Source organism: Dryobates pubescens, chromosome 11, assembly GCF_014839835.1.
Source record: "Dryobates pubescens isolate bDryPub1 chromosome 11, bDryPub1.pri, whole genome shotgun sequence".
NCBI lineage: Eukaryota > Metazoa > Chordata > Aves > Piciformes > Picidae > Dryobates > Dryobates pubescens.
The window spans coordinates 15,049,909-15,338,266 of record NC_071622.1 but is presented as its reverse complement, the minus strand read 5'-3'; the positions used below and the strand labels follow the sequence as shown (position 1 = coordinate 15,338,266).

Here is a 288,358-nt window from a genome sequence, read left to right as displayed (position 1 = left end):
AGACAACCCAAAAGGAGGAAAAAACCCAAGCAAGCAAACAAACAAAAAATCCCAAGCAAACAAAAAACCCCACCCCAAAACAAACAAACAAACAAATAAAAATCCTTTTCTTCAGGCATTGAATAGGTTGCTCAGGGAGGTGGTGCAGTCAACATCCCTAGAGGTGTTAAAGAAACATGTAGATATGGCACTTCAGGAAATGGTTTAACGGCTATGGTGGTCTTAAGTTGCACTCAATGATCTTATAGGTCTCTTCCAACCAAAAAAATTCTATGACTCTATAAAACAAGCAAAGAAACAAACAAATACATGGAGAGAATGCAAATGATCTTAGGTCAAAATATTAAAAACTGATATGACAGCAGACTGACACAGTTAGCTGCCCTGGCTGCACAGGAAATGTATCACTTAATACTCCAAACCTTTGTCTCCCCAGAGACCAGCTAAGGCAATTTTCCCCCCTTTCTTTTAAATTTTTAGTTTACTATTATTTGATTTTGATTTGTTTTTCTTCTAAGCATATTGTGATTCAAGACACCAGGCAGAGTTATTGCTTTGCTAGATATCAGTGTGAAAATTAGAGACAAATTTGCAGTGTTTGGTACACCACAGCAAAGGAGTCTGATTATCTGATGTAGTGGTAAAAAAGCTTTTATAAATACTATCTTTTTTTTTTCCCCCTTCCTCATGTCTCAAAAAATAATTCTGGTGGGAAATTGTCTATTTTTCTAAAAGATTAATTTACCTGAATTTCCTGATCTTACTCTATTTAATCTTCAATCATCAATAGTAGAGGCAGGACAAGGCAAAAAGAGAATGGAGATGATGCTTCCTTTACACAGGTAAATGATGGGTAACTGTTAAGAAAATCCACCCTTGAAAACATTTTTACTCAAACTGACTTCAGTAAACACTTCAGGATGGAACAGTGGCTCTGTTCTGTTTAGAAAAATATCATTTCCCCTACATGCAAGAAAATAATCACATTGTTATTAAATTATTTATAATTCTCTAATAGTTGTTAAATATTTTCATGTGAGTTTGGGAAATGGTAACAAACTATACATGCATAAAATAAATATAGTTAAATACCATGTGCAGATATGAGAATTATTCATAACCCTGCCAGAAAGCTGCCTTAAGACTCAGAGGACAAAGGACAAGTACATTTTTACTTCATTCTGCATTCTCCTACAGTTCACAAGGGCAAATGAGGATTTATGAGCAGAAGTACACCGGGAAATAGCTTAAACAGGAGCCTGATTCAAGAAATATTTATATGAATGCATAGAGATTGCTAACATTGTGTTGATAGGAAAGATTAATTTCTAGCAAAGAGGAAGAAATTATTTTCTCAGCATGTAACATTGTCAGGGGATCATACAATTGTTATATGAAACCCAGTTCATTACTTGGTTGTTTTCTGGGGTTCTGTTTGTTTTTTTGGTGGTGGGGTTTTTTTGTTTGGTTGGTTGTTTTTTTGTTTGTTTGTTTGTTTGTTTGGTTGGTTGGTTGGTTGGTTGGTTGGTTGGTTGGTTGGTTGGTTGGGTTTTTTGAGACAAGGTTACAGAGATGAGAATCAGAATCCTAGGGAGGCCACATACAGAGTACTGGGTCCCATTCTGGGCTCACCAGTTTGAAGAGAGACAGAGAACTGCCCAAAAGAGTCCAGTGAAAGACTACAAAGATGCTGAGGGGCCTGGAGCACCTCTGTGAGGAGGAAAGGCTGAGAAACCTGGAGCCTGAAGAGCAGCCTGAGAGAGGAACTGATCAGTGCTCAGCAAGAGCTAAAGGGTGGGGGTCACAGAGTCTTGTCAGTGGTGCCCAGTGATAGGATAAGAGGCAATGGGCACAAGCTGAAACACAGGATGTTCTACCTAACCATGAGGAAAAACTTTGCTGTGAGAGTGCTGAAGGCCCAGAGCAGGCTGCCAGGAGAAGTTGTGGAGTCTCCTTCTCTGGAGAGATTCCAAACCCACCTGGACATTGTGATCCTGGGCAAGCTGCTGTGGGTGACCCTGATTTACCAGAGAGGCTGGACTAGATGATCTCCACAGGTCCCTTCCAACCATTTGGTGTGATTCTGTCATTCTGTGTAAAAAAACAAACAAACAAACCAACCCACCCTGATACATAATCATAGAATTGTTGTGGTTGGAAAATACCTACAAGATTATAGAGCCCAACCATCAAGCTAAGACCACCAGGACCATCCAACCATTTCTGAGAGGTGCAAACATCTTTATCTTATGTATTTAATATATTTATTGCTATTTCATCTTGAACTTGGAAATTTCTTACTATCTTGAGAATTACTCTTACTGTCCAATTTTTTTTTCATACAAGGATTTATATTTTCTTTTAAAATGTATTATTCTTTTAAAAAGAAAAATTACATCAGAATTTATGCATCATTCTGTTTCCATTTGATTCTATTTTAGAGAACATCTAAATGGGAATAAAGCAAGCTAGATTCCTCCCACAAAGAAATAATTACATAGCCAAGCTTGCCTTAGAATGTTAATTCTTTTTGGTGCAAGGAATTTTATGAACAAAGTTTTTTTGTTTGGCCTGTTTAAAGATAAATACTCTGACAAATAGCTTGAAATGGCCATTCTTAACTCATTAATATTTATGTAGCAAAGAGAGAAAGCAATATTCACCCTGATATTTATGATTTTGTTATTGTCAATGTTTCATCAATTTTGTAACACTTCCAAGATAAGGAAACAATCTGTGTTTGATTCTGAGCTGTCTTGGCATTGTATCAAGTTGACAGATGAATCAATAGAATTGATAATCTGCTTTCTGGTGTAACTAAGTATCAAGTGGACCTTAAGATGTCTGAGGAAAACTGATAGCTTTTCTATACTGTGAATTGCTTGAAGTGTGGCAGTACTACACGGCAGAATGATGTTCTTAGCAAAGCCATGAGTCGTAAAGATTATCATATTCACTCCACTTATGACATGGCTATAACAATGAGAGCACTATCAGAGTATCACAACAAGACAAAAAAGAATTAGGTCCTCCTCTTCAATATTTTTCCTTTTTTTTTTGTCTTTTCCAGAAAGGAAAATTTAAACATTATATACAGTCCCCAGGAACAGTTTGGAGGTGAGGATAAAACCCATATGTATTTAACTTAGCTAAGCTGTGTTCCAATTTCACATTTATTTCCACCAAAACAAAATCGTAGAATGTCTCAGATTGGAAGGCACCTCAGAGATCATCTACTCCTACCCCGCTGCCAAGGGCAGGGATGTCTCTCAACTGGACTTGGTTGCCCAAGGTCTCATCCAATCTGGCTTTAAACACCTCAAGGGAGGGGGCATCTGCAGACTCCCTGGGCAACCTATTCCAGGGTCCCACCACCCTTGTACTGAAGAACTTCTTCCTAAGATCAAGTCTAAACTCATTCTCCCTCAACTTGAAACCATTCCAAACCCTCTGAACATGCTTGGCCCTTGCTCTTCTTTCAAAAGCAGGTTACCTCTGGGTTTTTCAAATACACTAAATGCTACAAGCAAGGCCTGCAGAAACTTGGTTGCTTTAGGCTTGCTGAGCTAGAAGCACTTGATATCCTTGTTTTGGGGTACAATCATCTTTAAAGACAAAGGCAAGTACTTCTGCAAGGTCAGTGGGTGGAAAATAGAGCTACTTTATAGACACCTAGGGTGCAACAGAGTAGAATATGGGGTTTTATTTGAGACTGTGGATTTCTCTTTTCCTGAGGGCTTTCTGGGTTTTTTTCCCCCTGGATTTCTAGGATTTTTCTTTGTGTGCTTTTGGGGGAAGCTATCCTAATAAAACTGAGCTACTCTCAATCACAAAAGCAGATCATGTATCTTGAGAGACAGCATTTCACATAATGCCCAGGGAAGTTTTAGAGTTGCATTTAAGACAGTTCATGTAATTTCCATGTAAGATATATGTTTTGGATTCAGGGGGTACGTTCTGCTCAAAACACTTCTTAGGTGCTTAAGGATTTTGTAGATATCTTGAATACCTTACGATATTTTCAAGTGGCAGCCTACTACATCATTATGCCCATAAATATCTGTAATATTGAAGGTTTGAGAAGGCTGAGTCATGCCTAATAATAAAACATTTTTAGTGCCCTGTCTTCTGGTATATTCTTAATTAAGCTAAATTCTGGCTACAGGCTATTCTTATAAAAGCTTTTATAAAGTTTATTCAGGAATTTGCTTTTCTAAGTCTTTTCAAAATTCCATTTACCACTCACTAATCAAATTCTCTGCACATCTCATAATATCTGTTCATTTTAAGGACTTTAACGGTCTGCCAAATTATCCCACTGCCATGTTTTTTCCAGTCAAGTTACAAATGATACATCCTGTCCTCTATGCAAGAAATGCTGCGATTTGTGGGTTTCCTTCAAACTGATCAGATGGATCAAAGTGATCTCTGCTGGTCTTGCTCCATTTGCATTGGATTTCACAGGGAGATTAAATATTTTCCTGAACTTTTTCCAATCTGAGCCAATTTTTACCTTGTGTTTTCCAAGTAGCAGAAGGTACACATTTACTTTAATGGGGGACATCACCAGCTTTCAGAGAACAGAAACACTTCCCACAAACAGGTCTGTGAAGACAAACTCCCTTTCAATTTGACAAACAGCACATTGAATATATGCAAGTGTTGTTTGTTTGGTTTAAGGACAGCAAAGCTATCATTCAAAATCAAATCAAATACTTTGCAGAACAATAGAATCACAAAACTTTTTCATTTGGAAAAGGCTTCGAGATCAACCAATTCGATGACATTATGCAGAGAAAAGGCAAAGAAAGACTCAAAGAGATGTAGAGATGAAAAATATCTTCTATTTTCCATTCTTTTATGACAAGCCCTGGGCAAAATGGGTAAAAATAACCAGCTGAGAATGTTGAGGGGTTGAGCTTGCTAAATAATCACAGAATTGTGGGGATTGGGAGGGACCTCTGGAGATCATCTAGTGCAGAGTGTTTGGATTGTATAATTTTTTGTGAAAACTAGGATGTCCGTCCAGGCATGAAAAGAGTTTGGACAAAGCCTCAGTTCAAAATATTTCAACTCTGAGAAAATGGTGTTCAGTCCTAGGAAGGCTGAATAATTAAAGGAAATCACTCTTGGTGTGTCAATACCTACCCAGGCAGTGTGGACTATGCAACACAGCAGATTGTGGCAAGCACTTCTGACTACATGCATTTAATGATGATGGCTGCTTTTGCTTAATCAAGATTTCAGTTTTACACAGTTTAAATACCTAATTTGCAAAACCAAATCCTGGGCGCATCAGTGACTTTTTAGAAGGTTTGGTGCCAGCGTTATTTCACCTTTCAGTGTACTTAAATTAATAGCATACTGTATGTTTTTCTTCTGCACAATGTATTCTTCATCTTAACCAGCAAACCCATCAAGGTAGTTATAAATCCATGACTCTGACACAATCGTCTCTAAACAGTCCTTGATTCTCTGGCACAGTGTCTGTCACAGAGGAAAGACATACCGTCCAACCTCTTAATGAGGATTCTTGCTGTGCAAATCAAAAGTCTCTGAAAACTGGAAGTGAATCTTCTCCGGTAATGCTTTGCTTCCTTCAACTCCAAATAATGCTTTAATCCTGGATTTTTGGCTTCTTGAAGCTTTTTCTTAGCATTAAAAAAGCCACATGTGACTATCTAGAATGCATGTTGATAATCAGCCTGAACAAAATCGTCTTGACTGGGTTTTGTCATGAAAACAAACAAGTTCTTATTTCTACAGCCCTTGTAACATCTCCAGAATCCTAAAGGGGGGAGCCTGTCAGGCAGACTAATTAGACTCAGATATCTGAGTGGAGCATGCAGAAATCAGACAAGTCACATCTAAAACATCATGAGCACAACAGTATCAGACCACTGGCAAAGTCAAATATTGGCAATCCATTTAGGCAATAAAGTCAATTTATTGTAGACAGCGTCACAGAGATGATAGCTTTCTATTCTGCAAACTTAGTCATGCCAGAGTGATGTCTTTTTTTTTTTTTTTTTTTAAAGTATTATAATTATTAAGAACTTGAACAGAACTGGTCTAGCATTATCAGTTTCACTTCATTTGTCTAAGTTTATCTTATTTGCCATTTTTTGGGGGATACAAATATAAACCCTGTTGATCATTCTAGAAGTTTGGTTTCACTTGCTGCATTTAGCATCCTGATAGCATCTCGCTTCAGCTGATGGCTGTGCTTTCATGTTGCAGCCAATCCAGGACCACTGTAGGACAGTAAGTGGCTGGCTTTAAAGAGAACTGAAAAGGAAAAACTCAGTTTGTGTGTTCTTCTGAGATATTTTTCTTACCAATTTAAATAAATCTCACATAAGCACAGTAAAATAATTCTTGTCAAACCCTTGGGAAAAAAAGCATCGCCTACTGCTTACATTTAAGTTCTGCTCCAAAGATTCAAGATTTTTGATTTGAGTGCTCACAGCATCAAAAAAATACTACCTGTGACATGGGCTACGATACTGCAGACAGTAATATTATCACATCAACATATTTTCTCCTAAATGCTTGGGAAATTTAAATTTCCTTAAAATGTGGAGCACTTTTACTGTTTATGGAGCTCTCTAATGTTCCTCTTCTGCATCTATTTGAAACCGTCTATTGTTGTCCAGACTTTTGAGTGGTAGAAAATCAGATTAAGGTGCAATGGCTTCACTGGAAGCAGCTCAATTTAGATGAGACATTAGAAAGAAATCCTTCCCCATGAGGGTGGTGAGGAACTGGGACTGTTTGCCCAGAGAAGCTGTGGAGGCTCCAATCCTGGAAATGTTCAAAGCAAGCTTGGATGGGCCTTTGAGCAAACTGGTCTAGTAGTAGATGTGCCTGCCCATGGCAGAAAGGTTGGAATTCAATGATCTTTAGTGTCTTTTCGAACCCAAACCAGTCTATGATTCTATGATTGAAAAGTAATCCTACAGATCTAGACCCAGAAGTCAAGAGTTCTTAATCCTAACTTCAGTAATCACTAAACCATAGTCTGGGTCCCATCTCCTTCCTGTCCTACTCACAGTCCAGGTGGCACAGTGGTCTACTTTTCCCTCCATGCAGACCACTTGATAGTTTGGTGACCATGTTATTTTTTTAGAAAGGTAAGCTGTGAGTCTCAAAGAGTTCAGCTACTGAAGTCTTCCAGAGAGAAGCTCTTTCAGAAAAGTGTAAATCATCATGAGCTTATTTTTCAGTGAAAGGGATGGTGACTTTATATTGAACATGCCTTGAACATTGCCATTCCAACTAAATATAAGGAAAGACTTCCTTACTCTCTGAGTGCTGAAGCCCTATGGTCGGCTACCCTGACAGATTGTGGCATCTCCTTCTCTGGATATATTCCAAACCCACCTGGACATTGTGATACTGGGCATGCTGCTGTGGATGACCCTGCCTTAGTAGAGGGGTTGAACTAGATGATCTCCAGAAGTCCTGTCCAACCCCCACCATGCTGGCATTCTGCAATTTCTTTTGGGAAGGAATTTAGATCAGGGCTAACATGCACAGAACCCTGAACTTGAGTGCAGAGCAAAGTCTGTGATACAAAAAGTGTCAAATGTCTGTAGGCATGCAGTAGATTTTGTTTCAGTTGGAGGGGGAAGACTCTGAAACGCAGTTTTAAAAACAGGTGCAAATGTTCTGTCTAACCCAAATTTAAACCTGCAGCAATTTCACCCCATGACCTTATTCCTGCTTCTGCTTTATGTTGAACATCCTGTATACACAGCGCCCAAACTGGCATGCTAAACAAAGGAGGAAGTGATATTTGGCTTTATCTTTAATTACTCAAGTTGTTTGCCAAGGGAATAGTAGAGCAAAGTCAGCAGAATACTATTCAATGGGTATTAAAGATGTTTATTTTAATTTATCCAAACTTTTTCTGAGGTTATCATTTGCCTTGTAGCCATCTGGAATCAGAAACTTCTATTAAATTACTTAATCACTGGGGTTTATTTGATTTCAGATTTGCTTCCTCCGTTTCCACAAGGGAGTGTTGTTTCTGCCTCAGTTTCAGAGAGTGCATTAAGTTAAGTATTTTTTGGCAATTGGCATGTTCTAGATGATAAACCATTAGGGAACTCTTTTTCTCTTTTGAAGATATAATATTTGGGTTAAAAAAATAATTAAAAAAAAAAAAAAAAAAAAGAGTAATCTTTTATCTCTTCTGTTGCTGCTTCCTGAAATGAGATCTTGAGGAATGGTGTTTCTGAAAATGAAGGACATCTTAGTATAACAACTTGCTTCTACTATTATTTTCTTTAAGAAATCTTCCTCTTTAATATTTCCAATTATTATCCTCTCAAAGATTCTGTAATCGTGTAACTAGATGAAGCTTTGATGTCACACTAAATTCAACTGTTTGCTGTTTGAAATATTTTGCTGAAATAATTTGCTTTTGATGAAGAGTGGCTGGGGAAAGCTGTCCATTGGAAAAGGAGCAGGGGGTGGTGGTTCACAGCCAGGTGAAGATAAGACAGCACGTGCCCAGGTACTCAAGATGGTCATCAACATCCTGGTGCTGAGCCAAATCAGGAATAGTGTGGCCAGTAGGACCAGATAAGTGAGTGTCCCCTCCATAGTGAGGCCACACCTCAAGTACTGGGTTCAGGTTTGGGCCCCTCACTCCGAGAAAGGTTCTGGAGTGTGTCCAGAGAAGGGTAATAAAGCTGATGAAGGGTCTGTAGAACAGGTCTGCTGAGGAGCAGCTCAGGCAGCTGAAGTTGTTTAGCCTAGAGAAAAGGAGGCTGAGGGGAGACCTCACTGCTGTCTACAGCTCCCTGAAAGGAGATTGAAGCCAGGTAGGGGTTGGTCTCTTCTCCCAAGTAGCAAATGACAGGATGAGAAGAAATCATCAGGGCAGGTTTAGATTGGACATGAGGAACAATTTCTTCCCCTAGAGAGTTGTCAAGCCCTGAAATCAGCTGTACAGGGCAGTGGTGGAGTCCCAGCCCATGGAAGAATTTAAAAGCTATGTAGATGTGATGCTGAGGAACATGGTTTAGTGATGACCTGACACTGCTGGGTTGAAGGTTGGACTTAGTGATCTTGAAGGTCTTTTCCAATTTTAATGATTCTATTCAACATTTCTCTTCTGGGAAATACATGAATGCTTGCAATGTAAGTGTTCTGCTCAGACAGAGTTGCTGCTGGATCTAATGACATATCAGGTGGTAAACAAATTCCTTCCTGTCTTAGCATAGTAAGTGTCCAAGGGTCATATTCTGCTCCTGCCTACACAAATCTTGCTCACAAATGTATCCATTGGTTTAGCATTCATTAGGGCTACAAAAATCATTTGTCACCAGCTGAATTGCTGTCAGAGACAGATAATTCACTCTTCAGTTTCTGATACATTAAATAGGCTCAGAGTTCACTATTTTGAAAGTAAATATTTATTTACAATATGTCTGTAGTTCAATGTCCATAGTTATGAATTTGAACACAAGGTGGTTTGGTTTGGTTTTATTTTGGTTTTGTTTTGTTTTCAAATGGGATCCTTATTCTAAATCCTATCCCAAAGACAGCCCTTTTCATAAGGTGAATTGATGAATCTTTGTCCTTGTCCAATTTTTATTTATTTATTTGCAGAGCAATAGCTTCCAGGCTAGTATAGTTATGAAAACACAAAAGTTTTCATTGTATCCTTCTGGTTTGTGTTATTTATAGCATATGACCATACTTTTTATAGCTACCTACCTACAGAAAAATGTCTTTCCCCTAAGATAAGTGCCAGCTCCTCAGCAATGAATGTTTTCAAGTCCTCAGCCAAGAAAAGGTATCATGTTAGAACTGGAAGAATGAACTGGCTGGTTTGTATTAGTCAAGGAGGAGATACAGAAATTTAATTAGTTTCCATGCACTGATGTTATTTTTAAGGGTCATCTAAAACACTGAATAGTCTCCTACATTCTTCTAGGCATTAATCAGCCCAAGAACACCTTTGAATTCAAGTTCAGTATTCAATTTTATCAAGTAGCTTTTATACATGACCTGAATTAACATCTAATGTTTGCTTCATTATAAAGTTAGCCATATATCAAGGTTTTGATCTAGTTTGTTACAAGCTCAGCCAGGCATCTGCTTTACCTGGTGACGCAGTGATGTCTATTGGCACTTTTGCAATAGAAAATGTTTCTCAGAGCAGAAACCATTGTGAAGTCAATCACCTTCCACTACTTTGCTAATAACATCCACTGTATAAATTGCCACACTGTTTATTTAACTCTATTTCAGTGGCTGGTTCTGCAAAATTATGTAGAATCATAGAATGGGTTGGGAGGGACCTCCAAAGGTCATCCAGTCCAACCCCTCCTGCAGTCAGCAGGGACATCCTCCGCTAGATCAGGTTACTTAGAGACTTGTTGAGCCTGGCCTTGAATATCTCCACAGACTGGGGTTCAACTACCTCCCTGGGCAACCTGTTGCAAGGTTCCACTTTCTTCATGGTAAATAACTTGTTCCTAACATCCAATCTAAATCTCCTCTAACTTGAGCAATATTATTCTGAAAGTAATTTCAAAAGCATGGAGCTCAAAATCAGTAGAACTCAGAACAAAGCCTAAAGAGTTTTCCACAGTTTTGCTTGGTCTTGGAATGAGGATTCAGAAGTTCAGAATGGTTTTGGCTGGAAAAGCCCTTTTAAGATCATGAAGGCCAACCATCATCTATGCATACCAACACTGATGCTAAACCATGTCGTTCAGCACCTCATTTCTGAGGATGGATGCTTGGTGTGATTTTTTTAACATACTTCTCCAAAGTTGCAGTGATATTTGAGCTGTAAATGGGAGGAATCCTATTTTCCTTTTAGTCTGTCTATGATTAAGGAAGGAAGTACACTCTTGAAATTCATTTGATCATGTTCTGCCTTCAGATCTATAAATAAAATGTGCATTAGGAACATGAAAGGAAGACAGAGAACTGTTAGAGTGGGTCTAGTCAAGGCCACAAAAATCATCAGGGGGTTGGAATAGTTTTCCTGTGCATAAAGGCTGAAGAACTGAAGTTCCTTAGCTTGGAGAAGGAAAAAGACTCCAGGAAGAACTTGCTGCAGAGTTCCAGTGTATAAAGGGAGTTTTAAGAGAGATGGAGAAAGACTTTTTTTACCAAGAAGTGTAGTGATAGAACAAGTGCTGGCAGTTTTAAACCAAAATAAGGTAGATGCAGAAAGCATACAAGGAAGAGATGCTTTACAGTGAGAATGGTGAGACAGCCTCCCAATATTGGCTCCCAACAGAGGCTCCCAACATTGAGGATGTTCAAGGTTAGGTTGGACAGGGCTTTAAGTAAGATGTCCCTGATAAGGCACCAAGGTTGGGCTAGATGGTCTTCAAGGGTCACTTCTAAGCCAAACCATCTGTGAATTATGTTTTACACAGCAGCATTAATTGATTCTGCCTGAAATTGGTTATTCTATGAACTCTAAAGATAAAAGGGGCCCCAAATGATTTGTAATCTAATCAAATATGAAAAAAAAATACATTAAAAGGGAAGTTTTCTAACTTTCTATTTTACAAGTGATGAACTGAGACAACCAAGAATTTCCTCCCTATTGAGCTCTAACTCTGCATTAACTGCCCCGAAGGAGAATATGGTTTGTAACAATTTCAGTGCACATAGTCCACAAACCTCATTTCTTTTATGTAATGCAGGCAATAAATCTGCCATTTGAGTGCTGCTGCATATGTATTATACATGTGTAATTTAGATTCTTAAATGGTCATATTCAGTAAAGATGAATTAATAATTTAGATGCAGTAACAGCAGCAACCCAAACTACAGAAGTTAATGTCCAGCAAAATGCATTTTGAATAATGCAAGGAGAATCACTTGTTAGTGTCACCTTTCATTTCTCCTGTTGAATGGGCTTTGTCAATAAAGAGACACCTAAGTATAAAAAAAAGAAATTGCATTCTTCTCTATTCTCTTTAAAGGTTTTATAATAAAATACTTCTTTGTAGAAACCTTGAATCTTAATATCTGCCACTCTTCAAATTGTTATAGCACATAGAAAGCTCCAAACTATTACTAATGTATTAATTAGTAGTCATTAGCCTAATCCTGCTGCAATAAGAGTCAAGAATTACTAAAAACATATTATACATTTTGGGGGTGGTAATTAAAATGGAGATTGCAGTGAGGTGGATGCTTGTCTCTTTTCCCAAGTAACTAGCAATAGGATGAGATGAAATGGATTTGAGCTGTGCCAGGGGAGGTTTAGGATGGACATTAAGAAAAAATGGTTTCAGTGATAGAGTGGTAGAGTCACCATCCCTGGGGGTATTCAAGAAGCTGTACATGTGGTGCATCAGGATCTGGTTTAGTGGTCATGGTAGTTAAGTTATGGTTGGACTCAATGAATTAAAGGTCTTTTCCAACCTTTATGATTCTATGAAATCATTTCCCAACTTTTTCACCAAAATAAGCATATCCAAGTCTAACTCACTGTCTAAGTCTATCCGGTATCTAGTGCTAATCTGCAGTTGCTCTATCACCCAGAGAGCCCTCCCTAGCAGAAATGGAAATGGGGAAATGGTGGAAAGACCCAAAGGTTCAAAATATAATGGCTTTTATAAAACAAGCAACTGACACCAACATCAATACAAGACACATTAAGTTGTACTGAGCCCAGCAACAGTGCAGCAGGCACAGTAAACAGGAAAGCAGTCTTCAAGAGTGGGAGAGGAGTGGAAGGGAGATGAGCAGAAGAGTTAGGAGGAGCCCAAGCAGGAAACACCAATCATGAAGCGGACCTCTCCTCAGCAAACCTCCCTCTTTATCCTGAGTGTGATGCTCATGGTCTGGGACACACCAGTAGCCAACTCCAATAAGCTGTCCTGGCTGACTTCAGAACTGGTAACAGCCTACAACCCATGGCTGGCCTGGATCTCTGTCCCAGCAAAACAAGGGTGCTCACACATGAACTTGATTTTCCAGGGATCCTGTCATCTTTCAATTTCTCCAGCATATCAGATACAGAAGAATGCAACTAAGACATTTTCCTCATGGTTTCTTGATAAGAAGCATTAGCTTCTATAGACAGCAAAGTCTTTTGCTGATGAATTAAATATTATCCTGATTATTAGGGAATGAAAAGTGAGGCACAGAAAGCAACTCGTGGAACATTTTGTAGACTACTATCAGAGACAGAAGTAAAATGAAGCCTTTCTTATTTTACCTCCATTTCCTATTCCTGCGAGGAATCTCTTTCCTCCTAGGAATAAAACTTGAACAATTTACATATGATTTGTGTATAAACATGTGGGAAAAGATTATAATCTTCACACAATGAAATCAAGCATACAATATATGGAAATAACTGAAAAGGAACAATCAAAGTGAAAACGTAGCCACTCAGACTGAATTAATCAAATATTATCAGGATTACTCTGTTATTATCTACAATGACAATGGCATGCTAAATGTCTGGGGAAAAAATACTTTAGAAATTCTGTAGAATAGAATAGAATAGAATAGAATAGAATAGAATAGAATAGAATAGAATAGAATAGAATAGAATAGAATAGAATAGAATAGAATAGAATTAACCAGGTTGGAAAAGACTTTTGAGATCATTCAGTCCAACTTATCACCCAACACTATCTAATCAAATAAACCATAGCACCAAGCACCCCATCCAGTCTCTTCCTAAACACCTCCAGTGATGGTGACTCCACCACCTCCCTGGGCAGCACATTTCAATGGCCAATCACTCTTTCTGTGAAGAACTTCTTCCTAACATCCAGCCTAAACCTCCCCTGGTGCAGCTTGAGACTGTGTCCTCTTGTTCTGGTGCTGGTGTTGTCTTGTTTTACAGTGTTGGTATAGGAAAAAAGAAGTACACTTAGGCTCTTCTGGTCTGAATTAGATCAGAACTGATTCCAGTTCTGCCTTAGAATTGCTTCTCTGCACAGCAAGAGTATTGCCACAGCTTGTGCCACACCTGGGGGGACAGCAAGGCAGAGTTGCCACTTGTGGGGAGGAGTGGCCATGCCAGGTGACCCTCAACTGACCGACAAGGGATTGCATCCCACGGATGTCATCTTTGGGAGAAAGCTGAGGGATCACCAGGGTCAAGCCTCTTTTTCACTGGCTGGTGTCCCAGGAGGTCTCTGTCCCTTCTACATTGATCCTGATCTGTGTGCTCCTGAATCCAATTCCAGAATGCAGCTCCTGAATCCAGTTCCCATCTGCTACTGAGTCCATTCTGGGACTTCCCCAGTAGCTGCTGCCAGCATTAGTGGTGCCAATGGTGATGTCATTGCTCTCAGGGTTTGGGTTCCATATTGGTTTGTGTCTCTTTGTCTCTATTCCATTGGATTGTTCTTCTTTCCATCCTAGCTGGTTTAGTTTCTTTCTCACCCCATCAGTCTTTCTCCTTTCTTCATTTTCTCTTGCCTTTGGGAAGGCCCAGGGGGTCATGGACAGCCTCTGGTACTGGTCTGTTGTCCAGACCGGCTCTGCCCCTGAGGTGTATTTACAGAACTGATTTTAAGTATGGATTTTCAAGGGTTTTTAAGAAACTACCAGGAGTTTTGGTTCTCAAATAGCTATGAAAAGGCAACCTAAGGCACCTCCCCTCTTTCTTTAGTCTTAATCCCAATTTGAAGGTGCAAGACCACATAACCTCTCAGAACTTTTGTAGTAGATATCCTCAGCCAGGAGAGATGGAAATACTTCTCTGAGGAGGGCTCTTACAATGCAGCACCTAGGACCACTGCACAAACATGAGGTGAGTACAAGCAGCTCTTGTAACTGATTCACTTAATCAGAGCAGATGGCTATTGCCATTAGCTCATTACAGCTAATTAAGGAACGTATAAAGCTTATCTTGCCCTAAATAGAAAGTAATGAGCATGAGCAGGATGGTGGGTGTGGTATTTGCTCTAAGGTTAGGAAGAGCCACAACTGCAGTAATAATATTTAGAACCAATATTTCAGAGCAACTCTGAGGCTTTTAAATTATTTTATTGTTTTCTTCTTAAAAAGAAGAAACAGATTTTTTTCTTGTTTGTTTACAGAGTTAAGGGATTTAACATGCTCAACATGCAGCCCAACATGGAAGCTCACTATGAGCCAGCAGTGCTCTCCTGCAGCCCAGAAGGCAAATTATATGCTGGGCTGCATCAAGATGAGTGTGGCCAGCAGGGCAAGAGAGGGGATTTTGCCCCTTTACTCTGCTCTTGTGAGACCCCCCATCTCAAATACTGCATCCAGATCTGGTGTCCCCATCATAAGGACACAGAGCTGTTGGAGTGAGTCCAGAGGAGGGCCACAAAGATGATCCAAGGGCTGGAGCACCTCTCCTATGAGAATAGGCTGAGAGAGCTGGGGTTGTTCAGCAGGGAGAGGGCAAGACTCCAGAGGGACCTTTGAGATGCCTTCCAATACCCAAAGAGATCCTATAGGAAGGCTGGAGAGGGACTTTTCATTAAGGGTGTCTAGTGACAGGACAAGGGGGAATGGTTTGAAGCTGATGGAGGGTAGGATTAGGCTGGATCTCAGGATCCTCAGTATGAGGGTGGTGAGACTCTGGAACAGGTTACCCAGAGAGTCTGTGGATGCCTCATCCCTAGGGGTGTCCAAAGTCAGGTTAGATGAAGCCCTGAGCAGCCAAGTCAGGTTGAGAGGAGAGGGGGTGGAATAGGTGATCTCTCAAGTCCCTTCCAACCTAAAGCATTCTAGGATTCTGTGACTTAAACCAGATCTCTTCTGCTTTTGGATTTTCTCTCTCCTCTTCCTTATTTATAAGACAAAACTGCATGTGCTTTGCTTCTCTGTTCTTATTGATGTCCTACGTTAACGTAGTAGGTCTTTGAGCTTTCCTAATGTTTTTTCCATTCATTCTACTTGTTCAGCCAATTGATTATTTAGCAGCTTTTATCTTCTCAATCCAAAATGCTAGCTGGTCTATAAAAGCCAGGAATTGGAAAGTGGTTGGTTTTTCATGACTGCAATAAATTAGCTGTAAGCAACTAATTTAGATCAGAAAATGTAAATGCATCAACAACACTCTTAACTGCTGAAGCATTGTCTGCTGAAACCAGGGGAAAGACTGTTATTGACTGGAACAGGCTTTGGAGCAAATCTTTAGCAGGAAAGAAAAAGGGCACAAATTAACTAGCGAGGAAAAAGTAACAAGCTAATAGATTTATTTTAAATGCACTTTCTGTGTTAGACTGAGTGTTAAGTTCAGGTTTTCTTTTTCTCTTCATATTTTAAATCAACTTCATATGAAAAGCCTAATGAGGATTGGACACATTAGAAGCTTAAAAGAGTGAGAAATGGGTTGCAGAAGCGATACAAAACAGCCAAAAGAATTTGATCTTAAAGAAACCTACCAAAAAGAAGCAAACAAACAAACAAAACCATGTAACACCAAATCTAATAAAAAATACCCTAAATCACCACCCTGCTGAATCCCAGCATGGAGAGGGTTGGAAGGGTCCTCTGGAGATCATCCAGTCCAACCCCCTGCTAAAGCAGGGGCAACCACAGCATGTTGCCCAGGATCACAATGTCCAATGAGATTTGGAATCTCTCCAGATAAGGAAACTCCACAACCTCTCTGCACAGCCTGCTTCAGGGCTCTGGCACCCTCACACCAAAGAAGTTTCTCTTCCTGTTCAGACAGAACCTCTTGGATTCTAGTTTCCTCCTGTTTCTCCTTGTTCTGTTGCTGGGCACCACTGGTGAGTCTGGCCCCATCCTCTTGCCCCCTACCCTTTAGCTCTTGCTGAGCACTGATCAGATCCCCTCTCAGACTGCTCTTCTCCAGACTAAACAGCCCGAGGGCTCTCAGCCTTTCCTCCTTACAGAGATGCTGCTCTCTTTAGCTTCTGCTGGACTCTCTCCAGTAGTTCCCTGTCCCTCCTGAACTGGGGAGACCAAAATTCAGCTGAATCCTCCAGATGTGGTTTCACTGGGGCCAAGTAGAAAGGGGGGAGAACCTCTCTAAACCTGGTGGCCACGCTCTTCTTAATGTACCTTGTGTCACCACGGGGCCATAACAAACTTGTAGTGAACTTGTCCTCTAGCACTCCCAGGTTTTTAGAGAAAGAATCCATCCCTCACCTGTACTGGTGCAGGGGGCTCTTCCTGGCCAGGTGCAGGACCCTATAAGAGTCCCCTTCACCCAACTCTAGAATTAGTCCAACTTTAATGTCTCTTCCAACTCAAACCATTCTATGATTCTGTAAGACAGCCTTCTGGAGGATCCTTCTCAAAGCTGGTTTTGTGTCTCTGGTCAGGTATAATGGTATTTCTGCAGTAGCAACAGGATTTTTTAAACTTCATTGAACTGCCATACCTAGGGATTGCTGCAAACAACTGGAAAAAAGCCCAATTCTGCTAAAATTGTCAGACTTTATTACATAAATTCTAACCTACAGAGGCTGTCCTAGTTTGAGAAAATCATATTACTAAGACCTAGGTAGAAAGCTGCTTTGGTATGAACAAAGTAGTATTTTTTTTCCCACTTTATCTATTTCATTGCAAATCTAGTAATTTCCAAAATAGTTCTACTCTTCTAATGACACCAGGTATGATTTTCTTTACATCTGTTAATTGAAAATTCTTGATTCATCCAGATTGACCAGAAGGATGAAAAAACTGGTGAAGGGTCTGGAGAACAAATCACATGAGAAGCTGCTAAGGAAACTGGGATTGTTTAGTCTGGAGAAAAGGAGGCTGAGGGGGGACCTCATTGTTCCCTACAGCTCCCTGAAAGGAGGTTGGAGTGAGGTGGGTTTGGTCTCTTCCTACTATCAGGTGATAGAACAAGAGGAAATGGCATGAAATTGTGCCAGGGGAGGTTTAAGTTGGAGATTAGGAAAAACTTTCCTGCAAGAGTGGTCAGGCATTGGAACAGGCTGCCCAGGGAGGTGGTGCAGTCACCATCCCTGGAGGTGTTCAAAAAATGTGTGGACATGACACTCTAGGACATGGTTTAATGGCCATGATGTGTTGGGTTGATGGTTGGACTTGATGATCTTAGAGGCCTTTTCCAACCACAACAATTCTATGATTGTACAAAAGACACTTCAACTTGGTTTTGTCTTAAAGCTTCAGGTTCCTTATCAGTGACAGCATAGAACCATTCACCTCTATAAACTTGGACACTCTTACAACACAATATTCCATGTCCCCTTACCTGGTAAACTTTGACTTTCTAGCTAAATGATCATATTAATCACTTAATAGGCTGATCATTGTGGGCATAAAAGTAGCTGAGAGTCATTTAATAGACTTCCTTCATAAAAAGAAGTGAGTGTAATAGAAGTTGTAAACTAGTCTGGCACATATGTATTAGAGATACTTGATTATCTAATTATCAGCATTTCTGTGGCAGAGGAAGGACATCCAGCAAGTGTACAGCACCAGAAACTGATTTAAAGTAGCCCATAGAGGAATTTTCCTAGAGACTCCAGGACTGGTGGCAATCTATGGAATTTATAAATGTTTATATATATATATATATATATATATATATACAAAAGTTCTATTCTTTTCATGGCAGTAAGTAAGACTCTCTTCAAATCCATTGATTGAAAATTAAAATCAGTAATGGTAAATTTACCAAATTCTCTTGTTAGTTCTGAAGGAACATTGTGTTGCTGAAGTGTGTCCAGAGAAAGTCAACAAAGCTGGTGAAAGGCTGGGAGAACAGACTGGGTGAGGAGCAGCTGAGGGAACTGGGGTTGTTTAGTCCAGAGAAGAGAAGGGTGAGGGGAGACCTCATTGCTCTCTACAACATCCTGAAAGGAGTTTGGAATGAAGTGAGGTTTGGTCTCTTCTCTATAGTATGGGGTGACAGAATGAGAGAAAAAGCCTTCAAGTTGCACCAGGGCAGGTTAGGTTGGAGATAAGGAAAAGTGTCTTTTCTGCAAGAGTGGTCAGGGATTGGAACAAGCCACCCAGGGAAGTGGTGAATTCATCATGCCTGCAGGTGTTCAAGAAATGTGAGGATATGACACCTGGGGACATGGTTTGATGGCTATGGTGCTGTCAGGTTGATGGTTGGATTTGATGACCTTGGAGGCCTTTTCCAACTAAAATAGGTCTATGATCCTATGAAATTATGGAATGACTATGTCTGATGTTCTGGATCTGTCCAGATGTTCTGGATCAAGAAGCATTTGGCCTAAGAGAACAAATGTTGTCATATAAAACAACAAGCTGCGCCAGAGGAAGTTTAGGCTTGAGGTGAGGAGAAAGTTCTTCACTGAGAGAGTTGCTAGCCATTGGAATGGGCTGCCCAGGGAGGTGGTGGGGTCGCTGTCCCTGGAGGTGTCCAAGAGGGGATTGGACGTGGCACTTGGTTTAGTCATGAAGTCTGTGGTGACAGGTTGGAATTGATGATCTTTGAGGTCGCTTCCAACCTTTGTGATTCTGTGAATGTTATGAAGAAAACATCAGGATGGCTTACAAGTAATAGTAGGGCACAAAGCCATTTGGGAAAGGGTAGTATAAGAAGAATGCATTTTGAAAAGAAGTTTTTTTACCTCGGTTATTCCTTTTTTTTCTTTGGCTAATTTGATGAGCATTGAGTTACAGGAGCCACCTCCTTTCATGTTCAAACATTGTGATTATGGGAAGAAATCACAGGATCGCTCATGGATCATAGCCACTGTCTGCAGAATTCATTAACTGCTTGTAGAATCCATTCATTCTGGAGAGCTCATAAATATTCAGCACACTGCAAAGAGTGACTCTCCCTTATGACTACAGTATATTGATTTTTATATTTCTGTGATAGATCCTTCTCAGCTTAAAGAGAATTCCCCCCTCCCCCCATTAGATTGTAAATAATTTATATGCCTATTGATTTTGCTCAATGTTTTAGAAGTTTTTCTGAATTTGTATACTTTATTATTAACTTAATACAACAGTGGGAACAACACATTGTGACTGTCATATAAGGTTACTCAAGGGAAAATACTCTTCTCCCCAGACTGAGTAGAATAGAATAGAATAGAATAGAATAGAATAGAATAGAATTAACCAGGTTGGAAGAGACCTTTGAGATCATCAAGTCCAACCTATCATCCAACACTATCTAATCAACTAAACCATGGCACTAAGCATCCCATCAAGTCTCTTCCTAAACACCTCCAATGATGGTGACTCCACCACCTCCCTGGGCAGTACATTCCAATGGCCAGTCACTCTTTCTGTGAAGAACTTCCTAACAGCCAGCCTAAACCTCCCCTGGTGCAGCTTGAGACTGTGTCCTCTTGGTCTGGTGCTGGTTGCCTTGGAGAACCCCCACCTCCCTTCAGGTATTTGTAGAGAGCAATAAGGTCTCCTCTGAGCCTCCTCTTCTCCAGGCTAAACAACCCCAGGTCCCTCATCCTCTCCTCATAGGGCTTGTGCTCCAAACCCCTCCCCAGCTTTGTTGCCCTTCTCTGGACATGTTCCAGCAACTCAACACCTTTCCTAAACTGAGGGGCCCAGAACTGGACACAGGACTCAAGGTGTGGCCTAACCAGTGCTGAGTACAGGGGCTCACAAAGGCAAGTGTGGCTCCCTTTTAGGTCATTCCTCTTACAAAGGAAAATGTTGCTTAAATCTCCTCCTTGCCTTCCAACAAAGCTTGCACTTACAGAATTGTAGGATGGTTTGGATTGGGAGGGACCTTAAAAATTGGAAAGCAGAAGTGATCGTAGGTGAAAGGTGCCATTGTTAGCAAAGTATGGTTAGGCAAGGGACAGTTCAATTGTAAAAGAAAAGAAGGAAAGAAAAGGAAAGAAACAAACAAAAGAACCTAACACACAAAAAAGAGAGAGAGAGAAAAAAATGTTTTAAAAAGAGTAGAGCAAATAATAAGACAAAGTTCTAGAATTGTAGCTCACAGGTGTTGTCTGGGAGAAATAAAAAAGGTGACCTTGTTACATAGATTAAATATCAGTTTATGTAATTGCACATGGAAATACGCACCACAAAACACTCCTGTTGCAAATGAGCTTATATTTATAGAAAACAAGTATAAATGTGTTTACAACAAGTTCTACTTTTTTACTTACGACATTATTCTCATGCTAAGTCTAAATTTGAACAAAACCAGTTCTGTAGCTCTCTAATATCTGTTATCATGCTTCTCTCCTACAGTTCAGACAAAACAGCCCATCCAAGTGACTCATGATGTTTTTTAGAACATGGTCACAGTGTACTCTAAAATAATGAGAACTGGTTGACAGCCAAGGAAAAGGGAAGCAGAGAATCATTTTAAACACAATTCAGAAACACTATCCTGATTGCAGGATGGGTGGGTGGGGGGGGTGGGTGAAAAATACCCTCTTTGAATCGTGTCAGCATCAATTTAAATTGACACCACCAAGCTAAGAAGCTATCTGGGAAGATGGAAAGAATAAGTGCCATTCTTTTGAAGTGGACAGAAACATGAGGTGCATTTCCGAGGGATGGCTGATCATGACATTTCTATTGTCAGGCTGCTTGTGAGAGGGTGAAAAATCCCACTTCCATGATTAACTTTCCGATATCTTGTCTGGATGGAGGGACAGTTATTCTACCACATCCTTGTACCAAGTTGAGAAAATGAAGTGTATTTCCCCCAACAACGACCAGATCTGCCCATATATGTTTTACACTGAAAAGCATTAAAGAAGAACAATCCCTGCCACAAGAATATTTGGTGTGTAAGTAAGCCCTGTTAATAATCAGCAGGTCACTGATGAATAGAGGTATTTCATTCTGCTTACAACTTATAATTACATTTTATCATTTTCTATCATCTTCTAATGCTCCAAGGTGCTATCATGGATGTTTAAATGATGAAGTTAGTTTGTCATAGTCCCTGCAGCCATGAACCATTTTAATTGTTGAACCATGTGGAGTGATGATTGATGTGAAAAGGAAATCATCGTGGTAAACTATTGCACCTTAAACAGCTCCCTTCCATATATCACTCTGTACACAAAAGCCCTCCAGATTAGCCTTGTTTAAATATTATTTGCATTTAAATTGCAGGCTAGGTGATAAACTGTGTATTTTATGAAGGAGGCTAAATGCTAGACCCAGCAGTTTCATACTCTTTTAAACAGTGAAACTCACTGGTGCACTTTGAAGGTACAGTTATAAGCAGACTGCAGAGTCAAGGACATAAAAGGAAAATCTCTTTTGATATTTCTAAGGTTAGGGGCTAAGAGACAGTGCAGGGATGCACTCACTCTGCGTTCTGAACTGTGAATAAAGGGAAGTCTTCCCACATTCTGAATAGTGCCTTTGTAAACACATCTTCATTCAAGTATTGTGCAGCCTTAATGGATTCTCTACACACTGAATTGTTTTGTTATTTTGCAGTTAAACTTCAAAATGTTCTGCAGAGTGCTAGTATGGTAATAATAGTGCTACAATGTCACTTCTATCCACAACTAAAATAATGGAGACTCTGACTGTATATTGATGCTAAATACCATTGTTAGGAAGACCAATTTTATTTCCCCCCCTCCTCCATGCTTAGTTTGAATAAGTGCAGCAAGTCAGCCATTCTGAATAACAAATCAGCTTCAGAGCTTTTCCCACAAATTATCCATTTCTCACAAAATCCCTTTGTTGATTTTTCATTTTCCAACAGGTACTTGCAAGTTTCATAAGGGGACTCTTTTCTTCTTCAGGGCCTTTCAAAATTCAGGATCTATTTATTTAATAGGGTGCCAAGAACCTGAGATATGCACTTCCCTTAAAAAAAAAAAACAAAAAAAACCCAAAAAAGCCCACCCAAACCCAAACACCAATCTCATCAAAAAGTTATGAAATGGAAAAATATAATTTAAAGCTCTTTATATGGGCTGAAGTCTGTGGGGTTTCATTTTGTGGTACAACAAGCCAGCAAAGGACATCTCATAAAATGCCTATTGAAGTTTCAAGGATTCATAGAATGGTTTGTGTTGGAAGGGACCTTAGAGATCACCTAGTTTGAACTTCCCTGCCATGGGCAGGGACAACTTCCACTGGACCAGGTTGCTCAAGGCCTCATCCAACCTGGCCTTGAACACCTCCAGGAAGGGGGCATTCGTGACCTCTCTGGGCAACCTGTTCCAGTGTCTCACCACCCTCACTCTCAAGAACTTCTTCCTTATCCCCAGTCTAAATCCATTTGTTAGAGAAGGGAATGGCAGTGTTCTTAGGAGTTTATTAGTATTAGAAACCTCAATTGGTTTCAAAGTCTGCCAATTCAGGGTATTATAGATGAGATCCTGGAAAACACTGGCTGACAAAGAATCTGGTCCTAATCCAGAAAATAATGAAAGACTGGAGTATCTATGGGGGAAAAAAATATCTAGTGGCAAAGGTGATTATTGAAAGACTTCATCAAAAGAATGAAGCTGTGTTGTCAGTTTGCTTTGTGTGACTTCTAGGGCACTGGTAATCAGCCACAGAGATAGGTAAAATGTTCATAACGCATGAAGACCTCAATTGAAATATATGAAATCTTCTTTTTTCCCCATGAAGTTAGAACACCACTTATTTGAAATGTTCTACTACAAGATCATAACTCAGCACTCTACACTGGATTAGGAACTGGCTGGAGGGCCGAGCCCAGAGAGTGGTGGTGAATGGTGCCACATCCAGCTGGTGGCCAGTCACCAGTGGCGTCCCCCAGGTATCAGTGCTGGGCCCCATCCTGTTCAATATCTTTACTGATGATCTGGATAAGAGGATTGAGTCAGTCATCAGTAAGATGGGGGGGGGGGGAGGGGGGGAGGGAATTTCAACCCACCACACCGCCAAAACTTTCTCTTTCATGCAGAAATATTTTTGACTGGACAAAGGGCTTAGATAATCATCACAGAATAAATTTAAAGGAAAGTCCAGAAGTTGTCTTCTGTATTTCCACAGCATCCACTACAACCTATTCCCACTCCAAGTGTGAGCCTTTGGGGCTTCACTATGCTTGAACTATTTAATGACAATGGTGACAATAATAAGGCTAGTAGCAACTGATGTGGGCAATATATTACTAGATCAATAGGAAACATCAAACAGGAAAATAGTGCTCTGATTAGTATTATAATGAAAAAGAAGAAGATAATTCCATGAAGCACTGAGATGTGGTTGCAATCAGGGAGAACGCACAGAAATTTCGATCTTAAGAGTGAGTGCTTGAGAATGACAGTGACCTTGAAGATGAAAAAGGCCATTAGGCTGACAATGAAGGGCAAAACCTGTCAGGGAAGGATGTTTTGTCTTGATGACTGCCTTATTCAGACTTTTTATTATCTTCCCTCCTATTAATGGAAGAAAGGGACTGCTGCATTTAAAGGCCATTTTCAGGGATGTGAGAGTGCTAATAGACCTCAATACAGTCCCAATCAGTCACACCTATACCCATCCAAAGCCTCCCCTGGGTCTAAGACCCCCAGGTCAGCCCCTCTGGTCTCTCTAGCAAAGTCATTAGTTGCCAGCAACACCGTCACCCTGCCCTACCTGTCCATGGGTCCTGCTAAGCCAAGTTCTAGCTGCAGACTGATGGGTGTAATTTCCAAGCCAGTGGTCGCCCCTTGGCTAAAAAGTATTCCTAACACAGTAGCTACAGTTGAGGTACTGGAAAAGCACTTGTGGGCTATCTCATTAGGTTAATGGGACTGTCTGACTTCAGTGCTTGTTTTTGTAAGGCTTCTCTTAGGAAAAATGAAAACAATCTGGTTGGAGTCTGTGGCTGTTATTAAAATAACAAGGTATGATACCTAAAGACAGTGGCAAGTTTGCTTAACTAACATCCTTGTAATACTCTTAAAATGTGGAATTCATTTCTGATTTTAGACTCCTTAATCTAAATTAAAATATTCTATTAAATACAGTCTGTTATAGAATCACAGAATCAGAGAATGTATTGGGTTGGAACGGACCCTCAAAGGTCAACTTACGCAGTGAGCTGGGACATCTCCAACTGGATCAGGCTGCTCAGTGTCCTATCAAGTCTGACCCTGAATGTTTCCAGGGATGGGGTTCCCACCACATCTCTGAAAAATCTGTTCCAGTATTTCACCACTCTTATTGTGAAGAACTTCCTTCTTGTGTCTGACCTGAATCCACCCTGCTCTAGTTTAAGATGATACCTTACTTCCTCCTTTGTGAACTCATTGTTCTGCCTGTAGAAAGGATGGTAACATTGCATGCTAGACAATGTAAAAATCACTGTGGAAAAGCCAACTTAGCTGATTGTCTGGACACACTTTTAGCCAGAGAGGCTACCTTGGCCCTGGTCAGCTGTCCCAGGGCTGTGTCTGACCCTGGTGCTTCTCACTGGGTCAGATCCTGGTCTTTACCCACTGGTAAAAAGCATCCCAGATCATCCCCATTCATAAACGTGGATGGAATCTGGACATAAAGCCTGATTTATTTTGGAAGTTGAGAGGCACATTCCATATTTGGAAATAGTAACCAAATGCTTAATTTGCAACTATTCCCACGGCCTAGCTGGACAACAGCCTGTGTGTCCATCTGTGCTCTCCTCTGAGCAGCTGTGAGTGTGCCATACACAAACCCTTGGAAGGTTACAGAGTTTACTCTCAGCATCTAATTAAAGTGTGTTCAGCAGGTTTGGTATCAAAGGCCATCACTATTTCATGTAGGCAGCTCTTCCTCTGTATTGCTCTGATTGCTGTCTTCCCAAATGTTGTACTTGTTTGTTGCATATGTTGTAGAGAGAGCTGCAACCTTGTGAGAACTCGGGTGAGTTCTCTCACTAACAACATGACTACATCATGCTTGCCTTGGTCCCTGCACCCCAGTCTCAATGCTGGTTAGACCACCCCTGGAGTACTGTGTCCAGTTCTGGGCTCCTCAGCTTAAGAAGGGTATTGAGATACTTGAATATGTCCAGAGAAGGGCAACAAGGCTGGTGAGAGGTCTTGAGCACAAGCCCTATGAGGAGAGGCTGAGGGAGTTGGGGGTGTTAAGCCTGGAGAAGAGGAGGCTCAGGGGAGACCTTACTGCTCTCTACCACTACCTGAAAGGAGGTTGTAGCCTGGTGGGGGTTGGTCTCTTCTCCTGGGCTGTGCCACAGGAAGTTTAGGCTTGAGGGAGAGGTTTATTAGAAATGAGACAGCATAAGATGTCAAATTAAGCAGGATGTAGTTAGCAAAGAGTAGAGAACAAACTGAACCCATAAACAAGCAATACAACTAACAGAAATTTCACTAGGTATTCATTCCTCACAATGCTGTGAGTCCTGAGCCACCACTTCTGAGCTAGCTGCTAGCTGGCTGTATTTCTGTACGGTTGGCTAGGTGATTGACACCTTGTTTTCCCAGTTTATTCCTGTCTTTTGCCTCAATATCTTTCTTTTTTTTTTTTTTTTTTTTTTTTTGCTCAGTCATCTAACTATTGTGTCCCTGTCACCCCTTTTATACTGTTTTTAATCTGCTGAGTTCAACTCAGTGACAGCTCTTTAACCCTCATGAGCAGTAGAGATGCCTCTCAAAGTGAAAGACGGGCGTTGACATCTTTAAAGCGTCCTCATCTTAAATGGTCAAGATTGCTGTACTTTGCTTTTAATATGGCCCTGAAGCCATTAGCTCCACCCTAGATAAGGAATTCTTTGTGAACAACCATCACAGAAACCAGTACCATGAAATGCAGATTTTTAAATGTGTTTCTTTGATTTGTTAAAATTATTGTTCAGTGAAGTGTTGCTTTTAATCTAAAAACACACACTCATGAAGAGAAGGTCATGACCAGCTTTGTTTAAAATCAAAAGAAGTCATTATAGAAGAAGACCTTCTGAAGATAATCAATGACTTTATGAGTCAGGGACAAATTAGAAGCATGAATTGGAGCAGTGAAATGACAAAAGAACTGGTCTGAGCAGCTTTGACAGGTTTGGAAAATAACTGTAGTACTGCAAGTATTTCAGTTACCACTGTAGGATAAGTCATGAGGTGCAAGGAGTCCCATCCTCATCTCCCAGCAGAAATACCATACTCTTCCAGCAATCTCACTGGCCAGTTTCCTCAGTAGACACTCCTCTTCCACTCATGCTGTCTGTGGTGACTGGCTGCAGGATCCACCACCACTACCAGTTTGCCCAAAGTTCATTAGGTCCTTCTGCTATATATGCAGGGGACATAATTTTCTTTTGGCCAACATTTTATGAGAGAGAGATGCTGTTGAACATCATACTGCTCTGTCTTTGGCTGTCAGACATTTCCTGACATTCACAGATTCACAGATTGCATTGGGTTGGAAAGGACCCTCAAAGGTCATCTTGTCCAACTCACCTGAAGTGACGAATAGAATAGAATAGAATAGAATAGAATAGAATAGAATAGAATAGAATAGAATAGAATAGAATAGACCAGGCTGGAAGAGACCCTCAAGATCATCATGTCCAACCTATCATCCAACACCACCTAATCAAATAAACCATGCAACCAAGCACCCTATCAAGTCTCCTCCTGAACACCTCCAGTGAGGGTGACTCCACCACCTCCTTGGGCAGCCCATTCCAATGGGCAATCACTCTCTCTGTGTAGAACTTCCTCCAATCTCCAGCCTAAACCTCCCCTGGTGCAGCCTGAGACTGTGTCCTCTTGTTCTGGTGCTGGTTGCCTGGGAGAAGAGACCAACTTCTGCCTGTCTACAACCTCCTTTAAGGTAGTTGTAGAGAGCAATAAGGTCACCCCTGAGTCTTCTCTTCTCCAGGCTAAGCAACCAAGAACATTTCATCTAGTGATGAAGCTGCCCAGGGCCACATCAAGTCTGATCTTGAATGTCTCTGGGAATGGGGCCTCAGCCAGTGTTATGTAAGACATCACACCCACATGTTTTCAGAGAGCCCAATTTCTTTCCACTGGGAAGGGCTAAGATGTAAAAAAAAGGGGATTGGACATGGCACTTGATGCCATGGTCTAGTAGTCATGAGGTCTTGGGTGACAGGTTGGACTTGATGATCTTTGAGGTCTTTTCCAACCTTGTTGATTCTATGATTCTTTGTATATGTTTATGTACAATATGTACATAAATAGATTTGTATATGTAGATAGATTTATTTATACACATAGAGACTAGGAAAATATTCTTTACAGTGAGGGTGGTGAGACACTGGAACAGGTTGCCCAGGGTCTGTGGATGACCCCTCTGTGGAGTTTTTCAAGTCCAGGTTGGATGAGGCCTTGAGAAACCTGCTTTAGTGAAAGGTGTACCTGCCCATGGCAGGGCACTGGAACTAGATGATCTTCAAGGTTCATTCCAACCCAAACCATTCTATGACTCTACGTGTTCTTTTGCTGCTGCTGACTTAGACATAGTTTAGCGAAATATGTAACTTCTGGACCAAAGATGAGCTGAGTCTGCACCCTGAAGTAATCCTGGGAAATTATAATGCTAAAACACACCCATAAGGTGAGAATATTCATGCCAATTAGGGAGCCTCAATGAACTTCCCTAACATGTTTTAATCATTAGACAGCATGCATATGCATGAGGTAGGATGAAAAGGGAAATGGGACTAATCAATAAAGTGTCTCACACTGATATAATATTGTGTGCCTTGCAAGGATGGGGAAGATGTCTGTGCTGGATGCCTAGCACCCATTCAGCAGAACAGAAACAAGTGCAAATACCTTGACTCAGTGGGTGGATTGACTTTTTGCACACTGGGTGAAGAACCCCTATTAGGTACAACAAGTATGTGTGGTTTTATATATATTTTATAGGGTTAAATAAATTAAATATGTTTAACCATAGGAGCATAAGTATAAAATGGATAAAACATTCTTTAATCAGAGTTAATGGAATAATTAAAGTTTCAATGTGATGAGAAAGTAATTAAACAATAGTAGAAGCGTCAGGATCATCGACTTCAGCAGTCTGCAGGACAAAACAGAATGACTGCCTGCTGGGTTAAAAGGAGAGCTGAAAATGAAAAGCTAGGGGAGAAATCAGATGAGTGTGATAATGAAAGCAAATATGTTCAAGAAGAAATATAAGGGGTTGTATACTTCCATACTTGCAGGTCCTAAAAGGCTTAGTCAAGGTGATAGATACAGGACAAAACCTGAGGCAAACGAAAAGTTAATTGGTGAATCAGAAAAGATGAAGACCTACAACTGGTCATAGGCACAGTCTCCTTCTCCATTTGATTATGCTAATGGTGACATACTTTGCAGACTTGCTGTTGAAGAAAAGCACATACTGTCAGTTTAGAACATCTTGTAAATTCTTCCCAGCCTCTCCATCTCTCAAGTGTGATATTGGAGGAGTCAGAGGGAATGAGGGAGCTCCCAGTACCATTAGAAATGAAGAGAAGCAGGAGGGGTGGGTGGGGGGTGGGGGTAATGAAAAAGACCAAAATCCCTACCTCTTCCTTCTTCCCTACAGCAGATACGTAATTGAGATAGAAGAAAATCCATTATTCCTGATTCATAGAATCATAGAACTGTTGAAGCTGGAGGAGAACTTTTAGACCAAGTCCAAATGCTGCCCTAGAGCTCACAATACCATCACAACTGCTACGCAACTACCACTAAACCACAGCCCTCAGCACCACATCCATGTGTCTTTTGAATATCTCCAGCACCTCCCTGGGCAGCCTGTTACTGAGCCTAAGAACCCTTTCTGGCAAGAGATTTTTTCCTAATATCCAACCTGAACCTCCCCTAGCACAACCTGAGGTCATTTCTTCTTGACATAGCACTTGTTGAAAGTGAGAAGAGACCAATCCCTGCCTCTATCCAACCTCCTTTCAGGTGGTTGTAGAGAGCAATAAGGTCTCCCCTCAGCCTCCTCTCCTCCAGACTAAACAACCCCTGTTCCCTCAGTCATTCTTCACAGGACTTGTACTCTGGACCCTTCCTCAGAGTTGCTTTTCTCTGGACACACTCCAGCACCTCAGTGTCCTTCTTGTAGTTAAGGGGCCCAAACCTGAATCTAGTATTTAACATGTGGCCCCACCAGTGTCAAGTACAGGGGAAACTAAATCATGAAGGGATACTTCTAGGTTTCTTAGGGATTTTTTTTTTTCCCTTTACTTGTCAAAGCAAAATTTCACTCTATTTTCATACATATTCCCTTCCTTCTGTTCATTTTATCTTTATAGTGCAAAGGTCTCAAGGATACAGGCGATTTAAAACTTCCATGATACTTTGCACAATGTGGCTCTGGTCTAGCAGCATCTTCTAGAAGCACATTGCTAGATGACATAGAATAAATCATAAATAACTAAAACACAATAAAGGTGCAATAGAGAGCCTAAATAAAGTAATAAATTGCTGCCCAACTAGCTTCTGTAAAGCTGCAAACCTTCCCACTGGGAAAAATCTTCAGGATCTAAAAAGAAGTGTTATTGCTTACAGCGTTGTGGAATCCTTCTGCTGGTGATGTGTGTTCAGCATTCAGTTAAGAAGTAAGCCAAACTACACCATAAATTTTTCAAGGAGACAATGGCAACATGGAATTTATGATCATTGACTCTTGCTGAAGGTTGATCCTGAAGATCTGTATTTGTCATTTCAATTGCACAGAGTCATTTTTCACTTTTTCATGGCTGGCTGAAGTGTTAGAGTGCCAATGGAAACATCACACTGAAATAACATATGTCAGAAATGCTGCACGAGCAGCTAGGCTTTAACAGACCTTGCGAAATAATTCTTTCTTAGACCAGACGTAGGGGTGAGAGGATTTCTTATTTGCTGTTCGAGTCAAATGGCATGTTGTTTGAACTGGAACCACAGGCTAAGGCTGTGAGGGAATTTCAGTTTGTGTCAGTGCATGTGAAGATTTTCTTTAAAGGCAGTGAGCTGCTTACGCTGGCTTCTACTAAACAATAAATAAATTGGCTGCTCGTAGGTCCTTGAATAGTGTAAAACCACTAAATTGCTCCTTTAGCTGTTCTACTGAAAAATATTTGCCTCTTGTCCTCCTCTGAATCTATCTGAAGAAGGGTTCTTAATTTCCTTTTCAGTTATGGTTTGCTCGGAGACTATTCTCCAGTGCTTTTCTGGCTTCCGCTATGCTTGAAGGTTTTGCCAGCATAAGTATGTCAAACAAGAGTGTGAAAAATCATTTCCCTGTCAAGCGCATCTTTGCTAGAAAATGAGAGTGTGAGTGAAGAGTGTGGCTGAAAAAGAGAGTGAGTTTCTGGTAGTGAATTGATTTTATAAAGGGAGTTGGTATGAACTACGCTAAGAACTGCATCTCTGATGGTCAAGCTCTTGGTATGGCATTTAGCAATACTCTAATAGAAGTAAGATATTGTTTCAACATATCTTAGAATCATAGAAACATATAAATGTTGAGGTTGAAAGAGACCATTGAGGTCACCAAGCCCAGCCACTCACCTAGAGCTCACAATTCCACCACTACTGCTAAGCCCCTGACAGCAAACCATGTCCCTCAGCACCACATCCAGGTGTCCTTTAAACACCTCCAGGGACGGTGACTTCGCCACCTCCCTTGGCAGCCTGTTCCAGTGCCTGAGAACCCTTTCTGGGAAGAAATGGTTTCTAATAGCCAAACTTAACCTTACTTGGCACAACCAGGGTGTCTTTACCCAGTTGCTTGTATTACATTTTGGAGTTAGTTTTGTCTTTGTTTGTCATAATTAATTAATCTTAGTGCTTGTTTTTAAATGAGAAGTGAGGATTGTGTGGAGAAAGCAAGCATTTGTGAAGGTTCCTGGCCAGCTCCCTATACCTTTTCCAGTATTAGCTGAGGTTTGGGTCTGTTACAGTTCAGCTGCCTGGAAAAATGAGGTATGGATTCCCAGGAGTGTGCCCTGGGCCTGAAGCTCCTTGCCAAACACCTGTCCAATCAGTTGCGATGCAGATGGTGCTCAGACAGAAGTAAGAAGTATGACTTGGGAGGCTATATGCAAGTTCAAATACCTGCACTGGAGCTAATGGGAAATGTGTGCATCCTCCATGAGACTACAATGACTTAAGGAGTGAGATAACTGAATAAGCAAAGAATTGCCAAAGAATTATTACTTCTTTAAAGTGATACAAAGCCTAAGTACAAGTTTGTTGAGATGTGATAGAGGTTTGATTTTATGATTCTAGGGGTGGAGATAGATAATGGCTGGACCCAATGATCTTAAAGAACTTTTCTGACCAAGATGATTCGCTGATTCTATGTGGTAAGATGTTGAGATACTGTAGTAGAGTCCACACATATTTTCAAACTCCTGAATGGAGGAGAGAATAAATGAAGGCAGCAAGGTGAAACATCAGTGACGCTGATCTTAGCAATTAAAGCACATATATGCAGCATCCAAAAGAAGAAAAGTTCTCTATTGATGAAATTCAAACAGGCTTCCACTGTAGCCATCATGGATTATTTGAGATCTTTTCTTAAGAGGATTCTAATACAGTCAGAGGCTTTCTACAGCATTAGGACCTTAGTTTATATGTGTTCTGTTCGATGGAAATTTCATTGAATTTTGTTTATGGTGAAAGATCAATGTTTGCCTGGGACTGCATTAGAAAATGCACTTGTCCATACATATTAAGCAAAGTGCTGTCACTGCTGAGCAATGCTTCAGGCAAGCAAATATTCCATTTTTATTTCTTGTAAGAGAAATTTGATTTAGAGTATGTTCGGCATGGATTTGATAAAGACTTTTTTTTTTTAAAACCAGACTTTTACTACCATGAGAGAAACTGATAAACTGAATCCAAAGTACTAGAAAACCAGGTAACTCCAAGTTCTCTTTAGCAGAAGAAGTATGGAAGCAAAACACTCCAATTCGAGAGAGACATGGATCTACTGGAGACAGTCCAACAGAGGCTACAAAGATGATAAAGGGACTGGAACATCTCTGCTATGAAAAAAAAGACTGAGGGGCCTGAGGCTGTTTAGTCTGGAGAAGAGAAGGCTGAGAGGGGATCATATCAATGTCTATAAATATCTGAAGGGTGGGTGTCAATATGAAGGTGCCAGGCTCTTTTTGGTGGTACCCAGTGATAGGACAAGGAACAACAGGTACAAGACAGAGCACAGGAGGTTTCACCTCAACATGAGAACACAATTCTTTTCTTTGAGGGTGCTGGAGCCCTAGAATAAGCTGCCAAGAGAGGTTGTGAAGTCTGCTTTGCTGGAGACTTTCAAGACCTCCTGGATGTGTTCCTGTATGACTTGCCCTAGAACATCTTAACTGCAGCTGACCAAAGAGATACTCCATACCATATGATGAGGACACTGAGGTGCTGGAGCATGTCCAGAGAAAGGCAACAAAGCTGGTGAAGTGTCTAGAGCACAAGTCTTGTGAGGAATGGCTAAGGGAACTGTGGCTGTTTAATCTTCAGAAGAGGAGGCTGAGGGGACACCTCATCACCCTCTACAGCCACTTCAAAGGAGGTTGGTGCCAGGTGACAGTCAGTCTTTAGTTAGAGGCAACAAAGGACAGGACAAGAGGAAATAAATTCAAGTTGTGCCAAGTGAGGTTCAGGTTGGATATTAAGAAAAATTTTGTCTCAGAGCAGGCTGCCCAGGATGGTGGTGGAGTCACCATCCCTGGAGGTATTTAAAGGGTGTGTGGATATAATGCTGAGGGATGTTGTTTAGTGGTAATGGATTAGCAACAGTGGCGGGGCTGTGAGTTCTAGGTGAGTGGCTGGACTTGATGATCTCAAAGGTCTCTTCCAACCTGAAGACTTCTATGATTACACTCTAAGGAAAAAAAAAATGCTTTTCACTGTTTATTTATGTTGTTTTGTTCTCATTTCTCTGCATTTATAGGTATTGACATACCAGACTAAGATATCATTAAATGGGTGTGTTATATTATGAAAAAAACACTGAAGTACTCCCGAATTTCACCTGCATTCACAGTAAGTGCATTTCACCCTTCAAATTGATGCTTAAAGGAAAAACCTCAAGTATATGAGATGCATCTGATTCTTTGCATCTTTAAATGCTGAGCCTTCACAGAGAGCTCTGGTGATTACATGCACATTTCTTCTTACTTTGAAAAATCACTACCTCAAGTGAGTAATTTATATCAGTGAATGGAATTCTAATTTCTTTATGTTGTTTTTTTTTTCTGAAGAGACTGGTTTTGTTTCCTTAGAAGGAGAAGAATGAGACAAAATATTTGAAGCATTAATTAACTGGGACAGAAAACTTAAATGGGAGGAGGAAGATTATCTCAGGATAAAGTATTTTGAATTATTTTTTCATTTGCTTCTGAGGAGAAGTTTGTCAGATACAAGCTACAAGTTCTTTACTGTTAATTTCACCATTTCTAATTGTAATGAGAATGGGCCTGGCACTTAAGGATATGGTTTAGTGTTGACCCTTCAGTGCTGGGTGGAAAGTTGGACTGGATGATCTTTGAGGTCTCTTCCAGCCAGATATTTTCTGTGATTCTGTGAGAGTCTGTGTATATGTTGGTGGGCAATTTTCATTGTAAGCCTTGAGGCAAATTGAAGGCACGTTATTTTTTAAGATACTTGTTTATATACACACATATATATTTTAAAAAAGAAAAAAAGAAAAGAAAAAAAGAGCAATACACTGAACAGTACTGCCACTACAAGTGTTTCCACAGGGAGATTGCAAGTACTCATCAGGAGCCTGTACTTGCACCATATCAGTCCTGTGAGTGTGGCGCCGCTCAGCTGGGCCACAAGAGGGCAGAGCAGAGGGAGAGGAGAAAGTCCTTCACTGAAGGAGTTGTTAGCCGTTGGAATGTGCTGCCCAGGGAGGTGGTGGAGTCAGCATCCCCGGAGGTGTTCAAGAGGGGATTGGACATGGCACTTGGTGCCATGGTCTAGTCATGAGGTCTGTGGTGACAGGTTGGACCTGATGATCTTTGAGTTCTCTTCCAACCTTGGTGATTCTGTGATTCTGTGTGATTCTGTGATTTATATGATATGGTGAAATCCAAAGAGACTTTCTGTTCCCTCAAAGGGCAGACACCTTGGAATCTTTTTGATTCTTGGAGGATTGTAGTAACAAAAATTTTTAAGTACCACACTGTATTGCATTTGTGCTTCTTAATGTTCCCTTGATTTTCCTCTAGCTCTGTTGAAACTCTTCATGCCCTTGGGGTTTAGGGGTTTACACCAGAGGTTTAGGGCTTTTTTCTTTTTTTTTTAAATTTTGGCTGTTGTTGAAATGGATTAGCTTTCCCTCATCAAACAGTGATAGCATTGTTATTTGTGGATGTTAGGATTTGCAAGCTGTTCTGCAGGAGACATTTATTGCCTTGTAGGCTGCACACTACAGCAGAGCTATATCATACCTGAGCTTTCTAGCAGTGCTTACGGCCAGATTCTGGTCTCAACAGCAACACCATAAATATGAAGAAATGCTACTGGCTTTATGATAATTTTGAATGTGAAGCTGTTTTGAGGTATGGCTGAATTCCAGCCTAGGTGATACAAACAGTTGTCACTGGAGTGAGGAACGCACAGACCGTTTTCTTCTTCATCATTGGATGTTGAAACTTAACAACATGAGTTTCAGGTGTCACTTGATTCATTTCATTTCCATTTTTTTTCCAGGTGCTGCAGGTGTTTTCAATGAGTTATACATCAGATACTTCTATCAACTGTAGGTACAAAAAAGATAGAAAATCTGTGTCCTGTGAAAACGCAGAGACATAGTTGCTGAGTAAATATTTAAGATACTGATAAGTTGTAAACATATTTTTAACACTCTGGAACAAAGCTGATATCTACCTTCCATTGTATTATTTTTACTGGTAATCATTTGTAGACTTGGAATTGTGTCCCACCCTGAGGAAAAGGAAATTATCTTCTGGATGTGGAAATGCCACCACTCCCCAAATATTTGTCCTTATTTATGCATAATTTGCCATATTTTATTGAAATAAATTAAGAAAAATATCTCCATTTTACACACAATGATCAATCTGGGCCACTGGAGGGATGGTGTGTGGTTTTCTATATCTTAAATATTATTCTTTATCCATAAACAAATATCTGAGACTGTTTCTAACTCTGCCAGATTCCTGTTAGAGTGATTCTGAGCTAAATGAGTGCTTGTAAATGCCAATGTCAGTAATTGCACAGAGCCTTAGACGAACATCCACTGAAGCTCCATGGATCTTTAAAAACAACAGCAACCAGCAATAAAAACAACACAACACCCACCTCCACCCCCCCAGCTTTCATGAAGTGCTATTTCTACAACAAGCATGTCAACACTTCAGATATGCTTACTTCTGACAGTGACCCCGAGACTGTCAGGCAGAAAATATGATGGCCTGGAGCTGATCTTCTAAAAGTAGAAATATAGAACCACCTTGGTTGGAAAAGACCTTCAAGATCATTGAGTCCCACCACTGTCTAACACTACCAAGTCTGGTGCCTCACCACGTTCCACAGTACCACATCTGTGTGTCTTTCCAGTTACTCTGCCCCAAGCCTGGAGCATTTATGGGGTTGTTGTGACCCAAGTGCAGGACCCATCACTTAGCTTTGTTGAATCTTGTAAAACTGGCCTTGGCCCACCAATGCATCCTGGCCAAGTCCCTCTGCAGAGCCTTTCTATCCTCAAGCAGATCACCACTCCTTCCCAGTTCAACATCATCTGCAAACTCACAGAGGGTGCATTCAATCCTCTCATCCAGATCGTGGTCCTGAAAGGAAAACTTAATATAGATTTGGTCCCTAATAAAGGTTTGAGTATCCATAGAAACACTTCATGCACAATGATCTTCCTCACCAACATCTATGTGTGTTCTACAAGCTCCTCCTATCAGTCACTAACATGCCAGACTTTGGCATCTTTTCTATAATGCTTTAAAGGGAAATTCATTTTGGGTAAGGATTTTGTGTCTAGGTAAGCATCTTAACAGCTTCAAATGGTAGGACTCTGATAGCTTCTGCATGCATTTTTCATATGACAGCAAAAAAATTCCCTGTATGTTTTCCTCTTTTTAATGTATAGCTGAGGAGGGAATCATTTTGCCCTGTACTGTTTTTAGGCCCCAAGCAATCAGATGCTGACAGGCTCAAAGCGATGCCTGTACCACTGAAATTCTTTGTGACTGCTGCAGAAGTACATGGCACCTGGAAGAATGAAGCTCTGAATATGTCAAGAAATGCACATTTTTCTAATGTAATTGGGTAGTTTTCATGATGGATCAGTAAGAAATTGCAGGGAAATTCTTAAGTTTCATATCTGTTTGCCTCTCCTTTGTGACAACCTTACAATGGGTTGTATTGGATTGTTGAACTCAGTAGGACTAAATGACACAGTGGTAAGCTCAGTGTGCTGCTTACAGGCAGCATATTTGTATATTTTGCTGTGACAAGTACAAAAGGTGCTGTGCTGGAACAACATGGTAGTGCTTCTGCCACTCAGCCATTCATCCGAGCTCCTATGGCTGCTTTCTTACTAAACAATGCACAAAGTGCTGAGGAGCCCTCCTGCTAGCTGGCCTAGCAGGAGAGTAGAGAGAGACTCAAATATGTTGAACAGCACAGAAAAAAAGAGTTAATTAGAGGCTTTCTTGGTTGTTGGTGGGTGAGAGTTCCATATTGACAAAATCACAATCAAGCATCAAGCAAACAACCATTGCACTCCTGTCTTAACAATGGCAGAAACTACCAAGTAATAACAGCCTTAGCAGTAGTGCTGTTAGAAAGCTCCACCACCACTGTGTGCAGCCAGGTTACAATAGTCTGTCACAAAGGAGTCTATAGGAGAGAAAGGCAGCAGGTGCCTGTGTCCTGCTTTTGGAGAAGGGAGCACAAGTTGCTCATTCTCCCTGAGGTGATTATAGAGCTCATGGGGACCAGACTCTTACAGTCATCATCATGAACATGGTGTCCAGCAGTTTTGAGCAACATTTGCTCTCTTCAATTGATTTTTATGCTAGATGGCAACTCCAAAAATTCCAGACCTCAGAAGGAGCTCAGCTGGAGAGATCTCTGCAATATCACAAACCTACCAGTAGCCAGGGGCAGTAATTGTTTTGAGGCTGAATTGGCAGCAAATTCATGTGCTTCTGGTGTAGTGCAGGCACAATATGCCTCTTTGTTTTTCTACCTGGATGCAAAAGAGAATAAAAAGGCACTGCACTTTTCTCTGGTTTTTCCCAGAATCAAATTGGTAGTGTTCCTCCTGCCTATCTCCTCCTCCAGGTCTGTAATTCAGATTGGAGATGCAGCATTTTTCTTGCTGTATTCTCATAGTGCAAAACAGGTCCATTACATATCCCTCTGGCTTTCCTGGAAATGAAGCAGATATTAATTCAGCAAGATTAATTGAAACATTACCTCTGGCACCATGACAGGTACTTCAGCTCTTTATTGATCCGAGTTTGGCACTGACACCTAGCTTTCCTTGCAGGTGGTGATGTAGAGCCCGGTGAGAGAATAAGAAAGATCTTGTTGGTACAAGAACGAGGAGTTACCGAGGTGAATGTCCATATGACACATACAGTGTCTTAAATCTTCCTACACAAGAGAGATCTGCCAGAGCTGTTATCATTCAACAAGGCTGGTCACAAAGCTTTTCAGTAGAAAATTCCATTTCATTGAAAGCTAAATATCTCATGGAGTTGTGTCTGTTTTGACATCCTTTTTCACTAAAAGTTTTATGAAGTCCTGGTAAATCCATTGGTTGAGGAGAAGATTAAATGAAACCCAAACTTCTCTGAGCACAACCTAGATATTTTCAAACTTAGGGTTTTTTGAAAGCCTTTTAAGGTTTAACATTTCCACCAAAGTAGAATGAACTATCTCTGTTATTCACATAGCTGTAGAATAGGATCTTCCTGCAGTCCTTTGTTAACTGCTAGTTTTCAGATGTGAAAGTGACGATTAGTACAGATGATTTTATATTAAACATTCAAGGAAGAGAAAAATGTCAGGAAGAGGGGAGGAGAAGAAATAGGACATTTATCTAATGGGAGAGAAGTAGAACAGCTGCACACAAGTGAGGTAGATAGTGCACCTCAGTTAATGCAGTCTAATTCAAGTTTTAACAATGAAGCCAGGGAGATGGAAAAGCTCTAGAGGTGTTTGGAAGTTAATGATGCAGCATTGTAGTAAAGCCCAAATTAAATTCTCAGTTCTCATTGCACAAACACATTAAAACTAAAGTACTGCAGGATAAGGTTGCTTCATGCTGCTTGGTGCATTACTTCTGAGTGGCTTTTCTACATTTTTGTTTTTTTTTTTCTTCCAAGAAATGACAAGATGTTGTTGGTAGGTTTGTTTGGGGTTTTTTTGTGGGCATTTTTTGTAGGTTGGTTGGTTAGTTATTTAGCTAGTTATTTAGCCAGTTAGTTAGTTAGTTTGCTAGTTTGTTAGTTTGTTAGTTTGTTTGTTTGTGTTGGGTTTGCTTTGGTTTTCTTTTCCCTGCTCATGTTGCTATCTGGAATTTTTCTTAGGACAAAGACAAAGGAATGACTTCTGAGTGACTGAAAGTAAGTGTAGGAAATTTGAGGCAGTGAAGTAACTTGTACATAGAAGAATGTGTCAAATTACTTGCTGTGACTCCCTGAAATCATGGACAGAGCCAAACCAACCAACCAACCAACCAAAAAAAACACCTCAAAACAAAGCCCCCAAACAAACACAAAACCAAACCAACAACACAAAAAACCCTCCTGAAACTAAACAACTTCCCCCTCCAAAACCCAAACAAAATGACCAACCAACAACAAAACCAAACCCAAAACATAAACCCCAAAGAAACCACAGAACCAAAACACCAAACAACCCACAGTTTATCAGTCTCCTGGGTTTGCAGCATTCTCTTTAATTTTCAGGAGTATGATTTTAAGTCAATTCCTTCCTCCCTTCCCTTTTTCCTTCCTGCCTTCCTCCCTTCCTGTCTGTCTGCATGCCTCCCTAACTTAAAGTTCTACTTTAGGTAATATTTTGTTTACATTATTTATAGTTCTTGTTCTGTTAATGCTGATGGGTGTTTGGATGTTGAGATTTGAATATTGGGGGAGTGAAGATTTGTTTGTTTGTTTTTAATGAAAAATACACAGAAAAGGATGGTAAAAAAACATTTTGGCTTATAGCTTTTCAGGCACTCTTTTTTATGACTTATTTTACTTAAGAAATATTAATCAATTACTGCATCACATCTCCACCAGAAAGGACTGTCAGATTGAGTAGGTTGGTGGAGTTCCAAACATACCTTTACAACAAGAAATATTTCTGTAGAGAGGGAAACCACAGCCAGAGAAAATTAAGAACATTTTGACAATGGGATCACAATACCTATCAAGAGCTTACAGAGGATTTAGGCAGTAATATGTGATGTAAGCCATGGCTTAACACTGTCATGAAAATCAAGCTCAATGTCTCCTGCAGGACATGAGTTGGTGAGAAGTTTCAAAAACACTAGACTGCTATAAGCTCTCCTATTATGGTGATTGGTAGTAACCTGTTATAAATCTGATGGTATTAAGTGAGTAACTTGTGTTTCTAATGTTAAGCAGAAATGGAGGCTATTCCCTGAGCTTCTGTTTAGATTTCTGTTTGCCTGCTAAAATTAAATTAATACTGATTTCCCATGTGGAGGTGCTGGTTTACTGTGACATATACAATTTGTTTTTACCAAAGCCTACATTAGATCTGATGAAAATACAGTGGCTAATTGCACTGTTGTTTCCTCTTCAAATGCCTGGACAGCCTATAGAAGAAGGCAGCAGATGTAGGCATGAACCCAACAGGGTACTGAGAAAAAGGGGACTGATCTTGGGAAGACGTAATGAAAGCGACTAAAAGCAATGGAGACACGCCCCTTGCACTGAGCAAGAAGTGCAGGTATTTTATAGAGACAGTAAAAATGCTTCTGCCCTAGCAAGGAGAGAAAATATCTAACAGAAAATAAAACTCACTCTTGATCTGTGTCCGGGTTTGAGCTAGAGCAGACAGAACTAATTCTGTTCAGTGATGCGACTTCTCAGCTCAACCTCTGCTCAGTGAGGCACTTTTTGAAGTTCAGGGCAGGTTTGCACAGCCAGGGCTGCTTCTAGCAGGGAGAAGCTGATGGACAGAGTTCCTGTCAAGGGCTGGGCTGCAGAAAGTTTCTGCCTCAGACTTCCTCCTCTGCAGACTAGGGGCACTGCCACAGTTTGTGCCCCACCTTGGGGTGCAGGAAGGCAGAGGTGGCACCAGTGGGGAGGGACAGATGGGAGAGGTGACCCTCAACTGCCCATCAAGGGATTGCATCCCATGGATGGCACCTTCAGGAGGAAGCTGAGGGATCACCTGGGTCAAGACTTTTCCATGTTAAGGAGCTTTAATTTCAGCAGAACTGCCCTTGTCTTTTTATCAGCCAAGAAATACTATATGACTCCTCTTTCTTGGCCAGGTTAAACTGACCTCAATCTGTAAGGACAGAATTTCATTAGCAAAGAAAAAAGGATGATGAATTCAGACTGGAAAGAAGAAAGGCAGTAGATTTTATTCTCATCAGCTGATAACAGGGAAAGGCTGTTTTCTTGGGAATGTGAAAAAAAAAATCTCTGTTTCAGAGCAGAGCTGAAAAGGTGGTCACAAAATAAATAGTTCTACTAATAGGAGCTGTCACTGGATTTTAGGTTGATGAGAAGTAATTAGTACAGATTCTTTCAAGCAAGACTTTCAGGCTCCAACGGTGTTTAGTGATTCATAGAGGAAGAGGAAAGAGAGAGAAACTCTCGCTTTGAATTTACTCCCTGTGAAGGTCAGAAAGTGACAGACTACGGGTCTCACAACTTTCAGCAGGAATTAAGAAGTGTCTCTCTGTGTTTGCTCAGGTTGCAGGAAGTTTTAAGCACATCAGCAGTCATAATTAGAGGTAAATCTAATGGTTCTTTCTCTCTTACACACCTTCAGATCTCAGGGTAATTTAGAACCTGATGGAAACTTGCAGTTCTCTGGCTCATTCCTCATTGTGCAGAGTAGTCATATATGGTGGTTTAGGCTGCAGGGTTTTATGAGTTAAAAATGTGTTCACCTAAGAATGAAAGACTGCAAAGAACTTGACAAGGATGAAAATGATTGAAAAGTGCTAATTAATACCTTCCATTTAGTTTAGGTGCCAACTACCTACAGAAATATGTCTTACTAAGATGTAAGATGTAAAGTAGTGGATATGATAGACATAGATATTTCATGTATGAAAACCAGGCATCTTCTATCTTATGTAATTTACAACTAATGCAATGCCCACATTTTAAATAGAGGTGCATTGTGCAGGGCTGGGACTCATTGAGTTCAATCTGTCATGCTGTAGAAATGGTCATGAGACCACAAACATCTGCATCCTTGGTTGTAATGTTGATCCTTTCAACACAAGGAAACTGTAATGTACAACAACCTAGAAACCAAAAGAAAAAGGTGGTTTACATTAGAGATAGGCCCTAGAGTCTTGATATGTACAAATGTATGTATCACAGAAGTGGTTAAGACATGGTCCCAGAGATGTCAAGGGAGGCAACAGCCGAGTTCTGCCCAGGTTCTTATTTAGCTCACCAAGCTACAGCTACTATAAATGAAACTTCTTACCCATCTTTACAGCAGCTAAAATCAATGCAAATACACTGCTTCACCACACAACCCAGCTAGATGGAGAGTCCTCAGGCATGTCCTGCCTCTTAGATTCTTTGAACTTTTATTGATCTGGAAGATAAAAGCACGTCTCATGAGGAAGCTCTGAATGGGCTACAGAGTTCTTTTAGATGATTCACTCCTCACTTTGCTCAGACACATATCTCCCATTGAAAAAGCTTTCACATTGAGCTGTAATACATTACAGTAAATAGTAGCTCTGTCTGTGCTATCTGTAGGCTGTGAGTGGTCTGACAGTAGGATTTATGGAATGGGTATTTTCCAGCCTAAGTGATTCTATGAATCTATGAATCTAAGGCTAAGATTATGGCAAAGTGACCTACTGGTGAATTATGCCTTGATTTAGTAAACACAGGTAAGCCCAGATCTTGGTTCTCCATACCGAAGTCATTTCCTGATTTTACTCTGCTCTTGTCAGATCTTACACGAAATACTGCGTCCAGTTCTGGTGTCCCCATCATAAGCACGACACAGAGCTGTTGGAGTGAGTCCAGAGGAGGGTCACAAAGATAATCCAAGGACTGAAGCTCTTCTGCTATGAGGGTAGGCTGAGGAGCCTGGGGCTGTTCAGTTTGAAGAAGAGAAGACTCCAGCTCCAGCTCCAGCCATTCTGTGACTACAATTTTAAAACTCTTTGGGACCAACTGATTATTTGTTGCTAATTAAAACCAGAGATGGATAGTATAAAATACTTCCTGGTTTGGGTGGGATAGAGTTAATCCTTTTCCCAGTAGCTGGTGTGTGCCTGTGTTTTGGATTTGTGCTGCAAACAGTGGTGCTCACGGAGTGACATTGTGGTTACTACTGAGTCAAGATTATTTCTGCTCCATACCCCACTCAACTAGAGAGCAGGATGGGGGTGCACAAGGAGTTGGGAGGGAACACAGCTGGGACAGCTGACTCCAAGTAACTGAAAGGATGTTTCCGACCATGTCACATCATGCTCAGTATATAAATCTGGGGGAAGAAGAAGGAATGAGAGAACAGATGGAGTGATGCCATTTGTCACCCCAAGTCATTGTTACAGGTCATGGAACTCTGCGTTCTTGATGATGGCTGCACATCTTCATTGTTTTGCTTTGCTCGTGTGTGAGGGTTTTGCCTTATCTATTAAACTGTCTTTATGTCAATCTTGAACACAAGAGTTTATGTCACTTCTACTGTCCTACTTGCTTTGCTCATCCCACTGGGGAAAATATGGCTGCCTGGGGTTAAACCACAACAAAACAGAAGCCATATTAAACCAACAACTTCCACCATCCTCTATTCCTCTCCTGCCCTGCTACAGCCTGAGTGCTCTCCACTGGCTGCAGTTCTTCAGTGTGAGGGTGACAGAACTCTGGAACAGGCTGCCCAGGTTGTGGAGTCTCCTTCTCTGGAGACTTTCATGACCCATCTGGATGTGTTTCTGTGTTACCTGCCCTAGGTAATCCTGTTCTGTCAGCAGGATTGGACTCAATGATCCCTGGATGTCCCATCCAACACCTAACATTCTGTGATTTGGTGGTTCTGTGGTTAAGTCTGTCCTGGTGTGGGGTCCTTTGCACAGGCTGCAGGCTGGATGCATATCTACCCCATTATGGTCCTTCCATTGGCTGCAGAGGAATGTCTGATGTTCCTCCTTCTCTCACCTGGGTGTTGCAGGGCTGTTTCTTTCTTCCTCACTCTCAGAGTTTCATTAGTGCAGATTCGATGCTCCATTGATATAATAATTAATTCTATTTAAGGTTCAATCCTGATAACACAAGGTATGTGTGGACTAAGACAAAAATATTGAATATGTTGAATGAAGAATTTATTCTTCTCTAAAACCAGTATCATCTTCTCAAGGAGACAATAATATTGCAGCGTACAAAAAATTTTGAATATAAAACTTAAAGTTCAGCCAAGGAGAGAAAAAGGGGTTTGATTAGTTGTGAGCTTCCAAGTAAAAACCCCCAACACATTAATCAGAGAGATATATTAACATAAATTACATATATTTAGCATAACAACAGAAAAACCAAGACTTTGAACCTCAGAACCAGGCTTGAAAAGCACAAGATTGCTTTGTAAATTTGAGAACTTGAATTAGTCTAATTATTGGGTTTGATTCTTCATCAGGGAGTTTCAGCCACTGGTATCAGTTGTACTCAAAGCAAGGCCACTGAGAAGATTTTATTTGCTAGAGAAATGAGAGATGTTATAGATCAGAACCTTCAGTGGCTTTTGCAGCTTGTAAAATTTTGTATTTTTCTTTTAGTTTGAGTCTGGTATGGAACTTGCCATTAGCATAGGATAGGATAGGATAGGATAGGATAGGATAGGATAGGATAGGATAGGATAGGATAGAATAGAATAGAATAGAATAGAATAGAATAGAATAGAATAGAATAGAATAGAATAGAATTAACCAGGTTGGAAAAAACCCTTCTAGATCATTGAGCCCAACCCATCATCCAGCACCATCTAATCAACTAAACCATGGCACCAAGCACCCCATCAAGTCTCTTCCTAAACACTTCCAGTGATAGAAAGTCCACCACCTCCCTGGGCAACCCATTCCAATGGCTAATCACTCTTTCTATGAAGAATTTCTTCCTAACATCCAGCCTAAACCTCCCCTGGTGCAGCTTGAGACTGTGTCCTCTTGTTCTAGTGCTGGCTGTCCGGGAGAAGAGACCAACCCCCACCTGGCTACAACCTCCCTTCAGGTAGTTATAGACAGCAATAAGGTCACCTCTGAGCCTCCTCTTCTCCAGGCTAAACAATCCCATGTCCCTCAGCCTCTCCTCATAGGGCTTGTGCTCCAAAACCCTCCCCAGCTTTGTTGCACTTCTCTGGACAAGTTCCAGCAACTCAACATCTTTCCTAAACTGAGGGGCCAAGAACTGGACACTATAATGGTAGATATCCTCTTCCCACAGGACACAATACTCAAGGTATGGCCTAACCAGTGCTGAGTACAGGGGCAGAATGACTTCCCTGCTCCTGCTGACCACACCTGAAAGGCTACTCCCCTCTGCCTTTCCATTATATTCCCCACTATTTTCTAGTCAAGCCTGAGAACCAGAAACTTTTTTGTGCACAGTGAAGATTCACTCAATGACAGTTTTACCTGGACTTTAAAACATTAATCAGGTATCATCAGACTTACAGTAAATGCCTGAGTTGGCAAAACATCAATACTTCCTAAATGATTTCAGTTCTCTGCCTGCTGTCAGGGAGGATATATAATTGCTAGAGGGAAATTAAAACACAAAGAAAAAAAAAGAAAAAAAGCTAAAATAGCTAATCAAAATGTGATTGATTTTATTTGTATGATCTGTGTGGTGAAATGTTCATTCATTCTCTTAAATAAACAGCAGGTAAAAATGACCCTCCTTCAAGCCACAAATTAGCCAAAGCACTCATAGATCACTCATGATGACTCCGGATAATGGGCTTTTCCCACAGAGTCCAGTGTGCAAAGTGCAGCTCTTTACACTTAGCTTAATGTGTTTAATAAAACTTAATGAAACGTTTGTAAACTTAATGAAGCACTCTGGAAATGAAAAGAAAGGCAAGCCAACGGCCTTCTAAATGGAAACTCTGCCATCACCCCAGTTCCACAGGGATATCTCAAATTGTCGGCTTGCTAGGGTGGACCAGAGCATTGCTGAAAATCCTCTTCCAGTAAATAATTATTTCTTGTTATTAGCATTTCTGAAATCCTCAGTCAGATATGGGGATTGACACAGCACTCTGTATTAGAGATTTTATGGACAAGTAGGAAGTGTAAGTGCCAGGAGTAAAACTCCTGCAGGAGGAAAGCTGAGAAAGTTAACTTGCTGGAACATGTCCAGAGAAGGGCAACAAAGCTGGTGAGGGATTCGGAGCACAAGCCCTATGAGGAGAAGCTGAGGGAGCTGGGCTTGCTTAGCCTGGAGAAGAGGAGGCTTAGAGGAGACCTTATTGCTCTCTACAACTACCTGAAGGGAGGTTGTAGCCAGGTGGGGGTTGGTCTCTTCTCCCGGACAGCCAGCACCAGAACAAGAGGACACAGTCTCAAGCTGCGCTAGGGGAGGTTTAGACTGGATGTTAGGAAGAAGTTCTTCATAGAGAGAGTGATTGCCCATTGGAATGGGCTACCTGGGGAGGTGGTGGAGTCACCATCACTGGAGGTGTTTAGGAAGAGACTTGATGGGGTGCTTGGTGCCATGGTTTAGTTGATTAGATGGTGCTAGATGATGGGTTGGACACAATGATCATGAAGGTCTCTTACAACCTGGTCTATTCTATTCTATTCTATTCTATTCTAAATGTTTGTTTCCTTTTTATTCCTGGCCTCCCTCCACTTTGCTGTGCTTGATAACCAAATCCTCCTGTGTATGAAATTACTTCAAGTTGGTTGAGTTGCCTGGGTATTGATACAAAGTACCTGATGTGAAAACAAGCTGGTTATAAAAGGTTTGGGTTTTTCATGTTCGTTGCTGGTGTAAATAACAATTAAAAAACTACAGTGGTGAGGTTAAGCTGAATTTATTTTACTGTTAATTAAAACTTCTTGGGGCTAATACAGATGTTTCAGAGAAATAATCTTTAAGGTAGCAGTAGGCATCTATTAACTTTAAACTTGCCTGTAGTACCTGAAGGGAACATTTTACAAGGGCTTGTTTTGATAGGGCAATGGGCAATGGCTTTGATCAGGAAGATGGGAGATTTACAGTGGAGAATAGGAAGAAATTATTTACAGTGAGGGTGGTGAGACACTAGAACAGGTTGCCCAAGGACACTGTGGAATGCTCCTGCCCTGGAGGTGCTCAAGCCCAAGTTGGATGGTGCTTGAGCACATGTAAGGTATCCCTGGCCATGGGCAGGGGGTTGCATCTAGGTCATTTGTAACCCAAACCAATCTATGATCCTGTAAGGCTGCAATAAGCTATTGGCAATGGCAGTAACAGCTCACAAACTTTTTAATGGGTTTGCAAAACCTTAGCACTGAGCCTCATGAGGCTTCCTGCTTGAACTTCTCTTGTCTTGCTATCAGTACCTTTAATATTACTCAGGTTAGCCAAAATACTTTGGGTTTTTTCCTAGAAGCTGGGTGGTTAAGCCTAGGGGAAAGCAGGTGCAAGGTGGAGCAAGGGGCATTCCACATGAACACAAGGAAAAACTTTTTTGTGTGAGGGTGACAGAGCCCTGGAACAGGCTGCCCAGAGAGGTTGTGGAGTCTCCTTCTCTGGAGACATTCAAAACCCAGCTGGATACGTTCCTGAATGACCTGCCCTTGATGACCATGCTCTGGCAGAGGAGTTAGACTGCATGATCTTTCAAGGTCCCTTCCAGCCTTTAAACTTTCTGTGATTCTGTGAAAAGTTATCCTCACTTGCAATTGTCTAGGCAAGGTATAAAAGGTGTCTATTCAGAGTTTTATCCAGTATAACAAGCTCATTTTTGTGTCATCAAATTCATCCTCATGCTGCCTGACTTGGACATGCATCACTTGAAAGATGCCTCATTCAGGCTAGTGATTTACGAGGCAGGCTGAACTCTCTGAGTTTAATTTGATTTAGGGAAATTTCCCAGAACCTACGAGGGGGAAACTCAGTTATCAATTCAAGCATCATATTTCATAAGAAGATTTTGCATGGTCTCCTAATATTTTACAAATATCTCCTTAAGGCCTGTGATTCTGAAGTAGTCTTCACATCAAGCTACATCACACCCTGCTGAATTGCAGTCCACTAACAAAGCTTCCTCCATGGTTATGCCATGTATCTCTTAATCACTTCTCACTGGTTTTTCTGTTTTGGTTGGTTGGTTTTGGTTATGGGTTTTTTTTCCTGTCCTCTAGGAAATTCTGTTGCAGAATTTCCTGGGGAATGGTTCAAAGCTCAGCAGTATTCATAACAGCCTTAGGATTTCTGCCCATTTTTGTTTGTGGCTTGATACTCATGCTAACCAACATCTAACCTAGAATAAGAGCCTGGGATCTTTGGACAGTTGATGGACAGACGTAGGCTATTGATTGAAATGTCTGAATTTCACTTCAGAGTTTTACTCTGCTCTGATAAGACCTCACTTAAGTGCTATGTCCAGCTCTGGAGTCTTCAATACAGGAAGGGCATGGACCTCATGGAATGGGTCCAGAGGAGGGCCACCAAAACAATCACGAAATTTTAACACCTCTACTATGAAAAGAGCCTGGGGGAGCTGGGGCTGTTCAACCTGGAAAAGAGAAGGCTCCAGAGAGACCTAATAGCAGCCTTCAAGTACCTGAAAGGGGCCTACAGGAAGGATGGAGAGAGACTGTGTGCAAAGGCCTTCAGTGACAAGATGAGGGGAAATGGTTTCAAACTAGAGAACCGTAGATTTAGATTGGAGGTTAGGAGCAAATTCTTTACCATGAAGGTAGTGGAACACTGCAATAGGTTTTCCAGGGAGGTAGTTGAGGCCCCATCCCTGTGATATTGAAGGTGAGGCTCAACAAGGGCAGCCTGATCTAGTGGAGGATGCTCCTGTTTACTGCGGGAGGGTTGGATTAGATGACCTGTGTAAGTTCCTTCCAGCCCAGCTCATTCTATGATTCTATACTTGTACTTTAGATGCCTTAAGTTTTACCAGATGAATTGCTCCATGTAGGTGTGGATGGCTTCATCCATCTGCAATGGGTTACCTTATATCAGTGTAACAAAGAGCTTGCTTACAGCTCCTCAGGAATGGCTTGTTCCTTGAGTGCTTCTGTGGAAATGACATCTATTAACCTTCAAGTCAAATATCTGGACTTGCAGGGGAATTACTGCTCTGTGTATCTGAGATCTTTGTATAACAGCTTTTCTTGACTTTATCATAGATACTAAAAGTTGCCTCTTAAAGAAAAAAAAAGTAGCTACACAAGTAGAATGAAGAAGTATGTGTGTGTGTGTGTGTGTGTGTGTGTGTGTGTGTGTTTACATTCCAGCTACTTTAACATACAACCACATAAAACTTTTCAGACATGCCTGGGATGAACTGAAGTGATAAAATTACTCCAATATATTTGGGTAGGAGAATATGACAGGGACTGCATTGCTTTTATTTGATGAAGGAAAAAAAATGTCATCAATATATTCCATTTAACTGAAGACTCATTAGAAGTAACAGTGATATTTCCATTCTGTCAGTTGCATTTATTCATTTTGCTCTCTTAAATTGCTTGGAGCTGCGAAATTAGGCAGGAAAATAAACACTTGGTGGTTTTCCATATTTATAGTTAAATTATGGCTGGCTAGAAAATGTAATGTGTTCAGTTGTCCAGCTAAAACCTGCAACTAAGAATTTATGCTTTCTGTTTTGTGTTGACAATTCAGCATTTTAAAATGCTTAGTGGCTCAGTCCTCTTCTTAACTTTATAGATCCAAATATAAAAAATGCAGTTGTGATGCTGCTAAATAAGTACTTTTATATCTACTTCTGTCATAGAATTGTTTTATTTGGAAAAGCCCTCTAGGATCATCAAGTCCCATCGTCAAACTAACACCACCATGGCCATTAAACCATGTCCTAAAGTGTGATGTCCATACCTTTCTTCAACACCTTCAGGGATGGATGGTGATTCTACCACCTCAATGGGCAGTCTGCTTCAATGCAGGAAAGAAATTTTATCCTAATCTCCAAACAGAACCTTCCCTGGCACATTTTCAGCCCATTTCCTCTCATTCTATCACCTGACACTGAGGAGAAGGGAGCAGCACCCACCTCTCACTCCAACCCCCTTTCAGGGCATTGCAGAGAGCAATGAGGGCTCTTCTCAGCCTCCTCTCCTCCAGAATAAGCAACTCCAGTTCCCTCAGCCGGTCCAAACGAGTCCCCTCAAGAAACACTGATTGTGGTAGTAAAATCTTAAGCATTGGACAGCTATAGAGGAATTAAATTCATAGAACATCAGTAGAAGAAAATCAGCTTTTTTTTGTTGTTGTTTTAAGCAATTTTCACACCACTGACACCCTGCAGAATTACATGTCTTTGAAAACCCTGCTTGTATGAGCCAAAGCAGTCTGTGTGCTTACTAAAGGACGCGATCAATTTGTTATGCTGCTAGAAGAGGTGATGAGCTGCTTTCAGCTTCTGCAAGCACAACTGGTTGAATTAATCTTATTCATTTGGCAAGTTGTATATATTCCTGTGCCAGGAACCATTCCAGGTCAGGTTGTCTCAGAATTGAGTAACCTGCTCTAGTTGTAGTTGTTGCTTCTGACTGCAGGGGAATTGGACTAGATGAGCTTTAAAGGTCCTTTCCAACCCAAACTAGTCTGTGTGTCTATGATTCTATGATCTATGGCTGTAGATATGGACTAGATGACCTTTGGAGGCCCTTTACAATCCAGACCATTCCATTATTTGGAAATCTAACTCCCATGACAATAATTTTCTCTCATGTTATGATGCCTTCATTTCGTAGGCAAAGGAGTAATGTCCTGATAAACTGGTGTTGGGGGGGCTCAACAAAAGGAGCACATGAAAGAAGATTATAGCATTAATGAGCTTTTGTAGTTCTTTTATGCACATTTAAACCATACATTTTCTTCCCTGCTGAGAGCAAGCAAAGTATGTCAGGCATAATGTTGTGTGTTCAATGCTAATTATGGTCTATTTTCTTGTGTCACATTCAGACTAAGCAATTGTGCCTAATCTTCCTATTTCTGGTCTTCTGCTGCATTTATCCCTGCTGTAGCTAAATGCTCTTCGAATGAGTTACATACCTGCAATGAGGTGAGATCCCAAAGGGACTTCAAAGATTCTTTGTTCCTCCTTCCCCACAGAAGAATCATAGCTTGATATGCACACACCTAGATTGGTTTTAATCCTCTTCTTCTCTTTCCCCTTTCATGTCAGCTGAGAAATGACAAAAAGCCATTTTTTAACATGAGAAAGCTCTTGTAATGTGTTTGAACTGTGACCACACTGTATTAGGCCCTCGAAGGGGAGTATTTTTTCAGAGCAAAACCATCGCTGCCTCCCAGGAGGTTTTTTCCTTTTTTTCTGTTTGCTGTATGCTGAACAGGAGATCATAGGTAGACATACGCTAATTAGTGCAGTGGTGTCCAGAGAGCAGACAACCCCACATCAGCTGTTGCAACTAGCACTGACATTTATTTAGCTCTATTTCTCTTTCATATAGTCACATACCAGACTAAAATGTGTCAAAAAATAGAGGGGAATATCTAAATGCGTCGACACTGATAGCTTCAGATGCACATCGCTGTCTGTCCTGGTGTGAACTAGACCAGAGACAATTCTGTTCAGTGCTGTGACTGCTCAGCTCAGTCTCTGTTCAGTGAGGCACTTTCTGAAGTTCAGGGCAGGTTTGCACAGCCAGAGGCTGCTTCTAACAGGGAGAAACTGATAGGGAGAGAGTTTCTGCCAAGGACTGGGCTGCAGAAAGGTTCTGCCTCAGACTTCCTCCTCTGCAGACCAAGGGTACTGCCATAGTTTGTGCCCCACCTTGGGGTACAGGAAGGCAGAGGTGGCACAAGTGGGGAGGGACAGATGGGAGAGGTGACCCTCAACTGCCCACCAAGGGACTGCATCCCATGGATGGCACCTTCAAGAGAAAGTTGAGGGATCACGTGGGTCAAGCCTCTTCTTCACTGTCTGGTGTCCCAGGAGGACTCTGTCCCTTCTGCTTTCAATCCTGATCCATGTGCGCCTGAATCTAGTTCCAGAATCTATTTATTTCCTGAACCTAGTTCCCAGTCTGAGACTTCCCCAGTGCCTGCCCCCAGCATCAGTGGTGACTACAGAGACATCATTGCAATTAAGAGTTAGATTCAAGACTGGCTTATATCTATTTGTTTGGTTTTGTTTTTTTTTTTCCTCATTAAATCTCTCTTAGCTTTCCCACCCTACCAGTCTCTCTCCCTTCTTCCCTTTCTCTTCCCCTTGGGAAGTCAGAGTGGTTCACAGAGAGCCTCTGCCATTCATCTAGTTACTGGTCTAGCACTGACCCTACACATGCAAGCTTTCATTACTCTGCAGCACACCATCCTAACCTCATGCCCATCCTAAAAGCACTCAATGTTATCACTCTGGGAGGCTCTATGTCATGTTAAGCACCTCGAGAAGTACGTGCCTTAGGAAAGTCTTGGTTGTAGCAACTAAATCATAGAATGGCTTAGGTTGGAAGGGACCTTAAAGATTGTCTCCCCCAACCTTCTGCCTTTTTCAGAAAGGAGAGTGGCCCGCTTTAGCTGCTGTTCTCCATCTCCACTGCTTTCCTTTGCGATGTTTTCTGTCCAAGCAGGCAAAAACTGATTAGCATCACTCCACTTGTCCCTTCAGCTCAGCACGAACATTTAGATCCACATCCTAAGACTTAAAATATCCTATGGCTTTGGCTTCTCTACAAGCTCTGCTCAAAACTGTTTTCCCTTTACCTGCACCTCCTGTGTTCAACACACACAAAAGTGTACCAAGGCTACTACTTTTGTGTAAGAAAGAAGAATCCCACAGCATTTCTTTTTAATAACTGTTCAGCTACAAAATTTTATTGGTATCCTTCTATGTTCCCTCTAGAGGATGTAATGCACAAAAGCATTGCCACGGAACATATAAAATTACAAATGAAATTTATTGTAAAAAGTAGAATGTCTTCTAGACTGGTGTCAGTATTTATTTCATTCATAAACCAAAACTGCAGGTATAATATATTCATTGTCAGCAAGTTCATGTGTGTAAATTGCCATCCAACAGTATTGACTGATATAAGACAGATATTGAAAAGACAATTTAAATTTACTCTTCCAAACATAAACTGTTCCACAAAAGCACTGTAAAAACTCCTTCAAGGTTTTGTGTTGTGCTTCACATTTATGGTTAACTACATAATTTGGTTGTGTCATAATCCACTGTGTTTGGCAATTTGGCATTAAAGGCCTGCAAAGCAGATTGGATCCTCACCACTTCACTGGTAGACAGTTTGAGTCTATGACGGAGCAAGCAAGAGAAGAGGTCTAGGCGACGCTGACCAGGTGGAGAGAGTTTATTTACACGATCCCGTATCTCCAACAGCTGCAAAAGCGCTGAGTCCTGCGATCCCTGAGTGTAGGGGTAGTCCAGCTGCAAAATCAAGTCCCGAATTGCTTCTGGGTCGAAATGCATGCTGTAGCCAAACACTTGGATGTTATTGATTTTCATGTAGCCCAGATTTCTTGAGGGATCAATAAATTCCAGGGGTTCATAGTAGATGCTCTCGTTGCCATTTGGACCGTTCGACTTTATTCGACTCCTCAAATAGATGTGCACGGTCTCAAAAAACGTCTTCCACTTGTTGCCCAGAGTCAGCGTCCAGTTGTAACACTGCAGGGGTAAGTCCAGCTTAGTCCGCTCCCAGTCTGGGAAATTGTTTTCATTCACAGGCATAAACCAGCTCTCAGAGTGGCTGCCCCCAAAAGGGTTGACGTAAACAGCAAGGACGGGCTCTAAGGTGCTGTTTTTAGTTAGACAAATTTGTAGGGAGAGGCCCAGTATCATATGGACCAGGCTAGACTTGTACTTGTTACTCTTAAGAGTAAGAAGCATCCGCTTGCGCCAAGAAGGATCAAACCAGCTGTTGAGGCGCATGTCGTTGCTGATGAAAATGGCATGGACCTCAATCCTCCTGTCTGTCTTCTGCAACAAGTACTTCATCTCCAGGTCCTGAAGGTCAGTCTCAAACCCAATGTAGTGCTCTGTCGATTCTGCCACTTCAGGCTTGCAAAGGCCTTGGCTCAGCATGTAGCCGGCGTTGCAGCTCCCGCAGCGGGTGCGATTGTCAGGAGCACAGCTCAGGCACGCTGAGCCATCTCCAACTGTGCAGGGAAGGAATCCGTGGCAGGCAACCTGGTCATTAGGGCAGGTGCATGTGTGAGTCTCTTCAGAAAAGCTTCCCAGAAGGCCATTTTCATTGCAGTAGAGGAAGGACTGGATGCGGTTGAGCCAATAGTTGGAAGATCTGCAAAGTTAAAATAAGTTATTTTAACACAAAGAGAGAGACCTACAAGCAGTAAATACAGCATTTTATTTATTTGTTTATTGGAAAGAGGAAAATCAAGCTGTTTATAGGAGCAGATGAAGGCTCTAAGGTCAGATGACAGCACCTGCTGTCAGACTAATGCAATATATAAATTGCCTTTTAACAATGCGAAATCACAGCAGAGCTGACAGAGCTATTTTCCTATGCTCATCTTCAGATTAACATCTTGAAGTAGTGTGCAGCTGAGATTATTTTTCCTCGTGCTATTTGATCAGGGATGTATCTAAGTGTGTGCAACTCTGTACCATTTCTCTACTTCATTATGAAGATTTTTGCAAGCTGGGAAGCTTTCTTGTTGCTGGCTGGGGCCACTTTGATTTACATACAGTCAGCCAAAATGCTCCCCTGGAATAACAAATAGGACCCTGCACCCCACTGAAATCGAATCAGTCTTGTTTCTTCCAATGAATTCCAGCACAATATCCCTGCAGGAAGAATGCTCTGTTTGCATTTCATCTCTGGAGGTGGCGTTTTAAGATCCCTTCAATGTTCTTCTTGTCATCTCCTTTTGCTTTCACTAGAATCAATGGTGAATATCCTACATCAGTGTGGGAAAGGAGATGTTGAAACCAACAGTTTAGGCTGATGGGGCACAGACATTAGAAGAAAGACAATGGGAAAAGCAAGGTGACATGGACATTGCCAGTAGTCTGCGGGTTTCAGTTCTGACTAATCCTAGTGATGCGCACCATTTCAAGAACTTCTTTTGGTTGATGCTGTCTGCTGCTGCCCCATGAGTGACAATGGTTGCAGTTTCTTCTTTTGCATTGCGTTGTTTCAAAATGCAAGAGCCTCATTTACTGCTGACTTAATTTTTAAGTCACACCTGAATTTGTCTCAAGCACGGAATAGCTCAGAATTGCATTTTTTTTTCCTGGCTATAAAATAAATGCTAAAACTAAAAACTGATGGTATCTCCAAGTCTGCTTCTTCAGAAACATGAAAATAAAGATCAGTAAGACTACATCATTGAATGCTCTGGGGACTATTTTTGATTCCTTTCTCTTTTTCTGGTTGGGGGTTGAAATCTTGTTTGCTTAGCTTAGTTTACATATATATATATATCCATCTATCTATGTATCTATCTACATATCTCCTCTTAGTGTTTTCTAGAAGTAAATATACTATTATGTATGATGTGAATGCCTTAACACCATTCTTCTTTGTGCTTATTTGAAAATCAGCATTAAGGAAAATTATGTTAGTAGGTTTATTCCTTTATTTCCTTGTAAAAAAATTATAACATCCACTCTACAAGCAAGGTCAATGGCACAATATAAAAGTTATTCTAAAACTGAATGGAACTCACTTCCAGAACAGGAAGTTTCTGTGTACTCTGTGCGGGTTGTGTGAGTAATCTGTACCTGCTGAGCTTGCCCTGGCAGCTCCCAGGAGCTGTAGTTCAGGTGTGTTATGACCCTGTTTCACATTGCAGGATGAACTTTGTAGTCAGGCTGTCTCACGTGGTCTCTCTTATTGCTATTAGTCCTGTGATGCATCACAGCAATCAAAACAGAATGATCCTTGTCCAAAGGAATTAAACTAATCTTTGAGAGGTCTGTCATTAGAGCTTTTTCCTAACGCTTTTATGGCCTCTCCTTGCTTCTTTAAGGACTGATTCTGAGTTCTAAAAGGTGATGAATGTAATACAGAAAAGTCTGGGGTTTGTTATGTTCCTTTAGATTGTTGGGTGCTTCCATTTGCTTCACCAGAACCTTCATAAAGTTGCCACCTTATTTTGACTTGTTCCCTTGGACACATAAGAAGGCAGATTTCAAGAATATGTCATTTTCTTTTTAATCACCACATTTTCTGCTTGTACTGTTACTACCAGTTGGTGCTACAGGACTACTGCTCATTCAACTGTTGATACTGATCAGATTTGTAAATGTGAATTTTATTATTCTCTTCCACTCCTCTTGTCAAAAGAAATCCATGCCTCTGAAAAATCTTCCTGTATATTAGAAGTACATGTCCAGAAAACCTCACTTAGCATAGATCAACTCTGAGCTATACAGCTGTGCTTTGGAATTCATCTCAGTAGAGGAAAAGCATTTGAAGACTTACTGCAAGGATTTTCTCTGTATCACAAAGTGTTATCCATAGAGATTAAATCTTCTTGGCTCACTGACACAAAACATCAAACACTCCACATAATTCCTACCATCTAGGGACATGTTTGCATGACAGATTCTAGTAAGAAGAAAGCTAAAGGTGCCTGTTCTCCAAAGCCAGGGCCACATGACTAAGTTCATTTTTCAGCAGCGATTAATAGCTCAGCATTGTGTTAGAATGGACAGTAAATTTCTGTATGGCCTGAAGGTTGAGCACTTGTCCTGGATTGGAGCTCAGGCATAATTAGCTTTAAACTACACATCGGCTATGAATTTTTGAAGCCTAATTTTAGATACTTTCCAAAATATTTGGATGGGTGGATAACTGAATGTTGCTTTATTGAGCTGCATTCAGTGTCACTGAATGTCAGTGGGGAGGCACAGTAATTACAGAATAAATAAAATAATAAAGGTGGGGGTCATAAGGGACCTCTGGACATCATCCAGTCCAACCTCCCTGCTAAAGCAGGGTCACCCACAGCAGCTTGACCAGGAGAACAATGTCCATGCAGGCTTGGAATCTCTCCAGAGAAGGAGACTCCACAACCTCTCTGGGCAGCCTGCTCCAGGGATCCAGCACCCTCATGCCAAAGAATTTTCTCCTCATCTTCAGATGGAACCTCCTGGATTCCAGTTCATGACCATTATGCCTTGTCTGGTCACTGGGCACTACTGAAAAGAGTTTGGTCCCATCCTCGTTCCCTCCATCCTTTAGCTGTTGATCTGCATCAGGAAGATCCCCTCTCAGGCTGCTCTTCTCTCAGCCTTTTCTCCTTGCAGAGATGCTCCAGGCCCCTTGGCATCTTTGTAGCCTCCACTGGACTATCTCCAGTAGTTCCTTTTTTCTGCTGAACTGGGGAGCACAGGACCAGAACCGGTACTCCTTCTGTGACTGCCCTAGGGCAGAGTAGAGGGTGAGGCGAACCTCCCTCTACCTTCTGGTCACTATTTTTCTTAGTGCATCCCAGGAGACAATTGACCATCTTGATTCACATTAGTACATCTCCCTGAGAGGAAACCTGAGGCTGCTCTAATGCAGGTTCAGCTGCTTCCAGACCATTTATAGCTAGTTTCTGACAGCTCTTCTTAACCAACAATGTTATTTCTTTCTTCCCTTCTCTGAAAGGAGATGGGCGAGAGAGCAGCTGTCTGGATAGGTTTCTGGCAGCCAGCCTAGGTTAACCCAGCACAGAAGGCATGAGAGATCATGTGCAGTTTTAAACTGATTACTGTTATATGTTATCTACTTGTTCTCTCAGATCTAGCATATAGGATTAGAGATTATTCCTTTATATGATATTGCTACTTACTATTCTGCATTATTGTTGTTGCTATTAGGCATTGAAATAAGTTAAAGAATGCTCTGCACAGTAGTGTTGCAATATAGAAGAGGTTTGGGGAAAAGAAGGGGATTACTCCTGCTTTGGAAACATCTGAGCATAGTTAGATGAGAAGTATCTGGAATGCAAAATGAGCCAGCCTAAGAAAGAAATGGAGACTGGTGTTACTCATATTGATTAAGAGAAGGGAGACAGGGAAGCAGGGAAGGAATTCTCTTGGTCCACAAAAGTGATGGAAAGAGGGAGACCTGCTGAGGGACTGCTGGAAGAAGAAACTGTTGAAATAAGCCTACTTAAACAAGCAAAATTAATTTATTGGCAAGATTTGTTGTGGTTTGGCTTAGTCATTTCTTGAGCCACACTCTCTTTATGGCTTATTTTTTCCACCTTACTAATGATCTAAGCCACTGTTTCCAGTATTATGAGAAGCAAAAACTTTCATGTCATTATTTTTGTTCTTACTTTTAATGAGCTTTCCTTTTTTTGTTGTTGTTTGTTTGTTAAGGGATAGAAGCAGCAGTCTAAAAGCCTGCATGAAGCTACACAGCTGCATAATTCGGGAAGTTTTCTTTCTAAAACTTAGTTATCTGTTCATAACTTAGTATTTAGCTTATTAAAACAACTACAGCTGTGATGCTTAATGGTTGAAAGAACACCAAGAACTTTAGAGAGAGGGAATTTTCTCCTTACTCCAAATAAAGTTCAGAACTACCACCTTCTGATTTTTTTTTTCTACTTTAGCTTGATTTTTTTAAACTGATTTTAAGCAAAAAGAGTTCAAGACCTTCTTCTTGTTTGTCTTTGAGCAATTTATAAGCATAAATTCTCTTATAAAAATAGCAACAGCTGCCTTACTTTACTCTTCTTGAAGCTGCCATTAAGCAATCCAATTGTTCTTTGAAAATGTATTGCTTTCATAGAATCATTTTGGTTGGAAGAGACCTCTAAGATCATTGAGTTCAACTGTCAACCTAAGCACACCGTGGCCATTAAACCTTGTCCCAAAGTGCCATGTCCACACGTTTCTTGAACACCTCCTGGGATGGGGACTCCACCACCTCCCTGGGCAGCCTGTTCTGGAGCCTGACCACTCCTGAAGCAAAGAAATTTTTCCTAATACTTAACCTAAACCTCCTCTGGCACAATCTCAGACCATACTTTCACTTAATCAAGTAAATTAAGTGAAACTACATAAAACAGGAGCAATACCTACTTTATTTGAGACACTCATCCTTAATGAGATAAATTCACACTGGAATGTCATTCCGAAAGCTTTCTTTTTCTCCTAGAAATAAAAGATCATTTCAAAATCCAGCCCCTGCAGTCAAGGGGAAAGCTTGGTTAGAAGCAGATACCTCCTGCAGGTCAACACCTGGCTGATCAGCTGGTGAAGTCAGGCTGGGCTTCACCTTTTTCATTCACTGGATACTCTTTCAGGAGAGAGAGGATATAAAGGAAAAGAACAAGTGACATCTTAGGCAGCAGACTTGCTGCCCCTGTGAGAAGGGCTTCAAGCAATATTAGCTTGGAGCTGGAGTCAAAATGAGGACTAAGTTAAAAAAAAGCATCTAGGGAAAATCTCTCCTACAAGAGTGGCACAGCTAGAGACACATCTTGAGTGCCTGGATGCAAACTGGGCAAAACAAACAGAAGGCATGGATACAGTTGCAAAGCTGTGGCTTCACTGAGATCCCAGAGAGGTGGTGGGATTAAATACTGACGCTTCTGATGGGTGAATGGAGACTCTTAAGGGAGGACAGATGTGCAGGGAGGATAGCTGCACTCCACACAAATGACTACTTGAACTAAAACTTTGTGACTGACTGAGTTGTCCTGCCTCAGTGCTATTGCCAGTAGAAGTAAGAGCAAACAGACTCAAGTTGTGCCAAGGGACGTTTAGGTTGGACACAAGGAACAGTTTTTTCCCTGAAAGTGTTGTCAAGGTCTGGAACAGGCTGCCCAGGACACTGGTGGAGTCTCCATCCCTGGAGGTATTTATAAGACACGTAGACATGGTGCTGAGAGACATGGTGTAGTGATGGACTTGGCAGTTCTGGGTCAGTGATCTTAAAGCTCTTTTCCAACCTAATTGATTCCATGATTCTATGAGTAGGTTTTCTTTCTACTATATTAATTCTAATTAATCTTTCATTTTCTCTGTTGTTTGTCTGAACCAGTGCTTTACTGTCTGAGTACTCTATGCAAAATTGAGTATGCAACTCCTAATTCCATTCTTTAATTATTCACCATGTGACATATTCAAGATACACTCCTTAGTCTGATGCCAGAAAGAAAAATATTTACTAACTCCCCATAGGACTTCATTGTATTTCATTGTTATTTCATTTTGTTTCAAAGTTGGATGATGTGTGAGGAAAAACTCCTGTTTACTGTGACAGGAGCAGAACATGAATCTCTGACTTCAAGCTTCTCAAGCCCACAATGAAGTTAGCAAGAGCCTTTGCTCAAAATTTAGTATACTTTTATTATTCTCTTCAAATGTAATAAATTCTTAGTGCTTCATTCCCCATGACATTGTTCTGTCCACACTCCCAGTGTTCGTTTACCTTTAATCAGTTTTACCTTATCATTTATAGTCTCATTGTGTTAATGGGGGACTCGTGATGAAGGCTGCATATCTTGAGCAGTTGCTTCTTGCTTATAGAAGTTAATAAATAAAGACAATTAGTTTCTGAGGGAGGGCTAAAAGAGCTTCCCAATTATTCTTTTAATGACACTGCAAACATCATTATTTGATTTGGAAAATTATATTTACTGGGCTGCTATGTTGCTTTTTCAAACACCGAGATGCAGAACTTCCGACTTCCAAACCTAGTGAAACCAGCAAGATGATTAGATGCTGAAGGGACTGGAATATTGCTCTTAGGAAGAAAGGCTGTGAGAATTGGGGCTTTCTAATCTTGAAAAGAGAAGACTGAGGCAGGATCTCATCAATGTTGATTGTCAGGAAGATAGGACTAATCTTTTTTTCAGTGATGCCCTGTGACAGGTCAAGGGGTAATGGGCACAAACTTCTATCTAAACTTGAAGAGGAACTTCTTTGCTTTAAGGGTGATGGAACACTGAAACAGGCTGCCCAGAGAGGTGGTGGAGTCTCCATCTCTGGAGATATTCCAAACCCATATGGATGCATTTCTGTGTGACGTTCTCAAGATGAACCTCTCTTACTGAGGGGGGGTTGGACTTGATGGTCTTCAGAGGTCTCTTACAACCTCTACCATTCTATGATTCAGCAACATTCATGGTTACTTCAACGTGCTTCAAATCAAAATGTGATCCCTAGACAATCTGTGCTTTACTATCATGTAACATTATGTGATATGATAGAATCAAAACCTATTTTGGGGGAATCATACACTTGAAATAAAAAATAAAATTAATCAGTATTTGATTTAATTAAACACTTGATAAGCATATGATACTTCTTATCAAAATATTTAATCAATTACAGCTCCTTAGAAGTTCTTTAGTTTTGGGGTTTTTTTGTTGGTTTTTTTTTTTTGTGGGTTGTTGTTTGTTTTGGGGGGTTTTATTGTTTGTTTGTTTAACTTCCTTTGTTTATTGATATTGAACCATCGAAATTAAACTCTCAGCAAATCATCTAATTCCAACTTCCCTGCCATGGGCAGGGACACTTTCCACCAGACTTGGTTGCCCAAGGCTTCATCCAATCTGGACTTGAACACCCCCAGGGAGAAGAGGCATCTACAACATCACTGTGAAACCTATTCCAGAGCCTCCCCACCCTTGTACTGAAGCACTTCTTCCTAAGATCCAGTCTAAACCTGCTCTCCCTCAGCTTCAAACCATTTTGCCTTGTCCTGCCTCTAGACATGCTTACGAAAAGTCCCTCTCCAGCCTTCCTGTATGTTCCCTTAAGGTATTAGAAGGTAGCTATAATATTCCCCCAAGTCTTCTCTAGGCTGAACAACCTCAGCTCCCTCAGCCTATCCTCATAGCAGAAGTTCTCTAGCCTTTGGATCATCTTTGTGGCTCTCCCCTGGACTCCCTCGAACAGCTCTGTGTCCTTCTTTGGATGGGGACACCATTGTAAGTGGAACAGCCCTGTGTCCTTCTTATGATGGAGACACTACCGTTGTGGATGACCTTTCTGTTCTATAGGATGCACCAAGCAGATGGCTACCATACCTTGAGCTAGAATACTTACAGGGTAAAGAAAGCCTGCTCTGCTCTCACATTTACAAAATCATGATAAAAAATATGATAATCCTGTGGAAGTTAATGTATCTGTTAACATTGGCCAAGTTTCTGATGAGAATTGTCTGAGAAAGATAAATCTTATTGGATTTGGGAGCTGAAATAATTCTATCTGACGCTGCACTGCACTACCTCTTTATGAAATGCTCTTCAATCTTTAATTCTAAAGTGTATTTAAATGATTTCTTCAATCTTTCTGTTTTGCTACAAAATAACTCTACGTCCAAAATGTCTGAGATTCATTTGAACAATAGTAGTGGCAAGTTTCAACTACATTCTTACTCCTGTTCAGTACAGTGTAACACTAAATATAAGAACAAAGCAGTATGGTCACCCTGTGTAATGGCTGTAGCAAGTATTTAATCATAATATGACACTTTTACCTCCTTCTCTGCCTCACTAAGTGCTTAACATCTGTTGTACATCAGATGGCTCAGTAGCAGATGATGAGTACTCAGTGAGGCAGATGCTAAGTAAAAAAATGAAGACAATTTAACAAGAAGTGTATAGGCAGTAAAATACCCATTACCTATTTCCCCCCTCCTTTGGAGGCTGAGTCCAGTATAAATCTGTAAGACATCAACACCAAATACACTTAAAGGCATCTTGAAAATGTCCTAGTCTTGATCTTGTGGGATCACCTCTTGGGAAGGACAAATAGGACCCCAAGTACTTTGTTTCTGTGCTGTGATTCACAACAAGGGCATGAATTACTGCTAAATTTGATGATGGTCTTTACATGAACAAATTTTTCTTCTGGGAATCAGGGTAAAACCACCAACTGTACAGTCACCAGAAGGCCAGTGAGTGATTAGAAGAAGAAAGGGTCTCTTCAGCCTCACAAAATTGAAGCAGTAGTTTACTTCTCAGACACAGCTGAATTTATTTTACTGTGCCTCATATTGCAGGTGTGTCAGTGAGACTCCGAATGACAGCTGCAAATCCTCTCAAATGGATGACAAACAGGAGCAGTGCAGCCGCTCTGAGTCCCAAACAACCTGACCTGGAACGGGTCCAGGGATAGAACATCTAGCACCTCTCTGGGTAACCTGGGCCAGGGTCTCACCACTCTCAATGTAAAAACTTACTTTCTTCTCTCCAGTGTAAAACTCTCTTTTACTTCAAACCATCACCCCTTGTCCTGTCACAACAAACCCTGCTCAAAAGTCTGTCCCTGGATCCCGATTGGTCCTTTGAAGCACTGAAAGTCCACCAGAAGGTCTTACAGCAGAGGGCTTCCAGCCCTTACATCATTGCTATGGCCTCCTCTGGCCTCTCTTCAACAGGTCCCTGTCTCTACTGTGCTGAGGACTCCACTCCTGAGCTGGAGGTGGGGCAAAATCTCCTTTTTTTTGGTCACAGCTATAATCATAATGACCGCTGTGCCATAGGTAATATCAACGATCTATTTAAAGAGTTCCAAATCAGAGATAAGCTTTGAGAGCTTTTACTACACAACAATCCATAATACAGAAGGGATTAAGGAAATACCAGTCAAATTACTTAATAGTGTCAAAAGCAGAAAGGAAGGAATCAGAAGTGTTAGGAAAAATATCAGGAAGTCAGAATCACAGAATTGTTAAGGTTGGAAGAGACCTTTGAGATCAAGTCCAACCACTCACAGCTCACAATCCCACCACTGCTGCTAAACCATTGCCACTAAACCACATCCCCCAGCAACACATCCAGATGTCTTTTAAATACCTACAGGGACGTTGGCTGCACCAGCTACCTGGGCAGTCTGCTCTGATGCCTGAGAACCCTTTCTGGGAAGAAATTTCCTAATATCCAACCTAAATGTCCCCTGGCACAACTTGAGCCCATTTCCTCCTGTCCTGCCACTTGTTGCATGTGAGAAGAGACCTACTCCTATTTCATTCCAACCTCCTTTGAGGTGGTTGTAGAGGTTTAGAGACAGTATCTCTATTCCTATTTTTGGCATCCTTATTCCCAGGAAAAAAGATAACAGAAATGGAAATGAAAACTGTTTCTGCTCCTGCAAAATTTGTCACAGTTATAATTATGGAGGTAGTGGTGAAAAAAAGTAAAAATCTGGATTCTATTCCTGTCTCCTTCACATTCTGTCTGTATGAGCATGACTATGGACACGTCACTTGCTCTCTTCCTTTGATAATAGTCTGATTTCCCTCCCTCACCTACAGTTAGCCTATTTGGATTATAAATTTAATTGCCTGTGGTATAAAACCCAACAGGATGGTTTTTTTTCTTTCACTGTGCAGAATCAGAAGAATTACACCAAGGCCAGAACCTCCCTTTAAGAGTAATGGCTTTAATTAAAGAATGCAAAACTCAGTTCTGTATTCATGCCTCACTTATTCTGATATTGAACAAAATAAACTAAACTAGGATTCTGAGATCAGTGTATGTTGGGTTTTTTTTTTCCCCCCTCATTTTAAAATAACTGAAAATAACTTTAATTCTAAGCAAACCCTTGAAGTTTTCCTGTAGCCACAAAACATGTTGCAGAAGAGAGGTTTGATTTTTCTGTCATGACAGAGTTGAATAAATTGTAAGGACACAGGTTCCTGAAGGCTGTCTAGAAAAGTTGTACCATGCTGGGTTTAAAAGCAGCATGTATTTCACTTAATAATGTATAATTCTTGTAATGTCACTGTGTAATGGTCATAAATAGGGGAATTATTAATACAAGTGACAAGAAGTTGCATGTCTATAATATAGGTGAGGTGACTGCATAGTAATGATGCTTTTAAGCAAGTATCAAGTAATTGAATCTCTTCTGACATTTTTATCTCCTTTAAACAAACAATCCTACAGCCTGAAATGAAATGTGCAAGTTGATACAAAGGTTGACACTGGTGAACATAAACACATCTTTCTGCACACTGATCTGCAACAAAAGGAAAATTAGTCTAGATGTCTAAGAGTGAAGAACCAAAGCCACACTTCAGGAAGCTGTGCAAGTTTCTTTTGGAATCTATACAATTACAGAAAGTGATTAACCTTGTACAACTACTCTCACCCCACTACTAACTGTTGAATAGCAGAAGTAATCCAGGCTAATACTTCTACTTGCAGACTGCTGAAACCTTTGTGTTTTCCATTTATCCATGTATCTCACTTTGTTTAGAACTAGCAACAGGAACCACAAGAAACTGTGATGCTGGTGGTGGAAGCCAAGACAAGTAACACCTCTTGGCAACCTCCTTGAATTTCTTATGGCAGAATCATGTGAAAATACAGACTTGTCATATATAGCACCACTGGGGTTGATTTGGAGTTCATTACCTCCTGCACAAGACTTTGTAACTCTATCAAAACCTCCAAAGTTAGTAGAATATCTCACAGCGATAAAATTGAATTTCTTGTGGGTTTGCTTTGCTTTGTTTTGTTTTCCCCTGGATATTTTATATCCATTGCAGAATATGGTTGGGGCAATCTGTTTGGCCCATAGTTTTATTTTCTGAATCAGCATGTGGGTTGTTAAAGTCAATCACAGATGCTGGAGCATAGCAGTGGGACTGTGTGCAAATCCCCTCCCCCTGAGAAGAGTGTATGAAGGGTAATCAACCATAAACCATAACCTGAAGAGGTGACAACTCTTCTTGCAAACAAAGAATATATTACTGCTGATAGATTACTTATCTAGATGTTCAATCTCATTCTGTTGAGTCAATCTCCTCCTTGATGCTACATGGTTTTATATGCCACAATTCTATAGAGTAGGAGGAAAATCAAAGAATCACAGAATGGTGGGGGTTGGAAGGGATCTCTGGAGATCATCTAGTCCAATCTCCTTGCTAAAGCAGAGTTGCCCACAGCAGCTTGCCCAGGATCACAGTATCCAGGTGGATTTGGAATCTCTCCAGCAAAGGACACTCCACAACCTCTCTGGCTGGCTTGCTCCAGGGCTCAAGTACCTTCATAGCAGTTCCACCACCCGTTCAGGTGAAACCATTCCACTTTGTGCCCATTGCCCCTTTTCTTGTCACTGGGCACCAATGGAAAGAGTCTGGCCCTATCTTCTTGACACCCACCCTTCAGATAGTTATAAACATTAATAAGATCCCTTCTCAGGCTGCTCTTCTCCAGGCTAAAAAGCCCCAAGTCTCTCAACCTTTCTTCCTCACAGAGTTGCTGCAGGCCCCTTTGCCTCTCTTTAGCCTCTGCTGGACTCTCTCCAGTAGTTTCCTGTCTCTCTTGAACTGGGGAGCCCAGAACTGGACCCAGTACTCCATAAGTGGCTTCCCTAGGGAAGAGTAGAAAGGAAGGCGAACCTCCCTCCACTGCTAGTCATACTCGTTGTATGCACCCCAGGAGACCATTGGCCTTCTTCAAATCACTCTATATAGAGCAGCTTCCTTAACAGTTTGCAATTTTTATTTAAAGGATTATGTTATCAAAACCCAACCACACAAAAAAACAGACCCAACCAAACAAGAAAACCAACCAAAACACACATAAAAAGCCCACCACAAACACTTCAGTCCATTTTAAATTCCCCCTTATTGAAACTAACATGATGCTACTGGAAGGAATTAATTTAAGGATGTTGTATTTCATAAAGAACTTGTAAAATTTAACATTAATAACCAGAAGCAGATTGGAGCAGACAAGATTTTCTTGTAGGAGAAGAAATAAAATCATCCGTTAAAGAATGTATTTTTCTGCAAAGTGACAAATACCATTTCGTAGCCTACAGCAGCATCTGTTTTAAGACCTATTTAGAATTCTCAACACAGTAATTTTAAATATCTTTGGTTATAAGCACTGTAGTCTCTAGCATGCTTTCTATACATATCCATGCGTGTATATATATAAGCACACATCCTCCCTGGTATCCTAGGCACTCACTGAAAGATCTCTCTGTCCTTTCCAAAATGACAGAGATGCTTACCTGGAAAAAAATACAAATAAAGGGGAAAAAACAAGTCCCCTGAAAAAAAGTGCTCCCAAATCCAGTCCCAATAGCTTCAGTTGAGCCAAAGAAGTAAGGATCATAGAATGGTTTGTTTTGGAAAAGACCTTCAAAAATTACATAGTCCAACCCCTGACCACCCCAGTCAGCAGGGACATCTTCAACTAGATCGTATTGTTCTGAGCTACAACCTGACCTGGAATGACTTAAGAGATGGGGCACCTAGCCCCTCTCTGGGAAACCTGGACAAAGCTCTCACATTCTAAAAAGTCTCTTCCTTCTCTCTAGTTTAAATCTCCCTCTTTTACTTCAAACCTTGTCCTGTCACAACAGGCCCTCCTCAAAAGTATGTCCCCAGGTTTCTGATTGGTCCCTTTAAGCCCTTTCTCAAAAGTCACCAGAAAGTCTCCCTGGAGCCTTCTCTTCTCCAGGCTGAACAATCTCAACTGTTTTCGCTTGTCTTTACAGGAGATGTACTCTGGCCCTCCAACCATCATCATGACCTTCTTTGGACCTAATGCATCAGGTCCATGTCCTTGTTGTGCTGAGAGCTCCAAAGCCAGATGCAATACTCCAGGTGAGGTCTCACCAGAGCAGAACAATAGAATTGTCTCCCTCAGCCCTTGACCTGCTAGCCTCCCTCACAGACCTGCTGCTTGCTGAGATACATTTGAATTTCTTACTGGGGACAAAGAAATGCCAATAGGTTTCCCGCATGCAAGCAGCAATGCACCACTAACTAAAAAGGTGATGCTGAATCATTGTGGTGTAACTTGCTGGTCACAACACAGCACTTCACAGAAACCCTGCGTACTGAATGCTTATGCCAAGCTGTTAAGAAGCTCTTAACGGAGGCTTCTGATACAAAATTTGTGTTGAAATGCAAGTAGCTTCCTCATTTCTGGAGAGTCACCTAAAGGGAGATGGATGCACAAGCTGCAGAAATGCACAGTGCTGGCCTAAGCTATTACAGAACCAAACATTGTGCAGCAGCTTGCTGCCTTTGCTTGATGTACTTGGATGCCACAGGCATTTATCTTGGAACCTATATACAGAGGAAACAGCTTTTTTTTTTTTAACCTCATACAAAGCTCTGTAGGTCCTAGAGTTCAGTATAGATTTATACTGGAGATTAGGAAGAAATCCTTTACATTAAGGGCAGAGTGACAGTTGAATAGGTTGCCCAGGGAGGGTGTGAATGCCCCTTCCGCTGAAGTATTCATAGCCAGGTTGGAGGAGATCTTGAGCAACCTGCTCTAGGGGGAGGTGATCCTGCCTATGGCAGTGGGGTTTGAACTAGGTGATCTTTAAGTTCCCATCTGACCCACCTCATTCTATGATCTTTGTGCTTTAACCATCCTTTCTGAGCCTAACTTGTTAGAACTTCAAGATTGCAAACTGGGTCATGAGCCAGGAAGAATTTCATAGCAATAGTTTTAAAATAGTTAATTACAAGGGTAACAGCACTACCAAGAAGTGCCCAAAGAGGATTCCATCCATTCTTTTTCAACCCTCTACAAGTGCTATTGTATTTTCTATTGTAAAAAGCCCAGAGACATCATCTACATGGAAAAAGACCAATCTCAAAAGTCTTTGCCTTGAAGAGCTTCCAATCTAACTGCAGGACAGACAATAGCAATAGAAAAAGGACGTAGGATGTGCTCACCAAGGTTTTAGAGTTGTAGTGAGAGGATGGTGAAGACTGGAAGTGGGTAACTATAGAGCCATAAGCTAAAGAGCAAATCTGGATCTTCAATATTCCCTGTCCTGCAGACAATTTCCTACTGTGCACAGGGCAGGAGACTGAATTACAAGGAACAGACACAAAAATAGCCCTGATGTCCTCAGACAAATAGAGCATGCATTATTTCTCCTGTTTATCCAATACACAATCCATCTGCATGGGTTTTGGTGGATAAGGTGACTTAGCATTTCTATTAAAGGAGCTTTTTCAGGGAACTGAGAGATTTTGGTGGGAGTAAGGCCTGTTTATTATGGCACTTTCATTCAATGCATTAATGCCTTTTCCCCTGTCTGTAGCTGCTATCATTTTGTGGCGCTAGTGACTGACAGCAAAGGTAAGCAGGCCTGTCACTGGAAAAGTAAGCAGGGCTCCAACACAAACTCTCACCTTGATGAGTAATTACATTGCCTCTGCAACACAATCAGTCTCTCCTGGCAAACAGACTGAGAAGCCCAAATCCACACATAATCCAGAGTTATTCACGAGGCTGCTTACAGTGAGAATTGCTGTTACCAGAAAGTTAAAGAAAAATTGACCCTGCTCAAATGCTGCTTGTTTGGTTGGTTTAGAAGTTAACTCTTGACAGTGAGGCACTCACTTGCAGAAAGCCAGTGTGATGGATTGGAATTCCACCACCTCTCTCCACACCCCACATCTACACCCCCCCCCCCCCCCCCCCGCCATTAAATTTGCCAGACCAGCTCAGTTGGAAGCAAATTAAAGCTGTATTTACAAGCAAAACTGCAAATCTACAATGGAATGCAATGAACATGTACAAATATACAATATTTACAATAAGCAAACAGCACAAGAACCCTCCTACTAGCTTCTCCTTCTTTGCCTCCCCTTCACCCTCCTGCACAAAAAAAGGGACAAGAGAAAGGAGCAGAGACATTAGACTGAACCAAAACAATGCAGTCAAGGTCAAGGAGAAGCACAAAGTTAGTACCTCCCAGCCCAAGGAAGGGAGAAGAGAGAAAAATTGGTTTTGGGAACCAAATCTTACGGTAGATCTCTCCAATGTGGTTGTTTAGAATTATTGTTAATTTCTTTTTTTTACACCCAATAGTGATTTATTTACACTTTCTGTTCAAGATCTGTGAAAAATGTTTAAAGGAATAACCAGGTGCATACAGACATATCTATCTAACTCTGAAACTGAAGTTAATAGTTCACAGTCAGTGTTAGGGGTTGGACAGTACTCCAAAGATCATCAAGCCAGACTCTTCTGTTGGAGCAGGATCACAGAGCAGGTTACACAGGAATGTATCCAGGAGAGTTTTGAATGTCTCCAAAAGAGACTCCAGAATGTTCTGTCCACCAGACCTCCAGGTGTCTTTCCATTGCACTGCTCTCCAACAGGTCAGTCCCCAGCCTGTGCTAGTACATGTGGTTGCTCTAACTCAAGGATTTTATGATTCTATGATGCAAAGAGCACAAATTAACATTAGCTTTCTGTCTGGCAGGAGTTCTACAATCAGTGCCTGCTTACTGCCATATAGTTCTGTCAAACATTAAAAATTTAGTATTTATTTTCATAGATTAGTAGATTCATAGAATGGTTTAGGTTGGAAAGGACCCTAAAGAGCATTTAGTTCCAAACTCCCTGACATGGGCAGGGACACCTTCCATTTAGACCAGGTTGCCCAAGACCTCATCCAATTTGGCCTTGAACACCTCCAGGGAGGGGGCATCCACAACCTCTCCGGGCAACCTGTTCTAGTGTCTCACCACCCTCACTGTCCAGAATTTCTTCCTAATCTCCAGTCTAATTCTGCCCTCCTTAAGCTTCAATCCATTGCCCCTCAACCTATCACTACAGGCCCTGATAAAAAGTCCTTTCCCAGCTTCCTTGTAAACCCTCTTCAGGTACTTTATATTCATAAAATATTCAGGTATTTATATTTTATATTCAAGAGTACATGTTACTCTCTTCAGCTTTTTAATTTATCTCCTTATGGATTTGCTCTGAAGAGTGATGGCATCAGTATAAAGAACCCCTTTAACTTCAAAACATGCATGATCAACCATTCCACACTCCCAATATTTTTAATATTAAGCCTGATGAGAAGCTGCAGCTCAAGGGTGCAATTTAAAAGATATTTAAGAACATCACCTGTCCTTGTAAGCAGGAGCGTGTTGTAAATGATCCTTATTTTCTCAACTGTAGCTTGACTGAAGACCTTTAATAGTATCTAGCAGTTTCCAATGGCTGTTTTTGGTTTCCATGGAAACCATTGAAGTTATTATTTTCCACATAGGACTGAACTGCTGCAAAAACTACCTGTCCACACAGGGATGCTGATACTCTTGAATGAGGGATCTACTGCTTTAGCTTCAGAAGTAAAGGATTTGCTTGGTGCTCTAAGACCATTAAATATCCCAGAATCCAATAATTGAGATGAGTAAGAAAACTCAGAGTGCCATGATATAAACTGTAACACATTCTACACTGTCCTGCAGATTGATCACAGGATGTTAGGGGTTGAAAAGGACCTCTGGAGATCTTCCAGTCCAGCCTCCCTTGCAGAGCAGGGCCATAGTATCCAGCAAAGGTCACACAGGAATGGATCCAGACAGGGATGGAAAGTCTAAAGAGGAGTGCCTCTCTGAGCAACCTGTTCCATTGCTCTGTAACCTCTACAGTAAAGAATTTCTTCCTCATGTTGAGGTGGAACAAACGGCCACCTGAGGAATCAGAGATGGGCCACAGCTGCCATAAATGGGCAAAACTTTCAGCCTTCCAAATGGTACTTTTCTGCATATAGGTTGTGTAAGAGGTCTGCACAATGCAGAAACACATGGAGCACAACACAGCTGCTGCTAGGGTAGAAGGCAGTTACCTGAAAGACACACAGGAGGCAAAGCAAGGCTGAGCTTGTGAAAAATTGTTATTTTTAAATATATTAAATATATAAAATTAAATAGTGAAAAAACAGAAGTCTCCAAATAAAATTGTTGAGAAAGGGATTTTTAATACCCAAATAGCTGAGGGAAAAGTAAGCACTGCTTGCAGAATGTAACATATGAAATTACAGTCTTGATCCAAAGCCGTTTGAAATAGGCTTCTGCTCTGAGATGATTTTCAGGTTCATATGATCATGATTTTATAACAAAAAACCTTAAGGAAACATTCCTAAATTCTGTGCCAGTCTTTACTTACTTTCTCTCCAAGAAAGAGAGAATGGCTTCAGCTGGAAGGGACCTTAGGGATCATCTCCTCCAACCTTCCTGACATGCCCAGGGATGCCTCTCTACTAGAGTCAACCTGGCCTTGAGCACCTCCAGGGAAGAGGCATCCACAACCTCACTGGGCAACCTGTCCCAGAGTCTCACCACCTCCGTACTGAAGAACTTCTTCCTAAGATCCAGTCTAACCCTACTTTCCCTCAGCTTCAAATAATTCCCCCTCGTCCTGTCTCTTGACATCCTCATGAGAAGTCCCTCTGCAGTCTTCCTGGAGAATCTCTTCAACTATTGGAAGGCAGCTCTAAGGTCCCCCCAGAGCCTTCTCTTCTCCAGACTGAACAACCCCACCTCCCTCAGCCTGTCCTCACAACAGAGGTGCTGCAGCCCTTGAATAATTTTTGTGGCCTTTCCCAGGACTTTCTCCAACAGCTGTGTTCTTCTTATGAGTGGAACACCAAGGCAGTATCTTGATACGCTCTCTCACCCTGCTGCCCCCACTCTCTGGATACAACCCAGCACATGATTTGCCTCCTGAGCTGCACCAAGGCACTGCTGGCTCCTGAGAAGCTTCTCAACCAACACCCCCATGTCTCCCTCTTGAGAGCTTCTCTCAGCCCACTCTGCACCCAACCTGGATTTGTGCCACCACCCTTCTCCTCCCTCACCATCCTCCACCCTGCCTAAACAGCTTCTGCTCCACCACCACCATTTTTACACCTATCCCAGAGCCTAGGGCAAGACCCTCAACCAGCCAAGATAGAACACAGAGGAGCTCAGCCCCAGTAAGGAGGCCCAGCCAGCACACACCGATGATGTTGGAGTAACCATCAACCGTCTTCCTAACTGACCGGGGGGCCACCAGGCCCCCCGGCCTTTGTCCCCCCCCCAGCCCAGTATGCACCATGGGTACTCACCAGTGATGCCAGGAGGAGGATCCCTCAGCCCAGATGGGCTCAGCTTGGGGCTTCTGCCTTTCCTGGGGTGTATTAAAAAGGGGAGTGGGCAGGAATGGCAGAGTGGCCACACCTGGGGTGGGAGGAGACTCCACCAGAGCTCAGGTGGTCTGGGATTTTTAGACTCAACATTAGGAAGATATGTTCACAGAAAGAATGGTCAGGCATTGGAATGTGCCAACCAACCAGGGAGGTGGTTGAGTCACCGACCCTGGATGTGTTTGAAGGTCATTTGGATGTGGTGCTTGGGAATACGGTTTAAGGGTGAACCTTGTAGAGTAGGGTTATCAGTTGTACTTGGTGATCCTGAGGATCTTTTTCAACCCAAAGGTTTCTGTGATTCTATGATTTTTGAGGTGAAAAGGGGGAAAATGGGGTGGGTGTGGTGGGAAAGGGGAGGTGGTGGTGAAAGGAGGAGGTTTTTAAATAACTATATTTTCCATAAATCTTGAGAGTGTGAACTTCTATTTGAAGAAGATCCCAGGGCAAAAATAACCATTGTAAAGAGAGGAGGAAAGGGTTTCTGAGGAGGAAAGCCTTGTTAGCTTGCTCACAGGGTTATTGCTTTAGGTACACACTGGTCTGCTCTTTGATTGATTCTTTCTACTGTCATTACTCAAATGTCCTACCAAAGCTGAGTGTGGCTGTCACAGAGGTAATTTCATAGACCTTTTACATTTTGAATTGTTAGATATCATTGGTATTTTGGACGTTCATAATCTGTACCACATTTAAATGACTGCCTTTTAGCCAGCTTGTATTCAGTTACTGCTCTTAAGCATGTAAAACATAAACCCACTAGAACAAATTGAAAAGCAACATCCGTAATGCCAAGACATAATCTCCCACCCCCTAATCAAGGTATTTCTTCTTCAGACAATGCAAAAGTCAGGTATAGTTCTCAAGCATATGAAGAGAAGGCAGTAAAAGAGACTGAATCTGACAGAATGCCTTGCGTAGATAATTCCCATGCCCTTTGCTAAAGCACAAATCATGACTTGGGAGTCAGGGAAATTCAGTTTAGGAACAGAGCCACTGGACTCCAGACAAAATGGAATCAAGGTGAAGAGCAAATGAACAAAAAAGTAGATCTCTGAAGAAAACAGAGATACTAGTGTTGTATCAAAAAGGAAAACAATCTTTTCTCAGCTTTTATGTAGCTCTGCAGAAAATGGTCATCGTTGCACTGCTGGAAAGCATTATTTTTTGCCTTTTTGACTACATTTTCATTTGCGTTTGTTTTCCATTTATGTGTGATTCCTTTGCAGCACAAAGCTTTAATAACTTACATAAAGGCAGTGCTGATTATGAACACCTTACTCATAACAGTGATCAAGTTTTCCTCTAAATATAATATTTATTACTCATAAACAAAAGATGATCTACAAATTCTTTTGCAAGGAAATTTGGTGTGGTGGTGGGGCCAAATGGGTCTAGCACAAACCCAGACAGGTCCTGATGTGTCTAGACATGGTCCCCCTCTCTCTCTCCCTCTGCTTCCTGCAGAAGTGGGGGTAATGCAGGAAAAGGAACAAAGGGACAAGACCTAACGTGTGTGGTAAATGAGTCTTCTCTGGGGTAAGAGCACCGGTACTGGCCACTGCTTCTCCCTGCCCAGGCCTATGTTTCTGCCTTTTATGGCCACAGCCTGGACAAACCCCTTTTCATTGGGTAACTGTTTGCTGGCTTCAGTTGCCTTATTGGCCCAGCTCAATCTTGAGAAAGATATATATACAGGCTGATTTGTAGTTGCCTTCACCTTGCCTTTGCCTTGCATGCTTGGACCTGACTTGCCTCGCCTCGAGTTGCCTTGCCTCGAGTTGCCTTGCCTCAAGTTTCCTTGCCTCAAGTTTCCCGGTCCAGAGCCTGGGATAAAAGCCATGAGCCTATGCACTGCAAGCTACAGGAGCCACGAGCCTTAGGAGCCAGAGCCAAGCCTTGCTTCCCCCTTTTTTTTTACCCAGGAAGATGCAAGAGCGTTTTGCCTTGAATGCGTCATACAGCTCACCATCCTGCTGCAGCCAGACCAGCCCCGAGACCACGTGGCCTTCCTGCCAGCAACCAGCCATGCCTGGTGCACAAGAGCACCCCCAAAAGCCTCAATGGCTGACACACAGCAGTAGCACCCCCCATTTTGGGGTAGAACGCTTTGTGAGTAATTAATTCACTTGCCTTCTGTATTATGGTTCTTGTGGAGTCTCCCCACCCTGGTCGAGTGCCATATTGCTCCTGGGGTCTCTCTCTTTCTGTTATTCCTCCCAGTTTGCTTAAATTGTTAAAATTGTTATATTTGCCTAAATATTGTACATCCCCACTGTAAACATATATTCCAACTGTACATTAAGCCTATTTGATACATTTTTGGCCATTTTTCATATTAATAAAATATTGTTAATGTTTTTATTATCCATATTTTCCACATCTTAATTATAAATTCACAAATTCCATGTGCTTGGCAAATATTGAGAAAAATATATATCACTTCTATTGTGCTGACAATTGCTTTCTTCTGGCTTTAAACCCAGAGCTGCCTTATGTGCAAGCAGCTTGTTGTCCTTGCATCATGGAGAAAGGGGTTGAATAAAAGATGGCATTTTCTTCTTTTGCCAATGATTAGTTCATACTTTGAACACAACTGCAATATTATTTTTCCTCCTTGAGCAGAGATCTTTCTCAGAAATGATTGATGAATAAGGCTCTCTACCCTCAAAGTATACTCTACCAAGGACAAAGAGACCCAAAGCTACTTCTAAGAGTCATATGAGGTTATATCACAGTGAACTCGGAACTATCATTGCATTACATCTTTCATCCTGTTTCCTTTCTTCATTAAATACCAAACTTAAAACAACAACACAATCCTAGCAAGAAAATATATCAACTGGACTTTGGAAGTGCAAACATTTGGGGTGATTCCTAAACCTGGGATTTCCCTGTATTGTGTGCATCCACTGGGAGTCACAGAAACATAGAATCATAGAATTGTTTGGGTTGGAAAAGACCTCCAAGATCATCAAGTCCAACCACTGAACTGGCCACACAAAGAAATCTGTCTATTGAATCAAGTGACCACTGGAAAGCTCTGGAAGAAATTACCTCTATCTTACAGGACTCCATCCATGCATAGGCAACAGAAGAATGTTGGCAAACTAACCAGTATTTGGCTACAATACCAATTTAACCAATCCTCATTGCTGAGCTGGATTTTGGGGTCTTTTGCCTACGAAAAGGTGATTATCTTAGTCAATTCTTCATCATAATTGTGCAAAAACAAATCTTCACAGAAACTGAATTTCCTTCTGCCTCTAATTTTGATATCAGAGGATTTATCTAAGCTGAAAGTGCAATATGAACTACAGTGGAGACAGTAAACCTAACTTCATTCTTTGGGGCTTCAAGGGTGTATGAATCATCTCTAGGATGATTAAGAAGCTCTATATCTCTTTCAAATTAAGTCCAACCATTATCTAACTGTACCAAGTTTGCTGCCACACAGTGTCTCTCAGCCCCACATCTCTGCCTCTTTTAAACACCTCCATCTTTCATTTGTCTTTTCATGCAACTAGTTCATTCATTTGCACTGGAAATGGGCCCTGAATCTCTCATCTCTATAATATTTTTTGATACTTTTGTACCTTAGATACAAGCGCAGTGATTGAGTTCAGCTGTAGATATATGCAGCTTCTCTACTCAGGATCCAGTGAAACGTAAATGATTTCTGAAGATGCTGTTTCAGACACTTCTCATGACTCTCTTGTTTTGCTTCTGGAGTCATGTTGGCTCTGAGCAGTGAATCTACTTTAGTGCATGAGCAGCACTTGCTGTGTTCAGCATGACAATAACGTGCAAGTACTTTATTGAGAAGAACAGGCCTGCTATGTTTACAGGCTCAAGAAGCCTGCTCCAATTAAAACCAGATTGTTCTGAATAGAATCTATAAATGTGAACTAGAGTATCCACTTCATTTTATTTTCCAGTTTTTAATTTTTTTTCTTTGTAACAAATTTACCCAAAATGTTTTCTGCTTTATTGTCCTGGTAAGACAGTAAATTCCATTTCCTGCCATCTGTTGCTAAATCTACAATTTTCCACAAGATTGCTATGCATAGAAAGCATTTTTTTTTTCTATTTGTTGCTTTAAAGAACTTAGTGATTGTTGTGTTTGACTTGCAAACCCCACTCTGATGATTTGATTAAAAAAACCCAACAAACCCAACCCAAAATGATCATGATTCTGCTCCTGTGTTCGCTTTGTGAAAGAATTTGTTGATTTTCCAATATTATTCTGCATCTTCAAATTTACACTTTACTTCTTTTGACACATTATAATTTCTAAAGCTTGCTTTCTACTCAACTTAAACGTAGTCTATTGCAGACCCTATTAACTGCTTTTGTTTCTGGTTTTGATGGATCATTCCTTTAGATATCCAAGAGTCCATACAGCCAGCAGTAATTTGCTGCAGCATTGTTTTAGTTAGGATGTACCCAAGTGGAGGACTGTTTGCCATTTCTGTTTTCTTTCATTCCTAAATCTCCACATAAACACTTGTCAGACTCAAACCTCCTTGATGATCTTTAGTTACTGAGAAAGATCATATGAAAATCTGTCCATAAGGATGGTACTGATGATTAACAGAAATCTCAAAGGAATAGGATAGGATAGGATAGGATAGGATAGGATAGGATAGGATAGAATAGAATAGAATAGAATAGAATAGAATAGAATAGAATAGAATAGAATAGAATAGAATAGAATAGAATAGAATAGAATAGAATTAACCAGGTTGGAAGAGACCTTTGAGATCATCGAGTCCAATGTATCATCCAACACTATCTAATCAACTAGACCATGGCACCAAGCACCCCATCCAGTCTCTTCCTAAACACTTCCAGTGAGGATGGTACTGATGATTAACAGAAATCTCAAAGGAAAAGGAAGGAGTAATGAAGAGATGTTCTGCTTCATAGTTAATTTAACATTAATGGAATTCTATGGAAAAAAACCCAACCAACCAAAAAAACAACTAATGTGGTTACATATGAACACAGAGATGTTCTCAAATGCATGCACAGATCTAACCAGGAGTCGAGATAGTCATTAAGGATAAATCCTCATGATTTTGTTTCTGATGCTGGGACTTCCAGTAACGCCTTTGGCATTTGAGTTTGCTTATTTGACACTCTAGAGAGCTGCTCTTGTTTGGTTCATTTTCATGTTTCATGGTCTCTTACTTGGATTCTGAAGATGATAAAGCTTGTTTAGCAGTATTGTCTATCAGTGCTCTCTACCATTCCTTCATTTTTTGCCAGCAAATTTTGAAAGTGTTCAGCCAATGTCTACAGAACTTGACAGAGGGTCAGAAATACCAAAACCATCGAGTTCCTCTATGTTTCATGACAGCAAGATGATAGTCCATAGGATGAGGATCCTATGAAAAGGCAACATGAGCCAAAATGGTCTGTAAATTCACATGGGAATTCAACAGTGAGAGGCTAATTTACAAATATTCCTGAAAAAAAATAAATAAAGGAAAAGAAAGGAAAATGAGAAAAAGAAGAAAAATAAAAAGAAGAAAATTAAAAAGAAAAAGATAAAAAGAAAGAGGAAAAGAAGAGGAGGAAAAGAAAAAGAGAAAAAAGAAAGAAAAAAAAAAAGAGGAAAAAATTAAAAAGAAGAAGAAAAAGAAAGAGAAACTTCCTAGTAAATGTCTGATATATTTTAAAGTATGTTTTCATAGAAGTCACATTTCTAACAGGTCTTCCACAATCACTGAAGTCAGTCAGAAGCCAAAGCCAGTCTTTCTGAAGTCAATATAAGAAATCTCACCTTTCTCCAGGGTTAATGTGTCAATGACAAATGAAAAATGACCACAGGAAAACACTACTTCTGGCTCATGTCAGCAGCTTGTTTCTTCAGTGCAACTTAACCAACATCTGGAGTATTCAGAAACCCATCAGTACAATGCTCATAATTTTATCACATGGTGCTAAAGTACACCTACAAAGTCATCCTTGCTTCCACCATTAAAGACGGTTCTTCAGAGCAATGTGCCCCACATTGTGGTGCAGGAAGTCAGAGGTGGCACCTCTAGGGAGGAGTGGACAGGACAGGTGACCCTCAACTGACCAATAAAAGATTGCAGCCCTTGGATGGCATCTTCAGGAGAAAGCTGAGGGATTACCAGGGTCAAGCCTCCTCTTCACTGGCTGGTGTCCCAGAAGGACACTGTCTCTTCTGCCTTTGATCCTGACCTGAGTGTTCCTGAACACAGTTCCAGAATCCAGCTCCTGAATCTGGTTCCCATCTGCCACTGAATCCAGCCTGGGACTTTTCCCAGTGCCTGACCCCAGCATCAGTGGTGCCAATAGTGCTGTCATTGCCATCAGGGGTTGGGTTCTATATTGATTTGCATCTCATTCTATCTTTTTCACTTTGTTGTTATCATTTTCTTTGAAGATAATGAAAGCTTTAGCTAAAGCTAATTTGCTGAAGTATTTCTTATTAGACTGAAGTTTCTCCTCACAGGATCTATCCTTAGCAGAACTGGAAGGAAACAAGTGACACTACAATAGTATGTCAAAAATCCCCAGAGTCTTACAGGGCTTAGCTTTAATTTAAGCACACAGCCAATGCCTCCCAAAGCTATTCTATACCATATGTCTGCAAATAATTTCCTATAGAAAATTATTGAGTTTAAAATACATTTAACATTTTCTCTTATTCATTCACTGGAAGTTTAACATGTCCATGAAAAATTAAAAATTATTACAGGAAAGTAGTATCTGAGCCCATGCCAACAGTTTGGTCCTTAAAATACATACTAAAGAACACAGAGTTCAGAAATGAGGATTTAATTAGCATTATTCTCCTATTAAAAAGGAAAAATCTTAACTCCTACTCAGGAAATTTTATTTGTGTAAAGGAACTTCAGAATATTTAAATTTCTTTATTGTTATTTTTCTTTGTACCTGTATCTGTTTTATCCCTGCAAGACTCAGAGCAAGCTGTTCTGTTCATAGAATCATAGAATCAACAAGGTTGGAAAAGACCTCAAAGATCATTGAGTCCAACCCGTCACCCAACACCTCATGCCTACTAGATCATGGCACAAAGTGCCACGTCCAATCCCTTCCTGAACACCTCCAGGGATGGTGACTCCACCACCTCCCTGGGCAGCACATTCCAATGGCTAACAACTCTCTCTGTGAAGAACTTTCTCCTCACCTCGAGCCTAAACTTCCCCTGGTGCAGCTTGAGACTGTGTCCCCTGCTGCTGGTTGCCTGGGAGATGAGACTAACCCCCTCCTGGCTATAACCATCCTTCAGATAGTTGTAGACAGCAATAAGGTCTTTCCTGAGCCTCCTCTTCTCCAGGCTAAACAAACCCAGCTCCCTCAGCCTCTCCTCACAGGGCTTGTGCTCGAAGCCTCTCACCAGCCTCATTGCCCTTCTCTGGACACATTCAAGTATCTCAATGTCCTTCTTAAGTTGAGGGGCTCAGAACTGGACACAGTACTCAAGGTGTGGCCTAACCAGTGCTGAGTACAAGGGCACAATGACTTCCCTGCTCCTGCTGGCCACACTATTCTTGATGCAGGCCAGGATGCCAGGCCAGGATGCTTGATACAATCACTGCTGCAGTAATCAAACTGAATCCTCTTCAGTATGGATACAGTTAAAATTAGTAAAATTAAAATGTCAATATTTCATTAGTTATCAGAGAATCACTAAGGTTGGAAAAAGACTTTAAAGATCATCAAGTCCAAACAAAACCCAGCTACCATGCTCACTAAACTATATCCTGAAGCACCACATCTAGACATTTCTTGGACACCTCCAGGGCTGGTGACTTCACCACCTCCCTGGGCAGCCTGTTCCAATGTCTGATCACTCTTTCAGTAAAGATTGCACTACATTGGAGGGGACATCTTTCCCAAAGGTCATCTTGCCCAACCCCCCTGCAGTCAGCAGGGACTAGATAGGGCTACCCAGGGCCACATCAAGATTGATCTTGAATATCTCCAGGAATGGGGCCTCAACCACATCCCTGGGGAACCTGTTCCAGCATTTCACCACACTCACTGTGAAGAACTTCCTCCTAATTTCCAACCTAAATCTACCCTGTTCCAGCTTCCAACCATTGCCCCTTGTCCTATCACCACAGGCCCTTCTAAACAGTCCCTCCCAAGCCTTCCTGTAGGTCCCTTTCAGTTACTGTAAAGTAGTTTTAAGGTCTTGCTGGAGCCTTCTCTTCTCCAGGCTGAACAGCCCCAGCTCTTTCAGTTTGCCTTCACAGGAGAGGTGCTCCAGCCCTGCGATTATATTGGTGGCCCTCCTCTGGACCCTCTCCAGCAGGTTCATGTCTCTCCTGCGTTGGAGGCCCCATGGCTGGACACCAAAGCTAAGCACATATTCTCTTTATGTACTCTCATACTCAGCCAAGTATTTACACCTCTTCCAGTATTCATATAATGACCTCAATGTCCCCTAAACAGCCTTCCAGTATTTTATATTACTCATCCTCCTTGAAGGGTGAATTCCACAGAGGAAGACTGAAGCTATGCAGCAGATTTCCTTTTGTAAGAACAGGGGAGCTGTTAAGACTCCAATCATCATGTAACTATTCACAAGTGCTATGCTACAATAATCTACTTTTATGGGAGTTTGGAAGATGAATATAAAATAACATAATCCCCAGCTGTGCTGTTATGTGTAAAGCCAGCCCATTAATCATACTCAGTTTTACTTTACAGCTTAAAAGTATGTAAAGTGTTACTGCCATTCAGGTGCCTTAACACTGGCAGTTGCACATCTTAACTGCATTTTAAAAGCTATCTTCTCCAGAAATTAAGCACTCAATCTTGTCCTTTCCTCCAGTGGAAATGTTAATTCAGCAGCTTCTGGTGTCAACAACATGCAGAACAGCCCAGGAATCTAGGTAAGTGAATGGTGCCTCAGAAGTACACCATCTTCCACACCTGAATGTAAAGTGTTAACCACATTTAAGAAACAACAAAGTTCAATGATTCTGTTTCTTCTCAGATTTACCATCTGTATTTCCCCACAAGGATACTGGGCACAAAAAATAGTTGAAGTAAAACTACACAGAACAGAATCCTAGAATCCTTTTGACTGTAAAACACCTTCAAGATCATGGAGTCCAATCATTCTCTAACTCTATCAAGGCTAGAGCTAAAACACGTCCCTCAGCATAGCATCTCTCTGTCTTTGAAAGGATGAAAAGGATATAGTGAATGCTCTTGCAAACTTCAAAGACAAAATGGGTTATAAGAGTTTTTTTGTAGAATATCTTTGCAAGCTGGGGTGTGTGTGTGTGATCCCACAGACTGTGAGACCTGCAATGTCACCAGCTTCACAACTGCATGGTGCCATTCATCTGAGCTTGTCTATAGAGCTCTATAGCCAGATGACTGTCTGCTATTCAGCAAAGAGAAGAAACAGGCTCTGGAATCATTATTTGCCAAGATTCACAGGTGCCTCCTGTAGAAACCTTCTTTATAAAGCTTCTCTCCTCTGTGGCAGGACACTAATCTCTATTCTATACAGAGACATTTTGCCTTTCATAGACAGAGGGACTATTTTTATCTTTGAAGTTTCTCCAACCCCAAGTTGCAGCAACACTTAGAAGCACAGATGCAGATATTCTGTATAGATCTACTTTTATATATTCATGGATGGAAACCTGTTTCTCTACTTCTGTCATTCAAATCTGAGGATTCTGGGGTTTTTGCTCATCTCTTCGTCCACCAGCAAAATGTTAGATCCAAATGTGGATACAGACAGATAAGTAGGGCTACACATACAGCAGATGGTCAGCAGAAGAAATAAAAAAATCACTTAATGCTGAACAACCTCATACCAGTGGCAAGAATCATTAAATTGTGGACTGGACTCAGCAAGATAGAAAATGCTACTCAAGTGCTTTGCAATATGCTGAGGGCTAAATTGATGAAACAGAAAGCCTGCATGCTGTCCTGGGATTCGCTCCATCATCTCTGCTCAGAGCTTGTTTAACTGAAGTTTTGTAGAGAAACATTAGGGACAACACAGTCAGCAGCCCAGCTATCCATTTCACAGTGCCTTGCTTGCTGCTTGGACATCCTTGCCAACTACCTCATTTATATATATACTGTATCTTAGCCATCACTCCAGGAATTATCTACCCCAGTAGTGCTTTCTGCAGATAATACACTGATGAATCAATCCACACAGATGGTAAGCTTTCAGCTTACATTAAAAAAATCATCAGTTATTGTTCCCATCTTTTCCCCAAATTAAGGCAGCTTTGTCCAAAAAAATGTGTGCAATAAGATGTACATATTTTCAAGGGCATGGTGCTTTTGGGGTCACAGAATTAGCCAGGTTGGAAAAGACCTTCAAGATCAAGTCAAACCTATCACCCAACATCATCTTATCAACTAAACCATGACACTAGGTGACTCATCCGATCTTATTTTAAACAATTTCAGGGACAGTGACTCCACCACCCCCATGGGCAGCCAATTCCAACGGTCAATCACTCTGTCTCTGAAGAATTTCTTCCTAACATCCAGCATGAACTGCAAAATTGTTTTAGAATCATAGAATTGTTGGAGGGGACCTCAAGGATCATCCAGTTCAACCCCCCCTGCCATGGGCAGGGATGCCACATCCAGCCTCACCTTAAAAACTCCCAGGGATGGAGCTTCTACCACCTCCCTGGGCAACCTGTTCCAGTGTCTCAGCACCCTCATGGGGAAGAACTTCTTCCTAACATCCCATCTACATCTACCCATTTCTGGTTTTGTTCCATTCCCCCTAGTCCTATCATTATCTGACACCCTAAAATGTCCCTGACCCACCCCATTTTCCCCCTTTTTCCCTTCAAATCCCAGAGCACCTGGGCTCTGGTGGAGTCTCCTCCCACCCCAGGTGTTGCCACTTGGCTCTCCCCACCCACTCCCCCTTTTAATCCCCTCCAGGAAAGGCAGAAGCCCCAAGCTGAGCCCATCTGGGCTGAGGGATCCTCCTCTCATCACTGGTGAGTCCTCACGGTGCACACTGGGTGATGGTGGCGGTGACAACAAAGGCCGGGGGGCCTGGTGGCCCCCCGGTCAGTTAGGTAGGATGAGAACTGATGGCAACTCCAATATTTTTCACAGGTGCTGGCTGAGCCTCCTCACTGGGGCTGAGCTCCTCTGTGTGGTATCTTGGCTGGTTGAGGGTCTTGCCTCTGGATCTGGGATGGATGAAAAAATGGTGGTGGTGGAGCCACTTCTAACTCTGGTGATTCTGTGATTCCATGATGTAGTTCCAACCACCTTGCCCTGGACTGGGACACTTTCTACTAGACCAAGTCAGCATCTTTAATGGCATATTTCATTTATTTTATTGCACGCAAAAATCAAAGCATAATGTGGTAGCTATGATGAGCTGATAGATTTTGGATTTGAAGCTACCTTATTTTGAAAATAAGGTCTTCTGTATATTGACATAAGAAATGAAATGATGATATGAAATACAAGAATGAATAGAAATTATTGGCATGAGAACCATTTAAAATCCTGCTGAATTTGTGGAAAGGGTTTGGCTATTTCAACACTGTTGCTCCACAAAAGTTAGTCTTTGCCTGAAGTGTAGGTAGTGGAAACACTGAAGTATAGAGTCCTAACTCAAAGACAAGTTGTCCTACCCATATGTTAAATTACATCATCTTAGAAAGAAAATTCCATAATCCATGTCTAATTTTGCAGCTTGACTCAATAAATGTCTGCTTCTCTGTGATTCCATATATAGGTTTCAAGAAGACTGATAATACTCTGTGGACTATTTCCACAACAAATTAATTGGAATTGATGTCTTCTGAAACTCTGCTATGACATCTGCTATTTAAGGGATTTTTCTTAATGATTTCTGGTCATCGTTTTTAAGCTATACCATTTGCCCTGTCTCTTTAATATGCCTTAGATGCCCCCTCCCCCCCCAAAATTGCACTAGATGGGAAAACGGATGATATGTTTTGCATTGGCACTTAACCTCTAGCCATGAAGGACAGATCATGTGGGATTCAAAAATATATTTTATATTTTTTTTCCTTTCCAGAACCATAAAAAACATAAAAGGTAAGTTTATACATGAAGAACATGGTGAGAAACTTTGCAGTGGTGACAGGCTGAAAGAGATGAGGCTGTTCAGCATGGAGAAAAGAATGCTCCATGGGGATCACCCAGTACCTGAAGGGGTCTACAAGAAAGCTGTGAAGGGACTTTTTACCAGGACTGGCAGTGATAGGGCAAGGGGCAATGGATTGAAGCTTGAGGAGGGCAGATTTAGAATGCAGACTAGGAAAAAATTCTTTACAGTGAGGGTGGTGAGACATTGGAACAGACTACCCAGCAACATCATGGATGCTCCCTCTCTGGAGGTGTTCAAAGCCAGGCTGGATGCAACCTTGAGCAACCTGGTCTAATGGACAGTGTCCCTGCCTGTGGCAGGGATTTGGAACTAGATGGGCCCCTTCCAACCTAAGCCATTCTATGAATCTTTGAGTTATGCATAGTCTATAAACATCCATAGCAGTAAATTGTTGCACTGTAGATTAACATTTTTAATGAGCACCTTCTATCACACATTTTTTACTCTTCAGATGATTAAAACCAAGGAGGTGGTTGAGGCCTCATCCCTGCAGACAGTCAAGATGAGATTCAATGTGGCCCTGGGCAGCCTGATCTAGTTAGAGGTGTCCCTGCTGACTGCAGGGGAGGTGGACAAGATGAGGTTTGAGAATCCCTTCCAACCCAATGCAATCTGTGAATCTGTAAACCTGCAAAGTGTATGAAAAGTGTATTTCAGACTATATGATCTATAGCCTGAAAGCAAATGAACCTATTTTAGGTACAAGCAACTTGGTCAACCTCAATAAGGGTAGCAGAACCCACTCTTGAAATTTTTCTAGCTCTAATATTGCCCAGAGTAAGAGATGATAATCTGCTGCTGATTAAATACTAGGAATATCTTTAGAGACATAAAATATACTGAAGTTGTATATAGTCCTATCAGAAACAAGGTTATGTCTCACTAGATATTGCTGCACACAAGCTGAGCTGAGAACTTTGGAGTTAGTCTGTGCTAGCTGGGGTCTCTGAGTGCAGCCCTTCAGCTACATTAAGTTTATAAGAAACCTGTCAGGAATGTAAATGTTCTGACAGCACAAAATATGAGGTGCATACCTCAACAATAAAGCTTTTCCCTGGGTGACATCTGTCCACACAGCAAACATCACCACCACTGCAGCTGATGCCCTTGCCAATGCTCTCAGCTGAGTAGCCAAGGAGTAAAGCACTACAGAGTTTGTTATTTACCACAGAACTGCTTTCATGCCCTCCAGCTGTCATCCCTCCTGGGCAAAGTTGAGACCTGTTGGCAAGACAGTGCAAGCCTGGACCTGCCACCTATTCTTTCTCTGAGGGAACATATCAGAGGGCTGAATGCTTCCTAGCTGTTTGCCTAGCACCGTTCTGGAGTGCTGTATTCATACAGAAGCTGGAGAAGGCAGGAGGGGAAAAAGACAAGGGGAAGGGGCAAGGACAGTTTCTAGCTTGTATGATACCACTATCACCAGTAGAGACACTGATTTTGCTGCTTGGTATTTTTTGGACTAAATGCACTGTATGTTTTCTTTACAACCCCCTGTACCAGTGTAGGTGAGGGGCTGACCTGATGGAAATCATCTCCTAGGCTGATCTCCTGCAGCCTGGGGTAGCAGGTGGAGGGAAGAGATTCTATTTGCTCTGCTCTGCCAAGCCCCTACCTGCAGTGCTAGGGCCATTTCTGGAGTCCTCAGCACAGGAGAGACAGGGACCTGTTAGAAAAGAGCCAGAGGACACCACAATGATGATCTGAGGGCTGAGGACAGGCTGGGAGAGTTGGGATTGTTCAGCCTGGAGACGAGAAGGCTCCAGGGAGAGCTTCTGATGGCCTTTCATTGTGTAAAGGGAATGACCAAAAAGAGGGGGACATACTTTTTAGCAGAGCTTGTTGTGACAGGACAAGGGGCAATGGTTTGAACTAGAAGAGGGAGATTCAAACTAGAAAGAAGGAAGAAAGATTTTACTAGCATGATGGTGGCAGCTTGTTTCAGGTTGCCTAGATTGGTGGTAGATGCCCCATCTATGGAACCATTCTAAGTCATGTTGTTTGGGGTTCTGAGCAACATGGTCTAGTTGTGGATGTCCCTGCTCATTGTAGGGTGGGGTAGGGGGGTGTTTGGATTAGACAGTCTTTAGATCCCTCTTCCAATTCAAACTATTCTATGATTCTCTGAACTTTGAATGACCTGAAAGCCAAAATATTAGAGTTCTTTCTTTGTGTTGCAAATGGCAGAATGACATAGCATGAAACAGCCATAACAAACTTTGAATGAATCTTTTCATTATCATATCTATAAATATTGGCTCCGTAGGAAACTTGTTCCCAGAATGGAAGCACTTAAGACACAATGGGACTGGTTCTTTCTGCATGTTGGAAGCAAAGGATTGTTTTTATTCAAAAGGAACAGAAGAGTAGCTGTGAGACAATATGACCAATTCAGATGCAGGCTCACCACACTTTTTAAGGCTTATTTTAAAATCAAAAGCTTGAAAACCCAATATCTTCAGGACTGAAACTATCCCATCTTCAAATTTATCTGAAGACAAGACTATTGCATGTCTTTAGCTAAGGTGACCTATGGTGCAGGTTTCAGGGTTAAAGCCTGGCATTTGATGTCCCCTTGGAGAGCTACTACCACACCTTCTGAGTGAGCTAACAGAGTAAATTACATAGGACTTAGGTGAGAAATATAAGACACTTACTTGTCTGTGTCCATCTCTATGTCAATGCATAGCTCATGCTTCTTTGGCTTGTTTAATTGAAAAGTTTTTCTGATTCACAGCCTGAAATGCTTGTTTTCAGAGTGCTGACAGACATGACCTAAGAAGCAGAGGCCTCTTTGTCACAGTGAAGCATCAGAGCAATGAAAGGTTTTGCCTGAAATATGGATATGCATGGCAATATCTCCCCACCCCCCACAACTCCCACCTTTATCTTCCCTTTTACTCTGCACTCATGTCAAAACCTTCTTGTGCTTTGCATTAATAGTACCTTCCCACAGAGGAGACAGGGTTTTACTTTAAATAGCAGAGACCAGAAAAGCATTTCTGTTCCAGCAATTCAGCCCAGGCTGAGCGGAGACAGGGGCCCCACTGTGTTGTGCTGTACAAACATGTAGCAGAGATGGGCTGCGTAGCACTCTGAAGAAATAAAGCAGACAAAGGATAGCAAGGGAGATGTGATATTGTCAGCCCATTGTCAACCCTGCTGACCTATGGTGAGCACAGAGGGACTCCACAGAGGCAGCCTCATTCTGAAGTCTGACTATCAAAGATCATTCATTCTTATTTTTGTCCTCTCTTGCTTAATAACTCACAGATGATAACAGCTGTGCCCTTCTGGTACATTTTATACTCTTCTGTACCATATAAAGCAATGTTCAAATATAGTCTTATTACACAGGTGAAACCTGGAGGATACCACAGCTTCCTAGACCTGGGGATAGCCTGAAACCCAGGGTCCTCTGAGATCAAGTATCTAATTCTGCTGTCCTCCAAGTGTGTTTTTGATGTACATTGTCATGATGCTTAAAGGTTGGGAGGGGATGCTATCTAGAGAAGACTGTGGCCATCATGTCACATCTCATGACTACAAAGACCTCAGACTAGGAGCAAACAAAAGCTGCCAAGGCCAGAAATGTGTGCCAGGATCTATTGGTATCTCAAGTAATTATTTTAAAGTGTAGGCTTGCAAGCCTTGTGAGTCATCATAGTGTTGGCTCTGATGTTGCTTCTGGAAGTGATTCATGTGGATAGGAGATTAAGATATCTTTAAATTTGGCTTAAGAGAAGGTCTTTTACAGAGGTTTGGTCACAGTAAAAACCAAAAGGCCCAAAGCAAGCCCCTCACTATTGTAGATCTTCAATGAGCATTAAAATGTGCTGAATACTCTTTTATTTGTAGACAAAATTCTGATGCAACTTGTTCTTAATCTGCACTTTTCTGGTTTTAATACCACATATCTATGAAATAAAATACTATTTTAAGCTGCCTGTGTTGTGTTGTCTTCATCTTTTCAGGCTCCAGTGCTGACAGTGACAATTGCATTATAATATTTGCCTGGGGGGGTGGAAAGTGGAAGTTTGGACTTCAGGGCTAGAAACAGCAAGAGGGGTCGGCAGGTGGATGGGAAATTTGTGGTGCAAGGAGTGATGGCATTTAAAAAAAAATTACTAAATATATACTCTAGATGAGAAGGGGAAATGATGCCAAACTTCCCTTTCTTAGAACTGGACTGTATAGAGGAAACTAGTCATCCAAAGGAATAGGAGACTTCCATTCCTATGACTCTACTACTCTTGGAAGAGAGCCCACAGGAAAGAGATGGATACTACAGCAGTCATTCTGCTTGGGTGAATTAATTTCCTTGTGTCACCTTCTGAATACTGCATCCTTTGAGGTGTTGTCTGAATATTCAGCAGTGTTATATACCAGATAGGAAATATATGGGCTGAAGTCACCCCTCATGCCCCTGTTTTGTCTTTTTAAAGTATAGACAGTGCAGCAGTACTCTAATAGTGGTTAGTGAGTCACTAATTATAGTTTAGAATTGCAAGCACTGCAGTAATTACAGTCAGCACTGCAGAACAAGTTGTAATACAGTGTCCTGCAGTATTAAATTAATCTCATATCATATCCTGTATCAGTATAACTCCTTTCATGTCAGATGATTCCTGCTAAGATGATTTTCTGCTTCTCACAGTTTGCCTCATGCAACCAAATGTGAAACAGCTAAGGTGTTATTACTAGAGTATGGTTGCAGTGATAAGTAGTTTTAAAAGGACAAAACAGTGTCATAAGAGAAGTAAGCTTCATTCCATATATGGCACTCATGGTCTTTAAGGAGCATGGAAGAGACATAGTCCTGCCCTCTGACACTAGTATAACCTTTCTATCTGTTTCACAGAACTTCATTATGTGGTGAAATTCCTTCTAATCATAGAGTGCTTTGGGTTGGAAGGGACCTTATCTATCTGCAATCCTCCCACTCCTCCCACTAGACCAAGATGTTCAAGGTCCTGTCCAGACTGGCCTTGAGCACCTCCACAACATCCCTGGACAACCTGTTTCAGTATCTGACCACCCTCACTCTAAAGAACTTTTTCTTAATCTCCAGTCTAAATTTCCCCTCCTCAAGCCTCAATCCATTCTCTCTTATCCTGTCACTCCAAGCCTTGCTAAATAGCCCCTCCCCAGCCTTCCTGTAGTTCCTTCAGGTACTGGCAGGCTGCTATAAGGAGTCCCTGAAGCCTTCTCTTCTCCAGGCTCAACAGCCCTAGTTCTCTCAGCCTGCCCCATAGAGAAGCTCTCCAGCCTACTGATTATCTTTGTGGCCTTCTCTGGACCCACTCCAACAGTTTGATATTCTTGTAGGCACCACAATTGTACACATCATTCTCCCACCTTGTTCTGCTGCTCACGCTGCTTTTGATACAGCCCAGCACACAGCTACCTTCTGGGCTCCAAATGTCCATTGCCAGCTCATTTTGAGTTTGTCATCAGCTGTCACCCCTTGAAACTTCTTCCTGAGACTGTTCTTAAGTCATTCTCTGCCCAGGCTATGTTTGTGCTTGGGATTGTCCTGACCCAGGTGCAGGACCTTGCACTTGGTCTTGTTGAACTTTGTGAGATTGGCTTTGGCCCATCTCTTAATCCTGTCTGTGTCCCTCTGGATGGCATCCCTTCACTCTAGCCTTTCAAAGGGACCACACAGCTTGGTGCCATCCAAAAACCTGCTCAGGGTGCCTCAATACCACTGTCTGTGTTGCTGAAAAAGATGTTAAACAACACTGGTCCTGGTACCAACCCCTGAGGGGTTGAGGCCACTCATCACTGGTCTCCATTTGGACACTGAGCTGTTGTCGCAACTCTCTGAGTGTGGCCATCCAGCCAATTCCATAGCCAGCCAGTGGCCCATCTGTCAAGTCCATACTTTTGCATTCTAGTGGCCAGGCTTTCCTGTAGGACTGCATCAAATGCTTCACACACATACAGGTAGATATTACTCATAAAAAACATCAAAAGTGTATTTGTGGGGAGTGTGGAACAATGTTGATGTACAAAGCTCCGTGAGCACACAACAAAGTGCTGCAACATCAGCAAAACACATCTCCTTGAGAGAAAACTTATCGCAAGGACAGATGCTAAGAGCAGCCTGCCCCTATGAATGTACAGCTGTTAAAATATGTGTGAAAACACATGCCCACAAGAGTTTATCTTAGCTTGTCACTGTTATCAGACCTATTATTTGCAGGGCTGTGTATCATATTTTTATGTCTGTCACGTTAGTTTTAAATAACTCTAATCCCCGATCCAATTAAAGGTATCACCTCAAAGCGGATCGTTCTGTTTCCTTTGAGGAAAGATGCAGACTTATTATTCGCTTTAGTAAAGCAACCACTGCCAAACTGACCTTCGTTTTATCTCACACACTTTCATCTTATCATCTTCCTTTTCCATGGCATGCAGCTTTCAGATGTGCACCTGGTGTGTTGGATCAAATCAAAGTTTCCACCGGAGGGGTGTTGCTTTACGTTTGAAACTTGCGAATCTATTTTTAACTCCCACATGTGCTCTCTTGATTGAAGCAGATGAAGAAAAGTTTCTGGTATTTTTTGTCATACAAAACCATGTGCAATCCAATACATTTTTCTTTGTGCTTTCTTGGAATGATTTTTCTTTAGAAAGATCTCTATGATACTGGTGGATGAGAAGCTGGACATCCTGGGCTACATCAAAAGAAACTTGGCCAGCAGACTGAGAGAGGTGATTCTGCCACTTTGCTCTGATTAAGACCTCACCTGAAGGAGTATGTCCAGCTCTGGAGCCCTCAAAACAGGAAGGACATGGGCCTGATGGAACAGGTCCAGAGGAGTGCCACAAAAATGACTGGGGGACTGGAGCACATCTTCTACAAGGACAGGCTGAGGGAGTTGGGGTTGTTCAGCATGGAAAAGAGAAGGCTCCAGGGACACCTAATAGCAGCCTTCCAGTACCTGAAGGGGGCCTAAAAGACAGCTGGAGAGGGACTGGTTACAAAGGCTTATAGTGATAGGATGAAGGCCAATGGTTTAATTTAGAGTAGATTTAAACTGGATGTTAGGAACAAGGTCTGCACCACGAAGGTGGTGAAACACTGGAACAGGCTGCCCAGGAAAGTAGTTGAGGCCCCATCCCTGGAGAAATTCAAGGCTCAACAAGGCTCTTGGAGGATGTCCCTGATGACTGCAGGGGGATTGTACTAGATGACCTTTGGAGGTCCCTTCCACTCCAAACCATTCTATGATTTTATGGTGCTCTGTTAAAAGGAGAGAATGCTCTAAAAGCACACAGGATATTGCTTGTTTAGCACCACTCTTTGGGAAGCATTGTATACATTAGCCCCAGTCCATTCAGTTGAGCATTTGCTGTCTCACACTCTTTTCATTCATCTAGACTCAGTGTTCACCTTCATTCTAGCAGTCTGCTAAGTGATGCATAATTAGATTTTCTTCTCTTGCAACCAATGCCACAAATGCGCTTTAGAAAGAGAAACCTCTGTGTGATGTACTGTGAAACTTCCATGTGTGGAACTTTTTGGCTTCTTTGGCAGAAGACTTTATTCCATGGTAATTTTGTGCCCATGAATCAATTAAAATTATAGCAAAGCAATCTCAAGTAGCTGATAACCAACTTTGGGATGTAAGTTACTTCTAAGTTACTTAGAAGTAAGGAAGTAATCCCATGTGACTTCCTGAGGGCATGGGATTAAACTATAGTGGCTTTTTGGTTTGGGTTTTGTTGTTTGTTTGGTGTTTTTTTCTTTTGCACATTTCACTCTGAAGCTCTCAGAAGAAAACAGGTTTCAATGCCTCAGCAAATGTCAGATATCTTAAATCTCTGTTCTATATATGGATTGAAGAGAAAACTAAAGTACAAGTCTTTTCTCTGAAGTGTTGTTACGGTATGAGACCCTGTGGAGCTCCTGGGGTGTGTGTATTTTTTTTCTCTGTGGAAGTCAGAAAGGAGAGAAAAATGAGAAAATGTAAATTTATGGCTCTTCCTCCTTTTATAGCTGCCTGTGGTGCATTCTGTGGGAAATTCCAGAATGAATTCTGAGTTTGAAACCCAGAATTCTTTCTGCAGCTCTTCTGTTTGATGCAGATGTTCACTGCCTCTGGTGATGAGCTCCTTAGAAGTCTGCAGTAGCTTCAGAGTATGTTCCTTAAATAAAAAATTCCTTTACGAAAATAAGGGCACGCTTCAAACACAACGCTACTGGGAATGGCTTTCCTCTCAGAAATAATGATTTTTATATGTTAATTAATTTTTTTTTTCCAATGCATGAAGTAGTTTTGTCCACATTTGCCTTCAGCAAATTTGCCTTCAGAAAATTCACCTTCAGAATGAGATCCTTTAAAAATCTGTCTAGACTAAATGTGGGTTGTACCACTGTAAATTATATGGCAACACTAAGCATCCAGTCTCTTTTAAAATTGAAGTACTGGGGTTTTATCCAAGATTATATGCTTTTGTGTACCTTGGTCTTTTGAAATTAAACTTCTTACTTGAGTTGCTCAAGATGTTCAAGTGCAGTTTGTTGCAGCAGATTTCCATTTTAGTGCTATACCAAAGGAGATGTAATTTTTTTTTCCCACTGGCTTATTGCTGTGATTACATTCTATTTCTCCTTTTAATATTTTTGTTTATGTCTTTATTAACTCACAATGTGTGCTGGTTAAGTTTGGCCTCAAGTGATGCTTTTTCATTACAAAGTGATTTAAACTGCATACAAATAAGGTTTGTACATATAGCAATATACTGCACTGAGTGCATCCACTCAGACAGGTAACAGTAGCCAAGAACTAATCTGAATGACACAGAAAAGAATGAAATCAAGTGCTGAACTGGCACTTCTGAAAGAAGAACTTTTCCCTCTCTTCAATGTCTATTGGTAGTATTTGGATATTAAACCAAATCACAGGAATGTATTGCCATTCTTATTGAAAGCTATTTGGGAAAGTGAAGATTCCCCTTCTTTGCCAGCACAGTTTTTACATAGATAGATACAGATAGATATAGATATAGATAGATATAAATATAGATATATACATTTTTTTATTCTCTGAAGCATAGATGTTTGTTTTTTCCTTTTTTGGTTCAATAATCTGGGTGGCTGTGGGTGCCTGCTTACTCTCATCTCTGAGGGTAGCTCTAAGGTGTTTTGTTGACAGTAGTCCAGGAGTAGAATCAGATCTCCTGTTCCTGTCATTTTCCAGTTTCTCAATATACAGCCATTGCATCTGAAAAACTCTCTACTGTCATGTCAACCAAAAGAGAAACAAAACTTTCCCTCCCCATAACAGGGTGACAAATGTATAACCACGTGTACTTGCTGTTTTACCCCTTCCCATTGTCATACCTGAGCTACAGAGTCATATACAACAATCCCATGAACACTGCAGGCCTGGGGAAGTGTGGCTGGAAAGTTGGCAGAAAGGGACCTGGGGATTCGAAAAGGCAAGCAGCTGAACATGAGTTGGCAGTGTGCCCAGGTGGCAAAGAAAGCCAATGACATTCTGGCTTGGATCAGCAACATTGGGACTCTCAGGAGTAGGTTAGTGATTGTCCCTCTGTACTGGACAGTGATGAAGCCACACCTCGAGTACTGCGTTTAATTTTAGGCACCTCAGTGCAAGAAAGAAACTGAGGTGCTGGAGTGAGTGCAAAGAAGAGCAACTAAGCTGGTGAAGGACCTAGAAAATGAATGAGATCAAGCACAGCTGAGGGAACTGGGGCTATTTAGGTTGCAGAAGAGGCAGAGGGGAAGCCTTATCGCCCTCTGCAACTGCCTCAAAGGATAATAGAGAAGTAGGTACTGGTCTTTCCTCACAGATAATTAGTGATAAAACAAAGCCTTCAGCTACATCAGGGGAGGTTTAGGCTGGACATTAGGGAATTTCTTTTCACTGAAAGAGTGATCATTCATTGGAACAGGCTGCCCAGGGAGGTGATAGAGTCACCATTCTTGGAGGTGTTTAAAGGTCATTTAGGTGTGGTACTTAGTGATATGGTATAGCGGTGAACTTGCTAGAGTAGGGTTAATGGTTGGACCTGATGATCTCAAGGGTCTTTTCCATCCTGAATGATTCTATGATTGTATATGGACATTAAGTAAAATGTCTATTTCTTTATTTCTTACACCTATTTTGTCTTTGAAAAAATTAGAAGATTCAGTGTGAAGTTGATGTTAACATTACATTATGCACTCACAGATCTCATCCTCCAGTACAAGTGTGAGTCACAACACTCAGCCTAAGCTGTGAGGAAGCCTGACCTTTGCTGCTTGTGATAGGGCATAACTTTCTCACTTAATCTGAGAGAGATGCTGCTGGAATTGAGCTATTGGACTAGCAAAATGACTGTGTCAGTCCTTTTCTCAGAGCAGATCTACCAGAGCACATATACCATATGGAAATTACTTCCAAAGATTGTCCCTTATGCCTCATGGTCCTAAATCAGGAAAATGCACTATGAGTCACCAGGGATGGTGACTGTACCATCTACCTGGGAATTCTGCTCCAATGCCTGACAACCCTTTCTGGGCAGAAAATATTTCCTAATATCCAACCTGAACCTCCCCTAGCACAACCTGAGGATGCTTCCCCTCGTCCTGTCACTTGCTGCATGTGAGAAGAGACCTACCCCCTGTAAGGAGCAGTTCAAAGAACTTCATCAGTCTTATTGTTGTCATCTGGAATTGGGACACCTTTCCCTAAGGAGAAGGACTGAAAGGCTAACATTTTAGCATGAGTTCTGCAGCGACCTACTCCATAATAAATTACTGATTAGGTGACTGAGCCTGTTCATGGGAAGGCAGTCTCCACGGTTTTCCCCACCTCATTCCATCCTCCTTTGAGGTAGCTGTAGAGGTGAAATCGTGAAGTTTTGCACCTCATCTTGATTCCTAGAAAGCACAATGTGCTGTGGTTCTAACAATGTTTCAACATCCTCCTGTATACATTTCCCAACACCTACTGATTCCCGCAGAGCAAGATGCATTGTGCCACTAGCACAGCAACCTTCCTGCATGGGAACTGCAGCAGGAGCTGGCCATCTAGTGGAGTAACAAATGCTGCATGCGGTGGACTATGGCCAAGTGCACAGGATGAGGAGTACAGGATTCTGCATGATTTTAAAGCTAATGTGTCAATGCAATGAGAACATGAGGAAACGAGGAAAATAGAGATGTAATCACTTGAAATATTTGAATCAACAGAGCCTCAAATCCATGGGAGACAGTAGCTCATCTTGTAGCATCTCTATGAGGAGGAAAAGCTGTGAGTCCTGGGAACCTTTAGCATGGAGAAGAACAGCCTGAGTGGGGATCATCTCAATGCTGATCAATAGCTAAAGGTTGGAGGGCAAGAAGATGGGGCCAGACTCTTCTCAGAAGAGCCCAGTAACAAGACAAGTAACAATGAGCACAATCTGGAACACAGAAAGTTCCACCTAAACATGAGGCAAAACCTCTTTCCTGTGAGGGTCCTGGGACCCTGGAGCAGGCTGCCCAGAGAGGTTGTGGAGTCTCCTTCTCTGAAGAGATTCCAAACCCACCTGGTCATTGTGATCCTGGGCAAGCTGCTGTGGGTGACCCTGCTTTAGCAAGGGGTTTGAGATAGATGTTCTCCAGAAATCCCTTCCTACCCCAACCATGATGGGATCCTGTATCTGATTCACCAAATGTGATTGCTCCACATAACATTCAGGTGTGTGTTTTTTTTTTCAGAGTACATTTTTGTATTTTTTTTTTTTCCCTTTATCTCTTAAAATTGAATGTTTTGTCATTCCATATCTACATACAACATGGGAACAGATTGATGCATAGCAATTTCTGTGCTTCTTGTTGCTCTTCAATTTTCAGAGGGTATTGTTCTTTGAACCCAGACAACCAGTAAACACATCACTTATTACAGAGAGAGTATTGATTAATTCAGATGAATGTTAGAAGTTACACTCAGGAGTACCGTAAGGGTGCATAATGGAAATCTATGGACTTTTGATGTATCTCGGCACAATTTGATGTTCAGCAAAAGGAACAATGGCATGTTTCATGTTAATGAAAGAAAGCTTAAAATCTAGGAAGAACATCTGGAACTTGAAAAGGTTTGCAATGAACAGAATAAAATAAAAATAGTAATCCTGTTCCCATCCCCAGTGTATACAACAGTGCTGCAGCAAAAAAAAAGACATTGTTCTGATCGCTGGTGCAGACTGAAAGAAAACTATGGATGCATTATCCTAGCTGAAGAGTATAGAATATGTGTGAAAAGAAGACATGGGAATGCAGTTTCTTTAACTTGCCAGTTCACATTTTCTACTGTGAACAATGTTGTTAGAAGAAGATTCAAGGGTATTTTGGTTCAAGGATTAGAACATTAAAATAGAAATGTAGTTTGGTCTTATGGTTATTAAGTGGCTTGGCTCTTCAGCAAACATGGGGAAAGCTACAAGCAATCCTGCTGAACTGATTAATTGAATCCTGTTTGAAACAATCAAGCAACAATTTGTTTCATGTTCAGCTACAAAATTTTGAGGCTGAAGAAAAGAGACAGGTATTTCCAGTAATTAATTATAACCTTGACCGTATGTAGGAGCTCCTTCAAGTGTGACCAAGCCATTTCTGGCAGACGACATAGATAAATCCCCATAAAACTCACCCTCATAGCAACTTTTCATCAATTATATTAAGCTTCCAGGACATACCTCCCAGCCTCATGAAAGAGAAACCCAGCTCTCTGTTTCTGATATATTCTTTTCAAAATCTGCTATTGACTTGTGAAATACAGTGTAAAAATTGATCATTAGAAGAGTTCCTTTGTTTTCACTCACTGCCAGCATCATGACCTTTATTAGCAACTGAAGCGCTGACTCCCTTAATCTGTATCTGAAAAGACAAGTGCCCATAAAATACAACTTAAAATAGTATTTATGTCTCCATTAACTCTCTCTAATTCCTCTTTCTATAATAAAATTCATCCTTGCCTATCAAGAGCAGAACCCAAACACCAATCTGACGGAGTTGTTTGGAAAGGATTACATTTTGTTCCAGTTCCCCCTTCTTATATCATTGGAGTCCAGAATATCACTGGCATATGGAGCTGTGATTTTTGCTTTAATTTCTGTCTTCCCTTAAACACAAGGAATTTTAGTACTTGGTTTCCACTTATTTTCTGCTAAAATGTCTGCTTTTACAGTGTGAGCAGTAATTCTCCCTTACATTACTCAGATATGCATTCTCCACTGCATTAACTGTTAGCTGTTCTGCAGCAAAAAACAACAACCCACAACTTCAGTACCTTGTTTGGATTAGCTATACTTCTATCATGACAAATACCTGACTACTAATCTATCAATACCTGCGGGGTTGGGTTTTTTCCCCCTCACTATCCATCATTTTATCCCAGATATGCCTTTATCCATTGTTGTATCTTTGTCTATCAGATTTTTTTTTTTTTTAACCAAGTTGGAAATTAAACCAGTTTCTTTTGACCTTTTCCTCTCACTTCTCAATTTAAAGCTCTTCTTATCAGCCATAAAAGCCTTGATGTCAGGAGGCAATTTCCCAGATACTCAGATGGAATGTAGCCTTTGAAAATGTTCTCTTTTAGCAAATGTATCCCACTTGCTAAGTAGTCCCAAGCCTGCCTTTAGCACTGATCTTTGAGAAATCTATTGATTATCATTCTGCCATCATACATCCAATCTCCCTCTGTACTGAGTAGGAAAAATTTTATGGTGGTCACTAAACCAGGACATAATTATCTTAGAAGCAAGTTATGATATTCTTCAGTTAGAGACACGTTGCCAAATCAAACTGTGATGAGAGTGTAGTGCAACTCCCTGTAAAACTGCTGAACTCATTGTTAATAATATTTATTATTACAGAATCAGAGAATCTCAGGTTGGGACAGACATCAAGGATCATCTGCTCCAACCTTTCCTGGCAAAAGCACAGGCTGAACAAGATGTCCCATCCACTGTCCAGATGAACCTTAAATGTGTCCATGTTGGGGACTCCACCACTTGCCTGAGGAGATAATTCCAGTGGATCATTGTTCTTATTGTGAAATATTTCTGCTTTTGCTCTCATCAGAATCTCCCCAGGAGTAACTTTTCCCCATTACCCCTCACCTTTTCTGAGGGACTCCCTGTAAATAGGAAATCTTTATATGCTCTGTATCCATCCTGGTATGGTGATAAGGTCTCCCCTAAACCTTCTTTTCTCCAGGCTGAACTATCACAGTTCTTAACCTTTCCTTACATGTTGGCTTCCCAGTTCTTGGATCAGCTTTGTGGCTTTTCTCTGGACCCTCTCCAGCCTGTCCACAGGTGTTTGTTTTTTATGTATAGCAATGCATTATTTAATTAATGAATAAAGTGTGAGCTCACAAGTTCTACATTTGATATATATATACCTCCTTCATATAACAAGAAAGGTATGTTTTGATCAATCATTTCAGCTGATCTTTGTTTTTTATATCTCAGTTCACCTGTACTCTGTCATTGCCATTACTGATGGCAACCAAAGATCGCCCCAGAACCCTATAGTGGTTATTTTAGAAAACCTGATTACTTTAAACGTTTGGTAGAGAGAAAAATAATGTGAAGTTGTATTCTGTTTTGTCTGTTTGAAAAAGCTCTGGGTTGCTGCTGAACTCTTTCCTGTTGAATCATCTCTGTGGCAGAATGTTCATTCAGGTCATGCCCAAAAAACTCAAGAGATGATGTCAAAGCTCTGCAGAGACTATATGACCTTTCTTAGTGAAATGTTTTCTAATTAAGATATGACCCCACAAATGAAAACCACGTTTTTTGTTTCACCCAGCAGATCACAAAGGAAATCACTGTGTGTGGAAAAAAGGGGGCCATGAAAACCATAATAGATGCCTCCTGAAACTCTAAAAACTAGAGTTCTTTTAAATCATGCTCAATGCAGGACTCACTGGCCTAGGCCCACAATGCTTGAGCTCACAATAGAGCCCTCAAAAGCTTATTCATTTCAGATTTACTCTAATGCCTTTCCACTAATTTAACAAAGCAATTTTTGATCAGCAATCAACTAGAACCACTTTGTCTTAACATAAATTTGACTAGCCAGCTTTCAGGATCTCTTTGTTTCTAGGAAGGACTAAAACGCTTCTGTTTCCTCTCCTTAGGCATCCTTTCACATCTAATTCATATCTGACAAACAAGACAAGAAATCAATAGCATGTAGTATATATTGTATAACGGCCTGATGAGTTCTTAAGGTAGCTGTGTTTGCTTCAGAATAGGTATCTAGCAGTTCATGTACTATTCTTTTGCACAGTTATACTTGGACAAGTTCCACTGACGGTGCGATTCTGTAAAACCAAGGCAGACCTAACAGGATGAATGTTATCTTTCAGTTGCCTCAGATAATGCAGTTATAGACAAATCAGGTTTTATTTTGACCTTCCCCACAGTATACAGGCAAAAGCAATATTGAAAGCTGGGAGCAATATTGAAAGCTGGGATTGTTCAAGCCCTGCAGATACAAAGTTTGTGTACTGTGTGTGCACCATATGCCACAGACATTCCAACACCTATGCCCTTAATGGGAATCTCAGTTTCAAGAGAGCAGTTTGAATTTCACAGGCTTTCATGGACTTCCTTACCTCTGCCTTGGCATGCGGATGAGTGGCTGTTTATGGCATCTCTTACTAAGGCCAAAGAGCTTGTGCACAGTTTTCTGTGCCTTGAGGAAGAGTTGCTTCATGCTGTTTTCCAGTTGCTCGTAGCGACGTTGGAAATTAGAATCCATTGTCCACAAGTGCATTACCGTAGATGTGTTCAGGAAATAATTCATGGGCAGTCTTTTCATAAATAATTTGAATTCATCTGGGAAAAAAAAAAAAAGAATGGTCTTTAATGATGTAGTTATGGCTGTCATTGCAGGGGAAAAAAACTCAATAACTTCTAATTATTTCTTTTCTTGAACTTTTGATTTATTTTTTTAACTTGAGCCTCTGCAACTGTAAGTGAATATTTTGACTCTTTAAAAGTAGGTAGAAAGGCAACTATGTTTTCAGTGGTAGTAGTAGAATAAAACCAGCAAAATCAATACTTCTATCCAAATACAAGCACTGTCATTGTTCTCAACCTGGATATTAGGAAGATCAAATAAAAATCTGAGTTTCTTGCCTTGAAATTTAGGATCTGAGAATTAACGCGCATGTGTCCAGAGAAGGGCCATCAGGATGATCAGAGGGCTGGAGCTCCTCTCCTTATGAGGACAGGCTGAGGGAATTGGGGTTGTTCAGCCTGGAGAAGGCTCCCAGGAGACCTTATTGTAGCCTTCCAGTAGCTAAAGAAGCAAGCTGGTGAGGGATTCTTTAGGATGTCAGGTAGTGAAAGGACTAGTGGGAATGGATACAAGCTAGAGGACAGTAGATTTAGATTAGGTGTTAGGAAGTTCTTCACCTTGTGGGAGGTGAGAGATTGGAACAGATTGCCCAAGGAGGTGGTGGAAGCCCCATCCCTGGAAGTTTTTAAGGCCAGGCTGGATGTGGTTCTGGGCAACCTGATCTAGTGGAAAGTGTCCCTGCCCATGGCAGTGTGGTTGGAGCTAGATGATGCTTGAGGTCCCTTCTAACCCTGGCAATTCTCTGATTCTGTGATCAATGTCTATTGGCTCATGTGGAGAAAAGAGAAAACCCTTTATAAGTGGTATATTCCAGTTCTTAGGAAATGCAAGTAGATGTGATTTTCCAGGCCAGCTCTGGTTTAGACACATTATTCCATCTGTTGCAAACAATTATTCATCAGACTACCAAAAATATTCAGAACCGAAAATTAACATTTCAAAGCATTTGATAATTTTACTTCAAGACTTCAGAACCTTAACCTTTAACTTCTTTTTTGACTCATGTCCCCATCTCTGAAGTGCTAAAAAGTTCTAAAGCCACAGGATCGCTGTTATGGTGAACATCCTGCGCTTTGTGATTTATTCCAATAGCTCAGATGCATAGACTGTATCTTATTAACAGAAATTTACTAATCAGTGAGTCTATTTGCATAAGTAGGATAATTTACAAGTTGATTTATAAGTTTTGAACCTAACTAAACTTCCATTTAAAAGGGCTCTAATTGCTGGGGGATAAAAATACAGAGAAAATGAGTAGGGCAATAGAATGCACAAGTTTATCCTTTTTCTTTCTTGTTTCCATATATCAGCATGCTTCCCTGTCTGCCCTCCTGCCTGCTGCTATCCTCCCACCCTTCACAATCCATTTTTTCTTTCAGCTTGTTCCTGCAGCAAAGTCACTTCCCCCACAGTTTGGCTTTCACCCTGCCAGATGCTCCTTTTGGGTAGTCTGCACTTCAGCAGCCTGAGTGAAGTAGCCTCCCTCTCAAAACTAGAGTTAATCATAATATTTAACATCACTGTAATTTTAGGTTGCTCGTGGGAGAGGGTTGATTGGGGAAAATGTCTGCTCACATCAAAGAATGCTCTGTTACCATCATTGTTATTAAGTCTTTGGGGTTTAGCTGTAGCTTTACTTTAGCTTTTTTAACAACATCTTTGCACAAAGAAGGCAAAAATAGTTCCTTTTTTTATGGGTGGAGATGAAAGATCTCTTCTAAATGAGCTAGAGTGACCCTCATCCACATCCTGAGGGACAGAGGGCCACGATGAAATAGAACAGCCCTATTTTAGCACAGTATTTTCTGTGATGGATGAAGATTCATCAGAAGACAAAAGGCATTGAAAGGTTTTCTGGAAGGTAAAAAATGAAAGGCAAGGGGCAAAGATGATGATTTTATATTTAATAAAGTGGGTTTAATAATTCATCTGGGAGCTCCTTGGCAACGTGTTATTCATTTTCTCCTCATGTCTTCCTCTTTGGGTATTAGTTGCCCATTATTCCCACCTTGAGGACAGCACGGCTGCTCCTCTGCTCTCCCTGGGTACAAATTAAGGGACTGAAGAAAGGAATTGTTCTGTTATTTCATCAAGTATTCACAGTCTTTTACCTTTTGCCTCTTCCCTTCCATTATTTTATCTAAGTAGTTAGCTGTTACTCTCTGTCCAAAAAGAGTGAACATCTCTTCCTGGGTTTGTACCTTAATAATTTGGATCAATATGAGTATTAAATTCTGCATTACCAGATGGGCATCTGTGAGTTTGGGGAAAACCAGCTCCCTCTTTTCCCTTTCTTGAGTGACAATTATGCCTTTGTCTCCTCACACTACACCTCCCAGGGCTTGCTTCCCTTTAAGTCTTGCACAGCTGCTGTGAGAAAAGGTTATGCCTGACTTGTCTAAAGGAGGCACAGTCCCACTGGCTTGACCGAGTCTTCCAAACCTAGAGAGTATCGAACAAACTGGTAGTAATATTTTTTTTGCAACACTAAAAAAAAAAAAAAAAAAAAAAAAAGTGGAGAGGGAAGGAATTAGTAGGCAATAAGATTAACTGAATTGTTGCAACATGCACCCTTTGGTAAAGCTCAGATCTGACTTTGAAAGAGTGCCCTAAAACACCTAGGGAGGATCAGATCTGAAAGCCAGGTTTCTCACTACCTGTTTTAATTACTAACTTCTCATTTCCTTTCTGAGATGCTGGTATGTCTACTGAAACTCAGCTTCATGAAGCTAAAAATAACCCCAAATCCCTAAGGAGAGACTATGCTGGGAAGATGCCTTTTCAGTTTTCATATTGCTGTAATGACTTATTTAAGGAATGTTGTCAATTTGCTGTCCTTTGCACAACAGCAATAAGCTCTACAGCTAACAACTAATCGGATGCAGTGTTTAGAGGTGATAAGGAGGGTTTACACTCCTTAACTTGCAATGCAAAAAGCATTTCCAATAAGAAAATGCTTCTTTTTCTCCCTGTAATAAACATTGTCTTTGACTATCCTATCTTTGACTATGATGATGCTAATGAGCACCCATAGTGCAGGTAAAAGAGAGACAGAGATAAAATGAGCATGGTTGCATAGTGCCTCCTACAAAAAGAAGAAGGAAAAAAAAAAGAGAGAGAGAAGAAAAGATAATGTGCTCATATCTTAAACAGACACATTTCATGATCTGTGAAACTACAGTGTGAACTCCTAACACCGAGAGATAATTAAACTATTACACTCTAATCAACACATTGTACCAGCCATTGCTGAGGATTAACAGCCAGCATTACAGTGCTGGGGGCTGGAGAAGTTGACAGTTTTAAACATGACACTTGATTCCATATGTGATATGATTTCAGCACTTACATGCAGTACCATTTTCTTTCAGATTCTTAAGTAATTACAAAAATGGGGAAAAAAAACCCAACACTACATCTAATCACAGAATCATAGAGAACCGTAGAATCATAGAATTGTTTCAGCTGGAAAAGACCTCTCAGATCATTAAGTCCAACTGTTAACCCAGCACCACCACATCACCAGTAAATCATGTTCCACATGCACCACATCTACATGGCTTTTCAGTCCCTCCAGGGATAGGGATTCCACCACTGCCCTGGGCTTGACAACCCTTTCAGGGAAGAACTGCTACTAATGTCCAACCTAAACCTCCTCTGGCACAACTTGAGGCTGTTTCCTCTTGTCCTAGTACTTGGGAGAAGAGATCAACTTTCCTATAACCTCCTTCCAGAGAGTTGTAGAGAGCAAGAAGGCATCCCCTCAGCCTTCTCTTCTTAGACTAAACAAGCCCAGTTCCCTCAGCCACTCCTCACCAGACCTATTCTCCAGACCCTTCATCAGATTTGTTGCCCTTCTCTGGACATGCTTAATGTCCTTAGAGTGAGGGGCCCAAAACTGAACCCAGTATTTGAGGTGCAGCCTTCCCAGTGCCCAGCACAGGGAGACAATCGCTGCCCTGGTCTTGCTTGCCAGATTATTTCTGATCCAGACCAGGATGCTGTTGGCCTACTTGGCCACCTGGGCACACACTGGCTTATCTTCAGCCGGCTGTCAACCGACACTCCCAGGTCATTTTCTGCCAGGCAGCTTTCCAGCCACTCTGCCCCAAGCTTGGAGCTTTGCATGGGATTGTGGCAGGACATAGCATTTGGTCTTGTTGAATCTCATACAACTAGCCTCAGCACATCAATCCAGCCTGTCCAGAGACCTCCGCAGAGCCTTCCTGCTGCCCAGCAGATCAACTCCTACCCAATTTAGTGGCACCTGCAAACTGACCGCAGGTACCTCGATCCCCGCACCCTGAGACAAGTGTTAGACAGGAGGTACCTGTGAGAATGCCTGTTCTGATTCCCATGTGCTGGAGGAGAAACTGCTTAAGGAATGTGAAACTTTGCATCAAATGAGAAATTTCAGTTGCAGTTTTAGTTCAGTCGTGGCATGTGTTCTTTGAATTCCAAATATCCTGTCTCCTTGTCTGTGCAAATCATTTGTCTACACCTGGTTTTAATGCAACCCGGCCTTCCTTTGGCAGGAGGCATTCTAACGGGAAGCCAAAACAAACAGATAGCATTGCAGGAGGAAAATGAGCAACAGCCAGAGCCAGCAAGAAATGCTCAGACCAAAAGCCCTCATTGAAAAACCACAAAGGATGTAATTCTACTAACTCCAGCAATCTATTTACCTAGAGAGAAGATGACACAGTGTCAAAACAAGTCCTCCAACCCTGATCTGCCAATTTGCTTAACCCCTGTGCCCATTTCAGTGCTGACCTTATCTGCTGATGCTGTAAATAAGCCCACTATTTCATATAAATGCTGATTTATTTTTGGTGCAGGTTAGAAGTTGGGAAGAAAGCTACCAATTAATTTCACACAAAAGCTAAGGAAAGCTGCTAAAGCCATTCATTTCACAACAAAGAAAGCTCTTAAGTAGAACTGTGCAGAGCATAGAAAATCCATTTTGTGGAAGGATTTTTAGCATTCTGAAATTGGAATGCAACCTAAATCTCTTGAAATTCTCTAAAATTCTCCAAATGCTTCTAAGTTCTCTGAAATCCTCTAAAAGGAACATTGTGAAGCTTTCTTGGTTTACTTTGCTTCAAATCAAAATGCTTCACTTTGGCAGAATGGAAATTCTGCATTTCTATGCCAATATTTAATTACATATTAGAACATAAAAACTATAAATAAAGACATGACAAAATTAATAAATATTGTAAAATGCAGGCCAAAATGCTTTGCTTAATAATAATAATACTAATAGTAATAGTAATAGTAATAGGATAATATTGCAGCCAATCAAAGATTATTCCTGAATTTATTTATTTTTTTCTATTTTTGTAACAGAATCCCAGAATCCCAGCTTGGTAGAAGTTGGAAAGGACCTCTAGAGATCATCTAGTCCACCTCTCCCACTAAAACAGAGTCACTCACAGCAGCTTACCCAGGATCACTACATCCAGGCAGATTTGGAATCTCTCCAGAGAAGGAGACTCCACAACCTCTCTGGGCAGGCTGCTCCAGGGCTTCAGCACCCTCACACCAAAGAAGTTTTTCCTTATCTTTAGCTTAAACTAAAGCAGGGGAGATTTAAGTTGGATGTGAGGAAGAAGGTTTTCACAATTAGGGTGATGAAATAATGAACAGGTTGCCCAGAGAGGTGGTTGAAGGCCCCATCCCTGGAGACAGTCAAGGACAGACTTGATGGGGCCCTGAGCAGTCTGATCTACTTGGAGGAGTCCCTGCTCACTGCAGGGTGGTTAGACAAGATGACCTTTGAGGGTCCCTTCCAATGTGGTACATTCTATGATTCTATAAAATTCTTGTGTTTCAGATTGTGCTCATTGACCCTTGTACTATCACTGGGCATCACTGCAAAGCTGTTGCCCCCACCCTCTTCACCACCCCCCTTTAGATATTGATAAACATTGATCAGATCCCCAAATAAGCTGTTTTAAAATGGCTGCCTCAATCTTTTGCAATATTCAGTGGCTAAATCTTTATCTCTGCTACACTTCAAGTGTCTTTCCTGTTTAGGATGCAAGTTCTTCAGAGAAGAGCCTGTCTCATATCATTATAGGGCATTTAGCACAACAGACTCCAAATGTAATCGTTGCCATATATTACAAATAATAACAATAACAATATATTTGCTTATGGCTCCAGGCAACTGCATCCTCTTTGGAATCCTCTGAGTTATCTGCAATTAGTGTGAGGAGCAAGAGTTCTGGTGGGAAAGATCTTGTAATGCCCAAGTTTGTCTCACTTTTTACATAACTGTATGTGAAAAGCCGTCTGCTCTAACATTGTGACTATGGTGTTGTCATTCCTTTCCCACAGCCATGCTTTTAATTGTAATCAGGGCAATAAATATGACAGCAAGTCAAATAACAGTGTCAGCTGTAAATTGAAACCTCAAACCACAAAACTGGCAGTACGAGAGGATAAAAAGCAATAAGACCTTCATTTCAACTGGCTGTGTATGGGGGCTGCTCAATAAAGTGCTGCCTCAATATTGTGTAGATATTATTAAAGAGATTTATAAAAGATATATGTTCTTTAAAATATCCCACCATGATTCAGAAGCCTGGAGAAAACAAAGTGCTAAAATGAACATATATTTGTTTTTATGTGGCAATGAATTTTAGTTGTTCATGATGCATTACTTAATCTGTCAAAGAAGGAGCAGCTGTGTTCCAAGAAATATATGTTTGAAAACAATCCAATTCAAGGAAGCATAAGGCTACAGCTTGAAACAACCTTATTTCTTCGCAGAAAACATAGTAAAGTTGGATTCCTGCCCCCCCCATCCAGGTTAAATCATTCTGTTCTCCCTGTAATTAAAAGATTTGCTTCTCCAAATCAAATTAACCATCCTTTAGATATTTGCTTCTCCAAAGCAAATGAACTTCCTGAAGAACAGAAACAGGGAAGGAAATGCATGTGCTGGGGCAGATTACAGCCTGTATAAGGAGGGGAGAAGTTCAGTGCTTACTTATTGGACAGGTCATTTGAACAGGTACAATCCATCTGCTTTGTAAGCCTTAGGGGAAATATATTTCTGTGATACTTGCAGTGGGGTAGGTTTGGTTTTGGTTTTGGTGGTGGTGGTTGGTTGATTGGTTTTGCCTGTTGTTTCAGAGGCAAACCTGATAGTCAACACAGAAAATCACCCTGTGAATTACAGCTTAATTATAAATTTTTGCCAGGCAAACAATATTTACCTTCCCTAGACTCTGCTGTCAGCTGAACAGACTCACATTTCTTATAATCAGGAAGTAACTTGTTTCTTACTCTCATTCTAAATATGACCTTGACAGTAAGTTCACTTCTTAGACACCAAAAAGCCAAAATCCAACAGCTGTCCCTGAAAGCCCCAGCAGCTGAGGACATTCCCTTCATCCAGTCAGTTCTTCTTTTGGATCTGTTCATTACCCTGCAAATTGAAGTCCCTTGGACTCACTGTATGCATTGAAGATAAACATCCCCAAAATATATCTGTTGGCTATTTTGGATTATTTTTTTTTTTTATTCTAAATATTTTGAGCATTTTAACATGGTTTACAAATATTCCTGCAGTTTCTCCCTGGTGCTGGCTATTTTTATCTTGCTGTAACACTATAAATGAAGATACTTCCCAGGACAGAATTTTAGACATAACCTCTGTCACCCCAAAAAGTTGCCTTGCTTTTCTTAGTCACCCTGGTAACTCCTGCAGTTGGAAAGGTGGGTGAAGTATGTGATGTATCACAGAAGGATTGTTCAGGGAAGGGAATGAGTGAAACTGAAAAGTGTTCTTGGAAAACACACTGAAGTAAATAACCAGTGTTAAGCTGTTACAAGAGAAGATTTAAGGAGCTATGAATCAGAACAGACAACACTGCCCTAGAAGAAAAGAGAGGCCAGAGAGTGACATTCCTCTTAATAAAGGAAGTCAAATGCTGCCAAGGCAGATTGGAATTCCACCAAGAATGAGGGTTTTTGTCACTATCTTTGAAGGGAATTACATTATGTCCCGTACATGGTGGACATAAGTAGAATTATATTAGATCAAGCCTTCTGCTCCTCCTCTTATTACAATGTCATCACAATGTTTCAAGTGTCTGAGAGCACAACGCCGTGTAGAACTTCAATAAGTTGATTTGCCAGGTGCTGCTATAGCAGGAGCCACATAATGCTTTTAGTTTTGGAACAGGGGCAATTACCCTGATGGGACCTGATTGGCTGTACCTTTATTTGTGGAACAGGAGCTGAAAAATTTTAGACACTGACTCTCCCAGGAATTATGCAAACCCCAGGTCTTCATTTTATTAAAACAATGACACCTCCACAGGTGTGGGAGAGGTGGGGAAGGGAGTATTGGTCACAGAAGGAATGACAGCTTGGTGTATCTGCTCATGCTATTGATTAAACTTCCTGACAACCTCACAGGGAAGTTAATTACTGGGAGGCAAATTAACATCCCTGCAAGATAATAGAGAAAACAATAATTATATTAAGAACTCAGGGGGCTAAGTTTTCTTGGCCTTAAGCCTGAAACTGTGAGCAGTGTTTTGAAGAAAGCCACCACTCTACTGCTCAGGGGCAAATAGTTTGAACCATATTGATTGAAGTCTTTATTCTCAGTGATTAAAAAGCACCTTCAACTGCCAGTGAGTCTGCTTAGACCTTTCACAAGGAGCCTTTCAATTAAGATTTCAAATGAGACACACTTTGCATTGCAATTGGGCTGTTCTGGTCAACGAAGAGAGAGGCTGTGTTGCCTGGAATGACCTGTGACATCACACTTTGTATATACCACCTACAGAGGGCCCTTTGATGAGTACCTTCACCCATCCTTCTGAATCAATGAAAACAAAGCTTATTAGAGAGTGGAGTTTCATATATTGATTTTATAAACTGAAGGAATGCTCCCAAATGAAGTTTGATTTCCAGATCTTCTTTTCAAGCATATCCTACATGCATTGGGATTGAAGAACAGTAACTGGAACAGCAATAATATGTCAGTGGATTATGGTAAGAGAGAGCTTCTGGTGGAAACTGTATTCACTGCAAATGACAGCATAGGACTCTAAATGTACTGCCTCTCTGTGATGCCAAATCAAACCTAGTTATCTGTATTAGAAGTAATGTGGTCTGCAGGAGTAAATTGGTGGTTGTACCCTGTACATATCACTGGTGAGGCTGCACTGTGAATACTGGGTTCAGTTTTCTTCCCACCCGCAAGAAAGACATTGAGGTGCTGGAGAAAGTCTAGAGAAGGGCAGCAAAGCTGGTGAAGGATCTGGAGAACAGGTTTGGTGAGGAGTGGATGAGGGAACTGGAGTTGTTTAGTCTGGAGAAGAGGACACTGAGGGGAGACCTTCTGGCTCTCTACAACTGCCTGAAAGGAGGTTGGGACCTGGTGGGGGCTGGTCTATTCTCTCAAGAAACACACAACAGGACAAGAGGAAATAATCTCAGGATTCACCAAGGGAGGTATAGGTTGGATATTAGAAGAAACCACTGGAAAGGTTCTCAAACACTTGAACAGACTGTCCAGGGAGGTGGTTGAATCCCCATCCCTGGAGGTGTTTAAAAGACACAGAGATGTGGTGCTGAGGGACGTGGTTTAGCACCAGCCTTGGTAGTGTTAGGTTAATGATTGGGCTGAAGGATCTTAAAGGCTTTTTTCAGACCAAGCAATTCTATTCTTCTATAATTGTGCAATGTCATTTGAGATTGTAATCTCAACATAGAGTCTGAGCATCAGTCTGGGCATCTTTCTTCCATTACAGTTGCAAGAAATTTCTTCTGATCAGAGTGTACATACAGCAACATCTCTGTTTACACTGACATTCCCAATTTAAATCTGCAGCTACCTTTTGCCCTTGTAATAATTTGGAACAGGTGTCAATAAGACATTTGGTACATTAGTTATGTTTTAAAGTGTAGTAGAATGCAGTTCCTCTTTTCTCTCTCTCTCTCTATTTTTTTTTGTTTGTTTCCCCCTCTTTTTCACTTCTCTCATGTACTGGAAGGATCACAAAGAACCCTGCAAACACCAAGATAATTTTTACCTAGGGACTGAAAGGCAATCTGAACACTTTTGAGAGAACATCACTGTAGTTTACACAAGAGTTATTGAAGGCATCATTTAGATCTTAGGGTTATCATTACTGCTGGTAACAAGGGAGAAGGCTGGAACCCAAGTTGATGTCTATGCACTCTGGTCAATCTGTAGGCTTGGCAGCTTAGAAAAAATTACTTTTTTACTTGTCAACTACATGACTTTGATTTGAAGCTAGCAAGAGGCAATACAAAGGAATCCCATGGTGCCCATTTTTGCTAAAGCAGTGTTTAGAAAGAATTTGAACCACAGCAAGAGAGAAACTGTGATTTATTTTGATGGAAACAAAATTATATTAGTTTTTTTTTTTCTGACTAAATAGAGGGATTGATAAGGTTAAACATCACAGACAATGCAGACTTGCTGTAGTTTCGCTGGAGACATCCATCAGAAAGAATCTGACACATTGTAATCACAACGATATTTTAAAGTGTTTGTCTGGTGGAGAGGAGGAGAAAGAATAAACCACATGAGGGACACTGGTTGTATTCCTTAATGCACTGTTGGGAGACAGTAATATGATCCATAATTAAAATTATTCCAGAATTTCAGCTGACAATAGTGCATGAAATTAGGAAAAAGCTAGCCCTTATCTGATGATGCAAAATTCTTTTCCCCCAGGTTTTCTGTGTCTGTGCTGCAACTCATATTTGATCTTGGTGACTTGGATTTGTCAGCAGCTCTTATCATAAAATGTTCTGTCAAACAAATGTCTCAGATTTCTGTCTTCAACACTGGAGAATCTATTTCAATTTATTTACTTTTTAAAATATTATTATTATTATTATTATTAACCAGCTGTGCAGATGAGCTTCAGTTGATTGTCTAGATCAATGTCAAGAATGACAGAACACTAATCCTTCTTTTTTTTTTCCAAGACTGGCTTTGAGTTTGGTTTAAATAAAACAGATTTTTAGATCTGGGAAGATGTTCTTAGTGGAAAGAGCCTTTCTTGTTTCAAAGTTGACATTTTGCAGTCTGCTCATACTTCCTGTGGGAAAATATGAACTGAAGGAGAAGGGAGACAGTTCTGAAAGGGCATCACCAAAATATGGTGGTTTCCCACATTTTGCAATATTGAAGATGGAGATATAAATTCATGACTCTATCAAATGGATAATTCTCTAAATCTCACTGAAGATTATGGAATGCTGGGTTGTGAGGGACTAAATATTGTCTCTCTTGATGTGATGCGACAAAGATAAAATCACCTGTGCTGCTTGCCCAGCCAATAGCTGATGTGTATTGGGCAGATGCCACTGGATAATGACTCTCTGGAATGTGCATAAACCAGACTGCAGCTGCCCTGGAAATAATAGGCAGAGACCGCTGCTATTGATACTCTCTGGAATATGCATATTCACCACATGGACATATAACTAAAAACTGTATAAAAGACCTGAGTAACTACTGGCTCGGGAGAAGGAAAGACCAGGGCATTGCTGCTCTGAAGAAAAATGACGAGAGTACCAGGAGAGAAGAGGACAGACACAGGAGAAAAAGACATCACCATGTAGCCTGGAGGCAGCAGACCAGGAGGAACCCTCTCTCTGTGTCCTAAGTTCCGCCTGCTGCATCTCATGGAGCTGAAAAGGCTGCTTGGACTTGGACTTGGTCTTGGACTTTGGGGTCTCTCCCCTCCACCACCGGAGGACAGCACAGCCAACAAGGATGACCTCTCCTCCACACCAAAGCTGCAGTAGCGGTCCTCCACAGACCCAAACTGTCTTGGGAGGTAAGGGGTGTGGTAATACAATTCCTTTCCTCTTCTCTTGAGCGTGTCCAGAGAAGGGTAATGAGGCTGGTGAAAGGTCTCAAGCACAAGCCCTGTGAGGAGAGGCTAAGGGAACTGCGGTTGCTTAGCCTGGAGAAGAGAAGGGTCAGGGGAGACCTTATTGCTGTCTACAGCTACCTGAAGGGAGGTTGTAGCCAGGTTGGTCTCTTCTCCCAGGCAACCAGCACCAGAACAAGAGGACACAGTCTCCAGCTGCGCCAGGGGAGGTTTAGACTGGATGTTAGGAAGAAGTTCTCCATAGAAAGAGTGATTGGCCATTGGAATGGGCTGCCAGGAGAGGTGGTAGAATCCTCATCACTGGAGGTGTTTAGGAAGAGACTGGATGGGGTGCTTGGTGCCATAGTTTAGTTGCTTAGATAGTGTTGGATGATAGGTTGGACTTGATGATCTCAAAGGTCTTTTCCAACCTGGTGAATTCTATTCTATTCTATTCTATTCTATTCTATTCTATTCTATTCTATTCTCTCTCCCTCTTCTCTCTCTCTGTTTTGTCTCTCTGTCTCTCCTTCTGATCCATCCACTTTATTCTGTTAATAAACAGCCTCAAGGGCTGTTGATATTTTGGCCTTGTTTTTGCCTCTAATTTCATAACATGGGAATATTCAAAAGAACTGAGTCTCTTTCCCTCTCTGGACCAAGACATGGGCATGATCTCTCCTATTACTTTCTGCAGATTTTACATAAAAGTAATTATATAAGATGTGATTGCTACCTCCAAAAAAAAAAAAAAAAAGAAAAAAGAAAAAAAAAGAATGGTATGGCTGAACCTCCTCATCTTCAGTTGTACCAATATTTAATTCAGTAATAAGCTTATCACCATTCCTTTTAGAACCTGCTTTCTTCAACCTTTTAAATCCAATTCTTTTATACAAGGGATTTTGGGAACATCATTAATTCAGTCATTATAAAGAACTGGAAAAGTATAATTGAGCTGAGGAAGCAGGAGTCTGAAGTCCCAAAGCAATCTGTGCTGATGCAAACAAGAAAAGTTTGCTAAGTTTCTGTGTAGTTCTGTACATTGAGTGAGGATTCAGATCTCATTTTTAGGTGAACCTTTCAAAACTGTGGATTTTTTCAGATGATTTTAAGTCTGTCCATGTAAAGGGTAACCAATGCTCAATAGCAAGACATCCTGGAGTTATTAGGGAATTATGAAATGCATTAGACATGAAATCCAAATCCAGTGAATCCAGGGGTTTAAGAAGAAAACAGCTTGCAACAGCAATTCACTTCAGCTAGCACTTTGCAATCAAAGCCATGATGGAGGGTGGATGAACAATGAAAAACAGTTTCAGCAAATATTAATGTGCAAGTTATTATCAATGTCTTTTGGCTGTGCTTATACCACTTGCACTTTCTGTGATACTGAAACTTACCTTTTGAAATATCTCTGTAAAGCAGATGCAGAAGTGATTGAAAAAAACCCCCAGCTCTATATTCTGAGAAGGTTGCCTTTTAAAGCTGGAGAAGGATATACTCCAATAAAGTTATAGACTGACTTTTGGTATTTAATCATGCCTGTGAAGCCTCATGTCTGGTAACACAAACAGCTTTTTGTGTTCAGTGGGCCAAGCTTTGCAAGACCCTCCATGGCTCTGGCTCTGACCTATTTAAGCTGGTGCAGAACATTTAAGCACATAAGTCAAATCTAGGAAGTTAATGGACTACAAATGATTAAAATAAGCACATATTTCAGTGCTTCACTGAGTCACCTTTAAGCTCAACTGTGACAGCAAAGTTTCTGTCCAATCTGTTGTAGGCATGATACTTCCTTCCACAGCATTATGTGTTTAAAGTAAATGTTTGAAATAGTAACTTTCCCCTTTCAAAGCAGCTTCAAAAATTGCCCTCATAATATTTGTTGTGCATCTCCTCATCCCCTGGTAAGCAAGGGAAGAAGATTTAGTTTCCTTCAAGGGCAAAAACAATTCGACTGCTCAGCACTTAGGAAAGACGCAACAACAAGGCAGCGAGCTGCCACTGTGTGTGTGTGCTGTGCAAAAAACAAATGCTTGAATGGAAGATTTCCCTTTCATATTTCCAGGAGGTCTCATAAACACAAGCAATAATTAAAAAAAAAAAAAAAAAAAAAAGACATTATGAAAAAGCATTTTTGCCACCTTTTATTGTTTGAACAACCCTGTCATCCATGTCCTTATTTATTTTAATAGCCTTTTTAATTTCGAAGAATGAAATTAACTCGCCACATGGGCTGCCACAAATTTCTTTTAGATGTCACTGAGCAGATGACTTTAAAAGAATATTGCTGTCATTTTAATTGTTTAAATGAAGTGGCCAGATTTCCAAAGGCACTCTGCAGCCAAGCACAACCGGACTATGGTACAGACACCAAATGATCATGTTCTGATCCTTGCTGTCGGAATTCAGTCAGTGGATTTTTTTGGGGGGTCTTCATGCTCTTGTGTTTTGAGTCTTCATGCCCATCTGTTTTAGAGCAGTGGGTCATAATCTCTGTAAAAACCTAACCTGACAGTTAGTCATCAGCTGAGCTGTACATCAGACTTTGCTTATTTGAATGTTATGTCTTACCTAGCCATTCCCAAAAGCTTTCAGTGAAGTGTAACAAGACAATATGTTCACAGACTTATGGAATCACAGTATTGCTGATTGGTGGGGATTGGAAGGGACCTCTGGAGATCATTCAGTCCGACCCCCTGCTAAAGCAGAGTCACCCACAGCAGCTTGCCCAGGATCACAATGTCCAGGTGGGTTTGGAATCTCTCCAGAGAAGGAGACTCCACAATCACTCTGGGCAGCCTGCTCCAGAGCTCCAGCATCCTCACAGCAAAGAAGTTTTTCCTCATCTTCAGATGGAATTGTACAACTTAGAGTCTACTTTTTGCCTGTTGCCCCTTGCCCTGTTACTGACTTCCACTGACAAGAGTCTGGCACCATCCTCTTGCCCCGTACACTTTAGCTCTTGCTGAGCATTGATCAGATCCCCTCCCAGGCTGCTCTTCTATAGGCTAAACAGCCCCAGGTCTCTCAACCTTTCCTCATAGGACAGGTGCTCCAGTACCCTGCACACTGTTGAAGGCGTCAGCTGGAGTCTCCTATAGGTCCCTATATCTCTTGAACTGGAAAACCCGGTACTCCAGATATGGCCTCAAAAGGGCAGTATAGAGGAAGGGAGAGAATCTCCTGCAACCTGCTGGTCACACTCTTCTTACTGAATCCTATGATACCATTGGCCTTCTTAGATGCAAGAGCACATTGGTGGCTCATGGTGAACTTCTTGTGCACCAGCACTGCCAGGTCTTTCTCCACAGAGCTGCTTCCCAGGCTGTCAATCCCTAATCTCGACTGGTGAAGGGGATCGTTCCTCCCCAGGGGCAGGACTCTACACTTGTTAAGGTTCCCTCTGCCCATCTCTCTAGCCTGTCCAAGTCTTGCTGAATGACAGAATAGCCTGAGGGAGATGCCATCCATTCCTCCCAGTTTGGTATCACCAACAAACTTGCCAAGGCTCCACTCCATCCCTTCATCCAGGTCATTGATGATGGTGTTGAATAAGACTGGGCCCAACCCTGACCCCTAGGGAACACCACAAGCTACAGGCCTCCAATTCATCTCTGCACTGCTGGCACCATCTTCAACACTGCTGTAACCACAAGTCCTACCTACTTCAAAAATGTAGTAATTTTTTCAAGGGATCTTTTGATACTCTCTGCTGTGTGAAACCAATTAGTGCTCGAGGGATGAGGTCAAAGCTTTTTCCTAAAATGGAAAGATAAAGTTTACTGAGAAGAGGAGGTAGGAGGAGGAGCTGGACAAGTCTCTACTCCTAGAGCTAGAGGCAGAAGGGATGCAGGAAAATAGTAACTATTAGAAGAACAACGCATTATATAATCACAGAATCATAGGATCTATAAGGTTGGAAAAGACCTCAAAGATCATCAAGTCCAACCTGTCACTCAAGACCTCACGACTACTAAACCATGGCACCAAGTACCACATCCTAGCCCCTCTTCTCCCCATTGACAAGGTGGGGAGAGTTACAGGGGAATTAGTGAAGTCTGCAGTGATTTAATCCAACTAACACAGGTGACCTTGAATACTTCCAGGGAAGTTTTGGATGCTCCCTCCCTGGAAGTGTTCAAGGCCAGGTTGGATGAGGCCTTGAGCAATGTGGTCTAGAGGAAGGTGTCCCTGTCCATGGCAGGGGAGTTGGAACTAGATGATCCTTAAGGTCTCTTCCAGTCCAAACCATTCCATGGTTCTATGATGACTCCATATTCTGGAATCTCAGTGAAACTTAGTGGTCTGTGATTACCTAGAGATTAGATTGTCTAGTTGTCCTTTTAAGCTACATAGTCCTGTGAAAAGCTGGTTCCATGCACATTAAGAAAGAGTAAATGGAACACTGCTTGATTCCATTAGAAGTGATATTTCTGGGCCACGTGTTAGATGCTAAGAACACAACTTCTTGGACTGATGTTCTCAGAGGTAATTTTGCTTACACATTAGTTCAGCCAAAGACCTCGAGAAACTAATGAAATCTGTTAATAAAGGCTGAACAGCTTTAGTATGGATTTTTGATAAGGAAACATCTGCTCATTTGCAAGGGTAGTAGCTGAGTCTGGAGGCCACAAGATATGATAAAGAATAAGCAGATGGTTCAGAGTAAATAATTAAAGTAGCTCTTGTAATTTCTTTGAGAACTTGGTACATACCCTGGTATTAAGAGGTTATATGAAGCTCATTGAGCTAATAGTGATCAAGTACGTATTGCTGGAGGGCAGCTAGGGAGATCAAGGCGGCAGCCAAATTTACTGAGATAAATAATACACAGCTCTGTGTCCTCCAAAATGAGATTCAAGTAGTTTAAAAGTGCCAGAACAGCCTGAGTGAAATGAAATCTGCAGACAAGGATGAATGATACATTGTGAACTGGAATATGTTTGAGTCTCTAGTCTATAATAACCACAGTTGCTCAAAAGAGAATTGCCACTGCTGGCCCACCAGAACTGCAGACCAAAGTCCTCCTATGTTCTTTGATCACAGAGTAACAGAATATTTGAGGTGGGAAAAGATCTCTAGTCCAAACCATTCCTCAAGCAGGACCACCTCAACCCAGATGCCTGGGACCACGGCCAGTCAATTTTTTTAATGTCTCCTAGAGGAAGACTCCACAACCTCCTTAGGGCAACTTGTGTCAGTGCTCAGTCAGGGTAAAGAAGCCTTTCCTGACGTTCAGAGGGAGCCTCCTCTGTTGCAACTTGTGCCCATTGCCTCTAGCTCTATCACTGGGCACCCCTGAAAAGACCCTGGCTCCATCTTCTTCACACTCTCCCTTCAGGTATTGATCTCCATTGGTAAGGCCCCCTTGAGCCTTCTTGTTTCTAAGCTGAACAGTCCCAACTCTCCTGGCCTGTTCTTATCACTTTATCATCTTCAGAAACTCTCTCCTGTATGACCCTGTCTCTTGTACTGAGCAGCCCTGACTGGGACACAGTATTGAAAGTGTAGCTTCATCAGTGCTGAGGAGAGGAGATGGATCCTCTCACTCAAACCTGCTGACAGCAATCCTCCTAACACAGCCCAGGATACCATCAACCTTTGCTGTAAGGTCATGCTGCTGGTTCATGGCCAACCTGGTGTCCACCGGGGCCCCCAGCTCCTTTTTTCCCAAGCTGCTTTCCAGCTTGGTGTCTTCCAGCATGTCCTGGTGCCTAGTGCAGGGCTCCACAGGTGCTTTGGACTGCTTGAATTTCATGAGGTTCCTGACATGATACCTACTCTCATTTCACCCAATCTTGTGTTTATCTAACATGATTACTCGTTGCAGTTCGACATGTATGCAGAGAGTGGCCATGCTAAATTAGTACCATTTTACAGTTGGTAGTGCTCAGGACCTTTGAGATTTAACTACACATACTTTTTTTTTTTCCTTTCTTTTTTCTTTTATTTTTATATATCTCATGATTTAGAAAGTAAACCAATTTCATATGCTGCCTATTTTGGAAGAGAGGAGCAGGCTGTAGAGAAAACCATCCTGTTGCTATTTTTATTTTCTTTGTTTTTCCCTTTTCTTTATTTTGTGAAATTCAGATGGAGAAAACTTTCAAAGGCAGAAACTAGATTTAGCTACTGATTGATTTCAAATGGGATTTGGGCACTGAAGGCCTGCCATTTTTTTTCTTAAAACAATACCAAAAATCTATTCCTCAGTTGTTTTATCTTGAGCAGCCAGAAAGAGATATAACAGTGACAGCAACCAAGCCACCTTAAACAGAATATTTACTTCTTCCTCTTTAGGCTGAATTCAGCCTGTAGATAATGTCTGTGACCTCATGTGAACCCAGTAAGATATACAGGTCTATCTGAAGGGACAAAATCCATTTGTGGGTTTTCAGAGGACTGTTTTGTTAGATGTAAGGTAAGAAGGGTTTGGAAGGGAGAAAAGTTAGAAAATGAATACACTTGTATTTAAGTTTACTTGAATCTGGAGTTCATGGTGTCAGGGATGGAAATGGTTCATTCACACCTCTGCAGCCCCCTGATCATCTTTGTGGCCTCCTCTGGACCTGCTCCAACAGTTCCATGTCCTTCCAGTACTGGGGCCCCTAGAACTGCACTCAGTGCTCCAGGTGGGGTCTCACCAGAGCAGAGGAGAGGGTCAGAATCCAGTCCCTGTCCTGCTGCTCTCACTGCTTTGGATGCAGCCCAGGAAATGTCTGGCCTTTGGGCTACCAGTGACCATTGCCAGCTCATGGTGAGTTTGTCATCAACTGACACCCCAAGTTTTTGTCACAACTGCTTTCAAGCAAAGGATATAAAAAATTAATGTATGCATTGTCCTGTCACACTTAAGTATTTTACTGATATTTCTTATTCTCCCCACAATTTTTCCCATGACCATTGGATAATCTCCTTCCCTCTTTCTTCTACTGACTCTCTTTTTCTCCAATGTGATTAAAACTGGTATTTTTTTTCTCTTTTTTTTTTCCTGTTTATTCCTTATCACCCTCATTTCTTTCTTTTTGTTTTTTTTTTTTCTTTCTTCACAGTGATTTGTCCCAGGTCTGCTGAGCTCTCCTTACTTTTCTCACCATCTGGCTAGACAGCTGTTACTGATATCACTGAGAAAATGAGTTGTGAGAACAGTTGTTCAGAAGCTGATTTTACCTGCAGTTCCCATTCTCTATGGGACTGGAAGTTCTGATGATCAGGAAGGGTGAAATGATGGATGAAAAAAACCCTCAGTGTTTTAAAGAAAACTAATGTGGCACAAATGTGTTGTAGAGACAATATGGTTAAATTCAGTTTGAAGAGAAATCACATAAAGAAGTTACCAACTATGATGGGATGAAGGATTAACTACTTGGTAAATCAAGGGCTGGGTGCACTTCATGGTGTCATTGGAGGGACAGGATTAAGGGGAAGGAGAAACTCTGACCTGACACTGAAAACTGGGTGTGAAATGAAGCAGCTGTTTCAGCTAAGTCTGTGGTGGTCTGCTTCCTGCCTCCTCAGTATGTTTCCTGCTCTAACAGGAACTAATTCCTCACAGCACTGGTCTCCACAAAGCAGATGAATATACAGATACAGCTGCCTAATTACTAATGGAATTGTATTGCCTGCTGACCATCATGAGGTGAAGACAACACTTAGTAGCAGAAAGTTATAATAATTGAGACTCAGATCCAGAATTTTAAGTAAGTTTGGATTCAGAAGTGCAAATTATTCCAGAGATTTCAGGTGGAATCTGTTGGACAAATACTTTTTTTGTGAGATACAGTCAAACAGACAAAAATGTTATAAACCACCTCACCTGATTCTTCAAATTCACTGTTGTATGCATTCCAAGTCTCACTTATGCGGAGCAGGTTTTCTTCCATGGCTTGAATGTCCATGTAGGGACAATTGCACTCTGGGAATTTTGGACCACACTGACACCAGCAGTCATTGTCCTTGCAGATGAACTCCCCCTCTGAATTGCAGGCAATGTAGCTCAGAGCAGCCTGGACAAAGTGTTCTTGCAGATACTCAGGCAGGATGACCTGAAGACCTGAAGGAGTCAAGGATTATGGTATTAAATGCAAAAGGAATGCTCAAACCAAGTAGTTTCTACCACCTGCCTAACAAGCAAAGATTAATGCAAAAGGACATTATATGGATTTTTTTTTTTAGGACAATTGACACAACTGTCTAGCATTTGCACTGTCATATATCCACTCCACTAACTACTAACTTCTGCTCCTCAGAGCATTTACTGGTATCATTTATTTCTAGAGGGACCGTCAAAAACAGAAAGAAAGGATTCCATGAACTTCTGCTTGTAAATGACTGATGAAGGAACAGCCTTAAGAAGAGCTTTACAGCAGTGAACTATGCAGCTGAATTAAGACCTAGGTGCTAGCAGCTAATGTAAATTTTGACAGTGCTGATGAAGGGAAAGCAGCCCTGAAAGACAGAGTAAAGTTGACAGTATGATTGAGAAAAAGAGGTGTGAAGATAAATGTTGCCACTCTGTATTGGGCTTGTTTGCCACATTGCCTTTGACACGAGATAAAACTTGTCTAAATAACCCTGGATATGTCTTCATGGCTCTGTAGAGACAAACTAAGAACAATGGAGAAAACTGGGTTGGAGGAAATTTTAGGAAAGTGCAATTCCTATACTGGGGGGATGGAAAGGAAAGAGGGGAAAGAAAGCACATGGATGTTTTAAGAGGAGGATAATCTTTCCTTGGCAGCTGTTCTTAATAGTCAACAACTGCAAACTGTGTGCCCAACTGATTTATGAACTAGCTGTATTGATACCCATAACTGCAAAAACTGTATTCTTCTCTCATTCTATATACACAGAGGCATGCAGAAGTACATGCATTACAGTGAATTCAGTATGTTTTCATAGTAACAAAGATAAGTTGTTCATGCTATGTTTGTGTAACTGAAAAAAGCAACTTCTAACGGCCTAATACCCTGGAGAATGACTTAAAAATGTTACTCTACCTAATATGCAGGTTGATACATGCATCTACTTTTTCCTTTCCCTTTCCCTTTCCCTTTCCCTTTCCCTTTCCCTTTCCCTTTCCCTTTCCCTTTCCCTTTCCCTTTCCCTTTCCCTTTCCCTTTCCCTTTCCCTTTCCCTTTTCCCCTTTTCCTTTCCCTTTCCCTTTTCCCCTTTTCCTTTTCCCTTGCTTTTGCTTTCCATTTTCATTTTATCTCCTTCCCCTTCCCCTTCCTCTCCCCCTTCCCCTTCCCCTTTCCCTTTACCTTCCCCTTCTCCTTCTCCTTCCCCTTCTCCTTCCCCTTCCCCTTCCCCTTCCCCTTCCCCTTCCCCTTCCCCTTCCCCTTCCCCTTCCCCTTCCCCTTCCCCTTCCCCTTCCCCTTCCCCTTCCCCTTCCCCTTCCCCTTCCCCTTCCCCTTCCCCTTCCCCTTCCCCTTCCCCTTCCCCTTCCCCTTCTCCTTCTCCTTCTCCTTCTCCTTCTCCTTCTCCTTCTCCTTCTCCATCTTCTTGCTTCTTTCTCTTTCTATTTTTTTTCTTTTATACAATTACTATTATTTTTCTAACAACTGAGTTTTTAATCTTCCAACTTTTCTTAAAAGCCTCAAAAGGAGACTTTGGACTCTGTTATTTGGAGTCTTTGGCGCCCTGTGGCACTCCTGCAGTGACTCCATTCGTTTCAGCAGGAAAGTCGCACGAGGAACAAGCCACTGCCCAGTGTGGCAAGGCAGACTAAGCACACAAAATGTCACTTCCCACTAGGTGGAACCTGTGGGAATTTGGGCTGTTTAAAAGGTGTGTGAGCAGTTGCTAAATAGGGCTGTAATAAATGAAAAGCATTATTCAAATGATTTTCTGATTTGTACAGAAATTGTTTCTATTTCAGAGGCAAAATGAGTTACTGACATTTCCTTTGCGTTGTGCAGGACACACTTGCTGCACACACAAAAATTAGGAAAATGTCCTTTTATGAGGTAGAAGAAAGGAAAACAAACAGTGTGATAAATGCCATCCTGTTGCAAAACAAATGAATGAAATTGCACCTACATACCTTGCAACTGAATCTTATTTTCGGGACTCTGAACCAGAACAGAGCTGACAGAATCTAGGTTGTCATAGTTACTGCAGCCAAGAGGACCAGTCCGCATCTCTGTTACCTGATGGTGAAGGAATGCAAAAACATTTGCTATGTTATTTGGAACAGACTGAGGAGTTCAGATGTTTTTTTTTTGATAAAGTTTCCCTTTAATTCATCTGGTGGTACATTTCGGACATAATTAAGGAGAAATAGCTCATTTTAGCTATAAAAAGTATGACTGCAAAATGTTTTACCAGTACCACAAACCACAGGGAGTGCCATTTCTGTGACAGAGAATCCATACAAATACTTTAGCTGACCAACATTCTACAGACAATTTATTTCTTCATAACTGTGAGAATTAGAATGAGTTTAATAAATGTGGTGCATAAATACAAAGACAGGTAAAACTCGTGCACATGGCAACTTCTTTCTGAAATCACAAGGAAAATGCTGACTTTTCCTGTGTAGCACCACAGGATTCAGAAGGAAAGTCCTTTTATGAGTGGTATTAATAACTACAGCAGCAGTGGGAGGGGTCCAGAACTGGACCCAGCACTCGAGGTGTGGCCTAACCAGTGCAGTGTACAGGGGCAGAATGACCTCCCTGCTCCTGCTGGCCACACTGTTCCTGATACAGGCCAGGATGCCATTGGCCCTCTTGGCCACCTGGGCACACTGCAGGGTCATGTTCAGCCTACCATCAACCAGTACCCTCAGGTCCCTCTCTGCCTGGCTGCTCTCCAGCCACTCTGACCCCAGCCTGTAGCACTGCATGGGGTTGCTGTGGCCAATGTGCAGAACCCAGCACTTGGATGTGTTAAAATTTCAGCCCATTTCCTTTCCTATCACCTGATACTAGGGAGAAGACACTGAATCCCATCCTCTGAACTTGAGACATCCTGCCTACAAGGTCACAGAATTCAAATGCATCTAAATTTATCAAAACAGAGTCGCCACAAGTCAAGTTCTGACTTAACAGTTGAGGATTGTTCTTGGCAACAAGCAGTTATTTAAATGAGTAAGTAACAGTCATAAAACCCCCAACAAGTGATTTTATATGCTTCATGGAATATTATAGATATTTTGAAGTGTCAACAAAAGAAATACAAAAGACAAATTCTTGTTTAAATGTTATTCTAAGCCAAAAAGAGAAAAAGTAAAAAAGCTTTGATGTAAATTCTCAACAATGAAGCACTGAAGGTCTTAGTGCTGTGATGATCAGTGGGCAGCCAGGCATCTCCAGAATCAGAGCAGGCACCACCTCAGCTGTTTTTCTTTTACTGTACATGGAGTCAAAGCAAAATGCCAAACCCGTAGAGACCGTGATCTCACATTTTCAGCGCTGGGTTGGGTGCTGTAGAAAATTCATGGGTTTGTAGTTGCTTCCACTTTTTATCAACACCAGGCAGAAAGAAGAAAGAAGAAGTGGAATAAAAGTGATATGAAGCCATAGGAGGAAATACTGGCCATGAGGTATGGCCCTAGTCTCCTTTACTGACAAAGTGCAACCTATTCATCTAACATACACCCTTCCAAACTGCTCCCAGACACTATCCTGGAACTTCTTAACTCTCTTCCTGTTATCACCCCAGTGGCTGTGGCCAGATTTACACTGATTTAGTTTTTAATTAAAATACTCCTATTTTCTGTTATGTCAGGGTGTCATATTCTGCTCTGGATCTCCTGGAATAGAAACTTAATTACAGGGTCAAGGAGCCCATTTCCAAAATACACACCTTCACCTTGTCTGAGATGCAAACAGACAACTAACATGGATAACTGAAATAATGCCTGAATGTTCATGTTGCTTTGTGTTACCTGGCTGGCTCTCTTACAGTCTGTGCTACCAGCAGCACATGTGGGTGGCTGCAGCTGGATGAGGTTATCCTTGAAAACACTGAGATTTCAAGATCGTGTCCTCCTTTTGCAAAGCTAATACAAAATCTCATGGTGTTCCAAGCTCTTGGCACTTTGAACTGCTGTTCCTCAGAGTGGAGAAGAGCTTTTGCAATGCCAGCAGCCCATGGAGAGGACACACAGAACTGGCTTCAGCCAGACCAGTCAGCAGAGTGCCAGCTGCTCAAGGAAACAAGATGGAGTCAGGGTGTCTCCTATCTGCACATATTTGGCAGCCTTTAATATTTATGCCAGGGCCAGATTTACTGTGTTTTATGACTAATCACCCTGAATCACCACAGAGATTCTTTCACAGGCATCAAGTTTGGTTTGGACATGGCTAGAATGACAATTTTGAAAATACTTTTGGTGATTCAGTCTTCTCCCTTGCCCAACAAGTGGAGTATTTATACAATAACAAGGGCATTCACCTACATTAAACAAGACAAAGAGCCAGAACACAATAAAGAATAGAGAGATGAATGTTATTATGAGCTTTATCCTGGTTCTGAAAGATTATGCTCAGCCTTTATCTATGCAATTCTTTATTTAAAGATTCATTTATTTTAGTGCTGTTTTGGTTTCTGTATTATTATTGTTATTACTCTTTTCAACCATTTGTCTGTAAGTCAATGCAGCTTCATACAGATATATGAAATGTGGAAACTGTAAAGCCAGTCTGACAATTCCTTTCTTGTTATTCCTGAAATCGCCAAATAAGGGAGGTGAGGAAGCAGCTTTAGGATTATTGCATACCATTTTTTTTCATGCATCCTCATTCTTCATTGGAGTTATGCAAGACGTAGATAGAGACAACCACAGTTTTGGTTTGGGACTGATAGTGCTTGGTGCATTTAGGTGTGCCAAAAGGCACAATGAAGAAAAAACATCATTAAATGGTCTCTTTTTTTTAGCTTTTAGAAGATGGTTGTATAAATCCACTGATTTGAAACAAAACTGTAGATAGCACAGAATTGCAGAATGTTAGGGGTTGGAAAAGACCTTGAAAGATCATCAAGTCCAACTCCGCTGCGAGAGCAGGATCACCTAGGTCATACAGGCACACATCCAGGTGGGTTTTGAATATCTCCAGAGAAGGAGACTCCACAACATCTCCTGACAGCCTATTCTAGGGCTTTTTCACCCTCACAGGGAAAAAGGTTTTCCATATGTTTTTGTGGAACCGCCTCTGTTCCAGCTTGCACCCTTGTCCTATCATTGGACATCACTGAGCAAAGCCTGGCTCCATCCTCCCAAGCAGCACTGCTCTTCACATCTGAATAGAATAGAATAGAATAGACCAGACCAGGTTGGAAGAGACCTTCGATATCATCGCATCCAAACCATCATCCAACACCACCTAATCAACTAAACCATGGCACCAAGCACCCCATCAAGTCTCTTCCTAAACACTTCCAGTAATGGAGACTTCACCACCTGAACATGAATGAGGTCACCCCTCAGGTTCCTCTTCTCCAAGCTAATGACACACAACTCCCTCAGCCTTTCCTCAGTAGGGAGATGTTCCACAGCCTTCAGCATTTTTGTGGCTCTGTGCTGGACTCTTTCAAGTAGTTCCTTGAGGTCTTTCTTGAACTGAGTGGTCCAGAACTGGGCTCAATTTTCCAGATACATATAGAACTGAGTGTGGGTAGATTTTGGGATGACTTATACATTTATCATGGTTAGAGGTAAGCAACAAAGTAGTGTTCTAATAATAGGAATAACAAATAATACTCTATAAATAAACATTTTGTTTTCACTCAAATCAATATATGCATACTGTTTGTTCTTTTTCCTTCTCTAAGTATTCTTGCCTTCCTTTACCTATTCCTTTGCTCTAGTATTCTTAGCTTCTGTATAGAAAATACATTGTAAGAAGAAAATCAAGATGTGTAGTCCTCATATCCAAAAATGCAATAAAAATCATCCAAATTCCAGCTTTTCATAGACATCAGAGGTCAAAGGGCTGTAGTTGCATATGTTCTGTACAATTCCAACTCAATAAACATTGTAAATTGGAAAGGAAATAAAAGAGTGGTTGATAAATGAAAGCTTCACATTTCTGTAAAATTGTCTGGTGAAGTGCAAGGATTTCATTTTGGGGTAACTTGTTTTGATAACAAAGCAGACTATAAAGGGGGTGGGGGGAGGGAGAGGGGGAGAAGGAAAGAGGAAAAAAAAAAGAAGAAAAGATCCAGAAGTATGAATACTGTTTTGATCCAAGCATTACTGAAATCAGTGATGCTTTGGTATTTTTTGTTTCAGCAACAATAGAAACAAAATTGGAAGGGCAACAGCACTTCTTTAATTATCTTCCAAGCAGAGAAGCATGACTGTATGCAGTCCAAAAGATCACAGCTGAAGAGTGATTTGTCTAGAAGTGTACAATAAAAGATGAACCAAGTAGAGGAAGGGAAGGTAAAAAGGCAAGACAGAATATGCTAAGAACTGATTGTGTATGAGCAAAGAGTATCACAACCACACATTTATTTTGTAGGAACTAGACCTGCAGTCCATACCGACCACTAACATGCAAAGCAAAATACTGCAGAACAAAGTTATTTAATAACCAAAACCCCCTAAGAATCAGTAACAAAATATGTGTGAAGCCATCTGACGTGAGCCAGGCAGCCTATTCTCAAGTGCCTTGTTTTCAAAGATTATCACAGAACAGGTTTCCCTGGGCAGCGGGGTTTTCAGTTCCCAGAAATAAACTCTAACATTCAGCATTAATGAGACAAATGCCTACAGTTTTCAGTCAGTTAAATCTCATAACCATGGTGATAACGACCCGATTATAAGTGCACTGAGAACATACCTCCTAGCACTTAAGCAGGGCTGAATTCTTGTGATATCAGTGGGTAGCAGTACCCTGGGAAACAGCGTGATTTTTTTTGTCCAGGATAATTAAGCCTATAGAAGACTTCCCTAATAAAAGGGAAATATCCTTCTGCAGAGGTTTTGTTCCTGGTGCCCCCTTTTAAATGCACATAGCTAATATTCCTAACTACATGCACATGCAGAGGTGGTCTGGTCTTGCATAAAGGACCATCCTCTTCAGCAAGACTGTAAAAATGTATTTGGTTTGTAAGGAAGATAACTAAGCCAATGCAAAGGAGAAGGAGAGAGACAATGCTAGACACTTCAAAACAGGCAGCTGCGTTTATATTCGTACAAACCTCTTTAATATTTTAAACATTAAAATCATGATTTAGAGCAAACTCATTATATATAGATGACTACTCATGGAAGAAGGTCTCTTCTGAAGGGCTGGTGCAGAGAGAGCGAAGGGCAAAATTGTGGAGAGGAGAGAAACCTGAAGACTTTGGGGTTCTGCTGTATGATTCTTTTATCAACCCCACCCTCAGGACTTGTCTTCCAGCCTGTGTTCCCACACACTCCCATCACTGGATGTTCTGCAGCCACTGCTCATTTCACCTTAAAAAAGTTGATCAAATGAATATGAACTAAATGTACTTTCTATTTAGTGGATCTCCTGCCAGCTTCCTTTGTTTTTCCCCCCCAGCTCAATGGTTTTTCACAAAAGTACCTTTCTTTCAGCACTTGCCTTTACCACGCAATAGCTGCTGCCCTACTTGTGTCATTGAGCATATTAAAGGACTCCCACTAATTAGTGTGTAATTAAAATAAATCAAATCTTCTGAATGCTCCAAGCACTGACACTTTCTATGCTACCAGCTAGATGAACATTTCTGAAAGAGGTACAGACCAACCAACAGCACCCACAATGTCAGGGGCTGCCTGAATGTTTTCAATTGTATTTTTGTTTTAATTACCAGCACTCTAAAACAATGTCTCCCAGGCATGGAACATCTTCAACACATTTTCCAGCAGCAGTACTGATAGTACAGGACTGACTTAATTTGAAGAGCCCCGTAACTCGTTGCTTCCACATTGTTTTACTTTCATCTGCTGTTGTAAGTTGGAACAGGAACACTTAATTTGATTATCCTGCACGTGAAATAAATGTTTAAAATTCTATTCATTTTGTTAAAAGTGGAATAGAAACTTCTTTCAAGATTTTGGACAAGGAGATGGCTTCCAGTTTCACTGACTGTAGCGATGAAGTTTCCCAAGACATCACAGTAATCCCCCCATTCCCTCTCCTTTGTTTTGGCACCTTGAGGAATTTACTGTGAACCAGACTTCTACTTTACAGCAATAGTGAAATGCAAATGTAATGTCACCACATAAAGCATTAAATCCCAAGGAAATCAGAATATTCTAGGAACTGGAAATTAACTCAAATGATTTGAATTCTGCTCTGAGGTTAAATTTGTGAAGAAAATTGTGATTAATTTAAGGCTGTTTAGGTTCATCAGATAGGGAGCAGTCGCCTACCTGTAAAATTCTATTCCATGCTATCTCAGAGAGCAGTTTATTGCATGTAAATTCCAAGGGAATCCACAAGAACATTGAAAAAAAACAAGACAGCAGCTGTTCTTTGTGAGCTAGAACAGACCTGATCCTTTTGAGGAATTTGATTTCTCAGCACAGAGAGGCACTTTCTGAAGTTCAGGGCAGGTTTGCACAGCCAGGGCCTGCTTCTAGCTGATGGGGAGAGTTCCTTCCAAGGGCTAATCTACAGAAAGGCTCTTCCTTAGACTTGTTCCTCTGTACACCAAGGGCACTGCCCCAGCTTGTGCCCCACCTTAGGCCACAGGAAGGCAGAGGTGGCGCCTGTGGGGAGGAGCAGACAAGAGAGGTGACCATCAGCTGACTAACAACAGCTTGCATCCCTTGGATGGAATCTTCAGGAGAAAGCTGAGGGATCAGCAGGGTCAAGCCTCTTCTTCAATAGTCAGTGTCCCAGGAGGGCTCTGTCCCTTCTGCTTTTGATCCTCATTCATGTATTTCTGAATTCAGTTTCAGAATGTATCTCCCAAATCTGGTTCCCATGTGCTACTGAGTCCAGTCTGGGACTTGCCCAGTGCCTGTCCCCAGCATCAGTGGTGCCAATGGTGCTCTCATTGCTATCATGGGTTGGGTTCCATATCGGTTTGTCTCTTTGTTTCTATTCCATTGGATTGTTCTTCTTTCCATCCCAGTTGGGTTATTTTCTTTCACACCCCATCAGTCTCTTCCCTTTGGGAAGGCAGAGGCATACATGGAGAGCTTCTGGCACTCATCTAGTGGCTGGCCCAGCCCTGACCCCTTGATGAAATATATCTCAGCTATGAACTAGCAGGAAACACATAGAGATTGAACTAATTTCTAAAGATAGGGATCAGGTAGGGAGAGGAAATTAATAACTCCTTATACTGTAATGCTTTCTACAGACTGCAACACTCCTGTGGCTATGGAAATTGAAAAGTGAGGATTTACCCCAGCTGAAGTCAAAGGCAGCTTTGACAGTTCTGGCATCAGAGCCACAGTTTACCCTTTTCAAGTACATTTTAAATCCACTGCATGCCAGGTGCTATGTTCCCATGCATCCTTATGTAAAACAACTGAAAAGTTTGCAGAAAAGGTGTCCCTGACCACAACAAGGGGATTTCAATTAGATGGCCTCTTCCAATTCAAACCATTCTGTGATACTAAATGAGGCTCTTGGAAAAGCTGTCACAGGGCAGCAGTGGCAGAGCCTTTGTTGTCTGCACTTTCAGAAATCAAGGCTGTGTCAGCCTCACAGAGAGAATAAGGACAGGCCTTGTCTTGGAAAGAGTAAGCTATCTCTTTTAATTAACCTTGAAGAATAAATGAGAGTGTCTTATGGAGAACTTATAGACTTAAAAAAATATAATAAGAGCTGAGTATTTTGTTTCAGTTTACTTTTGGATACTTCTGCTTTCCTGTGTCTTATTTAAATGAATATTAGTATTATTTTTTTCACAACTTTTATTGCCTGAGGAGACAATCAGGCAACTAGCAATAAATGAAATCTGTATATTTTCTTTAGAAGATAAAATTAGAAACAAAAAGGACAGCACAGATACAAATTAAAATAATATTTCATGCTCATAAAATCTCAAGGTGTCTGCAGAAAGCAAAACCAGAGAGACCTGAAGTAAAGCCCCACTCCCAACCTTCCATGCTTTTCCAAACTCCATTGCTATATAAAGGACAAAAAGCTCTAAAGGAGTCTTGGGGTGTGTACAGTAAAGGAAGACCATCTGCCTACATTTAGCCCCACTGCAAAATCGCTTGCAAAGGCTTCCCAGGAGTCTTAGGAATAGGATTTATGTCTTCATGGCTCAGTTCCAATGTGCACTGCTGAGGCTGTTGGGATTTTTCACTGTCCCCCTATTAGTTTCAAGAAGACGACCTGATTTGGCTAGTTGTAAAGGAAAATCATTTTCTTAGGTTGGGAAAGGATGAACAAAAAAATAAAGTCTTTCTTGAATCACTTTTCTGATACCTTTAATGTGATCAATTAAACAGAAATTATATGTATATGTTATATTTTAAGAGAGGAAAACAAAAAAACAAACAACAAAAGAAACAACAAAACAAACAAGCCAGACCACACCAACCAACCAAAACCAAACCAAACCAAACCAAACCAAAGAACAAAAAAAAACCCAAACAAACCCAAACCAAACAACTGAAAAACCAAGAATAAACAAAAAAAATGTGCTAAAGAAAATAATGTTAAAGATTTATATTAGGACCTAAAATAACAAAAATTATTTAAAGTCTTTAAGCTTGAAAGTGATAAGGGCAGGTTAATTAAGAACCAGATTTTCCATAGAGATCCTGCCTCTGATTATATATTTCTCTGCAATTCTAAAACTTAATTGCAATATTTTTTTTTTTGGCAATATCTCTAAAAATTTACTATTTAAAGCTATTTCCAGCTCTTATATTTCCTCCCCTGGAGAGCATGCAAACTCCTGATTTATTTTTGCCCTCCACAGCACTGCAATTCCTAACACTCTGCACCTCACTTACATGACATCTGCAGCAGGATGTTTTACATGTCCACTTGATTTTACCGTACTCCACTCAAACTACCTCTGATGGGGCTGTCATTCCAGCTTCTCAAAAGAAATCACATTACTGGCTGCCTGGGTCACATAAATGTTTTTAGGCATTTATTTTTAGGCTATATCCTCATTACTTCCCACCCATTTACTTCCTCTGGTAAATGATTGCAACACATTTGCCCTTTCTGTCTCATTGGTACAGCCAACTCTCAATGCAGAGTTTTGCTAAACTCTTCCTTTTTTATGCTACTGGTTTTCACAAGCTTTCCTGCATATTTGAGGGTCTGCCTACGGAGTTAGTAGTTAGAACTGATCTAGAATTCCATCATTAAATCCTCATCAGATGTTCCAACTAAAGAGTCTATGAAAGCCAATCTTCACCTTTAAATCCCACAGATGTATGAAGAGACATGGAAAGAATATCTAAGACTAGAATCTACTTCCACGTATTGCTGCAGTAAATAAGTACCGCACACACAGTGCATGACTAGATATTGCATGCCTCTTCCTCACTGTGTAGGGGTGCAAATTCTATAGCAAAGTTACTATGAACACTGAAACCTTTCAGCAGCTTCTTATTCATCCCTAAGCTTAATTCTTTTGACTCTGAGTCTTCACCTGAGATATTCTTCCTAATCATAGAATCACAAAAAGGACCCTAAAGGTCATCTATTTCCACCCCTCTACCATGGTCAGGGACACCTTCCACTAGACAAGGCTTCTCAAGTCCCCATCCAATCTGACCTTCATGTCATAGATTCACAGATTGCATCGGATTGCAAGGGACTCTCAAAGGTCATGTTGTCCAGCCCCTCCTGCAGTCAGCAGGAATATCTCCAACTAAATCAGTCTGGCAAGGGCCACATCAAGTCTGACCCTGAACGTCTTCAGGGATAGGGACTCAACCACATCCCTGGGAAACCTATTCCGATTATTTCACCACTGCCATCGTGAAGAACTTCCTCCTTATGCTCAACCTACATTTACTCTGCTCCAGTCTCAAATTGTTGCCCCTCATCCTAGCACTACAAGCCCTTATAAGTAGTCTTTCTCCAGCCTTCCTATATCACAGTATCACAGTATAACTAAGGCTGGAAGAGACCTTGAGGACCATCGAGTTCAACCTGTCTCCACAGACCTCATGACTAGACCATGGCACCAAGTGCCACGTCCAATCCCCTCTTGAACACCTCCAGGGATGGTGACTTCACCACCTCCCTGGGCAGCACATTCCAATGACGAACGACTTGCTCGGTGAAGAACTTTCTCCTCACCTTGAGTCTAAACCTCCCCTGGCACAGCTTGAGACTATAGGTTCCCTTCAGATAATGAAGTGTGGTTATAAGGTTTCCTTGGAGCCTGCTGTTCTCTGGTATGAACAGCTGCAATTCTTTCAGCCCTCTGTTCAGCTTGGTGGCCCTCCCCTGCCCCTGCTCCAGGAGGTCCATGTCTCTCTTTTTTGACCTACTCATGGGCAGTAGCTGTTAGAATGTGAAGGACTCTCTATTCATTGAAGGGTGCTAAAGTAAGTTTCTCAACCCATGAAAAAACCACTGCAAAGCCAGGCTAAAGACCAGATTAAAATCCATGCACAACTGTGTGCTTCCAAATCAGTGCTGGCATGTTCTGCTTTGACTGTGTTGTTCAATATGGTCACTGAGGATCTCAAAGGACTGTGACCCTTCTCAGTTGTCTGGGTTTATTTATTTTAGTTTCAGTTTTAAAGGGAAAATGACAACAACAACAGAAAGAATATGAAACATTTAAGAAACTGAAGTATGAATTGTTTATAAGTTTTTGACAACTGTGATGGTAAGTGTTGTATGAGTGCTGTTAAGGTCTCTTGTTTACATATATATTTATAATCTGCTTAGGCTGTGGCAGTCTTTATCTTCTTGGGATGTTTTCTCCCTTCTCCCTAGACTAAACTCCATCACTGATTTAATAAAGCCCTTCATTTTCTTGTGATCTCTCATGTGGCACGGTCTATCCTTAGTTGTTTTGAGGCATGGGTTTGGGTTTTGTTTAGAAGAGAAGAATAGATGTCTAAAGTCTTTCCAAAACACATATCCTCACATCTCCATTATGTGCTGTTTTGTTGCTTCGCAAGCATTTCCTGCTGGGTTACCAACTCACTGGTGATGCTGTAACTCCATGCACTCATTACTCCTCTACACACACTGCTGAAAATATAATGAGACAGAGGACTTTGGATTAGAGGCTGCTAAAACACATCCTTTTACGAGTGTCATGCTGCAGCTGCTGTGATGTATCGTGTCAATTATGCTGCTGAGGATGCATTCCGAGAGCGCTTAGTAAAACACGTTATTGCATTAACTTGCTTTTTCTCCCCTTTTCTCTCACTCCCTGAAAGAGTGAGGGCCAGATTCTGAAAGGAATTGTACTGCTTTACACCAGCTGATGAGCTGACCTCTACGTTACCTTTCAGAGAAAGCAGCCCTGGAGTTTCGATTTAATTAAAACTCAACTGTCCAAATGAATTAAAGTTGTTTTTAATATCATCACCTCAAATTCCTGAATAGGATATGGAAATAAATCCCTAACCTTTGCACTTGGTGTGTTCCTAGAATTAGTTAATGGCCCACACAGAGCAGTCACAAGATTTCATTACACCTGAGATGAATTTGATCCAAAGATCTCCTCCACAGCTCTCAGACATAAACACATTTCAGTTTCCTAACAAGACAAACACTGATATTGTTTGGCAGAACATGGTACAAAGGCATCTTAGCTATCTGAAACTGGACTAAATGCAGAAAAATAAGGGATGTAGCTACGGTGGTCCAGCAAATAAACCCTGCTGGGAAACACAGTGTGTTATTTTGGGTGCACTACCGTGCTACAGCACTCATGTCATGTCCTGTGCTTCACATTTTATTGATGTTAGTACCATGTTAGTTTACAGTCTCTGTGATGTGCTTCGTGACATGAGTTCAGAGACCACAATGCCAACATTTTGATAACAGATGCCTAAACTTACCTGTCCAAATCCACAGTTTAACTCAGGTTAGTGAATCGCAGAATCATAAAGTGATTTGGATTGGAAGGGATCTTAATGGTCATCTAGTTCCACCCACCCACTGTCATGAGCAGGGACTTCTTCCACAAGACCAGATTGCTCAAAGGATTTATCCAACCTGGCCTTGAACATCTCCTGGCAGGGGACATCCACAGCCTCCCTGAGCAACCTGTTACAGTGTCTCACCACCCTCACTGTAAAGAATTTCTTCCTGATATCCAGTCTAAATGTCTCTTTTCCCAGCTTGAAGCCATTGCCCCTCATCCTAATACTACAAGCCCTTACAATAAAAGCATCTTTAGGAGCCAGGTGATGCTCAAAATACAGCAGAAGCTAGATGCCTGATTGCAGGTCTTAGTTCCTCTGGAAAAATTAAGTAATGGCCCACATTTAAATTTAAAAATCCATACTTAGACATCTTAGACCTGATTCTGTGGCACCACTTTAATAATGAGTAGGATTTTCAAAGTAATCTGTAAAAAGTGTTCAGTTCTCACAAAAGTGTTATGGGAGTCGACCATATCAAAGCAAAGATTTGGGAGCACAATTTCTACCTATTTCCTGAAAATCTTAATTTTTAACTTCTCCTTTGAAAAATGTCAACCTTTGGTCTTATGTGAAGGCATTTTGATATCCCAAGAGAGTGGAGAACTTGGAATTTCAGAACAGACCTGAAAAATTCTTGTCCTTGAAAATCTATACTGAAGCTTTTCTTTGATGTCTTTGATGTCACTATTCCTACAAAATGGGGAACCCACCCTTTTTTGTATGTGGACAGTGAATTCCATCTTGTTCCCTAAATTCTCTTTAGTCAAACTTATATTAACTACTTCATTTATACAAAGGAGTCAGCAAATAGTTGACATTACAGGTCTTTCCAGGACTGTGATTTAACAGCTTACAGCTCTTGCTAGGCGCAATCTTTTGAGCTTCCCAAGTGGCAAGGGTCAGGGCTGGGCTGGCCACTAGGGACGCTCCATGAACATTTCTGCCTTCACAAAGGGAAGAGAAAGGAAAGAAGGGAGAGAGACTGATGGGGTAGGAAAGAAACTAAACCATCTGGGTTGGAAAGAACAATCCAATGAAACAAAGAAACATGAACTAATATGGAATCCAAACACTGATGGCAGAGAGGTCACCATTGGCACCACTGATGTTAGTAGGGCCAGGCACTGCAGAAGTCCCAGAATGGGCTCAGCAGCAGATGGGAATCAGATTCAACAGCTTCATTGTGGAACACACGGATGAAGATCAAAGGCAAAACAGAGCCCTCCTGGAACAACAGCCAGTGAACCAGTGAAGAGGTTTGATCAAACAGCTTTCTCCTGAAGATGCCATCCATGGGCATCAATCCCTTGTTGGGCAGTTGAGGGTCACCTGTCCCCACAGATGTTACCTCTGACATCCTGCCTCCCAAGGTGGGGCACAAGCTGTGGCAGTGCCCTTGGTCTTCCGAGAAGCGAGTTTAAGGCAGAGCCTTTCTGCAGACCAGCCCTTGGCAGGAACTCTCCCCATGACCACATGCCTGCTAGATGCAGTCCCTGGCTGTGCAAACCCATCCTGAGCTTCAGAAAGTGCCTCACTGGGCTGGGAAATGACAACACTGAACACTGGTCTAGCTCAGGCCAGGATACCAAGTTCTGATCATTTACAAGATTTCGCAGCTATAAATCTTAAATCCTCCCCACAACCTGAATGGGGAAATTGAGGGCAAGAAAGGTTCAAGCTCCAGATTTCAAGTGTCAGAAATGTAGCTGCTTGTACAAAACTGTGAAAACTCCACATTTAGAATTTGGCAGAAATCTGACAAAAGCTTGAGGGTTTATGGTGTGGCAGCATTTCTACTTTTGATTGCAGCAATTACTTGAACCCACAGAAAATCACATTCAAGTATGAGGTATGAAAGAAGGAAAATGAAGCAAGCAAGCTTTTTCAGACTAAACAAAGAAATAAAACAACCAAAAAAATCTGTCAGCATTTCTGTCCCAGTTTTGAGTCAGAAACTAATTTCATTACACTTAAGTTTCCTCTCTAACAGCCCACCATGAGTCATTCATGGGTTAATTATAGGTAATCAGATATACTTACCATCACAAGAGAGCCATGTTCTTACAAACTATTTGAAATCTAGAGTTTCTAGAGGCAACAAAATGCTTAGATCTCTCACAGAGAAAAAAAGAAAGGAAAAACAACAAAAAAAGTAGTTTGGGGGAAGAAAGAAAAGCAAATTACACAATAAAATTTAATTGAAATTAGAGGGCACATTCTCCAGGATGTTTATTCTTTCTCACTCAGATGGAATAAATGGGCTGTAATCTGGCTGCAAATAGCTGGTGGGAAATTCAATTTATGCATCTGTTCTTCGGTTGCCTCCTGTTCTCTTGTTGTGCTGCGGCTTTTTGGACCCTGAGATAGCACCTACACTGCATTCCCCTGCCCCAGCTCCCTTGAAGGATCATAGAATCATTCAGGCTGGAAAAGACCCCTGGGATCATCAAGTCCAACTATTACAGTATCACAGTATCACTAAGGTTGGAAGACACCTCGAGGATCATCGAGTCCAACCTGTCACCACAGCCCTCATGACTAGACCATGGCACCAAGTGCCATGTCCAATCTCCTCTTGAACACCTAATTAGTGCTACTCTACAATGTTCACCCCTAAACCATATCCCCAAGCACTACATTTAAAGTACCTTTAAACATATACAGGGATGGTGACCAGCTTGTTCCAATGTCTGACCACTTTCTGTGGACATTTTTTCCTAATGTCCAGTCTAAACCTCCCTTGTTGCAGTTTGAGGCCATTCCCTCTTGTTCTATTGCCAATTGCCTGCGACAAGAGACCAGCACCAACCTCTTTATAACATCCTTTTAGGTAGTTGTAGAGAGCGATGAGGTCTCCCCTTATCCTACTCTTCCTTAAACTAAACAGCCCCAGCTTCTTCAGTTGCTCTTCATAAGATTTGTTCTCCAAGGCCTACACCAGGGTTATTCCCCTCCTCTGCACTTGCTCTGGATAATGTACTCTGGAACGGAAGAAGCTGTCATTCACTTGATGAAGTAGCAGTGGTGACCTTGCCTAACATAATTGTGTTTATCCTTTTGCAGAATGCAGTGAGAATACTCAATAATGTTTCATTTACCATGAGACTGTTTTGTTTCTCTTGCATTGCCTACATGTTTGGACTTAATGTGGAAGTGGTTTTGTGCTCAGTTTTGGGCCTCTCACTCCAAGAGGGATTTTGAGATGCTTGAGCATATCCAGAGAAGAGCAACCAAGATGGCAAAGGGTCTCAAACACAAGACTTATGAGAAATGGCTGAGGGAACTGGGGTTGTTTAGCCTTCAGGAGAGGAGGCTGAGAGGAGACGTCATCATCCTCCTGGACTGCCGCAAAGGAATTGGTATCCAGTTTGGGTTGGTCTACTCTTACATGCAATAAAGGACAGGGCAAGAGGAAATGACCTCAAGTTACACCCTGGGAAGTTCAGTTTGGATGTTACAAATTTTTTTTACCAGGCACTGGAACAAGCTGCCCAGGGAGGTGGTGAAGTCACCATCTCTGGAGGTATTTAAAAGATTCATGGATTTGGTGCTGAGGGAAGTGGCTTAGTGCTAACAGCTCAGCAGCAGTGGTGGGATTGTGAGTGGTAGGCAAGCAGTTGGACTTGATGGTCTCAAAGGTCTCTTCCAATGTCAACAGTTCTATGATTCTGTGACTCTACGATTCATTAATGACAAAGGTGGATTTATGGCTTCTGGCAAACAGGAATTGGAGTAATTTGAGCAGGAGCATACTGCCATTTCTCAGCTACATTACATTCAAAAGACAGAGGAAATCTGTGCTATGCAGAGCTCTCTCCCTTCTACCCACCCTTGACAACATCTTTTAATTAGCTGTTAGGAGTATGGATGCATAGACTCAGGGTTGTACACCAAGGTCATTCTGCCAGTGGGCAATGACAGGATATGTCAGAATCACACTAGATGCTACAGAAACTCATGACCTTCGTGCTTTGTTCACACTATCCATCAATCAGCAAAGGAAAGAGGTCATTCATATGGATTAAGGTCATTGCATAGTGCCAGGTCTCAGGTCAGACCACCTTCCCCTGGGCCTCCAGCTATGGTTACATCTTCAATAGGTGCAAATTGGCACGGTTGTGCAGAGGAAGGAATAACACTGAGTTGGAAGAGCTGAGAATATTGCTTGTTAATGATACCACACATGGAAAGAACAACATTCTCCAGCTTTATTTGTATTCCATGCCTGCACAGGATTTTATTAAAGGAGAGGAGACCGCACCCCTTCATCCTAATAGGGATGCTAATAGGGAGAGCTAACAGCTACCAGTGCATCTGAAGAGAGATTTTCATCAGAAAAAGCCTCAAAACTGAGCATGCCATGGAAGTAATGTTGGATCTGTAATATTTCAAACACAACAGGATGTACATTCATGTAAATGTATATGCAAATCAGCTGCAGCCCTCAGGCACTTGGTGAGCTTCCAGTGAGGCCCTTGAAGCTGCAAACTGTTGATTTAGCATGTGAGCCTAACCACTTCCACTGAAAAGCATGCATTAAAACAATATTGAAAAAATGTATGTATCATGGACTTTTAAATAAGCTAAACATTAAAACAGGCTCTGGGTGGCTCCCATGGACATTGGATTTCTAATCAGAATATGTTGTGATTTTACCTTTCTTAATGTGGAATAAATAATGTATTGCCTATGTGATTAAAGCAAAGCCTCAATCTCTTAAACTCATGTTATCTTTATTTATGTCACAGCTAACTTGATTACAAATTGGATTAGTAAACTTGGTTCATCTCTCCCACTCCTTATGCTGTACATTAACAGAGTTTACACTGAATGTTTTTGGGTTTGTTTTGTTGTTTGTTTCGTTTGGTTGTTTTTTGTTTTTCACTAGATAAATAATTGTACATGGAGAGTTTAATTTTAGTTCTCACTTCTTAATGCTTTCCTTTCTCTGTGATGTAGTGATTGTGCATTACTTGGAAATTTTCCAATGCAAATTCAGTGTTTCAGGGATTTCTACAGCTGTTGCGATAGGTTTGTATTGGAGTTCTCTGATGCTTGTCAGAAGGGAGCTTTGGTAATTTCAGACAGCTTTCCTTGAACTCACTTTGCAAATCCTCCATCTTTTGTGCAGGGGGAAGGCTGTGAGCAGACTTGGGAGGGTTCAGCCCAGACACAGAAGATGCTGTGATTTAAAAAGCTGCACAGTAGTTTATGGCATAAAAAGCACTGGATTCACTCTCCTCCATGGAGCAGGAGAGGAAGGCTCAGAACTGGCTAAAGGCCACCCTGGTCCTCACATTGCTCAGAGGGTCATGTCTCTTGAACCAGCCCTCAAGTTGATGTGCTGGAACAGAGAGATCTGTCTCTAAAGCTCTGCAAAATCCAGTGGTCAAAATCAGACATCAACATATATGTGTTAATAAATAATCTTGAAATGCACTGCTTACACCATGGATCTAGAACGGGATTTGATGGTTTTCCAACTTAAACCCAGCAGTCTGCATGTGGGGAGAGAACAAAAAACAGCAACAACAACAAAAAAGCCTTTTCTGGCTGCTTAGTTGTTTCTCCTTTTCAACAGAAACAGGTTTTTTGTTCAGTTAAGTGTTCTGACAATAGAAATTTGTAATGCAAATGCTCCTCATCTCCCCATGAAAGCCAACTAAAAAGCAAGGGTTTCATCTATCAGCACAGTCGCATTTGATGTGAGAACCATTTCCTAGAGTCTCCTGCAGCAAATTAACCAAATCAGATTTGTTGATGAACTACAACTTACATTTGTATCCATCTGAGCAAAGGACTGCAGGACAAACAGTCATCTTGTTGTGTTTGTAGGAGACTTTAGACACGCACAGGTTCCATTACATGAACAGTTATTGATCAGGGTTGAGTTTTATATTGCAACACAAATCTGCCTTAAAAAAAAAAAAATCAGTGAATAGAGAGGAGGAATTTTTTTGAGATGCTGTTTTGTCTCTGCATGTTGGAGTGAACTAGAGAAAAGGAGGCTGGGGGAGGACCTTCCATCTCTCTACAATTCCCTGAAATGAGGTTGGGACTTGTTGGGGTTTGATCTCTTCTCCCAAGGAACAAGTGACAAGATGAGAGGAGGTGGGCTCAAATTAGGAAGGTTTAATTTGGACATGAGAAACAATTTCTTCCCTGGAGAAGTAGTAGAGTTCCCATCTCTGGAGGGGTATAAAAGATGATTTAAAAGGTGCTGAGGGACGTGGTTTAGTGGTGACCTGGCTATGCTGGGTTGACCGTTGGACTCAATGATCTTAAAGGTCTCTTCCAACTAAAATGATTTTATGATTTCATGATTCTGTGACTCTGTGTTCTGTCAGTTCAGTTAACACTGCTTAATTATAAATTACCTTACCAGAGAGGAAAATTTTGCACTTGGTTTGATGGAAGCAGTCTACTTTAAAATGTTGCTGCAATGAGACTGTGAAGACAAGTCACATCAGTGAGATGGGTAGCACAGTGTTCTGCAGCAAGACTGTGTGACTCTCTGTTGGATCTGCTGCACCATCAGCTGTACCATCTGAACAGCTAAAGGCCATCCTACACCTGTGGATGACCAACTCTGAGATGGGGTTTGATGCCATGTTGCTAGCTCACGATGGATGGGACAGGAGGAATATTCTCCATGTAGCTGCAGCTGAATTACATGGCTGCTGCCAAGCCACAAATTCAGGTTGTATACTTCTCACTGTAAAGGCCTTGGCACTCCCAAGGATGTAAATTTCTATTTACTTGAGCAACAGCTAAGGTAGATGGAAACTGCAGTTGGATTCAGATAGTCTTTAATGAAATTAACATAGAAAGATCCAATGAACACAACAGATTCTAAATCACATCTTGCATTAAAAACTTCATCATTAATGCATATTCAACTGCAAGTTAAAATTTTATTTGCTCTTCAGTGCTGGAAATGGTCTGAGAGAGGTTATTTCAAACAAAGAACATTTAGGCTACAGAACTGCTCAAAAGAAGAAAGGTCTGGAGAAAAAGTCTTACAAAGAGAAGTTGAGGGAACAGGGGTGTTTACTCAGAAGAGGAGGCTGAGGGAAGATCTCATTGATCTCTACAGTTCCTTGAAAGGAGGTTGCAGTGAGGTGGGGCTTGATCTCTTCTCTCTATAGAACAAAAAAAAAATGGTCTGGAATTGTGCCAGGGGAGGTTTAGGCTGGAGATTAGGAAAAATTCTTTTCCTGAGAGGATGGCCAGGGATTGGAACAGGCTGCCCAGGGAGGTGGTGGGGTCACTGTGCCTGGAGGTGTTCAAGAAACATGTGGACGTGGAACATGGTTTAATGGCCATTGTGGTGTTGGGTCAATGGTTGGGCTCAATGTTTGGACTTGATGACCTTAGAAGTCTTTTCCAACCAAAACAGTTCTATTATTCCAAGAGCTGTTGCTTTGTATGATACCTGTGAGGGTACGGATCTTAGCCAAGCATCCTCCAGTGCTGTAAGTGATCTACAGCAACCAGTGGGCAGGGTGCTTTGGCTGACAAACTGTACTATTAAAAGCTCCTTGTAGGAAATAAGATGTGTCAGAACTACATCCGAATTGTTCCAACAGTCAGTTAAAACAAGTAAATACATAAAAAAGTTAATGTTTCAGACAAAGTAACTATGTTTGGAAGGAGAAGAAAGCAGAAAAGAGGTCTGAAGGAACTGTATATGTCCATAAACCAATATAAGTCTATTTATAAATGCAGTTGCTGAGTACACAGGTAAAAAAGATTGTCTTGATGGCCAAGCACTTCCGTAAGGGCCACTGTATCATTCAAATTATGCAGCACTCCTCAGTGGCAGTATCTTTAGTATGTTAGGCCCTCTTCTAAACAAGAATCTTCATTATCAACTGCATGCTTTGATAGAGTTTAGAAAGTTTAGAACAAAAATTATTGCCCTGCTAACAAACCTTTGCTTACTAATCAAACCGTGTCTCCTTAGAAGCAGCTGGAAACACATATGCAGGTTGGTCCTGGAGGACTTCTCCTACCTTGATGGCAGTGGAGGCAATTTGGATATGGTGGAGTCTGCGCAGTGTGCTGTCCCTGTCAATGAAGTAGGAGGCTGCGAGCTGGTGCAGGGTCTCCAGAGTCACCGCAGAGCTGTTGGTGCTGGGGTCACTTCCTTCTGACCTCTTGCTCAGCTTCCGTTTGTCCACAAAAATTGTGAGTGACTCCTCTCCTGAGCAGGAAAACAGAAACCACAGCATTCATCAGTGATATCTTCTGCAAGCCTCATTTTTTCCTGAAATAAGGTCGCAAGCTGAAGTTTTCCCCAGCTGGTGTCTGATGTTTAGATATCCCTTTCTGGTGGCAAGTGTAGATACATCAATGTCTAAGCACAGGGACAACAGAAACTACTCCCAGTATTTATGCTTTTTTTTTTGAGGGGGGTACCTCATATGAATAACTATGCAATAGGACAGATTTATATCTAAAATGCAATGACACTGGGGCTAAGTCTGCTATACTAACTCCTGTTTGAAAGCAATGTAAAGATGTTCTGCAGGCATTGAATTTAAATCGTGTATAAAATGTGTTTACTTCCAAGATTGCTGTCCTTGCCTGTGGCTGGAGAGTTGGAACTAAATGAACTTTAAGGTCTCTTCCAACACAGATTGTTCTATGATCCTATGACTACCTTTATTTGTCAGTATTTAATGTTAGTGTAAAAGAAAATACCTGAGACTTTTTTTCTCCTTGTTCTCTCTTATCTGATTTCAGAGGAAGGACACCTTGTTACAAAGCCCAAAGTAAAATCTCACTTGTTTAACTAGGCAAGTTCTTAAGGACCACAACAGAAAAGCTTTTTTTTTTCCCCTTTCTGTTATCACTCCATAGCTCTGAATTGTTCAGTCACAAAACTGGTCCTTGCTTGAGCAAAAGGTCCCATGAGGGCAAAAACTACAGACTCATGAGCCCAAATGCATCACCAGCCCCATACGGGTGTTTGAAGAACCAAATTGGTTTGGGTTATATTTTTCTTCTTTGTAGTATCAATGAAAGCTTCTAGCTTAGGGCTGTGTTGAACACCTTTGGCAAGCACAACCAACAAATCCTGACATCACTTGGGGTTGGACTTAGATGGGATTTAAAGGTCTCTTCCATCCCAAAACATTCTATGATTCTGTGATTCTGTTTTAAATATTTAAAGGAATTTTCCACATATTTGTTTATTTCATGGATAATTTTGTCTTGTATTTCAGGCTAAGCAAGTATTCATTCATTCAGTAACATGTTTAGGAAAAACTCTTTGAAAACATTAATTAGAAAAAAGTAATTTATTGACTCAGTGTTTTCTTCTGTGCAACTCATGTCCAAAGTGACTGCAAAATCCCTTCTCTCACTTTCTGAGCCTGTGTTTGGTAATGTGCATCCTCCAACATTAATCTCAAGAGTCAGTGTACACTATCATTAGCACCTGGATTTTAGGTGCTGACCAACTCCACTCAATGACATTTCCTTGCTCCTGGAAAGGAATATACCCTGGTAGGGTTTGTTTCATTGCTCACCCATCTGCTACAGTGGCATTTTGCCCATTCAGAAGATGGGATGCCAGCTTTGGATGGGTTTATGTGCCAAAAAGTAATAGCTGCGGAGGGATAGTATGCAGGATGAAAGCACGGCATCATCTTTAGAGGGGGATAATCTTGGTGGTGAGCAATGCTAAATGAAGAATGCATGCCTCCCTGTGGGAGAACACATCTGTTGACCACATTGACACACAGCTACCTTGGTTGCAAAATTCATTTCTGTTTGGAGAAAAAGGAGTATGTCCACACTCAGCTGTGTACCTTACAGTGTTTCCCAGTCTCTCACAAGTTCAGAGGACAGGCAGGCTCTTCAGACCTTACATAGGCACAACTACCATTATCCTCGAGACTTTTATCTAATTAGTCCTGCCAGGCTTGTCCAGTATGTTCATTTTGTCCTGGAAGGGACAGCTGCTGCCCAGCACAGCTGGCTATTCCATCTGGAGCCTACCTCAGTTTTCACCACTATATTTACACTTCCCTTCTTGTAGGTTCATAATGGGTCATTTTTTTTGGTCATCAGAGCGGGGATTCATTGCCTGAACTCCAAAGAACTGAGAATTAAAGCAGCCTTTGCAAGTAACAGGATTTCCCAATCCAGTCCCAATTTTTTCTGCTGTATTAAGTAGATGTAGGTCCACATTTTATTTAACTACTGCCATAAACCTCCTGCAAAGCTGACCAGGGTTGCTTGGCTTGGCAGGCACGAGCACATTGCATTAGCACAGACTTGTGCAGTTCATTTTGCTAGGCTGATGATGCAAGGAGGTGCCAGTGCTGTGGCCAGGTGGGCCATTAGTCACACCATGCTGCATCTGTGCCAACAGCCGTGAGCAGAGAACTGAAGAAGCCTGGCAAAGCCTAATGATGTGTGCTTTGAGAGACATTCCCCATCAAAACCTGGTCTAGATTTCAGTGCTGCTGGAGTTCAGCAATGCCTATGTGATAAAACATGCCTCTTCAAATCCTGCCTTGTGACTCTAGCCAGTATGGGAGATGTTTGTAAAATGAAAAGGTTTGGGCTAAGGAGCCATGGGCTTTATGCAGCTGCTTGTGGAGCTACAATGACAGTGTCCTATCACAGCTGTCCTACCTATCTAGAGAACATCGGAACTCACAGGGTTAAATATCATCTCAGTGACCAATCCAGGCTGCACAAACAAGGTGCAAGATTGCACTAGCAGATTTCTCCCTATTTTCTCTCTTTTTCTATAGGCCCTAGCTATCATATTTAGATTAAAGTGACTTTTGCAAGCTCAACTACTGAAAATATCCTGTAACAAATATTAAGGTAAATGAAAACAAGTCCTTAATGTTGCTGAGAAATCTCTAGGAAGTAGATAAAACATTTCTTTGTGCTTCATTAACCAGTATGCCACACCATCTTGCTCTGGAGTCATTTTTTTTTTATTGTTCTGGATTAGTTATCAGTAGAAAAAGTGACATTGCTTCTATCTCAATAGCATTCTTATAACTTTCAATATTAAAAACAATTTGTTTTTCTCCTATCAAAAACTTTTGTTTTCCAGGGAATGGAGAGACGATCTACAATGAAACTTCCTGTTTCAAACAAACAGCTTGGAAAAAAGGCAGTGTCTGTGTGTCATGTTGCTTTATTTTGATTAGAAAATGCCAGGAAAATCACCTTTGAACCCCCTCATAGTTATCACATCATCCTTTTATCCTAGTCCTGCTTGATCCCGTGCTTGCTGTGGCACTTGCTTGTGGGTGTGTTTTGGCAGGCAGGATCCCCCAGCATCCCGAGCCCTGCAGTCTCCTTCCCCACTGTCTGACAGATAGGTTTTGTTTTTCATGTTCTGTAACTGGGCTGAAATGATTTTGAAGGTTTACTTTGACTCAGATCACATCAGATTATATCTCCCAAGGCTGAGTGTAGGCAAGCAGCTGGTCTCCTCAAAAATCTATGCATTGCATTTGTAGGGCATCTTAAACAAGTGGGTTCTAGTTCACCACTGGTCTTTTCAGACAATAAGCTAAACCAGGTGCAGTCAGGTATGTTACAAAAATATTTGATGCTCATAAAGCATTTGAGAATCATGAAATCATAGAATTGTTTTGGTTGGAAAACATCTCTAAGATCAAGTCCACCCATCAAACTAATACCAGCATGGTCACTAAACTGTGTCCCACAGTGCCGTGTCCACACGTTTCTTGAACACTTCCAGGCATGATGACTCCACCACCTTCCTGAGCAGCCTGTTCCAATCCCTGACTACTTTTGCAGCAAATAAATTATTTTCTAATCTCCAGTTTAAACCTCTCCTGACACAGTATCAGGCCATTTCCTATTGATCTGATACTAGAGAGAAGGGACTAACCCTGACCTCACTCCAACCTCCTTTCAGGAAGTTGTGGAGGGGAAGGTGGTCTCCCCTCAGCCTCCTCTTCTCCAAACTAGACAACCCCAGTTCCCTCAGTTGTTCCTCACCAGACCTGTTCTTAGAGATTCTGAAACTTTTTCCTCTGCCAGAGGTGATTAGCATAAAAAGTGGGTTAAAAACCAGAGAACTCCCTCATACGTGGTGCTAGAGCATACACATCACTGCAGAATTGTAACAGGGCTCCCTTTCACACCCAGTAAAGTCAAGTTACTGACATATTTAATTCATGAAAGAAAAATCTGAGCTGGAAGTTAACTTAAAGAAAATTAAACTTATGGAAAAGAGACTCTTCTGTCACATTTGAAACATGGGTGAATCTCAGTTTTTACTGATTACAGTCTGCCACCAGGAAACAGACTAAGACATCCAAACACTAGCTACAAAACAAGTGTGATTTACAAAACTATTCAAGGTTATGAATTTTAAGAGCTGCAAAGGACTGATGGCAGTGAATACTAAGAAAACATGATTATTCAGCATCAGATGCAGACAGCTGTGCTTTCCATAAGCTTTGCAATCAGTATTCTCCCAACCTCACAAAATTCATGAATCAGTCAACTTCACTTTTTCAGGTTTAAAAGAAATCACATTGAAACATTTGGTCATGCTTACAGAACAATGCCACTGAATCCAATGGTTGATTCAAGAAATCAGCAGAGTGACTACAATGATGCTTTATTAGCATGGAACTCCTGTCACTGTTGGGGACTGACATTCACACTACAGACTGACCTTGGCACCTGGAGTTTTCCAAATTCATAGAACAGTTTGGGTTGGAAGGGGCCTTAAAGATCATCCAGTTCCAACACCCCTGCCATAAGCAGGTACAACTTCCACTAGACCAGGTTTCTCAAGGCCTCATCCAACCCAGCCTTGAACACCTACCTCCAGGGAGGGGGCATCCACAACCTCCCCAGGAAACCTGTTTCAGTGTCTCACCACCCTCACTGTTAAGAATTTCTTCCTAATCTCCAGTCTAAACTCTCTCAGCCTGTCCCCACAGGGGAGGTTCTCCAGCCCTTTGGTCATCTTTGTGGCCTTCTCTGGATCCACTCCAACAGTTCCATGTCCATCTTGTGTTGGGGGTACCAAAACTGAATGCAGTTGGAGTCTCAGCAGAGCAGAATAGAGGGGGAGAATCTCCTCCCTTGTCCTGCTGGTCACACTGCCTTTGATCCTTATAGCTTAGTCTATATGTTTAATTCTCTCCAGCTTTATATAAACATATTTTCCATTATTTCTCTTTGCAAGTTAAAGTAACTTCTGAGCTGAGAAGAATATTCTGCACACTGATTTCAAAAAGAAAGTCTAAAATTAAACTGAAATTTATAGGAATTTACCCTGACACAAAACCCATCCATGGCTATTTAGCTATAAGGCTTCCAAACAACATTTCAGAAATAGCATCCAGAAATTAGAAAATAATTTTCTGTATGTCTTAAGAATGTCTTTAGGAATTATTTGCATAAAAAATGCAGCCATTATTGACATGGTAGAAGTAGAATAGTGCTGTGATAACTGTAACTAAAGATAACGCCCTATTGAAGGAGTAAATACATTTTTTGTTATACATAATAATACATATTCATGTGATTTAAAGAGTGCTATTTTCTGCCTCAATTATTGAGAGACTGTTTTCCTGTAGCCACATCTTTGTAGTAAGGAAAGGATCCTACATCTTGATGTTTCACGTTTTCATCTGTAGACTGGGAAGTGCTAGGAAAAGGCAGTAAAACCAGCACTTAGAATCATAGAATTGTTAGTGACCTCAAGGCTTATTCAGCTCCAATCCCCCTACCATGGACAGGGACACCTCACACTACATCAGGTTGCTCACAGCCACATCCAGCCTGGCCTTAAAAGCCTCCAGGGATGAGGCTTCTATCACCTCCCTGGGCAACCTGTTCCAGTGCCTCACCACCCTCATGGTAAAGAACTTCCTAACATCCAATCTCAATCTACCCATTTCTATTTTTGTTCCATTCCCCCTAGTCCTGTCATTACCTGACATCCTAAAAAGTCCCTCACCAGCTTTCTTGTAGCCCTCTTCAGATACTGGAAGGCCACAATATGGTCTCCTCGGAGCCTTCTCTTCTCCAGACTGAACAGCCCCAACTCCTTCAGTCTGTCCTCATAGGAGAGGAGCTCCAGCCCTCTAATTATCCTCATGGCCCTTCTCTGGACATGCTCTAGCACGTCTAGATCCTTCCTGTAATAGGGGAAATCTTCTAGCCCATCACTTTATGTCAGAAGAAGAGGAAATAGTAATAAAAAGATAACAAAGACAGTTATATCTCAGCATCATCTTACAGAGGTGTGAAAAAGAGTGTGATCAGCTGATCAAGAAAGGTTCTCCTTCCTTTCTACACTGCCCTAGCAAGGCCACATTTGGATTACTATGCCCAGTTCTGGACTCCTCAGTTCAAGACACACAGAGAAATACAGGAGAGTGTCCAGTGGTGGTTACAAAGACACATAGGAGCCTGGAGCATCTCTGTGAGGAGAAAAGGCTGCAGCAGCTGGGACTGTGTAGCCTGCTGAAGAGCAGCCTGGGAGGGAATCTGATCAATGGTGATCAACAGCTAGAGGGCAGGAAGCATGGAGGATGGGGCCAGCCTCTTTTCAGTGGTGCACAGTGGCAGGACACAAGGGTCCAATGGTCACAAACTAGAACCCAGGAGATTCCATCTGGACAGGAGGAAAATTTCTTTGGTGTGAGGGTTTTGAATCCCTGGAGCAGGCTGTCCAGAGAGGTTGTGGAGTCTCCTTCTCTGAAGAAATTCCAAACCCAGCTGGCCATTGTGATTCTGGGCAACTGCTGTGAGTGACCCTGCTTTAGCAGCAGGGTTGGACCGGATGATCTCCAGAGGTCCCTTCCAATGCCCCTCATACTGGAATTCTCTGATTCTTTGATAAAGTTCGTTGGTCTTTGAACTCCTCAAAAGTTTCTGACCCAACAGAACACCTCAGCTACAGCAGATGTACAAAAAAGTAAAATTAATTTTGTTATACCTTTGCTATACAAAATAACCAAGTTTTAGTGTAAAAATCTCTTCATATATAGATCACAAAATGTATCATTAGGGTTTTATCAGGTCGTTTCTCCAAACTTCAGCAGATGCTGATGGTTCAGAAAGTACATAAATTAATGTGAGGCCAGATGTAGCATCATTTCTGCAGTTGAAGTGAATCATGGTGCAATGTTAATTCCACACATACCATCTGGTTTAGGGTTTAACATTATTCCTCATTCAATAAATGGGGAGAGGGAAAATAGAAAATATATTTTTGCCCTTTCTTTTTTCTTTTTCCCCTTCTTCTTAGCATCCAGAATCCTAAATGCTGGAAAATTTACATTCCTGGAGGGGAGTGTTTGCAATGTGAATGCTAGATTTTGAAGTTTCTTTCTCACATCAGTCACCTGAGACTGGACCTCCCCTCTCTTATTTGACAACAGTTTGTACTCTTACCTTGAAAGAGGTATAAGGGAAAACAAAAGTCATATCAGCAGTCAGCATAAGTGATCATAAATCCATCAGAATTCACTAAGGTTCAATGTATTACACCATCTGACAAATTCTCTCATCTCTGTATGCACAACAATAAACTGCTAAAGAGGAATAATAAGCAGGGGCAGAAGACCTGACCTTATTTACTCAGTGGGTAGGATAGTAAAGGTGTAACTATCAAACTCACTTGTGGGACTCCAGTCAGTGGAGAGGAGAACGACAGGAGGCTGGGGTTAAGCTGATCTGCTGATACATATTAAGGCTGTCTTTTGTGAAGTCAAAATTATTTTATTTTTCTTTTAATTCTCAAAGCCTTCAACATCATTAAGGGATATTTCCTGGGAATTGAATGTATTGGTGGTCTAGTAATGGACACTGAGCAATTACATCCGACAATACAAAAATACATCAACCTCAAACACTTAAGTTTACCGTTTAGCCAACTGCCTAAAAAGAGTCTAGTTTCATAAGAAGCCTTGGCAACCTCCTGAAATTTTGTTGCCATGTTTCCAGATGCAAGGAGGACTTGTTTGTCCACTATCTTCATCTTGCAAAGCACCCAAATCTGACTGGCATCACCCACATGTCTGGAAGAAGGGTCTATCATTTCACTGTAATGTGTTGTTTATCTGTATTTTCCTGGTCACCTAGTCTATTGGTTTGTTGGGCAGACTTTACATTAAAGTGAATGTCTTTAAAGTAGGATCCACTAGTATTTTCATTCTCCTACACCTATTTAACAGAGATGCTCTGAGCTTCACAATGACTTCCAGTTCTGAAGCTCACCAGTGCACACCATTTTTAGTAAATCTTTAACAGGTACAACACATGGAACATTATTTAGTAAGCTGGACCTTCACTGACTGATGCTGCATGCAAGCAAGAAAGTAGGAACACAGAACAAAAGAAGAAAAGTTAGAACTGTGGGTTGTCTCTCATCCAAAGGAGAATCTCTGTGTTTTGGAACTGCTAGCTGAAAGCTGATAAAAAAAACTGGAAACACACTTCACAGAGTCAGAAAATAATTTAGGCTGGAAGGGATTTCTAGTGATCATTCAGTCCAATTCCCAGCTCAAAGCAAGTCTAATTAAATGAGATGCTCAGGGACATGTCCTGTAGAGCCTTCTCTCACCTTCAAAGAAGGAATTCCCTTCTAGAAGTCCTCTCTTGCCCTTCCTCTAAAGCTCCTCTGGTCATTGTTGGCTGGGCTGCATACATTTGCAATTTTGCTAAAGCAAACAGGATATTTGCAGCCTGGAACAGCAGAAGAAATGCTCTCAGCCCCTACTGATGGCCCAGACTGACAAAGCATCCCCCTATGTGCACCAAAATGAGCAGCCATATCTCTCATTTCTCTGCAGACTTGACCCTTCAGACAGTCAGTGCAGCAGCAGAAGTTACTTCTGTGCACAGACACATGAGCTCAGCCTCGAATCCACTGCTGTGCAAACACCAGGTTACACAGAGTCCTTCTATCCTGCGGCTTGAAGATGATCATTATGGACGTTGGCCTTATGTCACGAGAAGATAAAATTTCCATAAGAAATAGAAGCAGTGAGAGATGTCATTTTCCACACTATCTTGTGGCAACAAGAAAAATGGAACTTCCCTAAATTCCCATTTCAGAATGCCCTCGAGGAGCATATTTCTGTGTTTGTGAATAAAGGCTGGGGAACGCATCGCAAACAACCATGTGCAAGAGTTCCCTTTATGGTCAAAAAGGGATATTCATGAAAGCCAAGTGGTCACAGAGGCACACAAATCTTACCCCAGGACTGTTCATTTGCCAGGCTTTCCAGAAAGTTCATGAATACAGATGGCTGTGCACTATGCACACCCAGTTTGGTCTTTTGCATTTACAGAGTTACACAAGTGGCAAAGCTTTCAGAGTAAAACAACTTCTAATTAAAGTGAAATTATGAATGCATTATTGAAAGGGAAAAAATTAATAATAATTGCATGTTAATAAAGTCTGGACAAGCATCTCTGGGAATTCCCACTCAATCTAGCCCCCCCAAAAAAATGAGATGGCACAAAGGAAAGTATCAAGTTGTTAGCTACCTCATGGAAGCATTCTTAGAAATTACTTATTCCCAGTAATTATTTTAATTGAACCATTTTTTTTTTAAAGTATTTAGCACCCACCCCATGATAATGGAAGGCAGCAGGTGTGCATGAAATCATCCTCAAAATCGAGGCCAGGGGCCTAAACCAAACCCTATCAAAGTTAATACAAAACCTCCTTATGACTTCATTAAGCATTGGCAGAGCCCAGAAGCCCACACAGTCTCCCTATGAGTGGAAAAGTTTTGCAAGCACATAGCAGCTACTGCATTTTAAGGACTTTGATGTATCCAGAGCCACAGAGCAGGCTGCCCAGAGAGGTTGTGGAGTCTCTCTCTGGAGAGATTCCAAACCCACCTGGACATTGCAATCCTGGGCAACCTGCTGTGGATGCCCCTGCTTTAGCAGCGGGGTTGGACTGGATGATCTCCAGAGGTCCCTTCTAACCCCACCATGCTGGGATTCTGTGTGATTCTGTGAGGTGGTCTGAAAATGGCTAGGAAAAGGGTAACTGAACCTTATTTCCCTGTATCAAATGCTGTAGCTTTGGGGTGAATACTGAATGTTTAAGCTACAATTTTGAAATGGCTTCAAAAGAACTACCCTTAAGTTTTAGTTTTGACTTAGGACCAGTGTAATACTGGTGGTTTGTGCTTTTCAAGAGCATCTATTCTGGGGTGAGACTGTTTTCCCTGAGCTGTTAGCTCCAATTTCAACTTGAAAATTAATTTCATAATAAGGCTATTAGTACTGGAATTATAGAAACATAGAATGTTCTGTCTCGGAAGTTACCTTAAAAATCATCTAGTTGCAACCACCCTGCCATAGCTGGGACCAGGTTGCTCAAGGCCTCATCCACCCTGGCCTTGGGAGGGGGCATCCACAACAATTAATACATTAAATGTTACTTAACAATTAGCAAATAGCTCTATAATACTACATAATAATACTAACAAGTATTTTTTAGCACTGGGTAATCCCTGCATTAGGATACATAAACCAGTCAAATCTTTAATTATAACACTTTGTATTTTGAGACAAAAAAAAAAAATCTCTTCTGCAATTAGATTTTCTGTTCAAGTGTGCTATGGGCTGTAGGCAACACAGGAAAATACAGAGTCAGTTACAAAAAGTGGTGTGTATGGAATAAATCTACTGAGTAATTGGAAGAAATTTACTGATTAAATTAAATGAAACTCTGGGATTTTTTTTTTCCCAAATTGCTGCACGTAATTTGTTCTTAAAATTGTAATGGAAGTGGATTTGTTGGGGAAGCACAAGTTCCACCCCCCACCCCACCAAAACAAAAGATAGGAATTAGTTCCTTATTATTTTAAAGAACTGCAGGAAGACAGAAATTCACCTTGTTTCTAGAATGGTCTCTTCCAAAAGAGAGCCAGTGTGAGCGGTTTCAGCTGTCACCGATCTCAGGTATCAGCCAAAAGAGAATAGGAAGGCTGTCATTTCCTTAATATATGGTTAGAATTCAGTTCTGAAATGTATTAAAGAGCACCATTCCTCAGGTGAATAAAGGATTTTGACAAGACTGTCCTGCTGGAAGGATACTCAATCACCAGAATTAGCTTTAATATAATCACCCACCAAGGGATGAAGCTGCATTTCTAAAATGTCAGTTCGTTTTGTAATGCCTCAATGGGTAATCGCAGCTACTAATTATCTTTCATTGGGAACAATTTATGCTCTCTCTTGAACATTAGGCCTCTTCACTGGATTTCTTCAATCCATTTGGTGACTGGATCCCAATTATATATCAGCCTACCCTTTCCAAAGTGGTCTGTGGGGATTTAGAGATGCAGATTCCATTAAGTTAATGGGAATCACATGGCAAATCCTCATCATCCCATTTTGAAAGTTTAGTCCCACTGGTTAAATGGACACAGGTTCTAAAAAGGGTAGAGTGACAATATAGGGACTTCCCAGCAGCCAAAGTTTTTTAAAAGCCTCCTAGCTGAAAAGATATCTTGGAAATAATTGTTACTGGGTTTCTTGTTTCGTTTCTTCAGCACCTTAATAGACCCAGACACTTGTGTTACTATGTAGATTTTTATGAGGGCCTCATACAGAAAAAATGTCTCCTTAATATCCTCATAGTGCAGAGAAGGAGCATGGCCACAAGGAACCTCAGTCTCAGCACCAGGATTTCTTACATTTTTTTCCACAAAATTGTTAACACAGCGTGAATAAAGCGAAATTCAACATCAGCAGAAGCCATAAGGCTTGTGGACAAAACTTGCTCTCATGCTTTAAAGTCCAGCCCTGGGCGAGCTGCTCTCAGAAGAAAGAGCACCACGGCTCTACAGAGAAATCAGTTGTGACCAACAGGTTCAGTTCAGTCACACCAAATTTGTGCACAGTATTTCCAAGCATTAACCCTACCTCCCAAGGTAGCTGACAGTAGGAAATGTGTCCCATATTTCTTGATAAGGTTTTCTGTGATCTGTTGGAGGGTCGGGCGGCGGCCGAGCAGCCTTATGTTACGGAAGAACTCGGGGGCGAGCGGCAACGGGGAGCCGAGGAAATTCTTTCTTTCAACAGCAAGATTGTTTACTTTCCAGCGGCCAAACTCTCTGCAAAACAAAGCAGTTCTCATTCAGAAATATGTCATTCAGACAAATGTTCTTCATTTGCAAACTCCTCTGCTCTGCTGACTAGCTGGGGGCGACTAGCTGGGTATTACAACTGGCCTTGACAGCGCTGCTCTGTCATGTGTTATAGGACAAGCAATGAGCTTTATTTATTAGAAGTGGAGGCAGCACTGCATAAAAACATCATTGCTCAGGAAGAAATTAAATAAAAAATAAAATTAAATAAAAAACAAGCCTCTTGGGATGCTGCTGTTCCTGTTGTTCATTCTTTGCTCCTGATGGGAATACAGTGCCAGAACACCATATTTGACCGAAACTGAAACGAAATTAGTATTTTCCCCATAGCTGGGCCAAATATAACATGGGTTTTCATCAGCACCAAGCATTTCAAGAAGGTAATGTTCTTTCATTTTTGATGATGTCACTTGGGTAGGTAGCTGGCTGATTTCAACAATTCAGAGAAACAATATCACACCATAGTTGACTTTATTATGACGTTTCCAGTTTTGTATGCTTTTGGCCTCCACTTTGAGGAAACATGAAGATAATAGTTTTGATTCCTAAAGCCAGATGACTTTCCAGTTGTATGAGGGATATAAATGAATTCAAAGTCCCCTCCTTCTCTCTAAAACAAATCAGTGATAGCAGGGAAAACAAACAAGTCAATTACACAGCAATAAACACATCTTTTATTCATTTGCTTACCAATTAAGATACCAGATAAGAGCTATTAGTAGAAGGACTCATTGTCCTCAAAATCTAGCCAAGATACACAGCATTTGCAGTAACTTTGCTTTTGCAAGGTACACCATTAACCCTTTTGGTTACCAACTCCAGTACTGTGACAATGAAATCCAAGGCAACCTGTAGGCTGTGCTTACCTACCACGGTCTGACATAACTATAGGAATGACTTTGTTGAATAATTCCTATAGTTATGTCTGTTGAGCTGTCCCTACAATAACATCACAGAAGAGCAAAAAAATTAGAGTGTTTGAAAGATCCTGCTGAAAGTCCCAGCTAGATAGTGCACAAGATTCATTTACAAAATACACACAAAAGAGAAAAATCAAGGATGCAGCAAATAAACAGTATTTGAGGGCCATCTGAAACAAAGCAGTTGCCCACATCTGAACAAGTAGGATCAGCTTCATAATACATGATTAATACTGGCATTTTTTAGTGCTTTTAAGCCCACAACTATTTGTAGGATCCAGATAAAAACATTCTTGGGTAACCCTTCTAATTCCAGCATCCTCCTGTTTCTCTTGCAGAGCCAAACTGTTTTATTCCCAACGTGGCTTAAATTTACATGCATAACAGGTGACAGTTTAAAGTAGCTCCTGTTAACTGCCTTTCTTTTCATACAAATTCTTGCAGAGGCCATTTTCTACCAAAATCAAATCAGAAGGATTACAGCAGAGCAAGGGTTATGCAACTATACCTGAAATCTAATGCAATTTACCAGTCAAGAGCGTGAGACTAAACAGATCCCCACAGTCTCTTACATATTCTGCACATCACCAGTGTGCCTAAAATAGTGTTTGGAAATCACTATTTATAAGATGTGGTTTTTTTTTTTTTTTTTTTATCAATTGTCAGGTGTTAAGGTTTTAATATCACAAATTCCCTTTCCTTTTAGGAAGCTAAAAACCAAGTAACCTCCTTTATAGCTTTCATTCAACTACTGGATTTTAGTTTAAAAAAAAAAAAAGGTGAGAAAAATGACACACAAGCACTTTTTGTCTCTAAAGTGAAAAACATATTCATTGGGCATATTGACTCCATTAATTCAGGCACTAAAACTAGTGAATTACCCTGCACTCTAAAAATACTTCTCAAGTGAAAGAGAAAAAAAAGTAAGAAAACTAGCTTTTTTATTTAAATGTTATTGCTTTCTAGGCATATTTCAGTGATTTTTTTACTTAGGTGTTTTTTCTCATTTGAACACATCAGAAAATATAGGTCAATTGTAGTTCCTGAAGAGTCCATCAAGACAGAATTGCTTTGACAGCAAGAAAAGAACACAAGCTTTATAATGCAAAATATTCACTTTATACCTTGATGAAACCTTTTCTTCTAAACTCGCTGTCTGACTAATTGTCCATATCAAAGCTGAGATTCAAACACAGGAATAGCAGAGAAGTTGCAGTTTTTATACACCCCAGTTTACTGCTACATTTCATCCATTTTTCATTGTCAGAACTTTGAGGAACAGTGAAGACCACCAAAATGATCCCTTTTTAATGCAGCCAAAGAAAAATCATCAAATGGCTCTTGCTGCCTGTGTCAGCAAGTTTGTGACTGATGAAGAAACTCTCTACCACAAAAAAGCCCCAAACACCTCCTCTGGACTTGGAGGCTGATGCTGAAGATCTCTTAGACTTTCTCAACAATCTGTTGCAGTATTCAACTACAGGGAGTGCATTTAATTTGCAGTCTGAACATTGCCAGTTTCAGTTCTCAGATTTTGGAGCTTTCAATACATCTAAGGCAGATTAAAAGTTTTCCTAAATATGGGGTACATTTTGTGTAAGTAATAACAGCTCTTGTCTGGATCTCTTCTGAACCTTACTCTGAGTTGATTACAGCTTCATTTCTGTTTCTTTGTGAACTGAAGCTTTAGACAATACATCTTTTTAATCTAAACTGCAGCTGAGGAGGTGCAATAATCTTGATTTGTTAACTATAAATCAAAATACATTGAAAAATCAATCTATTTCACATGACTTAATTTACATGAAATTGTCTTCTGGTAAGAAGCTGGTCTGTTTATTACTTTATAGCATACCACAGCCTCTGTTAGATCCTCTCACATAGTTCCCTGTCCCCCGTGAACTGGGGAGCCCAGAACTGGACGGGGTACTCCAGAATTGGCCTCAGTAGAGCAGAGTAGAAGGTGAGGAGAATCTCCCTTTATCTGCTGGTCACACTCTTCTTGATGCACCCTAGACCATGGGCCTTCTGAGATACAAGACTGCATTGCTGAGTAAACTATTTCCTATGATTCATTCTATAATTCCCTGGGCAGCCTGTCCCAGGGCTTGACAATTCTTTTGGTGAAGAAATTATTCCTTATACCCAGTCTAATCCTCCTTTGGTGATCCCTGGATAGGGAAAGCAAGAACTGATTTTCAAAAGGAAACCTGAGGGAAAAAAAATCAGACTTCAGAAGTTCCTGCATTTGTAAGAGCAGAAAAATCTGGACTGCAATTCAGGATGGGTGTTTGAGTTATTTCTAGGATGTTGAGTGAAGAGGGTTTTGCAAGCATTTTCTGGGTGGGTGACAGTCACTTGTAATTGCTATCCTGAAATGAGAGTTTATTTCTGTAACTAAATTCCTATCCTTATCTTACTTTTATATGACTTACATAAATATGTATATTTATACACACCTGAGTTCCCTTTTTTCTCTTAATTTCACCTTTTCAGCAGTGGTGTATTCTCTCCCTTTTCCTTCTCCCCTCTCTTATCATTCAGCTTTTATTTGTTCCTCAGTCATTCTAACACGAACTCTCCAGCCCTTAGATGACATTTGTACCAAATGTCCATTATTCTCCTTTGGAAATCACGTTCCTGCCCACTGCCAAAGGCAGACTAGCAGGCCTGACAGGGTAAATGATCTTCTTCTTAGCAGAGAAAATTCTGCCTTCCAAAGTCACAGGAGTACCATTCATCAGAACACCTCCTACAGTGCAACATAGCATTAGTCCTGGCTGCTGGTCAGGAAAACTAATTATGCACCAGATACAAACACTAAAGGTATTAGAAGCTTATTCTTTCCTTCTCTTCCTCTTCTTCTACTGCATAAGAGCCAAGACTAGCAGCTGTCATGGCACTAGAAAGAAACTAAGGTTTAACAGCAGGTGGTTGCCCATGTATTTCCAGCCCAAACAATATGTTCACCATTGGACAGAGTTCTTTAATGCTGAAGGCAAAGCCTGCTGTTGAGAAGGATGGTGGCTTTGGGCTTGTAGAAGAGAGAGAGGAAATAAGTCAGTCTGGCTCCTAGGATGAAGTCTATAGTGGAACTGTGTTATATAATAAGTAGTGCCAGAGCTATGGCACTACTCATTGCTATGGGCAGCATTCTCTCCATCTTCCTACAGATAAGAACCATGGGTTTATATATCCTACCAAAAAAATCTCTTTCCTGACTTCCTGGCTAGCACATACATAACTCTGAAGCCCAGTGGTGCCAGTTCTAACCAGCTGCACTGCATGCCTGCCCCTGTCTTTTCCTGCTGAATGAGGTCTTCTGCCCTTTGTTCTACTTAGAGAAATTTAGAGTGAAGAATATGAGTCAGGGAGCCAGTGTGAGGTGAAAACAAGTACAATCTAAAATACAGTTTTCACTTCAACACTATTTCTTGTATCTTTTTCTGCTGTTTAGTATTTGTGTTGCTCTGCCGTGACATCCAGAGTGATGTTTAATCTAAGAATAATGTTCTGACATAAAACACCCCTTAGTTGCAGACATGTTTTCATCTTGAAAGAAGCTTAAACTGCAAGTGGATCTGAAAGCAATTCTAGGGCAGCAGGCCAATAAAAACTCTTTTGAATTTCAATCCATGATGGGTTTTTTGCCTCTTTTTTTTCTGCCTTTTTTTCCCCAAATATGTGTATAAATTATACATTTTCTTCTACCCTTGCATTCATTTCAATACACTGTAAATCATATGGTATGGGAAGATATAAGGAAAGTGCTATGTAAAACATCTAGATGAAGGAAATAAAAATAAATGCTGTTGTACTCTATAAATTGTGCTGTGTAGAAGACTCAAAAAGGGAAAATAATCTCTGTTATTGCAGATGATTAAGTCAGAGCCTACAAAGAGATTTGCAGTGAGTCTGATCGATTGTTCATAACCACAACAATCTCTGCTAAAGTCAACCATACACAAGCCAGAGCCTGGGCAAAATTAGCAGTTATGCCTCATTGTCAGCATCTTACATGTTTTGTAAAGTAATATTAGTCCCAGGAAGTGTAAATGTTAAAGAATAGTGTTGTGGCATAGCTTGGAAAGCACTTTTGGAAAACAAAATTCACATCATTGTAAATGCTAAGCAACTCTCCCATGTTCCTTTGTCCTAATGTCTTCTAAATGAGACAGCTCTACTCTTGGATGGTGAGAAGGTGACTGCTTCAAATGGGCTGCTGCAACAGTGGGAGTCTGATGCCAATATTTCCCCTGCAGCTGCAAGTTAATCTGTTGGCAGAACAGCTCAATGGAAGAGGAGATGGTGTTTTTCACCTTCTACTTTTGTGAAAAGCCTGAGGATTTCTTAATGCCCAAGGGCATAACTTGAATAAGGCCAAGATGATATAAAATAAGCCACCACCATATTAAACTTCAGAAGAAAAAGGTCAGTGAAACACTATAATGCCCCAGATTTGCATCATGCACTGGTCTGTGACTGGGGCTTAGGTAGGCTGCCAGCTGGACAGACACAAACCAAAGGCAAGCTCAAGTGCTCAGCTCTGAGAGGAACCATAATACCATGAACCACACTTCCTCTGTCCTGTGCAATGCAAAAACCATGTATAGCTACAGCTGTTGGGGAAACTGTGCACAGGCTAATTCCTCTGCAGGAGACAGGCTCGGAGTGGATGACACATGGACCACTTGGCCCCAACTACACCACATTCCAGGATTTAAGAAAGAGGATCCCTCAGCAGCAATATCCCATTATCTTCCACTTACCAAGTAGAAGTCTGCAGTAGCAGCACTGGGAAAACAGACTGAGAGAGTTGGGATTGTTCAGTCTGGAGAAGAGCAGGCTGCACCGAGACCTTCTTGTGGGTTTTCAGTGCTTAAAGAAGCCAATCAGAAGGCTGGGGACAGTCATTTTAGCAGGATCTCTTGTGACAGGACAAGGGGTGATGGGTTTAATGAAAAGAAACAGATTTAAACTAGATACAGGAAGAAACTTTTTGCACTGAGGGTGGTGAGACCCTGGCCCAGGTTGCCCAGAAATGTGGTAGATGCCCCATCCTCGGAACCATTTCAGTGTAGGTTTTTTGGGGCAATAAGTAACCTTCTCTAGTTAAAGAAGTCCCTGCTCAGTGCATAGAGGGTTGGCTAGATGAACTTTAAAGGTACCTTCCAATCCTAACCATTCTGTGATTTAATATTTTTATGAAGTACAAAAAGAAATCAGAAAAAATAAATCAAAATTTAAGAAAACAGCTCTCAAATAAGATTCCCCAGATGTGGGCACAACCAGAACCAGGTAATATTCAAGGCCATACTATTCAGATTGTCAGAGGTTAAAAATTCTCCTCATCAGCCCAGCTCATACAGATTTCAATACTTGTTAAACTCAGTTAACTGAGGGAAAATCTGCCACAACTTTGACTAAATGTTTGATGCAGTTGATTTTTGTTATTCAATGTGAAGTAGATGGGAATTAGATGCATCCTGAGTGAGAGGCCTTCTGGAAATACCTACCTTTGAAGAGAAAAATTCTCATTGGTACAAACATTGTACCATGGGCAAAGTAATAGCAACTTCCCTTGACTTCAAGAAGCAGCAGGCTGTCCTTGTAGCCAAGAAGGACAATGGTATCCTGGGGTGTAACAGAAGGGATGTGGTTAGCAGGGCAAGAGAGAGTCTCCTCCCCCTTTGCTCTGCCCTGTTGAGTACAGAATATTGTGTCCAGTTCTGGCCCTCTCAGTCCAAAAAAGACCTCCCTGAGAGGGTCCAGTGGAGAGCCACAAAGATGCTGAAGGGAGTAGAACATCTCGAGGAAAGGCTGAGGGAACTGGGGCTCTTTAGCTTGGAGAAGAGGAGCCTGAGGAGTGACCTCATTCATGTATATAAAGATGTGAAGGGCAGTGTTGGCAGGATGGAGCCAGGCTCTGCTCAGTGATGTCCAGTGATAGGACAAGGGGCAGTGGGTGCAAGCAGAGGTGCAGAGGAGGTTTCATATAAACATAAGGAAAAACCTTTTCACTCTGAGGGTGCTGGAGCCCTGGGACAGGCTGCCCAGAGAGGTTGTGGAGTCTCCTTCTCTGGAGACTTTCCAAACCCACCTGGGTACATTTCTGTGCGATATGCCCTAGGTGATCCTGCTCTGGCAGGGGGGGGTTGGACTTTATGATCTTTCAAGGTCCCTTCCAACCCCTAACATTTTGTGATTCTGTGGTCTGATAGATTAGAATAAATCTTCTCTATGTCTCCTGAAATCATCAGTTACCCAGACACATTTAAAAAGAAACAAGTTCAAGATGTAATAATATCCTTTCAAGCTTATGTCCCATTGCCAAAATAGAAAGTATTTCTTTATTAGCCATATCCTCATTTTCCCAGAGTCAAATTAGAAATGTTTGCTGAACACACCTATATTTTCCATGATATTGCTCATATTCATAGTTTTTAACCTTACAATGAATAAGCTCTATCATTAGGATTTCTTTTCATCTTAATACTTCTTTGAAATATACTAGAAATACTTTCAGTTTTCTATGCCTTTTTCATCTTAAATTTTCTAGGACTTGAAATTATACCTCCAGAACTAAAATTCATTATCATCAGCTTCCCTATCTTCTTGTATTATGCATATGAAATGTGTAACCTATGAACAAATTTTAATTAAAAGTATATACATTACAGACCTGGGAGGTACATGATGTGCTTCTATTTTATGGCTAGTCACAGTCAGATTATTTGCCCAGATCCTGTGATATAAATGATTTGAAGTATCTCACCTATTATGAACCCTAAAGTAAGTTTACTGAACAAGACAAAAAAATGTGTCTTCCTTTTTTGTCCATGCCAGATAGATTTTTAACCTCTGTAGCATATGTGGGGGAAAAATAGGAATAGAATAGAATAGAATAGAATAGAATAGAATAGAATAGAATAGAATAGAATAGAATAGAATAGAATAGAATAGAATAGAATTAACCAGGTTGGAAGAGACCTTTGAGATCATCAAGTCCAACCTATCACCCTGTGGCCGTTTGACGCTGTGCCTTTAAGGAAGGGGCACACTGGCTAAATGTTTGTAAAATATTTTGGTATTCTAAACAAATTTCATTGGTAGGATTGTGGGAGGAGAGATTGGACCCAGGGGAGTTGGGAACTTTCTCTCGGTCTTCCTTCCTTCGCTGTCCCTTTCGGCTGGATCTGCTTCTGGGCTTCTTGCCAAGAGATAAGAACTAACTCACTCCCTATAACAGGCCTGTCCGCTTCTTCCCCTGTCCTGCTAACCATCCTCGTCTCTTCTTCTACCTCTTTTGGGGGAGAAGGGAGGTAGGGGGTGAAGGGGGCACAGGGGGAAGCCCCCTCTGTGGGGGGTCTGGTTTCTGGTTGAGTTCATTTGCTGTATATTCCTGTATATATTGTAAAATACCTGTATTTGTTGTGTTACATAGAATCTGTTTCCTTGTAAAATATAATCTCATTTCTCTGACTGGGTTTAGCCGTGGTCTCTTTCTCAGTGGGGGAGGGAAAGCAGAGCCTTTCCTTTCAAACCACCACACACCCAACACCATCTTATCAACTAAACCATGGCACCAAGTGTCTCATCCAGTCTCTTCTTAAACACCTCCCTGGGCAGACCATTCCAATGGCCAATCACTCTTTCTGTTAAGAACTTCTTCCTAATACCCAGCCAAAACCTTCCCTGGCACAGCTTGACACTGTGTCCTCTTGTGCTGGTGCTGGTTGCTTGGGAGAAGAGACCAGCAGGCCAGGTAGTTGTAGAGAGCAATAAGGTCTCCCCTGAGCCTCCTCTTCTCCAGGCTAAGCAACCCCAGTTCCCTCAGCCTCTCCTCATAGGGCTTGTGCTCCAAAACCCTCCCCAGCTTTAATGAAAAATAGTTATTTAGACTGGAAAAGACCATTACAATTATTGAGTCTTACCCACTAACCTAACATTGCCAAGTCAGCTGCTAAACCATGTCCCTCAGTAACACATCTACACATCTTTTAAATACCTCCAGGGATGGTAATTCAACCACTTCCCTGGGCAGCTTGTTCCGGGCCTTGACAATCTTCTGGGGATGAAATAATTCCTCTTGTCTTGTCACTTGTTACTTGGGAGATGAGACTGATTCCTACCTTGTTCCCATCTCCTTTCAGGGAGTTGTAGAGAGCCAGGAGGTCTCTCCTCAGCCTTCTAATATCCAGTCTAAATCAACTCTCATCAACTCCATCCATTATCCATCATCCTATTACTACAAGTCCTTGTAAAAAGTCCTTTCCCGTCTTTCCTGTAGTCCCCTTCATCTACTGGAAGGCTGCTCTAAGATCTCCCTGGTGCTTTCTCTTGTGCATGATGAACAGTCCCACATCCCTCAGCCTGCCCCCACCAGGGAGGTGCTCCAGTCCTCTGATGATCTTTGTGGTTTCCTCTGCACCCACTCCACCAGTTCCATGTCCCTCATATGCTGGGGACACCAGAACTGGACACAGTGTTCCAAGTGGGGTCTCAGCAGAGCAGAGCAGAGGAGCAGAATCCCCTCCCTGTCCTGCTGCTCTCACTGCTCTGGATACAGCACACAGATGAATTCTGGGCTTCCAGTGACCACTGCTGGCACATGGTGAGCTTTTTATCACTGAACACCCCCAAGTCCTTCTCTCTGAGACTGCTCTTGAGCCACTTCTCGCCCTGCCTGTATTTGTGCTTGTTAATCGCAATATGGATTTACAACCTTGAAAATGGACAAGTATGCCCTGGAGAAGAATTCTTTTGATACAATAAGGAGAAGAGTTATGAGAAAGAGAAGCTGAAAGTATATTTACAGACTTTGTCTAACCTTAAGAGCCAACAGACATCATGGTCCTGTGCCTGTAGTTGATTGTGTGTGAATAAAGCCTAATGACTCTGGAATTTGATAAGAAAATAAAACTGTAGTCTCTGGAGCTCTCACTGAGGAGATGCTTTATGAATTTGACTGCACCTGCTATGGCTTGAAAATCAACAAGAAAATCAAATTCTTCTTTCTTTTCTTCATGCCCTGACCAAATTAAAGAGAAAGGAACCAGATTTCTTGTGAAGATAAGGAAGAAAGTTGAATCTGTGCACGAATTAACACTTGAAAACACAGTTTGTGAATCAGCATAAAGATCTGTTGGAGAAAATAAAGTATAACATTATTTAGTGTTGGTGGATACACACAGGTGAAGCACAAGGGAAACACAAGCTGCCAAAATTCTTCATCATTATGTGCTGCGGGCCAGAGTCTTAAAGTCTTTAAAATGTCTTTTATCACAATGTTTATTATTTCTGTTTCAGAACTACTGATTGATCTATTGCAGTGGGCAAAAGGGAGGTGTGCAGACAAACCCAAGATGTGATAAAGAATCTAAAACTAACAGTCCTTCTTACTCACCCTGTTGCTTGTTTGCAAATCTGAGGCATAGGGAGACTAGGGGTGAAGAGTACTGTGAGCAGGCATGGTCTCCTTCTGTCCCACAGTCAGAGCAGACGAAAAAGCTTTATGACCTGGCTAGTGTGCAGACAACATGAGCTTTTAAAAGCATTGATAACTGCTTGTTGGTTTGGTTTTGGGATGTGATTGATCATCAGTATTGGTTTAGGTTCAGTGTCACACCAAATTCCCATCTACTCAAACCACAGGCTGATGTGGATCCTGCCTGTGTGGAACTGGAAAAATGTATGTTAGATGACTGATGTCAGACAAAGTGTATTTTCTCAGACAAACACTGACTCAAAGTCTTATCTACAAAGCTGTACACAGCATCTGGAATTGCTTCTTTTCCAGGAAGTATGTTGTATAAACATAAATAATCTTCTCTAGTGCAGATTATTTAGCTGATTTTCCATACAATTTATAAGTTTAACCTTCCAAACAAGAGCCTTTTTGTCTCCCATTTACTTTTACATTATTCTTGCAGACTGTGTGCCAGAAGTACTATTTGCAGCAGTGACGGGTGACAGTAACTTAACCTGCATTTAAATTTATCAAGGCAGTTGTTTCTCCCAACACTCAGCTGTGAGCCTGCTTTTTTACGAGTATCAGTCTCACAAAGGTAGACCCAAATGCTGTTTTAACACTATGAAATATAATAACTACACTGTTGGTACCCATTCAAATTGTTCAAAGCAGAAGAATAGTTGCTGTCTACAACTACCTGAAGGGGGATTGTAGCCAGGAGGGAGTTGGTCTCTTCTCTCAGGCAACTAGCACCAGAATGAGAAGATGCAGCCTCAAGCTGCACCAGGGGAGGTTTAGGCTGGAGGTGAGGAGAAAGTTCTTCACTGAGAGAGTCATTCGCCATTGGAATGGGCTGCCCAGAGAGGTGGTGGAGTCACCGTCCCTGGAGGGGTTCAAGAGGGGATTGGACGTGGCACTTGGTGCCATGGTCTAGTTGTGAGGTCTGTGGTGACAGGTTGGACTTGATGATCTGTGAGGTCTCTTCCAACCTTGGTGATACTGTAATACTGTGATACTGTAATATAAATCAAAATGTTTCCTGAAAATACTTTGATGTCTTATTTGTTTGTCACTTGGCTCATGGGTTGATGTGCTGTCAAGCTTCTTTGCATCTTTGCTGTTCAAGCTTCTTTACCCTCCTATCTAAATTTAGCAGGAAATGCCCAAACCTCTACCTGCACACAAAAAGAAATAAAGCCAGGCATACTTACTCAGCATAGACAAATGCTTTCATTTTGTTTTCTATCAAAACAAAGGATGCTTCTGTTTTGGTGTAACTAAAGAGTTGCACTAAAAAGAGTTTTGGTTTATTATGAATGGTCCTGTTCTTGTTATTTTTTTCCCCCAGTGGTGTAAATTGCAAATATCTCTAAAGAACCAGTGGAATTTAAACAGTGAGCTGAAGAGAACCAGGAAAACAAACTTGTCAGTATAGTTTCAGATTAAACCCACAGAACTTTCTAATGCTGTTAACTCCAAAGAAGTGTGGAATGGGAATTGAAAGGCTAATATCTGAAAAAATAAACCCAACTTAAGTGTTAAATCTATTCTCTGAAAGAATAGAGCCTGTATACCTATCACATTTCATTTTCCTTTCAGTCCTTCTTGAATGACATGGATAAGGATATTATGCAAGATGGGGGAACAAACTTGGAGACAAAAAATTAAGGACTCTGGGATTTCTATAAAACTGGGTAGGTCAGCTTGTTATATACCTTCTAATACATACATTGGAGGCTTTGCATGAAACTAGATCTACTCTGAAGCTCAGACTACAGTAAAAAAAATGTTGAGCAAGATACTTAATCCCTCTACAAAGCCCAAATATGAGCTTTTTTAAAGAAGCTTTAAATAGAATGGAACTCTGTTTTGAGTGTTAGTCTAGTAAAATAGATGTATGGAGAATGCACTGTTATAGAACTTTTACACATTTGCATCCATTTCATTATCCCCCACAGCACCTTGGTGGAATAGGACTGAGGGAGAAAAATGAGAGTGTGGAAAATTTCAAGTGGGATATAAGCACCAGTGGGAAATAAAATACTATTTATAATGTCATATAATTATCATACACTCCATAAATTTTATTTATAATACCATGAATACTGGCACAGATTGAGGAGGAGTGAGACATGATGCACTCGACAGAGGCTGGAAGAAGAGCGGTAGAAGAGAGGTGTATTTTAGAATCAACCAGGAGATGCATGGCACATCTTCACAGACATTTAGTTATGCTCAGAGATACTCTGTCTTTACACTAACATGAATGAGCAAAAGCCCATCCAGTATCACTGTTATATACATGAACATTGTCACACCAACGTGCATCATCATAAGGGAAATACTAGAAAGGGTCCAGCAAAGGCTACAAAGATGATGAGGGGACTGGAGCACAAATCCAGGCTGGGTGAGAAGTGGCTTGAGAGCAGTCTCAAGGAGAAGCACTTGGGAATGTCAGTTGATGACAGAAGGCAGCCGCATGCTGTGCTGCATCCAAAGCAGTGAGAGCAGAGAGACAGGGAGGGAATTCTGCCCCTCTGCTCTGTTGAGACCCCCACCTGCAGCACTGTGTCCAGTTCTTCTGCTCCAATAAGGCCATGGAAATACTGGAGCAGGTCCAGAGGAGGGCCACAATGATCAGAGGCCTGGAGCACCCCCACTATGGGGACAGGCTGAGAGAGTTGGGGCTGTTCAGCCAGGAGAAGAGAAGGCTTCAAGGAAACTTAGAATGTTCTTCCAATACCTGAAAGGGGACTACAAGAAAGCTGGAAAGGGATCTTTTACAAGGATTTGTAGTGATAGGATGAGAGACATTGCCTTTGAGCTAGAAGAGGGCACATTTAGACTGGAGATTAGGAAGGAGTTCTTTACTGGAACAGGTTGTCCAGGGAGGTCATGGATGTCCCCTCCCTGGAGGTGTTCAAGGCTGGGTTGGATGAGGCCTTGAGCAACCTGCTCTAGTGGAAGGTGTACCTGTCCATGGCATAGGGGTTGAAACTAGATGAACTTTAAGGTCCCTTCCAACACAAACCATTCTGAGTCTAAGATTCTATGCTCAGTCAAGAGGAAAGCCTGACACACTTGGGGCTGTTCAGCCTGGAGAAGAGTACACTGAGAGGGGATCTGCTTAATGCTCAGCAAGAGCTAAAGGGTAGGGTGGAAAGAGGATGAAGCCAGACTCTTGTTGACAAGTGTTGCTCAGCAACAGGATGAGGGGCAATAAGCACAATCTTCAGTACGGGAAGTTCCACCTAAATGAAAGCAAAAACTTCTTTGCTGTGAGGGTGCCAGAGCCCAGGAGCAGGATGCCCAGAGTGGTTCTGGAGTCTCCTTCTCTGGAGAGATTCCAAATCACCTGGACATTTTGATCCTTGGCACGCTGCTGCTGGTGACCCTGCTTTAGCAGAGGGGCTGGACTGGATGATCTCCAGAGGTCCTTTCCAGCCCCACCATTCTGGGATTCCGTGATTCACTGGTCATTAGGAATGGTGGCTCGTTAGTGTGAGTGAGATGCCAGTGCAGCCATACTACTGGTCCATGTCTGTCCAACTTGCTTGAGTCAGAAGTCTTCCTTTCTTCTCTTCCATTTTAGTGGGCAAACAGGACTCTGAACATGTGTGTGGGAGGCAGTCTAAGCTATGTAGTTCAGTTGTAATAAAGCAGAAATGCAATTGTTGAAATAAAATTAATAAAAAGATTATTATTTCTCTTCTATTTGGATTTGAGATTGATTAGACAATCATTTCAGATTTTTAGCCACAGTGCTTAGGACCCTGTTGTTCAGGCTGCTGTTTTGCACCAAGTTTAGGATAATGAGAGTCTGCATCAACATTAGAGCATTTTCCTAGAAATGTTGCTTAGGAAGAAGCAGAATGTAACATGTCTGTTCAGATCTAGAAAGACAGCCAAGATTAACTGGCTTTCCAAGCCATACACCCAGCAGACATGATGGTATTTTTGTCCAAATTCTTTGTGTGAGGAGCAATGCTGGACAATTACTGGGGATTCTGTTTTGGCGACAGTAAAGTTAACCTTAGCTATTAATGCCTTGGCCAGAATGATTTCCATCCTGTTGCAGAACACGCCAGATTTGCAATGCTGCCATAAAAACAACACCAGTGCACCCATACAGTGTCGGCTGTTTCTCCTAAATTGAGATTATGTGTCAAATGTAGTCCATTTCTTATTATATAATGGAATCACGGTTTGGGTTGGAAACCTCTTTTAGAAGTATCCAGTTCAAATCCCCTGCAATAAGTAGGGACATCTTCAACTAGGTAATGTTGCTCAAAGCCCTTTCCAGCCTGACCTTGAACAGTTTAAGGGATGGAACATCCACAATCTCTCTGGGCAACCCGTTTCAGTGTCTCACCACTTTCACACCCTAATTTCTTCCTTATATCCAGTCTAAATTTTCCCTCTTTCATCTGAAACCATCACCCCTCATTTAATCACTTCATTTCCTGACAGAGCTCCTCCGATCTTCCCTGTAACCCCCTTTAAGTACTTAAAGACCACAGGAAGGTCTTCCTGGAGCCTTCTTTTCTCCAGGCTGAACAAGCCAAACTCTCTCTCTCTCTCCTTGCAGCAGAGGGCTTCTAGACCTTGCATCATTGCTGTGGCCTCCTCTGGCCCCACTCCAACAGGTCCATGACTCTCTAGTGCTGATGTCTTCAGAGCTGAACTCAGCACTGCAGGTAGGGCCTCAGCAGAACAGAGCACAGGCAGAGAATAACCTCTCTCTTTCTGCTGACCATTTTTTGATGCAGCTCAGGCTGTGATTTCCTTGCTTAGCTGCAAGTGCACATCACTGGTTCATCCATCAGCACCCACAGGGCCTTCTCTGCACAGCTACTCTCAATCTGTTCATCCCCCAGCCTGTGCTGGGAATACCCTGATCTGTGTGCAGGACCTTGCACTTCACAGAATCACAGAATCACTGAATCACCCAGGTTGGAAAAGACCCTAGAGATCATGAAGTCCAACCTATCACTGAATACCTAACACCTCATGACAACTAAACCATGGCTCCAAGTGCCACATCCAATCTTTTTTTTTAACACTTCCAGGGATGGTGGCTCCACCACTTTCCTGGGCAGCCCATTCCACTGCCAATTACTCTTTCTGTGAAGAACTTTCTCCTCACCTCGAGCCTGACATGGCCTTGTTGAATTTCATGACACTACACAGGTTCATCTCAAGCCTGCCAAGATACCTCTGGGTGGCATCTATTCCATTCAGTGAGTCAATCACAGCACCAATAATATGTTCCATAAAAGGAAAGAGGTGTGGGCATAAATAAATTAGTCCATATGGTAGTTGCCAACAGTGTTGATGGATTACTACATCCCTGTTTCTAGTGGAGGCCTGTGATGAGGTACAATATCTTTCCCTTTCTGATTGCCAGCTTGAGCACAGGTCCTTGTACAAAGCAAACCTTTTTACCATCTGATTGTTGCTAGTGGCCAGTGTGAAGGGAACTCCAACTCTAGTTCCTAGAGTAAGTCTATGTATCTCACAAACAAATCACAGGAGGAAGCTTATCAGCATATTCATAGAGTCAGAGAATTGTTTGGGTTGGAAGGGACCTCCAGAGGTCATCTATTCTAAACCCCCGCTGCTGTTAGCAGGGACATCCTCCATTAGACCAGGCCACCCAGTGTCCCATAGAGCTTCACCTTGAATATCTCCAAGGATGGGGCTTCAACTACCTTCCTGGTCAACCTGCTCCAGTGTTCCACTACTCTCATGGTAAAAAAAACCCTCCTAATATCCAATCTAAATCTATTCTCTAGTTTCAAACCATTGCCCCTCAACCTATCACTTCCAGGCTTTTGCAAACAGTCCCTCTGAAGCCTTTTTGTAGCCCCCATCAGGTACCAGAAGGCTGCTATTAGGTCTTTCCAGAGCCTTCTATTTTCCAGGCTGAACAACCCAATAAATCCTCTCATAGATACTCTCAATGAAAACAGTGCAGCAAATAGTTAACAGCAGGGTTTGCTCTTCCCTTCTCAGAAAATGTAAGCAGTGAAGAAAGAGCCAGGATGGCCAAAAACCATTCCCCAAGCTAAATGCTACCTTAACGTGGTTTGTGCAGTGACTTGACTTGGTACAAGGCTGTTCTGTAACACACATTGCTGAATTAGTGTGAAAGTCACACAACTCTCAATAGCTGTGGGTAAGTTCATCTCTGAGTTAGACCAGCTGGGTGCAGACTGTAGTGATTCTGGACATGTCTTGGACGAAGATGAAGCAAGCTACTGTGCCCTGTGTGGAAAACTTTGATTCACCCTTGCACCTGGGACCAGCTGAAAGTGTGACAAAGATGTCAATAAATTAGGAGTAGAAAATAGAAAAGTAGAAATAGAAATCTCTCTTCCAGGATACTCCTTGCCTTACTTTTCTTGTAAGAAGCTGTTCACACACAAACAAAGCTACAAAAGCAGAACTTCACTGTGTCTTCTACATGTCAGTTACTACTCTCCTGGGTAGAAAGAGGCAGAAATAGACATTTCTCTCTTGATTTTCTGGCGAGTGTTCAAGCACAGTGTCATGAGATTGAAACAAACCCTTAGATAGGTAGAATTATCCTCTTCATTATTCCTGCTTTTTGCTCCTTAGACCTAACAGTTCTGTGTGGTTGAGATTTAATTCTCCTTACCACAGGGTCACCCTAGAGTGGTGAACAACTCTTTGTTTTGGCCACAAACATGCACATCCATGGATGGTCTTTAGCAAAAGTGGCTTCAACCCACTGAAACTGAGATAGAAAAATCCAACAAGCAGGTTCCAAAAAGCGATGTGTTTCTCCCATAAGACTGCTGGGTTTCCTTAGGTATGCTACTGATCCTGCTGGAATTCAGACAGGGCAAGTGCAGGTTCCTGCACCTGAGGAGGAATAACCTCCTGCACCAGTACAGATGAGGGGCTGACCTGCTGGAAAGCAGCTCTGCAGAGAAGGAACTGGGAGTGCTGGAGGACAACAAGTTCACTATGAGCCAGTAATATGCTCTTGTGGTCAAGAAGGTAAATGGTCTCCTGGGGGTAGAGCAAGGTTTTTCTTGCCCTCTACTTTGTCCTGCTATTGGCTCTGCAGTTCAAGAGGGACAAGGAAACACCAGAGAGAGTCCAACAGAGGCTACGAAGATGCTGAGGGGCCTGGAGCATCTCTGTGAGGAGGAAAGGCTGAGAGACCTGGGGCTGTTTAGCCTGGAGAAGAGCAGACTGAGAGGAAAGCTAGTCAATGGTCATTAAGTGCTAAAGAGTAGGGGTCAAGAAGATGGGAACAGACTATTTTCAGTAGTGCCCAGCAACAGGACAAGGGACAAGAGAAAGTAGAACACAGGAAATTCCACCTAAACATTCCAGCTCCTACCATTCTATCATTCTGCGTGATCTCGTGATACTCCTGGAAGTTAGAAGAGGTGTGCTACATGGAGTCCCTACATTGCTCTCTTTGAGGACAATCATGTATTCCTGAAGGCTGCTCAATGATACGTCATCTTGCTATGTGGCTGAGCTGCAGGGGATTTCACATTGTCACAGAAATCCAGTGAGAATTCCAGCCTTTTATACAAAGAATTTAAGGCACAAGGAGGATAGGTTGATATCCTGGTCTGAATGAGGATGAGACCAAAAAGAATAGGAAGCTCTCTTGTATCCAACAGTTCTGACAAAATCACGAATCCTTATATCCTTTCAGTAGAAACTTGACCCAGTAGCAGCTGCACAGATAGGAACAAACACTTTCTTTACCCCTTTAACCTAAATAAGATCACAAAATTCACTGCCAAGTGGAAGCTATTTAAATGCTAATTGGAACAGCAGGTGACTTCATTCCCTCTCTGATTTTTCCTTGAAACAGAAATAAAAAGAGTTGCAGCAATCCAAGCCCTTTTTAAAAAAATAAATAATAACTGATGTTCCTCTGCAGTATTGCTGCATCATGTGAAAATTATTGCAATTACTGAAATTGAAGGAAGTTATAGGACAAAACATGCTCCACAACTTTGCATCCATGTCCTACTAAAGTCAATTTACTAAACCAATGAAAAGTTGAAAGTGGAAAAGTTGAACGTACTTATAGTGGCTATAAATCAAACACTTTGCACATGCATAGTCATTTTTAATCTCTGTGTTTTGTCTCTGGTTAATAGTTTAGTGTACTTTGGTTTCAGTGAGGAAAATAGATACCATAGAGCTTAGAAAACATGCAAATGCTGGGTTTGTAGCAGAATTTTTGTAGCATTATATATATATGTATAAATGTCACTTTTACAACAAAAATTGGAATATTTTTTGCATAGAATAATTTGAGGCCTAACTGCAACCTTCTCCTTTGCCATGGAAGCTCTGTAGCCCCAGTGATCATGAACTATATGCTATACATCAGCCAGGAGTCTTTCATGCTGTAATTTGCTCTAAAAGTACCTCCACAGTCAGAATAAATTATGAGGGGGTTTTACATCTTTCCACAAGAAGAATGATTACAGTTTTTTGAAAGTAAGACTAGGCCTAGATCCCTCTCAAGGGATGTTGTTAGTGGCACATTATCAAGTTAGAAGGCTTTTCTAGGTGGGATGCTATGGAAATTTTCCTCAACTTGGTTCTTGTAAAATTATTTATTATTGGTAGGATGATAAAAAGTGTATTTATAAAACATGGAGGTGAGCTTACGAACATTTATAAAACATGGAGGGGAGCTTAAGAAGTGACAGGTGCTTTAGAAGATTTCAAGAAACCAGAGAAATGGCTGGAAATGGAATAATGTGATAAAATCAAGGTCCTATTCTCATGTCTGACAACAAAAGAGCCATGTCTCATCCCACAGTTCTGCTAAGACTTCAATGAGAGTAGTGCCCCCAAAGAAAAATACAAAACAACATGATAAAGAAGTAAAAGGCACTTCTTATTAGGAAAGGCTGGACACAAGCTTCTGGAGGACATGACAAGAGCCTTGCAATGCAAAATGCTATTCAGAAAGAGAAGGTGAATGATCAGTTAAGTGGAAAAAAAAAAAAAAAAAGCTTTATTTGGGGAAAAGAAAGTTGATTAAGAGTTCTATCTTTGTCCTATATTTCTGCAAACCCAGTACTGAAAATCTAAGTAAAACTATTGTGATGACTAATACTGCCACTCTACTCTGGTGAGAACTCACCTACAGTAATGTGACCAGCTCTGGGGTTCTAAACATAAGAAGGACATGGACCTGTTGGAGCAGGTCCAGAGAAGGGCCACAAAGATGATCTGAAGAGGGCTGGAGCACCTCTCCTATGAAGACAGGCTGAAAGAATTGGTGCTATTAAGCCTGGAGAAGAGAAGGCTCTGGGGAGACCCTAGAGATACATTTCAATATTTGAATGGGACCTACAGAAAAGCTGGGAAGGGACTGTTTAGAAGGTCCTGTGATGATAGGACAAGGGTCAATGGTTGGAAACTGGAGCAGGGTAAATTTAGGCAGGACATCAGAAGGAAGTTCTTCACAATGAGGGTGGTGAAATACTGGAAACAGGTTGCTCAGGAATGTGGTTGAGATCCTGTCATGGGAGACATTCAGGTTAAGACTTGATCCAGCCCTGAGCAGCCTGACCTACTTGGAGGTTTCCCTGCTGACTGCAGAGAGGTTGGACAAGATGACCTTTGAGGGTCCCTTTCAACCCAATGCAATCTGTGAACTTGCAACTTGCTGTATGTTCATTCTGCTGACATCCATCTAATATCTCTGATTTCCTACTCTGATTGCAAGCTTTTGCCAGCATTGAAAGAATTTTGTTGGCACCATCATGGTCTGTACAGACTCTAGCACAAAGGACTCTTGGTCTGTCGGCAATTCCCAGTAAAAGAATCAGAACCAGATGCAGTTACTCTGCTATCCCTACCCAACTGCTCCTGAAAAAGAGAATAAAAACACTATCACTGATGGAAAATGAGGAACGGCCAGCAAAAGAATTATTTTTAATTACATTTTATGCAGAGTAAGGATTTGCTACAAGCTGATATGAGAATATACAAGAAATTTTGAAGTGCTAATTATAATTGTTGCATTTCAGAGAGGACTGATCATGTAATGGATGTGGCAGCACGCAGGGAGCATTATTCTGGAGGACTAGAATCTGTAGTCTAAAGCTGTGCAATCAAAAACATTGTTTTCAGTGAACATATCAAATACGTAATGTTTACTGGTTGTTCCACCATTACAGTGGATTTACTGTACTTTGATAAAATGGCTTGTTTCAGTGATACAAAAGAAAAATATTTCAATATTATCTTTCAGTGAACTACCAAGTTTTTAAGACTAACATTTTTCCAAGTATTTTGACACAGAGACACCACAAAGTTGTGTCATTAAAGATACTATAATTAAAGATAACATAATTCAATTTTTATCCTCAAGGAGTTGAAAATAAGAAGCATATATATGCATATTTTTTAATTTTTAAATTATGATTAATATTCTAGCTTTGCTTTTTTTTTAAAACATAACTCAGTTATCATTTCATTTTACACCCAGGAAGAGGAGATAAATATCTATATCTATATGTGTATATTCCTACAAATAGTAATAGTCAGGAAGCAAAATTGCCACTCATCTCTGAAACCATTTAATGATTTCATAGTTTCATAATATGGTAGGAAAGGACCTTGAAGGTCATCTAGTTCCAACCCGCATGCCGTGGGCAGGGACACCTTCCACCAGAGCAGGTTGCTCATGGTCTCACCCAACCTGGCCTTGAGCACGTGCAGGAAGGGAGCATCCAGAGCCACACGAGTTGTTTTCCTCCTTTGGCTCTTACTCGGGTTACATTGTTCTGTTCTCATGGTACCCTTTTCATGCGTGGAACATGATCAGGTAAAGTACTAAGTTTGTTTACATTCAAGCTACAAATTACAGTGCTGTCTTGACAACTAGCAGTGATTATACAAGTCATAAAAATTCCTACAAAAAATGTTAAATTACTGTAAACCCCTGTAGGGATTATTTCAGGTGAATGCACTGAGAACAGATCATTCTTTAGAAGCTGATGTCCTCAGTGGACAGGAAAACGGAAAGAAAGATGCCTCTTTCAAACTGGAGGAGAATTATTTATTAGGAAACTGTATTTGCAGGCTTTCTGCAGAACAGCTGTGGGTCTTTAATAAACTACAATTGTAGCCATCCCCTGCCCTTTTAGTCCCACAGTCAGTAATTCCAATGCGCCTGTAACTCAGAGATGATAGCTACCCTGACAGCTGGAGACAGGGTGACAAATAGCTCTTCCAGTTGAGACATTGACATAATTGAAATGTGCTGCCAGTGGAGAACAAAAGGGAGAGTGTGGATAAGCAGCAGCAAAGCCCACATGAAGGCTACAGTCCTTCCACTGCCCTGCTTTTACTGGTACAGTGGTTTTCAGCTGCTGGGGTGGGCTGTGATAATGGTGTTTCCCTGACAGGATTGCCGTAACTGGAAACAGCCTGGATTGATCTCTCATTAAACATTTACACATCTTACAAGCTAGATGAAAGGGGAAAACATCCAGAATGTGCCAAAGTTTACAGGCTCATCCTGCTTTGGATCTTTCTATGGCAATACTTTGAGAAAGTATAACTGAAATGGTATTTTAAGATTCTATTTCTCTTAAATAAACTTAATATCTTTTCAATCAAAATAATTTTCTACTGCATTTGTTCAGCCATCAACTGGGATGCGAGTGGATTTGTGCAGCAGACAAGGCCTAGCACTGAAAAGCAGACTTGGGAGAGATCTTCTTTCATTTCCATGGGTGACTAAGTGAACTCTTTACAGGAGCTTTATATCCTTGTACCTTTAGACAGTAGCAGAAAAAATATTTTCATTTTTCTAGTGAGCATTCTGGGATAGAAAATATGTGACTAATCAGTATCTACCTGACCTTATGATGTTTGGGAAGAAGCTTTAGGGATTTTAGGAGCAAGATGTGTTTTAACTCAATCATACCGCCATTGCAAATTGCGCCTCTTTAAACATTGAAAATAACCTCTTTGAGTCTCAGTTTTCCCATATGGAAAATCATAGGTGTTGAAACATTTGTCCTTGCACATAGAGCTCGGTTCTATTTGTAAAATATTAGTCAAAGCACAATTCTGTGCCACTCTGTAATCAGAAATGTCAATACTGGGAATATAACTAACACCTTTCATCAGTACAAGAGTAAAAAGAGCATCACCTACTAAATGAAAACTAAGAATATTTGCAAAAGAATCTATTCATCCACATTTTTTCCTCTACTAACTAAAGATAATGAGATGTTACATCTCATAGGACAGAATAATAGAATGCCAGGCTGGAAGACACCCCAAGAATCATCTGGTCCAGACTTTTGAGGTGATAGCATAGTTGAAATAAGATGTTCTAGCACTCTGTGAAGTGGAGCCTTAAAACTGTCCAGTGTATGAGAATCCACTACTTGCCTTGGGAGATGATTCTAATATCCAACTGTTCTCATGGGGAAACATCTCCTTCTGGAGTCCAGTGGGAATCTCCTGAGCAGTAACTTGTTCCTTTCACCTCTTGTCTTTTCCAGGGGACTCCTGGTGAAAAGGGAGAGTCCATCCTCCAGAATGCACTGTATTATAGTTAGTGGAAAGCTTCTGTGTTTGACCCTGTATTTTTAAGGGACCTCACTGCACTTCCACACAGGAGTGGAGCTTCCCTAGCTCTAAACAATCATTGCTGCCCCTAATAAGCACAACTTTTTAGTTCTCTTTGGAATGCTCAAGTTGTAATTATCTGCATTTCTGTTCAAATGTACATAGACCTATGAGCTGTTCTTGATCAGGTAATGAAATAGGAATATAGACCTGCTCTCATCAGTTTTTCTAGCAAGGTAATAACTGGGGCATTGTAGGGTGATCTAAGTTGTGTATTTGTAACTATTCAAAAATATCCCAATAGTCAAAATGGGCAAGATTCATATATGTTTACTTTATAAGAAACCAGGCTATATCACTTCAACAAGCCTTGAACATCATTGGGAAGGTGAAAATGAGTCTGAATGGCTGGATCAGTTAGTTTTAACATCCTTACATCAAGCTGTCAATCAAATTAGTGACAACATCAAAGGTATCAGAGTTGAGATTAGAGGGTATATTCTTACCTGTCTGTGCACTATCATTTTAAACTGCAGCTTTGTCTGATGCAGCTAAATCTCCCCCTAGAAAAATGAATCCTTGAAGTGGATGATGGAAGACAGACAAAATAAGGACACAGCAGCATAACCCTTTGCGTGCTGAAACCCTTTTAGTTTCTACCTGCTCTTAACTTCAGCAGATCTGTTACTTCACTACATGTCTAAACAAACTACTTGGTACTTAGTGCCAGGTGGCCAAATACTTATATCCAGAGCTGGAATAGCTCTGTGACAAGTTCATGGAAAAGATAAGAGAAAAATTTTAGAACATTTTAGGGGCTTCTGTGATAATTTTAGCTTTTATTTCTATATAACACACAAACAAACACAAGAAAAGTTAAAGAAGGGAAAAAAAGAGAGAAATGCATTGCAGAGATGATAACAAGTTCATAAAACAACAAACTTGTTGTTGCTTGAGAGGGACTAATTTGCCTCTATATTACCTTAACCAAGATAAATCAAAGAATACAGACATTCTATGGAAATGAACCCCTCTGTAAATCCTAAGCATTTTAAATGTGCCAAAAAAACAACAGGGGAAAAAACCAACTAACCAACCAACCAACCAAACCCAAACAACAACAAAAAAACCCACAACCTCCAAAACCAACCAAGGAAACAAACAAACGAAACCCACAAAACCCCCCAAAATAAAACCCACAACAATTACTTATGCAAAAATCTAGAATAGCTTTGCTAATGTGAAAGGAGGTAAAAGTAATGATTATATTTTAAGGTAGTATAATTTTAATACAAGGCAGAATCTGGGCTGCTAACTTCAGCATCTGCTTCAATAAGGAGTAAATATGCTAAGTATGTTTAATTCTCTTTCTCCTTTCCATCTCCCACCTGGCCATTGACTTAATTGATTAGAGACTATCAAAAATAGTTATAAAAAAATTGCAAATGCTCATCTTCCTTTTATCTACACCGAGACATTTGAATATTTAACTTCTCCCTGAGGCATCTTTACAAGGATGAGCCATCAAAACACTTTCAATAGCTCAAATAAACCAGTAATCTTCTAAATATAAGTTGGGAAGCGCAACTAATGAAGTAAATAAAGATTAGTGGGAAGCAGTTCAGAAATGGCTAGGGAATGAGGAGGAGAATAGCATTTGTTCTGCACCTGCTGTATGCAAATGATCCCTCAGCCACTGGAGGCCTAGCACTGGGAGATGTCCTCAATAACAAGGCAGAAGATGGTGTTTACACCAACATCAAAGAAAGACAGCTTTCTGGGCTTATCCAGTGTCTAATAAGCACAGATATTGTGCAAGATGATAGAATCATAGAATAATAGAATTGTTTCAGTTGTAAAAGGCCTCAAAGATCGTCAAGTCCAACAACTGACCGTCCCTGGAGGTGTTCAAGAGGGGATTGGACATGGCACTTGGTGCCATGGTTTAGTCACGAGGTCCGTGGTGACAGGTTAGACTTGATGATCCTTGAGGTATCTTCCAACCTTGGTGATTCTGTGATTCTGTGACTGACCAAAACACCATGGCCATTAAACCATCCCGAAACGCCACGTCCACACATTTCTTGAGCACCTCCAGGAATGGTGACTCTACCACCCTGCAGCAGCCTGTTCCAATGCCTGACCACTCTTGCAGGAAAGAATTTTTTTCTAATCTTCAACCTAAACCTCCCCTGACAACTTCAGGCCATTTCCTCTCATTGTATAACCTAATACTATGAAGAAAAGACCCAGCACTACCTCAGTCTAACCTCCTTTCAGGGAGTTGTAGAGACCAATGAGGTCTTCCCTCAGCCTTAGTAGTCAAGAGCTTCTGATAGTCTTCATGTGTGATTGTGATACTCCATAATGATAAGCAAAGGCAAAACTGTCTAACAGTGATGAAATAACAGCAGTTGGAATGTTTTTGTACTGATGCCTATGTATTAAATTGCAGTGAGTATAAATCACAGTGTATCTCTATGTAGGTCTTTTATAGGATGTGTAAGAGATGTGCAGCAATCACAGACTAAAACACCTACATGAACCACAAATGATGCCATTAATGAGCTCTGTGGACAATTCTACTATCTCTATAAGTAAATTTAAAGCTAAATTGTATCAGAAATGCTGACAATCCCTTGAGGTTATAGCAACTGATTTACTTTAGATTGAGATCTTAAGAGAGGAAAGAAATTAGTAAGTGAAAATTATTTTTCATATCAAGCCCTAAAAGTATAGAACTGTTGAAGTTGGAGGAGACCTTTGAGATCATCAAGTCCAACTGTTATAGAAAACAGTGGTAAAATAGACCTTAAGTTTAATGAACTGTGTTCCATGAGAGCTTAATACAAAGCCCTTTGAAGCAAATGAAGAGAAAGTCAGAAAATAAATCCACAAACCACAAAGATTTTTAAACAGTATTTCTATTTTCCTAGTCTTAAAACTGATTTTAAAATATTTTAGTAAATTATTCACAATCAATTCTGATCAGTTTGAACTCTGTGGATTCACAGCAAGTCCGTTGGCGATATTTTTTTTTCCCCCAGAATATTTAACATTTGAATGCAGTGAGAATATTTGCCTTTTTTTTTTTTCTTTGGGCTAGGGATAATTCATCATATCTCCTTGACACTGTAACCAGAGTGACAGGTAACTGTGATTGCCACATGAACCTTCCTTGATTGGATTCAGGTATCTGATAAGCAAGCAGATGTATAGCTGAACAGAGTCGCATGAGAACATGCTGCTCTGTCCCCTTCAAATTGTTTCTGTGGCTTTGAGGGGAGAACAACTTAAACAGAAATACTTCTTCTCCAAAACTATGCAAAGAAATGTGTGCTGCTGTTTATTCCCTTTGCACACAATAATAGGATTATTTGTGCAACCTGATCTAGTTGACCCTGCTTTAACAGGGACATTGGATTAGATTCATAGATTCACAGATTCATAGATGCATAGAATGGTTTGAGTTGGAAGGGATCTTAAAGAAGGGATCTTAAACCTTGCATGGTTTAGTTGATTAGGTGGTGCTGGATGATAGGTTGGACACGATGATCTTGAGGGTCTCTTCCAACCTGGTTTATTCTATTCTATTCTATTCTATTCTATTCTATTCTATTCTATTCTATTCTATTCTATTCTATTCTATTCTATTCTATTCTATTCTATTCTATCACCTAGTTTCAATTCCGCTGCCACAGGCAGAGACTCCTTCCACTAGATCAGGTTGCTTAAGGCCTTGAAAACCTCCAGGGAGGGGAAATCCACAACTTCCCTGGGCCTGTTCCAGTGTCTCACCACCCTCATTGTAAAGAATTTCTTTCTAAGTTCCAGTCTAAATATGACCTCCTCACAGTCAAAGCCATTGCCCCTCATCCTATCAGTACAAACCCTTGTAAAATGTCCCTCCCTATTTTTCTTGTAGGTCCCCTTCAGGTATTGGAAGACTACTCTAAGGTGTCCCCAGTGTCTTCTTTTCTCCACGCTGAACAGCTCCAACTCTGTGAGCCTTTCCATACAAGGAAAGTGCTCCAGCCCTCTGATCATCTTCATGGCCTTCTATGGACCCACTCCAGCAGTCTCATGTCCCTCTTATGCTGGGGGTACCCTAAGTCCCTTTCAACCCCCACCATGCTGTGATTCTGTAAAATTCAAGCAAAAAAAAAAAAAAAAAAAAAAAAGAAACTAAAACACTCAAAGGAGAAGATATCTGAGCAGGCCATCTCATTACAAATAATGAATCTGAAAAGCCAGCTTACGTGTTTGGTATCAAATTGTTCTAGAAGAATTGGATCAATATAAAGTTGCCAAGGCCAGAAATCCAGATGGTGTTGATTTCAGCCAACTAAAATTAGCTTCATTGGTTTTGGCTTGCTTATCTATTCCTGTTAATCTATGTGAATTTATGGAGAGCTGGACAACAGCCAAAGCTGCCCCCCATTCATTACAGATGTGACTCCATTCTCTCCAGTTAAAGGCTATTGGAGTAGAAGATCTTTTTTTTTTATCCAAAGTATATAAAGAAATTTGATTTTAGCCAACAGTTTGATTTTCTGTGAGGAAAATAATGTATCTGCTTGTTAATCAATTTCCAGAACAGAAATATTCAATTTTTACTTTATCAATCAAAGTCTCAGATTACTTTAACAGAATAACTAATGACCTTTTAATTCCCTTCTGAGCATATCAGCCTCAAAGGTTTCAGCTCTGTGCAACTCTCCTTTGTTATTTATATTTTAGCAGTGCCCCAGTATCCTAAGCTACATTATTAACAAGGTTTGTTATACAAATTACATGCCATAGCAAATTGCAATTAAAATTCATATAGTCTTCTATTAATAAACGAATAAGTACAATATTGTGCTGTCTTATTTTCCAAATGGTGTGCTACTACCATGTGATGATACAATGTGCATCTAGAATACATGTAAGTGGTAGGAAATCATGTTCAAAAACTAATAATAATAAAAACAAAGGAGAAAAAAAAATGCTTAATGCTGTTAAATAAAATACATTCTGAAATGAAAATGTGCATATCCTAAAATAATTTCAGGAGATGTGACTGTTGTGTTTCCCAGGGATCAGGGCTGTACACAGTCCTGTTCAACATCTTCACTAATTACCTGGATGAAGGGATGGAGTGGACCCTCAGCAAGTGTGCTGATCATACAAACATGGGAGAAGTGGCTGACACCCCCTCAGCTGTGTTGTCGCTCAGTGAGACCTGGACAGACTGCAGAATCTCATGAAGTTTAGCAAGGGCAAGAGTAGAGTCCTGCATCTGGAGAGGAATAACCCCCTGCACCAGTACAGGTGAGGGGTTGCCCTGCTGGAAAGCAGCTCTGCAGAGAAGGACCTGGGAGTGCTGGTGGACAAGTTGCCCTCAATGCAGAAAAATGCCCTTGTGGCCAGGAAGGTCAATGGAGTGCAATAAGAAGAGTATGGTCAGCAGGTTGTGGGAGGCTGCATCTGGAATACTGGGTCCCATTAGGACTCTCCACTTCAAGGCAGACAGGGAAAAATTGGGCAAAGTCCAGCAGAGGCTACAAAGATGCTGAAGTACCCGAGGAGGAATGGCTGAGAGATTTGAGGCTGTTGAGCCTGAGAGGGGATCTTCTGACTGTTCATCAGTAGCTAAAGGGTGAGGGGCAAGAGGATGAGGATAGACCCTTGTCAGTGGTGCCCAGTAACAGGACCTAAAGATAAAGAAAAAATTCTTTTCTCTGAGATTGGTGGAGCCCTGGAGCAGGCTGCCCAGAGACGTTGAAGAATCTCCTTCTTCACAGAGATTCCAAACTCACTTGGACATTGTGATCCTGGGCAACCTGCTGTGGGTGGCCCTGCTTGGACTGGATGATCTCCAGAGGTCCCTTCCAACCCCACTATTCTGTCAGTCTGTTAATGTTGCTCACTGATTGCTAGTGCACAATGAAGTTTTCAAGGCCTCTGCCAAGCAAGTTGAAAGATATTTTTGAAGCTCAGTGATCATGGGTTATAACTCACAGATCTATATTTATTTCCAGCTGTACTGGGTCAGAATTAAAGGCAAAAAGGCAGAACTAAAAATGTTTGAAGTTCAAACTGTAGATATGGTGACTCAGAAAGGTCACTGTCAGTTAATCTATATGTTTCACTGCTGCAATCCATGCTGTGGTTTCTTAGAAGTATTTCTTGATACCCTTTGCATCTCTTCTTAAGTAATATTATAAGTAGATAAAAGTGGGAAGAGTTTTGTTAGAATGCCCTTTGGAAGCTCCCTGACAATCAGCAATCCTGCTAGCAAGGAAAAGCAAGAATGACTAATCCTTGTTTTATTCCATTTTGTGTGGAACAATGAATTTTTATATACTCTAACACCCAGCATCCACAAGAGTTTTGTTTTGAGGGGAGGATTAAAAAAGTTCTTAACTTGTAATTCCATTTTTAAAGTTGTCCAACAACTTCTGAGTGGTAATGAAGACGCAGTTCAAAGCTTGGTCTCCCTGAACAACATGCTGCTGTTTTCATTTTGACATTAAAAAGGGTAAAGGACAACTCTTCAAACTGTCATTAAAAGTATTGACAGACTGAATGTGTTAGTCACAACCCTACATTAGGCTTAAATTGCAAAGTTGATGTAACTTCTAGGCTGCAATGAAGTCCACTCAGTTGTGTCTACCCCATACCATGTTTATATTACCTGCCTGTTCTGTGTGTACATCTATTTTATTATTCTGTAAATTCAGCTTATAAAGTGAATGCAAAATTCAGGATGAGCTTAATGTAGCAAAAATCCATTTGGAAAGGCAATTCCTTCAACAGGTATCACAATCTGATATGACCAATTACCTTTGTGTCTGTTCTTTAGGTTAGAAATTCAAACCATCCACTACATGTGTCACAGGAGAGGACACTGTAATCTAAATGCTGATGATGAAGTCATAGCCAGGTCAGGACTGAAAATGAGATGTGGTATGTCAGTAGATCTGTCCATAAGGAAACATTTTAAATTAAGGGAATATTTCACACCCAGCACAGAGACTACAAAGAAGAGTGGAGAAGCAGAATGTACACAGCACTAAGGTTTTTTTGAAGCTGAGATGAGAAGGGCATTGTCCTTTACCTTCACCACTGTTTTCTATTTATAAGATTTTCTCCTGCATTGGAAAGTGATTACAGATGAATTTCTAAAACTAGCTCCTCTTGCAGTTCATCCCTCTGCGTTCCCTGAGTGAACAGTTGACACATGGTGCCAAATAGTGCTGTCTGTTACACTTCTGTCTTTTTTTTCCCCAGTGCCCAATTTACAGTATAGAAGGAGCGAACAGCAATTGCCTTCCTCCAAGCGCTCTGTTTATCATTTCCCTGTTTCTGTGCTGGATAGCTTCCCTGTGAAGAGGGGCAAGATATTTCCATCTTCTTTCATGTAGATTTTCCTGCTATTTCATTATCATCTGCTAAATAGAATTGCAGCAAATACTTACATGTATTGTCTGGAATAACAAGGACCACACAGCTGAGAATGTGCTGAGACTGCTGCATATGCAGCAACTGTGTCATTGCTTCAATGTTAGCCTGTCCTCCCCCGGGTTTGCTTTGCTCTCTCAGTGTACCTTGTCACCAGAGTTCTAGTTGGCAGAGAACTTCTCTTTTAATTAACATGTTTCTGAAACATCTGTAGGGCACTGAAGAGATTCTTGCTCTCTTTCGCCCTTAGGACTTGGGTGTTATTTCTTCAGCCCCTGCCTGCCATCTACACTGAGACAATTACAGGCACGCCTCTGACAACATTAACGGTTCTCCTCAGGTAAAAGGCTTGGATTTAAGCAAGCAAGGAAGCTCCCTTTAAATCCTTGTAACTTTTATCTCCACACAAACCCAGGCACAAAGAGTACTCACAATAGCCAGTTCTCAGTCCTTCCCAGGAGCTGCTCTCCGGGGGCAGGAGGAAGGTCTCATCTCCAAAGCAATTCAACCTTTTTCATGCAGGGTGATAATCTTACACAGCTTTTCTTTAACTGAAAGTCTTACTTTTCTCCATTTGCTCTCAGTCAGCCTTCATGGTGAGGAATTACTTTTCTCATTATAATCACTGCCTTTTCTTCATAAGATATTGCACAGCTCAGAAATGACTTTGAGTGTGCCCTTCCCCCGCTGTACCAATCAGTTGGCATGGTGACACAACAGCTGTTACAAATCACAGGAAAGATGCTTAACGGGAACATTTTAGAGAGAAGTTCATGCTGAAGAAACCACTAAATTTGCAATCACAGCACTTGTTCTTGGGGTGGCTTTGCTCTTACGGCTGTCACTGAGGGGAAAAATATTTTGGAGGCGTTGTAAGCAATGTCTGAACAAGGTTGCGTAGAGATGTGATCTGAAGTGTTTGTATTCTGTGCACGAGAGGAGTCTTGGCTTCATGATCAGACATGGAGCCCACACAGGTCGACATCACACAGATCCAGTGACACCGAGGTGCAGCTGAAGATGCTGCCTCAGCTTTGAACTCTCGTATCCTTCCATGCCAGCATGACATCTCCAGAACTCAGATCTGTGAAAGTTTAGAGCTAAGCCATCATATAAAACTGTGATATTCTCTCTTTCTAGGGTGGTTGCAGCTCTGGAAATCACTAGATGACAGCACAACGAATTAAGCTGTGATGACTGTGGCAATCCTGTATGCCAGAATCAAAGCTAGACTCTCTTTCCTCCTCCCATTCTGCTTGAGGAGTAGATGGAGGCTGGCCAGAATACACTGCCAGCACTTTGTCCTGCCACATTTTTTTTATATTTCTTTGGATTCAAGGATGGTGTCTTTTCCAGATAATTGCCTTACCAGACCTTGTAACCTGCTTTAGCAGACCTTATAAGATTTAGAAGCATAGACATGTTTAGGCTGGGAAAACCCTCAAGATCATTGAGTCCAATCATTAGCAACAGTCCTATATGCACTTCCTTTGAAGATCACTTTTCATATATCCCCTGAGTTCCATTTGGAAATTCCCAGTGACATCTTAGGATCAAAGGCAACTATAGTCATTCTTTTTACTAGATTCCACCACCCCTTCTCCCACCTCCCCCTGTACCCTGCTTTTTTCAGTCAGTCACTTATTTTCAACTTTGTGTTATCAACATCAAACATGTGTAATAGATCTTTTCCCCAGGCCCCTTCCTTCCTTCCTCTGGCAGCAGAAAGAAAAAGAAAAGAAAAAGTGGTTTATAGACCATCTGAATCTGCAGCCAACACTTAAATCTTCAGAAAATAAACTGAAGTTCTTGAGACTTGTGTTTTCCAAAAGGGATAAGTGATCCTTTTTTAAATTACTAATACTCCTTTAACTGATGGTGTGCTTGAATTTGATACTGGATGTTCCACTTTTCTGCTTAGAACACACTTTTTGCAGATGAGCAGCATTCCCATTAAAATGAGGTTTTCAATGGAAGTGCTGACATAGTGCAGCAGAAAAGCAGTTGAAATTATGCAGGGTTTAATAAACAGAGAAGTAAGCAAGCACTGAAAAACTCCAAATATTCAGGTGGGATGGATTCTTTCATACAAAGCGATGTTCTTATAATTATGGCACTCTCCTTTTGCAGTGATGAGATGCTGATGGATGTTTGGAAATGTTATTCTGGATACTGGAAGTGTGTTTCCAGGTTCAGTTATTTAGCAAATCACAGAGTATTAAATTAGGCAACCAAACCCTTCTTCAGCACAACTAGGAGTTTCAATCTAGACCTTCCTCTCACATCAATGTCCTTTTACTCCTTCTAAGTGGTGAATCAACTTAGCATTTATAACAATGCCCTATGGTTTTCAGGAGCAGACCAAAATGTATTCCAAGAAAAGTCTGACATTATAAAAGAGGAGACACCAATAAGTGAAGTAACTAAGACTACACAGGAGACACCTTGCATATATAGAAATGGACCCAGGTCTCCTATATCTGTTTTTGGTGCCCTTTTAGCTAAGGCTTAAGTTTTCTTTTGACTCATCAAAGTTAAGGTGGTGAAAATGCTAAGATCAACAGACTTTAATTTGACTTTCACTGTATGTATGCCTGTATAGACATACTTTGACATGCTATACATATTAATACATACTCTTGGAGGAAAAAGTCAACAGCATAACTCTTTGTGAAAAGGCATTTCTCTTCATGCCTTATTAAAAGCACTATCTGGGAAGAGCATCTAATAATTGCACTGCTGCTAGTGTTGATCCAACAGCTACATCTAAAAACAAAATATATGTAAAATGCATTCCATGGTTAGAGAATCCAAATATGTGCTGCATGTCTGCAGAGATGTTGTGGCATTGTTTTGCTTTTAATTGTGAGGTTTCCACAGAATCTGCTTTGGAAAAGCTGGACTGCTGATTTTGTGATATTGAACATAAAGAGCATAGCTTCACTGTGACAACCCTGATCAAACTAGACAGCCAAATCTATCGGATTTCAATCCCACATGCATCCATGAGTGATAGGAGGTGGTTTCTAGCCTCATAGAATTCAGTAATAATTCTAACAGGATTTGCAGCTAGTTTAAAAATACTCAAAGTAATAAAAGTGTTCAAACCAACCCATCAAAGAAATTATAGTTGGAGATGCTGAGGAACTGAAACACTCACTAAATGTAGAGTCACCTTACAAGGTAACTCATCCCACAGCACTCTGAAGACTAGGACAGGAGCCTCTTGAAACCTTAGCTAACCAGAGTCCAGCTGGGTGGAGTATCAGTACAGCCTATTTAGTCCCACTTCTCTGTCTTAAGCACCAACTAGATAATAGAAATCAAAATGAGAGCTCACTGTGTACTTCCAAAGATATTTTGACCCTGATTTCCTTGAAGGAAAGGAGGATGCTCTATGTATGTGCATACAAATAGTGTGACTAGCAAGGACACCTATGATTGTGAAATGATCTTCCAAAGCATTTACTTACAGTACTGAGATTAACACTCCAGGAATTATCATGAACATCTCCAGGATTTGATTAAAGGCCCCAATTCATCAGCCTTCCATCTCTATTTCTTTAAGCTTCAACAGGCATCCATGTTACAAAGGGCACACCAGCAGAGACGTCTCCTCACAAAGTGTCTCAACTTGAAACTGATATGGCTCCTTAGGAGGAATTAAATGTTCTGTGCTATGACTTCCCAGCAAAAACCAAGGGGGAGGAAGTGAGCAATTTCTGCTGTGTGGCAATAATATACCATTTTCATTGTAATCACCCAAATCAGTTATTTTGCTTAGCTTCTTCAGCACTCTTTTTCCCAGCTGTGCTGTGGCTGAATGACAGCATGACACTCTGGAGAATGTCTGCCCAATTATGGATTCTGTTCAGTTTTGTGAACACTATTTGTAATTGCAATAACCACAGTGGATTAAATCACTCTCTTTGTGTGTGTGTGTGCAAAACTGCAATGCATTGTGGGGATACAGTCTGAAAGACTGTGACAAAGAAATCAAATTTTATCAGCGCCGAATGACTCTTCCCAGCTTGAATAGTGATGCTGCTGTCAGCAGGGCTTTTGATTGAAATGATTGTTAGACAGAAAGCTAAACCAAGCCTGGCCTGTGCTGAGATACCTAGAGCCCTCCATCTTCCTTCTTGCCCAGTGACCTGGAGATCTGATTTACACCACTTGGCCAAGAAAGCGTAGGAGCTTTTCCCTTTAGCCTGCAACATGATGTGGAAATGCACTGAACATGCAAATGATATACAGGAGAATTAAAAATAAAATACTTGAATATATTTCAACATGCTAACACAGAAAATGTTGTAAATGACTATTAGCAGTGTTTATCAGCTCTTGGGGCTGTGAACACAAAGATTTTTGAAGTAGTGAGGGTCACCTTTCAAAAAAGCTCTCCTGGTGATGAGAAGAATTATGGCTGCAGAAAATGAACTACTCCACAATGAACAAGTCAAAGTGCTGTCTGACAATGTGTCACCTGAGGTTCTGGAATACCAAAAATGTAGAAATGTAGGTGTCCTCCACTTGCAAAGATGCTTTTTCTATTCTATTCTATGGTTATTTCCATGGTATACCAGTGTCAAGCTACATGGTTGGATGAGCTTACTGAACCAGGCTATGCTATCAGAACACCTTCCACCTCACATCCAACCACAGTTAAGTAAGTCAAGACAACAAGTGGTGAAAATCTTGCACCTAGAAATGCAGTTCTCTGCAATCCTTTCCTTTCTGCACTGTACAGAAATAGGATAGTTTCAGGCATTAATTACTAGTTCCATCATCAGGCTGTGAATTTTTTTCTTCTTTTTTTTTTTCTGCTGAGTTCAGTGAGCTTTGGATTCCATCCCACATCAGCAGTTTGGGTCTCTTAGTATGAAAATTAAATACATTCCAAAGCCAGCATTAAAGCTAAGAGAATTTAATAGCTGTCAAAGCTGTATACAAGGATACCACTTGGCCAAAGCACAGGTAGGAAGATGGTAACCATCTGGGCAGCTTTCTTGTGGTAAATACACATTCCTCATGTTAGGGATTTGGTTTTTCATTTTTTTGCAGGGTTTACAGCCAGGTACAAGGCACTTAAGCACAATTCACATTTGGAGTTTTCTAAAGGTCCAGACCTCTTTTATATGTCCTCAAGTCCAACATGTTTCACTTGTTGACATATTTCCAAAAGCAGCCTTTGTGAGACTTGGCTTGCTTCAGCATCAAGGTACAGGACTCCACCAGGCAAGCAGCGTCGCTTTAATGCGTTAGCCAAAGCTAAAGTCATGTCGGTTCAGTTACTCCAGAGCTCATGTTTGTTGCTGTGATAGCCTGAGGAAACAAGATGCCAGGAGACCAGCATTCCAGTTTCATTAGCTCGCTGGTTGAAATTCAAAGCAAAAGCTGCTGTAGCTGTTGAATCTCTCTGATGTTCATATACAGTGGTACTTGGTATTTGTGCTGTTACTGGCTATAGCTTGCTGTAAAGCCTCCTGTGATCAGTATCCGTGGCATGCCAGATGTATTTTAATACCAAGGAAGACTAATGTGTACCCCTGGCAGTCTGCACCAATGTCAAGGTGAAGGTCTCTGGGATGTCTCCAGCTCAGGTTCTCTGTATGCTGGATTGAGGTGACAACACAGGGCTGCATTAAATTCCTGGCTCAGCACCTACTCTTGGTCGGATGATAAGTATACACAGGTTTTGATAAGGTCAGAGGAAACGTATCTATAGATTTCTGGGATGACAGGGAACTTTTTGAAAGCTAATGGCTCGACAGCTGCTGTTGGAAGGTAACAAACCACAAGCCCTAGTAAAGCTCATTAATCCAAGCTTGTCCTTGAGGGAATTCTGTGTCAAGAAGCTCAAAGCCTTTGCCTTTCTGGGCTGATCTTGAAGGTTAGATTTCTGTTTTTCAAACTGTTGATTGCATAATCTCTGTGAGGTTACTAAATGTACGTTTGAGTCTTTCTGAACAGATGTTTGCACCTTTTGAGGTCATTAACTCTTTGGTTTTGATGTGACAGGACAAGATTTGAGAAGCCAGTGTATCCAGCTTTTTGTGCTGTCACCAAAATATGTGGGGTTTGTAGTATCACTGGGATATCACAGAGCTTCATGCTCTGGTAATGTACTTCAGTGTTATTGCCCTGTAAATCAGAATATATAGGACAAATGAAGTTTTTGTGGATTTTGCTGGTTCTGCTGGGTGGTTTTTTTTTTTTCCTTCCCCCCCAGTTTTAAATCACCTTGTCATATATTTATTATCTATGACTCCTGTTGGTTAAATTAGATATAATATGATCAATATTTTACTGGCTTCATGGATTTTTCTAAAGCAAAAAGACAGTAACTTCTGGGCTAAATCCTTTGGAGACACATTTTTGTCAGCCTTCTGACATAGCTGCCTCTGCTGAGGTTTGGTACATTGCAAGGCTGAGCATGAAGAGAGGAGAAATTAGTCACATGAGTTGCCATGCACAGTCAGAGCTGTGAAGAGCTAATTAGGCAGATTATGGAAACAAAATTGGCTAATTTGGCAGATTACAGAAAAAAACATGACCAACATAAAAGCAGAGAGACTTTGGAAACATTTTTTTTTTAACAGGGAAACAAAAAGGTAAATATTACATTTAGAGGCTGGAAGAAAAGCTATCCTTTGCTCTCACTTTATTATTCATATAAGATCGCTCATAATGGCTTCTTGCTAATAGGTTAAAAGCAGCATTAAATTTTCTGCTGTGAAGTCAGGAAGATTTAAAGTTAATCTAACAGAGATGAAAATAAAATTAGACTTATGAAAATATTTCCTGATAAGACAAAAAAATATACTAAAAATGTAATCATTATTTTAATTCCCTATTCTTTGTCTAATTTGATGGGGCTTTTTACTGGAGGTATTCAAAGATTCTAGAGAATCAGGCTGTTGTGGTAAGGTCTGTAGGTAGATGACTAAACCCTGAGCTGATATTTGGGTAAGTGAACAAACCCTGGGAAACTGCCAGGCATGACTTTATTTTTTAGAGAGAGTGATTGCCCATTGGAATGGGCTGCCTGGGGAGGTGGTGGAGTCTTCATCATTGGAGGTGTTCAGGAGGAGACTTGATGGGGTGCTTGGTGCCATGGGTTAGTTGATATAGGTGGGTTGGATTGGTTGATAGGTTGGACGCAATGATCTTGAAGGTCTCTTCCAACCTGGTCTATTCTATTCTATTCTATTCTATTCTATTCTATTCTATTCTATTCTATTCTATTCTATTCTATTCTATTCCATTCCATTCCATTCCATTCCATTCCATTCCATTCTATTCTATTCCATTCTTCTATGACATGAGAAATTGCTGGATGTGACAAATAACACTGTGAGACAAGGACAAAAGTTACACAGATGTTACAGACAGTGCTGTTAGGAATGGCCACATTTTGCAGGGATTTAATGAGGTTTGTGTGAAAGGAAATCACATTCTATAAATATTTGGAAGAGAGCATTTGGGACCTTTCGAGGAAACAATCTGAAAGGCCAGCAACATTCTAGGGAGTTCTATCAGTAACACAAAGATTGCCTAGGAAATGCTGTCAGAAATATTAAATTTGTACTAATGAAAAAACCAAAAAGCAACAAACTTCTGTGGGGAAAAAAAGGACAAGAGGAGCTCAGGGCAGAGAAGGAAGTTGGGGGAAGAACCAACACAGGTACCTGATGGGAAGGGACTCAAAAGGAGCTCGTGTAGGGGTCTGTGTGACCGGCTGTGTCAATACTCAGTGAGTACATTTGCAGCCTTGGAACAGATGCTTAGCCAGCAGATGGGCTAGCAAAGAGGAAGTGGAGCTCCCTTTGGCTACCCAGAATTCCTACAGAATTTCAACAGGCTGAGATTTCATTGAAAGTGTCAAGATTTCCTTTAGGAAACCACTTGTATCATTTGCAGCATTAATAAAAATGTTAGGAAAATGGTGACTTCTGATACATTTCTGGAGATTTTTCCTAAAGAAACTAAAGTTAAAACATATGTTTTATCACATTTAGCGAAGATCATAATTTAAGCTTTCCCTGCTTTTTAAAGGAAAACACTGAAATCCCTTTAAAACCTAAGTAGATTGTGTATAAGGTCAATTTAACTCTTATTATTGCTGTTTCCCTCGGTGCCTAAATGATAATTCTTTAATCATTTTACGAGCATTATAGGAGCTTAGTTGTACAAATAATTACCCAGTCACCTGTGGGAAAGGTGCTGCAGGTTGTACAAACTGGGGGACAAAGAACTGTGGAGAGCTTAAAAGCAAACATCAAACAGAAATGGAGAAAAAGAGGTTTTTATTTTGACTTTTTTTTCCTGTTTCAGTAGGAACATTTTTTTCTTTTATATGTATATAGAAGGTGATAGGTAAGCTTTGATTAATCTTTGTTTGCTGCAGCAACTATACTAACTTTTACTACAAATGCACTATTTTAGATTTTTTTTAAAAGAAAAACAACCTTCTCATAGAATGGTTTGGATTGGAAGGGACCTTCAGGATCATCTAGTTCTAACCCTGCTGCTGTGGGCAGAGACACCTTCCACCATACCAGGTAGCTTAAAGCACCATCCAACCTGACTTTGTGGAAGCTTAGGGCCTCCACAACATCTCTGGACAACCTGTTCCAGTGCCTCACCATTCTCATGGGGAAAAATTTCTTCCTAATATCTCATCTAAACCCAGGTTCTTCCAGTTTGAAGCCATTACCCCTCATCCTGTCACTCTATGTCTTTGTAAAAAGTCCCTTCCCATCTCTCTGTAGTCTCCTTCAGGTACTGGAAGGTTTCCCTAAGGTCTTCCTGAAGAGTCGTCTTCTCCTGGCTGAACAACCCCAACTCTCTCATTCTGTCTTCGTAGGAGAATTGCTCCAGCCTCTGGCCATCTTCACACCCTCCTCTGGACCCACTTTAATAGTTCCAAGTCCTTATGTTGGGTTACTAAATGATGATCTAGATAATGATATTTCCCTGACCTTTCCTACATACAATCACACAGGGTTCCATTCCTCATTTCCTCAATGTTTCCCAAAGTTTTAGATATTTGCTATTATAAGATTATTTTTGCTTTATATGTTAAAAAAAAATAAGGATAATATGACAACATTTCTCTATGTTCTAGTTTGATCTCTCTATGTTGTAATTTTTATTTTGTTTTGTTTTTCTTATTGCACAGGCTTAGTCACCTCAAAATGAGGAAAAACTTTTCCTTTGAGGGATATTGAGAAGATTCATCTCTCAGTCTTCTCCAGGCTAAACAGCCCCAGGGCTCTCTGCTTTTCCTCCTCACAGAGATGCTCTAGTCCCTTCAGCACCTTTGTAGCTTCAGCTGGACCTCTCCATTAGTTCCCTGTCTCTTTTGAATTGGGGGAGCCCAGAACTGGACACAATACTCCTGATGTGACCTCACCAGGGCACTTTGACTGCCAATATTGATACTGAATATATCCTGACAGTTGTTAGTTGCTAATCATTACACTCTTCCAATTCCACATTGATTCAAATCTCATGAACACCTTTTCCTTTGCAACAGGTATCTATCCCACTTACACACAGAAGTAGGAGCTCTGAAGCCCATGGGATTGATTCCATGGGGTAAAGCTAGATGGTTATCAGATACCTTTAGGAAAAAATTCTTATCTGGGAAAAAAAAAAAAATCAAATGGCTAGTGGAGAATATTTCCCCCATGTACTTGATTTAGTTTCCTCACCCAACTACTTTTTTACTTCTTAAGACTTCCTGCAGTTGAATAAACATGGATGTTAAAGGCTTTCTTCAGATTTTCTTCAGCATAGTTGAAGGCAGTTCTTTTCAACTTCTGGCTTTTCTTTGTTCCCTTTAAAATACCTTGCCTATTTTGGATGTGCCCCAGCATTCTCTTAAAAGAAGGTGCATAGTACTCTCAAATTCAGCTCAGAAGGTAGGAGATCTTAAAGTACCTGAAAATAATTGTATTTTAGAAATTGGTTCGTATTTTTTATGTTATTCAATGTTCTTGCACCCTCATTGAGCCTTTTCTGTGCTTTCCTTTGTAACCCCCTGGGCACACAAAAGGGATTCATTAGCTTCTGTGTTCAAGCAGTACATAAAACAGCTCTCCTTCATACACAAGACTCATTTTTACAGCTGCCATTTGAAAATGTCAAGATTCAGAGCCTAAGGACTAAATGAACAATTTGTTTGTGATACAAATAAATGTTTCCAACTGCTAGACAACTTCCAGCACCTGCATTGCATAGCTCCCAGTGTGTGAGCTTGATGCATCAGATATAACTGCTTCTCAAAAGAAAGAAAGAAAGAAACAAAAAACACCCAACAAACCAAAAAGCCAACAACAAAACAAGGAAAAGAAAAAGGGGGTGGAGTGTGATGTTGCATCTTTTTTTATCCAAAAGGGTGTCTCCATTTATTCAGACAACTGAATGGAGGATGGCAGAATGAAGTGTGAAGTGTCCATGGCAGGAAGAAAAGTCAAAGCAATCTGTTGCATACTAGGTGTGCATAGGTTGCACAAATAATCCTGCTTTTGTTTGCAAACCAGGTAAACAGCAACACAGAATGGTTTGGGTTGGAAGGGGCTTTAAAAATCATCTCATTCCAACCTCCATGTTATGGGCAGGTACACCTTCCACTAAACCAGGTTGCTCAAAGCCCCATCCAACCTTCCAATGAACACCTCCAGAGAGGGAGCATCCCACAACTTCTCTGGGCAACCTGTTCCATTGTGTTACCACCCTAACTGTAAAGAATGTCTTCCTAATCTTCAGTCTAAATCTCCTCTTCTTCAGCTCAAAGCCATTGCCCCTAAACCTACCATTACAAGTCCTTCCTGAAGATGACTTTCAAGGCTGCATATGGCACACCTCAAAGGCATTTTTCAATTTGTTAGATGCTGGAAATACCAGAGTCACACAGATACCTGCAATGGAGCAGGAAACATGGCTGCATTCCATCAGATCCATAGCTCCAGACACACTCTCTGCACACTGAGCAACTTGCAGAGAACATGACTATGGGAAGGCACATTTTGCATGTACCCAGTCTGCAGATAATGTGAACTGTGGCTGGAGGTTTCAAAACAGAAGACTTTATGGTTTGTATTAAGAGGGATGATTTAAGAGACTCCAGCATCATAACTCCTGCTACTGAGATGACTTGGAAGGAGAATAAGCACTACAAGGAAGACAGAAGCGTTAAGCAGCTGCATAATTGCATGCCTATGGAAATTGCTTTAGCTACAATTTTTGGGTACATGAAAAGAAGGAGAGACTCTTACTGCAGGATCATATGGGCAGCTGCATGAATAAAAATGTACAGGAAGAAAATTTATCCTACAAGCAAGAAATAAGATCAGGAATTTATAACTCCACATAATAATAAATAAGAAGAGGCACCACATAACTCTTTGAGGAGGAGGAGAACCTCTTGCAAGCTGCAAGATTATCACTAAGCCAGGCACTGGAACTAAAATTTGTTCTAATCTTTACGTGAGCTCAAGTGTCAGTCTTGTCTATATTATCTCCTTATCTATGCATCCCAAATGCTAACTCAAGGTTTAAAAAAAAAAAAAAAAAAAAAAACAACAAAAAAAAAGATATGGGCAGAAGGACCAGAGAAGGGCCACCAAGATGATCCAAGGGCTGTGAAGCTTCCATGTGAAGAAAGACTGAGAGAACTGAGGAGTTTGTTCAGTCTGGAGAAAAAAAAGTTTAGGGAAGACTTTATCACTGTGTTCTAGTGTTTAAAGAGTGGCTACGAAGAAGATGGAGACTTCCATTCTACAATGAATCACATGGTAAGAGGAGTGATAGACAAGAGTTACTCTTGGGGAGATTCTGGCTGTAGCAAAGAGACAAATATTTCATAACAACAATCAGCCATTGGAATAATCTCCTCAGGGATGTGGTGGAGTCCCCAGCATTAGATGCATTTAAGATGCAGCTGGACAGTTTCTGGGTCACCCCTTCTAGACTGTGGTTTTGACAAGAAAGGTTGGAACAAATCATCCCTGATATTCTCTGATTCTGTGAAAATAATATTTTAACATCAGAAATTTCTGATGGATTTGTCATAATTTCTGAGAAAACACTTAGCACCTTTAATTTTCTAAATTCACAGTTTATTCATCTTTGGTGTTTACTATTATGGATTAAAATACTAAATAACAATTATTAATTATAATTATTATTCTTAATAGTAATAATTCATTTGTAGTTATTTGGGTTCCAATTTCATAAAGAATCTATTACTTAAGTGCAAAGCAATTTCTAAAGGTGTGTTTTCCTGATTTGAAATGGCATAACACAGCAGGCCTTATAAAATACCATGATGGCACACACCATTCACAGGGGGGGGAAATACAGAAGCTTCTAAAAAGACTGACTATTTAAAAGTATAAGAAGCCTTCATTCTACCACATTAGTCCTTCTGAGAAGTGCAAAGGACTGCTCTCTTCCCATGAATAGCTACTTGCAATAATGATCTTTTACTCAGGACTTTACAAGCTGGTTTTGTGAGGAGGTTTGTAAAAAGCACAATACCTAGAGGTGATTTAATAAACACAAGGAACTCCTAGAAAATAAAGGCAGTGTTTTCAGCTGCAAGTTATTTAAAGAAGGTGCATTACAGGGTGAAAAAAAAAAAATCACAAAATAAAGTATTATAGCTGTAGAAGTGTTTCTAAATAACCACTTTTATTGTGTTCTGTGAGATATTAGCCTTCAGAAAGTTCAGCTTAATAATGCCTACAGAGAGTACAGTAAAGAAAATACAGGGGTAAAGAAATGCTTGTGTGTATGCATCACCTATACAAATACCAGCCAAGAAAACACAAGGTCTAAAGGCAAACTTTGTAATTTCTCACTGCTTAAGCTGTAAATGATTAGCTTTCTGTATGCTGAAATGTTTACTACTAGCCGTAAATGTCAGCATCTCCATTAACCTTCTACCTTCTGTCAGGGTTACACATAGTTTTGCTGCAGGAGAAAAAAAGCAACTAACACAAAAGCTAGTATGTCTTTTTTTTCATCTTTTTTCTTTTTTTTTAAGGCAATTTGTTTCCTATGAGGTCAAAATTATCAGTTCTTCAGTCAGTCACATGTGTGGACATGTAATTAAAGTATAAAGATATAGTTTAGTGACCCTGATGCTGTACTTGATCATGGTACACAGAAAAAATCGAGCACAGCACTTCAGCTACAATGAGTTGAACTTCTCTTTAAATTGATATCTCCTATCATTTTCAAGGCACTTTCTGCACAAAAACTTTATCTCAATCACTAAAAGATATACAGAGTCTTGAAAACATCAACCTTGCCGTGCCCCAAGGAAAGGCAGACCCATGCTCAGCCTTCATTTGAAGATGCTTCAAGATCAGAATTCTCCAGTCAATGTTAGCATTGATGTGTTATAGGGGATTTGGGGAATAGGAGATTCCTGGCATAAGAAATTCTTGGAAATAAGAACCCCTTGAAAAAAGTCATTCACCCCTGGAGCTGTTTAAAAGCCACAGAGATGTGATGCTGAGGGACACAGTTTAGCACCAAACTTGGTAGAGCTGGCAGAGAATGCCTGGACGCTATGGTCTGAAAGGGTTTTCCCAACCAAAATGACTCATGGATATGAATGCCTTTTTACCCATCTCTAAAGTTGCAGATGAAATAAAAGCAAGCAACTAGATATAAATTAAGTAAATGGAGCCATTCTGAATGGTTGCCATTTCACCATTTCACCTAAAGTTGGAGCAAATCCTGCATTTAAGTTTATTCTTGTTTCTTTCTGCACTGGTGACAAAAATGAACTAGTTTCTGATATGAGTTCCTGGTTCACCACAATTCCCTTGATCAGGAGGTGGCTGGTTCTGCAAATGTTACTGGTTTCCAGCCATAACCCAAATGCCACAGCCCACACCAGCAGCCAGATAACCTCCAAGACTGTTTTTACTGTGTGACAATAGTATTTCCCAGGAGACATCCCTGAATCTAATGGCCTGCCACTCTTTTTCCACATCACTTCAGGAGGTGAGCGAAGCTTCTTTTCCAGATCTGATTATAACAAATCTTCTCCTCCCTTTTACACTTCCATGGCATTTTTATGTTGCTTATTACCTTGGTATCTGCTGATCTTTCTTTCTCTGAAGTGATAATGGAAGAAAAGGTGTGGATGGTTTTTGCTTTTTACTAATGGCACCATGGAATAATTTTGTTCCAGCATTGAGTGAGTGTTGCCAGTCATTGACAGAATATTGTTAATGGTTTATAAAACATTATTTTAATTGATGAAATGCACCCAGAGGCCTCCTAGGGAAAATAAGCAGGCCTGCACTGATCTGTAAGTAAGCCTAAAAGGGTGAGCATTAAACCCCAGAATGTCAGCCAGAATATCCTAGTCACTTAGAGCCAAGCACTTTTCAAACACTATACTGGCTCTAAACTTATGTGCTTCATCCCTTGGGTAGGATAAGGGACTACATAAGTGACATCAATTTTATTTTCATTCTGAGGTATAAGGTTGACATGATTGCTCCCTAGATCAACTACATCCTCATAGACATTTACATTTAAGCATTTTTAAATATGAATTCCTCCAAAGGGTCATAGCCAAGCCGAGATAGATGATTTTCATGAATAATTCTTGTGAGCTACGATATCAAATGCTTTCCTAAGTTCAGATATTAATCTAATGCATTCTGCTGTTCTCTCCAGAATATGGAAATTAGAGTCAGTGGTTCAGAAAATTCCTCAGTGAGGCTGGAGGTCCTTGTGGCTGAAGCTGTGAAATATAATATGTCGTTTGCTTCAAGGATGGATGGATCAATGAATAAAAATGGGATAAGTAGCCAACATCTTTTCAAAGCTTCTGGAGGAGCAGGAAACCTCATTACAGTGTGTGTGCGTGTGAATTTGTTTGCACAAACTTGTCTGGTTAGACAAATCTGCATCAAAGCATAAGCCATAATGTGAATGGGATATGTGTTGGATTCAAACAGATTATAAATCATTTGGCATGATTGCTGAGACCACTTCCTTTCGGCAGTACCTTCTCCAATTTAACCATAGCGATGAACTCAGTGGAAAGGACCTAGATTTAGAGGAAAATCAACTGTGAAAAATCCTTATTCTTATGATAATCAAGCCCAAGTCATGGCTGAGATTTGCATGTAAGTGTACAGAAGTGGAAGGGCTTTTTTTCTTGAACCTGCTGCCCAGAGAGTCTGTGAAGTCTCCTCTGGAAACCCACCTGGACACTGTGATCCTGAGCAACCTGCTATGGGTTACTCTGATTTAACAGAGGGGTTGGACTAGTTGATCCCCAGATGTTCCTTCCAACCCCCACTGTGCTGGGATTCTGTGAAAGCACAGAGAAACAAAAGCCATTGTTGCATGTCAGCTACTGTGTGTATCAAAGGGCATGAAAACTCATAAACATTTCTTGCCAATTCAAACTTCTACAAACATTGGCCTTATCCATGGCAGTCAATATTGTGATCAGCTTTCTGGTGATCTGTTTGAAAGAGGTCTGAAAGTCATGCATTAACCAGGAGAGGTCTGAAAGTCATGCATTAACCAGGAGAGAGGATAGCACTTCTGAGACCTTTAGATAGTTTTTTAATACTATACTGCTGATAGTCAATCAGAGTGCAGCATCAAAGAGCAAACTTGTGCCTTGAAATGCCCTTTTAAAGAGAGCTTATTCTAAACTTCTGTCTTCACTACCCTTGAGTATGTCTTCTGTGAATGATGGTACTTAAGTGATTAATTGCATGTCTCCTGATTATGGAGGAGATTCATCTTTTCTTTAGCTGGCAATTTATACAAAATTATTGCACCTTTTTTTCCTTTTTTTTCACTGGTTGTGGATCAGATTTCAAAGACTGTGGTTTCAGGAAAATCTGTGAAGCAAGTATGAGGAAAAAATGACACAATTCTGAAATTATTTGCCTATGTACAGCCTTCCATACACTGGAATCCTGCCATGAATCTTGTCTCTCCTGCCAGATTTCTTCTCCTGCTTTTCCTCTCCTCTGACTGAGTACATGATCCTATATAGCTCTGTATTTGAACCAGACTAATACAGCTTCAGAATCACATTTGTTCAGCCCAGTTATCTGCATTTAGTGACCCAAAGCAACAATTACATTTAGGTGGAAGTGCCAAGATGAAAAATGCTTAGAATTTGCTCATTTTCTGTTCCCCAGACAATTCCTGTTTCAGTCTTGAACTACATAATCCCACAAGGAAGTTATCCACCATTTTGGACAACTGCAGACATTTTTCAGGACATGGCTCTGAAATGAAGTGCCTGACATGTAAAACACAATACCTGGATTCTGGGAGAACAAAGGGTATCCAAATGTCAAGACACTGTTCCTGTCGTTGCAAACACAAGCAACACCAAATTAAATCATTAACAGATTAATCATGTCATCTCTTACCTCTATCTAACAACAACAACAACAACAACAAAAGAAATCCATGAAGGGATGACTCATCAGTACACATTAGGGGTTGTCCTGCTGGAAAGCAGCTCTGTGGAGAAAGACTTGGAGTCTTAGTGGACAGCAAGTTTTCCGTGGGACAGAAATGTGCCAGTGGTATCCTGGGGTGCATCAAGAAAAGTGGGTCCAGCAGGTTTAGGGAAATTCTCCTTCCCCTCTACTCTGCCCTTGTGAGACTACACCTAGAATACTGTGTCCAGTTTTGGGCTTCCCAGTTCAACAGACAGGGATCTACTGAAGAGAGTCCAACAGAGAGCTATGAGGATGATGAAGGGACTTGAACATCTCTCCTATGAAGAAAGAAAGAGACCTGGGGCTGTTTAGTCTGGAGAAGAGAAGGCTGAGAGGGGCTGTTATCAATGTCTGTAAATATCTGAGGGGTGGGTGTCAGGATGAAGGTGCCAGGCTCTTTTTGGTGGTGGCCACTGATAAGAGGAGCTACAACCCAGGAGGTTCCACCTTAATGTAAGGAGACAGTTCTTTATGGTGAGGGTACATAACACTGGAACAGGCTGCCCAGAGATATTGTGGAATCTCCTTCTCTGGAGATGTTCAAAAGCTGCCTGTATTCATTCCTGTGTGACCTGCCTTAGGTGATCCTGCTCTGGCAGGGGGTTTGGACTCAATGATCTCTGGAGGTCCCTTCCAACCTATAACACTGATTTCATGGTTCTATGAAGAATGGAAGTACTATCAATGAGCTGCTAAAGCAATGTGGACTGATCTCAGAGGAGCAATATCACCTGTTTGTGTGCTAGTTAGTGCCCCAAAATACTAACAAAACACTCAGGCTTCACATCCTAGTATACACAATTGTGTAGCCTCCTGATTTCATAGCATCATAACACAACAATATTGCACAAGACACCACTGAAGAATACCACTGGTAGTATCAGTAGCACAAGATTAATCACAGGTGTCATGTTAACAAAAAAATGATGCCATCATAGGCAGCATCTTCTGTGTTTACAGTATGCTGTGATGGCAGGGTGCAAGGCTAAGCGCTGTGAAGAATGTTGCAGTTTAACAAAGCTTAGCTAACCTTACCCTAAGTCCTTCTCTATTTGTTGTTGTTTCTTTCTGCACAAAACCTTGGTGTTTTAATGTGGCAGATCACTGCCAGGCTCTGAGATAAGGAGGAAGACAAAGAAATGGTCCTAGCGCTATGTAATTAACAAGGCCATTGGAGGCTTAAGATGACAATCTAATTTAGAGAGCAATAAAAAGTGGAAACATTAATCTACCCATGGGAAGCTCTGTACAGGAGCCTCCAACACTGTGTTGAAGTCAAAGTCCAAGGTGGCATTGCCACAGGCAGGCCCTGGACCACCAGACAGATCTTAGGCATCTCAAATGATGGGAGTAAGTGTCCTGTCCCCTTGGGTCCAAGGCAACAGTTTGAACTGGAAGAGGCAGGTATGAGCACGAAAAGTATGAGCACCCAGGATAGCAATTTGACAGAAGAAAACTTCATCCACATGCTACACATGATAAAATAAGCATATAAGTGTTAGGGTTTGTGACACTGAGAGATGAGGTTCTGTCCTTCAAGCTACACCATGCTAAGTTGCCCCATGATAGCTCATGTCAAAACTCCTGTTACAGGGTGCAATGGAAAGAGGAGTGAAAAAGGGTTAGAAATCAAACTGATGCAAATCCAAAGCTGTCAGTTCTAGCAAAGAGTTTCTGGCCATCCAAACTTCAAATAGAAACAAAACTCCCAAAACATGAGTGATCTGTGTCTCCTCAAGCTGTCTTGAGAACTAAGCCTTCTATATTGATTAAGTTGTTCCTGGAGAAAGATTCCTTTGTTTTATTTTTTTAGCTCATTTTAGCAACAAAAAATTCCACTTACATCAAGTCTAGTACTGCCAGCCAACAACTGCCGACCCCTTCATAAGGCCTCCTATTTGCTCAAGTGCTGCAAGTATGACTGCATGAATTACTGCAGGATGCTTCAGTAGTGTGCACACTCAGAATTTCTATCATAAGCAGAACATTTAGTTTTAAATTATGAAGAGATTTAGGCAGTTATTCCCTCAGTTGGTGTAGCCACCAGTGGCTGCAGTGGAAGGCTAGAAGGCACAAAAAGAACTTCAGGGACTAATTCTTTATTTGTATATCCTGTCACAAGGCAAAGATGTGAAAACAAGACTAATAGCTATTAAACTAACTCAAAATATTAGTGAGTATGAACTCAATCCCAAACATGACATTCTACTCAGGAAACCACAACCTGTTCTCCATGATAGCTGAGCACTTGGTCTCTGCAGTGTCACAACAACAGGGTTCCCAACTGTGATGAAGCTTGGTACTTTCACAGTGTACTTTTTTTGTTTCCTTGGAAGTAAAGAAAGGAAGACAATTTCATTCAGACAAGTAATTCTCTGAAGACATATGATATCTTCAGAGTTTTACCATCAGGGTTTTAGCAGCTGTTTGATTTTGTGCTCATACTGTGTCTAGAAGGTTAATTCAGTGACACCAGAACACGAATGGAAAGTGGCAAACTCAGAAATATACTTGAGATAAGACTTGACATGGTTTAATGGAGAAAGATATGGTATTCTTGAGAACATTATTGCCTTTACAGGATTCTTTTTCTTTACAGAAGAATTTGTTGTTAAACTTCAGAGTCTGAAGAAAAAAACAATAAAATAACCTGACAAATATGCAGACCTGTACTACTATTTCTCCCTCTTAACAGCAAAATTGTATTTGAGATACTAGCAAAAGCCAAACACAAAATTATTTGCTAATTATCATTCTGCAAAGTCATCAAAATTGTAAAGAAATAAATAAAACAAACCAGACTACAAAATGAACAAGGAAGTAAGTTCTAAAAATAACATTGAATATTCTTTAGAATATTTTTTAGAATATTTTTAGAATATTTTTTAGAAGCATGGCAGGATGGATTATTTTCTTTCCTTCACCCAAGTAATTAATGACAGGACAAGAGGTAATGGCCTCACACTGTGCCAGGAGAAGTTTAGGTTGGACATTAGGAAGAATTTCTTTACTGAAAGAGGTGCAATCACCATGCCTGGAGGTCTTCAAAAAACTATTACATGTGGCACTTCAGACCATGGAGGGGTGACAGGGCTTGATGATCTCTTAGAGGTCTTTTCCAACCTTAATGATTCTATGGGATATCTATTTAAGAAACAATGAGTTCACCAGTCATGAACATTATATCATAGATGTTTAGATGGTGTAACAGGATCATCAAGTGGACAAATAAAAAGGGTGTAGCCAAAAGATTCCACAGTTCTCAAAAACAGCATTTTTAACTGAACAGATACCAAATCTGAGGTACAAGAACCAGGCTGAATTTAACTATAATGACACAAAAGTATCTAACCATGTTGTCTTTGGAACTAACTTTGGACCAGTTTCATCAATAATCAAGAACAAAATTATTACAATAACTGAGTTCTGAGATTGCAGCAGTGTAAATTTTCAGCTGGGTTGTCAGCAGGTAACTGTGTGCCTGAACAGAGCTCCAGAACCTATAAATAAGGCATTCAATAATCAAGCACAACCAAAGACTGAGGAGGGCCTTTCACTTTTGCTTAATCTGCTTCCCAAGCTTTCAGACAAGTTCTCTCTAGCAGAGAAGGAAAGAAAGAATTATTTCATTAAGATAATCCTTGTGCATCCTATCGGTTGTGTTTTTGTCTTCTTGGCGTGAACAAAATCTGCTGCCTCCAATTCATTATCATTTGGATATTATTCAGTCTGGGAAAGGCCATCTGGCACAAACTGTTGTACCCAGCCTTATGAGATCCTCAGCAGCTCTGAGGATGTCACAATTTATTCACACAATGTTCATTCCCGGGTACGCTCTTTTAAGCCCTTCTTGTAGATGGGGGTGACATTGACCTTCTTCCAGTCTGCTGTGATGTGCCTCTGATCTCCACAACTTCTCAAAGACTATGGAGGCCTCACAATGTGTCAGCTTTCTTAACACCCTCAGGTGCAAAATGTCTGGGCCCATGATTTGTAGGGGACAGGCTCCTGTAGAAATCACCAGATTAACTCTTCCTTCACTGATGATGGACTTGGTTTGTTGTTCCTAGAGCTCAACAGTTCTGGTGAAGTCAGATAAAGAAAGTGGGAAGACTCTCTGCCTTTTCAGCATTGGTGTGACTAAATCACTAGCCAGCCATTATTTTCCTTCTGTTTCTGTATATTGTTTATGCTCCTGCAGAACCCTTTCTTGTAGTTTTTGATATCTTGGGTCAATTTCAGGTGGGGCTGAGCTTTTGCTATTCTAACTGCATCTCTGCACACTCTGGCAATGCTCATGTTCTCAATGGGTATTTATCTACTTTTCCATCTCTGACACTCTTCTCTTTTGGTTTTGAGTAGAGTCAAAAGCTTGCAGTTAAGCCAGGAGCTTCTCTTGCTCTACCTTCTTCATTTACCTTCAAAGGGGATGCAAAGGGTTTGTGCTTCCAGGATAGTATTCTCAAAATACCCTCAGCCCTTCCTAGCTCATTTGTCCTCCACAGAATCTTCCCAGAAACATTCCCCAGAATGACTCCCAATTGAGCTCTGAGTAAGCTGAAGCTTCCTTTTCTAAAATCTAAAATCTTTATCTAGATACTGACCTTCAAAGTGCTCAGCAGGATTCCAAACTCCCCAGTACTGGGATCACTGCAGCCAAGGCTGTTTCTAACAGAGATACTACAAGGCAGGTTTTTAGCCTGTGAGTTGCAAGTCCGGCAATGCTTCATTCCTGGTTGGCACATCTAAAACTTGTGTGATGAAGCAATCCTCTGTGCATTCCAAGAACTTGGTGGACGACATGAGCTGCTTCCAACAAAGCTGAAGTCATCCATAAGAACCAAGCTTTGTTGACTTGAAGCTTCCTTAAGTGATACAAATAGTACTTTGTTTGCCTTATTGTCTTGGTTTCATTTATCTATTCATTTTAGTAAGCTTTCTGTGCAAATTCCGGCCTTTTCATATTGATTTTGAGAGTATCATTAGTGGTTTGGAAATTTGATTGCATCACTGATTTTGTTTTAAAGGAGAGTTGTGTCCTGAAGGATTGTTTATAAGCTTTTTTCTCCCAGATTGTTTTATGACCTTGTGGATTCTTGGTTGAAGCTGCCGCAATCTGACAATGCTTTGTGACTCATTTTCTTCTTGCCTTTTCAGGTGTATCATCCAGGACTCTAAGGAGAGCTTGTCTATCCCTCATTATCCTTGGAAAGTGACAAATGTGATGAGACAAAAATGAAATCAGAAAGAATGATTTCTCTCTTCTGTCTTTAATTGCAGGTGTGTGTGAAGTCATGCCATTTCCCTGTAGGTTATCCTAAGGATTGAATTGCTGATTTTGTTGTTATTTTAGATCAGATTTTTATTATTCTTGTGGTGACAAAAAAAATATTTTCTCCATCTCTGTGTTGGTAGTAAACCAGTTATAGACACTTTGTAATATATGAATTTTATTTTGCAATTCTTACTGAGCTAAAACTTGGTCAGAAGTCATACATACACAAACTCTCACCAATTTGTTGTTATCCTGTTGTTTCAAATTAACCACTTTCCCCAAACATCTGATGACACAAAAGAGTACCCTAATAGTCAACTAAGAGCTGAGCAAGAAAGAATGCACAGATTCACAGATTGCATTGGTTTGGAAAAGACCCTCAAAGACCATCATGTCCAACCCCCCTACATTCAGCAGGGACAACTCCAACTAGATCAGGCTGCCCAGAGGCCCAACAAGTCTGATCTTGAATGTCTTCAGAGACAGGGCCTCAACCACATCTCTGGGCGACTTGTTCCAGTAATTCACTATCTTCTTTGGAAAGAGCTTCCTGCTGATATCCAACCTAAATCTACTATTCTCCAGTTTCAAACCATTGCCCCTGCAAACCTATCCTTCAGCTAAAACTGCTTTTATGGCTTAAAGAAAAAAAAAATTAAAAAGAGGAAGATTTAGTAAATATAAACAAGCTGTTTACATCCTCTTCAAATGAACATATTGTGTTCCAATGACTGCGTGTGTGCCACAGTGCACCATCCCTAACAGAAACATTTGTCGTGCTTGGAGATGTTCGAATGGGTCCCTATTGAGCATATATTCATGTCACTGGTTTAAAGGTTATAGTTTTCCTTATTGAATTGAGGAAAAGGTACTGTGTTGCTAAAGCATTAAACTCAGAATACGACCTATGGGAGCTCAGTTTTTTACTCCTCCAGGGAGCTTTTATATGACCTTCGATAAAGACCTCTGTGCTTCATTGCAGCCATCTAAGAAACAGGGGTGATAAATGTGTCTTTTACCAGCTCCCTTTTTGCTGTCACTCATTCAGGTACTAAACACTCTCAGGCTGTGCTGTGCTGTAAGAAACACCGGGCATGCACAGATTGGGACAGCAGGTTCTACAGCAATGGCTATGTCATGCAAAAACTTCAGTGGAAAAAAATTAGGAATCAAGTAATTCAACACAGCTACAAAACTGTGGATATGAGTCCAGTTTTACTATGAATGTCTCAGTTTAGGACAAAAAACCCAACAAACAAACAAATAATAATAATTAAAAAAAACACCACCAAAACTGATTCTCACTGAGATGCAGGAGAATTATCTCAAGAAATGGAGAATTTCACAAGTGACAAGTATGGCTGCTAAATATCTGTGATTTTCCTTTGTAGGAAAAGACAGGGTAAGATTCTGGCTAACCTGACTGGCACATTCTAGAAAGTGATTTTTATTCTCACAGCTGGACCCTGATAATCTATGAAATAAAGGAGCATGTTCAGTGGTGAGCACACAATGCAACACCTAAAAATGAGAAAATGTCAGATGAAGACTCCAGGAAAGAATATTTTAATAATCTGTCTGGAGTCAGGTAATGACTGAATCATAGAATGGTAGGGGTTGGAAGGGACCTCTGGAGATCATCAAGTCCAACCTCCCTGCCAAAGCAGGATCACCTAGGGCAGGTCACAAAAGAACACATCCAGGTGGGTCTTGAAAGTCTCCAGAGAAGGAGACTCCACAACCTCTCGGGGCAGCCTGCTCCAGGGCTCCAGCAACCTCACAGTAAAGAATTCTCTTCTCATGTTGAGCTGGAACCTCCTGTGTTCCAGTTTATACCTGTTGTTCCTTGTCCTGTTACTGGGCACCACCAAAAAGCACCTGGCTCCTTCCTCTTGATACCCACCACTCAGATATTTATAGACATTGACAATATCCCTTCTCAGCCTTCTCTTCTCCAGACTAAACAGCCCCAGCTCTCTCAGTCTTTTTTCATAAGAGAGATGTTCAAGTCCCCCAATCATCCTTGGAACTTACATTTGAAGAGTCCTTTACCACAAAGCAATCTTCATGTGTTTACTGCTTACTGGCACTCACAGTACTCAGCATGCTCTTTAAGTTCTACAGATTTCAGTCTTTGGAGTTAAACATTCAAAGTGTCCTTAAATGCTTATAAAGCCTCTGCAATGGCCTTGATACAGGCTTATACTAAGCTCTCATATAAGTGTGTTACAGAAGATGCTGGGGGTTTCATAAAAGCCTTTGGTATCTTTTGTGCATAGTAGCACACTGCAGTAATTACTTCAATGTATAGGTTATAGTATCTATAAATACAAACATAAGTATGTCTTCATAGTTTTATCTGGTTAAATATTCCTCCTCCAAATAGATAAAGTTTTTATGCAGGTCTCAGAGATGTAGCCTCTGTGCACTTGTCAAAAACTTTATCTGCTGAGAAATATTATGGATCAATCAAGCTGCTTTGACACTGTTTCTGCATTTATTCCACTGTTGTCAACGCACATGGTTTTCATCTCCTTGTCTTCTTGCCTGCCTTTAAGAACTATTTCTTCTTTCTTCTTTTTGAAGAATGGGTTTTCTCCAAATGCAGAAGGCATCTGAATAACCTTGTCACCAGCATTTCTCTGGTGTGGAACAGAAGCCTTTTTAGATAGTTAAACTGTAGGAAACATCTTAACAGTAAATAATACGTAAAGTTTATTTAAGGGAAATGACCTGCTGGATCCAAATTCTCATTTTATGCTATGCTAAAGTGGTGTCTTTAAGGAAACCAGGCTGATCTCCTGTTATCTGCAAAGGGACAGACACCGCAGGAACACTAAAATACAGCAAATTGTTCAAGTGCATCTTTCTAGGCATGAGCTAACACAGCCTTTAGATACAAGCTAACATCCTCTTTTGGTCAAGTATTAGGATCTTTCTTCATCTGCTAAACTCACTTGTCTTACCTGGATTTATCAAACTTCTCATTATTTTTCTTCCACTGCAGGCTGCCCATCAGAGCTGCATTTCCTCAAGCCACTCTGCCAGTGCAGTTTGGCTAACTGTGTGGTAGCACTAAAAGCTAATACATCTTTGCAGGAGGACAAGCAGCCCTGAGAATGCTCTGAATTTAAAGCCTGATTTATGTCCTTGGCTCAGAAGAAAGATCCCTTCTGTAAGAACAAAAGCTCCAACACCTAAGTAGAGCTGAAAGTTCTTGAAGTGGCAAAATATTACCTAAGTCTAGGCTGAAGTTTTACTCCAGATAATAAATCACAGCTGGACACTGTCTGAGAACCTAAACATTGACCGGCCTGGTTTTTACTTTAAGCTTTGAAAGCTGATCTAACCCTCAAGTAGATTTCTCTTCCCTGAGTGAAACAAAACTGCTGTTTGGAGTGAGATTTCATAGTGGTCTATTGCAAAAATCATTCAAATTACTGGAAGGCTAGAAATCAATACAATGAAGTGTCAGTGAATAAAAACCCATTAAGGAAAGAGAAAACCATTTCTAAACCATTTTTTGTGGGTTTTTTGTTTTTTTTTTTTCCTCCCTACAAGCTTTTTGGACAGTCTGATAGAAAAGTGATTTAGAAAAGTTTGGAAATGTTTCATTGTATATGTCTTTCCTTCTCCAAATCTTGATGGTGTTTGAGTTTCAAAGAAAGAATCTTTATGATACCATTTGTGTTTTATCGAAAGAAGAATCCCACCTCTCAGGGCGACCTGAGCCAGTGTCTCACCACTCTTGTTAAAAATTTCTTCCTTATATTTATGCCAAATCTCCCTCTTTTAGTTCAAACCGTCACCCCTTGTCCTGTCACAACAGGCCCTGCTCATAAATCTGTCCCCAGCTTTCTGATAGACCTCTTTTAAGTACTAAAAGGCCACCAGGAGGTCTTCCTGGAGCCTTCTCTTCTCCAGGCTGAAAACCCTCAACTCTCTCAGCCTGGCCTCATGGCAGAGGGCTTCCAACCCTCCATCATCACTGGAGGCCTCCTCTGGCCCCACTCCAACAGGTCCCTGTCTCTGCCATGCTGAGGACTCCAGATTTGGATGCCCTTCTCCAGGTGAGGTCTCACCAGAGCAGAATAGAGGGGCAGAATACCCTCCCTCAGTTTGCAGCCCATGTTTCTTTTGATGCAACCCAGGATACGGTTAGCCTTCTATGTATTATCTAAGCATCTAAGTAGATTTAATTTCTTTTGCCTGTATGAGAATTTAATCTATTCATGAAAGATGATTTCTTTCCATGGGAGACATTCTAAAGCTCAGATTTCTTGTGGTCTCTGACACATGGTATCCTTTCTGCTGATGAAATATGAGATTTAAAATAAGCTATATGCCTCACATTGTTCTTTACACTTTGATGAATGTTACTCTTATTCCTAAATTTATGAGAAAATGAAAAACTTTTGTAGTTACAGAATGAAAACAGAAACTAGTTTTCTCATTTTAATAGCCTGAATTAAATTTTTCTATGTACTATAATTTAAAAAGCCAGGAGCAGGCATAGATACACCAGCAAGTAATAAATCAGCCTTGCCACTCTTGTGTTTTGCTAACCATGAGTGAACGTTATACACTTCTATTCTGGTAATTCATCACTTTCCATCCATTATCCTGTGGATAATTTGTTGTGTTTATAATAGCAGATTCTCAAACTCATTATATTAAATCCTCAGGTATTAGAAAGTATAGAAAATTGAAGGGGGAAAAAACCCAACCAACCAACCAACAACAACAACAAAAAGCCCTAAACCCTGAATATGCAATCTGCTGCTTTGGTAAAATATGGACCCAAAGATAGAATTTTTTAATTTCAGAGGTAATAAAACAGTATTTACCTGCTGCATGAGAGTGAGGGATGATGGTTAAAGCATCTGTCATGACCGCTAAAATCCTATTAAGAAGTAGAGCTCAGCTAAATAGTACAAACCCAGATTCCTAATGGTTGTTGCTTTTCAGCTTTCATTAACTTAAACACATTAGTTCTATTTGGCAGTTTTTTATTATCTGAAAACCTAGTCAGCTTTCCTATCTAAAAGCAATTTGCATGTACTCTGCATAACAGTGTGTTTCGTGTTCTGAAAAGGTTGTTTTTGCAATCCTAAATGGCAAGTGTCCAGCTGGCCCTGGTCACTTAAACCAGACACTTCTGGGACCAGCATAACCAAAGCAAGTGATAGACAAGACTGATTTGTCAGCTCAGTCAAAAGCAAAATGAAAGTAATGATAATGGGATGGACATTCAAGTCTAAAGAGCTATTAATGACAGAATTGTTGCCACTTTGAAAGAGAGAAAATGGAGTTTTTCACTAAGCCTCATCAGTGGTTTCACAGAATTGGACTGACTGTTTTTCAGTCGCTCCTGGTCACATTAAATACTTCAGACAGCTACACTCAAGGCACTGATCAAGACCCTGCTGCACCATTGTCTGTATTTTATTTGTCTCTTATTGCCTTCTAACTCATACAGATTTACAGATTGCATTGGGTTGGAAAGGACCCTCAAAGGTCATCTTGTCCAACCTCCTTGCAGTCAGCAGGGACACCTCCAACTAGATCAGGTTTCTCAAGGCCACATCAAATCTCATCTTGGATGTCTTCAGGGATGGAGCCTCAACCATATCCTTGAGCAACCTGTTCTAGTGTTTCACCACCCTTATTCTGAAGAATTTCCCCCCAATGTCCAACCTAAATCTACTCTGGCTTCCTTTAGGTCCCCTTCAGATTTTTAAATGCAGCTATAAGGTCTTCCCAGAGCTTTCTCTTCTCCAGGGCGAACAGCCCAATTTCTTTCAGCCTGTCTCCAGCCCTCTGACCACCTTAAATACATTGCCCTATATTGCATTGAGTCTGTTTTTGCAAGGCTATCATTCAAACACCAGCCACCTAATGCCATTATGGATTAACAAATACTGGATGAACATGAGGAGAAAATTCTTTGCTGTGAGGAGCTCTGGAACAGGCTGAACAGAGAGGTTGTGGAGATTCCTTCTGTGGAGAGATTCCAAACCCACCTGGACACTGTGGTGCCGGGCAAGCTGCTGTGAATGCCCCTGCTTTTGGAGGGAGTTTGGACCTCCCCAGAGGAGGGATCTTCTGATGATAAAACATCTGAAATAATACAAGTCTAGTATATGGCAATGCTGCTTTTACAGTTTGCAATCAGTTGTTGTTTGTTTGTGGGTGTCTTTTGCCATCAGTTGTTTGTTTGGTTTTTGGCATCAAGTCTTTTCATTTCTCTGTGTAATGGGAGGGTTTTGCAAGACTTGGGCATACTTTTGCATATGAAGACTTAAAAGGGAGGTCAGCAACAAACCTCAAGCCTGCTAACATTATCCATGAATAAAAGACTAAAGAAAAGACCTAAGCAACATAAAGGCCCTGAGGTGCAGCCTACAAAAACTGAGAGGAAAATATTTATATTCCTACAAAAACTGAGTGATACTGAATAACTGTGAAAATATTCAGAGCCTTCACCACTGAAAACTTTTTAAGATAAAGTGTTAAACTCTTGTGAAGCATTAATGAATTATTTTTTATGATGAGGTAGCACATTAAAACTAACAAACAAACAAAAAAACAGAACACCCCCCCATATTTTTTATGCATAAATTCTGATTGTGTTCCCTAGGGTCATCATAGTTGGAAGGGTTGGAAGGGATCTCAGAACATTTTTAGTCCAAACTCCTGCTCAAAACAAGGAAATCTTTGGGACCACACTGGGTTACTCAGTGCTTTTTCAAGCACTTTATCTAGCTGAGTGGTGGAAAGCATCAAGGATGGAGTTAGCGGTTTTATCTGCTTTAATCTCCTGAATTCTTGCAAGGCCACGAAAAAAACATTTCTTCTAGACAAATTTCCAGTCACAAGATGAAGAATTCAGTGAGCCATGACTGAAGCAAGGTCCTTCTCACTGTGTTTCTGAGTATCAAATCAGGCTTTCAAGGAGAACCAGACATTATCATCATAATTGAAATTATATCCAGCGAAAGTAAGAATTTCTTTCCAAAAGAATCCATGAAAAGGAATAATTATTTGCAATGAAGTGTGACCAGCAAAGCCCTTGGAAGTGTTTGTGCAACGAGAAACCTATGTGCTGAAACAGTATAATGAAAAGTATATCGTGAAAGCAGAGTGGCTGCTGTTTAAACTAAATAAATAAATAAGCATTTAGGGGAAATAAGGGATCTGGAGAGCTTCAGCTCCGCTAGATATTTAATGTCCATGTAGCCAGAAAGCAAGGGGCTGGGAATGTCCTCTAAACATTTTTTAACAGCTATAAATGTCCACAGATCTTGTATTGCTAGAAATAATTAAAACTTCTCATGTTAAGCACTGGAAAGCTCCACCATGTAATTACAAAGAAAAGGGAAGAGACTCTGTGAAACCACCTTTTGAGCTCCAGTTATCGGTTAGGAAAAAGTTCTATACAGAGAGTGATTGCACATTGGAATGGGCTGCCTGGGGAGGTGGTGGAGTCGCCATCATTGGAGGTTTTCAGGAGGAGACTTGATGGGGTGCTTGGTGCCCTGGGTTAGTTGTTTAGGTGGTGTTGGATTGGTTGATGGGTTGGACGCGATGATCTTGAAGGTCTCTTCCAACCTGGTTTATTCTATGTATTCTATGTATTCTATGTAATTCCTTGAACAGATGAAAATTAGCTATTGGGGGGCTGGTGTTTATTGATTGATCAAAACAGAAATGAGCTTAGAAAGTGATAAGGGGTCAGTATAGGGCCTGATATCAAAGTAAAAGCTTCTCACACACAAAGAAAAAAATAGTTTGTTGTCTGGAGACCAAGATGCAGAAAAATAGAACGAGTTTAAATAATATGAGAGTAAGGTCATATTCTCTTTTATTGCATTATGACACAGGTACATTGGGTGCTACTTAAAACCTTGGAAGCAGTTAAACTGTGCTTATCAGCCTCCTGGCTGCGTTTCCTGCAGGATGACTTTGCACTGCTTATTATTTTAACATTAAGATACCGTGTCAGTCCAGCCTACGCGAGCACAGAGCTGTGAGCCCCACTTGCCAGCAAAACAGAATTCCTGCAATGCTTGAATTCATCCTGAAGCACAAGAGTGGCTTTCAGCAGAATGAGCAGTTGCTTGAGCCCAAACCTGTCTTTAGCGGCAAGCCAGCCCTCAGCAGCGGACATTATCTGTCATGAAACCCCAAGCTGAGCAGAGCTCTAAGGTTTGGCTGTACTGACCCCTCCTTCATATGAGCTACGCAAAAGACCAACAGTCAAAGAGTCAGAGGATAACAGAATGTTAGGGATTGGAGGAGACCTTGGAAGTTCATTCAGTCTAACCACTCTGCCAGGGCAGGATCACCTAGGGCAGTTCACACAGGAATAGGTCTAGGCAGGTTTTGAAAGTCTCCAGAGGAGACTCCACAACCACTCTGGGCAGCCTGTTTCAGGGCTCTATCATGCTCACAGTGAAAAAGCTTTTCCTTAGGTCTCAAGAAACCTCCTTATGCTCCAGATTGCACCCACTCCCTCTTGTTCTGTCACTGGAAGTCCTGCTACTAATAACTAGATATAAATTTAAGAAATTAATAAATACAATTAAACCCTCCAACATTTAAAATATGTAGAACTCAGAGCAACTGAAGCAGGATGGATTGAAATAAAAAATGAATCTATGCACTGCTACCTGTCTGCCTGCTCCTGGCTTGATCTTCATCATTGCAGAAGATACAGGTTGAATCACTTCTCTCTATCCTTTCGGAAATATCCCAGGACCTTCAAAGAATTTCTGCCACCTCCACAGCCTGTCTCCTTCACACTTCTAGTTTCCCAGTGTAACTCACTGTTTGCCCCTTCTGAAAGCAGCTCTGCCTCATCTTTCTCAGTGTTTTCCTCATCCCTAAAGGGTCAGCTCATCTTTTTATTTCGGAAAAGCATAGCACAAAGAGTGGGGGGAAGAAACCAAAAGGAAATTCATCATCATCAGGATCCATTAAGCAGAGCTTGGTCTTGGCTGTGTTTTATAAAAAGAACAAATACTATTCCACTTACAGGTGCTGTAGGATGAAACATGGTATTCATGTATAGAATAAAGCTTTCTAATTAAAACAAACAAACAGATTAAAAAGTAGGTATACAACTTACTATAATTTCTAGAAATAACACCAGTTTCAATTTTTCTTTCCTAGAATCACTGATATTTAAGGACTTGAAGGACTATGGACTTCAAAAATAAAGCATAACAGACTCTAGTCAAAGCAAACATTGAAATATGTTTCAAAAGTCATAATTTTTTAATTTCAAAAAAATAATCTTCACATAAAAACATCCAAAATGTGCTTAGCATATCCTTGGGAATCTGATGGAAGACCAGACATGTTTGCAAAAGGTCATTAAAGCAAAGGAAGGTATAAAGAAGGTTCTCTATTTCTAAATATAAAAATATTAATCAAGAAACACTGAAGCTTAGTAGTTCAAATAATCAATGGTAACAATAAAGTGTTGCCAGTTAAGACAGGATTGTAATTACTGTGTTGGGCTCATGGAAAATGTAATGTGTATTCAAGAGTGGCTTCTGTATTAATGAGAACCACACTAAAGTTTACGTTGTCAGTTGATTGAACAAAAATGGTGCATGCAATGAAGCACACAGGAAAAGGTATTGGAGCCAGCACTGGTCCCTGAATACTGTGTTGGAGGATTCAGGCAGCAGTCCAAAATAAGAAGGAAAGCAAACTTTTCAAACCTCTACCTGGCTTTCCCCAGCCAAAGCTTAGTATTTCAAATGAGAATATTTATTACAAAAAGTTTTACTGAAGAAAGCATTTCTGACTTTATTCTATTCTCTGCAAGATCTTGTATAATTCACTCAAGCAAAATGCTCACAGTTTGAGGCACTCAGCTGCTCCCACAGCACAGGTTCTGTGAGGCAGAAGTCAGTCTTAATGAGGTCATCAAACATCACTTTAATGCTATGTGCTGCAACACCACAGAATAGCACAGGACAGGAGAGGTTTGCTGATGCACAGAACTGTTCTGCTTTTTTGTAACTACATGAAGGGAGGCTGCAGCCAGTTGGGGGTCGGTCTCTTCTCCCTGGCAACCAGCACCATAACAAGAGGACACAGTCTCAAGCTGTGCCAGGATTAGGCTGGATGTTAGGAAGAAGTTCTTCACAGAAAGAGTGATTGGCCATTGGAATGGGCTGCCCAGGGAGGTGATGGATTCACCATCACTGGAGGTGTTTAGGAAGAGGCTGGATGGGGTGCTTGGTGCCATGGTTTATTTGATTAGATAGTGTTGGATGATAGGTTGGACTTGATGATCTCAAAGGTCTTTTCCAACCTGGTCTGGTCTATTCTATTCTATTCTATTCTATTCTATTCTATTCTATTCTATTCTATTCTATTCTTCTATTCCATTCAGGGTTTACAAGAAGGCTGCAGAGGGACTGTTTCCAAAGGCCTGCAGTGAAATGATGAGGGACAATGGTTTGAAATTAGAGAAGAGGAGATTAGGATATTTAGATTGGATGTTAGGAGGAAGGTCTTTACCATGTGGGTACCAGAACACTGGAACAGGTTACCCAGGAAGGTATTTGAGGCCCTATCTATGGAGATATTCAACATCAGGCGCAACAGGACTCTGGGCAATCTGATCTAATCAAGGATGTTCTTGCTGACTGCAGAGTTAGACTAGGTGACCTTTGGAGGTCCCTTCCAACCCAAACCATTCTATGATTCTATGACAGAACACCAAACAAGATATAACCATTTATTAGCAAAGTAGGAATCAGCCTTCTGAGACCAAAGGACTTGTCGTGTCACCACTCCCTGCTGTTCTCTTCCTGAAATCCCAATGCATTTCCAAACCTATTCCCATTTCTGCTGTATTCTATTACACCTCAACTGGCATGAGTAGAAATATGGTGCTGTAACTTAATCAGAAAATGCCAGCAGAGGCTCTTCACTTCCAAAGGCATAACCCAGCTGTTTTTTTTTAACTTCTCCAATACCAAAACAAAGGCTTCTCTTTTATCCTGTGCAAATGACAGGCTACACTACATGGTGTACAGAATGGCATTTGCTATGCTTCCTCAATTTCTTTAAACTCCCCGAGTTTATTATTAAGGTCACACAAACTCTCGAAAGATTGCTGTAACCAAACATGTGGCCCCAAAGGCTGTCCCAGCATGTCAAAAACTTGTATTGCACCATTGCCAATACTAGATTAGCCTTTAAAGAATGCAATTTCTATTCTGAAAATAAAAATACTACTTCATTAAGGAGAGCATAATTAAAACTTAATTATTTTCAGTAACATTGACTGCAGTTGATAATGGGCTTTTTGCAGAGTTTTCGTCACTGCTAATTCTCCTTGCGAATGAGGCTAGCCTGTATGCCCATAAATAACAAAATGCTTTGGGTTTGTATCACCACCAAATAAATTGTTTTCTCTTATCAGCCCATTTTAAATAATAAACCTAGGAGGTTTTTTGTTAAATACTTCAGCTCTATAGTATCACCCTTTAGTTATTCCAGAGAGAGGAATTAAACCATAAAAATAACTAAGTCTAAGAGAGGGTGACAAAATTAAAGATATAATGCGGGTAAATGGGGAAAAAAAAGTCTCACAGTAGGTTACAGTCTCACAGTAAACAGTTTTGTGAAACAATTCTTCTAGTTTTTGTATTTCACACCCCTATTGTCCACTGTTTAGTCATTACTACTATAGAGTATATTATAGCTGTGCATTATAGTTTTTTCTTTAACCTCTCTTTTATCTGAAAAGCCATTCCAGTCATTTAAAGAGCTGTCTCTGCAATCCTATGGTTTTGTCAAGGCTATGACTTGTCCTACAGCACAATACAATGTCACACACGGTGCAGGATGATTCTACTGGTGCTGGAGAGAGGAAGAACTTGCAGTTTCTTCCTTTTTATTTGATGTATCTAAATCAAAACCAGGAAGGGAAACACATCTTCTGTTCACTTACATTAGGATTAATACTTTGCCACTGAAATTTGTTTTTCTCTGAACTGAACAAAGGGGACTGAACAGGGGAAACTTTTCATGCTTATGTGTGGTACATATTGATTGGACATAGAAATGGATCTTCCTTTGATGAGGTTGAAAGAATCCAAATGTTGAATAAACATTAACAATGTCTTCTCTTTTAATAAAATCCTGTACAGCTTTTGTAAGTTCAGTTATTCTATCTAAAGCTGAAGGGAAAGCAAGCTTCATGAATGGAGAGTAACTCAGGCTTTGGAGCTCATTTCCCTTTCTTTTAACACTTCTTGGCCTTTTGGCCAAGACATTCAGATCATGTGTCTCACATTTCTTCTACCTATGTTGGTAGTGGCTGTTACAAAAAGATAATACCAGGAAAAAACAATCTATCTCACATAGAATCACAGAATGCTAGGGGTTGAGAAAGGACCTTGAAAGATCATCTACTCCAACCCCTCTGCTGCCTGGATATCAACATAAAATGAGCTAATAAAGAATTTGAGAAGTACCAATTTGAATTTGCTTTTAGAAAAAGGGAAATCACCAACTGCTTGAAAGTATAGTCAATATGCCAAAGTTACTCATGTGCCTAAAGAGAAACCCCAATGTCTGAACTATGTTAGGATCACACAAAGTACTCCTGAGAATATCCTCAGGTAGGTGACTGAAGGGCAGATATTCCAAAATATTCTTGTTTGTTCCCTGATATCAGGCACTGAAACTGGCATCCACAGCTGGCTGAGCATATGCTGTCACCTGCCTTCTGAAAGAATATCTGAAATAGCTAAGGGCTCAGTTTTGAAACTGTTGAATATTTGTGTTGCCCAGAAAGCCAGACCAAATGTTCACAGATTCTCTTTCCTACTTGAGAAATGGAAACATTTTATTTGTTTTCATTGCAGGAACATCTAGAAATTGTCACTAGGACTGCGAACAGTGGCACAGTGACTTAGGCTGAGTAATCTTGAGGTGCCAAGAGAAGGAGGGAGGGATGCCTTGTCTTCTCCTGCCTGAGCAGACCAACTGTGACATTGCAGATTGCACAGGGCAAGCAGCATCAATGTAATTTGGAACAGAAAGCTGGGGTAAAAACACATTGTTCAGCAAGTTATGCAGCATCCCTCATCAACACTTTATTGGCATAGTCAGGGTGGATGCAAGTGCCTCACTCCTGCAGCTCAACATTTCATTTACCAGGGCACCAAGAGTCAGAGCACTCAAGAAAGAGTGATTGGCTGTTGGAATGGGCTGCCCAGGGAGGCGGTGGAGTCACCATCACTGGAAGTGTCTAAAATGAGACTGGCCACTTAGTGCCATGGTTTAGTTGATTAGATGATGTTGGGTGATAGGTTGGACTTGAAAATCTCAAAGGTCTTTTCCAACTTGGATAATTCTGTATTCTGTAACTTCTCCACTGTTCCTCCTCTGGGACAACATTACTTTCATTAGCCTGGTTAAATGACACAATCTGATCTCTGTTCTGATGGAATAAGAATCATCCTTGAATAAGAACAAGAAAAAGTGATACATTCTTTGCTGTTAAGGAATGTTTTGTTCTCTAAGGTGGGCTTCACGTGTGGTCCACAAAAGTCTTCTCAATCCTATTTCATTGCTGCTGAGCTAGAGACAGGTGTGTGTACTCCATCTTGTGTCACACTCATTTGATAGGAACTGAAACGGTTTGTCTTTCAGAGCAGATTTCTTGTTGTCATGCATTCAGTTCTTGTTTTATGTGGTCTTCTTTAACCTGAATAATGAGAGTCAGCACATCCTACAAGATATACTGCAAGTACTGTAATAACACTCAAGATAGTCCATTTTCTCCTCTGTCAACATGAAAAGGAAAAGGGAAAGGAAGAAACAAAGGAGAGAAAAAATATATCCAGTTTAGTGTTTAAAAAAAAAGAGAAGGGAAAAACACATCTTTCTCTGCTTTGTTAATCTGAAATACCAGCAGATTGTTTTCCCTTTCTCTACTAGGGACTATTTGAGCTTATAACCCTCTGCAGTGTTGCCATCTTAGCTAATCTATTCTAAAAACTGAGGTTATTTTTGTCATTATTTTGTACCACAAGTATTAACATTTCAGTTTGTGATGTTGGTGTTGCTTTGTTTTCATTTCTTTATTTTCCTAATGTTCTAGTTACTATGAAGGGGGTGAGCCATCCTCTACTGATTGCCTGGATTTAATGATACAGGCAATGATGATGCTATTACGGGATGGTACACTGAAATAGGAAGAAAATGGACGTAAAGAAGAAAAGCAACAACAACAAAACCCCACAACAACAGAGAACATCTTCACACAGTCACCTTATTTTATTTTCTTTGGGTTGTTTTTTTTTTTTGGCTCAGGAAAGACTCTATTAAAAGGTTTCACTGCTTGACTTTGTGTTTTCCTCCACTGAGAATAAAGCAACTGAAGTAAGTAAATATTTTGACTTTGATTAATATGGAATAACAATTTTCATTTACGTTGTACCTTTTTAACTCCAAAATAACATTAAGCTCTTAGACAAATGTTAACATATATACAGCTCCACAGATGAATCACTTCATCCACTGCTGCACTGGAACTACTGCTGATGTGAAATACGAGAAGTGTTTAACTGCTCATGGCAGCACAGGCAGGCCCAAGAAAGGAACTGAAGAACTTCTTTTCCATCTAAAGCTGAGGAGAAAGCAAATTTCAGGAATGAAAATTCATCCAAGCTTTGGGGCTCACATCCCTTTTCTTTAACACTGCTTGGCCTTTTGGCCAAGACACTCAGATAGCTCATGGGTTGTATGTTTCCTAGTCATGTGTGGAGTATTTTATAGATGGATTATTTTCAACTATATAAACAGTTTTGCTCTTTATATATATTAAGAAATAAATGAATCATAGAATTGTTTCAGTTGGAAAAGACCTCTAAGACCATCAAGTCCAATCATCAACCTAACACCACCATGGCCATTAAACTGTGTCCCAAAGTGCCATGTTGGAAGGTTGGAAGAGACCTTCAAGATCATCATATCCAACCCATCAACCAATCCAACCCACCTAATCAACTAAACCATGGCACCAAGCACCTCATCAAGTCTCCTCCTGAATACCTTCAATGATGGCAACGCCACCACCTCCCCAGGCAGCCCATTCCAATAGGCAATCACTCTCTCTGTATAGAACTTCTTCCTAACATCCAACCTAAACCTCCCCTGGCGCAGCCTGAGACTGTGTCCTCTTGTTCTGGTACTGGCTGCCTGGGAGAAGAGACTAACATTCGCCTGTCTAAACCTCCCTTCATGTAGTTGTAGAGAGCAATAAGGTCTGCCCTGAGCCTCCTCTTCTCCAGGCTAAGCAACCCCAGCTCCCTCAGTCGCTCCTCATAGGGCTTGTGTTCCAAACCCCTCACCAACTACTGGCCACACTATTCCTGATCCAGGCCAGGATGCTGGTGTCCTCCTTGGCCACCTGAGCATATTGCTGTGTCATGTCCAGAGAGCTGTCAACTAACAAAGTGTTCACAATAGTGAATAGTTCAATGCTTTTGATTGGTACCAAACACGTGCTGTAACTTGGTTTATTGATAACATTATTCACCAGCCTACAGGGAGTGAGGTGCTGAATTGTATTGCTTTGTTATAAATTTCTAGTGTCTCACATACCTGTTCTCTTCAGTATATCTAACCTATTAGTGAAGCATATTTTTTAACCAAGACAGATAACCCTTTCCCCTGTCTTCCCAGGAGCTTGTCTTCACTGCTGGGAGGCAGCAGAAGCAGGCTGTAGGGGCTGTACACTCTTCCCAGGAGTGACAGCTGCAGCTTCTTTCACCCAAGTGGTCAGATGCTTCCTTCCTCTCTTCCCTTTCAGATGCTTCCATCTTCTCTTTCCTTTCAGATGCTTCCATCCTCTCTTCCCTTCAGATACTTCCATGTCAGCAGGTATACAGGGGCCTTTTGTATGCGAGTCCAACGTGTCAGCTCATACCCTTTGGTCTGAGCTCAGAGGGAAGTTATTACAACACATTGCGTTTAAGTTCTTAAGTGTGTTTGAGTGGCAGTAGTTTAAAGCAGTGGCAGCTGTGTGGCCCCAGGGTTTTTTTCACATGTCCTCACACTGTGATGCAAATAGCATAAGTGCCTAAAAAGACATGGCCCAGCTGGACATATTCAGAGGCATGACTCTCTGTGGTTTCATACAGACTGAGTTCTATTGCTGGCACCAAAGGCGAGGTCAGTTCAGGGAACATTCTGTCTCTGATTTGCAACCTACTTCTTGCTCCTTATTTTAATGAGGAAACACAGTGTGTCTTAAACTGGAAGTGAGACCTTGCATTGCATCTCACATTATATTTTCCACCAGTAGCTATATTACAGAATCACAGAATCAACCAAGTTGGAAGAGACCTCCAAGACCATCAAGTCCAACAAATCACTCAACCCTAACTAATCAACTAGACCACGGCACTAAGTGCCTCATCCAGTCTCTTCTTAAACACAGCTGAACTGTGCACAACAACTGTTTCTATGGTTATGCATCTATCCAGTAATACATTTGCTGCTTTTAATTTCCTTGCTTTACCTGTTAGTGATAAACACTCCTTAAAACTAATGACACTGAGGGTATCTGAAAGTGTTGGTAAAAAAGGCAGTGTAGGTAACCTTCACATGACTGATTTGCAGCCTGCTTCTGTCAAGTGTAAGAAGATGACTAAAAAAGAAGGTCACAAAAACAGCCTTTGCAGAAGACATTTGAAAGCTGTAAGTATTCCAGCTAAAGCAATTTGAGTAATAAAGAGCACAAATAGCAGCTTTTATTTGCTGCGTAATAACACTGTGATGAAGGGAAGGGACATGCTTCAACAGGCAAAGCTCATGAGTGCTGTAGGCTGTGATCATCTCCTGGAGAACTGCAAAGTGAGTGACTCTATGTGACCCTACCAGGTTCTTTATGTTGGATGTGCCTAGCTAATCTCAGCTGTGAACAGCATGGTGGGAAAGGCAGGATGGTGCAGAAGACACCATCAGAGGACTGGTGCTGCTTGCAAGAGAAGCAAAAAGTTCTTCCATCGTACCAGGCTTCATTATTCTTGCACAACAGAGGGGACTTGAAAATCAAATGAGAATGAAAAAACAAGCTAATGAAAACTTACTGTAGCAGGAGTCATTAACTGCTTAAATAGATGCCGTTTCTAAGATTATTACATTAGAATAAGTGTCGTTTTTACTGACTTGAAAATGTGTGGAGCTGCTACAAACTACTGCAACATCCCCATAAAAGAGAAAGGGAAAGGATTTTTATGTTTACCAGAGGCTAGAAAAAGGAAAATGCACTGGTCAGATTTAAAAAAAAAAAAATTATCTATGCTTTTCTGGGGCAAAGAAAAAGGAATCATCTGATGTGAAGGTAAGAAACTGAAAGCCTGCTCACGTTTCTGTACTGCAAATCACAGAATCACAGAATGACATTGTGGGGGTTGGAAGGGATATGTGGAGATCATCCAGTCCAAAAGCCTCCTACAGCAGGATCACCCAAAGCAGGTTGCTCAGGATCACACTGTCCAGGCAGGTTTGGAATCTCTCCAGAGAAGGAGACTCCACAACTTCTCTGGGCACCCTTCTCCAGAGCTCCAGCACCCTCACAGGACAGTTCTCCCTCATGGGAAATCTCTTTGGTTTAAGCTTGTCTTCATCCTGTCAGTGGGCACCACTGAAAAGAGTTAGGTCCCATCCTCTTGACTTCTGCTCCTTAGCTATTGCTGAGCATTGAGATGAGAAGATTCCCTGTCAAGATGTTATTCTCCAGGCTCAACAGCCCCAGGTCTCTCAGTCTTTCCTCTTCATAGAGATGCTCCAGGCCCCTCAGTGTCTTCACAGCTTCTTTTGGACTCTCCCTAGTTGTTCTTTGTCTCTGCTGAACTGGAGAACCCAGAACTGGACTCAGTACTACAGGTCTGGCTTCATTAAAGCACAGTAGAGGGGGAGGAGAGCCTCCCTCCATCCAAAACCATTCTATGATTCTGTGATCCTGTCCTTATGCATCATTTCCATTTATTTTCACTTTTTTAAGAGGATACTGAGAATGCCCCAGCAGCCCATCAACAAGAGAGAGATGTGTGTTCTCACCAGGGAGACCAATTTTTTGTGTGATGAGGTGATCCACTGCTTTTTGTCCTTTCACACTCTGGGGTCAGTTCGACAGGATGAGACATATTTGCTCCAGCACAACAATTCTTTTACATATACTAAATGAGTGAGACTGTGTAGTTATAACTACACCCACAAGTGCCTTGTCAGACTGCTAAGGGTCTTCTTTTTGCCTTTCTCTACCATGTCCCACCTGGAAACCTTCTATGTATGTTTTCCTCCTACTGTCTTCCAAAAGGCCTGAATCAAACCTCGGATATGAAGGGCAGAGTAGCATTTTTACTTCAGATCAGGTAAGCATCCAACAAACTTTAGAAGAACACATTTGTTACATAATTCTCAGGAGATTCAATCAATGTAATGGGAAAATAATGGAGAAAACAATGAAGTTATTTAGGGTGGTGATGAGCTGCATGCCTAGAAGAGATTAAAGAGTGCAGTCTAGTACGGATTTCTCTGTTCCTGCTGAAAGAGAGGCAAACATTGTATGAATGTCTTGTCTTTACTGGGGAAAATCATTACTGAGCTGTGACACTATTCTGTGAGAGCCAATTTGGATATGTTTTTAATCATGACCTCACTGCCATGTGCAAAACAAGTTTAAATGGAGGTGACACGTCCAAGGCAAATCACAGAATACATCTGGTTGGAGATGTTAAAGGCAAATGGTGGTTTATCTTTTCTGCAAGCTTCATTGCTTTATCCAGTACTCCTTAGAAGTCAAAGGTAGTCTAAAGCCTGTAAACAGCTTTTCTTCTCATTTAAAATCTATATGTTTTCCTCTTAATATAATAAAATATTTAACTGGGGTACAGGAGGACAGATAGCAAATTCTAAAGTGTTGGAGTAAAGGAGAGGGTGAAGAGAGATTACCACAAAGAAAAACATGTAAAAAAACAACCATAAAGCAGCTGTTTTCTGTAGAAAATGTAAGAAAGTTACCAGTTGAAAAGTGTAAGTCCTGTGCTTTACTCATGTATTAATTTTCACAAGGTCAAGTGGTCCTTTGAGCATATCTGTACCTGCGTCTTAACACTGAAGGAAATTCAATACCCTTAAAAGGTTGGCAGCTGCTGATGATTCATAATCACAATGTTTTCCCTGTAAAATATTCTCCTGAAAATTGGTGGCTGATGGTCACTTCATTTGCTTTTTTTCTGGTGGATCTGTAAGTGGAAGGTCATCCTCACATAGCCTGAAATGTTAAAACCAACGCTAGTTGACCAAGAAATAAACCAATTTATTTTCTGATTCTTCGCTTCCAGCTTTTCAGTTGGATCTCTGAATTATCTCTGGCTGGGATTCTTACAGGTAGAGAAAACCTTTCCTGAACTGAGGATGACTCTATACTCATCCCTTGAGCTGTCTTCTCTTGTCCCCAAAGTGCCTCTCTCCTCAGTGCCACTGAAGAACAGCAGCAGCACCCAGAGAAGGAACTTATCTCTTTATTTATAAATAGAGAAATTTTGTGAGTCTGTTGCTTTTTAAAATTCCAAATTAGCTAAATAAAATACATAAATTGTCAGTAAATTTATTATATTAATATTAAGGGGAAAAAAAGTAACAAATGGTTGATGAGAAGCTCAGTACAAGCTGGCAATTTGTGCTCACAGCCAGAAACCAATTGTGTTGTCCTTCACTGGAAAGAATTTATTTTTTATTTCCAGTCTAAATCTCCCCTGTTCCAGCTCAAAGCCATTGCCCTTCATCCTATCACTGCAAGCCCTTGTAAAAAGTCACTCCCCAGATCTCCTGTAGCCCCCTTCAGGTAGTAGAAGGATGCTCTAGGGTCTTCTCAGAGCCTCCTCTTCTCCAGGCTGAACAGCCCCAACTCTCTCAGCCTGTCCCCACAGCGGAGGTTCTCCAGACCTCTCATAATTTTTGTGGCTTCCTCTGGACCCACTCCAATGATCCAGTGTTCTTCTTGCATCTTGTCTCCTGGCTCCATGAAATCTTACACAATTAACTTGATGTTGCATGTATGCCCTTGGACACACCAAAGGACATGAGGAATGCAAACCCTATGAGGAGAGGCTGAGGGAGATGGGATTGCTTAGCCTGGAGAAGAGGATGCTCAGGGGAGACCTTATTGCTCTCTACAACTACCTGAAGGGAGGTTGTAGACAGGCAGGGGTTGATCTCTTCTCCCAGGCAGCCAGCATCAGAACAAGAGCTGTGCCAGGGGAGGCTTAGACTGGATGTTAGGAAGAAATTCTTCATAGAGAGAGTGATTGCCCATTGGAATGGACTGCCTGGGGAGGTGATGGAGTCACCATCATTGGAGGTGTTTACAAGGAGACTTGATAGGTTGCTTGGTTGCATGGTTTAATTGATCAGATGGTGTTGGATGATAGGTTGGACGTGATGACCTTGAAGGTCTCTTCCAACCGGATGTATTCTATTCTATTCTATTCTAATAGGTTTATATTCAGGGACATCATTATGTACTGTACAAAAAATAATCTAACTGATGGCAACACACAAAAAGAAACCAACTGATATTTTGATAACAACACAAGTGTTTTGCTTTGGAGAAAATGCATCATTTCCCAAAGACAGGTTTGGCATCAAAATTGAGGTTTAGTTGAATCATTTTTAAAGGAGGGTTTCAGAAATATATGGCAAGAAAAATGGGAGTAATTCTGTTTTTCTGAACAGTTTGTATAAACTGTCGCAATGCCATTTGTTCATAGTGTTGTGCAAATCCTACACTAAATGGGATTTTAACCAGAATCAGCACATTCAAATATGAAATCATAGAATTATATAACCTTTTTGACTGAAAAAGATTTTTAAGATCATCAAATTCAATCACTGTGTAACTCTACCAACCCTGGTGTTAAATCACATCACTCAGAACCACATCTACAGATTTTGAACACCTCTAGGGATGGGGATTCCACCACCTTCCTGGACAGCCTGTTCCAATCTTAGAGACTCCTTTCAGTCAAGAAGTTTCTTCTAATGTCCAACCTAAACCTCCCCTGATGTAACTTGAGGCCATTTCCTCCCTACCTGTCACTGCTACTAGGGAGAAGAGACCAACCCCCACTTCAGTACAACCTCCTTTCAGGTAATAGTTGAGAGCAAGAAGACCTCCCCTCAGCCTCCTATTCTTCAGGATAAACAACCCCAGTTCCCTCACCTTTTCCTCGTAAGACCTCCAAGTCCTCCATACCCTTCACCAGCTTTGTTATCCTTCTCTGTATCTGCTGGAGAGCCTCAATGTCCTTTTTTAAATGACCCCAAAAGGGTCCTTGAGATACAGCCTCACTATATACTAGTGTTTTAAACTACACCTTGTAGCTGTTCAGTATAGTTTCTTCATATTATACTAGAGTATTCACAGGACATTTTGTGCAGAAGGAAGCTGTATCTTCCATGTTTCTGTTCACTTTTGGTGCCACTCTTGTCTCATGGTATTGCAGGGGTCGAGTGGATTTCTCTGCACTGGAGACTGGAAAGAAGATCCACTTTATTATACTAAGCCTACAGGCAATCTGACTGAGTAAAACTAGAAATGGAATTTTCACTCTTCATTTGCAACTTAAACCTTATACAGCTACAAACTGCATGAGAAGGATGGGATCACAGGGGGATGCCAAGACACGTGTTTACCTAGCACTGACTCCTCAGATGGGTTCAAGATCTAAACTAGAATTGTGCTGGTTCAGCTGATAAAGGTTCATTACTGCTTAGGATGTGAGCTATGATGGAAGGTGCTGCAAAAATAGGGACAGGGTCTAATCAACAGCAGCAGAGGGGATATGTGAATGTGAGGTACAACATCTCTGGTGAGGCACAAATATTTGCTATGCCTGTGGCAGGATTTGTCCCAGGGTAGCACTGCAGTATGGAAAGAAAAATGGGCAGACTTTGATGATTTTGCAGCAGTAATCACACTAGCTGTGCACGGTCCCATTACAGCTCTTCTGGAGGGGATTACCAGCGGGAGAGTGTTCTTTCCCCCATCCAAAAAGAAACAGCTTCTCTTTAATCTTAGAGCACTCAGTTTTCCAAATGCATCAGAGAAGTTTCCTACCCAAAATCTCAGAAAGAAGCCACGGTACCATGGGATAAACAGAAGGCCTTCCAGTGGATTAAGAGCTTGCTATAAGACAGGAAACAAAAAGGGGGGGGGGGGGGGGAATGATGACTTGTGTACAAGGGAGAGGGTTATCCCACGTGAATCTCTCTTGCTCAGCATATTCCTAAGCCATCTGGAAAGCAGGGTGAGTAATGAGGCGAAAAAGTCAAAATTCCACATTTTAAAAATATAATGAAGATCTTCAGCTGAAATGGATAATTCCTCTGCATTGTTGCTTCTCAAACATTTGGTTTTTGGGTTTTTTTAATATATTTAAACTGCTCAGCATTTGAAATCTAATTTTAACATGGGAGAATGTTTTCTTCCCAAGGACCATTACTGCACATCTGCTGGTTTTGCTGGTTTGGCAGCTGCAAAACACACTTGCCAACCCTTTCCACCTTCCTCAGGTACTGCCTTACTATCTCACATCTCATGCACATCCTAAATCAGAGGCACAGGAACTCTTCACGCTTGGAAGTCTTCTCTCGGAAAAGCAACACCTGCTCTTAAATCTATATAGCAAGCACCTTGATACTTGCAAATGCAAGGAAACAGATAAATAAAGGAAGGGTTTTTTTCTCTCTTGCACTGCCTGTCACCAAAGTCGTTAAGTCCCTGTGCTGGAAGATCTTGATCCTTGTTGTCCAGGTAAATCAATCAGGGAGACTTCGGTAATACCCCAAAGCTGTGCTGGCTGCACCTCTGTCCAGTGAATAATGAATGAAATCAATATTGGGTTTGCACTTGTTCTTCTGTGACTTACAAGAACACTGCTTAACCTCTGAACATGCTACAACGTTCAGCTCACAGCTCCAGTGTCTACAAAGAAAATCATCTGAATTCTAGAATGGATTTATTGTTGTTGTTCTCAGCTTGGATATAACAGATGTTCAGAAGGTGAACACAGCAAAAGCATTGCATAGAATCATAGAATCTATCACAGAATCATAGAACTGTGATGGCTGAAAAAGCCCTCTAAGATCACTGAATCCAAACATCAACCTAGCACCACCATGGCCATTAAACCACATCTCCAAGTGCCATGTTCACACATTTCTTGAACACCTCCAGGGATAGTGACATATGTGAAGTGTTAAAATTTGCCTTGGCTAAAGTTCTTTCTCCATATTTATTGATTCTCATACTTTAACTCACCAAAATAAAAGCACATGATAGCAGGTCCCAGTTGTCTCAAACTACCAGAGGAAAAAGATGAGCATCAAAAAATCTCTATATGATCACAGAATCATAGAAGCATAGAATGTTAGAGGTTGCAAGAGACCTCCAGAGATCATCCAGTCCAGCCCCCTGCCAAAGCAACATCACCCAGGGTAATCCACACAGGAATGCATCCAGGTAGATTTTGAAAGTCTCCAAAGAAGGAGACTCCACAACCTCTTTGGGCAGCCATTCCAAGGCTCTGTCACCCTCACCGAAAAGAAGTTCCTTCTCATGTTGAGGCGAAACCTTCTATGTTCAAGTTTGTATCCACTGTTCCTTGTCTCATTCCTGCACACCACTGAAAAGAGATTGCCCTCTCCACTTTTTTGTTTGAGCAGGGCCACCTGCTCAGGCGCCCAAGACTACATCTAGACCACTTTTACTTGATGGTCAAGTCCTCCTAGTAAGGAATGCAGTGTAAGTGCCATGTACTCCACACACACAAAAAGATATGGAAAGTGCAGCAGTATGGACTGTCCTCTCATCTGTAGTGACTTGGTGATGAGCTATGGACAAGACGCATCCTTATTTCAGAGATTCGTATATTCATGTGTTTTAAGGCCAGAAGGCACTGCTGAGTTCATCTGATCTGACCTACTACAGTGCAGGGCAGTGAATTGCACCTCACAATTTGTCCATCACAGAGAAAGATTCCTCCTTCCTGTATAAATGAGTGATGTTACCCCAGGAACTGTGGCTGAACAGCCATATCTCTCTTAAGTACATCCAAATGTGAGTTAAGCACTCTGATTCAAATTCTTACTTGCAGTGCTGGCAGCTATGGAAGGTAGTGACAGTGTCCTCTAAATGCCTACACATTCTTAGCTGTATTACATGGCTAGGATAATGCTGGCAGCTCATGTTTATTGAATAATCCACAGCAAGCCTTTGTTTGTTCCAGCTTCTAGGATAAATCTTCCTGCTGCCCCCTGTTAGTCCATGGAAAACTCTAATCAAACTTTTCCAATAGTTCTTCCTCTGTGACCCTGTACTTCGTCATTTTCCGCTGCAGGAGATTTATCAAGGGATCTGTGTGGAGCTGTGTTTGAACTACAAGTCACCAACAGCTCATGTCTCACTAACACTCCTTTACAATGCCAGCACAAGGACAGTCAGATCCTGCTTCTTCATGAGCAAAAGAATTGGACAATTTGTCCTGAAATCCTCCATCCATCGCTTTGGTTTTCCTTTCATAAAGAGCAAAAACATTGAAGCAGAAATCAAACCTACAATGCACTCTATGGCATACCTAGATTGCACTGCAAATCAGAACAGTGGTGTCAACAGCAGAGTTCAGAGGGTCATAATCAACAATGCAGAGTCCATGTGGAGATCTGTCACTGGTGGTGTTCCTCAGGGGTCAATACTGAGTCCACATACCTGCAGGTATCCTGTGATCCTGCTTTGGCAAGGAGGTTGGACTTGATCACCAGGGGTCCCTTCCAACCCCTACCATTCTATGTTGTTAGGATTGAAATAGTTACATTCCTCCTCCTGTGCTAAAAGAAGTGAAACTTGTTAATCATAAACTCAAATTTTAGTCACTACTGCTGCCTCCTGCTATGTTTTTCATTTCTAGAGGATTCAGCTGAGCAGACACAGAAATACATACAGGAAACAATCCCCTTACACCTATATAAAGATTGAATAAGGAGGTGAGCCCCTGGTTAGCAAAATAATAATGTGCTCAATATTTGAGAAAACATTGTGGATACTATCATTCTGTAGGTAATTAATAATAAGAAGTCGTCTTTTGGTTGCAATTATATATTGTCACCTAGAGAGCTCAGCTTAGAAAGGCACATTGTGGCAGAAACAGGAAAGGTCACACAAGTTCAGCTTCAGCAAAAGTGGCATTCAGTTCTCCTTCATGCCCCCTGCTCTCACTGTCATACCTGGCCACATTTACATGGATTTGCTCTGACATGTTCCTGGGAGGCAGGAAATTGGTTTTATCTGCTGGAAAAGCAGCCTAAAGGATTTGTGCATGGTCACAGAGTGAATCCCTAAGGAAAAAGGGATTTAGGCAGAAGTTTTCTAAGTCGCAAAAAAGCAGCCAAAGCCTCAGACTCTTCATCTATTTCAAACAAAAGCAGGTAGGATTAGTCATCCGTATTTTGTCAGGTAGAGGTCAGCTCTGAGTCCCTTAATGAGGAGCCCAGACTCTTTGAAGCCCACAGGGCTAAATCCCCTAGAAGTCATGCACACACTGCTGCCTGGTTTTTCCAGCTTATAAAGCAGATACATTTGAGCCATGTGTAAGGAAAATACAACGAAGTATCTTTTCTTTGCAAGAAATGAACAATGAACTGGACAATGGTCTTTTTGCATTTCATCTCTTTTCTATGGGAAGATGCTTTTGATCAGTCAGAGCTATGGACAGAGAATATGTCTTCTTCACAGACATTCATTTTTCCTGTTTTCATGAAAAGCTGTGTCTTCAAAAGGGAAGTAATGTTCCTTGGCTTTTGGAAGGGGCAGGAGTGGGGAGATTTTCCTCCACATTCAACCAAAATTTAAAGTGCTCTCACTAGAAAACAGTATCATGGAAATTTGTGAAGGATTCAAGTCTTCTCACCCCATTCTCTATTTCCTCTGGTGATGAATTCATTGCCTCACCCAGGATGCAGCTGCAGGCACTGTACTCAAGTAATGGCCAAACACATCTCTGCAACATTTTATGGGCAGCAATCTCAACCCAAAGAGGAAAAAGGAAGGAAAGGACACCATACCTATTCCCATCCCAAAGCACCACTTTCTTCTCAGGTCATTTTTGCTTTCTTACTGAGAAGTCAACATTTGACACATAATACTGAACACTGCTAATGGTATTCAATTCATCCTCAATAGCTCACCAATGTTACAGAGGTCATAGAACCACAGGCTCAAGGGCTACAAGGGACCTTAGGAGGTCTCTAGTCCCTAGTCAAAACAGTCCAATGTGAGGTCAGATGAGGATGGAGACTGCACAATTTCTCTGGTTAAAAAATTCTTAATTGTCCTAGTGGGAAAAAGTTTCTGCCTACATCCAATCTGAACCTGTCCTGTTTTGATTTATGTCTGTTGTCTCTTGCACTCTTATCATGTGTTTGCTCACGTTGAACCTCTTTGGGTTCCTCTATTCCCACTCCTCCAGCCTCTTTCAGGTCCCTCTGGATGCTAGCTCTTCCTTCAAGCTGTCAAATGATTCTGCTTCCTCCCAGTTTGAAGTCATTTGCAAAGCTGACAAGACTGCGCTCTGTCTCATCCCCTGTGTCAGTGATAAAGATGTTCAACAGGGCCGGTCCCATGGTAGACCCCTATTACAGTCTGCTTGTAAATGGATTCCAGGTGGAGTAAGACACTGTGAGACCAATCATTCAACCAGTGTTTGGTATTCATCTGATTATCTTCTCTTCTGCACTCTAATATCAAAAGTTATTCTCAAGTACATTGTGTGAGACTGTGCCAAAAGCCTTACTAAAGTTGAGGTAAATGACACCCAGTGCTCCTCTCTCATTCATCAATCCAGTCACTTCCCCACAAGGCAATCAGTGGGGTCAGACGTGATTTATCCTCCACTTTTCCTCCACTTTCCTTTCCTTCATGCCCCCAGAAATGTGCTCCTTGATTTTTCCATGACAAGGTTCTCCAGTCACATTTTTTGGCCTGTTTTGAAGATGAGAGCAATATTTGCTTCTGCAGTCATCATGGATCTCCCTCAGCCTCCATAAACTTTTGGAGAGAGCAGAAAGTAGTCTTTATAAGGACATCGCCCAGCCCTCTCAGCACCCCCAGAAGTGTGTCATATCCCATGGGCTTCAATGGGCCAAGCTACTCATGCAATCTCAGCCTCAATCCTGATTCTCTGCTGGCAGCTCTTCTCTCATTTGAACTTATTCACTCAGTTTAGGGGCACAGGAAACCTTGCTGGTAACAATAGAGGCAAAAGTAACATTGGATGTCTCTGCCTTGCTGTGCCTTTGTCTCAGTCACCAGCAACTGGCTCAAATTTTCTTTCTTCAGCACTTTGTGGCTTACATAATTCTATCAGCTCTTACATTGCCCCTGTTGTTTCTTGCAATCCTCAACTTCAGTTAGCTTTAGTTTTCCCAACATTACTGCATGTTCAGGAAAGATTTTATGTTTGTCCCTGGTAGCTTGTCCCTGTTTCTACCTCCTGTATAATGCCTATTTGCTTTGAAGCTCTGTCATGAGTTCTCTGCTCAGCCAAGCAGGTCCCCTGATATAGCTACTTATTTTCCTGAGTGTGCTTGGAGGATGCTTTGAGGATGTTCTCCTTGTAGCCTTGTCAAATTCCCAGAGCTCCTCTGCCTTCAAAGGAGCTTTCCAGCTCCCTGAACAAACCAAAGTCTCTTCCCCTAAAGTACAAGGTCTGCTCTGCCATTTTCTGTCCTCATTCCCCTCTAGATCCAGAATATAATTATTTCTTGCTCATGACTATGTCATGCCACAAATTCTCCCACTGCCATGCAGCACTTTCTTACTAGTTAACATCAGATCTGTCTGCAATCACTTTTGTTGATCTGTCCTGTATCTGTGGCAAGAATTTATTCCTGACAACCTCCAAAAGCCTCCTTGACTGTTTGTGTCCTAGAAAAAGACCCCATGAGAAACAGCATCTTCTAGCTGCTTAAAGAAGGCTTCATCCTGTTTCTCACCCTAGCCAGGAGGTCTGTAAAACTCTACCACTGAAATGTCACTCTTGCTCACTCCTTTTCTGACCCTGGCCCACAAGTTGTTATCCAGATGTTGTGCATCCTATAGCAAAGCTGTGTCTGAGCTAGTCCTTAACATAGAGGCAAAAAAAATCCTTGTTGTCCCTGTCTGCATTTCCTGATGAGATTCTGTAGGTTATTGGTGGCAGGGTGTTGACAGTGTGGGGCTGCATGGTGATTTGTGGCAGTCTGGGGCTGACCCATACCAGATGCTGCTGGCTCCAGCTGGTTCCAAGTGCCTCCAACAAACTCACTGCAGAACACAGCTGAGTCCGTCAACTAAGCAGGTGAAAATAAATGTAAGAAATGGAGAAAAAAGTATGGACAGGTGCAGGACCAAGTGGAAAAAAGAAAGGAGCAAGACTGAACACCAAGGTCAGAGAAGAAGAGAGAGGACATGCTCTGGGTACCAGAGCAGAGATTCCCCTGAAGCCCATGGTGAAGAGCATGGTGGAACAGATATCCATGCTGCAGACCTTGGAGGAGCTCAGGATGTGTCCTGAAGGAAGCTGTAGTTCATGGAGAGCCCACACTGGAGAAGGGAATTGTGAGAAGGAAGGAGTGGCAGAGAGGAACTCTTCTGGACTGACCATAATCTCCTGTTCCTCAACACGCTGCACTATGTGAGTGAAGGAGGTAGGAGAGTTGGGAATGAAGCAGTGAATGTGATCCTGGAAAAAGCAGGGGAAGGAAGAAAAGTAAGTAAAGGTATTGTTTTAATTTTGCAAAGGTTGTTTCTCAGTACCCAAATCCATTTTAATTGTCAATAATTAAATGTTCATTCAGTTGAGTCTCTCTTACTTGTGTCAGTAACTGGTAAGTGATCTCTCTGTGTTTATCTCAACCAGACACTTTTTCTCTCCATAATCTGTTGAAGCAGGAGAGTGAGAGAGCAGCTGGATGGACATCTGGTCCTTAGTCAAGCTTAACTCACCACAGCTTGAATCTATCCATCACAGCTCTGCAGTTGTATGAGTTCTCCCACCCTGTCCCCATTATTCCAATAATGATGTATCTCTATGACTACTCTTTGAGCTCCACTTCTACTGTCTTTTTCCCAGGCTACACATTTTTTGTGTGCACATCCTCGAGGTGTTTCTTTGCCTTTGTGCCTACCATACTGCACTTCCTCATTTGATTGTGGGTCATTATATCCCCTTCCTGATGTTCAGTTTCAAGCTCTCCTCACCACTTTATTCAGTCCCTTGGAAAAGATGCTCTCATCCTACCGTGTCAAGTGAATCCCTCTTTAGCACTCCTTGATCCACAAAGAAGATCCCACAGTCAGCAACAAATTCTTATTGTCAGTACAGGTGCTGACCCATAGGATCCCACAATCATTCCCCAAGTTTTTTTTCAATGAGGGGACTGAGGAAAACACTATCTGACTTTCCATGTCCTTGAGTCCATAGAGACCTATTGATACACCAAAAGCCTCTTCTGATAGTAACATTGGTGCCCATGTGGATGAACAGTAAGAATCAATAGTATGAAGGTCAGACAAGCCTCGACAGTCTCTCCTGAATGTCCACATCTGAGACCACAGCAAGCAGCAAACCTTCCTAGGATCACCAGATGGGGGCCTCAGTCCCCAGGGAGGCAGAAACCAGGAACACTGAAATGATGATATGTCATAAGGACTGAGGACAAATAAACTATGAAATCCATAGCAGCATGTTATGGAAAAGTAACACACACCAAAATGATCTGTTCTCCATAGCCGTGGTTGTCCCATAGGCAAAGCCACATACACAAGTGGTACTTTGCACCTTGGTTAAATCACAGAAACACAGAATACTGGGAGTTGGAAGGCACCTCTGGAGATCATCCAGTCCAACCTCTCTGCTAAAGCAAAGGCACCCACAGCCAGTAACCCAAAATCAAAATGTCCAAGTGTGTTTGGAATCTCTCCAGAGAAGGAGATTCCACAACCTGTCTGGGCAGCCTGCTCCAGGGCTCCAGCACCCTCACAGCAAAGAATGTTCTTCTCATATTCAGATGGAACCTTCTGGGTTCTAGTTCATATCCATTGGCCCTTGTCCTGTTGCTGGGCATCACTGAAAAGAGTTTGGCCCCATCCTCTTGATCCCTACACTCTAGATATTTATCATCATTGAGAAGATGCCCTCTTAATTCCTTGGGAGCTGTGGGAATATTAACAAAGATGTTCTGTTCAGAACTATTCTTTAGCTATAATTTGGAACCTTTGCAACATCTCTGTGTGCTTGGTTTCCTCTAAAAAGTAAAAAATCCCCAAGACCTCTCTAACCCAGAGGTTAACATATTCCTTTTCCAGGTTGTTCAGCATGCTGCTGGCATTTTAGTAGCAAACCAACCAATCAGCGAGATGTAAGTTTCTGCCAAGTCTGTGCTCGCATGTGTCAGCCAAGGTGATGGCATGGAATTCTGTTTTAGGGAGTGCCACAGCTTCTTTAAGATTCATTTGACTGCAGACACATCTAAACTGCAGTTATGATAAAGTGAAAGTATGTGTTCTAGCAGCTCTTGTACAGGATAACTCTGTGGGAGTGCATGCACCAAAAAAAGGAGAATCATTTGGTGACATGATTTACATAAGGTGAAGAAGCAGAATCACAGAACTCCAGAATGGTAGGGGTTGGAAGGGATTTGTGACGATCATCTAGTCAGAAAACACTACCTCCAACATGTCACACTGATGCCATAATGATGATAAGGAAATAATGAAAAATGAACATACACCTCATGCAAAATCATCAAAGTGCCTGTGGGAGTTTTCTTCTCAGACATCACCATAATTGCCTCTTGGCCAGGGAGGCTGTAGAAGCCCCACCCCTATAAGTTTTTAAGGCCAGGCTGGATGGAGCTCTGAGCAACCTGATATAGTGGGAGGTGTCCTTGCCCATGGCAAGGGGGTAGTACCTAGATGATCCTTGAGGTCCCTACCAGCCCTGACAATTCTATGATTCTATGAACAAGTGGGGAGATGATAGCACTGCATAGTGCCAATACTGACATGTGCAATAATAGTCAGAGACAGTCTGTTACTATTTCAACAATACAAAGAATCAATTGCAAAATGTTTTCTTAAATTGAGGGAAACTCAGTGTTTCAGACTTCAGATCACGTCCATGCTTCATTGATACAGAGCTTTAGAAGGAAAGGGGAAGAGCTGGAACGTCATGTTTTCCTTTCCCATCTAGACATAAATAGTTGGCATCATTTGCTATTCTGCAATAAATCAAACTCCATGAGTTTTACAAAATTAAAAACTGATGTAAAACAAACAGGTGGATGACTGTTCTCTCTGGAGGGGAGCCGAAATTAGGTTTTTAATTACTTTTTGATCAGGATTGTGACTACTTCCCGCAATCTGAATCTCTACAGAATCACAAAACATCTTTTGTATACCAGCTCGCTTTCGCAATTCATTACACCATATTAAGTTCATACATTTTGATGTTTTTATAATGAAGTAGAGATAATTCCAGAAACTACCACAAAGAGCTACAGGAAAGGAAAAAAAGAGGGGTTAAAAAAAAAAAAAAAGAGTTTAGGTGAGATGTTGAGATTTATGTTCAGAATGTGCAGAAGCTCTCAACACTTCACTGCTCTAAATAAATGCCTAAGTGAAATTTAAATGCCAAAAAATGATTTGGAGATGATTTTAAAGTGCTTTCAGAATTGAATCTTGTGAATGTTAATGGATACTGGGCTTCTGTGTTTCAGGTGGTGAAGTTATTTAGCTGAACAATCTAGACTACTAATACAAGTGCTTCAAAACTGCAGTATTTCATCTTTGTGGGTACTGCTATATCAAAACTGCTGCTTTTTTGACATGAGACCAACCAAAATCACATTGCTGTTGCCAGAACCATGCTTGTTTCTGAGCATATGCAAAACATCTCCAAACGCAACATCTCTACAGGCCGTTTGTCTGACACCTTCTGCAAGAGCTTATTTTTCAGGAGAAATAAACATAAGGCAGTTAAACCCACAAACAAATACCATGTAGCTGTGGATAGGACAAGTTGTGGCATTAGAAAGAGGCACATTTTGGCCAGTCAGACGCTAAAAAGCACATAAGAGGTGTTTAAATCTTATCTATCAGTGCAGCTTTCCCCTCTCAGGGCAGGTTTAAGGCTGCAAGAGGCTTTCAGTGAACTTTATCATGCATGACAGGAAGGTGAGTGGCTGCATCTGAATGTGGGGTGGTTTGTTTTGTTTTGTTTTTTTTTTTTCACCCAGGAAAACAGCTGTTGAGTAATTAAATGATTTAGTAATGCCAGGTAAGGTCCTTGCAAGAGCAGCTTCTGTTCTGCAAGAGGCTGTTGGATCAGTTGTCTCTGCTAAAAGCCAATTTTTCTAAGGAAACTGAAGTGATAAGAAGCAGACAGGAAAGAAAGATTGTCCTAGCAGAGAAGATGGATGGATAACCAAGGGCTGTCAAGGCTCTAACCTGGCCTTTCACCTGTTGTTGCTAAGAGGTTTGTGAGATCTGTAGCATATGTGACTGGGAAAGGCCAGATGGGCAAGCAAATCTATGAGCCGTGCTCAAAGGGGTCCCACTGCTTCACGTACTCCGTTTTCATCCAAGGTCTGTGGTTTGGAAGGGACACTCACTAATTGCAGTAATAGCCTCAACAGCTTTTTAATTACATACGCCAACACACCAGCACTCGACTATGCTTTTTTTCTTTCCCCTCCAAGGATACCCTGTGACCACTCCAAAACTGTCAGATAGAAATATAAATACCAGAATAATAGTAGGTGAGGAAGGAGTCCCAAAATATGGGAGAAATTCTGCGTTTTATCTTATAGACATGCTGGGAGCTTCCTGACAACTTGGCTTCAGTTTCAATTTTCTTTCTTCTGGTGCCAAGGACCATATGCTAACTGTTGCAGTGGAATGACACTTATCCCACAAGTCTGAAACAGAGATGCTATATTTAAATTCAACTGCTAGGTGAAGGTATATTTTATAAAAACTCTAGGAAGCTGCATCCAGATGGTTGAAGGGAAGAATCTGTATCTAGGGATTTTGGTGAGGATAAGGAGTTACAGCAGTATTACCTCTGGATTTGGGGTTATCTAGTGACTATTCTCTTTCCTTTCAGGTAGAAATGTTTGGCATATAGCATCTTGACTCTTTTGGCAGAATTATATTTGCAATAAAAGTGGTTTCTTTGGGATTTTCTTTATTTCTCTCTGCATATTATCAGTTTCACCTTCTTTTTTCATCTTTTTTTCTTTCTTTCTTTTTTTTAAATTAACCTAATGAACTGAAGAGAAATGTTAATACTTTGATTTCTGCCTTTTGTCAGTAGAACTTTACTTCTAAATGGCACCAAGACACTGGGGGAAAGATCTTTAACTGTTGGAATTATCAGCACTGAATATTTGACATTCTGAATTAGATCATCTACTGCATTAGAGTCTGTTCCATAAAGGAAGAGAAGGCAGTCAGGGAGCTGATGCTGCTTTGCAGATTTCCAAAGCAAATGTCAGTCCTGACAGCACCTAAAACAGTTCAACAAGGCAGCAACATTGGCACAGAGTAGCTGTCTGCAGGTTTTGTGGAGGAGATGTTTTAGAGTAGCTGAAGATATTAATGAATTTATGTTGAAGAGTTCCTTAGTCAGATGATGCTTTGCAAAAAAAACATTTCTGAACTGAGAACAGCCCACCCCAGGAAAACCTGCAGTTTCAGAGATCACTCCAAATAAAAGAGACACATGAACTCCAGCCTTATGATACCATAACACCATATATCATCCTTCTACAAGTCTGTTTTAAAACAAAAAGGTGGAACAGGTGTGAATCAACACTATTTTCTGACATACTTCCAGAGTAATAACTTCCAAAATTAATAGAATAGAATAGAATAGAATAGAATAGAATAGAATAGAATAGAATAGAATAGAATAGAATAGAATAGAATAGAATAGAATAGAATGGAATAGAATAGAATGGAATAGAATAGACCAGGTTGGAAGAGACCTTCAAGATCATCATGTCCAACCTATCATCCAACACCACCCAATCAACTAAACCATGCAACCAAGCATCCTGTCAAGCCTCTCCCTGAACACCCCCAGTGACGGTGACCCCACCACCTCCTCAGGCAGCCCATTCCAGTGGGCAATCACTCTCTCTGTGTAAAACTTCCTCCTAACCTCCAGCCTAAACCTCCCCTGATGCAGCCTGAGACTGTGTCCTCTTGTTCTGGTACTGGTTGCCTGGGAGAAGAGACCAACCTCTGCCTCACTACAACCTCCCTTCAGGTAGTTGTAGAGAGCAATAAGGTCACCCCTGAGTCTCCTCCTCTCCAGGCTAAGCAACCCCAGCTCCCTCAGTCTCTCCTCAGTTTCCAGTTCTGCTGGTTTTCTTTAGCCATAATGCTGCTGATGTTTCCTCTATGACTGCATGAAGGTAATGCAAAGTACTTTCATGCAAAGTATCCTGCAAAATCACATCTCTTTGTACACATCAGCACATACCAGTCTATGATGAGAACAAATTTCATTGATATTACCTAATTCCTGAGAAATCCAGAGCCTTTTTACATAGGCATAGCAGCACTGTTAATAGGGAGGGAGAAGGCTCTCAGACCCTAATATGGTCCTACAAAGGCAGGACAGTGAAGAACTACATTATTCAGCTGCACAGAGATGCATATACTCAAAGCAGCAAAAGTACTTCAGAACAAGTACATCATGAAATAGTGTCATACAATGGTAGGGGTTGGAAGAGACTCCTGAAGATCAACAAGTTCAACCTCCCTGCCAAGGTGCACGTCACACAGGAATGCATCCAGATGGTTCTCAAAAGTCTCTAGAGAGGGAGACTCCACAACTTCCCTGGGCAACCTGCACCAGGACTCCCTTACAGCAAAGAAGTTTCTACTCATGTTGAGGTAGAACTCCCCATGTTCCAGTTCGTATCTGCTGCCCCTTGTCTTATCACAGCACACCATTGAAAAGAGCCTGGCCACTTCTTCGTGACACTCACCATTCAGATATTTATGAATATCAAGAAGATCTCCTCCCAGGGAATTGAGACTCTTGAACATGTCCAGAGAAGGGCAACAAAGTTGGTGAGAGGCCTTGAACACAAGCCCTGTGAGGAGAGGCTGGGAGAGCTAGGATTGTTTAGGCTGGAGAAGAGAAGGCTCGGGGGAGACCTTATTGCTGTCTACAACTACCTGAAGGGAGGTTGTAGCCAGGAGGGGGTTGGTCTCTTCTCCCAGGCAATCAGCACCAAAACAAGAGGACACAGTCTCAAGCTGCACCAGGGGAGGTTTAGGTTTGAGGTGAGGAGAAAGTTCTCCACAGAGAGAGTTGTTAGCCATTGGAATGGGCTGCCTGTGGAGGCGGTTGGGTCACCATCCCTAGAGGTTTTCAAGAGGGGATTGGATGTGGTACTTGGTGCCATGGTTTAATAGTCATGAGGTGTTGGGTGACAGGTTGGACTTGATGATCTTTGAGGTCTTTTCCAACCTTATTGATTCTATGATTCTATGATTCTCCAGACTAAAAAGCCCCAGGTCTCTCAGCCTTTCCACATTCGGCCAGATGTTCCAGTCCCTTCACCATCCTCATGTCCTGCACTGAAAATTCTAATATACCCCTGTTTCTTTTAAACTGGGGAGCCCAAATTTGCACACAATATTCCAGATATGGTCTCACTAGGGCAGAGTAGAGGGGCAGGAGAACATCCCTTGACCTGCTGGCCACTCTCTTCATAATGCACACCAGGAGACCATTGGTCTTCTTGGCCACAACGGCACATTGCTGTCTCATGCACAACATTGTCCTCTGGGACTCCAAGTCCTTTTCCGCAGAGCATCAGGTCAACTCTCATTGGGGGTCATTCCCAATTCTCACTGGGAGCTGTTTCGCTGCTTCCTACAGGGTAAACCATGAAAGGCCATCAGTGAACACTGAAATAAAGTTATCTCAGAAAAGCTTGACTGACTTGACCTACATCTCTGGTTTTTTTGCTTTGATTACTCCCCAGCACAGCACCTACCTCACATCTATGGAACAGCAAAGCTACAGGTTTTCCTCACATATTTTTTGCAAAATTCTATCAAGCCTCAGTTCTACTCTCCCCAGAAGGATCTGATCTGCAAAATTCAGTTTAAGAAAGCTCAAAACAAATCTTTTACGATTTGATGAGCAGGGTTTCTGCCCTGAATCCAGTTAAGCATGCAGGCTTGATGTTTTAACAGAGACAGAGGTGTGCACTGTGACTTGTGCCAGTGTCTGGGCTCCTGCCTGGCTCCAGGGCTGAGGTTATCTGCATCCACTCACCTCTCCTCATAGGCTGTTTTCCTGATCTACACCAGATCAGGCTGCCTGCTGTTTTGTTTGCGGACAGAGCAGAATAAGAGTGGGTTGGGGTGTACAAAGAGCACAGGGTCAGTGTCACTCCTTCCTGCCAGCTGAAGCTTCTGCACTGATTTGTCTCAGTTAATGAGGCATGGCAGGCTGGCAGAGCACTTTGTTTATTACCCACACTGGACTTGCGAGACACATCCTGTGCAGAGCAGTGCAAGTTTCCTTGTGTCTGACAGTGTCTGGCAATCCACATATTTCTCAACAATGTACCCAGTTATTTAGCCATGCTGTGAATTCAACCCTCATCTGGTTTAGCAATGAGTATCTACACAAGAAGTAGCTCATCTCACTTTCACTCAGTATAGATCCACTTTTTAATGACAACTACACCAAATCAGTGGTTGCAGCATGAAGAAAATGTATCATATGGGGAAATTCTACTGTGGGACCTCCAACAGGCAGTGAATACACCATGCACACAGTCTCATTGTCTTAGCTAATGCAGTAGTATCAGGTGGCATGTACAGATATTCCACAGTGCCAAGCCTGTTTCTCTTGTTTGTTTTCTCCTATGATCAAATTTATTTCCTGTTTACTCAGGTAGACCAATGTAAACTTTGAGTTCACATCCTTCAAGAGCATTTAGTTTCTAACTCTAGCTGTTAAATGTGGGGTATACCATTAGGAACCACAATGAATGGGAATCTCCCAGATTTCTTCCATATCTGACACTTCTTTCCAAATAAACTAAGTAGATCCATGTCAGTGCCATTGTCAGAAGCCCACACCAATGACTGAGGTACTTAGGAAAGGTGTAAGGAAATGTTATCTCTTAATAGAACAGAACAGAACAGAACAAACCAGGTTGGAAGAGACCTTCAAGATCATCACATCCAACCCATCATCCAACACCACCTAATCAACTAAACCATGCAACCAAGCATCCTGTCAAGCCTCACCCTGAACATCCCCAGCGATGGCGACCCCACCACCTCCTCAGGCAGCCCATTCCAATGGGCAATCACTCTCTCTGTGTAAAACTTCCTCCTAACCTCCAGCCTAAACCTCCCCTGACGCAGCTTGAGACTGTGTCCTCTTGTTCTGGTACTGGTTGCCTGGGAGAAGAGACCAACCTCTGCCTCACTACAACCTCCCTTCAGGTAGTTGTAGAGAGCAATAAGGTCACCCCTGAGTCTCCTCTTCTCCAGGCTAAGCAACCCCAGCTCCCTCAGTCTCTCCTCATAGGGCTTATCAAAAAGTGGTTAATGGCAGCACAAAAGTTAAGAAGTTTGAAATGTATAAAATAATGGGTTTGGTTTTAGCTGAGTGATCAAATGTCACTCACTGTCACAACAGATAGTGAAAATGACTCAAGGCAGGATGACATAAGCCATATAAGATGATTATACACCAATATAGGTCAAACCATGTAAAGATGCACAGTAAAAAAGAAATTTCAGCTCAATGACAGATTTTTTTTTTTTTTTTCTGAGCTTGCCACCTGAAAATCTTCCACCAGTTAGAATAGAATAGAATAAACCAGGTTGGAAGAGGCCTTCAAAATCATCGGGTCCAACCTATCATCTAACACCACCTAATCAACTAAACCATGCAACCAAGCACCCTATCAAGTCTCCTCCTGAACACCCCCAATGATGGTGACTAATTCAGTTTGAAGATCTCTTAATTTCATCATTCCACATTAATGCCATTGTTCTGCAAACTCCTTTTGTGCTCCCTAACCTTCAAATCCACAGTACTAGGTCACCTCCTGGAGGTAACTTATACTCATGTGTAAAACTCCTCTACTTCACAAAGCCACCATAGGTTTCCTCCTGACAGCCTGAACTTTTTTCCTTTTATTTTTGTAGACTCACATTGATATTTATTTTGTTCCTCTACAATTCTTTATCCCACAGTTTTTGCCATCAGAATCTGAACCTGCTAATCCAAACTACCAGGAATAATCATGTTAAACACATCAGCTATTTACAGGAATTCAATGTGTGTTAGACCTCTAATGACAGTGGAACTACCCCAGTTGTTAACTTGAAAACTGGTGAGCCATCTTCTTCAGTGCAACTCTCTCCCTTCGTGGGTACATAAATAAACAAATGTCACCCCAAGGACTAAAGTTTTTCAAAAACAAGAGGCTCTTTTGAGCACTGGCTTCTGAACTGCTAATGCTAAGCTGTATAGAAAACTCCAACAACTATTGACTGGTGAGAAAAAAATAGCACTTAACCAGCACATTTAATTGATATGGCATTAGCTTCAATGATATTTAGAGAACATCAAAGGCAGAACAGATCTGCATCGTGAGGAATGAAGCAGAATTGGAACTTCAGCAGAATGATCAAATTTAATTCAATGAGCCTTAATGGTTGGGATAACAAAATATTCTATGCAGCAAGTTTACTCATCCTCTTAACTTTATTTGTGCAGCCTGAAATTGGATTCCATAGAAATGCAAAGTTTTTCAGATTGCTGAGATCTGAACCTTTATCTTTCCCTGCAGGCTATTTGTATTAATCTACTTTTCTTTGAGGCACAGAGCTGTTAAACTGTTAAAGCTCATTTAAAATGTGGCTATATTTCTATCAATGGGCTCAGATAGTTGAATTATAGATTTTAATTATGCTTTTTGTACTTTGGAGATGCTTACTTAGAAATAGGCCTTACAAAAGTACGCAATTAGGGAGCCTTTATTGCTGCTGATCAGTGAATTGTGTCTATATTGACAGCAAAATATGGCTTGGTATTTAGAAGAATTTACATGGGCTGCATTTTATTAGTGATTAATTTGAAACTCCAAGTCAGCTTTGTTCCTCTACCTTAATTAGTAGTTAGTCATTAAATCAAAGCAGGCCAAAAGAGGTGGAAATGTAAACCACTTTATGCTTTAAGAGTCAGACACAAGAATGTTTCACACTTGAGTAGCACCCACCCTATAAAACCAGGTAAATACACACCTAGGAAATCAGAATTTATGCCTACAGGTTTCCCTACTGTACATCTGATGTGTCTGGCTGACTCTTCAAGGTTAGTAAAACCAGAGCAGGACAGTTACCATCATGCACTATGTAATCACTTTTCACAGTGAACAAAATGCACCCTTCACCAGCTGAGACTGTGGCAGCTATAGGCAGGATGGCATCACGACTGTGATGCTTTAAAGAGAAAAGGCAATGCCAACAGTAGCTTGAGGAGGGAACCTACTTCTGCAGACCATTGCATGCTGCAGGATGTCTACAGCTCTGGGGAAAAAAATGAAAAAAGAGACTTATAGAATGTTTTGGATTGGAAGGGACATAAAGGTCATCCAGTCCAACACCTCTGCAGTGAGCAGTGACATGGATATCTGAAACTTTAGACTTCTCTTTAGTCTGAATCACCCTCTTTCAGTTTGAACCCCTTGTGCTGTCACAACAGGCCCTGCTCAAAAGTCTGCCCCAGCTTTCTTATAAGCCCCTTTAAGCACTGAAACACCACTAGAAGGGGCCTTCTCCAGGCTGCTGAACAACTCTCTCAGCCTGGCTTCACAGAAGAGGGCTTCCAGCCCTCCTGTCATTGCTGTGGCCTCCTCTGGCCCCACTCCAATAGGTCCCTGACTGGGTTGTACTGAGGACTACAGCACTGCTGGTGGGGTCTCAGCAGAGGGAGCAGAGGGGCAGGAACAAGAATTGTGGCAAAAAGTTAATGTAAATTCCATTTGCTTTTCAGGATATTATTGGATAGCAAGAAGGAGTGTGATACTCTGCTTTGTCAGGGTTTGAATAAAAACATCCTCTCACACCATCAAATCATTTTGTACCATCAAACACCCCTGACAATAGAGTGGGGAGAGATACAGAATAAAGATAATCCTTTCACAAATATGACCAACGTGACAAGATTTACACAGCAGAAATGGCATGAGCATGTTGGAAAACACCATAAATAGGAGAGATTTATAACAGACAGTTGTGTTCTCTCCTGAAGCTGCTAGTTTAAGCTTATCAGCATAAAAAAGAAATGGTTAAAACCAGAAATAACTACAAAATACTACAAAATACTTGTCCTCTCAGGACATGTTGTTTGTATGGCTAGCATCGTATATGCCTCCAAATGGGTTCCCAACTCTGCACATGCATATTCACACATGTTCTCAAAGTTTCATTTCTTTTGAGGAAAATGTCCATTTTATCATTGCCTTCAGTGAAACTGAAATTTGAATTTAAGTTTTCAAAGAATCCTTGAAGATATGAAATTTGCATTTAATTGGTCACTGGTTTGCTATCAAGACAGCATTTTGATGGAAAATTCCTGATGACTGAGTAACTAGTGGGGTAGCTATCACGTTTAAGTTATGCATTCAGTAGTTGGTGAAGACCTAATATAAAATAAAAGTCCTTGAATACACCAGTTGTGAAGGCCACATTCTGCTTCTGCCTGGCAGAAGTGTGACCATTCCTCATTTCACAGCATGAGAAATAAATCTCCAGACTACTGTTCCAAATTCCACCATTTGTTATCAGCGATAAAAAACATCTTTATTTATGTCAGAAAGGAGTTAAATAAATCCAAAATCCTAATCCTTTCACTGGATTAGTCTCAGCATCAAGTCCAGAGTGGACATGTTTGTACTTTTATGCATTTTTCTCTCTGTCTGCCTGTCTATTTACAATGAAGATCAACATACCATTTCTTGCTAGCCTAAACCCAGAAATGTCTGCAGTCAGTCAGTGCAGAGCCTTTGCTTTAACTACAAATGGATTACTTCATCTGAGGTACTGAGCTGACTATCCCACAGTCCACAGGTAACTCCATGTCACTCTTTCATGTTGTTCCAGTGTTGTTTCAGAGATAGGGTCAGCCCTGATTCTCAAGGGGCTTTGCCTAGGGCAGCTGTCACGTGAAGCCTTTCATTTCACTCCATTATGGCATTTCAGCACTGATTAAAAGGCATTAACCAGGCTCCTGTTAGAAGAATTGTTTTCTTTATTTTTTTTTTCTAGCAAGCAGAAAATATAGCAATTGTATTTGATTCTGTGTTCACAGATTCATAGAGTGGTTTGGGTTGAAAAGGACCTTAAAGATCATCTAATTCCACCCTCCCTGCCATGGACAGGGTCTCCTCCACCAGATCAGGTTGCTCAAGGCCTCATCCAACCTGGCCTTGAACACCTCCAGAGAAAGGGCATCCACAACCTCCCTGAGAAACCTGTTAGAGTGCATCATCATCCTCACTGTCAAGAATTTCTTCCTATTCAAATCTCCCCTCTTCCTGCTCAAAGCCATTTCCCCTCTCATCCTATCACAGCAAGCCCTTGCAAAAATTCCCTTCCCAGATTTCTTGTAGGACCCCTTCAGGTACTGGAAGGTTGCTCTAAGGTCTCCCTGGAGCCTGAAGAACCTCAGCCTTCTCTGTCTGTCCCCCATAGGGGAGGTTCTCCATCATGTTCATGGCCTTCTCTGGACCTGCTCTATCAGTTCCATGTCCTTCTTGTGCTGGGGGCACCAGAACTCTACACAGTGCTCCATGTGGGGTCTCACCAGAGCAGAGTACAGGAGAATCCCCTCCCTCCTCCTGCTTTTCACACTGCTTTTGATGCAGCCCAGGACAAGGTTATATGTGATATATGCCTTGAGCCACCTTCCACTGAACATTTTACTCAGACCCAACAGGTGAGATGTTGAATGACATATCTCATGGAAATATAAACTGACGAGAACACAATTGAGTGATAATATTTAAGTGCAGAGGAAAACTGCATGTTCTCTGATTGCCTGAATGGTGAAAACCACACAATTCCTCACATTTATTCTTGAAAACATAAGATAGTGAAATGGTTTGGGTTGAAGGAGCCTCTTAAATATCATCTAGGTCCAACTCCCTTGCCATGGGTGGAGTTGCTTTCCATTAAATGAGGTTGATCAGAGCCCCACAAAACCTGAACTTGAACACTTTCAGGAATGGGGCACCAACAACTTTTCTGAGCAGCTTGTTCCAATGTCTTATAAAAAATTTTTCTTCCTTATGTCTAATATAAATCTACTTCTTTTTAACTTTGAAACCATTGCTTCTTGTCTTTTCCCTATAAGCTTGGGTAAAGAGTGCCTCACCATCTTTCCTATAAGTACCCTTTATGTACTGAAAAGCCACAACAGGATCTCCCTGGAGCCTTCCCTTCTCCAGGCTGAAACCCAACTACCTCAGTCTTTCTTTCTCCATAGTAGAGGTGTTCCAACCTCTGGTTATTTTCATGGCCCTCCTTCTGAATCAGCTCCAACCAGTCCAACCAGTCCATGTCTTTTCTGTGTGCTGAGGACTCAGAAGCTGCATGTGACACTGCAGATGGGGTATCACCAGAGAAGAGAAAAGGGCAGAATCACCCTGTTGTGCTGATCTAGCATGAGCAAATAATTTAGAGAATGTAATATGTCCCAACAGCAAAATCAAGTGTGACAGTGACAGCCTTCCATAAGAAAATACTAACATACAATATGGATTTTGGATGCAACAACAACAACTTTTAGCAGCCATAAAGTTGTTCTTCCTGTACTGCTGAGTCTCCTAAGCTTTGTATACTTTGTGGTCTACTTCCATGAACTGTTTTTAGCGCTGTTAGAAATCTCCATGCACCATAGGTCATTAGACAGTCCCTAGAGCAAAAAAATGATGAGCAAGCATTAAATCCATGTTCCATTTCTCTAATTAGAAACAAATTTATCTGGAGGGGAAAAATTGAGAACTGTGTATTAAAAAAAAAAAAAAAAAAGAAATAAAATTAAGATCAGACTATGTTGCTAAGACATTACTTGTCAAGGATACAAATGTCCCAGCTCCTGATAAAATAAGCCCTTGTCACTTGCCTAGGCATTAATCCTTCCCTAATACAAAACAAGGCCACATTTAAAGTGTTGAGTCAATACACTTTTCAATGTACCCTGCCACTCTTGGCCCTCAGTTGTCTAAGTTTCATTCACCAGGGCAGGATGCACAATAGGACTCTGGAGATGGGATGTGGTTCTGAGATTCCTAAACCTTTTGGGATGATCTCGCATCAAAACAGAGGAGAAAAACACCAGGGTTTTTTTACCACAGATGGGAAATGCAGATTTCACAATGGCAAAACCACATCATAATAGGTACAGTTTTCTGACACAGCTATCAACCATGAATCCATTCCATAATGTGTAAATGTATGTCCCTCTGTCCTATCTCATCACCTCTCTCAAAAATTATATCTCCTGGCTCAATTCTGAGATATAGCTACCAAAATACTTAGCTGAAATTGACCTTTTCCTACTGTTTCATTCCAGTTACTGGGACAGAACCAGTGCTTCTCAGGGAGAGGTGAATATTGACTTGTATCAGCCATAAACAGGAATTTCTAAAGATTCAAACCAAACTAGAATTTGGAGTCATGTGTCCTCAGTGGGCATGGTGGTGTTGAGTTGCTGGATGGACTTGATGATCTTACAGGTCTTTTTCAACCTTAATGGTTCTATGATTCTATGACACTTGGCAAATCTCACTTTGCATCAGTGTAAATACCAAATGAAGATATTTTTGTTGCTGTCAGCAATGCTATAAAGTCTTGCAAACCTACTCATGGTCTGAGATTCTCATGTTTTAACTGTGAAGACAAGAGAAATAGAGTAATTATAATAAGTGTGACTGTTATAGATACAGCTTTGTCTCTCAAGCAATATAGAATAGGGGAGTGTAGGCATTTAAAAATAGAAGCACACTTGGGTTTGTTTCATTTGAACATCCTAATTTGCAAGCATTTTAAGTTTAAACATTAGTGCTGATTATCTTTGAATTCCAACAAATTCTTATGGTTCAAATTCCTTTTAGTTATTCATATTCCATCAATCTCATTGCCTGGGAAAATGATCATGACGCTCACAAAGAATCTTTGAGCTGTTTGTTTGGTTTGGGGTGTTTTTTTGTTGCTTCAAGTGCCACGTCCAATCCTTTTCTGAACACCTCCAGGGACAGTGACTCCACCACCTTCCCAGGCAGCCCATTCCAATGGCAAATCACTCTTTCTGTGAAGAACTTTCTCCTCACCTTGAGCCTAAACTTCCCCTGGTGCAGCTTGAGACTGTGTCCTCTTGTTCTGGTGCTGGTTGCCTGGGAGAAGAGACCAACCCCCACCTGGCCACAACCTCCTTTCAGGTAGCTGTAGAGAGCAATAAGGTCTCTCCTGAGCTGCTTCTCCAGGCTAAACAATCCCAGCTCCCTCAGCCTCTCCTCACAGGGCTTGTGTTTGAGGCCTCTCACCAACTTTGTTGCCCTTCTCTGGACATGTTCAAGAGTCTCAATGTCCTTCTTAAATTGAGGGGCCCAGAACTGGACACAGTACTCAAGGTGTGGCCTAACCAATGCAGAGTACAGGGGCACAATGACTTCCCTGCTCCTGCTGGCCACACTATTCCTGATACAGACCAGGATGCCTTCTTGGCCACCTGGCTACACTGCTGACTCATGTTCAGCCAGCTGTCAACCAGTACCCCCAGGTCCCTTTCTGCCTGGCTGCTCCCCAGCCTGTAACACTGCATGGGGTTGTTATGGTCAAAGTGCAGCACCCAGTGCTTGGACTTGTTGAATGCCATCAAGTTGGACTCTGCCCATCTGTCTAGCTTGTCAAGATCCCTCTGGAGAGCCCTTCTATCCTCTAACAGATCAACACCTGCTCCCGACTTGGTGTCATCTGCAAACATACTAATGGTGGACTTAATCCCCTTGCCCAGATCATCACTAATAATATTGAACAGGATGGGGCCTAACACTGATCCCCTTCAAGTCCAATAAGGAGTGAAGATTCTTCTTGCCCCTCTTTTTAGCATTAATATATTTATAAAAATGCTTTTTATTTTCATTCACAGACGTGGCCAGTTTGAGTTCTAACTGGGCTTTTGCCTCTCTAATTTTTCTCCTATATGATCTAACAACATCCTTAAATGTATCACCAGTTGTCTCCCCCCTCCTTTCCAAAGAGGATACAGCCTCTTTTTTTCCCTTAATTAGTTCAAGAGCTGCTTGCTCATCCAGGCTGGTTGCCTTCCCCAGCAGCTCATCTTTGGCACATGGGCACAGCCTGTTCCTGTGCCTTCAAGAGCTCATGTTTGAAGTATGTCCAACTGTCCTGGACCTCTTTGTTCTTAAAGGCTGCTGTGAAGGGTACTCTCTGAATTAGTTGGTTAAACAAGTTGAAGTTTGCCCTCTGGAAGTCCAAAGTGAGGGTTCTGCTCATCCTTGTTTCCCTGCATATTGAAAACTTCACTATCTCATGGCTGCTGCACCCTAGACAGCCTCCTACCATCACATCTCCCACCAGCCCTTCTCTATTTGAGAACAGCAGGTCAAGCAGGGCCTGACCCCTGGTAGGCTCACCTAACAGCTGCATCAAGAAGCTGTCCTCCATATTCTCTAAGAACCTTCTGGACTGCCTCCTCGCTGCTGAATTAGTTTCCCAGTAGATGTCTGGCAGGTTAAAGTTGCCCACAAGGACGAGGTCTGATGATCTTGAGACAGCCTCTAGTTGCTTTTAGAATATTTCATCAACCTCTTCATCCTGGTTGGGTGGTTTATAACAGACTCCAACCAGGATCTCAGTTTTGTTAGCCTTCCCTCTGATTTTAACCCACAGGCACTCAATCCTTTCATCCTCTACCTCAAGTTCTGTGGCACCAAGAGATTACCTAATACACAGGGCCACCCCTCCTCCTCTTCTCCCTCACCTAAAGAGCTCGAAACTATCCATTGCAGTACTCCAATTGTGTGAATCATCCCACCACACTTCTGCAATGGCAACTACATCATAGTTTTCCTGGTGAACCAAGACTTCCAGTTCCTCTTTTTTATTACCCATACTGCATGCATTGGTGTACATGCACTTCAGCTGGACTGCTGATTTCTCAACTAACTCTGGTTTATGTCCCTCTATCTTCTCTCCAGAGAGACTGGTTTCATCACCCACCCCCTTCAAACCTAGTTTAAAGCCCTCTCAATGAGCCCTGCCAACTCTTGTCCTAGAGCCCTCTTGCCCTTTCTAGATAGATTCATCCCATCTAGGTCCAGCAAATCAGGTGCAATAAAAGTTGTCCCTTGATCAAAGAAACCAAAATTCTGCTGCTGGCACCATCCCTCTAGCCATTTGTTGATGGCATGGGTTCTCCTGTTCCTTTCAGTGTACACCCCTGCCACTGAGGGAACTGAGCAGAATGCAGCTTGAGCTCCTGCCCCATCAATCAGTTGTCCAAGGGCCTTGAATTCCTTTTTGATTGCCCTGGTGCCCTTCTTATCAATCTCATCACTTCCAGCCTGTATTACCAGCAATGGGTAATAGAGGTCTGGATTAGCTTTGGTAGTCTCCTGGTGATATCCCTTACCTGGGCCCCAGGCAGACAGCAGACTCCCCTGTGAGATTGGTCAGGATGACAAGTAGGACCTTCTGTTCCCTTCAGGAGAGAGTCACTAACAACAATTACCCTCCTCTTTTTCTTTATAGCACTAGTCCTGGTGGTTGGTGGGGACTGATTTGCTTTAGGCATCCCCTCAGATGGTTCCATTTCTGCCTTCTCATCCACATTGCCCTCAACCTTCAGGGCCTCATACTTACTGTGCAAGGTCAATGGGGGAGGTGAAGAGGGCCAGGATGGATTCCTCATGCTTCTCCTAACAGGGACCTGTGCATATATTTTTTTTTGTACATATAGAGAAAAACTATATCCTGTCAAGACCAATTTTATTAACTGTATCCAGAATTGTATGGAAGGATAGAGGAAAAACTGGAGTAAAGTCATAACAGCCCCTGTACAAAACAGAAGGTTCACCTTAATGTGCAGCACAGAGAATTACTGTGCTTCTGATTCTTCAGTCAGTATCACAGGGCTGGAAGGGACTCTCAAAGGTCATACCCCCTGCAGTGAGCAGGGACACCTCCAACTAGATCAGGCTGCCCAGGACCACATCAAGTCTGGTCTTCAATGTCTCCAGAGACTGGGTCTTAACCACATCCCTGGGCATCCCAATGTGCAACCTAAATCTACCCTCCTCCATTTCCAAACCATTTCCCCTCATCCTATCACTACAAGCCCTTTTAAACAGTCTTCCCCCAGCCTTCCTGTAGGTCCCCTTCAGATATTGAAATTCACTCTAAGGTCACACTGGAGCCTTCTCTTCCCCAGGCTGAGCATCGACTCCTTCAGCAGAGGTGCACCAGCCCTCTGATCATCTTTCTGGCCTCCCCTGGACCTCATGCCGGGTGAGATCTCATCAGAGTATTGCATAGTAAAACACATGAATGTGTTGTTCAGAGGTTCTTATTCAGACAGCTGAGTGTTGATGGGGTTTTCTTTCTAATAAACAATATTCTCACTCACTCATATATATATCTGTATATACAGAACCGTCATGAAGTTAGATGTGTACAGATATATACACAGAAATGTATATTAAACACACAGACGTTCCTACTCATGGTGACTCACTCTGAAAGTAATCACAAATATTTGGCTTCCAGAGATTAGTAAATGAACAAGCACCACAGACTAAATGTTTTCCTGTTCTCCTAATTTATTGGGTCTTGTGGTTTGCTACCAAAAGCATCATTAGGTACTTTATAAAAGAGAAACATCAGTGAGCAGTTCTTTATAACAAGAGACCTCGCTACAGTTCCTTAATATTTAATCAGCTGAAATTGTTGTGGGATTGTTTGTTTGGTGGTGGGGTTTTTTTCATTTATTTTAAGTGGTTAAACATGTAGAATGCAGACAAAAGTCTTTATTCTGTTTGTTAATGAGGATTATCAGATTGGTTATGCTGTAATGCCTAGAATGTAGCTTCATTTTTATAACTTATAGCCAGTATTTTATGTACAAGACTAAAGAAGTTATTTAAATAAAAGGCAATTGGATGTAACTGGGTAAAGATTTATTGCCTCTGTTTAATTTCTATTAATAGAGTATACTAATCAATGCTGCTGTTGTATCTGAGTTCCTAGTAAAACCTCCAATTCTGGTACTACTGGCCAGGATAGAAGTTTAAAAATCCCTATTTGCTAAATTTCTACAGCTGTGAGAAGATACTTCAAAACCAGTTAAAATACAAATATTCATTCTAAATTAGTTATATTTCCTCAAGTCTGAGAGTCTGCTATCTTTCAGAGTACCTGATGGAATGTGTCTTCTGCATTTGATATTGAATTATGTTACTCATATAAGTCAAAAGCTATATATGTGTTTTTCTCTTGAGAAATTCCCATTCATTACTTAAAGCCAGATGCTGTCTCTTGTCTGCATGTGAGACCTGCATACACAACTTCTAAATTGCTAGTGGGCTTTGTGTGTGAGCTCTATATATATCAAATTGTCTGGTCAGTAAAAATATCTCCTCTTCTCCAGCTGCATAAATAAAGTAGAAATTGAGGGCATTGGAAAATGAATTGAGATATGGAGCCATTAATGACCTTAAGAACACTATTATCCATAACAATCATATTGGGATTCTGGGCAGAATTGAGCAACAAGACATTATTCTGAAGCATTGCTTTTCCTCACAAGGGTCTCTGTTGGAATGAAACTGTAGCTACATAATAAAACCTCACAACCAGCATAATGACGAGTAAAAACTGTAGAATCAATCAATCAGAGCTAGAAGAAAACTAAGATTGGAATTCTGAGATATTGACCACGACCTTTAGTCAATGATAGTAGAAGAAAACAACAAAAATCCTTGAGTGAGCACATTTGGTGTTCAGTTGTTGTTATTCTGCATGGCAAAGGCACAGACCTCTTTCTGCACAAAGCATCACAGGCTCCGATCAATGCTACTGCTTTTCTATACAGAAAAGGGTTCTGTGCTATTCAGTTCTGTTCTCTGTGTAAGATATAAGGTGCCAACCATATAGACTTCGTATCTGCACAAAAAAAAGAAAAGCCATTCTCTTTGGAGATGGCCACCCACCTAGCAGCAGTAAGGAAAAGTAACAATATAGAGGTTAGGAATGAAAGCACAGATAACTTGATTCAAGTAATAAAACCCCACTTTTTCTTTCATTAACCAAAAAGAAATATTGGTAATTGTTTTTTTCCCCTTTATGAAAGTCATCAGCATTCGAAATCCTCTACATCTTGAATGTCAGTGATAGCACCAGCAGGGGATATTGGAACAAAAATTAAAAAGAAAAAGAAAGGCAAATGAAAGAACAGAGACCCAACTAACCAAAAATCTTCAAAGAATTAATGAAAACGACCTGATTTCATGGCCAAGATCCTGGCAGACTATCCTGCTGACTGAAGAATGATTCTATTATTAGTGTTAAACAGCTTTTATACTACTTCAGTGATTGCATGAAACCATTAAGTTACAGCCTCTATTACCCTAATTTTTTTAGGGCAACTTAAATGATTTATGAACTTAGTAACTGAAATGATGACACATCATATTCTCTAAATAAATGTTCTTTGTTCTAGGGAAACATATCTGTAGGAAGTTTGATCTCATAATTATACTTAAAATACTGGATTTTGAAAGTGGGTCTATTCTGGAAATGTATTACAGTAATGTTGACAAAAAATAAGATTCCCTCTTCTCCTTGCCATTTGAGTTTCCTTGGGATCAGTGATTAAATGCATCAAACAAGCAAGAAGAAATACAAAGAGACATTGTCAAAACACAGAATTCTGCAGTGTATTAGGAAAAAAAATACCACCAAAAACCCCACAAAAACCAGAAGGCAATCTTGGCATCAATATTCTCTTTTGTTGCCAAGCTGAAACACATTTGTGTTCTTGTCAAACTGGCTCCTGAGAACACTCCTAATCCTGCTAGCCCAGCCAACATCATTCCCAAGTATACTCCCCAGCATGAGCACTTGTTTCTTTCACCAAGACAACTCTATCCTTCTTTTGAAACCCAGCAGTTTAATACTGAGCCAACCAAATGGAGCAAGGGGATATGGGGTAGGTCTGATCTTGGTCAGGGGCAAAACAGCTTCAAGGCTTTTGAATGCTGCGGGATTAAGCTCACTGATAAATCTTGTGCTGGTCACTGAGATTTCGGCAAGATTCTGTAGGAAGCCAGCTTCTCTTACAAACACTCTCTTTCATCAGGTTCTGTTCATGCTTTACCAAGACCTTCAAAGTTGGACTATGGACTGATGTTGTGGATCAGTGTCAGAAGTGAGCTTGATTTCTCTTGAGGCCTTTTACTGTGCTGCATGACACGTATACCACAGATGAAAAGACAGGGACATCTGGGGAGTCCCTACCTCTCTCTGGTCCTTCCTGCCCACCTCCAAGCCCCTAATGTCTGTCTGCCCTATGGTAGCTCAGACTCCTTCATCATTGACCTTGGAGATCACACTTAATCACAGAATAACAGAATGTTAGGGGTTGGAAGGGACCTCAAAAGATCTACTCCAAACCCCCTGCCAGAGAAGGATCACTTAGAGCAGGTCACACAGGAACATATACAGATGGGTTTTAAATGTCTCCACTGAAGGAGACACCACAAACTCTCTGGGCAGCAAGTTCCAGGACTCTGTCATCCTCATAGTGAGCAAGTTTTTCCACACGTTCACGTGTGATCACCTATTCTCCACCTTGCATCCATTGTCCCTGTCCTTTTATCATCACCTGTGGAGATATTCTTACCAGGAGCAGACCTCTTGCATAACTGCGTCTGAGGGGACCAACCTAAATATATGTCCAGTCCTGGTCTCCTGCATCTCTTGTACCTCTGGTATCCATCTGACCGGTCCCTTAGCATCCCAGTGCCATTGGAGGCCATATGGTAACCATAGGAGCATCAGCAAAAGACTGTTCCACCTTTGAGAACATCCATTCTATGTACTGGTCAGCCCCCTGAGATTACCGGTAAATTAGACTTGGCTGCAGTTATGATTCATCTGGAAACATCTTTTAAAGTGCTTTGTTGTGCATTATGTAGCTTCTCAGTTTAAATTAGCTGTTCCTTTATTCCCACCTTGTCACGAGCATGTACCTTCCAGAGAATCCCTTGGATAAACAGATCAAGAAACTAATACAAGTCTGATAATAGAAATTGCTAATTGTAAAGCATCACTGCCTGATATGTCTTCAGGCACTAAAGACAAAACAAAGACGTGTTGCTCTGGAGGAGATTTGCATGTGAAACAAAGGGCTGGAAATTAGATGATTCTGGAGAAAAGAAGTACTTGGAAATATGGTCATTTAAAGCTTTTATTTCCTTCAGGTATGTCCTTATGCAAGCAGTTTTACCAAAGTGATTTCACTTATGCCATGTCTTTGTTATGCCCTTAGCTAACTAGACTAAGAGAGGCTGTAAAGGCATATCACAATCAGAAATGAAACTCATCAATGTTTTTCAGATCCAGACAGTCTAAAAATGTCCTACTTTTTTTTTTCCTTCTTCTTCTTGGTTTTTTTTTTTTTGTTTTCATTTTTTTTATTACACTGTTCTTCCACTGCAGGAAACTATGGCTATTTAATCCTTCAGAACCAAAACATCATCTGCTTGGACCACAAATATTTTTTTTTTCCAGTGGAAATCTATCAATTCACAATTCCAGAATCCCTCTTTGAGCTGCCCTGCTCTGTCCCCAGCATATGAGCCACTGGATTTCAAAGGAGGACTTTGTGCATTCAGTACATAGCCTTTTGTAAACACCCTGAGAATGATGAGCCAGCTGATTACTGCACCTTTTATCCACCAGGCTCAATGGAAAATTCCTGAAAACAAGCTGACCAGTTACAGCACAGGATTTGAGTGGCTACTGAATCCTAGGGCACCCCATTGTAAGCACCTCACCTTAAAACCCTTTCCCCTATCCATAGCACTGTTAAGCTTTCATAACTCATATCCCAGCAGTGTTTTACTCAAATTATGAGAAAGCTTTTTTGAAGAGCCAGCCTGAAGATATCCACAGCCATTTTATACCAGTTTGGTTTCATGACAGAGATGGCTTTAGGTTTAAATAGTTTGTGACACTTCAGGACATGCATTTTATCCTCTTTCAGCTCCCTAGTTTTTCTTTGGTGTTTGTTGGGGTTTTTTTTGCTAAACATGCCAAACATTTCTTTCTTAGAAGAAAAGCCACTCTCTCCATTCTCCTGATTTTTCACATCTGCTTCAGATTTCAAATCATTTTGTTTGAACAAAACTACACAGAATCCCTGAAGAGATTTCCTCAGGACCTCATTCGATGGCATGAATGCTTCCCTATCTCTGCAGAAATTACCTCTTCTGATGCAATGTGGGTTCTTTGCATAATTTCACAATCACTCTTTCCATCCTGGTAAGCTCTCATCTCATTCTATTTGGATTTAAATCCCTTTGTCTGGGGAGCTGATTTCCATAAGAGGCACAGTGCTCCCATTGTGAATTAAATAACAAATTATAAACTCGGTTTTCCTTGCCAAAATATTTACTGATATTAGCTACAGGAACCATCTTCCATAAAATATTGACACGGCATTCCCAACACTGTAGAGGGTTTCAGCAGCCATCCAGGTGCTTTCCTGGCATTTCTCTGCTCAGATTGGGAACAATGGATACCACCAAAACCAGTGGCAATTATTGTATCTCCTGCAGGAGTATATTTCCTTTGAAGGATTATAGGGAATGCCACACTGCTGCATCACTGACATAACCAGCCCAACATTCCCAACTTATAACAGCCTTGGTTGCATAATTTACTGTTCTGCAATACCACTAAAATATCATTACAGATACTTTTGCCTCTTACAGCTCTATCCTCTAATGCTGGAAACACTTCTTAGGGAGCATGGCATAGTACACAAGTAACTTCTTTGCCCTTGGATGTAGCTGATCTTTGGTGTATAGGGGTTCATTAAGACCATGGCCAGCAGTAAAGTGAGGTTTACCTCCCCTTCTATTCTGCTCTAGTGAGGTTATATGGAGTACTGGATCCAGTTCTGGACTCCTCAGTTCAAGAGAGATAGGGAACTACTGGAGATAGTCCAGTGGAGGCTACCAAGATGCTGAGAGGGCTGGAGCCTCTCTGTAAGGAGGAAAGGCTGAGAGACCTGGGGCTGTTGAGCCTGGAGAAGAGCAGCCTGAGAGGGGATCTGATCAATGCTCAGCAAGAGCTAAAGGGTGGAAGGCAAGAGAATAGAGCCAGGCTCTTGTCAGTGATGCCCAGGGACAGGACAAGAGACAATGGGCACAAACTGGAACCCAGGAGATTCCACCTGAGGGTGAGGAGAAATGTCTTTGGTGTGAGCGTGCTGAAGCCCTGGTGCAGACTGCCCAGAGATGTGGAGTCTTTTTCTGTGGAGAGATTCCAAACCCACCTGGACACTGTGAATCTGGGCAAGCTGCTGTTGGTGACCCTGCTTTAGCAGAGGGGTTGGACTGGGTGATCTCTAGAAGTCCCTTCCAATACCCACCATGCTGGGACTCTGTATAGACTAAAATATAGATGACAGTAGATTTTTCCGCTACTAATTTCTTGTAGTTTATTCATGGCCTGGGAGATATGGCAAAGTGTGACTTCAAAAAATATATTATGCTTGAGTCCATCCCTCTCCTGTTAAACTGGGCTCTGTGCCAGTCTTTAGCTTAATCTCAGCAATTTATACCATTCATGGCCAGGTGAATACTTATTTATAGTATCTGGGGTAAGTGGATACAAAGCAGTTGATATTTGCCCCATTGGCATGCATCTGGTAAAGAGAAATGCTAGCACAGAGTCCATGTAGTGATTAATTTTTTTGTTTTCAGGTAAAAATTGGACTCCATTTATTTTAAATGTAAGAATTAAAGAAAATAAGGCTAATGGATGTTATAGAAAGCAGTGGACATATATCCTTAGGTAAAGCTAAACTTCAAAATCAGTCTGTCTCCTGCCATGTAAATGACAAGAGTAAAATAAGGAGCACATCAAGATTCAAGTAATCTTCATTTTAATATTCTTTCTTCTTCTTTTCAATATGTGCTTTTCCAGTTCTCTGCCCTATTATCTTGATTTTAATCATTCCATATCTTTCATGGGCCCACCGTACATGACCTTGGTCCCATTCAAACCAGGGTCAAACAATGGTGCAGAATAGAGGGCTTCAGCTCTGGCACTTTGGTATTTACATAAATATGCATTATCTGATTTAATCAAAAAGCATTTTTTTTCTCTGCTTTTGAATATGAACTTGATTACAATGGGGAATGCTATTTCAAAATTATAAAAAATAAATAAATAAATTGGGAACTTAATTATGTAGCTGAGAACTTTTTCTATTTTATTTTTTTTCACCTTATTGCTCCTGAGGCTGCCAAAGGAAGAGAAGAAATTGGGGGGAATCAAAATATCATTCTAGTCACTGCATAATGGTTCTGTTTGAAACACAAAAGTCATACAGCAGTCTCCTGCTGCAATCTCCCCAATACATTTTCAAGTCCTATGTGCAGCGTATGAGACTCACTGCTGGGTTTACATTCTTTTTATTGAGATAATTTGATTGCTGTTAATTGCTAACAGTCACAGCATCAGGCAGATCACTCAGAATTACTTCTCATGGGCAGCAGAACTTAGGTTTTGGCAGTCATATGTCATCTTCCTCTATGGCTTGGGTGCTGTTGGTCTGAAGACATGGAAAGAGAGAGGCTATTTGCTGCTCTACTCCACTCTGGTGAGTCCTCATCTTGAGTACTGTGTTCAGTGCTGGAGCCCTCAGCATAGCAGAGAAATGGACCTGTTGGAGTGGGACCAGAGGAGGCAACTGCAATGATGGAAGGGCTGGAAGCCCTCTGCTGTGAGGTCAGGCTTAGAGAATTGGTGTTGTTCAGCCTGGAGAAGAGAAGGCTCCATGGAGACCTTCCGGTGCCTTTCAGCACTTAGAGGTACAGAGACTTATTTTAGCATGGCCTGCTGTGACAGGACAAGGGTTGATGGGTTTAAACTAAAAGAGAGAGATCTAGACTAAAGAGAAGGAAGAGATTTTTTTTTTTTTTTTTAATTATAAGGATGGTGAAACACTGGCCCAGTTTGCCCAGAGAAATGGTAGAAAGCCCAACCCTGGAAATATTCCAGGTCAGGTAGGACTGGGCTCTGAGTCACCTGCTCTAGTTGTTAGACTATATGACCTTTAAAAGTCCCTTCTAACTCAAGCCATTCTATGATTCTGTGCTTGTTACAATCCCATCAGTTCTTTTGAAGCCAGCACCTTCCCCAAGAGAGAGGCACATCTCTAGCTAGTCTGCAGGTCCTTACTATATTTGTGACTCTAAGTTTTAAAAAAAAAAAAAGTCTTTAGTCATTTTGTCTGACCCCAAGATCCTACAAGAAAGGATTCAAAATGGGACACAGTCTGCTGGAGTCTCTCATATTACACACTCTGCTTCCTCTCCATCAATTCTGAACAGGAATGAATGTCAAAATGAAAGGAAGTGACTGTCCACCCCATTTACTCAGCCATGTCTCAGGTGTGGACTTTAAGGGCTGAAGTGAAGAGCAAAGGGAAAGGAGACCTCTTCCTTTTGACTATTTCCCAGCCGCATCAATGCAGACCTGTTTTCCCTTCTTTACCTCTCCATTCAAGTCAGGACTCTCTCCCTGGGGGATCATTTTCATTAGGTAGAAGATAGGTGAGGGAATGAAGAGACCAATTAGACTTCAGATCCTTCAGCCTGGGAAAGCTCGTAGAATAGCAACAGGGATTAAATTTACAGTGTGTGGTTCATAACAAGGTCACCATGTTCTGCACTACTTGCTAATGGAACCATATTTTAAAAGGAAAAGGCAGTAAAGTTTGTGTTTGGAGGACTACATCATAAAATGCAGATTTTTTTTGTTTCCAGATAGCTTGTGCCTCTTTTGATTTCCTGCATTGTTTCTTGAAGGGAATAGGCAGAGGATATAAATATTGGCATTATCTCCCAAGGTATGCAGTGGATTCCCCTACACTGGACAGTTTTAAGACTTAGCTTAACAGGATGCTGACCCATCTCATTTCAACTCCACTATCACCTAGAAAGGTTGGACCAGATGATCCTTGGCGTCCCTTCCAACCTGACATTCTGTGATTCTATGATTCACAGAGGCACAGGTTGCATTGCATTGGAAGGGACCCTCAAAGGTCACCTTATTCAACTCCCCCTGCAGTGAGCAGGAGCACCTCTGACTAGATCAGGCTGCCCACGGCCACCTCAAATCTGATCTTGAATGTCTGTCCATAATTCTCTGAAATAAACACAAGGAACACTTTCTGTGGGGTTGTGGAAATTAAAGTCAGTTGAAACCTTTGCACAAACCCAAATAAATATTAGTAACATGATTAGAGATCTATAAAACTTCACAATGCTTCTGTAATGATGGCTGAGAGGAGAAGAAAAAAAATCTCAAAGAGCTGATGGAAACAGCTGAAATGAAATACAATTCCATTTCTCATGTTTTTAGCAGGATAATTTTGGTTCAGTGTTGACTAATACAGAATAATAGGAATAAAATATGCTGCCTCAGTCTCTGCATTATTGGCTTTACATTATTGGTCCTGACAGCTGGCTTTTAAAACACAGTAAATATTGGGCGATGCTGCTCTGTTAAGACAAGGCACTTCATCAAGCCTATTTCCAAATCACACTTTATTTTGAAAATGTGTTTAATTTCTGTGCATGTGGCAAAGGAGCCCACTGCAAAATTGACCTGCGACAGAGTGCCCTCTACTGCACGTATTTAGGAAAGGAGAAGAAAGCAAGTTCCTTAAAAACAAAATCTTCACAGGCTGGGACCAGCAATTTTGCTACAGACCACAGACACTGAACTCAGTGTGGTATACATGCAGGCATATATCACTCTTACCTTCTTTTAGAGCTGGATGTCACTTGGGAGCAACAGTTGAAACCAGGTATGTAATTCACACAAACTGTTCCATGGGTTTGAATGAACTCAGTGTTTGTCTTTCCATACCCAAATGGTCTATGTTGATATGTTAGAGAGTTATTAGGGAAGCTAAAAATCTGTCCTGAATTCCCCTGCAGCCACCCTTTGGTCTTTGCTGCCAGGAGGGGTCTATAACATCACAAAGTGAAAAAGTCTCTCTGCTCATAGATTTGTTTTCTCAGTCCTTACTCGCTCATGCCCCTTCATTTCTCCCCATCTTTCTATCTGCCATTAGGTCACAGCTACTAGACTGAACTCTCCTTTTCATTCCCATGTCCTTGATAAACCTATTCGATGTTACTGAGTTATACCTCTTGCAAATGCTAAGGAAGATACTTCACCAGTGCTGTCTCAAAGGAGTAGAAAGCGACAGGTTACAAATGTATCAGGAAAGCAATTCCCCAGCAAGGCACAAATTCTCAAGCAGACTTACACTTCTGACTCCTTCCCCTGTTTTTCTTTCACTCACTCTGAGCTGGGCCAGCCAAATTTTGGGGTGGATCAAACTTCTGCAACTTCTGTTATATACACAGTGGCTCTTATTGCTCAGACCCTTGGGGATGAGAAAACTACTTCTCAAAACATCAGTATAAACCAATGAAGTGTTGGAGTCATATTTGAAACACCCTGATTTGTACAACGATGTCTGTGCTTTGCCAGAGGTATCTGTGGAGCCACGATTTCCATCTTAAAGTCTTGCAGGCACACTGAAAGCAATTGAACTAGATCTTGCTGCATGGTAAAAGGTGCTCCATGTTAGCCCTCTGCAATCAAAGGTGGCATTTGAATACTTTGGGACATATTTATGTCACGAGGGCAGGGGAGGGGTAGGTAGCAAACAATAATGTTTTCCAAAGCAACATCATCAATCACCACAAGTTCTTTAAACAAAACAGAGAGAAGACAAGCAGGCATTTCCATAGTACACAGTGCATATACGGCCTTGCATAGATTTCAGCAATGAATCTGGGGTCTGTGAATATATTCCCACAGCTGATACTTTCCCTTAAGGAAACCCCTATTGATAATTTACAACTTCTAAGGATGATAACTCTGTAATTGCTTTCCCTTTGCTTCATACCTGTAAATCTTGTATCTTGTGCTAAATCCCTGTCGACTTCTGTCCACAAAATCTGTGTATTCCTGTGAGCGATGGAAGGGTCCCTTATCAGAGAGGAGCCAGTCGAAGGGGCTTGTGGCATGCTGATCCGAAACAGCAGCAACCGCTAAAACCCAGCAATGAAGACTCAGGGCTATCCACTCCCATAGAGCCATCAGAGAGAACAATTCAGCACCAGCACTGCATCGCCATATCATGCTTCCACTGGGGACTTAGAGCCTTCATTCTCTTAGCTTTCCCTCAACACCTAGACAAAATACACAGTCAATTAGATAAGCACACACTAAGCATCCCTTGGAAGTAGAAACAAGTTTCCTTTCTTTCAGCTTCAAGAGATAGTGGCCTCTACTTTATTACATTTTACATTAGCATAAACCCCACTAGGCTAGTTAAAAGTGGAGTGTTTCAGTACTTCAGATGCTGTGTAACTAATGTCTTCATTAACATCATCAGCGATAATATTTACCATTGAAGGGAAACCTTCAAAAATCATCAAGGGAGGAATTGTTGGTTGTTATGTTTGTGGTTTTGTTTTGTTTTTTTCCAATAATGCTCATCATGAATGAAAAACAGGCAGCAGAAGAATGATTGCCTGTTAGCATCAGTACAAAATCATTCAGCAATGTCTCTGCATAAGGTCGCAGTTCAGATATTGGGCAGAAAACACAAGATTCAGAAGACCCACATTGCTTTTTTTTCTTATGTCCTTGGGAAAGTCTCTTAATGGCTTGTCTTCACTACAAACCTTGTTAACAGGCTCTCATTCTGCTCAAAATACTGGAGCTGGACAAAGAGTGACTGCATTGATCGGCAGCACTAGACCTACCTATGCACAATGATGAGCTCAATGAGTTATTCAAGCTCCAGACAACACAATTTTGAGTATCCCTAAGAGTAGCACTTAAATTTCAGTCCAATTCAGTCCAACCCAATGGGATCAGCCCAGAAGCATTATTTAAAAGGAAGCTAAACAATTATTTGGGTGCCAAATCAATAATCAAGTGTCAGCCATAGACTTGTGTAGGTACTCAGTGAAGACAAGCCACAGTTTCTCTCTGTCCCATAACAGTGAAATAGGATAATAATTCTACATACTGCTCAGACTTTGTGAAAACATCTATGAAGTTGTCAGAAATACTGAAATAATAATGGTCATATAGATTACTAAACATATAGAAACCATCAGTTCTAGTTTTTCAGTGTAAGTAAAGCAGCACAGAATTAATTAAAATATATTAATGCAAGAACTTTCTTTTTTTTGGCTTTTCTTTTTTTAGCTGACAAATTCGCAGGGGAAAAAACATTTCAAACTCACATTCACTCAAGACAACACTCATCATGACACTTTTACAGTGCTCCTTGCTGTGATTTTTGGTTTTCTTGGTGAGAAACTTTTCTTTCCCATCAGTAGTGTAATTTGTACACTGAACGAGAGATGCTTCCAATAGAACGGTTCTGCAACTGCCCACTCAGTACCATCCCTCCATTAGAATGGAAATGGTGTAGCTGAATACATATGTTCTGTGTATATATTTAGGATATTAATATTCTGAGGATATTATATCAGCTGCAGGAAGTCAACTGCTTCCAGAAGAACACAGATTTTCGTATAAACCAACAGGAATTTATGGGCTGAGAATATAATAATCTCTCTATACAACCAGAGAAACAGTTGAAGTTTATTGTCTTTTTAGGCACAAATGTAATTGTCTGTAATGTGATTTGGACTGCATCCTGCAAACAACAAATATGTATGTAATCTCACTGAGAAAAAAGGACCCTGTTCATACACTTTATGATAAGCATATGCCAAAGCCCTCAGCTGTAACCATAAACCAACCACGCAGTAGTTGATGATCATAAAATACAGGCTCTGTATTAATTTTATAAACCCTTTATAAATGAAATTCCAGAAGTCTAGTAAAAACAGCTCTCTAACTTAGATTCATAGAATTCATAGATTCATAGAATGGAAGGAACCTTGAAGATCGCATAGTTCCAGCCTCCCTGCCATGGGCAGGGGCTCTTTCCACTAGACCAGGCTGCTCAAGACTTCATCCAGCCTAGCCTTGAACACCTCCCTGGACTACCTGTTCCAGTGTCTCACAACCCTCACTGGAAAGAATTTCTTCCTAATCTACAGTCTGTATCTGCCCTCTCAAGCTTCAACCCATTCTCATCCTATCTCTACAGATTCTTGTGTAAAGTCCCTTCCCAGCTTTCTTGCAGGCCCCTTTCAGGTATTTTCACTTATACTCTTGACCATCACTGCCACACAAAAACCTGCAGGCCTGTGTACACCATGGGAAGTTTCAGTATCTTCTCCCTAGGCTGGTGCTTGCTTTCACAGGTTGAAGTCCTTGTATGTGAGGTTACACCATCATGCAAGCCTCATCACATCATATGGAAAATCATGCACAGAATTAAAAACAAGAAGAAATAGGTTGCTCTCCTGGCCTATAAAAGTTATGATGATCATCTGGTTGCCATTTCCTCTTTAAAAAATTGCTTGATATAAATGAAGAAGATACTGTCAGTCACTTCCAGACAGGCCAGACTAGCTTTTGCATCACAACGGAGTAAAAACCCAAATACTTCTGTCTCGCCTTACCAATCGGAAAAATATATCACACAGCATGCTCATCCCCCTCCATCATCTTTATCGCAGACTAGGAAGATCTTGGGCATAATTTCTTGACATTTCATGAAGATACAAAGAGCATAATGAGATTTTTAATTTTCTTGCCTACTGCTGTTATAAAATTGTTAGCTAAGACATGAGGTTCTATTTTTCCTAAATTATCTTCTCTATTGAAAACATCCTGTAATGGTTTAAATTACAAGAGGTAGGAGTTTACTTTTTTGGGTGCTTATTATCACTAAAGTGTTTCAGGCCATTAAACTGTAATGATGACTAATTGAGTCCCTTTTGAATTCAAAATGGTAATATTAGGATTGGAAAATTAATTACTTTGTATATGCAGCATCTTCCTTAAAAGAGGCCAAAATGAGCACTTGAAAAGGAATAGTGAAGAGCCCTGCTCTGCACTTGCCTTAAAGCTACACCTCATGGCAGGTCATAAATTAACTGCTGGCAAAACATCTTCAGAGAACCTGTATTGTTAGAGAAGTAAATAATCTTCTTGTTTTAAAGATATATGAAAGTATTTTCCAAAAAGGTATAAATATTCAGCTAGTCCTTAGGGAGAGTAAAATAATGGCTTCATCTCTAACAGACACTTAGCAACGTGCCTGTATTGTCCAGTCATTGTAGAGCCAGTCTGTGTAGTTTTAATTCTCCTAATACCCCCTGGGGAAATAAACTCTTACCTCAATTTAACAAACAAGGAGCTGAAGCATGAAAAGACCACAGCTAAGTTGTTGGGGTTTTAAGCTGTTAGGAGGATTTAAATGTGTTTTTCCTATCAAATGATAATTAAAACAATTCCAGCCTAAGGAATTTTCCTAAGGTTACAGTGTAGAAAATATCTCAAAATTTGAATACTCAGATTGTCTAGTGAATATAAATGCCCTGAAAACATTTTTTGGAGGACTTTCATAGGTATATGGGACACAAATGCTGTAGTCACAGCCTTCATAGAGCTCCAGGGACAAACAATCTGAAATAAATCTGTGTTAGAGCACACGCTGCTTTGAAGGTGGGATGGGAGAACAGAGAAAACAAATGAACACATGTTAAGTAATAGAGGTGGTGGATTTTAAAGTGAAGATACTCTGTAGAGAAGACATCTTCAAACAAAGCTGTCATGTCAACACCCTATCTCTTTGAAGTGCTACCTTAGAGGACAATTATCAGGTAGAGAATCTCAGCACAATTACTCTCTGTTATCTCCAGGGTTTCACCCAGCTACCACTTCAAAAATGTTAATAAATTTTCAGCTCTTCCTCTTCTAAATTCTTAGGTTAGAGTGAGCTCAAGAAGCAAAATTATCTAAATCCTTCCTTGTTAGGAATCTGCTGTCTCTTCACTTTCATTAATGCAGGATGAATTTGACTCACCATCCTCTGAAATTCCATATCCAAGTCCTAGTTCTGCTGACCATGCAAAAGGTGCTGAAGCTGGTGGAATATGGATTCCATCTGAAAACACTGGCAAGTGCAAAGCAAACATCATGGCCATAGGGACAAATTCCTTTAATCTTCAGCTGTGATCAACAACATCCACCCCCTTTAGCTGTTAACTTATGGCAGGGCAAACCCCACCAAATTATTTCCTTTTTTTCAGGGAAAAGCTTTTTTTTCCATATTAGAAATGGTACACAATTACAGATGGGTAGTTTGCAAACTCACTAAACTGCTGTACCTAAAATAGTACAAAATGAAGTGTCTGCTAGATTTGTAGGTTGAGCTCTCTTGCTTACAGAACATTAACTGATAAATCATGTATGCTAAGAGACACAGAATAATATAGAATCAGCAGTCTTCAAGAAAAGGTAAATCAGTAAGTGTAAATACTTTCTAACATGGAAAGATGACAATTTTTTCTCAAGGAAAAATATAATCAGAAATCTCTGATAACCTCACTGCATGCTACCTTTTTTTTTGTTTCCTAAGAGGTTACATTCATGTACAGAACAGACGTTCTGATATACAGTAGATGTATAGCTGCTAAATAGATCACTCCTTGTTCACTAGTGGAGTAATTTTTTATATGAGTCAGTAAAGTTGATGTTAGGCACCATCTGTAGCTTTTTTGGGCCATGTCTACACCTGCAGTTCTCAGGAATCAAAATATAACTCTACAGTAAGTGTACAGACATTTTCATAAGCTTGAGGTGGGTTTTTTTTTTTTCCAGTATTTCTCTCTATTATGCAGGCTGAAAGATGCCGTTGCCTTGGTCTGAGATGCTCACTCCTCTTCTACATCTACAGCCTTTGCACTCTCTATCAGCATCACAGAAGGGAGCACAGCCTCTCTTCTATCACTCTCTTTTTTTGTGTCTCACAGAGATTTTCTGAGAGTCTGAAGCCTTTTGGGTTTTATGTTCACTAGGATTCCATGAAAATGCTGAAACATCCCAGTTCTCCATGGGGAGTTGAGACTCCTCTGCGCTGAAGTGGAATTCTTCTGGATGTAACTTCCAATAGGGGTAAAATGAAAATTTAAAATTGTTATTTTCAGAGATGTCCTTTTAAAGGAAAGTAATAAGGACCTCATCAGTGAACACTCTCTACAAGACTCAGAAACCTTCATGTCTCTAAGACAGTGCTTTCTGTGCAAACCTCAAAGCTCAAAGCCTAGTTTTCTTTGAGCTCCTCAAAAATGATAAGTATATATCTCTTTAAAAACAAAGAGAATAAGGAGGGAACACAACTACTTCTGCTTGTAAGTAGTTAGATGTCAGGGTACACTTGATATTTCTTTTAAATTGCACATCATGGAAACCAGGAATGGAAGTCTTTATTTTCCAACTATTACACAAAGTTCTCATGAATGCTACCTGTGAGCTGCAGCTTTGAATTGATCATGAGAAGCAGCATTTAATTCACTACAGCTGGATGGAGAAAAGCTCACAGAAAACAAGATAAGTCAGGACCACTTTTTTCAAAGGTGTTTTGATACTAGAAAATGGAAATTTTGCATAAGTAATAAAGCAATAGTCTGACTCTCAGAGATTAGTTTTATCTGTTATGAAACCCGGGGTTTATCTCTTAATGTCTTTTTTGCTTTGTCTTCCTCATCTGAAGTGTGATGGTGAGCATTTAGTCCACCTTTGTAAAGTGCTACAGGACCTACTCATAAGAAATCTGTCATATAATCAGTGATTTTAAAAATTAATTTATTTTTTAATCTATTTTTCTTATGTTAACAACTTTGAATGAATGAGAGCTGGGGAGGCACCTGTCCTTGAAATTCTCACACAGCCCAGTGTAAATGAAACAGCCATGAAATTGACGACATGATGTGGAAGAGCAGAAAGTGCTACAATCAGTATGGGCTACAGAGAAGGATAGAGCAGAGAGCAAAGGAGCATCTCATTTGTGCTCTGCTCTCAGTCACGAGTAGATTCTGTCCTTACAAAGAGGATACTCAAGTCCACAAAAAAATTCTCAAGATGAACTTCCCATATTCAGTTTTGGGCCCTTCACTGTGCAAAAGACACCGAGTTGCTGCGGAGATGTGGTGCTTAGAGTTTAGCAGTGGACTTAGTAGTGATGGGTTAATGGTTGGACTCTGATTGAAAGATCTTTTCCAGCCTAAAGGGTTCTATGATTCCTGAAGGACAGCAAAAGGATTCATGAACTGATGTGGACTTTTCTGTCCTGTGCTCACAGACAGCTGTTTGACAGTGGTTGCCTTTCACACATTTTGAGAGCCACCAGAAGGCTGGTGCAGCAACAAGAGAAAGGACCTGTACATTTGGCAGAAGAAAGAAACAGGGAAGGGGGTTAGGGAGTTAAAAGATGGAGAGCTCTGCCTGGCACCAGATCCTATACACATGAGCTGCAGGGTACAGCTTGTGCTGTTATGCAAGAAGTAGAAGGCATCTGGACAGAAAAAAATATATTTGTCAACAGATTATTTTCAGTGAAGGGGGTTGAATCAGCTTGTTCTCTGTTTTCCTTTGTGAGCCACAGTAAGTCCTGACCTAAGAACTGTCCTCAGCAGAGACTCAAAAGCAGATACTCTGGCAAATCTGAAAGGAAAAAATTCTACGCCTAGCACCCTCAAGTGAGTTTTACATTCCAGGCTTAAAAATAAGTAGAATCCCCACAGCAGGTCCTGGTATCTGCTTTCACCAGGTGCATCCAAGACAAACACTTTTTCTTTGTTCAAACAGAGATTCATCTACTGCTGGATTTCAGCTTTCTTCTCTGTGTGAGACAAGGACAAGACCCCTGTAACTATGTCCTTGAAAGCAGAAACAGAGAACAAACAGGATGTCTGATTCTTTTTGTATGGTTTTTTATTTCTTTTGTAATGTTTTGGGTTTTTTTTTTAGCTCATCCCAGCCTTCAGAGAAGAGGAGCAAAAAAATAATATGTACCCATAGAAAGAGAGAGCACACATCAGCCCAAGTCTTCTGCAGCCATCATCAGCTCCAGGAGGCAAGTGAGGGCTGGTTGTTGAAGATTACAGCTATTTCCCAAGGCACGTGACAAGGTGTCTGCTCTGTCCTGGCAGAATTTCACTCCTGCAAGTGTCTGGAGTCTTTAACTGGATGCACCCAAGTGCTTCCTACTCCACCCCAGTACAGATGCTGCTGGACTTCTCCGCCCTTGGAATATGTGCTGGCTGCCAGGTGTGCTTAGGTCATTGCTTTAATGCCTGGTATTTATAAAAGACCTTTTTTTTTTCCCCTCTGCTGCCCAGATCATGATGTATAAACTCCCTCAGGTGCTTTACCAATCTGTTCATTGAAGTTCATCCTCCTCTGCAAACAGATCCTAATGATGACATAGGGCAGCATCCCCACATTGCAATTTCAGCCTTTTGAGTGGGTCTGTTCCTGCAAGGAACACACTGAGGCAAAGAAATCAGCTGTCAAGGCCTTGAACAGCCTCACCTTGGGCTTCCACCCACTCTTGTGTGTTCCTGGACCTTCAGCTCCTGCCTGGGTGGTACTGCTGGGAATGCTCCAGCCCTGGAATCAGTGCTTGAGCTCCCTAGCTAGACCTTGGGCTTGGCTAAAATCATCTTTGTCTGGAGGTCACCATGCCATGGCACAGCTCCTGCCTTGGCTGCAGATGCTGGCTAGTTTAGCCCTTGTTCTGTGCTTGTGAGCTGGGAGGAGCTGTGCTTGCACACTGTGTAAAGTCAGAGTGCATGGTTTATGAAAGCACATGAGCTTTCTAGATGCCTCAAATGTGAATTATGTAGGTTCAAACAGAGGCAGAGAAACCAATTCAGTCTTCATGGTGTCTCGGTTCCTCAAATCTAATGGGGGTTAGCACCTAAGCCCTTGGCAGATAACATCCCTCAGTCGCACAAGGAGCTACAATGAAGTTAATTTCAGGAACAGCTAAGCAGGACCCTGAGTGAGCCCTGGGTTTCAGCTGACCAACCTCCAGGATGTCACAAAGACACAGAAAAACCTGCTGCTTCAAGACCTTTAAACCTGCTCCAGGTTGGGTGACCCTAGCAATCATAGCAGTTCACAAAGGATAAAATCTTGATCTTTTCATGAGTGCACAAGGACTGTCTCATGTGCAAAAAATCTTTCCATGCAGAACTGTGTGACATTTCAGTTGTAAGCCATTCTTCCATCGCAAAAACTTACACCAAGCATTCTCCTGAATCATTCAAGAACTTTCAGCTAAAACATCTGATGGCATGGAAAGAGTTAGAATGAAAGCAGAACAAGCTCTTTTTGAGTAAGTCTGGGATCTGTGCTACAGGAAAATAAAAGAACAGCATAGGGAGAGTTTCTAGCACAGTATCTCCTCAGGCACAAGCTGACATGTATCACTGTGACACAGAGTTTTACATACTGGAGCATCTGAGTTTGTGGAAAACCCTCAGCAGGAGACAGTTACCTAGAAGCTTGCATTTCATTTTACTTAACTTATTTAAACTCAATTCTTAGCTTAAAAACATTCAATATTCTCTGCTGTTGATCTCTCTGGATGTGTTTTAATGCCAGTTAAGTAGGTCTTTCGTATTTTTCAAAGAATACAACCTAAAATTAAATGTTAAACTCTGACTGGAAAGCCACAACATTTCTGTTGCACCCATAACTGTTAGTTCCAGGCAGTTTTCTAGCCAGATTTATCAGCTAATTATCAGCTGGCTATGAGAAGATGGTGCATGGTAAAAGGCATGTAAGCCAGTAAGCCACATCAGAGCCTCAAATAGCTCTTACCTGTTTCATTTTGTCCTTTGCCCAGTTTTAAATGCTAGAGTTGTTGCCATCCAGAAGGGAAGGAAGCAGCTCTTTACAGTTTGTCCACTAGACCTTTAGTTTTGGACATTCAAGTCTGCAGAACATTGCAAATATAACCGATTATTCTCTAAGGCAGAAGAGCTCAGGGCAGGCTGAAATAAGGTGGGGCAAGAAGAAACTTCGCCAGCCAGGAGACTGTTGAGCTGAATAAGATTCAGTTTATAGAGGAAAAAGAATGCTTGGAACATTTTCCTTGACATATAACTTTGGGTTTACTGTATAACCTTAATTTTTTCAGTCCTAGTTCCTGTTCATAAGATCATAAAAGAAAGACATTGTGAATCTTGAACAATTAATGGCTGTAGAGTCCTTCTGGACCATGGGATGACAAAAATGTCATAAATAGGAAGCTGTTCATTCTGCTAACAGAGCAGATGACTATTTTTGTTGCTACTTAAAATTTCTGTTTCTGGTGATTCTGCAACAAATGTTCAGAAAAGGATGGAAGGGAAAGGAATTGTCAGTCTCAGACAAAAATAGAAGTTACTTTGAAGCTATTGAAGTGCTAATATTGTTTGTACAATAATGAAGAGAAAGAGAAATAATGGTGTATAGCTGTTCTCTGGTCTTAAGAAGAGGGCCAGAGAAGCACTGAACACTGCCAACTGTAATGGGGACATATTTATTTTAGCTTACATCTTAGTTTCATGTGCCTCCATCCCCTCAGGTATTACCTCACTTAATCCATAATCCTGTTCATGATTCAAAATATTATCACAGAAATAAGATTTGGGTTGGGTTTTTGTGTGTTTTGGTTTGGTTTGGTTCTTATTTATTTTTAATTTTTTTTATTTCTAAGAATTAATTTCTCCCCTTAGAAGCTCTGGCTCCAGCATGGGATACAGCCCTGTAATTTTAGTTAAGTAATGTCTGATCAAGGATTTACACTCTTATTGATTTTATTTTCCATGTGAAAAAGAGTGGATACAGGTTAGACCAGCAGTTAGAGACCATCTCCATAAAGACCTAATGGCATGAGTTTTTTCTTTAAGTGCACTTTTCTGGACACATTACAATGAGAATGGATGATTGGATGTATTTTATCTCTTAGCACTGATATCAAATAAAATGGCAATGGTTTAGTTTTGCTCTTCTATTATGTCTTTCAGAACGAAAGTATGCCAGAGCTCACAGCACATTCACAGCTGATTCAGATGGTGTAGCTGGGTTTCAGCTGGCTTAAATGGATGTTTAAAACTCCTTTCAGGTTCCTAAGCTTCAACCTGACAGAGGAAAAAAAAAAAAAAAAGAGAGAAGAAAAAAAAAAATAAGAAAACTTACACCACTGCTGTCCTGTCAGAAATGACTTGTGCAAGCTCCCTAGACAGGAGTCAGAGTCAAGAGACCATGCTTCTACATCTGATCCTGCTGTAAATTGTTCTGTGACTTTTCCTAAATCTCTTTGCCGCAGCTTTTTCAGCCTGTAGCCGGTGTATGGGCAGTAGCCAGATCCTCTTAAATGTTCATGTTATAGCTATTAATTTTTTATAGTGAGAGTAAGGACTTTATGGCTGACTGAGCAAAGATTCAAACCTCAGCAAGCCAGCCTGGACCTAATTGCCTCTCAGGATGGATAATACGCAGAGCTTGATTGTACAAGTAATATTTATGTCATGTGTACTGGGCAGTCTGCATTTGCACATAAATATCACACCAAAGCTTCCTTGTAAGTCTTGATTTTTGACAAGTTTAGAAGAAATTACAAAATTAGAGAGGGGAAAAAAAAAAGTCTGCCTGCTAAAAATTGTCTTTCCTGTGAACGTCATGTTACAAGGAGACAAAGTCTGGGCTCCAGAGCCTCATCACAAATTACAATCTCCTCACCATTTGATTTTCACGATGCGATAGTCTGAACCCACGTTAGTACAAAATTATCACTGTTCGTCACTGTAGAGCATAGGAAAACATTCTGATTTAGCAGGAAGGTGCTAAGCTACCACTGAAAAGCTTTAAACTTGCAGCTGGCATTTTTGCCAGTGCAGAATAAGAGACACATCATCTGTCTAGTACACATTACAGATCACTGCAGTCTCTCTGAGGAAGATAGGATTTGTTTAATTTAGCTTATTTATTTATTTATTTGTTTGTTTGTGTTCTAGAAAGGCTGAGAAAAAGAAAATGTTCTAGACTTTGCCTAGCCAAGACAAAGCAGTGTGAAGAAATAAAGCTGGATTGTAACTAAGAGTATCTTACCAAAAGAGCCACTGCTGTCTCTTCAGCTAAGGTGAATCAGTCTAATAAAGTTACGTTAGCAGAGAGGTTGAAGGGTACTTAGTAAGTTACTGAAGCTTTTGCTTTTGAAGGCAATCAGCCACATTCATATAGATTCATAGAATCATTTTGGTTGGAAAAGCCCTTTAAAATCATCAAGACCAACCATTTTCTAACTCTACCAAGGCTAGTGCTAAACAATCTCCAGAAAAGCAACATCACCAACTAATGGTTCTGTGTGAAATAAGCCCATCATCTCTGGAGGAAGTCCCCACTTGCACAAATATCACTGCTTTACACAAACCAGTGTCACAATCACACAATGGTACAGGTTAGAAGGGACCACTGGAGAACTTTTTTAGAAACATTGATTCAAAAGTAAGAAATAATTAAACAATAATAATAATAATAAATAATAAATGTGAATTGCAGGACACATTAATGATCCTGCTTTGGCAGTGGGTTGGACCCAATGATCTCTTGTCATCCCTTCCAACCTCTAATATACTGTGCTACTGTGAATAAGGTGATTCATTCAAGAAGCACTGAGCATGTCAAGGAGAAGAGGTGGCTACCATCTCTGCCTATAGATCAGCCAATAGTTGAAGATGACAGAACAAAAGGTTGAATGCTGACATTCTGCTTGCACTGATTTTTAATCTTTCCTAAAAGTAACATAAGCCCTGACATGGTCTCTGCTGAGATGCTAAAGTACATATATACCTTTAAAGTACATGTATATGAAAGTTCATGTCCACAATTCAGCAACTCTGACATTTAGGGCTGCACATGAAGTACAAAACAAACAACATTATTTCAAGATAAGATTATTTGTAATTAATATTTGTGCTCTCTGTCCTCCACACTGCTAAAGAATAGGGATCAATAATATTTTAGGTGAAGAAAAGCTAATTAAAGATATACTCTTGGGCTGCCACCTCAACCACAATACCATTTTTCAGCAAGGAGCATTATTTTTCACAAATGATATTAAGCTTCCTTAGAAATAAAGGGTTTTAATAGAGAAAGGAGGAATAATGATAATAATTAAAACAAAAAAAAAATAAGAAGAAAAAATGTATTCATAATGGATTTCAATAATCCTATTTGGCTTTAGAATTATCATCCATGATCAGTTAACCAGGTGTTTTTGTTATTTCCAACAGGTTTCTAAGTAGTGAAAGAGCTAAATTAGCTCTACAGAGTTCTCAGTAGTCATGAGTGATATGGGATTAAAGGTACAGAATAGTGCCCTGATTCCCCAGATTTAGGTCATTTACCCGCCAATGCAGAATAAATACCTTAAAAACCACTTTTCATGTTAATCAGGTGATGGTGGATGTGGTAGTGAAAGTGTTACTGCAAATTAGCTGAATTTTCTAATCACCATTAATGTGGCTGCTACAGTAAAGATATCTGACTGACAAGCCTTAGGATCTCACCTCATTATAAAAGAAACCACTGCAGTTTAATAGTCTTCATTTAGCTAACAGTAGATATTGCCTGGACAATCTTCTTTTGAAGGTGGAACAAAATCGGTGGCCTTTGTGAGAAGCTCATTAGTTAAACATGAAAAGCTTTGACATGGCAGAGAGTGTCCTTCTCTTCTCTTGTTAGCACATTATTTTGTGGCACATAGAGCAAGTGGAGGCTTTCCAGGGGAGATGGGGAAAAAAAATGTGCTAAATAATCCATCACATGGCATGAGCCAGGGTAAAAGAGTAATGATAGCCACCACAGCTGTGGAGCGATGAAGAGGATGAGTATGTGCAGTATGTGCCACACATATTTATATCTGTGTATGCATATGGCTACACAAACTGTGTTTATGCATGCACACTTGCTGTGCTACACAGAAATGATTCATTTCAGAGCTAGGAGACCAAATTATTCACACTACAGTTTTCAGCATTGTCATGACTTGAGTTGCAAGGCACTGAGTGGGGCACTTCTGAGGATGGATCTCTTTCTCAACTTCATACACACACACAAAAAAAAAAAAAAAGATGATTTATCAAAGATGATAGAATACTAAGACCTAATCCAGCATAAAAACAGGTGAAAAACTCCTCAGTTCTTTAGTATATTAATGCTCTTTGACTCAAGACATGCAAAGCCTCACACTTCTGTACACAGCATCTAACTTCATGGTGCTCCCTTTTTTGATTTTCCTAAATCTGAAGTTCATTTTGGTTCCAAATTACTACTTTGGAAATTGATCTGGCATACAGTGAAGTTATTAACAATGCTCAGATCTCCTTTAATTGAGCAAGATCAGGCCCTCATTGAGCAGCAGACAGGTTGAGCAATGGAAAACAACGGTGCAAAGCGAATGGGGCAATAATTTTCTCCTTGAAAAATGCTCCCTCTTATAAGAGTATCAGGAGAGATCAAGAGAAAGTTGAAGAAAATCTCCCCATAAAATAGTTCATTCTAAGTTGCCACCTGCAGCAGTCTGACAGGACTGTTTTCTTTAATACAATCTTTCTGAAGGAGTGTTTTGGCTCTCTTTGTCTGGTGAGTTTGCTTCCACATGAGACTTCCAATATTTTAGGAAAGGAAAAAAAAATTAATCAATGTCTGTTTTGGAGGAGAGATGAAGCTTTGGGAGGAACAAGAAAGGGTTGCCCCAGACATGCATGATAGCTTGAAAACAGTATTTCCAGAAAGTATCATCTAATACTTCCCACCATGTCTTTTTTCTTCCAACTGATTGATCTCACTGATTAGTTCAAATAATCTAATTGATTGAGATTGCAATTTACCATTTATATTTTTTTTAACTGCTGAAGAAGCTGCTTGATGAAAAAAATAAATAAAAATAGCTTCTTTTTGTTTTCAGTGACTGTTGTATCTCAAGCAAGACATTTCTTACACTGATCATAGCCCATTATGATGACTCAATTTTTAATTAATCCAAATAAAGTAAAAATATTTTAGGCCCACGGATCCTTGTCTCTATCTGGGACTGAGAGGAGGGAAAACTCACTGCAAGCTATGTGACCAAAGAAACAACTTTTCAGAAGCACATTGGTGTAAGCAATGAGTAGAGTTCTGTAATCAATTCTTCACCACAGAATCCAGGCAGCAGAGGAAAATAAAAAAAGGAAAGGATGAGATGAGGTGATTACATCACCCAAAGATCCTCAAGTTGGTTTGTTGCCTTGTTGTACAAATGCTGCCTTCTGCAGCGGGAGCTGTAAAACATTCAGCTGTTTGTTTTCATGCCTCCTAGTTAACGTTTTCACTCACAGTGTTTCAGCTTCTCATGAGCGAGCACCCCAAACACACTGGTGAGCTCAGTGACTGGTGGGGAGGTGAGCTCTCACTGGAGGTGGATCAGCTCACTGGAAATAGAGCAGATCCCTCTTTTTTCTCCCTTGCTTAAAATATGTGATTTAGATGGTTGATGGCAAGAATTTGTAGGTATCTTCTTCATGGAAGTTTGATAATTAGCATCGCAACAGGATCGAAGTCTATGGTTCTGTTGCTACACTTAGACACAGTACGGAAGAGATGCAAATCCAGTGTTGCTGTTCTCAGAGCTGGGTCTCATGGAAAAGCTGATAGAGCACCTATGTAAAATGAATAGTTCCTTGTACAGCTGGAGCTGAGCACTGGCAGCAGTCTGTAAAGCCTGATGTCTAATCAGATTGCTCCTGCAAAGTGATTTTTTGTATGCTGTAAACCTAAGTGGGGCCACACAAGCTTTGTCTCTGTACACTTCATGTGTCAAGTCACTCCTCTCTGAAAATATAAACTATAAGGTTTTGATTTCACTTCTTTCTATGGAATCACTTAATTCTATGGAATCCTTTTGCCACATTCACATAAAGTTAGAGGTGGGGTTTCCTTGGAAATAAGTTATTTCTGTTTCTTCTCTCAGACTTGCTTGCCAGATACATATCTCTGAATTACTTTACATGCTTGTATTTTTTCCTATTTGGGTGTCTCTCACACTGGCCTTCATCTGATCTGGCTGCTTTGGATGCTACAGCAGAGCACCCTTCACTTATTGCATGCATTACATTTTCCTGCCAGTCCTGAATTCATTTCACACACAGACACTCACTCCATTCCTAACAGAAATCATTCCAACCTGAAGCTGATGTAGTCTTTCCAAGACATCCCCACACAGTCAATCCTACCATATCCCACTTTCTTCCATAACACTTAGTGAAAGCCACACAGAAAACACACTGGAATTTGGGGTAAACCACAACACAGATTGCTGGCAGCAAAGCCCTTACCTTCTTAAATGCATGTTGGTTTCTAAGTAGCACAGAAATCGCAGCCCCCCAAAAAACAGATCTCCTGTCTTCCAGCACAGGGCGACAGTTTACACTCTATTTTCTTTGCCTGGCTGTTTATACCGCACAGCTCATACCCGTGCTGCCGAGGAGGGGCTGCTGCATCTGGGAGGCGCACACGGGACTGGCGCTCGGAGCATCCTGCAGCCCTCGCTTCACTCCTCACGGCCCAGCCTCTCCCCGCCCGCTGCGGCCTGCCCCGGACAGTTCCGAGCTTGGGTTTCTCCTGCCCCCACCAAGTGACAGGCGAGGAGCTGCCAGTAGAGAACGATCTGCTCCTGAGGGGACTTGGGCAGCCTGGGGAGGCTGGCAAGAGGTGGGGGGTCCTGATTAGAGGCTGCGGGTCCTGGTGAGAGGCAGGGGTCCTAGTGAGGAGTTGGGGGGTCTCATTTAGAGGCTGGGGTCCTGGTTAGAGTTCGGAGATCCTGGTTAGGGGCTGGGGGTCCTGGTTAGAGATGGGACGTCCCGGTGAGAGTCGGAGGGTCCCGGTGAGAAGTTGTGGGTCTTGGTGAGAGGCGGGGGGTCCAAGTGAGAGGCTGGGGATCTTGGTAAGAGGCTGGGAGTACCGATGGGAGGCTGGAACCGGGGATCCGGGTGAGAGTCTGTGTGTCCTGTTAAGAAGCTGGGGGTACCGGTGAAAGGAGGGGTCCTGATGGGAGACTGAGGATCCAACAGCCCGCGGCTGCAGGAGCTCCACCTGGAGCCCCTCCTGCTGCTGCTGCTGCTACTGATGCTGCTGCTGCTGCGGTCGGCCCCCCACCACGGCCTCTCCTCTCCCCAGCCCCCTCCTCTCCCCGGGGGCAGGCACAACCTGAAGGAAAGGAGTAGGGCTAAGCCCAGACTGTTAAGGAGGCAGGCAGGGCGCTGACATACACCTTTAAAGGTGTTTCCCCTGCCAGAACCCCCTCCCCTTGTGTTCCTCTGCCAGTGCCAGCCAAAAGGGAGTTCCGATGCCACAGCTCCGGGGAAGATGAAGACAGCAGAAGTGGACATAATCCTTGGCAGCAAAGTCATGCACAAACAGGGCTTCTGGACTCCTAAATGAAGGGAAGAGGGCTGTCTGTGACCATTCCCTAGGGAATGGGCCATGAGTCTTGGGAGGTATTTGCATACTACTATACAAAAAAGGCAAAGAATCAACAAAGCAAAGCAAAAACCAGCAGAGTCCTGCCTAGCATTCCTATTTTGTTCTGAGTCATGCAGCTCAATGTGAGCAGAGGGTATCCTTTGGTCTGGGAGTGCCGAATGCTGGAAATGAACCATCAAGGCTAATGGAAATCTCCTCTATTAAGCACACCTCACACCCGCTTGTTGCAATTGCCCATTAAAGCCTACTTTAATTGCATTGATTTATTTGCTGTTTGTATGCAGAGGATCTGGTGTGTGAGTAACAGGGCCCCTGCCCACCCCCATCACCTTCTGCTGAGCACAGGAACACCAGTCTGGTCCGACCTGTGTCGGTTTTCCTGCCCAGGCACTGGTTTACTGCCATCCCTCACAGTGACTGTGATCAAAATCACTCCGCTGCCCTCTCCCTGCCTCCTGCCATCTCACTACCAGCCTCAGACCGGGGGAAAAGTGGAGGGCTCTTAAACCTGAGGAATATTCTGTTGATGGGCACATAAATCTTCTCTGCAGAGCACTATCATTTAGCTAGCATGGTGAGGTGGTGCTCACCAGGCAAAGCTGTTTCCACAGCCAATTAATCCCTCAGGATCTCCTGGCTGGGTTTTCATTCCCCCCACCGGCTTTGAGCTTTTGAAAAGTACTTACCTAGGTAACCCTAGGTTGGGGAGGGGGTAGGGCTACAAAAAAACTTTCCTAAGCAGCCTGATGCAGGAACACCACAGCAGCAGCAGGAGGAGCAGGTAATTCAGGAGAAAGGCTGGGATTTGGACAACTACCCCAGTGCCCTGCAAAGGGGCCTCGGGCAGAAGGTGTGGACAGCCTAGAGAGTCAGGGAGGGGCAAGGAGGGCAGGTCAGCAGTGATGGAGCTGGGAAAAACTGCTGGAGGAGAGACTTGGAGAGAAAGGTGTTGATCTGTGTGAAGTGGACATAAGGGTATTGTGTTGCTGGGAAGAAAGTGGAACTGGAAGAAGGATGAATTTTGAATCCCAGGCTGAAGGGCTTTTTCACTGCCCCTTTCATTAGCCAGCAATTTAAAGACAGAAAGTATGGGGAGGGAAGAGACAGAGGGGAGAATGTGGGGACCACTCACTGGAGAATGATGTTGAAGGGGCACTGATCTTTCCTGTCCCCTGCTTGCCACCAGGCAGTAAATTCAGATCTCATATATTTCTCACTGTTATCTCCACCTGTGTGCAAAACTTCAGCACCTTCCCTGCGATCTCTGCATGTACTGCTTTGGAGATATGGCACACACACAGGCACACACTTACCCTGAGCACCAAATGACAGAGTTAAATGGAGAGCAGTCAATACTTCCCCGTGAGAAGTAACATTTCCCCACCACCACCTTCTGCTATTGAACATGGGTGGATCTCTGCTGCTAATGAAAGGCACAGAAATACTGGCAGTATTAGCCACAAATAGCACTCTGAAAGCACTTGTCCTTTTTTTAAACAGTAAGTGTTGGGGTTTGTTGGCTTTTTTTTTTTTTTTTTTTTCTTTTCCCTTCTCTATTTTGCTCTCAAAGGAGAGAAGCCCTTACTTGATTCAGAAGATGTTCTACGCCTCAAAACGTGGCAGGCAGGTATCAATGTGAGGGTACGTTTCTTGTAGACAACACCTCGCTCCTATCCTGGACTCCTCCAAGTATTCCCTGAATGGTGATGAAGGAAAGCCGGGGTTGCGGTGGATGCAGCCCCGCGGGGATGGGGGAAGCAGAGCCCGTATCCGCGGGCAGGAGCCGGCAGCAGCTGCCCCTCCGAGCACAAGCCATACGACTGATTGGATTCGATCTGGAAATCCTTTCCTTATCCCTCTTGGAGATGCTTCCCCACCCCCAATCCAATCCAAGCTGCTTCAGGGGATCAGGAGTGATGAACTTTTCCACCGCATCTCCCCACGCAGACTTCCAGACACTCCTTCAGACACGCTTACGGCTCCTGCAGCCACCAGTGATTTCTGGCCATCTTCCTACACGAGAAGGAACACCGAGCCCTTCCAGCACCCTTCCAGTCCTTCCAGCACCTTTCCAGTTCTTCCAGCACCCTTTCAACCCTTCCAGCACCCTTTCAACCCTTCCAGCAACCATTCTAGTCCTTCTAGTACCCTTCCAACCCTTCCAGCACTTATTCCAACCCTTTCAGCACCTTTCCCGCACCCGTGCGAGCAGGTGGGCCTCCAAGGGTTAAACTAGAGAACGGAGCAGGTACGGTGCCTGGTGGAAAGAGTGCTAAGATATGATGAATAAGCAGCGGGATGGTACAGACTGCGCTGCGGACCGCAACTTAGTGCCGGGAGCGGTGCCTGCCGGGCGGGATGGATGTGGGCAGCAGGGCTGTTCTGCTGCTTCTTAATTCCTTCGAGTTCAGAAAGTGAATCCAGCCAGGCTGCTGAGGGGTTCAGGAGCAAGGCGAGGACACTCAGATGCTGCTTTTCTTTTTAATTTTCTTTTTCAATTATTATTTTCCTTTTTTTTTTTTTTTTAAATGTCCTTTTTGTTGAAAACGACCCATCTGAAGGTGAAAAAAAACCTACTCACCGGGTGAAATTGCAGGAGGCGAGGAGGCTGTGATTGAAACGCATCCCGACTCCTATCATACAGTCCATGGTCTGCGGCTTCAGGCTAGAGGAAGAGGTCTCTGCATGGTGGGGGACTTGGGGAGCCGTGGCAGCAGCTCCGTGCGGCACGGCGGCGAGGACGAGGGACCATTCACACCCTGCGAGCAGTGTGTGTGTGTGTGTATGTGTGTGCAGGGGACAGAGAGGCTCCGGACCCAAAGAAATGGGTAGGGGGGGAGGGGGGAAGAGGGGGAGGAGGAGGAGAGAAGGAAGGAAATCTAAGCACTAGAGGAGCTGCGGGGAGGGACAGGATTTGCTGGGGCTAGAGTGGGTTTTTTTTTTTGGTGGCGATGCTCAAGGAAGGGATAACAAACTGTAGAATCTCAACAGCGGGCAGAAGGAGGAGGAGGAGGAGGAGGAGAGAAAGGCTTTGCCAAGCCAGGTGGAGCAAAGACCACACCGGGAAGCAGTGGGCTGCAACCCAGCGAGGGGGCCCGGAGCAGGGTGGGACGGGGTTCACCCCTCCGGCAGAGGGGCGGGCAGTGGAGTGGCGGGGGGACACTGGCCGAGCCCCGGGATTACGCTCCCCGTGAAGGGTCACCGTGTGCAGGACCTCCAAGACAGCGGGGCGGCCGCGGGGGGCCGCAGAGCCGGGAGCAGTAACACAGCCGGGGTGGGGGCACGGTGCGGCTGGGGCAGCCCGCGGGGCCTCGGTATGAGACGGGGCACGGCCCGGCCCGGGGGGGCTGGAGGGGCCGGTGCGCTGGAAGGCAGCACCACTGCTCCTCCTCCTTCTCCACCCGCAACCCGGAGAGACACAGCGGCGGTATCGACCGGGTAAGAGGACCCCCTGCCCCAGCCTCTCCCCCTGCCCCCAGACGAGCCTTTGTTTCAGATTCCGTATTTTTTATTTTCACACCCCACCCCCCTCCACTGCCGGCTCTCGCTGCCCGTTCCCGTTTCCCCAGAGCCGGCTCTCATTGCCCGTTCTCTCTCCCCGCAGCCGGCTCTCGCTGCCCGTTCCCGTTTCTCCAGAGCCGACTTTCACTGCCCGTTCTCTCTCCCCACAGCCGGCTCTCCCTGCCCGTTCCCCAACAGCCAGCCACCGCTTCGTGTTCCCGCTCCCCATAGCCTGTTTTCCCTTCCCGACTCTCCCGGGCTCTCTCCCCGTCCCCAGCATGGAAGGCCGAGGCGTGGGTGTCTTTCGTTGGGAACCGGCTTCCCGAAGCAATATTTGTGGGATGATAGGGGAGACGGATGGCTGGAAATGTTCTGATCATCCATGCCGCCTCCCAGCCCTGAGTAAGTGAAGCATCCCCTCTCTCCTGGCGCTCCCAGGCTCTCTGTATGGGAATCACGAGCCGGCTGAGTGGGAAAATCTCCCTTTTCCTCGCACGGTGATTCCGAGTGTGTGCTGAATTTCAAGGTTGGGGGTGGGTGGGGGAGTGGGGTGCGGGCAGTGCCAGCATTTATGGAGCCTGGTGTCGCGTCCCACTCCCTCCCCTGGTCCCTCTCCCACATATGTGCCGCAAGCAGACTCACATTTATGGCTAATGAAAGGTATTTCCCTACATACAGCGAGGCCGGGAGCTTCGTGCTAGCAAACTGAAAGCCAGCCAGTGTCAGGGAACAGCTTGCAGAGCAGCAAGAAGCTTTGGCATCCTTGCATGAGAGAGAACCTGGCTGTGGTCACACTGTGCCTCCCAGGATCAATAAGCACCATGACCATATAGACTTTGGGGTGTATTCGTTGGACGAGCAGTATTAGATCATTCTGCTACATGTGGTCTTCCAAAGAGAGTGTAATTTCTATCAAGCTTTTTGATCGAGAAGATTTTGTCTCCTCTCTAAGCAGCAGGATGAAATGAGCATGTACATTTGCCAGTCTGGCAGTTTTATGTTTCCAGAATCTGCTGTGAGAGGTTCAGCAGCTGCAGAAATTCCTCTGGCATCACGTTGGTTTGTTCCTGTCAGCATGTTTGATCATTTTTATGCTAAAGAATCATGGAGTGATGCAATCTTAGCAATGCTTTAGCTTTCTTTGTGTTTTATTGTCTTTCACTTTAGAGAGGAGGGAAGAAAATGAGCAAAGGAAGGATGGTGTGGCTATTAAAGAGAGAGAAAAAAAGCTGTGTCCATTTCAAGTGTAGTAGCTGTTAAATACGTAGGCATATGTATGATTCATTAGGCAGTTACAAAAGGAAAGGCATTACCATCTTGCTTCTTGCCTCAGAACACAATTTCTCTTACAGCAACAAGTAGCACAGGGTCCTCTCCCACTTCCCTGTCACCCTCATTCCTTCAGCCCATCCTGACAAAATGCCAGTTACAAAGGTCAGCCTGTTTATGTAAAGATCACTGTGTTTCTTAACAAAGACTGCTGCACATCAAGCTTGCAATGACTATCAAACAGACTTTTGGATTCAAGGCACTCAATAAGAGTACTGTCCATTTTCTAGATCTGATAAAATCCCAGAGAAAACAAAAGACAAAGAGACATAGTGTGTGAGTAGGGCAAATCAACAGTGTGCACATGGGTGTCAGTGTCTTCATAGGAGTGTTTGCTACTGATAATGTTATCAAGATCCACTAGACGTTTACATATATGTATGTATGTGTGTGTGCAAATAGATAAAAAGAGATTTTCTGACATGCTAATGCTTTTCTGCTCTTCTCTTTAGGTTTCCTGCTAGCCCTAATGATGTCCTAGGGTAGACTTGCTCTGCAGCTACTCCACACCAAAGGTAGCTTCAATCAGCGAAGGAGATTTTTGATTCTGACCAGCCCCACCCTCCCAATAAAAGAGAAGAACTTGACTTCATTAAATATTGACTCAGACCCATCACAACTAGGTTCAGTTTTCACTTCATATCATCCAGAGCTGCAGTAGATGTAGTCTGATCTTTATTTTACTGTGCTCACTCTCCCTCTCTGCCAACTTTAATCTAGAGAGCAGTACAATGTTGTTTCCTCATCTGGTATCACCTTTTCTGGCCCTTTCCCCACTTCAAATATAACAAGGACATTCTGATGTTATCCACTTGTGTATGTATGTCCATTGCCTAAGGGTTAAAACAAATTACCTTGGAGTAACAATAGCGACCTTCTACTGTGGTCAATTCCAAGACCTAATTGCCACCATAGTTCTATTTTAGCCCTTAAAATAGTCCTGAAGCAGAGTTTAAGTATTGTAGAGGGCAATGATGCCTTTTGTCCAATGGTGCTGATAATTTACAGCTCTAGAATGTAACATTACAACATCTCATACCAGGGCAGAACACTGAAACGGCAAACAGTGGAAAAACCAGTCCTTGAATGGGACAGGAATTCACATCACCCACTGAAAATGCT

General features: G+C 41.3%; 1 protein-coding gene across 2 annotated transcripts; it reads right to left on the bottom strand.

Annotated features, from left to right (window-relative positions):
• Window positions 1-53,007: 53,007 nt before the first annotated feature.
• On the bottom strand, window positions 53,008-285,257 carry BRINP3 (BMP/retinoic acid inducible neural specific 3). Of its 2 annotated transcripts, none has more exons than XM_054165573.1 (8): window positions 284,988-285,257; window positions 265,854-266,139; window positions 154,937-155,127; window positions 143,023-143,213; window positions 123,044-123,149; window positions 120,815-121,051; window positions 100,866-101,088; window positions 53,008-54,480 (listed from the first exon to the last, which is right to left on the bottom strand). In XM_054165573.1, exons 2-8 carry the CDS (start codon window positions 266,087-266,089, stop codon window positions 53,364-53,366), a joined length of 2,301 nt encoding a protein of 766 aa, XP_054021548.1. In that variant the 5' UTR covers window positions 266,090-266,139; window positions 284,988-285,257; the 3' UTR covers window positions 53,008-53,363. The 2 variants fall into 2 exon arrangements, with proteins under 2 accessions (XP_054021548.1, XP_054021549.1); XM_054165574.1 differs by lacking the exon at window positions 284,988-285,257 and adding an exon at window positions 281,260-281,375.
• Window positions 285,258-288,358: the final 3,101 nt, after the last annotated feature.

Coding starts and splice junctions, on each gene's coding strand:
- BRINP3 (XM_054165573.1), bottom strand. CDS start 266,089: ATGATATGGCGATGCAGTGCTGGTGCTGAATTGTTCTCTCTGATGGCT. Junction 101,089..120,814: donor CAGTGAATTTGAAGAATCAG/GTGAGGTGGTTT, acceptor TTTTTTTCCCAG/ATGAATTCAAATTATTTATG. Junction 54,481..100,865: donor ATCCGCATGCCAAGGCAGAG/GTAAGGAAGTCC, acceptor TTAACTTTGCAG/ATCTTCCAACTATTGGCTCA.